This window comes from Cynocephalus volans, chromosome 1, assembly GCF_027409185.1.
Source record: "Cynocephalus volans isolate mCynVol1 chromosome 1, mCynVol1.pri, whole genome shotgun sequence".
In the NCBI taxonomy this organism is placed as follows: Eukaryota; Metazoa; Chordata; class Mammalia; order Dermoptera; family Cynocephalidae; genus Cynocephalus; species Cynocephalus volans.
The window spans coordinates 282,167,396-282,409,327 of record NC_084460.1 but is presented as its reverse complement, the minus strand read 5'-3'; the positions used below and the strand labels follow the sequence as shown (position 1 = coordinate 282,409,327).

Genomic DNA, 241,932 nt, shown 5'->3' with positions numbered 1-241,932 from the left:
GAGATCTAAAGGAAGCCAGAGGGTGAAAGGATCTTTTCTAAGATCCTTTCTCAGATATTTCTGTAATCAGCTACAGAAATAAAGGAGACAAAGAGGAAACTAACCAGATGAAAACAATCTGGACCAGAGCAAGGATCTCAATAAATAATTCACTTAGGCAATAGTCATTGATGGATGCTAAAACTGTTAGATGATTGATGGAGAAATTTTACCCTAGACGAATGTCTGCCATCACCTGTATGTACTAGTCAATCTTAGATCACAAAACATGGAACAGCTATGCATTATGTTTCCTGAAGTGATGCAATTTGAATCACAGCAATATTTATGAAGTACTGTAAAGCTACACGACTACACCAGTTGTCAGGTTGAGGCAATAGCTACACTAATCGTATGGCTATGCATTTCATAACTAAAGCCAAAATGTTTCATTATTTTAGTTATACTAAGTTTCCATTTGTATTGACGGGGCTAGGGCTCAGACCCTTCAAACCCATTGTACAGACTGGGTCACCAGACCCCTCACATGGAGGACCATGCTAGGTAATTGGGAAAGATCCTGGGAGCTGTTGGCAGATGACACGAGCTCAGTCCTCAGCAGCAGCAGTAGCACTAGCAGTAGCAGCAGTAGCAGCGGTGGCCTCCCAGAGGGTCCCAGGTGCACTGGCAGCAGCAGCAACCACCTCCAGCAACAGTAGCAGCCTCCCTGTGGCCCCCCCAGGGGCATCCCAGGGGGCGGAGGACCCTGTGGGTCACAGCCACTCATCCTTTATAGTTAAGACCATAACCCTGGGTGCCCACACACATCTCCATCAGACAATAGCCAAGGAACACCGGGGTGTGCGTGCATATTTACACCAAATGCTCAGCAAGATTCTGAACATCCAAGGGGCCCTGACCATTTTCCTTCACTTTACCTACAAGTACAGTGTATATTTGTAAAAAAAAAAAAAAAAAAAAAAAAAAAAGTTGTTTGAATCCAATCAAGCTTTGGCCTTAACTTCCAATTTATGGAAATAAAAACAATTGAATAACACTATGAAAAAGCAATCAGACAAATCCAGAATGTGGGCCAATGTACAGGATGAATAACCCCTTTCTTCAAAAACTTTAGGGTATAAAAAAGGGGGGAAATGTTTTAGATTATAAGAGATTTAAGAGACATAATCAAGTGCAATGACTGCACCTTGTTTGGATCCTGACTCGAGCAAACTGTAAAAAGACATTTTTGAGACAATGGAGAAATCTGAATATGGACTGGGGACATAAAGAACACAGAAGACTTTAAGAAACCATTATTAATTTTGTTAATTATTGTAATGAGGTGAGTGGTGGTCCTCCCAAAAGATATATCTACACCCTAATTCAGGGAACCTGTAAATATTACTTTATATGGTAAAAGAGTGGATATTACCTTATGGGACAAAAGATGCAATTAAGGATTTTAAGAAGAGGGATTTATCTTGGATTATCTGGGTGGACTCTAAATCCAGTGACAAATATCATAAGAGTAACACGGAGGGAGATTTGACACGCAGAAGAGAAGACACAGAAAAGAGGAAGCAATGTGACCTTGGAGGAAGACAGTGGAGTGATGTGGATACAAGCCAAGAAACACCTGGAGCCACTGAAAGCTGGAAAAGGCAAGGGATAGATTCTCCCCTAGCGCTTTCTGAGGGAATTAGGCCCTGCTAACAGCCTGATACCAGATTTTTGGCCTCCAGAATTGTGAGAGGATAAATTTCTGTTGTTTTAAGCCACCAAGTTTGTGGTAATTTCTTGTGGCAGCCATAGGAAACTAGTACAGGTATTTTAACATTTTGATTATGTAAGAAAATATCCTTATTTTTTAGATATACATAAAAAAGTTTTTAGGGATTAAATTACATGATGCCAGGGATTTGCTTTTGCTTTAAATACTACAAAAGATACCTCAGTAGCAACAAGCATAACTAGTACCTGAGTCTTAATTTCTAATACTGTTCTTCATTAAAAGAAATCAGGGCTCCTTGGAGAAATGGCTAATTCTACGACTGCGGCAGAAAATACACAAGATGAGCCTGGCACATGTTGTAATATCCCACACACATTGGTGGGAGTATGTCATAGCACCTAACTGAAAGAGTTCCCAGTAGCCAAAGCTGGGACAATTTGAACAACAAAACAAAGTAGTAGTATTTTATATGCCAAAATTTAAAATAAATATCCACAGGTTCTTGGTATAAATAACTGATTAATAAATGCAGTAGAAAAGAGAAATCTCTGTACAGAAGAATTCCAAATAAGTAATGTAGATACAACTTTTCTTCAAATTTTCAATTACTTCAAAATAGATTTTTTTTAAACTACAGCAATGACAAACTTAGTAAAGGAATACATAAAGCCAATATGCAAAATGTTGATGACACTTGGATTGCTGGGTAAGGGCTTGGGGGGTTATTATGCCATTCTCCATACTTTTATATGTTTGAAAAATTTAGGCTCTTCATTACCACCAAAAAAGTTAAAATATATACACTCTCATACACACACACAACTAAACATGTTACAACTGCTCAAATGTTCCAGACATTCTCTAAATTCCAGGCACTACTCAGACCATTCGCTCTAAACCTTCTTAGCACTTTGTCAGCACTTTTACAATGATTACTAAATATGAAATTGTTGATATATTTCTAAACCTTTAGATTGCATGCTCCCAAGGATGTGAACATGTTTTCTTATGCTTCATCATAAAATGATCAACTATAGCTTTATGCAATAGACAACCTAAAAAGTTTGGGTATAAATTTAACTTCTCTATATCAGGTTGCTTATGTATCAGATAAGCATGACATTTAAAGCTAGTATTTAATGAATTATTTGAAAATATAAATAATTCTTTCATAATTCTCCCTAGTTTATCTTTTAGAAAATAATCCAGATTTTGTTTGTTTGTTTGTTCATTTGGTGGCTGGCCAGTCTCGGGATCCAAATCCTTGACCTTGGTGTTATAATACCACAGTCTAACCAAGTGAGTTAACCAGCCAGCCCCAAGATTTAAAAATACTTTATTTGCCTAGACAGGTCTTAGTGAAGTCATAAGAGTGTGGTTGACTGACTGCTTGGGTCCTAATCGGGTAATAGACACTAGAGATTTGAGCAATGGAATTTTCAAGAGGAAAAGTGTTTCTAACATTGTCGTTTATCTAGATTTAACCAACAATTTAAAGGAAATATGAAGGATACTGCAACAGAATAGTGACATCCCAATATAAATCAGCTAAATCCAATGTGAAAAATTCTACTGGTCAAATGATTCAGTTTCCTCCCAAAAATCGTACCCCCAAAAGTAAAGGGGCCCAGGCAGCACTCCCAGCATCCATGCAGAAGGCAAGAGAGGCTCCCACAAGCAAGGAACCAGGCAAAAACTCAGGCAGCCATCCCACTGCCTGAACAGAAGGCAAGAGAGCCTCCTGCGACTGGGGACCCAGATGAAAGCCCCAGGCAACCTCCTACCACCCATCCAGAGGGCAAGAGAGCCTCCTGCAAGAATACCACAAATACCACTTTTGCGTAGGTGGTCCACCACAGCCGCCCCCACAGCTACTGCTACCGCAAGGATGACTCACTGCCATAGTAGCAGCCAGGACCACCCTGCAGCCAGCCCACTGCACACTCAACTACACCAACACAAGGAGAATCACCAGTGGAGCCTGCAAATACAGGAGAAAGTCTTTCTCCTCAAAGCCCACTCCAGAGTATGGAAGAAACAACTGCTCTACCAAGTGACCAGACATCAACATAGAGATACTAGAAATATGAATAAACAAGAAAACATGACACTGCCAAAGGAATGCAGTAATTCTCAAGTACTAGATGCCATAGAGCAGGAAAAACTTGAAATGATCAAAAAGGAACTCTGAGCAACAATCTTAAGAAAACTCAAAGAGATAAAAGAAGACTCAATTAGAGAACACAATGAAACAAGAAAAAATATCCAGGATATGGAGGAGGAAATTTACAAAAAGAGTGATACTTTAAAAAAGAATGTAGCAGAACTCCTGGAACTAGAGGATTCATTCAATGAGATAAAAACACAACTGACAGCTTGAGCAGCAAGTTGGAGCAAGCAGAAGAAAGAATTTCAGATCCAAAGATGGTCTTTTTTAAATAACCCAGGTGGACAAAAAAAAAAAAAAAAAGGAAACAGGAATTTTTTTTTAAATGAAGAAAATCTGAGACAGATAGCAGACAAACTTAAGTACACAAACATCTGAATCATTGGTATTTCAGAAGGAGAAGGAAAGGAAAAGGCACTGAAAACCTATTCATGAAATAATAATGGAAAACTTCCCAGTTATAGGGAGAGACACAGACCTTCAGTTTCAGGAAGCTCAAAGATCCCCAAACAGATTCAATCCAAAAATATCCTCTCTGAGACACATTATAATCAAACTGGCAAAGCTCAAAGACAAAGAATTCTAAAAGCACAAGAGGAAAGTGTCAAGTCACTTATAAGGGAGCCCCATCAGACTAACAGCAGACTTCTCAACTGAAACTCTACATGCCAGAAGAATATGGGATGATATATTTAAAATACTGAAAGAAAGAAATTGCCAGCCAAGAATACTATACCCAGCTAGGCTATCCTTCAGAAATGAGGATTAAAAAAAAAAAAAAAAACTGCAGTAGTTCACCACCATACACCCAGCCCAGCAAGAAATTCTCAATGGAGTCCTATATCTGGAATATGAAAAATGATAATCACTATCACAAATACACAAAAAGAACAACACCCACTGGTAAAACAAAAATGCAAATGAGAAAGAGAAACTAAATCTTACCACCTCAAAAAACCAACAAGTATTGATGATGAATAGCAAAAGGGGAAAAAAGGAAAAAAAGATATTTAAAATATCTAAATGAAAAGCAATAAAATGCCAGGAGTAAGACAAAATCTGTCAATAACAACCCTAAATGTAAATGGATTAAACTCCCGATTTAAAGGGCACAGACTGACTGTATTAAAAAGGTAGACCCAACTATATGTACTCTTCAAGAGACTAATCTCACCTGCAAAGACACACACAAACTAAAAGTGAAAGGATAGGAAAAGATATACCATGCAAATGGAAATAAAAAATGTGCAGGAGTAGCTATTCTTATATCAGATAAAATAGATTTTAAACCAAAAACCATAAAAAGAGGCAAAGAAGGCCACTATATAATGATAAAAAGATCCATCCAGTAAGAAGACGTAACAATTCTAAATACATGTGCACCCAACACCACAGCACCCAGATATATAAAACAAACACTATTAGACCTAAAGAAAGAAATAGACCCCCAACATGATAACAGTGGGGGACCTGAACACCCCTCTCTCTGCATTGGACAAATCATCTAGGCAGCAAATCAACACAGAAACACAGGATTTAAACTATACCTTAGACCAACTGGACCTGGCAGATATCTACAGAACATTTTGTTCAACAACTACAGAATATACATTCTTCTCATCAGCACATGGAACATTCTCCAGGATAGACCACTTACTTTTAAGGTCACAGATCAAGTGTCAGCAAACTTTTAAAAATTGAAATCTTTTCAAGGTTCTTTTCAGGCCACAACAGATTAAAACTGGAAATCAATAAGAAGTGAAACTCTGGAAACTATACAAATACATGGAAATTAAACAGGCTCCTGAATGACCTATGGGTCCGAAAAGAAATTAAACAGAAAATCAAAATATTTCTTGAAAGTAATGGAAATAAAGGCACATCATACCAAGACCTGTGGGATACTGCAAAAGCAGTACTAAGAGGGAAGTTTATTGCAATAAACACTTAAAATCAAAAGAATAGGAAGCCTTCAAATAAATGACCTAACATTACACCTCAAAGAACTAGAAAAACAAGAACAGTCCAATCCTAAAAGCAGTAGACAGGAAGAAATAAGATCAGAGCAGAACGAAATGAAATAGAGATAAAAAAAAAGATACAAAAGATCAATGAAACAGAAATTTGTTTTTTGAGAAGATAAATAAAATAGACAAACCATGAGCTAGATTAACAGAAAAAAGAAAAGACCCAAATTAAAAAATCAGAAATAAGGGCCGGCCCCTGGCTCACTTGGGAGAGTGTGGTGCTGACACCACCAAGTTAAGGGTTAAGATCCCCTTACCGGTCATCTTAAAAAAAAAAAAAAAGTCAGAAATGAAAAAGGAGACATTACAAACAATACCACAGTAATACAAAGACTCATTAGAGATTATTATCAACAACTATTTGCCAACAAATATGAAAGCCTAGAGGAGATGGATAAATTTCTGGACACATACAAACTACCAACACTGAACCAAGAAGAAGTACAAAACCTTAACAGCCCAATAACAAGCAATGAGATAAAAGCAGTAATCAGCAGTCTCCCAAAAAAGAAAAGCACAGGACTGGAGGGCTTTACTGCTGAACTCTATCAAACCTTTAAAGAGGAACTAATACCAATTCTTTTCAAACTATTCCAAAAAATTGAAACAGAGGCCACTCTCCCAAACTCATTCTATGAGGCCAACATCACCCTGATACCTAAACCAGACAAAGATACAACAAAAAAGAAAATTACAGACCAATATCTTTGATTAACACAGGTGAAAAATCCTCAACAAAATATTAGCAATCAGAATACATAAACACATTGAAAAAATTATACACCAAGACCAAGTGGGTTTCATCCCAGGGACCCTAGGATGGTTCAACATATGCAAGTTAATAAATGTGATAAACCACATCAACAAAACCAAGGACAAAAACTATACGATTTTCTCAATAGATGCAGAAAAAGCATTCAAGAAAATTCAACATCCCTTCATGATAAAGTCTCTCAGCAAATTATGTGTAGAAGGAAAGTATCTCAACACAATAAAAGCCATATATGGCAAACCAATCGCCAATATCATCCTGAATGGGGAAAAACTGAAAGCTTTTCCCTTAAGAATGGGAACAAGACAAGGTTGTCCACTCTCATCACTCCTATTTAACACAGTATTGTAAGTACTAACCAGAGCAATCAAGCAAAAGAAAGAAATAAAGGACATCTGGATTGGAAAAGACAAAGTCAAACTGTTCCTGTTTGCAGATGACAAGATCCTATATATAGAATAACCTGAAGACTCTACCAAAAAAACTCTTAGAGCTGATAAACAATTTCAGTAATGTTGCAGGATACAGAGTCAACATGCAAAAATCAGTAGCATTTTTATACTCCAACAATGAACTAGCAGAAAAAGAAATCAAGAAAGCAAGCCCATTTATGATAGTCACCAAAAAACCATAAAATACCTAGGAATCAATTTAACCAAGGAAGTGAAATATCTCTATAGCGGGAACTACAAAACACTAGTGAAAGAAATTAAAGAGGACACAAAACAGTGGAAAGACATTCCATGTTCTTGGATTGGAATAATTAACATTATGAAAATGTCCATACTACCCAAAGCTAGCTACAGATTTAATGCAATCCCCATTTAAATGACATTCTTCATAGATATGGAAAAACAATCCTAACATTCATATGGAACACAAAAGACCATGAATAGCCAAAGCAATCCTCAGCAAAAAAAACACAAAAAACAAAAGGTATAATAATACCCAACTTCAAATTACACTACAAAGCTATAGTAACCAAAACAATGTGATACTGGCATAAAACAGATACTCATACCAATGGAACATAATAGAGAACCCAGAAATCAACTCATATACTTACAGCCAACTGATCTTTGACAAAGGCAACAAGAGCATACATTGGGGAAAGACTGCCTCTTCAATAAATGGTGCTGGGAAACTGTACATCCATATGCAGAAGAATGAAACTAAACCTGTACCTCTCACCATATACCAAAATCAACTCAAAATGGATTAAAGATTTAAGTATAAGACCCCAAACCATAAAACTACTAAAAGAAAACATAGGGGAAACACTCCAGGTAGTAGGACTGGTTAAAGACTTTATGAATAAGACACCAAAAGCACAAGCAACAAAAGAAAAACTAAACAAATGGGATTATATTAAACTAAAAAGCTTCTGCACAGCAAAGGAAACAATCAACAGAGCAGAAAGACAACCTAAAGAATGGGAGAAAATATTTGCAAACCACACATCTGACAAGAGATTAATATCCAGAACATACAAGGAACTCAAACAACTTCACAGTAAAAAAACAAATAACCCAATTAAAAATAAATCCAGGGCAAAAGAGCTGAATAAACATTCTTCAAAGGAAGACATACAAATGGCCAACAAGTATATAAAAAAATGCTTAACATCACTAAGCACCAGGGAAATGTAAATCAAAGCCAAACTGAGATATAATCTTACCCCACTTAGACTAGACATTATCAAAAAGACAGAGTAACAAATGCTGGCGAGGATGCAGAGAAAGGGGAAACTTCTATACTGTTGGTGGGACTGTAAATTAGTATAGCCATTGTGGAAAACAGTGTGGAGGTTTCTCAAACAACTAAAGATAGAACTACCATACAATCCAGCAAATCCCACTTCTGGGTACACACCCAACGAAATGGACATCATCATGTCAAAGGGATACCTGCATGCCCATGTTCATTGCAGCTGTATTTACAATAGCCGAGATATAGAGCCAACCTAAATGCCCATTGACAGACAACTGAATAAGGAAAATGTGGTGTGTATATATATATATATACACAATGGAATACGCTTCAGCCATAAAAAAGAGTGAAATTCTGCCATTTACAGCAACATTGGTGAGCTTGGAGAAAATTATGTTAAGTGAAATAAGCCAGACACAGAAAGAGAAATACTGCACGTCCTCACTCATAAGTGGGTGCTAGGAAGGAAGGAAGGAAGGAAAGGAGGGAAGGAAGGAAGGGGAAAGGAAAGGAAGAAAGAAAGAGACCACAATAATACTTTGAACTTTCAGAAGGAGAGAACAAATCTACTAGAGGTGAGAAAGGGGAGGGAGGTTAGGGAGAAATTGGGTGAGAGGCACAAAGAATAACTACGATTTGTAATAATGAATATGCTAATAATGATTTGATTATCACATATTGTATATAAATAATGATAATCAACACTATCTCAAAAATATGTATAATCAGTTACACTAGAATAAAAAAAAGTAGAGAGAACTGTTTTATATTAAGAGTATTAAGGGCAGGTCAAACAAATGCAACAAGCAGACCTTGTTTAGATCTGCATTTTTTTTTTTTTTTTTTGTCGTTTTTTCGTGACCGGCACTCAGCCAGTGAGTGCACCGGTCAGTCCTACATAGGATCCGAACCCGCGACGGGAGCGTCGCCGCGCTGCCAGCGCAGCACTCTACCAAGTGCGCCACGGGCTCGGCCCTAGATCTGCATTTGAAGAGACTAACTATAGGTCAGGAAATACCAAAGTCAGAGGAGATATTTAATAGTAAGCAATTATTGTTAATTTTTGTCAAGTATAGTATAGTACTGTGGTTTTGTTAAAAACAGAAACAATTAGTCCTGATCTGTTAGAGATATATACCCAAGACATATATCTGTTAGAGACATATACTTATGGGTAAGATTATGCTGCTCAGGATTTGTTTTAAAACACCTGAATAACAAAAGAGTAGATATGGTAACTGTTCGAGTAGTGATGGGATTCACGGAACTTATCTCTCTAATTTTGTGTGTTTGAAAATTTCCAGTTAAAAGACTTAACATGTTCAAAACTGAACTTGAATCTTCCCACCCATTACCACTCCACTGGTAGTCTTCCCCATTTCCGTTAATGAAAATTCCATCATTCCAATTGTTCAGGCCAGAAACGCTAGAGTCATCCTTGAACTGCTTTATTTTGGTCACCCCCACCCGCCGTGTCCAAGCAGTCAAGAACTCGTATTCACTCCATGTTCAAAATATATTCGAAATCTGACTACTTTTTACCCCTCCATTGGTACCAACCCAATCCATGATACCATTACCTCTCACCTGGATTATTATAACAGTCTTCTAATTGCTCACTCTGCTTCCCACCCTTCCCCACAGTTCATTCATGACACCAGAATGAAGAGTGATCTTTTTAAAATGTAAGATAGATTACATCGCTCCTCTATTCTAAGTTCTCCAATAGATCCTTACTCCATTCAAAGTAAAACCCAAGTCTTCACCAAGGTCTACAAAGCCTACGTCATCTGGCCCTCACCCTTACCTTCCTGACGTCATTTCCTACTATTCTCCTGCTTCTTTACTCTGCAGCATCCAGACTGGCACCCTGATGGCTCTTCAAGCATGCTGGGCATGCTTCCATCTCAGGGCCTTTGAAGTGATCATTGTCTGCCTGGCTTTTCCCTCAGATAGTTGCACTGCTCAATCCCTCACCTCCTTCGAGTCTTTGCTCAAAGCCTACCCTGACCATCCAACTCAGCTCTCCTCATCCCCCTTTCCCTGCTTTTTCTCTAGAGCTTTTAACACCTTCCTACATACTACATATAATTTACTTCTTTTAATAAGTTTACCATCCCCCGCAACAGAATGGAAACTCTATAATAGACAGGCACTGTTTTGTCTCCAGTGCCTAGAACACTATCTCGCACATAGAAAGGACTCGATAAACATGTTGAATTGAACTAAAATAATCTGTAGAAGAGGAAATTATGTTGGTCCCTAGAAAAATGTTGGTTTTTCTTAAATGTAAACACAGTGGGCAATGAAGATGAAGACTAAATAAAATAAAAATAAGGGCACCTTACTCATCTTTCATTTCTTTTTTTTTTTTTTTTTTTTTGTCTTTTTTGTGACCGGCACTCAGCCAGTGAGTGCACTGGCCATTCCCATATAGGATCCGAACCCGCGGCGGGAGCGTCACTGCACTCCCAGCGCCGCACTCTCCCGAGTGCGCCACGGGCTCGGCCCCTCATCTTTCATTTCTAAAACAATCAGAATTTAAGGAAGGACAGAAAGGAGTCTCCCCATTTTATGGATGGAGAAATCAGGCCCTATAAGCTTGTCCTAAGTCATCCTATGAGGCAAGGTTTAAGCTTTCTAATATGTTTCCAGTGAGAGTACAATTCTAAATAATTGGTTCTGCCAAACATCCCTTTTCTGGTAAACTGCACAATGTCTGTAAATAGCTTCCCTTCTAAAGCAGTTGGGATTCCCTATACATCAAAACTCCACTAAATATTAAAGCTAGTCACTAAGCCTAAGATCTCAAAGCAACCCAATTTACCTCTGTTTAATCCTACCATTTCCTGTTTTACCTCCACTGACGTTGGCTTGAATGTAGGTGACCACATGTAGCTCATCTAGGATGAAGGAAGCTGCAATGATGCAGGAAAAGATACAAACAAGCCCCCAAAACCAGGATCTTGTGTGAACAGAACACTGGTACTTCCAGCACCACACAGAAGCTAAAAGAGGAGCTGATCCTCCCAACCCCTTGCCCTGGGAGCTCCAAGTAAGGTGAGGCACACTTTTTATTAAAAGAGTTTACAAACAGAACTAAAAAAGAAAAGAGATAACGCTCTCCACCCTCACCCATGGACAGGAATGTTGGCTAAGGGATCGGGAACCCTCAACAACAGAGACTGACGGCATTTATCCCCACAGCCCAGAGCTGAGACAGGCTCTGTCTCCATCACTCTCCTAGGGTTAGTGTGCCTAAAAGCAAAAAACTTGCTGGAAGGATAATTGAACTCTAGAAGGAAGAAATCTCTCAGGTAGAGGTGTTTCCCGAGAGGCATGTTCCTGTGGTTAAAAGCACATTATTGGAGAAAAGATCCCTGGATGTAGAAAAGGAAGGAATCTTCTCTAGCACCAACAGCAATGATGAAGTTTACTGGTTGAAATCATCATGAATCTGGGGGAAGGAAGGCGCTTTATACATAAATCTTTTCTAGTTTCTCAGTTGAATTGGCAGCTTGTCTCTCTTTTTTGGTTTCTTTGGCTCTGGGTTGAGTTGGTGGCTTATGTAGTATAAGGAAGAGTGGCAATAGTAGGGCAATAAAGGTTGAAGACTGAAACTCAGGACTCCGGGGTCACATGCTGTGAATGGGCCTCAGGAGGTGAATGAGTTTCCTGCAGTGTTTGGCGGAGGCAGGCCTGGGACTGCTGTGCGGCAGTAACTGACTCTCCAGAGAGAGCAAGGCCAACTTCTCACTGGCACCTAGGGACACCAGCACCTGTAGGATAGAAAGCAGATGGCAGAACAGTATATGATGCTCAGAAATGGTGCTGTCTCAGGCAGATGCACAGCACTCTCATTTAGTCGGGCATTTCCCACTCCAGAAAAGGTGGAAAAAGGAAATGGGCTCTTGGGGACTTGGAATTGATTGAATAGGAGAAGAGAAACCTTGGAGAGAGGAATCATCAGGACCAGAGTCTACTTCTGTTCTCTTTGGTTACAGAGCATGGAGGCAAGGCACGGAAGGACCCACACACTTGTCCCCAGGAAGAGCAAATGAATGCAGCAGTTACCGACAAGCAAAAGGTCTGATTCCTGGCCTTGGATCCAAATCAGTAGGTCCCAGCCTCATTACCACCAAGAATCCCTTTTATTATTTCCCCACGATTGCCAGAAATTCCTAGAATATCACCACCATCCTGTCAAATTTCTGTTCTACTTGAATTACCCAATGCTACCACACTGAATTATTATAATCCACTGGGCTCTTTACTGAAAATTGAGCAGAGGAGGCAGAATAAAGTAGTGGTTAAGAGTATGGGCTCTGAACTCGGACTCCTAAGTTCAAAAAGCCCCATCCTACATACTAGCTTTGTAACTTAGACAAGTTATTAAATTACTTGTGCCTCAGTTTTCCACAACTGCAAAATGAAGATAATAATAGCATAAACCAGATAATATGAAGATATTTCAAAAAGTTTGTGGAAAAATGGAATTAAAAGATAATATGAATCCTTCCATGAACTTTTTGAAGTACCCTCATAAAAGTAAAATGCTCAGCATCGTGTTTTTCACATAGTAAGTGCTAAAAAAGACAGCAATTTCATGGACTCCAGAATGAAACCACTCTACGAGGTCTTCCCTCATCTGCCTCCCATACAGACTTTAAAAGAGATAAACAATGGTGCCTTAGATCTCAGGCATTTCCTAGCCCAATGCAGCTCTCTTCTGCCTCTATTCTCTTCTCCAGAGTAGGAGATAGTAAATGGAAAACGCATCTCCGAGATACTGTCCAAGTTTCCCGTACCCAGTGAAGAATACGGCTTGGTTTTCTGGATGTTACAATTCCTTACAGACTATCTCAGAGAAGTGTGAACTATAGAGGCCCTGATCATCATGGCTCATAAGTCTCCTAGGTTATACCTGATGGATGCAGGGCTCCCGTTGGAGGCTCCGGAGGGCAACGAGGGCAGCCTCCTTCACATTTGGCTGGGGGTCTCCACATGCCATCTCTAGGAGTCGATGGGGTACCTGGCATTGTAACAGCTCCTCCCCCAACTGCTCAGTCCCCAAGTTGCCCAGAGCTGATGCAGCATTGCACCGGATACCAGCCTGAGGATCTCCAAGCAGCTGGGTCATACTGGGCACTGCACCTGCCAAGGCAGGTCCCAGAGGGCCAGCCTGGTAGGCTGCATTGCCCACAGCAAAGCTGGCACTGCGCCGCACAACACCATCCTTGTCTTCAAGACCCAGTAGCAGAAGATTGAGTAGTCCAGACTGGCTCTGTAGTGCCCCACGTAGGGCCATGCTGTGTTGGAGCAAGTGTCCCAGGAGCCCATAAGTGCGAGCCCGCACAGAATTCTCTGGGTGGCTCAGGAGGCTGCGCAGGGGCTGATAGGATTCATCAGAGCCAGCCAGGAGCTCTTGAATAAAGGACAAGTGGCTGGGAGAGAGTACACGGGCTGTGTGGGCCAGCAGTGAGAGGAGGTCAGAGGTCATCAATGGCTGGTCACTCAGAAGGACAACTGAGAGGAATGAGATGATAGTTCTAGGGGAGGCAGCCACTGTGTTCACAAACTGGTTGAGAAAGGTGGTTTCCATGAGGGCCAGGTATGTGAGGAGGCTGATGGGCAGCTCGACTTGTGGCAATGGAAGATGGTGGCAGCAGACCTGGAAGAATAGGGGGTGCAGATAAAAGGAGTTCAGGGAGAGGGAAAGTACACTGCAGCTAGGGAGGAGCCCAAATGCTGAGAGAGAGAAAAGCCAACGTTTGGTGAGAAATGCCACAGAGAGCTGGAAGTCCTGCCCTACAGCACTCCACATAAGACAATATAGAGCCCAAGAGAGCAGGCTCTTTCCAAGTTTATTCCTTGCTCTCCAAGGGCTTGATCTCTCTGCCTTCAAAGACCCACTGTGTAATGCCAAGAATTGCCAGAGAAGTGATTCCTGGCCAAGAAGATGGGTAGCCCTTGCCTAGACTAGGATCTTCTCCCTACTGTGCTCCAACAGAACCAGAGACTGAGGAAGAGAGAGAGAGGCACCAGCTCAGACCCAACCACATGTCTCATTCAGGCCTGAGTACTGTCTCCATTCCAACTCTTAGGTCAAGCCAGATGCTTCATTCTATGGGGGCCTAGGAGAGCCCTGGAGCTGTCGGGAAGTAAATTAAAAAACACAAGGTTGGCCATCTTCCTATCCCACCTTCATGCCTAGGTAGCTTCCCAAGTACCTGCAGCAGATGGGCTGCAACTTCTGAGTCCCCGAGGTCAGCCAAGATACCTACACGGAGGTCAGCATCCACATCCAGGGCAAGGGGTAAGCAGAGGAGCTGGCAGACACACAGCACCATGACAGGGAGAAACTCAGATCTGTGAGGCCTAAGAAAGGGAGTGTAAAACAGACTTGGTCTTGCTCACTTACCCTTTACAGTTCTTTCCCTCCTCTTCTCAAATTCCCTTCCCCAAATCCCTTTCTACAATCTCAGTGACACCTCAGGTTTCCAGCCTAATCCTTTTCCCATTTCTTGCCTCACAGCTCAGGCTGTTTGCTACTTCTCTCCTGCCTTCCTCTCCCTTCCTCCCTCCCCATTGCTAACTCTCAAGATCTTCCATTCTCCTTCCTCTAGCTCAAACTCACGCCTGGCTCAGTTGATGCAGGAAGTTGGGGGAAAGCAGGTGCTTCAGGGTAGACATCAGGATATTTCCACGCTGGGACAGGTGGCTCAGGTACAACTGGGTCTCCTGGGTGAAGGTGGCCACGGCCAGGCTCAGCAGGGCTGCCATGCCTGGAAACACCGAGAATGGAGACTCAGTGGAACAGGCAAGAGGCGCAGATGCCCCTGCTTCCCCACGACTCCCAGGGCTACCACCTTTTCAGTCCCTTCCCCATCCTTGTGGACTCTGCCATCCTCTTCCAAGGTAGCAGCAGCAGAAATCTCTGTGGGTTAGCCCAGTTCTAGGCTGCCTCCTCTTGAAGAGGGACCAACACACTCCCACAAAGGAGGCCATGCCGATTAAAAAAAATACCTTGCGGTGAGATCAGCGTCCAGTCTGGCTCTGGGCTTGGTGAACCGGAGGGCGGCTCCTCTTCCTGTGTAGATACCTCTTCAAGTAGCCTCAGGGCCATAGAAAAACGGTGCCACAGAACGGTCCACATTTCTGAGCTAGCCACATCCCTGATCAGGCTAGCCTTCCTCTGCTAGAGACAAAAGTAAAAGAGTATGGCCAGGGAGGCAGAAATCAGGAGTTTCAATGCCTTTTTTCATTCTTGACCCTGACCTACAAGGAAAGGAAGTCCCAGAAATAATTCCTTCTGTTTTAACACCTAATATTTCCCTGTTGTCTTACTTCCCTTTCTACACCTTAACTCCCTGAGCTCTCAACCCGTGTGTATGCCTGCTAAAAACCAAGGAATTCGCTTTTCTCCCCACTGGGTCCCAAGGGATTAAGCTGAATGGTTTCCTTCAAAGGGTCCATACTGAAGCAATACTGATACAATTCTGATGGTCCATACTGAAGGCAATTCTTTTTTTTTTTTTTTAAATAAAAAGATGACTGGTAAGGGGATCTTAACCCTTGACTTGGTGTTGTCAGCACCACGCTCTCCCAAGTGAACCATGGGCTGGCCCTACTGATGGCAATTCTAAGGCCATTGCAGGCACAGTAGCTTGAGAGAAGAGAGGTGAGTGTGGGTTGCTTCTTCATTCCTATTGTCCAGTGGCTCCCCAAAATGCCCAGTTTCTTTCTCCTTCTCATCCATCCCAAGGTGCACCTGTTCCTGGGTGAGGAGCTGCAGCAGAAGGATGAAGAGGCCATCATAGAATCCACTGCCACCTGGTGGAGTCAGCCGGACCTGTCGGAGAAACGCAAGAACACAGATCCCTGAGATGGAGGATGTGGCCTCTAAACTACGGCAGGTCAATCATGATGTCATGAAGGGAACAAATTGGAGAGAAATCTGAGGGTACCTTGAAAAGTTCATAGAAAAAATTAATTAAAAGATAATTTGAATCTTTCCACATAGTTTTGGAAGTACCCGTGCATATGGGACCCGGGGGGAACTGTTTGGATGGAGGAAAAATGAAGAGGAAGGAGTCTCTGATGATTCCCAGGGTTCTGACTTAGTCTCCTGGACGAATGTCAGTGCTATCCACTAATGATATGACCTCTCTGAAGGTCAACTTCATCTAGAAAAAGCAGATGAGTATTATTACATTTGGTGTATCTATCTTTTAAGTGTGTTGTGAAATAACAATAGGTGAAAATGATTTATAAGTTATAGAGAATTCTTCATATATAAGGGATGCCAATCATTTGAATATGAAGTCTATCTTTCTTTTTACAAAATGAGGAAAATACGAGTTCCAAAGGGTCTATAAAGGATAGAGAGGAAAAGGCCTGGAAAAGGAGAAAGCAGAAAGGAGTTACATAATGGATTGAATTCCTGAAGAATTCATAAGATGTCAGCCACCTTTTCCTTCTCAGCTAAGGAGAGAAAGAGGGAAAAGCAGAGTGGTAACTTAAGTAGCTGGAGAAGAGACAAGGCATTAGAAAAGACTTTAACAGCAAGCTTCTGGAGGAGCGGACCGAAGTAGGCAGGGAACTCTCACTCCTCAGATAACTTAGGTTGGTATCTCTTCCTCCTTCCTTCTCTTCCTCCTTCTTTAAAGCCTTGTATATTAAACAAAAATCTAAAGCCCTGACCAGTCTTGGCTCAGAGGGGCCTATTATCTGAGAGTAAAAGGTTAGGAAAAGAACTCTTTGATTCCTTTCCCATTTCTTAGTTTATTCTAGGCCTGCTGGCATTCCAGTCTTTCCCCCCTGAATGCAGTCCTAGTGTTTGACTCAGAAAACATGTGTGTGCTTTCTCTGGTAGGCCTCACCTCTGCAGGGGCAGACAGGGCATGTGTGGCTGCAGTGATACAGTCCATGGGCTGAAGGTCAAAGGCAACCCCGTGCTGACTAAGCAGTCCCAATAGACAGGCTGCTGCACTCTGTGGGAGAGACAGAAAAGAAGAATGAATGTCTGAATCTGAATGGTATTCAGGATAGACAGAGAGAAGATTTACATCCCTGTCCTGATCCAGAAGAATGCCTCCAGAAACAGCTGCAAATGGGACAGTGTCTCCCCACTCCCAGAAGGGTTGAATGATCAGGTGAAAAGGGAAAGATGATGAAGGTTGAAAACTCACCATAAGAGAGACAACGTGTGAATGGGTAAAGAGAGTAGCAATCTCACTGCCTAGCTTGTCCATTCTGGAATAGAGAGATACATCAAGGGATGAAGCAGTACTAAAGGAGGTTGGTAAGCGGCCTTCCCTCTCCCTGGGATGGTGCTCTGCACATAGGCTGCATGCCCACTTCCAAGGTGCAACACTGATGGGAATAGAGGTCTGTTCTTTGCAGAGAAACCTTCACTCTTTCTGTCCTAATCCCTCCTAGGGATAGGTTTTAGGGTGCCATTCCCCACATTCTATGTCAGTGTTAGCTATGTGGGTAGAAGATTTCAGGTGGAGAGATCTACTTTACGACTCACCCAGAAGGCAGATCTTGGAGCCGAAAGACAAGAAGGGAGAGGAGGTAGAGTGTCACTTCAGTAGACTCTTCCCAATCCACTACTTTTACCTACAAAGGAAACCTAAGATATCAGAACAACCTCTGGATGAGACGGTGCGGCCACCATGAGATGCCCACCTGTGTTGCTGGCCTACCTTGCCCTGGACCAACATTAACAGTGACTCCAAGGCCAGGGGTTCTTGAGCCAGGAGGCGGCACAGACGCTCACTGACATGACAGCAGGAGTAGAGGACCTATGGGAGTGGGAAAGAGTCTGTAAGTGAGACAGAGCAGCCCCTTGGATTGGACAGCTCAGCTGAAAAGCAGACCGGCCTCTCAGCAGATCTGGTATCCACACTTGAAGATGTGAGATAGCTTCTGCCTCTTGCTGTGAGATAGGGCTACTTGTCAGTTGTGGTGAGGACTGGCTAACAGTGGGGTCACTTCAGATTTAAAGGCTGAAAGGAGTCCTCCAAGGGGGTCTCTCGATTGGTGTCTCTCTTTCTCTCTCTCTCAGTCCCTGTGTCTGTCTGTCCTCTCTGTCCTGAGGGTTAAAAAGAAATCTGAGGTGATGGGAGATACAGGAAGAAAGTACCTTGAGAAGGTGCAGGCACAGGATGGGATGTTGCAGGCCAGAGAAGAGAGATGGCCTCAGCTGGCTGCTGTTCTCAATCAGCTGATTTGCCAAATGCCAGGAGACCTATGGAGACATACCTGAAGACTAAATCCTATCCTATTCCTTGTATATGTCCAGGTGACCATGACTCTCAATCCTTTGCTAGTCACGCTTCCTAAGTTTACCAGGAACATCAGACCCCATTCTATTCCCAGTCTTCATGACCAATGGAGAACTGAAAGTCATGGCCTAGATTGGTTTCAACAGAGGCAGGTACGGAGGAAAGTGCTACTGGCCAACAGGGTGCCGAAAAGCTGAATCCCAAGCTCTTGTGGAAGCACCACTATTGGCTTCAGATCAGCTGCCCTACCACTTGGACAGTTTATCACTGAGCTGTTTCCCTCACCAGCTGGCCACAGGCTCTGGAATTCTGGCTACATCATGTTCTACAAGTGGCCCAGACCCAGGGTGGGGGCATCTATTTCTGGAAGTACTGAGTAAGGGGAGGCATAAAAGCTTGTTTTTCTGCCTTTCTAAGAAATTGGAGCTAGCTTCCCCATCTCGGGCAGCAGGGATGAGAAGAACAAGAAACTACAGCTCAGACCTGCTCCTTGGCTTCCCAGCAGTCCGGCAGTCCCACAGGGGCAGTGCATATGGCAGCCAGGGCAGAGGAAATGACTCCAGGCAGATCCTCACTATGCTCCTGCAGTGGCTTGCTTACTTGTGGGGCTCCTATGAAGAAAAGCAAAGAATGCCAAGTATTGTAACACCGAAGTCAGATGTTCAGATGCCTGTACTGGCCAGCCACCAAAAAAAAAAAAAAAGAAAAAGAATGCCGACTGAAGTCTAGTTGTTTCTCTAAAATCCCCATTCATTCTTTCAGTTCACAGTTATTTATTGAGCACCTGTGTTTATGGAAATCTAGGTCTGTTCTTTGTAGAGAAACCTTCATTCTCTCTAGGCACTATTTTAGATGATGGCAGTAGAAAGAGCAGAGCCAGACCCACACAGCCAATAAGTCAAGAGAACCTCCCCTCCCTGCTCTGGTTACCTGGGGGGTTGTGGAAAGGGAGCTGTGGAACTGTCAAGCCATGAAGGAGTCCATCCAACACAACCCGCCGTGTAGTCAGCAGGCTGGAATAAAAGGCCTTGGAGATGGCCCTGCTGTTCCCATCCATGGTTTCACACAGGACAGTAAAGCACTAAGGGAGACAAAGGTCGAGATAGCATCAGGGCATCAGAAAACTGACTGGGCTCACCATAAGAACCAATTATACTGTAAGAACCCAATGAAAGGGGATTAAAAACCCAGGGGAACCACTGTCTAATTCTAAGTGTTTCTCACACAGAAAATGCATTAAAACTGCCTTCATGTTTCAAGGACAAGAATTTTAGGTGTCAATTCTTCTATTCTCTGATCAGCTGCTCCCTAGATGAAACATTAGCAACATGTTATCTGTGGACCATGAGTATAAGAATTCCTAGGGGTTTCTTGGGGGCCTCCCAACCCAGTCCTACTGATCCAGAATTTCAGGAGGTGGGATAATTGTTCCAAACTCCCCAAGCTACTCATTGCACAATAACATGAGATGTGCTGGCCAGTATCATGAGTTACTGCTGGCTGAAATTTAGTTTAGACATTAAAAACTTCTTGACTTGAAAGGAAGCTTTAAAGGGTGAGGGATATTAAAATAGATCTCAGACTAGAAAACTGTGAATGGACTGCTAGCTGGAGGCAGGAATACAGCCCAGATCTGTGTTCCCAATTACCAGTTTGAACAATAACCAGGCAGTTGTTTACTTCCTTACACATGGTTCCTTTGTAATTATCTCCTCTGAAATCAGCCTGAACTCAGCTATTTTCTCATTCAATCCTCCATTCTCCTGTCCCTCATCTCCAGGGTGTAGGGGAGAGAATCCACATAGTTTATTAGTCCTTAGGACAAATAAGGTTGGGAAATACTAGATCTGCAGGTGTCTTTGAAGATCCTTATATTTGTGGTCCCTTGAAATATGCCAAACTGCTTAATGCCTCTGGGCCTTTATATACGTTGCTCTATCGGTCATGTTCTCCCCACTTTCTTGCCTCATCTACCTGGCAAACTGCTAAGCATTCTTCAAATTCTAGCAGAGATGATTTCCTTCTTCAAGATTTCTTGTATGGGGCCAGCCCACGGCTTACTCAGGAGAGTGCGGTGCTGAGAACACCGAGGCCATGGATTCGGATCCTATATAGGGATGGCCAGTTGGCTCACTGGCTGAGCGTGGTGCTGACACAACACCAAGCCAAGGGTTGAGATCCCCTTACCGGTCATATTAAAAAAAAAAAAAAAAAAAAAAAAAGATTTCTTGTATGACACCTCAAATAGCATTAACTGCATCTTCTTCAATGGTGCTTCTGTATTTTATACAAAGTTCTAATGTAATTTTCACTGTTGTCCTTAACTACTTTACCTCTCTACTAGACTATCCCTAGTCCCTTAAAGGCGGGGACTTTCTGTTACTCAAATGGCAAATGGCACATAATGGGAATTGAACAAATGCCTGTTGTATTAGCTTGATCTGACCCTATATAGTCATAAAAAAAGGGGATGGGAGAAACATGGGTTAAGATAGGAGAGACATAAATCTGGAAGTGGGATCAGATTACCATAAGGCTGTCCCTTTGCAATGCCTGCTCAGAGTCATCTGGTTGGGCCAGTAGTTTCCCCAACAGGTCCAGAAAGAGGTTGGCAGCCTCCTGAAACACCTGCAGGCTGGGAAAAAATGAGCCCATGATTTCTTCTCATCTCTCTGCTTAAAGCCCGGATATGCTGAATGGATTTGCTCTGGGAAGGTAGAACCTCTGCAAAAAAACACATCAGAATGTTCCCTCCCTTTTCCCCTGCTAACCACACACACACATACACACGCACACACAATCTCACAGACACAACCTCCAAGCCCTTTTTTTTGCCATTTTCTCTAGTTATTCACATCTTGACCCATCCATTTACGGCCATGGTGACTGCTGACTCTTAAAACCTGAAAGTCTTGGAGCAAAGTTGGAGGTGTCTTAGGGTCCTCAGGTGGACCAGCTGGATTCTGAGGGGTCACTCAGCTGACCCCTAAACATGTCACACATCACAGATTCTTCTCACTTGGCCTCTTCCTAAAGGGGAGGGGAAGAAATGTGGTAGAAACTAAAGCCAAACTGGCCAACAGAGCAAAAGTGCCTCATATCCCACCTGTCACTTGTCTGGCTCCTCTCCAGATTGAAGGTGCAGGCAAAGTAGGCCTGAATCACAGCCACCACGTCCCGTAAGAAGGTCCCATACCAAGGTTGCTGCCAGGGAAAAGGAGAGAGAGAGTAAGGGTAATGTAAGAGATGGAGACAAAGAACAGAAAAAGTAAAAAAGGCGTGCAGAGATCCAGTCAAGTTGAGCAAACAGAAAGAGACAGGTTAAAAGAAGTTTAGAAAGAGAGAAAAGATCTAGAGGTAACAAAGTGTCAGCCAGTGAGCAGTAAACAGCCTGGAAATGTGTCTTGTTTGGCCTGAATAGCATTTTGGTGTGTAGGAGGTTCTACTTTGCAAACAACTTTTTTTCTATATTCCTTAAAATCACCCAAGATTTGTACTTATCAGCAAAGTGCAGCTTTCCAGCTGCCTCAGCCTAGGTCCCATGAAACACTCTGGAAGGGTCCTCCTGACACAGCACGGGGAAGTAGAGGTTTGGCCCCAAACACACCGATTCTCAATCCTAACTCTCCCACTTATTGTCTCTGTGACAGTTTACAAGTTACTGACTGTGTAAGAGTTAGTTAATATCTGAACTTCAGTACCCTGTTCTGTAAAATCAGGTCAAAAAAGCCTAGGATCTAACATTTCAAAGCACAATACTCTATTTTTTTTTTTTTTTTGGCAGCAGCAGGTAAACAGTAAGTATTTGGAAAACAGACATAAAAATATGGATTTCTTCCTTCTCTTGGAAAACTGGAAGGTGTGGCAACACTGGGCTAGAGCTGAGGAAAGGATGCCCCATTTAGATTGGGTATGTGATCTCCAGTTTATCATATTCTTCATTATTCATATGGTCACACACATAACCCATTTCACTGACTGACATTGTCTGCCTGGCCCCAGAAGGCATCAGAGTTTACAACTGATGGTCTACTGACTAGAAAGAGGAGGAAAGAAAATAGAAGGCAGTAGGGCCAAATAGACATGGCAGTCTGAAGGAGAGAAATCCAAGGAAAAGAACCTTCTTCTGTCAGTCTTCAGAGGCTCCTGGCCTGGTGCTTACCTGCTGGATACTGTTGCTCTCCTGGCTGTGCCTGAGTAGGCTGAGTGGCAGCCCAGGCAGCCCTGTCTCCCGGCAGAAGGAATACAAGGGAACAGAATCACTGCAGCTGGACAGAAGACTACTCAGGACTCGTAGTGCAGGGAGGATGTGGGAAGCACCCTCCGGAATGCCTTTCAGGATCTGGGTGACATGACGGAAAGAGACAGCAATCGATATTATCAGAGATAAAAGTAGAGCCACAGATACCAAGTATCCCAAAGGAGCTGGCAAAGCAGACCAAATGACTGCATTCCTTTCTTTGGGAAACTAAAACACAGAAGAGAGCAGAGAAACAGGGGAACTATACCAGGGAAGAGGACTATAGACACAGGACATAGAGGACCTGACAAAGAACACCAGCGACCAAGGGGTAGGGGACCTCCCCTCAGGATCTCTCTATCAGACCCAGTGGCATTTCTTTCTGCTCCCTCTCTTCTCCGCCCTTTACCTTAAAAACAAAACATACACACACACACACACACACACACATATGCATACTTCTGAAATTAAAAACAACGGACACAAAACAATGTTATTCAACTCCAGAGAGACAAAACAACATTACTAAACTCTAAATCCGGGGTTGATGAAATATGGCCCACAGGCCAAATCCAGCCTAATACTTATTTGTAATCAGCCTGCAAGCTAAGGATAGTATTATATTTTTAAACAGTTATTAAATGGTTGTTCTTCAAAAGAATAACATTTACATCAAGTATTTTATAGTATGCCATTTGCTGTTCTAAATTTTGACATTTATTTGTTGCTTTAATCTTTACAATAACACTGTGATGTAAATAGGATTACCTACTTTATAGATGAGGAGACTGAAACTTCCAGATAGATTAAGCAAGTAGTCAAAGATCACAGAGCTAACAAGTAGTTCCACTGGAATTCCAACTAGGGAGTCTTATCCCTCAAGGCAGAGCTTTTAACCTGCTTCCCCACATTAAAAGTTATCCAATGCTAGGAGGGATAATGTGTTAGTGCCAAAAAGCAAGTGCAAGGTGCCAAGGCAATTCAATGGGGAAAGGACAATTTTTTCAACAAATGATGCTAGGACAAAGTATATCCACATGCAAAAAGATGAACTTAGGCTCTAACCTCACATTATATACAAAAATTAACTCAAAATGGGTCAGAACCATAAGGTAAAACTATAAAACTTCTAGAAAAAATATAGGAGAAAATCTTCATGACCTTGGGTTTGGAAAAGCTTTCTTATGTACAACACCAAAAGTATAATCCACAAAGCGAAAAAATGATACTGTTAAGAAATGGTAAAATTCAAAATCTTTGTGCTTCGAAAGATGCTCTTATGAACTGTGAATAAAAAGACAAATTATGGACTGAGAGAAAATATTTGTAAATGACCTGTCTGATAAAAGTCTTGTATCGAGAATATAAAAAACTCTTACAACTCCATAAACAACCCAGTTAAAAGAATAAGCTATATGGATCCCTGCACCAGCCAGCTGCCACCACCACTACCAACAACAACAAAAGAGCAAGAGATTTGACTAGATATTTCACCAAAGATAGATAAATAACTAATAAGAACTTGAAAAGATGCTCAACATTCATTATCAGTGGAATACAAATTAAAATGATAATGAGGGCCTGCCTGTGGCTCACTTGGGAGAGTGTGGTGCTGACAACACCAAGTCAAGGGTCAAGATCCCCTTACTGGTCATCTTTTAAATAAATAAATAAAATGATAATGACATTCTATTTCATACTTAATAGAATGACTATAACCCAAAAGTCAGACAATAATAAATATTGGCAAGGATGTGGAGAAATGGGGACCCTCATATACTGCTGGTGAGAAATATCTTAGAAAATAGTTCAGCAGTTTCTTAAAATATAAATAAATAAATATAAATTTAAATAACTAAAAATAATTAAATTATTAAACAAATAAATATAAATATATTTATAAATAAATACTAATTAAATTAGTAAAAAATAAATATTTAAATATAAATTTACCAAATGACCCAGCAATTCCACTCCTAGCTATCTACCCAAGAGAAATAAAAACATGTATCCATACATAGACTTGCTTGTGAATGTTCACAGCAGCACTATTCATAAAAGCCAAAAAGTAGAAACAACCAAATGTTCATCAACTGGTGCCTAGATAACAAATGCAATACAGCCATACAATGGAATACTAATCAGAAATGAAAAGGCACGAAATAGTGACACATGCTACATCATGAATAAACCTCAAAAACATCACGCTAAGTGAAAGATGCCAGTCACAATGGCCATATATTGTATGATTCCAACTATATGAAATGTTCAGAAAAGGCAAATCTATATGACAGAAAGTAGATTAGTGGCTGCCTAGGACTGGGAATAGTGATTAACTGTAAAAGACTGTGAGGGATCTTGCTGAGCTGATAAAAATGTTTTAAAACTGGACTATGATGGTAATTTCACAACTTGGCAAATTTACTAAAAATCACTGACTGTATATCAAAGATGAGTAAATTTTATGGTATATAAATTATATCTCAATAAAGTTACTTAAAAAAAACCTTTTTCTTTTTTTTTTCTTAAAAGATGACCGGTAAGTGGATCTTAACCTCTGATTTGGTGTTATCAGCACCACACTCTCCCAAGTGAGCTACGGGCTGGCCCTCCAAAAAAACTTTAGAGACAGGGAAAGACATACAATAGACATATTTTGATGAGTTCTCAGGAAGGGAGAACACTGCTCTTGAGAGAAGCAAAGAAGGCTTTGTAGAAGAGGACACTGACTTTGAATGCTAATTAAGCAAAATGTTATCCCCCAAAACAGAATCCCATTCTTCTCATTAGTATACCTGTACTATGAAATATTATACTCAATTGTTACATTTACATTTTTAATTTTGTCCAAAAAGATTTTGTGGAAATGTGTTTTTCCTCATTATATAAGTACTTACATAATATCCTCCATTTTTGCCTCTTGGCCCACAATGTCTAAAATATTTACTATCAGGAAAAGTTTGTTGACCCTGCTCTAGATAGATATTCTTCCCTTCTGAAAGAGAAAGCCGAGGTCTGGTCTTCCTGTGTTATGAAAGGAGGTTAGCAAAACTCAAACTAAACAGACAGACTAAAAGAATCCGAAAAGGACAAACTTTCTCTTTGTCCTTATGTCAATCAATGTTCTTTAATGCTTCATCTCTGAAAACAGTCTCCCATCCCATCCACAGTGTCCTGCCTACTACCTGCCCTCCGGCCTCATGCAGCTGCCTCTGAATGCGCTGGCAGAAGTCAGGATTGCACAGAAGGGTGAGAGGGGCCTTCAGCTGAATGGGCACGGGCTCAGTGGTCTCTAGCAGGTGTTGCCACTCATCATCGCTGTCTGGCTCCTGAGGCATCAGAGAGTGAAAGAAGTCAGGAGGAACACGTAAGTCTAAGGGTGAAAGCTCCTATCCTGCAGTTAGAAAACCTGGGGAATCATGAAGTAACTGCAAGAAGCCACTGACTCCATCAGCACAGACGTATTTCTTCAGTCACCAGTTAAAAAAGATACAGCTTGCAGTATGTGAGGGACCCTGAAAAGTTCTAGAGGACACTGACATGTATGCATAAAAAGAGACCTAGAAAGATGTCCACTGCAGGATGGTTTATGTTACTAAAAAAGGAAACATCATAAAGTCATTCAGTAAGGGAATAATAAACCATGATAACCTATATTAGGAAATACTACGAGGTTATTAAAAAGATTGTGGTACTGAGGATGTATAACTTGTATAGTATTTGTACCCAAAATGCATAAACTGTATGTAATCATGAGGAAATATCAATTTGAGGAACATCCTACAAAACAAGTGGCTTATGTACCTCACATCTGTCAGTCATAAAAGCCAAAGACAGACTACTTACTATTTCAGATTAAAGGAGACTAATAAGGTATAACAACTAAATGCAACATGTGATACTGGATTGGATTGTGGACCAGGTAAAAAAAAAAAATTTTATAAAGTACATTACTGGTGCAATTGGCAAAATTTAAATATAGATAGTAGATTAGTTTATTAATCTATTTTCTGTTATTATAATAACAGTATTATATCAATGTTAAACTTTTTACTTTTATAATTATACTGTGGTAGTGCAAATGAATGACCTTGTTCTTAGGAAATATGCAATAAAGTATTTAGGTGTAAATGGGCATGTCTGCAGCTTACCCTAAAATCATTCAGAAAGATGATATGTCCATGTAAAGAGAGAAAGAATCATAAAGCAAATGTGACAAAATTTAAAAAACTGGTGAATCTGGGTGAAAGGGCTGCTCTGGTTTGAATGTTTTTGTCCTCTCCAAAATTCATGCGTTGGCAACTTAATCTCCAATGCAACCATGTTGGGAGGTGGCACCTAATGGGAGGTATTTAGGTCATGAAGGTTCTGCCCTCATGAATGGATTAACATTGCTATAAAAAAAGGTTTGCGGGAGGGGTTCGCTCTCTTCTGCTTATTTGCAATGTGAGCTGGAGGGTGCGCCGTTCAAGGTGCCATCTTGGAGACTGGGCCCTAATCTGCTGGCAACTTGATCTTGGACTTCCCAGCCTCCAGAACTGTGAATAATAAATGTCTGTTCTTTATAAATTACCAAGTCTCAGGTATTCTGGTATAGCAGCACAAAAGAGACTAAGACAAGGGTATACAAGAATTCTTTGTAGGATTCTCACAATTACTCTTTTTTTTTGGTGGCTGGCCAGAATGGGGATCAAACCCTGGACCTTGTGTTCTTAGCACCACACTCTTACCAACTGAGCTAACCAGACAGCCTACAATTATTGTTTAAGTTTGAATTATTTTAAAATTAAAACTTAAAACCCTAAACATACAAAAGATTGAGATAGAACTATCTGCCTTGATGTAGAAAGACACTTAAAGCAGATCGTATGGTAAAACAGGCATGATGCAAAATAATACATATAATATAAACTGACTAATGTAAAACTAGACAAACTACATTTTTCTCTGTGTGCATATACATGTATGTAAACGTACAAAAAGTTTGGAAGGAGACAGACTAAATTAATAACATTGGTCACCTCTAGAACTGATGTAAGGTTCAAGAGGGACTTCATTTTTACTTATGTTTTCCAATTTTTAATAATTATATGCTCATATTGTGTAATTAAAATCTATAAATAATAAACTAATTTTTAACACAAAGAGATCTCATACTTAGAGGGTTGGGAATCAATGTTCTAGAAAAACATCTACCTAGACCTAACATTCCATGGCAGGGACAAGGCCAAGAAGAGCCCCTAGGGCTCACCTCATTTTCTAGGTCCACTGCATCAATGCTCCGCTGGCCCGCCACCTCTGGCCTCAGTTCTGGTAATGCCTGCTCACAATCTGGGGCGATCCGGTTTTCCCTGCCAGAGGAAGCCAGGGAGTCGAATGAGTTCTAGAGTTGTGAGGCTTAGGTTCATTAACTTTTCTCTCCCTCTAGACCCAGGATAGGAATAAGGAAAAAGCCATATAGGATTGGATAGAGACTTCCTTCTGGGATATGGGATATGACCAGTACAGGATACGTTGACCACTATACCAATATCTTTGACTCCCCTCCCACTTTGGATCTTTTTCTCAATTCTACTTTGCAGTTTTCACCTATGACTCAACTCAATCTTCCCTTTTAGATGAAGACAATCCTTTCTCTTTCAGGCAATGTACAACTGAGGCATAAAGAAGAAACAGGACCTAGGTTTCCTGATGAATCAGGGAAGTATTTGTAATTAGAGCCCAAGAACCCAGGACTCAGACTCCCAAGGCCCTGACCATATTTGGGCAGTGGCTAGTGATAGGTACCATTTCATACTTGCTTTGGCTATAGCCAAAGATCTGCAAGATATTCCACCCTAGAAATCCCTAGCTACACCCTCCTCACCGAGGTGCAGGGGGCGCTTCTCCAGCCCCCAACTCAGCCCAGCTGCTCTTCATTTCTGAGTCCAAGATCCCAGCCAAGAGGCTTGATTCCTGAGAAGTGGCCCTTAGTCTGGGTGGAGGGACTGTGCCAGGAGCCACCTTGCTGGTCCTATCTTCTTGTTTAAGGGCAGGTCCTGTGTTCTGGTGTTTCTGTGAGAGGTAGGTGGGAAACACTGGATCAAAACTATTTGGTTGTCAGAGGGCAGTATGGATCCTACTCATGGCCCTTTCCCAACACTTGGAAGTCACCCTCCTGCTCCAATTCCCTCAGTAACTAGCCTGGCCATGTTACATATTTTCCTCTGCCCCACACACCTTCTGCTTGGCCTCCTCAGCCATGCGTTTATAGGCCTGATGCAAGATGCGAGACCGATTGCCCTTTGGGGCTAGCAGATGGGCCTGTTCATCCTTTAGGACCTGAAGTTCTGGGGGTAGGCGACTGGTAAATGGGGTACCCAAATCTGGGCCTGCTGGTTCAGTTATTACTGCAGGAAGAGAAGAAGGGGAAGACATGATCATACTGGAGCTGTAGCCACCATGTCCTCTTGGCCAAGGACAACTTCAGTGTCGCTAGGCTTCTGTGGAAGGAGACCGTTTTGACAAGGAGACAAAGAGGGGGTGGAGTTGCAAGAGAAGTGGCAAAGTTAGGTAAAGGGCCAGGAAGAGAGTTCGAGCTGGTGGAAGAAAGAAAATATGTTGGATCTAGATGTTGGGGGAAGAGGAGTAGCTTGGGGGAAGTATTGGGAAGTGCAGGAGCCCAGGAAACCCTGATGACTCACTGGTGACACGACCAGCAATAAATGGGTGATGTAATAGGTCTGGCCAAGACAGACGCTGCTGGGGGTCCTTGGTGAGCAGTCCCTGGAGGAAGTTCTGTGGAGAGAAAAAATACCCATCAGCCCTTCCTTTACTTTCCTTTAGGCTCACTCTAACTTAGCAGCAGAACTGGCAAATTGAGACTCTTGCATCTATTCTTTTTTTTTTTTTTTTAATTAATTTATTTATTTTTAATTTTATTTTGTCGATATACATTGTGGCTGATTATTGCTCCCCATCACCAAAACCTCCCTCCCTCCTCCCGCCCCCCACTCTTGCATCCATTCTTATGGCAGACTAGCTGCTCTAGATCATGCTCTCTGTAACCTTTTCCCTAGGCCTCATTTTCCTGGCTGAAATCATGGGCCAACCGCTGCCTCACTGCCTGGAGAGCCCCAACTCCTATTCATGAACTTTTTATAACCCCACAAGTAAAAATAGAAATCTCAATGTCACCAACTTTGTGGAGAAGGGAGAAAAAACTAGGAGAAAGAGGGGGATGTGACCTTCACAATCATCTTCAGAAAGCAAACACTCAAAGCAGTCCCAAACTGCTCATTTTGCCCTCCCTTTGATTATGGTTTATGGCTGGGTAGGAACAGATGCAATTATGGTTAAACACACACACACACACACACACACATACACACACACACACAATTGTGTAAAGATGTGATTGGGAGCACTCAAAAACAGAAATCTTTCAGCAAGTCTTCAGTTGGTGGAGGAGTAGGGAGACTGTCTATGAAAAGGATACCTCTGTTAATGAAGTATCCTTGGGAAAATCCTCAGTTGGGCCTGAAACAGGGATAGAAGGTACTAGTAGATTATGACCACTGTTCTAGAACAAGGTAATTTGTACAATTATGGCTCTTGCTGAAGAAACCTGCATATCAGCCTTATATAAGGGAGAATGAATATCCTATGTATGCCCCCCCCACCTTAAGATTCCTGTGTTTAGATTTTTTTTGATAATTATTTAGGCCCAACTAAATAGATTGGGGAGAAACTTGTCCCTTTTTATCTTAGATAAAACAAAGCAAAATTTTACAGTAGTCCCCTTTTATCCATGGTTTCACTTTCTGCAGTTTTAGTTACTGAAAAATAGGTAAGCACAGTACAATGAGATTTTGAGAGAGAGAGATACCATGTTCACATAACTTTTATTATAGTATATTGTCATATTTTATTATTAGTTATTGTTAATCTCTTACTGTGCCTAATTTATAAATTAAGCTTAATCACAGGTATGTACGTATGCATAGGAAAAAACAGTACATATACGGTTCGGTACTATGTATCTGGTTTCAGGCATCCACTGAGGGTCTTGGAACTTATCTCCCAAGGATAAATGGGGACTATGGTAATGAGATTTCACTCTGGGAGAAGACCGCATTTAAATTCCAATGAAGGCACATAATCTTGCTCTAGATAAGAAAAGTGTTCAAACTCCTCTCCCTTCCTCTATCCCTCCTCCCCTCACTCCTCCAGCCTGCTGAGACCTAGCTGCAATAAGCAAGCACCACCTCTACCATCTGAACCTAATCACTGAGCCAAACCCACCAGCTCTGGCTATTCTGATGTCTGAAGAGGACTAAAAGCTGTGTGGGCAACACCTAGATATCATCTGGACATTGCATCTGATAGAAAATAAGTGGAATAAAGAGCATGTAAAAGGACCAGTATCTGTCTCTGGTGTCTTAAACTTACTTTTTCATTGTGATAAAGCACAGCCTGGCTCAAACAGGGTCTACCATTTCCAAGTTTGGCAGACCTTAGAACACCCTCCCAGAATAAACCCCTGCAGTAGAAAAGCAAGGCCGCTTGTCCCAGCTCCTGTATTAATTGAGTAACTGGAAAGTTCTTCCCCAGCTTGAGAAAAGGATTCTGGAAAAGGAAAGGGGGGTAGAGGGAGACAGGTTTCTGATGCAAAAGTAATCTCCCTTTCAATATTCATTACCTTGAAGCAGGGACTGATGGTGGAGGGCCAGCGCACAGGGTCCCTGAGAATAAGGTTAACCAGCTGAAAGATGCTCGTGGTATAGAAGGGAGGGGTGCCTACAGCCAGCTCATACAGTATGCAGCCCACAGACCAGAGATCCGCTGTGTGGTCATATGGTCGCTCCTCCACCAGCTCTGGAGACATATAGAGTGGGGTGCCTTTGATAGATGTCAGCACCATCGTGTTGGTGCTCATAGCCCGGGCAAATCTGCAGGAGAAGATGGATGGAAATGGAAAGGGAAATGATATTTTAGACCTGTTCCCTACTAAAAAACTAGACCTGGAGCATCTTTGATTAGGTTTCAAAATACCCAGCAGGAGTCCCAATGTCCAGCTCAGGTTCTAAAATGACGCCCAAGTAAGTCAAGCATATGGTCTGCCGAGGATTGAATGTCCCCTCAAAACTCATTGAAACTTGATCCCCATTATAACACTGTTAAGACAGTGTGAAATCAGACTGTGGCAGTGTTGAAAGGTGGGTCCTTTAAGAGATGATTGAATCGTGACACTGTGCCTCATAAATGGATTGATCCTTTCATGGAGTAATGGGTTGAAAGTTTAATGGGTTGTCATGGGCATGGTTCTGATGGCTTTACAAGGAACAAGTGAGGTTAGCTCTCACTCTTGCCATTCTCACCATGTGATACCCTGGTTGCCACTCAGAAGAAGGCCCTCACCAGGTGCACCACCAGACCGTGGACTTCCCAGTCTCCAAAACTGTCAGAAATAAGCTTCATTTATTTATGAATTACCCAGTTTCACGTATTCTGTTATAAGCAACAGAAATGGACTAATACGTGGTCTGAGACTCCGTTCAGAACTGGAAGCACAGATGGAAGCTCAGAATTCTTACCCAAAGTCACAGAGCTTGATGCCCCCACCCTTGGCAAGGAGGATGTTCTGAGGCTTCATATCTCGGTGTAGGATGCGATGGGAATGCAAATAGTACAGGGCTGACACCAACTGGGCAGCAATGGCCTGAACCTAGGCGTCAAACAGGCAGGAGGAAGAAAAAAAAGGCCAGAGGAAGGAGCCGGCTGACAAGCCCAAAGACCTCTTTAATACTACTGCTGATGTGATCTTTATCTTTTCTTTTTTCCCTTTCTTCCAGAGCTTCACACTGTATCTTCCTTAGTTCTTGCTCTCCTTGTCAATTCATTCTTTCATTTGTTCATTCATTCATTCAAGGAAAATTTATTGAATCTCACTTACTAGCTGCATGACCATGAGCGAATTATTTTGTGCCTCTCAGATTCATCATCTATAAGGTGACAATAAAGATATTACCTACCTCATAGGATTATTGTAAGAATTAAATGAGTTAAAGCATGTAAAGTAGCACACCTCACCTTTTTTTTTTTCTTTTTTAGTGGCTGGCTGGTATGCATGTGAAGTAAAGCTTAGAATGGTGACTGGTACTTAGTAAATATTCAATACATATTAGCTATTATTAAGAAGACAAAGTCCCTTTTCTCAAGAGAAATAAATAAATAACTAAAACAGAAGGAATAAGAAGCTGAGATAAGGAGTCCTGAGCGGGGCCTACTTGCTAGAGTATATGGAAACCTCTAGAATGAATGTGGCTGGAGAATGTATTCAACAAAATCCCATTGCTAACAACTATGTCCTGGTGGTGAATCCTGCCTGACCACAACCCCTATCCCTTACTGCCCTCCCTGGTACCACCACACTGGCCCTTCTTTCCAAAGGATACCTAATAACAATAGCAATGTTAATAATAGCTATTTAAACACTTTACATGAGTTATCTCAATAATCCTCCCAATAGCCTTATGAGGTAGACACTATTATGTCTCCATTTTACAAATGAGGAAGCTAAGCACAAAGAGATTAAGGTAACTTGTTCAAGAGGACTCAGCTAGTAAAGGACAGAGCCAAGCCTTGTACTCAGCTATTTTGGTTCCAGTGTTCATATACTTTACTCTAACACCACACTGCCTCTGTTTACACCTAGATCCTTACATTCTTCTCAGGAGTCTTCAAAATGGAGACTCTCAGGGCCCTCCTCTTGCCCTACTAGTCCTTAACCTGGGAGAGGTCAGGGGTAAAGAGAAGTTTAAGCCAGGAAGCATACCTGGTCTTCGGGAAGTTTTCCGTCATCTTCTAGGATCTGAAAGAGCTCTCCCTCAGCATAGTCTGTCACCACCACCACCTGCAGGGAGAAGGCAGTGGCACTGAGGGCTCCAGATTCATGCATCCTGAAGTTGGGAAATTCCTGGGACACTTGTACTTGGGAAAAGGTGACCCCAAACCATCCAAGCACACCTCTTTGTCAGTCTCAAAGCTGTCGAGCATATGCACAATGTTGGGATGCCACAGACCTCGCATGATTTCAATCTCTCGTTGCAGATTCCTCAACTCCTTCTCTGAGCGCCCCAATTTTGGGATAAACTTCAGGGCCACCACCTACCAGTGGTAAGGTGAAGAGTCAAAGCCTAACCACACTATTGAAAAGTGCTAGAATTTCAATCTTAACCTCAGAACTCAGACTTTTGACTATTTGAATAACTCTATAATGGCTAGTCTCCCACCTCTACTTTCCCCACAGTACCCTGGTCTTGCCCAGGCTTCTCCTACCCCTCACTCCAGGAGGAAACAGTCTCTGCCAAAGAGTTCCCTTTGGTGGATTCTGGGAGAGGTGTTCTGATTTGACCAAAAAACTTAAGATGAGATTTAGGGGAAAGGGAAGGAAGAAAAAATGAATAGGGAAGAATTGGGTTCAGGTGGTTTCTCTCTTCCTACATGATATGATAGAGAATAATAATAATAATAATAATAATACTTATTTGTTGTTAACTAGATGCCAGGCACTGTACTAAGTGATTTATTACGACATCATGTGGAATCCTCAAACCCCATCAATCAGATACTGTTCTTATCTGCATTCCATAGATGAGGAAACTGAGACACAGAGAGGTTAAGTAACTTGTCCGTATTTCTAAGGCTAGCAAGTGGTGGAGCTGGAATTCAAATCCAACTTCAGAGCTCATACTCCATAAGAAGTATGAAGGAGTCAGTGCCTTAGGAATACAGGTTGGTATAAATGCATCCCTTCTGGCCCCATTTTCCACTGGAGTTGGAGACCAAATCCCACCCAAAATATATCCTTCTTTGTTCACCACCTGAGCACTGTATTTTCTTCGACCTTTGTACACCCTCCCAAAAGAGCCTTCTCCAATCATCTCTAAAACGTGGTACTTGTCCATGACAGAGGTTTCAGTATCTCTCAGAAGGAAGTAGGTAGAGACGGTGATGAAGAGCTATAGATCCAGGGACATTGCCACACATCTGGGAGGCCTGGTTTGGGCATGGAGAAGGGTAAATGTTAGCCACCTTGCCTTTTCCTTTTTTTCACAATAATCCAGGCCTCAAAAACACGGTAGGGTGGGTGGAGTGGATGGAAAGATGATATCTTGGAACAAACAGCACCTCCTTGGAGTTCTTCTCTTCAGCCTCCCCTACCCACAAATCCAACACGTGCCCACCGAACACTGTGTCCCCCTTCCTCCCCACCTTGCCCACCCGACCCCACCAGCCTCCACCCCGCCTTGCCCACTCGACCACAACCCCTCCCTCACCCTGGCCCACCCGCCTCCGCCCTTCAACCTAGCCTCACCCACCGACCCCGCCCCTTCCAACCTCTCCAAGTTCCTGCCACTCCCGCCCTCCTCAGAACCCCTGCCCACACGCTTCGCTGGCTGGAGCCCCTCTCTACTCCCAGCCGAGGATCTCCAAGCTCCTCAGGCCGAGGGACGCCGGCCCTGGCCTTCAGCCCCGTCTCTTTGCCTGACATAATTTTCCTCCGCTCCCCACTGCCGATTCCTTGAGACTTCCATTTTTACCAATTTTACTCGCTGGAACTGGTCCGAAGTTCAGAGGACAAATGCTCTCAGAGGTGTAGGAGGGATGGTGGACCGCGCACAGGCTCTTCCTAGGGCACTTCCGAAAGGTCTCTTGGCCATCCCTCCCCACTAAGTACCGAAGAGTGCGGTTGCCTAGAAACGGCACTAGCTTCCCACCGCCCCCCTCTAGTTCTCCTCCTCCGACTTCCCCACGCTACTTCCGGTTCCGGCTGCGGGCCGGTGCAGACATGGCGGCATGTGCGTCGGCGGCTGCAGGGGAGGAAGACTGGTAACTTTGGGGTCATGGGCTTTGGGTGACCGCCTGGATCTGGTCCGGGGGACTAGCGGCGACCGCAGCCGGTCCGCACGGCGGGAGTGTGGGGTGGAGCGAGGGATGAGGGAGGGCAGAGACCCTGACATCTCTTCCTAGGAGAGGTTCTGGACTGGGGGACGGGAGGGTGGAGGGGAGCTGATGTGAGTGGACACTGGGTCTGCGCCGGCCAGACCAGTTCGGGCCGCGCCTTCTCCGGTGCGGTCCCCTCTCCTTTGGCCCCTCCCCATCCCTTTCTCTTCTCCCGAAGTGAATTTTCTCAGGGGCCCCGAGGATACCTGCTCCTCAGACCCCCTCGCCTCCCTTTCGCCTCCCTTTCACCTCCCGGGACTGATGTCCTCCAGCTCCGGTCCCCTTTTCCCCTTGGATCAGCCTGTTTTCGTCTGTGCTTTCCTCAATCTTCTGTCTCCCTGATAGCACTAATGAGGACTATTGTCTGAATAAAGCTTTACACCTCACAAAAAGCCCACCTAGTCCGTCTCTCAAGCATTCTTAACAAGAGACCAGAACCTGGAAGGATCCGGGATTTAGAAACCCGACAAATGAGGGTTCACTCCACATTTTATTAGCTATGTGATGCTGTGCAGGCCACCTAGCTTCTATGAGTCAGTGTCCTCAGCTGTTAAAAAAAAAAAAAAAGTGGGTGTGGCATCTACCTAATAGAATAGTTGAGAGGATCACGATGAATTTTTAACATACATACGTCTCCTTTTCATGAATGACTCTGATGTGTAGGCATCTGAGGAGACTAGATGAGCCCCAGAGAAGGAAAGTGATTTGCCAAAAGGTACGTAGTTACCACTGGGCATCTAGGTCTACCTGACTCTAGATCTTATATTCCCAGTACTAGGACATTCTCCACAACCTCTCCACCCTTTTTTTTTTTACTCACCACCTTACCGCCATCCCATCCTATACCTCACATCCAGGACCCAGGTCACAGCTAGTGTGGACAAAGTATTGAAAGGCCTCTTGGCTGAGCCTACACCTCAGTGTTACATGGGTTCAGGGAGCCCAGCCAGTGTTGGCCTTTATTAAGAGCATCTAAACTGGTGGTGTTCAGGGCAACTTTACAATTCTGAGGAGACATCTTGAGCCATGGAGAGGGCAGCAGCTACTGCAGCAGCGTGCCTGTGGTACTCTGAGACTCTCACTCGTATATCAACCAGAGCTATTCCACTGTTATCTATGAGGTGTAAAGTTCTGTATTTTATATTTTGAAGTTTCTACCTAAGACTTAAAAAAAAAAGGACCACTGATATAGGTTATGCTAGGGCACCCTGCTTGTGGCGAAGAGGGAAAAGTATAACTATGTGAAAGCAAAGCCTGCGTCTTTCCATGTATCACCTGGATAGAGCTGTGCACTCGAACTAATCACTCATCTTCAATGTCATTACAACTGCTGTTTCTATGCTTACACGTGTGCATCCTCTGATTTACATCAGGACCATGGATCCTAACATGCACAGGCTGATCTATATCAACTACACCGCCAAGGGTCATAAAAACACACAGAGTACTCTAACTACATTCGTCCCTCTTTCCTTTTAAAAGACAAGGTTATATACAAACAGGAAAAAAGAGGACATAGACTAGTGACTAGCTACTATGGCCCGGATACTATTAAGTACTTTACATAAACAAATCACCTTTAATCCTCACAATAACCCTAGAGAGTAGGTGGTATTATCTAAGTGTGGTAGACAGGGTAACAGGCTTACAGAGTTAAATAACTACCCAGATCACATAGCTGGTAAGTGATTGATACCTATTACTGACCTCATGGCTGATGGTTCTTCTACTACAACACAGCCTTCATACCACCTATTCTTTTCAGATTGGTATCTCCTTTGAGGAGGATTAGTGTGACTGCTGTTAGCAGTGTGTAGACAGTAGCAGCATGGCACTGGGATCTATGCTGAAAAGTGGTGTGGGAAAGGTCAGGAGTAGTATTGTTAACCTTGATGCTAATGAGTGGATGCCATATTTCTGGCTCAGAGAGATGACCACTAAGGGATAACCAACAGTGGAATGAAACTTAAACAGGGAGTCAGGAAATGTGGCTCTGGTCTCAGTTCTCTCTGTGTTAAGCCTTAGTCGTTTCACCATTTCACCTCTTTGGGAATCCGTTTCCTCATATGTTGGCAGAAATGATCTCTAAAATTCTGATTCCCATGCTTCCTACCTGGCCATTTGACAACTTAAGGAAATATTTCCTTCATTTTAAAGGAGTTTAGCAAGAGAATGCATCCAGACAGATTGCTGTTTTTCTAAAAAGCCAGCCTTTATCGACCTTAGCAGGCTTTATCAGGGAGAACTATTATGGTGAGCTATTATGGTGATCCTGTCTCTCTAGGATCCTACCCTCTGAAGTCGAAGTGTTAGAGTCTATCTATCTGGATGAACTACAGGTGATAAAAGGAAATGGCAGGTATGTATTCAACTAAGGGTGGGCTGGAGTTCCCTTAGTAATGAGGAGAGGATTCTATGCAGAATCTGGTCTTAAGACACTGTGAGCCTTGATTCAGAGATAATGTTTTTCTCGTGTAGACAAAAGTTATTCCTTCAATCCCCCCTGAAAGAAAGAATCCAATGCTCACTTCCTCTGTCCACTTTACTGTCTTACTCCCATCTTCCTCAGGCCTTAAGCCTCTGCCCAGTCACATTCTGGGTCTATTTACCTGCAGATCTTCACCATGGGAGATCTACATCACTCTGCACCCTGCCACTGCAGAAGACCAGGATTCACAGTATGTCTGCTTTACTCTGGTGCTTCAGGTCCCAGCACAGGTGAGGTTCCTATTCTATGGCAGAGGAGGAAGGGGAGAGTCCCTGGGGTAGATCACGTTAGCAGTAACTTGTTATTTTCCCCCACTAGTATCCCCATGAAGTGCCACAGATCGCTATCCGTAATCCCAGAGGACTCTCAGATGAACAGATCCACAAGTAAGTTGGGCTGGTCAGAGTAGGGAATACTCAGGGTATAGTATTGCCTGGTAAGGGAAGGGGGCAGGCCTAATGTTTGGCTTGCGCTCTTCCTCCAGGATCTCGCAGGCGCTGAGCCACGTGGCCAAGGCTGGGCTGGGCACTGCCATGCTCTATGAACTCATTGAGGTAAGAGGTGTGATAGCCTGGGAAAATGTCCTTTCCTTCAAGCTAGAGCAGTTTCTCTGGAGGGAAACCATGGGCCTAGAATCTTAAATATATCTGGAATCGTTCATTTAGTCCTTATTTAGGTAAGGCCTACATTAATTCAAAAAGATGAAACTTCTATTTCAAAAAAGCTCCCCCAAAAAACAGTTCAGTAGCTTCCCTGAGTTGCCTATTTATTCCAGCATCTTGACAGAAAATTACTTTTCCTCTATAACTTGCATTTTTCTTGCTTTGGTTTCAGTGCATTTTTTGTTCTCTTGGCATTGGCAACTGAAAGTGGCAAAAGATGTGGATCTTGCCTGGGAAGATCTTAGCCATGAATGAACATTTGAAGGCTGGCCTGCCTTTGGAATTGCTAGAGAAAGTCATGGTTTCTTTATTCAAAGAGTTTATACCCTGGTTAAGGAAACAACCCACATGGAGCAATACCTAGAGCTATAAGTTATTAGACACAGATAGCTTTTGTTGTTTGAGATTAAAAACACACAATTAAGTAAGTCTTATTTTCCTTTACTTTAAATTTTTAAGAAAAATGTTCAGAACAGAATGAAGGTGGGTGGCCTAGTGTCAAAGAGAGTGGGCCTGTTAGACCAGTGTAGCACTCCTAGGTCAGGCCTCCAGAATGCAGCTTTGAACTCTGGAGAACTCCAGAGTATTAGCTATTCAAATAACAATGCAAAAGTGCGTATTTCTTAGCTCAACTCAATGCATTTTGAATTCTCTGTCCATTTGGGTTGTCCATGCCTTGACTTTCTTTCTGAAAGCCAGCTGCAAACTCATTGCCCCATAGGGAGTAATTCGCAAAGAGGGTTAATCAAGAAAGGCCTCCCTGAAGATGAGTTTTAATTGAACATTTTTTCTCTCCATGGTATACTATTTTCATCTCCAAGATATACTAAAAGTAACTTAATGAGAGGAAAAACAATTAAATTGGATTTTGAAGCCAGGAAGATCAAATTTGGGGGGATGGGTGGGGACATGGAGAAGGACTGATTCCAAGCAGAGGGAGCATCACCAAGACAGAAATGCATAAACACAAGGTAACAAACTGGCTTGGTGGGAGTCAAGTCCAGCCAGTCACTCCTGGAAGTAGTGGACCGGTTTTGCCTACAATTCTTGCCCCTACCACCTTGTTTGAGCAGTGTCTTCTCTCCTCTCAGAAAGGGAAGGAAATTCTCACAGATAACAACATCCCCCATGGCCAGTGTGTCATCTGCCTCTATGGTTTCCAGGTGGGTTTCTCTCTTGGGTCCTGGGATCTGCTTTGGATGGGCAGGTAAGGGCTCTTGAGAGAGCTGTGACTATGTCCATCCTCCCTCCAGGAGAAGGAGGCCTTTACCAAAACACCCTGTTACCATTACTTCCACTGCCACTGCCTTGCTCGGTACATCCAGCACATGGAGCAAGAGCTGAAGGCACAAGGACAGGAACAGGAACGAAAGCATGCCACAACCAAACAGGTAGACCTCACAGCAGCCTTTACTCTCTCACCTGACACCCTTAGGTGCTGACTTCTTTTTTTTTTTTTTTTTTTAAAGATAACCGGTAAGAGGATCTTAACCCATGACTTGGTGTTGTCAGCACCATGCTCAAGCCAGTGAGCTAACCGACCATCCCTATATGGGATCCAAACCCGTGGCCTTGGTGTTATCAGCACCACACTCTCCCGAGTGAGCCACAGGCCAGCCCAGGTGTTGACTTTCACAGCCTTTTCTATCCCACCACTCAAGTGGCTCTTAACCTTTTTAGGGTCATAGAAACCTTTGAGACTAATGAAATCTCACCCGTCTGGATAAAAAAGGGCATCCTTATATATGCTTATATATTGTGTGCAGTTTTGGGGATTCCTAGATTTCTTAAACTTCCTTTACTCTGTCCCCCCTCATAGCTGAACAGATATGCCTATGCCCTTCAGTCATAGCCCTCTGCAGATTAGGCTGTCTGACTGGGGATAACACCAGGGGAGCACACTAGGCTGTGAAGCATGGGTGTGATTTCTCCTCTTTTTTAGAAGGCAGTCGGTGTACAGTGTCCGGTGTGCAGAGAACCCCTTGTGTATGATCTTGCTGCACTGAAAGCAGCCCCTGAACCCCAACAGCCCATGGTAAGGGGATTCCCTTCTAATCGGAGCCAGGGACAATAGCATTCTCTAAGGGGGGGGGGAATGGCATGTTGTCTGCGTTGAATGGGATATCTATAATTGAGCTTGACTTGCCTAGGACCTCCCTGCAAAGTCTCACAGCCCCCACTGGGAGCTAAGGTTTCAGGAGCCCGAATCTGAAGGACAAAACCAAGAACCTTGTGCAGATCTCCTGAGGCAGTCCTGGAAGAGTAAGGGTTCAAATCTGCCTTCTTCTCCTATTCTTTCCTCCTTGCATTCTGCTTCCTTTCCTCCAGGAGCTGTACCAGCCCAATGCGGAAACCTTGCGCCAGCAAGAAGAGCGCAAGCGGCTCTACCAGAGGCAGCAGGAGCGGGGGGGCATCATTGACCTTGAGGCCGAGCGGAACCGGTACTTCATTAGCCTTCAGCAGGTGAGGGAAGGGTTTCTCATTCATCCTGCAGTGCCACCAGCCTTCCTATGAACACCACTGTGCTGTGGCCCTAAGGGTGAGCTCAGGCAGTAGGAGAGGAGGCCTGCAGTTCCCTGCTTTGAGCAACTGCATCTCCCTCACTCCATTGCCTCACTTCTTTCTAGCCTCCTGCCCCTGTGGAACCTGAGTCAACTGTAGATGTCTCCAGAGGATCCCACCCACCCAGTGCCCTTGCGGCAGAACTGTCCACCTCACCAACTGCCCAACCCACCCTGCCAACTCCTCTGCCTGTTGCCACCCAGTACATGTGTGAGAAGATTCCAGGGGCTGGGCCAAATCAGCAGAGGTTGGGGGAGACCCAGAAAGCTGTGCTAGATCCCCCCCAGCCTAGTCGAGGCCCCTGGCGACAGCTGGAACAGAGGCATTGGAAGGGAGGGGAATGCTGTGCCCCCAAAGGTACCAGTGACACCCAGGAACTGCCACCTCCCGAGGGGCCCTTCAAGGAGCCTGTGGACCTAAAGCCAGAACCCCATAACCAAGGGGTTGAAGGTCCACCCCAAGAAAAGGGGCCTGGCAGCTGGCAGGACTCCCCACCCCGCAGGACTCGGGACTGTGCTCGATGGGAGCGCTCCAAAGGCCGGATACAAGGTTCCTCCTACCCCCGCCTGCCTCGGGGCCGGGGAGGATACAGGTCTGGTAATCGGAGGGAGCCTATGGGCCTGGAATATGAGGATGGTTCCTAGCAGTACTGTGGGTGGACAGGGAATTGGGGTTGGGAAGGGGAGAATAAAGATATTTGGCCTTGTTTGGCTTTCTTTGCTCAGCAGTGCCTAGCCTTTGAGTTATGGCTCTTTTTCTAAATTCCTAGCAAGATTAGAGTCCAGCAGAGCAGACCTCAACTTTGCTCTGAAGTCTCTTCTCCCAAGAGATATGGGTAAAGAGGGTCTGATATCTCATCAGCTAGAAAAGTGGGTTTCAGGGAAAATTAGTGTGAGTAGAATCCTTAGTAACCACCGTAATATATAACCTATTATGTGTGCACCCACATATATATACTCGTATATGTTTTTTATTTGAATGCCTTAGATGGAGGGATATATTTTCCTGTTTACTGTCTCTTCTCCTTTGTCTTAGGCTATGCCCCCATCATTTGTATATGTAGTTGCCTGACTGACCCCTGTAGGCATCTGTGATTGCAGCCCCTGCTTTTTACTCAGGTACCAATATACTGAGGGATGAAGGGAGGTCACCAACCAGAGTAGTGTGGCAGGTGTTTATTGATTTCCTAGAGAAGAGTTGAGCACAGCCTGGTCGATCACCTCCTCAGATACTCAGCATTGTGAATTGCACCTGCAGGGTCGTTTTTATATAGCATGAAGTAGCCTTGCACTTGGGCAGGACTGATCTGAGTTGTAGCTTGAAGGACATGTTCTGCAAAGGCCTCAGCCAAGGAAGGGGCTTGCCCTGGATAGAACCTCTGGAACATTTGGGTCAGCTGCCAGTATGAACAGTAGCCCACGTACTCCTTCAGGTCTACTCGCCCAGGGCGTATCAGAGCAGGGTCCAGCCTAGGAGAAGACGGGGAAAGCAGAGTCAAGGCAATAGTCGCACTAGCAGCCGAAAAAAAGATGGTCCCATCAACCTCCTGATCTTTCCAAGGCACTGAGGGGGTGGAGTCTTGCCTCTCAGTCTTCACTCCCTTCTTACCTGTCAACATGGTTGGTGGTCATGAACACAATGCGTGCCTCAGTGGAAGCCACACCATCCAAGGCATTGAGTAGTCCACTGAAGGTGAGACGACCTAGACCTTGGTACTTTACTGGGTCTGGAGGAAGGCAGAAATAAACAAATATGGGTGGTCATAGCCCTGCTTAAAATTAGCATCTCCCTCCACTCCCCACTATATTCCCCTACTTAATACCTTTTGTGGGCTCTTATTGCTAACTCAGGCAACTCTGTCAACCCTGTGGATTTCTACTTCCTTCCACTGTTCCTCATTTAGAACCACTCCTCTTCCCTCAGCACCCCTCACTTACTCTCTGTAGCCAAGTCTCGACTGAGGAAAGCAGCATCCACATCCTCCAGGAGCACTAGGCTTTGCTGCGGGGCCACGCTCAGCAGGTGGTTGAGCCGGTCATCGGAGAGGCTAGAGTCTGTGAGGCTCAGCAGGCAGATGCTGTGCTCCAGTTCCCCAGCCAGGGCTGTGCTATGGAAGATGGGATGACAGGAGGTGGTAGGCAATCTGGGAATTTTTTCTTGGCCAAAGTGATCTTTGCTCATGGTCCTGGGAGGTTTGTCTCAGAGGCCAACTTCCACCACTCACCCTAACGTTCCACATGTCTCATGTTCATATTGGTCCCTGTTCCCCAGAAACATTTCCCTTTCAGACCACATCAGCCTAGTTTTTTCACAAAAGCTAAGTTTTGCAGAATTAAGAGACATTTTGGCTCTACTCACATAAAACTGCTCTTTCCGCAACCAGGGGGCCCATAAAGCAGGTAGCCACGTCTGTAGGGAATGCCTAGGGATACAGCCAGTATGATCAAGACCTAAAATGATTCAGGTACTTTGCCCCAGATGTCCACATTCATTCCCAGCCCTGCCCCCTCGAGGAAAGAAATCATCCCATAGGCAACTTTTCCTTCCCGTTCATCTCTGGGAGGTGGGCTAGAGCTTTATATCGCACCACCTTGCCAGAGACCAGCCTGTCTCCTCCTGCTCTAACAACATGTCAAAAACAGCCCAGCCAAGCTCCTCCCAGCTGCTTCTCACCTCTGTCAGTGTACCACTTAGGGTTATCAATGAATTCTCGGATGTCTCTGACAATTCGGTCGGCCAGACCCTGTTGTAGAACCACAGAACTCAGTGGCCGCCGCCGGCGTGGATAGCCAAAAGGGCGCCATTCAGAGCCCACAGCTGTGTACATAACAGTCTTCCCTTCCTCCTGTTGCAAGGCTAGCTCTCGAGCTGGGAGGGGGGGAAACGAGAGAAAGCCAAGAATTCTCTTCACCATGGCTGAGTCTTCAATTATGTAGAGCTGTGCCAAAATAGCCTCCTTCTGGCCCCCTGCTCCTGTGGGCTAAGATCCTCTTACTACTCTCCAAGCTGTTCTTCCTCTGACATCAAATGTCTCCATCCCTGTAACCCCCCTACAAAGCCTGCCTGTGCCATCCCACACCTTCCTCCAGGATGTTGAAGAAAACCTTGCGGTCAGTGCCCAGGGCCGTGAAGGTGACAGATTCCCAAGGAGTCCCCGTCTGCAAGTCTATCATCTGCATCTCTCGACTTCGTTCTACCCGGATCCATTTTCCCCGATACCTAATAAGAATGGTCAGAAGGGGGTACGTGAATGGATCAAACCCAGCTCTATTTCTCCTTTTCTACTCTCAGAGACCTCCCTGACTCCCAACCTTACCAGATAAAGTGGTTTCCAGGGCTGGGGACAAATTCAAACTTGGTGGAGATGCGGCCACTCTCGTGCTGAAGGTATGAAGTCTCAACACTGAGGTGCTGAGTACGGGTACTGTGGCGGGTGAGCCAGCTAAGCAACCAGGCATAGCTCCTGTCTCGAGCAGGGACTTCCAGTGTGATCATGTAATGGCGCCGGAATGCCACCAGGCCCAGCTGGGCACCCTTCCGGGCCAAGGCCAGGGCTGTGCCCACACCCACCAGCCCAAATCCAGCCCCAAAGTAGGGATTGTCCTTCAGGGCCAGAATGAAGTCTGCAAGCGGCATCTTGAAAGGGAAACACCAAACCTTACAGGCCTTGAGGCATTATCAAAACCTAGGGGTGGGGAGCAGTGGAGATGGGACAAAGCAAGCAATTAGTTGAGAAACTGGACACCACAATACCTCTCCAGACCCGCCCCACTCCCACCTACAGAAGCAAGAAGGACATGTCAGCACGACTGTGTGCTTCAAAAATATCCTTTTGTGGGGCAGAGGTGGTGATGGAATGCAAGTGCTGAGACTCCAGGCCCCTTATCCCATTTTGTCCTTCCCATGTTTGTAGATTCCTTCAAACTGAGAGACCAGTAACTGGCTTCACATCAGGATAATGGATGGATAGAAATTTTGTGGTCCCTGGGGCCATCTGGGATAGAAAGGGGCCCAGTGGCTGAAGTCAACAGGGGTGACTCTTACATTGACCTGTCAGTAACCCCATATTTTGTAACAATGAGCACTGTCCCCCAAATATCCTCTCCCTTACATGCCCATTCCTAATGTCCTGTTTAGATCTTTATTAACTCACACCTAAACTGTCTCTTTAAAGTTAAAATTTAATCCTTGAAATGGTATTTTAAGGAATCTCCACCTTTCTTCACCAAACAGCTACACAGAGGTCCAGATCTTTTCCCCCGCTTTAGCGGCAGGCCAGTATGGTGATCCGAACACCTGACCTTGGTGTTATCAACAACACGGTCTCCCAAAGAGGTCCAGATTTTAATTTATAAAGATCAGCTTCAATTCTTTCACATTCCTTGCTTCAATGGCTGGCTCCCAACAGAGCTCTGTATTGGCTACAAACTCCTCAGTCTGGTACTCATGGCCCTCTACAACACATTGCCCACCTATCTTCCATGGTTTAGCTCGTAATACTCCCTGTTCAACCAAATATACAAATAATCTCCCATCCCCTTGCCACTGCAGTTCTCTTGGATTGGAATGACCATTCTTTATTCCCTCCATTCTCTCGAAATCCTGCCCATCTGATACTGCCTCCACCGAGTTTTTCCCGAATTCTCCCCAATAAAATGTGACTGGGTCTAATTGCAGACAATAAGATCCTGAAGGATAGGGACCAAATTGTTTCTAGTACACCTCTCCTTCGACCCCCAACCCCTGCCACTTTGGGCACGCAGGCACGCAGGGCGGTGAATTGACAGCAGTGACCCCGGCTGAGGCTCAGAGCTGGGATCCACAATTCCAAGACACCTATGCATGGAAGGCCAGAGTCAAAACTCCCCCCGCCTCCCGGTCCTTGCCAGACACCCAGAGCCCCTCCCGACCACCCTCAACACCCCAGCTAGCTCTTCCAGCCGCGTGGTTTGGAATAATCCGTCACCCCGCCCCCTTACCGCCATGACTCTCTGGCCCTCTATCTCGGTGGTTTCACCCCTCCGCACTTGAGGAAAGCGCCGCTTGACCCCGCCCCCGAATTCACCGTCCCCGCCTCCGTGACTTAATTTCTACTTCCCGCCACACCCACCAAGAAGGCCTTGCCACTCTGCCCCACAACTCTCGATGATACTCCTTGAGCTTCAAGGCTGGTGGGTGGAGAGAAACGCTAGAGGAAAAATCATAGAGTACTCGGCCTGAGGGCAAGAGGAAGAGTGAGCGGCCTGCACATGGCCGATGTCCTGGAGGCAGCTGGGCCAGAGGCGGTCGCACAAAGGAAGCCTCGGGAGGCCGCTCCAGCCTCTGTCAACCATAGAGATGCGGCCCCAGCCAGCCCTGGCCGGGGAGGTGAGTGAGCCGCTGCGGGGCGGGAACTGAGAGGAAGGGCGCGTGCCGCGAGCCGGAGGCAAAAGTTTCTCAAGCCCCAGGACGAGAGTGGGCCTGGGCGGTGGGAACCCTCGGGAGGAGGTGTTGAAGGGAGCACGCCGAGGAGCGGGGCCCCGGCGCATCTCATCAGCTGCCCAGGCGCCTCAGCGGCGTCACCGCCCTGGACCGCGCCCGGTACCCGCTGGCTCTCCTCAGGACCGTGATCATGACGATGCTGCATCCCAAGCCTTTCGGGTTACAAAACGCCGTTCCCTTTCGCTGGCTCTTGTGATCCAGCTCCAGCCTGACGATGAGGACGTTGTCATCGACTCCACTTTACAGATAGGAAAGCTGAGGCCCAGAAAAGCGAAGCGACTGTATCTGTCGAAGGCCACTCGGTAGGCCAGAGCCCCAAGGCAGGTGGGAATCAGGGTTCCTTGGTCCCTAGATCGGGATTCGTTGTTTCGCAAGGCCTTCTCTCTGCCTTAATTTGTCCTTTCTCTTCTTTGCTCCTGCCCCAAAGACAAGCACATTTCTTCTCTCGTGTCCACCTGTCTCCCACCTCACTCCACCTTCCCACGGGTGAAGGTTCTCAGTCCAGACGGCGCCGCGCTCTCCTGGGCTCCCCCTGAGGCCATGTATGGCCGAGCTTGAAGATTCCTAGAGCAGCGATAATATTCAGTAAGTGGAGGCTGCGGTTTCTAGCGAATCTCTCTGACTGCGGAAGTGCTCTTCCCTGCCACATTCTGAATCCTTGTGATCCGATGTTTTGAGCTGAGGGGGTTCTGGAGAATAGGGAATATCTGGTTTCACTTTGTTTCTTTTCTTTTTTAAATCTTATCTGCAACATGGTCCTTACTCGACCTCCGTGACTTAATTTAATGAAGTGATTACTGTCATTCTTAATTACTAATTATTCAGCTTAAACTCATTTTAACCATATATAAAAGGACATGCAACTTGATTGCTTTTCGTTTCTCATTTGTGTTCTAGTGTTCAGTTTGATGCTATAGTCAGTTAATGAGTTTGAAATTTCTCCAGATGTGTTACTTTATATGTGAGAAATCACTGCTTTGGTATCTTGATGTAAGATACCTAGCTTTACTCTGATGCAACTTCGTGTTTACAGTTCTTCACTAGACTCCTCTTATTGTCCGACTTGCACGGATTGTTGGTGGTTTGTGTGGTTCAGAGACCTGTTGAGGGGAGAGGTAGAATATGAGTCTGGAGAGGTCATTAGGGGCCAGATCATGAAGGAAGGGCCTTATACCCACACTGAGGGATAGTGAGATCGTCTAATACTAAGAGGGAAAGGGACCTCTGAAATCCATTGGCCCCACACAGTTTTGTTGCGGATAACACAACTGAAAATCCAGATTGCTTAATGATTTGACCAAGGTCATCTGCTAGCAAGAAACATAACCTTCAGTCTGTCATATATTGGCTCTAAAACTTGTTGGCTCTCTCCTAATATTGACCCTATTATCATTTTTATGCTTTTTGTTATGAACACAGGCATAGAAAGAAAGCTTCTGTTTAAGTTAATACGGTGTGGCATGCTGTCATGAAAGGAAATGCCTGAGTGGGTGGGCACTGGGCTGTGTACCTGCACCAACTGGGAAGAAAGCAAGCGCTCTAACTATGTTTTGTTTTTCTTCTGTTTGGCTTATCAGCATTTAAAAGGCCACAGAACACAAGTTGGTGGTGATGACAGACCCTATGTTGGACTCACAGCCAGCCAACAGCACTGGGGAGATGGATGGACTATGCCCTGAGCTATTGCTGATCCCCCCGCCTCTCTCTAACCGTGGAATCCTGGGGCCTGTCCAGAGCCCCTGTCCTTCTGGGGACTCCACACCTTTGCCTGCTGACCCAGGCTGCTTGCTGGTAGAGGCGACAGCAACTGAAGAGGGCCCTGGGAACATGGAGATCATTGTGGAAACAGTAGCTGGAACCTTGTCTCCAGGTGCTCCTGGAGACACCCCAGGTACAAACATAGTTGCTTGCAGTCCAGTGTGACAAGCAGTCCTAAGGTTTTGTCTGTGCTATTTTTTATTCTTCCGTATGAATATGATGAAAACACAGGGAAGCATCCTGTTTTTATACTTAGAGATGTTGTAATTTGGTTTGCAGTTGGTGCATGTTGACTGAAGTTTGCCAAAGTGGTGCACAATCCTGGACCAAGCTTTTGGCAGAGGCTGTCCCTGTGAGAGCTTCAAGTCTTCCAGGCAGTAATCCAGAGGGAAGACTTTTCTGATACTTCTACCCAATCCTGGCTTGTCCTTACTCTTACAGACCTTGGGGATTCTTTCCTTCATATTGACCCTCTCACCCAAGAACTGCAGCCAGGGCTTAGGCAAAAGGCCCAGCCTGTCTCTACCACCCTGAGCTTGGCAGGGCATTCCAGAAGTAATCTGGTATTTCCCTGCCCTAGTTTCTTGTGCGTAACATACTTCAACCATCCAGGGCTTATTTAGAGTAGGGGTTGAGCAATTTTATTTATCCTAGGAGAAAGATTCTTCCTTTTATTCTTCTCATATCCACAACCTTTTATTTTTAGAAAACTTCCCTGTTTTTTAACTGTCATCCTCTAGCTACAGTTGTCACTCCTTCCCTTGGCAGTGTAATATAGTGGCAAAGAATACTGGGAAAGATTAGCTAATTTGACTATTTACAATATTTCTAAACTTCTGTGTGGTGAAAGAAATTAAAAAAAAAAAAAAAAAAGCCTGGAAAAAATATTTGCAGTGTACAATTGATGTTTCAGTTAATGATGGACCACATATATGACAGTGGTCCCGTAAGATTATAATGGCTATACCATATAGCCTAGGTGTGTGGTAGGCCATACCATTTAGGTTTACATAAGTATAGTCTGATGTTCATACAATGATGAAATTGCCTAATGAAGCATTTCTCAGAATGCATCCCCATCATTAAGCTGATCCGTGATTATAAGAAGTAGTTAATATCTGTAAGATTTGGAGAGCTCCACAATAAGAAAAATAGTAAAAAAAAAAAAAAAAAAATTGGAAAAGAAGTCTCCATGTGATTCACTAAAGAAGAAATAAAAATAGTCAGTAACCATATGTAAGGACACTTAATCTCATTAGCACAAATAAATTCCAGTTAAAAATAACTGTGAGGTGCCACTTTTGTTTCTCAACCTTGGCAAAAAAGTAAACATTTTTTATAATACCTAGTGTTGATGAGGCTGTGAGGAGACACTATCTTATAGCTTATAGAGAATAAAAATTAGTATAATCTTTAGAAGGTCAATTTAGCTACATACCAAACTTTACAATATGCATACTCTGTCCCAGTAATTCCACTTTTGGAATCTATCTGATAGAAAGAATACACATGCACAAGGAGAAAGGGATAAGGATGTGTAGAGCAGCTCTATTTGCAATGGTTGGAAACAACCCAAATATCCATTAGTAAGGGCAGAATTTATTCATGCTCTAAAATGCCATTAACTGAACCAAAAAAAAGAAATAGATTTAAATCTACTCATAGATAAAAATATTTTTCTTTGATATATAATAAGTGGTGGGGTGGGGGAAGCAAATTGCAGAACGGTGACTAATAAAAAGGCATAAAAGGATACAGATCAAATCGTATGTGTGAGCGTGAGTGGTGGTTATTCTTTCTCTTTATACTTCTATATCATTTGAATTGTTGCACTGGACTTTTTTTTTTTTTTTTTTTAAGATGACCGGTAAGGGGATCTCAACCCTTGACTTGGTGCTGTCAGCACCACGCTCAGCCAGTGAGCGAACCGGCCATCTGTATATAGGATCCGAACCTGTGGCCTTGGTGTTATCAGCACCGCACTCTCCTGAGTGAGCCACAGGCCGGCCCTTGCACTGGACTTTTTTTAAACAAACAAAAAAAGAAAAAGGACCAGCAGAATAAAGGTAGGACAAACCTGGGTGTCAGTCATGGTTCTACCACTAATAAGCATGGTGGCCTTAACCTCATAAAATCCCAGGTCCCTCTTCTCATAGGGTTATTAGAGGACCAAATGAGTGTTTCCTAAGCCTTTCTTTGTCAAGGTCCTGCCCATTGCTTCAAAAATAGCAGCAATTATTATGGAGGTAATTTGTCTCTTCTCAGAAAGGATGTTCTCCATTTATGAATTCCTGTATCTTTGAAGAGCTCTTTACAGAATTTGAAAGTAACAGTTTGTCATTTATATTGCAAATATCCCTGGTTTGTTATTTTCTTCTTTTGGAAGTTTCTGTTTGGGCAAAATATATTGCCTTTTCTTAATGCTTTCTAGATTTGATTAATGTTTGTTCTTTCATTTAACAGATGTTTATTAAGCACCTGTCTTGTGCTAAGTATTGTGCTAGATACTAGGAATCCAAACACATGTGCCACATAGATTGTCCCTGACCTTATGGGGCTTATAAACCAGGTGCAGTCCATATGCACTCCAAAAATATTAAAAGATTGACCTATATTTTCTACTAGTAACTAGCTCCTATGAATCTCGTTCCATCTGATTCTATGCCTTTCTCTGTCGGTCCTCTGCCTGCAGGTGTCCTGGTAAAGGTGGTGGAGGTGTACTTCTGTGAGCGCTGTGAACAGAGCTTTGCAGAGCCCACTCTGCTGGCCTTGCACCAGTGCACTGAGACCCATATACAGCCTGTGCAGGGCCTCTCTAATCACCTGTGCTCTGCAGAGCTGCCCCCCAGCAACCTCACCCTCCCTGATCCTCTGCAGGGCCAGAGCCCTCCAGATAGCCCCCTGCCATGCCCTGTGTGTAGACAGGAGTTTGCCCAACCCCAGGCCCTGAAGAGCCACTTCAAGATTCACCGGGCCACTCCTGACACCTTCTCCTGCCCAGAATCTGGATGTGTATTCTCTGCTAAAGATCGCAAGGGTCTGCAGCACCACCTGAGGCAGACCCACAGAGCAATTCCTATGCCCTGTTCTTTTCGGGGCTGTCCTCTGCTTTTCGGGAGCCAGCAGGGCATGGAGCTGCATCGGCAGGCCCATTACCCTTTCCACTGCAGCCTTTGCAGCTTCATGGGCTCCAACGTCAAACTCTTCCGGCAGCATCAGCGGAGCCATGGGGCTGGGACACAAGGAGAACTTTCTGCCATTCAGGGCCTGCCATCCCAGGAGCTGTTGCCAGGTATGAGGCCGGGGACCCAGCAGTCTCACACCTAGAACATAGCCACAGTCAATCTTATAGGAGAGCCAGTTGTTTCCAGTGCCATGAATGTGCATGAGTATAAGGGAATCTAGATAGTGACTTAGGAAGAAGGAATTACTAGATGACATGGGAAAGCATCTAGGAACCTTGAATCAGTCAGAATATATGGGACAAAAGAAGTCTTTGTCCTCAAGAATGAATGAAATTTGGCTTAGGTTACATGTGGCTTTAACCATTATTCTCTACTGGTCCATTTCAGAACTTTCTGAGGGCAAAAGTAAAAATGCCCATTAGTGGCTGTAGCCATTGGTAGAATGCCTGTAGACTCCCTTTTATAGTAAGTGGGATTGGGGGAGTGGGCAGGAGAAGCTGGAGTTATTATTTTTTAATTAGCATATTCATTGTTACAAATCATACTTATTCTTTATGCCCCTTATCCAATCTCTCCCCTTCCCCCTCCCCTCTCTCATAACCATAGATTTGTTCTCTCCATCTAACAAATAAACTGTTCCTCTGTTGTTTTGTTGCCCAGATGATCTGTCCAGTACTCAGACAGGTGTGATCAGGTCCTCCCCTGTTATCGTAAATCAGATGCTTCTTCTATTACTCTGGAGTGTGCTTTGTAGAGAGAGGACCTCTTCTTTTTTTTTTTTTTTTGGTCTCCGCTGGTGCCTTTCCTTGTGTCATCGCAGTTGAGAGTCTGGCATGCCATCTGCAGGGTGGCTGTGACTGCAGCTATAGAGACCAGCCGCTTTTGTGGCAGCCATGGCAATTGCAGTGGCCATGTTGGGCTACCCATGTGAAAATGGTATTTTGGGTCTGCTCTTTAGGTTGCGTTTAGGTTCGGCTTCCCCCAGCTCCATGCCTCAGCTTGCCTAGTTGCAGCTGGGTTGGGCTTCCCCCCAGCTCCACGCTGGAATTATTTTAAAAGAAACCTGCAGGGGGATGGTGCTTTACAGATTCTTACTCCTTTTGGTGTCAAAGAAAAAGAGGAGCAGAGCAGGAAGAAATAGAGAAAAGAAACCAGGAGAAGCCAAGATTCCGATGAGAGTACTTGGCTTGCTAAGACTCACTTGTGCTCTGATGCCTGAAGAGAGGACCTTTCTCCTGGGAACTAGTTATACATCTTTGCCTTACTTAGGCAGGTGCCTCTGTTGAGGGATAGAAGGGATGGATTTGAGGGAGCAAGGTGTGACCTTGAATTGCTGAGTTGGTTTCTCAGTGGAACACTTTAGAGATCAGGATATATTCACCTGTACTGAGCCATCAGTACAGGTGAACATTAGCCTGGGGACCTAAGCTAGGAAAGTACAGTCTACCATTCTCCACTTCTCAGCTTCTTACCCCCACTTCAATGACCTCAAAGCTCTTACCTTTTAAGGGGTCTTAGGTTGGTGTTATCTGAGGTTTGATCTGCTTTAGACTAGAGCATTGTTGACAGCTTAACTCCTGGTCTTCCTATTCCTGTCTTGAGTAGGAATAAGTTTATTTACTTAAAACCCAAGATTCCCTTATACTAAAAGGGGAGAAGGATAATTCTAGCCAATAAATGGGAAAGTACGAGCATTCAGTGCTATCATTGGCTCCTGTAGACTTTATTAAGTTTTATGTGTCTCCAGCTCCCAAACTTCCTCCAGGAGAGGGAGAACCTTCAGAGGAAGTAAGTACAACCTTGCCTGGGCAGGAGTCAGCTGAAGAGGAGGACTTAGATGAAGAAGAGGAGAGTGGCACCCAAAAGGACTCCCAGAAAGCCCTGAATAAAGGCCAACAGGCTCAGCAGTTGGAAGGTATTGACATCATGAGGCTTGAAGCTTTTAGTGGTCGGGAAGAATGGATAGTGGGCATTGAGGCTCTAGGGTTTGGTTTTCTGAGCTTTGGTTCAGATCCTTCCATTCTTTCTGTTCCACCTTGACTCAAAAGTCAAAGTCTAGTGGGAAAATGATAAATGGGTAAAGACTCAAGTAACACAGGGTAGGAGTAAATAGCATTTGCTCTTCTGGGCTGGTTTTCCTCAGGCAGAAAGCTCTTTTACAGAGAAGGAGGATGTGGTGTTCATAGTATCATGCCAGAGGTTATTGATGGTCTGCAGCCTTTTTTGTCTGGCTTTGAACCCCTAAGATTTTTTTCTGAATTCTTGCATCCTGGTTTTCTACCTCAATAGAACATTTGAAACCCATCCCACTGGGAGCATGTTTACTGTCAAGTGAATAGGAAAGATCTGATTGTATTCATTATTAACTCTATTATCTAGAGCCCACTGAACCAATGTTTGGAAGTAAGAGTACTTTACCTTCTTCCTTTCTGCTCACTCCCTTTGGGTCTCTTTTCCTTCTAACCAACCCTGCTGACCTTTCTGCCTGCCCCCGTAGAACAAGGGCAAGAAGAACAAGAATGATCCATCTAGATTGTTCTTTTGAGCAACTCTAAACAAAGGCTCAGGAAGAGTTGATAGCTGGGTGAAGCCCTTCAAACAGTCCATAGCAAGATCTGAGGAGTCCTTGTGATTTTGTCTCTCTTAATATTTGACTTTCTCATCTCTTAGAGATTACAATGTTTGAGTCCCTATTATTTGGTTTCCGGGAAGGAAAGGCCATACAGTATTTGTGTTTGGGCAAATTGTGGTTCCCATTGTCTGGCCAACCCCTGACCTATTTAAGAATCTCGCTCTTAACCATCTCTGCATTCCCTCCTCCAGGGGATGTGGCTTCTGGCACTGAGTCCCTGTTCAAAACCCACATGTGTCCAGAGTGCAAGCGCTGCTTTAAGAAGCGGACCCATCTGGTGGAGCACCTACATCTCCACTTTCCAGACCCCAGCCTCCAGTGCCCCAACTGCCAGAAGTTCTTCACCAGTAAGAGCAAGCTCAAGACCCATCTGTTGCGGGAGCTGGGTGAGAAGGCCCACCGCTGCCCACTGTGCCACTACAGTGCAGTGGAGAGGAATGCACTCAACCGCCACATGGCCAGCATGCACGAGGACATTTCCAACTTCTACTCAGACACCTATGCCTGTCCTGTCTGCCGTGAAGAATTCCGCCTTAGCCAGGCCCTCAAGGAGCACCTCAAGAGCCACACAGCAGCAGCTGCAGCAGAGCCAGTACCCCTTTGCTGCTTTCAGGAGGACTGCAGCTATGCAGCACCGGATCGCAAGGCCTTTGTAAAGCACCTGAAGGAGACCCATGGGGTGCGGGCTGTGGAGTGCCGCCATCACTCGTGTCCCATGCTCTTTGCCACAGCTGAAGCCATGGAGGCCCACCACAAGAGCCACTATGCCTTCCACTGCCCCCACTGTGACTTTGCCTGCTCTAACAAGCATCTGTTCCGCAAACACAAGAAGCAGGGTCATGCTGGCAGTGAAGAGCTGCGCTGCACCTTTTGCCCCTTTGCCACCTTCAACCCAGTGGCCTACCAGGACCATGTAGGAAAGATGCATGCTCATGAGAAGATCCACCAGTGCCATGAGTGCAGCTTTGCCACTGCCCATAAGAGGGTGCTCATCCGACACATGCTGCTGCATACCGGTGAGTACTGTGTTAATAATGATGGTGATGATGATGGCTAACATGAGCTTTTACTGTGTACCAAACATCCCATGAAGGGCTTTGCATACATTGTCTCATTTGACCTAGAATTCCTAGAGATAGATCTAGTATTCTGAGTTTATAAATGAACCCTAAGTAAGTGTCATTCAGTTAGTAAAGTGTGGGCTGGGATTTGAATCCAGACAGTCTGATTCCAGAGCCTGTGCTGTAACTATCATACTGTAGTGTCTCTCCCTTAAGCCCCTGTCCAGTTCTGCCCACCCCTAGACAGGCTTGCGGGGGCCAACACTAAGCCTATTAGAATGAAGAAACCCAGACCAGGACAGATACCTTCCTTTGCAATTCAAGTTTTGGGATGTGCTGTGAGAGACAGGTAGTGAGAAGACTGAGCCATACATACAGATTATGGGCATCCATGACGCTGAAACAATATCACCTCCAGTGACCTGAAAGTTGTAGATTTTTCAGCTCAGACTTTTAATTGGTTACCAGCGTTATTGGTGCTTTAGGTGATAACCAAATCAGGCTTCCTGCTTACAGCATCATCCCATCTGTGATCTCTATGTAAGCATCAGTGGATTGACAGGATATTAAATTTTTCATTGAAGACTAGTTTGAAATGACAATTTTTAGGCAGCTTGGGGCAAAGCCATCGTTGTTCTTGTTGAACAGTTCATTTCTGTACATTTCAGTCACAAAATCTCATGTTTTCTCATGCCTTTCCTAAAACCTTATTTCTAATTATAGTGCTTTACAGTTTACAGAGTTCTTTCACATATATTATCACATTTAATCCATAATAACAATCTTGTAAGCAAGGCTAAAGATGAGAAAAGAGACAAACTCTGAGAAGTTAATTTAGACCTACTGTAAGATCATATAGCTAGCGCCAGAACCAGAACCAGAATTGCACATTGTTTGCCTTTCACCATAGGGAAGGGGGCTGGGTGGGCAGGCAGGGATAACACGGAGGAGTCCTGAAGGAACCCACATGGCCCCCAGCTTTAGTGACAGGTCTTGACCAACTACATGGACAGCTTATCCTTAAATTCTCACTGGGCACCACAGATGACTTTGGGACATGTATCTCATTTAATCTTCATAAAAACCATATGAGATTAGTATTTTTCTTGCCCCCTTTCTTGAGACAAGGAAACCAAGACTGCCCAAAGCCACACAGTGGTAAGCTGAGATTTGAACCACCACTTAACATCTTTATGCTTTCTTTGTGCCTCTGTTTCCTCATCTGTAAAATGAGGGTGATAATAGCACCTGCCTCATAGGAATGTTATAAAGATTTAATGAAAGGAGACATTTTTATTTTTTTTAACTTTAAATTTTTTTTTTTTTTTTGCAGCTGGCCTGTCTGGGGATCTAAACCCTTGACCATTATAACACACTCTACCAACTGAGCTAACCAGCCAGCCCTAAGAGGAGGAATTTTTAGAAAGTGGTCAGAAAATTGCACATAATGAGCACTATATAAATCATGGCTATTAATATTTTTATTAATATTTTGGATTCCAGAATCAGAGATCAAATTTCTTTCTACTGCCTAATTTCTTTCTCCTTCTCTTCCAGAAAACTGAAAGGAATTGGGCTAAGTTAGTGCCAATAAGCTGTAAAACAAATCGAGCACTTTCTTCCCATCTTCATTGGTATAGGAGTCAGGAGAGTAGTTGTTTAAGGGCTGTGAAGCAGCCTCGATTAGTGAAGTTTTTAAAATCTCAGGTAGCACATGAAGCTTTTGTTCCTGCCTGGCATCAGGGCAAACTTGCTGGAGGAAATGGTCAGTTTACTCACTCAGTTTGTGTCTGATCTATGTTCTCTCCTCTCTCATCCCTACCCCCATATAAGGCGAGAAACCTCACAAGTGTGAGCTGTGTGACTTCACTTGCCGAGATGTGAGCTACCTATCCAAGCACATGCTGACCCACTCCAACACCAAGGATTACATGTGCACTGAATGTGGCTATGTCACCAAGTGGAAGCACTACCTCAGTGTGCACATGCGAAAACACGCAGGGGACCTCAGGTATGAACACACACATGCATCCATCCCTATCCCAAGAACTTCTGGCCCCATTGCTTTCTCTAGTCCCTGGAGAGTCTCCTAACACCCTTCTGTGTTCTCACCATCTCAGCTCCATTGCCTACTGGCTTCTATGTCTGTGGCCCAGTCTGCATGGTAAGAGCTTTCTGGGCTCAGGGAAGGGAGTATAGGCCTAGAGACTAAGGTGTCACTTGAGTTGTCAGAGTCCAGTCCTGGAAAAGTGGATAGACTCTATACTTATGGCCCTAATCCTGGCCACTTCCAAATCCAGGCAAGTTCTCCTGTGACCTGTGGGCACAGCTGGCTAGGGGGTTTCTTTATACTTTTATGCCTCCATGGGAGAATGAGAATTAGGCACAGAACCTGCCCCATGGAGCTGTAGCCATATCAGCTTCTTAGAAGTCCACAGTGGGTCATGCTGATTCACGATTACTTTCCTTTAGGAAGCAATATAGAGTAGGGGTTAGAACACAGGCCCTGAAGCTTGGCTGTCTCTGTCCCTCACTTCTTTTGTAACCAACCTTAAACAAGTTATCAACTTCGGTACCTTAGTCTCCTCACTTACAAAGCAGAGATACCTATTTCATAGGATAGTGGAAAAGAGGGTTAAATTAGATGATGCGTGTACAATACTGAATGTAGAGCCTGAACCACAGTAAATATTTATTCAGTGACTGTCAGTTGTTATGATTGATTTGTCATTGTTATTACCTCCCCTTTTCTCACCTTGCCAGATACCAGTGCAACCAGTGCTCCTATCGCTGCCACCGGGCTGATCAGCTGAGCAGCCACAAGCTGCGACACCAGGGCAAGTCCCTGATGTGTGAGGTGTGTGCTTTCGCCTGCAAGCGGAAGTATGAGCTGCAGAAGCACATGGCTTCCCAGCACCACCCTGGCATGTCAGCCCCTCTCTACCCCTGCCACTACTGCAGCTACCAGAGCCGCCACAAGCAGGCTCTGCTGAACCACGAGAACCGCAAGCATACCCACCTCCACGAGTTCCACTGTGGCCTCTGTGACTACCGCACTTTCAGCAACAACACCCTTTTCTTCCACAAGCGCAAGGCCCATGGCTACATGCCTGGGGACCAGGACTGGCAGCTTCGTTATGCCAGCCAGGAGCCAGAGGGGGCCAGGCAGTGCCTGACACTCCCACCAGACTCAGAGCCCTCAAGCCAGCTGACTGCTCAGCCTGAGGGGCGAGGCTATGACCCTGGGACTGTGGTGGACCCCAACTTGGACCAGGACCTGCCAGAGACAAGTGAGGAGGTCAGCACTGTGAGACAGGATAGCAGTGAGGCTCCCCATGGAGATGACCTGAGTGGTAGCTCCAGCCCAGCAGAGGTAGAGGAGGGCAGTTGCACATTACACCTAGAAGCCCTGGGAGTTGAGCTGGAACCTGTGGCTGAGCCACCTCTTGAAGAGATTACTGAAGCAGCCCCTATGGAGTTCAGGCCCTTGAATCCCTCAGAGCCCCTGGGATTGGAAGGGCCAGTGCTGTCCAGCTTTGAAGGTATTGGGACTTCTGGCTTGTGTGCTGAAGAAGAGCCCATTCTGGAGAAGCCAGTCCCTGAGCATTCCAGAAACTCTCCATCCTCAGAGGAGGCCCCAAACAGCTGGGTAGGAACCTTTGAGGCATCTCCACCCACTGAGACAGCACCCTTGCGCCAGTTCCCTGAGTCAGAGTCATTACTCAAGGCCTTAAGGAAACAGGACAAAGAACAAGCAGAAGCATTGGTCCTGGAGGGGCGGGTGCAGATGGTAGTGATCCAGGGAGAAGGGCGAGCCTTTCGCTGCCCCCACTGCCCTTTTATCACTCGACGGGAGAAGGCCCTTAATCAGCACTCCAGGACTGGGTGCCAGGGCCGCCGAGAGCCCCTGCTGTGCCCTGAGTGTGGAGCTGTCTTCAAGCAACAACGTGGCCTCAGCACCCACCTGCTGAAGAAGTGCCCTGTTCTGCTCAGAAAGAACAAGGGCTTGTCCAGACCAGATTCTCCCATCCCTCTGCATCCTCTGCTCTCGAGCATCCAGGCCTCAGAGGGCACAGAAGGTGGGAAGCCTCTCCCTGCACCATTAGATGTAGAGCTACTGCTTCCAAAAGATGCTGCTTCTGAGCTTTCCAGGGAGCCAGAAGAAATAGAGGAGCCTCTTGCCACATCCTCCAGCTCCCCAGTCCCTCCTACAGGAAACTCCTCACCCACAGAGACCGCTGAAAAGTTCTACTTTGAGCAGGGCAAGTTTCACTGCAACTTGTGCACATTCCTTTGTTCTCGGCTGTCCTCTATTACCTCTCATGTGGCTGAAGGCTGCCGGGGGGGACGTGGACGGGGAGGAAAGCGAGGGACCCCCCAGACTCAGCCTGATGTGTCCTCCTTGAGCAATGGGGACTCTGCTCCCCTGAGCAGTGGGAATACAGAGCCCAGCCCTGGTAATGGAGACACAGCTCTGGATGAAAAGCAGAAGGGGGCTCGCTTCTCCTGCCCCACATGTCCCTTTAGCTGCCAGCAGGAACGGGCTCTCAGGACCCACCAGACCCGGGGCTGTCCCCTTGAGGGGCCTGGAGAGCTGCACTGTGACCTCTGCCCATTTACTGCTCCTGCTGCTGCTGCCCTGAGGCTCCACCAGAAGCGGAGGCACCCCACTGCAGCCCCAGTCCGTGGTCCCCGGCCCCCTCTGCAGTGTGGGGACTGTGGCTTCACCTGTAAACAGAGCCGTTGCCTGCAGCAGCACCGGAGGCTCAAGCATGAGGGGGTGAAGCCACATCAGTGCCCTTTCTGTGACTTTTCCACAACCAGAAGGTACCGGTTAGAGGCTCACCAGTCTCGACACACAGGTGTTGGCCGCATCCCCTGTAGCTCCTGCCCACAGACATTTGGTACCAACTCGAAACTGCGCTTGCACCGGCTAAGGGTACATGACAAAACACCCACCCACTTCTGTCCACTCTGTGACTACAGTGGCTATCTTCGCCACGATATCACTCGCCATGTTAACAGCTGCCACCAGGGCACTCCAGCCTTTGCCTGTTCCCAGTGTGAGGCCCAGTTCAGCTCAGAGACAGCACTTAAGCAACACGCTCTGCGCCGACACCCCGAGCCTACCAACCCTGTCCCTGGCTCTCCTGCAGAGGCCACTGAGAACCCCCTGCACTGTTCCCGCTGTGGGTTGCTGTGCCCCAGCCCTGCCAGCCTGCGAGGACACACCCGTAAACAGCACCCACGGCTTGAGTGTGGGGCCTGCCAAGAGGCTTTCCCTAGCCGGCCAGCACTGGATGAGCACCGCAGGCAGCAGCATTTTAGCCACCGCTGCCAGCTCTGTGACTTTGCTGCCCGGGAGCGGGTGGGCCTGGTGAAGCACTACCTGGAACAGCATGAAGAGACTTCAGCAGCAGCAGCAGCCTCAGATGGAGATGTTGGTCAGCCCCCTCTGCACTGCCCCTTTTGTGACTTTGCATGCCGTCATCAGTTGGTGCTAGATCATCATGTTAAAGGGCATGGGGGCACTCGGCTCTACAAGTGTACTGACTGTGCTTACAGCACTAAGAACCGGCAGAAGATCACCTGGCATAGCCGCATCCACACTGGGGAAAAGCCTTACCACTGTCACCTCTGCCCCTATGCCTGTGCTGACCCCTCTCGCCTCAAGGTAAGGTCAGGGGCCATGGGGCAGGGAGTGGTAGAAGTGCAGGCTCCGGAGTTAACTACCTAGGTTCTCTAATTCTAATTCTTCCAAATATTAGTTCTGTGACTTGGGGCCAGTTCCTTAGCTTCTCCAAGCCTCAGATTCCTCATCTGTAAAAAAGGAGATAATACTTACCAACTCCATAGGGTGGTTGTAAAGATAAAATTCCATAATATATGCTTGCCATGTGATCAAGGTGTATAATAGGTTAGGGACAATGTGTTTAATAATAATAACAGCTAACATTTATTGAGCACCTACATTATGCTCTGCACTGTGATTTTAATCCTTTCAGAAATATGAGCTATGGATACTTTTACTATTCCCCATTCTACAGATTAGTAAACTGAGAATTTGGGGTTAGGTCACCCAAGGACACAGCTAGTAAGTGGCAGAGCTGAGATACTCAGGCCAGACCTAGAGAGAGATTGAATGGGTTAGGCTACTATCAAAGTGACCAGACTGGGGGACCCCATTGGTAAGGGGAGTATGGATAGGATGGGAGAAGGGGAAAGGGTTAGCTGCCAGCAGTTTCTCCACCTACTTGCCCCTACTTCCACATCCTGTGAGTACCAAGGGGTGCATATTTTCTGCTTTTTGCTCATCCCTCTTCCAGTACCATATGCGGATCCACAAGGAGGAACGGAAGTACCTGTGCCCTGAGTGTGGCTATAAGTGCAAGTGGGTCAACCAGCTCAAGTACCACATGACTAAGCACACAGGTAAGTCTGCATGATTTTGAGAGGCCTAAAGGGTTCCCCCATTCCCTAGTAAATCTAACCTCATTGCAGTGGTGTATGTCCTTGCTCAGATTCAGGACTGATATCAGTTTCATGTTGGGGGTAGGAGGTAGGCTGGGAGAGTATGTACCAGAGTGACTCTCCAACCCACTGAAGACCTATCAGAATCAGAAGAGGGGTAAACGTGACAGCCTGGGTATGTACACTTAGCAAAAGCTTCCCCAGTGATTGTGGTACATGGTCACTCACCCCCCCATTGTGAACCCCCAACTCAAACTTGAATGACTGAGGGCAGGTCTACCTGATTCCTACATTGACATGATGGAACTATCATGGATAAGGAGGACAAAGTGGAGGGTTCCCTGATCTAATTAGTCCTTTTCTTCTCTCTGGGTATGGAATCTACAAACTATGGGGTCTCCCCAAAGGGTTAATGACTGTGTGCCTTTGATTATTGCATATGGTCCCCCATATGTGGAAAAATTGATCAGATGCATTTCAAGGCCCTCTGCTTCTATGAATGCTGCTTCTTTCATCCTCTACCTCTTTTCTTGTAAGCATTTTCTTTTGCTTTTTGAGTTGAACAAGGAATTGTGTTTAAAGGGATTCTTAAATGCCTTGAGTATCCTATGACCAAAAAAGGGTTGGAATTTCCCATTTGGAAACCCTACCGTATTCAAGTATTCATTACTATCAGGTGGTTAGTTGGTAAGAGGTCCAGTTAGTTATCAGCATCCATTGGGCACCCATGTACACAAGGAGCTGTGTTGGGAGAAGGGCACAGAAATGTCAGACATGACTGGAACATTCCAAAGATATGGTCATTAGTCAGCTTTCTGCTTGTTCTTTATATCCCAGGATCACAGCGATTCGTATGGCCCACTGAATCTTGTTCCATCCCCCTTCAATGGTGATTTGTTCCCTGTCTTATAGGGCTAAAGCCATACCAGTGTCCTGAGTGTGAGTACTGTACCAACCGGGCCGATGCACTGCGTGTGCACCAGGAAACACGGCACCGGGAAGCACGGGCCTTCATGTGTGAGCAATGCGGCAAGGCCTTCAAGACGCGCTTCCTGCTGCGCACCCACCTTCGCAAGCACAGCGAGGCCAAACCCTATGTGTGCAATGTATGCCACCGTGCTTTCCGCTGGGCTGCTGGCCTGCGCCATCATGCCCTCACCCACACCGACCGGCACCCCTTCTTCTGCCGCCTTTGTAGCTACAAGGCCAAGCAGAAATTCCAGGTGGTCAAGCATGTGCGCAGGCACCACCCTGACCAGGCTGACCCAAACCAGGGCGTGGGCAAAGACCCCACAACTCCCACAGTGCACTTGCATGATGTGCAGCTGGAGGATCCCGGCCCTCCTGCTCCTGCTGCTCCCCCAACTGGACCTGAGGGCTGAGAGCATACCCCACCTCCTGGACAAGAGGAGGGTGTGGTCCAAATGTGCAAACTGGAACCAGAACTAGCCTGAGGAGCTCAGGGCCTAAGGAAGGATTGGCTTTAGGGTATCAAGGCGACTGGAACCCTCCTGGGACTCTAGTTCTTTGAAATTAATGGCTTTATAAAAGGGACATGGACCACCATGTTGATATCTTGTTGACGCACACTTTGTTTTTAACCTGTGAGTTCCCAGTTTCTTCACCATCACTCCACTAAAGTCTCTGGCTATAACATTTTGGTTTTACCCACCCTATCTTCTCTTTCCTTCTTGCTGTGTCAAGTCCTGTTTTCTTTCAGCATCTTCGAAATAATTGTATCCCGGCATGTGCTGTTGTGCTTAATGTTCTATAAAGTATGTTAAACAGAGAATGATTACTAGCTTACACACTCGTCCAAATCCCTGTCTTAACATTTCCACGCTATCACCTTGATCTGCCCTCTCCCTTCTTAGACCTCTGCCTCTCCTTTGTCTCCTTTCATCTTCACTTAGTGATTGATTCTGAAATAGGCCCAGCTCTGTCTTCTCTCTGCCTTGGCCCTTGCCCTGCTCCCTACTTTTAAGCCTCTTTGAATACCTGTAGAGGGAGGATTGCCACCCATGAAACCTCCCCCTGGATGCATCTTTAATTCAACATCAGTCCTCAGACTGGCTCAGCAGCTGCACTAAGAAGTTAAAGCACAGGAATACTGTGAAAGGGCAATGATTGGGGAGGTAAATCTCTAACTTAGAATTCTGTGAGTGTTTCACAGCATAATTCTATAGTGCCTCACTTTACGATTGATTGTCAAAACTGGGACACACTGGGAAAATTAAAGAGGGTACTATTAATAATTATGCTGGGACAACAGACATAAGCCAGGACTATTCCAAGCAAACTCTTCAGGAGGGCTGGAACCAAATAACTCTTTGTCTCCTTTTGTCCTGCCCCTTAGAAGCCATACTTCTATGTCCTTCTTATGGAGCACATGCAGAATGGCCCTTGGAAACCTCTTGTTTCTATACCTTTTCCCTGTTCCTCCTGACTACCCAAATGTTCCCACAACCCTTCTACCTCCCCTTCTTGCATAGCAATGATAGACCATACTAGAACCAAATTGGAGAGAGAAACTCTATTTAAACCAGTGGAGCTAAAGAGGAGCAGTCCATGGGGGACTCTGGTCTGTGCAGTATTCTCCTGGGAGTCATAGTACAGTTCTGGGGTCAAGTCTCCTTTCCCAACCTTTGAGGAACCATGAGCCTTGATTTATCCTTCCCTTGGCTCTGGGCTTTGAGAAGTTAGGGGTGGAGAGGATAATGCTTTAGGTTTCTCTGCTCCAAGCCCCTGTCTTGATTTCTAGTTGCAAACTGCCTTCGCACCAGAGTTGATGGGAGAGATTAGTTGTAGACCTGGGTGTGGGATTGAGCCTATAGCAAAAAGGAGAGAACTCCAATATAGAGTACACAATAGGAAAGGGCAGAATAGGTACTAAAGGCTTGTGAAAATAAAAGGGAAGAGAAGAGAAAGAAGGTGAAAAATTAGGTCCTAGATTTGCTTGTTAGGGAGGAACAGGTAATTTCGTGCCTAGGGATGCACAATCCAAAACTTGGTTTTCATCACCTCCGTTTGCTCTCTCTGGTTTTTCTCACCAGCAAAAGCCAGCACACCCATCTTTCCCTTGAAGTGCCCACCTCAGGATTCACCCTCCTCCAGGTCTTCCCGGATACAGATGTACACGAAGATGGAAGCTGGGTGGAGGCTGATGCCATCTTTAGAGAGCAGGTGTATGTGGCGGTAACCTGGAAAGAAGCAAGAGGACAGCATTAGGAAGGCAGCCAGAGCTGGGGTGTTGGCCGGGGTAAGGGGCTGGCTCACCTTGTTGCATGCAGGTCCAAGGCAGGGTGTACTGACCAATAAAGTCATTTCGGGATTTCCAGTCATAATCCTCTACCACAAAACGCAGCATGGCGAGTTCAGGTACCAAGACCCGGAAGCACAGTGTCTGCCCCCAGTATGGATTAAAACCTGAGGTGGGGGGGTAGGAAAGAACGAAGGAACAGACATCTACTCTCTTTAGGCCAATGCTGGGTTGTTTTCCCTATGTTCCCATTTAATCTAGATGGCAATCAGCATTTTACAGGTGAGGAAACAGGCTCAGAGTGGGTAAGCAATTTTCCTAGGTCACTGGAGCTTGTATGTGAAGGGCCAGGATTCTTTGTACTGTTCCACACTGCTTCCCATGGGGGCAGGGGGTAGTAACATGGACTATACTTAATGGAGGGTAGGATAAAAGGAAAACATCAATCATGCCCCCGACACCTTCCCCAGCACTGCCCAGTCTCTCACCATTGTTCTCCACATAGTTGGTCTCTTGCCGGGTTGTGTCCGGACGGACCCCAAAGATCTGCACTTTCACCAGTGGATCCACGATGGACCCCTCTTTGGTCTGGTCCACTTTGGGGAGTTGCTGACCACTGATTACCTGCAACAAGGGTTCTGGAACCTTATGAATTCCTGCTCAGCCCAGCACCCACTCCAGCTCTCACACCCCAGGAAAGGAGAAGAAAAGGGAAGGACCTTGCACTGTAGGTTTTTGGTCTGCAAAACTTATCCTCCATGGGTAATATATTTTCTCCTAGTATTCTATCTGCAGTTTAAAATGCATCCAAGTGGAAATTTAACAGGGTTTGAAAGTAGGCATGCTAATGACAACAGCCTCTTTTATAGCACTTACTGTGTACAAGGAGTTGTAAGCACTTTGTTTTAACTGATATAATATATTAACTGCTTTATATTAACCCTGTAAGGTAAATAGTAGTAGTATCACCATTTTTCTGATGAGCAAACTGAGGTTCAGGGAGGTTAAGTAACTTGTGCAACATCACAAAACTAGAAAGTGGATTTAAAGCTAGGCAGCTGGCTCCAAAGTCTGCTGTTAACAATCAGGCTATCCTGTCTCTCACCAGAAACTTTGAACTGATTACTCTCCTGTCGGGCTTAGCCACCTCTTCCTCCACTTCTATCCCAGCTATCCCAGTTTCTTCTCAATGATTTCTCTTTCCATAGTACCTGGATTAAGAGGGTCTGGGCCTTGAAAGGGCTGATGGGCCTCTCAGGGTGGAAGGAACTCTGAGCATCACGCAGGAAGTCTGGCTTCAGCACATAGCCACAGCCACCGTTTTGGCGGAAGAGCCCATCACAGATGTCCATTTCAGGCCCCGCAGTCTGCATATTCATAGCCACTGAGGTCCCCAGGAGAAGAAAAGAGAAAGATTCACTTTGGGGGCCTTCCCCAAGCCCCTCTTTCAGGGAGTTAAGAAGACAGGTATTGGGTATAAGAGTGCCTGCTGGGAACACCTCCATAAAAAACATTTTTCTTAGCCTAGCATTCTTTAGGTATCCCCTGGCCCTATTGCCCCCAGGGAACGTATTTACTACCTGCTGCTCCTCCACTCCCTCCCTGACCCTGCTGCCTCCTCACCCATCTGGCAGCCAGCATTCCAGAGTTCCTGGGGGTTGTAGTTGGATGAGTCTGTCCTCAGTCCACTGGGATACACGCGGCTTAACTGCCTGACATTGTGCTGCACAAACTCATTGCCTGAAAGAGGTTGTAGTGAGGGAGATGGAAATGGGGTGGATCCTCCACTTCCCTGGGCCCAAGGACCCTACCCATCCACTTCACTCTTCTCTAACATCTCCTGAGGCTGGCTCCAGAAAGCTTCAATATGCCTCTTTCATCCAGACCATCTTCCCTCAGCTCTCCTCCCTCCAGAGCCTTCAGCCCCCTATTCGTAACTCCTCTCTCCTTGCCTGTATTGAGGAGTTCCTTGGCTCCTTCATCTCTCCTTAGCCCCTTGTCCTCTTTCTTTGAACTTACCTGCCTGCCCATCAGGCCTGAACCTACCCATTCCACTTCCCTCCCTATCCCTCCATTTTGGTCCTGACCAGCCTCCTTGACAAGGCTCTTGGCCTTGGTTTCAGAGAAGGATGATATCTCATAGAAGTAGTGGTGCTTCTTTGAATGAGTGAAGCTGCGGAATGAAACAGACTTCAAGTAGACAACCAGGGCAGAGAGGTCTGGACACAAGATGGACGTGGATGTCTGGAGGAGAAAGTGGAGACGAAGATGGAATTGAACCCTCAGCAGTCTGAGTGGGAAGAAGCTAATGGCCATCCAACCTAAGCCCCTGCCCACTGCCTCCCCACTGCATTCTCCCTCCTGCCTCACCTGCTTAGGCAAGAGAAGGGGCCCAGGATTGGAAATAGAAGCCTGGGCCATAATCTGACAACAGATAGGCAGACAAAACGGCGGGCACAGCACAACCTGGGGGTAGGAATGGGAATAAAGGCAGTCTACTTATACTGCTGGGATCAGTTTTAGCCTCTGGGCTTGGAGGGTCTGCTCTATGTAACATCCTGGGTAATAGGTTTTTAATATATTATTTTTAAGCAGAGAGGTATCATCCTCCCTGTCTTTTCAAACAAATGAATCGTTGGTTAAATATACATGAATCCAGACAGATATGTCAAGGTATGCAAATAGTCATGTAAATCACACCTGCAAGGACATTAGGATCCCAGAGTAATATGTTTGGATTTTTCTCCTGAATTCCCATTTCTACCCCTGGATATGGCAGCAGGTTAGACACCACAATCCTAGAGAGAACAATATAAGCTAGGAGTCAGTCAGCTGAGTGAGCCAAGCAAGTGCACAAGAGAGAGAAATGCAGACTTCAAGCCAGGATTTTGGATGTCCCACCAGTGACACCCCTTCTCCCACTGCTTCCCCTCCCCATAAGGAGATAGACCACTCTGGCAGCCATCTCAGAGCCTTCACCTTCCCTACCTGAAAGATTCTCTCCCCTTCCTGTTCTTCTTTAGCTTATGCCTGGCCCTGGCCCTTCCTCAAACTCATCCTTTCCAAGAAATTTTCTCTAACTAAACCCACTTTGGTTGAGGTCACAGCAATCATCCCATTAGCCCCTACTTCCCCAGTATAATAATTCTACACACATAGACACACACACGCACACCATTAGTGGTTTTTAAACTGGCTTTTAAGGAGACCGAGAAGTACAAAAATGTAATGTCTCAGGAATCACCTGGAGGACCCCAGAGAGAGCCAAATGAGTGCTTCAACCAGGATCGTTCTGCATTTATCTATTTTGTATACTGAGATTCCATATAAGATGTTATTTTTTTTAAAAAAAGGGAGAAGAAAAAGATTTCATGGCCCAAAGAAGTTGGAAAGCCACTGCAATATATCTATATATGGCAATATATGATATATAGTGAAGCCCTTATGTATTCTTACTCTTCTTTAACTGTGAGGAAGCATCATTTTGCTTCTTGGCCTTCTATTCTGCATGGCTCTAGTCTCTTCACAAATGGGCCCTCAGCTTGTGGGACAGACTGACCATATGATACAGTGGAAAGACTACTCCTGACCTACCTTCTTTTTGTCCTTACTTGAAGGGCTGAGTTCCTGGGGCTCAGGCTCAGGCAAAGGCTCAATCTCAGACTGGGACTCAAGCTCTGGCTCCGACTCCTGCTGTCTCTCCAGCTCAGATTCTGTCTCCTGCTCTTCCTCAAGATCCTCCTCTAACGTGCTTGACCTTTTCCCCTTCACCAGGATCTTCCTCCGTAGCTCCTAGGGGACAAAAACGAAGGGGCATAACTCTCTGCTCTGGAGCCCTCCTGAGGATCATGTAGGTTCCTTTTCTCTCAAATGCAAAGGAAGTGAGTGGTCGAAAGTTCCCATGGAAGAGATGGATACAGTAGGGATTCCCTTATTAAGCAATTTTGTAAAATCTCTATCCATATGGAAAAAAATACATGTGAACCCCTCCCTCACATTTGACACATTAAAAACTGTTCATAGATTAAAGATGAACATGTAAGTATAAAGAACATACGGGCATGAGAAGAAAATAGAGAATATTTTTGAATAGTTTTATGGTGGGAAAGCCTTTCAAAACAATATGAAAACTCAGAAGACAAAAAAGACTGACAGATTTGACAACATAAAGCTTAAAAGCTTCTGTAAAGCAAAAGATGCTAAAAAGACGAAAGAAAAAATAGACTGCAAAAAATACTTTCCAAAGCACTAATATCTTTAACGTTTAAAGAATTATTGTATATCAATAAAGATTATAAACCCTAATGAAAGTGGGTAAATAATATTATCAAATAATTTAAAAGATGAAAGCATGGACTTCTCTTTTTAAAAAACGTAACCTTCTGGGCCGAGCCCGTGGCGCACTTGGTAGAGTGCTGCGCTGGGAGCACAGCAACGCTCCCGCCGCGGGTTCGGATCCTATATAGGACTGACCAGTGCACTCACTGGCTGAGTGCCGGTCACGAAAAAACGACAAAAAAAAAAAAAAAAAAAAAAGTAACCTTTTTTTTTTCAATGTTTGCCATTATGAATCATCTTACTACTAGAGTTATTTGTCTGTTGGTTGAAGTGTAATTTAGCAATTTGGTGTTTTGTCCAGAGGGCAACTTGGCAATAACAACCAAAATTGTCAGAATAGAGACTCTTCAACCCAGTAATATTGCTTCTAGGAATCCATTTCAAAGAAAGAGCAAGTGAAAAATTATAAACAAACTAAATGTCTATCAAGTGGACAACTGGTTGAATAAATTATGGCCCATAACAAAAAATGGAATACTATAAGGCTGTTAAAAAGGAAAAAATTATACATGAAAAGACATCCATGATACATGTTATATGTGTGATATAAAAAGGATATAGAGGATGATCTTATTTATCGTTTTTAAAAATGTGAATATGTACACATATGTGTTTATATAAGCATTAAAAAAACTATTGATAGCTGTTATTATGGGAGAGATTAGGATTATAATGAAGGGGGTGTCCCTTTACATTGTATAGTCTACAACAATTACAAACTATCAGGAAAAAATCAAGATTTTCCATTGAAAAAAATATAAATAGTTGATTTAAAACTTAGAGATTTATAAATAGAATTATGTGTTCAATTAGATTTTTTAAAATTAAAGTTGCCTCCAAGGGTATTAAAGAGCAAGATAGTTTATCTGAGGAGAGAAAGAAAGGAACAAGAGGGGCATGGAGGAAGGAGCCAAGGATGGGGGGAATGTGGAAGCCACGGTAGAGTCTGGGCTGGGAAACAGGGTCCCTACCTCAGGTGAGGGCAGCTGATTGGGCAGCAGCCCATCCAAGGTGGTGCTCAGCAGCTGCTCCCCCAGGATCTCAGTCAGATGGCGTGCCATGGTCTGCTGCTGCTCCCAGCTGCAGTGGTTCTCCAGAGACAAGATGACTGGGTAGTCTGATGTCTGGTGGTGAGGGGAGAGGACGCTGGATCCAGAGTTCTAAAATTCTATAACCACCTTCACCAAACATCTGCTTCTTAGGACCCCCTACTCACTCATTCAAATGAGTACCCTTATTGCTGAACTCCTCCAACCCCATTACAGGGCTTGTTGGGTCTGAAGCCCACCCCCAGGGACAGTATCCACATCTAAAAGTCCCTAGTGGGATCCCAAATCTCATACCTGTGCCAAGTCTGACCTAGGTCCCTTGGGGCACTTTGAGTTTTCAGTCTCAGAGTGAGAAGGCCAGGCCATTCTTGTGTTCATGTTGCATGCTCAGGCTCTCACTTCTAGATTCCAATTTTCCCCCAGTCCTACTCACCACTCTCTGTTTCCTTATCCACTCTCTCCCAGAAGCGTGACAGAACGTGTTAGAAGTAATAGTTACTAACTAACTAGTAGTTACTAGACTACTAACTTCTAGTAGCACATCCAACACTGATTTGTAGCAATCCCTTAATATTTGCCTTATTCTTTACAGTTAAAATCTCTTTACACATATCATGGCATTTGATATAACCTTCCCTGCACCCCTCCAATCTCCCCAGACCCAGAGCCAGTGACTCTTCCCTAGACCCTCTTGCCTCACCAGTGTTCCCATCCTGGGGCTACTACCTGGAAGGCATATTGTGCTACTGTGGCCACGACATCTTTGAACAGGATGCGAGAGGTCAGGGTATGTCCATGGTAAACGATGGGTTCACCACTAGGTCCATCCCATATATCCACCTCCACACAGCGGCAACCCCGCTTCAGGGCCCTGCAAGAACCCCAAACCCCCAGAGACAGGAGAGGTCAAGGTCTGATTTTTCACCTAGGAACCCTCTCCCCACTCTGGAGAGAACAGTGCTTGCCAGCACTCACGCATCCAAACCCCTCCAAGCTACATCTACATGGAGCCTTCCCTGTCCCCAGGGACACTGCTGCAGCTCACACTAATCTCTACTCCCACGCCACTCCACCTAACTCTCAATCTTTCCTTAGCAACCCATCACACATTGCCTCATGATACTTTTGGTGTTCTGGTTGTGTACCCCTATGTAACACCTGGGTTATTCCAACTCAGTAAATTTACACTTTATTTTCCCAACCAGACTTCCTGAGGCAGTTTCTGGCACCACGAAGATATCTTGGCTATTCAATCTAATCCATGATTAATCACAATAAAAGCAGCTACCACTTATTTGCTATTGACACATGGATTATCTCATTTAATCTTCACAACAACCTAGACAGACTAGGCACTGTTATCATCCCTATATCATAAATAGGAAAACTGAGGCATAGAGAGGTTAAATACTTAGCCTCAGATTACCAAGTAAGGGAGATAGGATTTGACTTCAGATGGTCTGACTCCAGAACCCATGTTTTTAACTCTAATGCTCTACTGCCTTTCATTTAACATTCACTTTGTTTGTTCAAAATAAATCTGTCAGCACCTCTAAGTTCCAAGAGAGTTTCATAGCTTGTGAAAGAGAGAGAAGTTGCATTCACCTTCAGGGTTTTATTACCATTCTCCCACTAGTCTACAATATCTCCTCAAGGTGTCTCAGGTATCTAGGAACTCTCAGCCCCTAACCCCCCACAATGCCTTCTCAATCCCTGTTATTCACTGACAGCCCCCCTTAGTTTCCCACACATGGTCCATCTCATGAGCTGGACCCCTTCTACCACCACTGCACCGTATATATCCCTCAAGGCTGCTCTGGCCACGAAGCTGGTCTCCCACTAGGTAAGTGTTGTGAGAGGAGTTGATGAAGTAGTGGCTCAGGGGTTGAGTCATATCCTGGTAGATGGGGAGGCAGGCCGGGTTGCAGATGTCTCCATCTTTCGAGCAGAGGTAGCTGAGAAAGCCATCCATGCTCAGCACATGCCGCAGTTTGCCTAGAATATGGAGTGGTGAACACTAAAGAGAGAAGTTCTGAGTGGGAGCATCCCAGCATACCTACAGCCCATCCTTCACCCTATCCCCTCCAGGGTCCAGCCTTTCAGATACTGTCCATTCCCAGCCTCCAGATCCCAAATTTGGCCCACCCAGTGTCTGTTTTCTCAATTATTCCCACCCTCAGAGAATGTTAAAAGGAATCATTTAAGATCATTCTAATCCAGTGCTGTCCAATAGAACTTTCTACAATGATGGAATGTTCTAGTCCGCGGTGTCCAATATAGTAGCCTCTAGCCATATGTGGCTATTGAGCAATTGAGATGTGATTTGTGTGACTGAGAAACTGAATTTTATATATTTTATTTAATTTTAGTTAATTTAAATAGCCACAGGGAACTTACCATTACCATGATGGACAGCATAGTATACAGTCCAAAGAGCTAATTTTATAGATGGGGAAACCGAGGCCCAGAGAGAATCAAAGTTAAAGATTTGTGACACGGCCAAAGTGCCTGTGTTTTCTACTTTGGGAAGTGTAGCTGCCACCAACTATGACCATCAATGCTCCCATATGGTGTTTTGTTTTTGTTTTTGTTTTTTTTTAAAGATGACCGGTAAGGGGATCTTAACCCTTGGCTTGGTGTTGTCAGCACCACGCTCAGCCAGTGAGCTAACCGGCCATCCCTATATAGGATCTGAACCTGTGGCCTTGGTTAGCAGCACTGTACTCCCGAGTGAGCCATGGGCCAGCCTTCCCATATGGTGTTGGTTTTTTTTTTGTTTTTTGTTTTTGTCGTTTTTTCGTGACCGGCACTCAGCCAGTGAGTGCACTGGTCAGTCCTATATAGGATCCGAACCCGCGGCGGGAGAGTCGCCGCGCTCCCAGCGCAGCACTCTACCAAGTGCGCCACGGGCTCGGCCCTCATATGGTGTTTTGAGAAGCATTTGTCAACATCACCTTAGACTATTCTCACTGAGAGAAGAGCCCTGTTACTCTCTCCATAGCTCTCACCCATCTCAGCATGATAATCTTCATATAATAACAACGATGACTAACAGTTATTGAGCACTTGCTCTATTCCAAGGACATTACATGAAGCATCTTACTTAATGATCTCACTAACATGATGAGGTAGATACAATGCAATCTGCTGTAAGAGCTTAGGTAACTTGCCCCAGGTCACACAAACAGTAAGTGGAGGAATTGGGATTTGAACCCAGGCAGCCAGGTGTCAGTGCCATGCCCTGCATTACTGAGCTGTGCAGTCTCACCGAGGGTAATACTGTTGTTGGGAGGCTTTCTTGGGAGATGAAACAATTTGACTCTCATGCCAAGCTTCCTTGCTCCAGGTTTGACAAGGCCTGGAGATGGTGGAGTATAGCAGGAAATTGGGCAGGAAGTTTCATTCTTGACAGTAATAACTCAGATCATTCAGGTAAGTCCACAGTTGTCAGATACTTTTCATGTGCATTATTTCATTTGATCACCAATTATTTCACTAATGAGGAAACTGAGTCTCAGAGAGGTTAAGTGACTTGCCCAAGGCTACTCAGTTAAGTAGAAGCAGAGTAGGGACTTATACCAGGTCTTTTGACTGATACTACATTCTGCTGCCGAAGTATAGTATCTGATTGTTAAATGCAATGGGAGGGAACACCAAGAGGGGTTGGGAGAGAATAAATGTAACTGTTGTACACCGTATCCTGCACTGGGAACAGAAGACCCTACTCCTTAACCCTCTGAGATTCCTCTTCAATTTCATTTTCTGAAATGATTGTTTTATAGCCACCATTCTTTGAACACCCACACAAATCTGTAATCACTGATTCCATCACTTCTTTTTGACTCTAAGTTCCATGAGGGCAGTGTCCTTGTTTGACTTAAGCACTACGATATCTCTGGTGCCCACCGTACGTCCTGATATAAGTACTCAATAAGCATTAGCTGAAGTAGTGAATTAATGAATGAATGAAAGGGAGTGGGAATTGAGACCCAGGAAACCTGGATCACTTGTCTCAATTATCCCATCTCTTATCCTTATTCTAAAGAGAGGCACTAGTTAAAAAAGTCAGATGATCTGGGTTTGAATCCCAATTCCTCTCTTATTAGCTGTTGGATTTGAGCAAGTCATTTAATCTTTCTAAATCTCAGTTTTACTCTTTAATACAACTAGATTAATAACAGAACCCATTTCAACAAGTCATCAGAAGGATTAGGAGACAAAAGTCATGCAGAGATATTAGTGCATTATGGGATACTTAGCAAAGGCCCAATAAAGATTATTGCTGCTGGGCCGAGCCCGTGGTGCACTCTGGAGAGTGCGGCACTGGGAGCGCGGCGATGCTCCCGCTGCGGGTTCGGATCCTATACAGGAATGGCCGGTGCACTCACTGGCTGAGTGCTGGTCACGAAAAAGACAAAAAAAAAATAAAAAAAAGATTATTGCTGCTGATTTATAAGGTTGCAATGAGAACTAAAGAAGTGAAGAATGTGAAAGGGCCTTCTAAGTCATTTATTACTGATGTAAATTCCTCACACTCTGAAGGAAATTTAGGGCAGGAAATGAGTCTACTGAATGAGCGAAGGGGAGAAAAGATTGAGGACAAAAGAAGGCATACTTTAGCTCCACTTGTTAAAAGTGAAATACATTCGTCCCTCGTTCTCCATGGGGGATTGGTTTCAGGACCTCCCTTGACTACCAAAATCTGTAGATGCTCAAGTCCCTGACATAAAATGATGTAGTATTTGCATATAACCTAAGCACATTATCCGGTATACTTTAAACCACCTCTAGATAACTTATAATATCTAATAAAATACAAATGCTATGTAAATAGTTGTTATATTGTATTTTTTAGGGAATGGTGACAAGCAAAAAGTCTGTACATATTCAATACAGACACAGTTTTCTTTCTGAATATTTGTGTTTGTTTATTTTTATTATTACTATTATTTTTTAGCAGCTGGCCGGTACAAGGATTGAACTCTGGACCTTGGTGTTATTAGCACCATGCTCTAACCAACTGAGCTAACCAGCCAGCCTCCCAATTTTCCCTAATATTTTCGATCCACAGTTTGTTGAATACATGGATGTGGAGCCCACGGATACAGAGGGCCAACTGTAATTGGCCTCTTTATCATTCTCCCAGGCAGGGGCTGACTAGCTTCCTGGGTCAGGGTCTTAGAAAATCAAGAACAACTTGGAAATTTTGAAGAAAGACCAGGAAAGGGCAGAGAGCCAGCATTTAAAGGGACAGCAACTGGCCAGCTGCCAAAAAATAAAATAAAAATAATAAATAGACAGAAAATAGGAACCATGAAGGGGAACCGAAGGAAAAGGAATCATTTGCACTAGAGAAGAGGCCAAAGCAAGAGGACTAAGGGTTTTCCATTTCCACCGAGGACAAAGTTGATATCATGAAGAATTTCCCGAAAGTAAAGGATAGTAAACACAAGCACAGTGGAGGAAAGGCGACCTGCGAAATCTTCTTTCTGAGAGAACTGGTTTTACAGAGGAGATCTCTATCCTGTCTGGGCAGGACATAGATGCTGTTCTTTGGAAGGAGTGGTTAAATGAGATGATTGGGCAGGGGGCCAGGATAGGGATGGACTCAGCTTTCCCTGTGTTAGGCAGAAGGCTGCTTGTTGCTGGACATTTATAAGCCTCCCTCCCTGCCTCCAATGTTTGGTGCCTCTCCACCTGGTTCTACTTACCGCTGTCTGAAGGCTCATGGCGGTCGATGAGTTCCAGAGCAAGGTCAGAAGCACGGTCTCTTTCTTTCTGCTCCTCTCGGAGGAAATCCACAAATTCCAGCAGGGTTAGCTTCTGCCCATCAGCTGAAAAGCTTTCAAATAGTTCTTGCACCTCAGTACGCTTAGTCAATGCCTTATAGAACTGTACGAATTCATCTCCTTCCAGAGTCCCAGACTGGGATATGTCTGCTGCCTGCATGAGAGGATTTAGGGGAGAGAGGCCCAACTCTTTAACAGGAAATTTTATGATCTTGACTTGCCCTGTAAGAACAATCTTACTGACAAATCCAAACATATTTCTCCCACAGAACTGTCATTTAGTGTTCATAGCAGCTACTTCAGTAAGTAAAATGCAAAATTTCCGCCACACCATTTGCTACTAGAGAAAATTTTCAACTAGAAAGAGTTAAATCTCCCAAAGGTCCCTGAGAGATTAGAAATTAGAAGATCCCTCCTCCTAATTACTCACATTCCAGGTGGGGTTTTCCATTGTACTAGGCACCAGTGAAATTCTGGACATGGACAGAGATATCCTTTAGGTCCAACATAACATTGATATTTACCTTTCATAGGATTATGATATCTTTCCAACAAGACTGAAGGGCAAGAATCATGCTCTACACTTCCCATTGAGCCTGGTGTTATGCTAGGGCACATAGTAGTGATTCAACAAATAAGTGCTGCTAATTGGGCTCAGAGGACTTCTGGCCAAGTGAAAATGGGACTTGGCTGGTTTGTGCAAATCCTTCCCCAGGAGACTCACCTGAAAAAGACTAAAGGCATGTTCTTGATCCATTTCCACATTCATCAGGTGCAATAACCGCTGAACTTCTTGGAAACTCATCCGACCATCCTGGTTTTTGTCTCCACGTTGGAACCAGTCATTCAGCCATCCAGGTCTGAGTCAAGGCAAAAGTACTATATGTGTGTGTTTGTGTGTGCAGATATGTGAGCATGTTCATTCATCGACATCTGTTCCCTATCTTTGCTGTCAGTCTCTCCCCCATGCCAATCCATTCTCCACAAAGCTTCTAGAATAATCTCTCCAGAGCACCAATCTATCCAAAGACTACATGGCTCAGGGGATTTCAGGGACCTCCCTGTTGCCTGCATAAAGAATTCCAAATTCCTTAACATAGAAATTAAGATCCCCTTTGCCCCTGTGATCTGGGCCCAACTTAGTCTTCTCAATACATCTCTGTCTTCCTCGTACTTTAGCTAGACTCAGCAACTCCCTGTTCTCTGATGTCCCACTTGCTCCTGCTCTTAAATTTCCTATCTCTGGGCTTTTTTCATGTTTCATGTTGTTCCCTCAGGCTGGAATGTGTCTTTCCCTCTTCCTCTGTTCATGCTCAAATTCTATTCATTTTCGAGGCCCAGCTCACATGCTATTTCTTCCCTGAAGCTTTCTCAGAACCCTTGTGTAGAATTAAATATCCTTCTTTTGTTTTTTTTTTTTTTTTTTTTTTTTTTTTTAAAGATGACCGGTAAGGGGATCTTAACCCTTGACTTGGTGTTGTCAGCACCACGCTCAGCCAGTGAGCGAACTGGCCATCCGTATATGGGATCCGAACCCGGGGCCTTGGTGTTATCAGCACCGCACTCTCCCGAGTGAGCCACGGGCCGGCCCAAATATCCTTCTTTTGAACACCCTCAAATAGTCTAACTACCATAACACTTCTATGGCACTTACATTATTTACAAAAGTTCATTCTTTCCACTAACTGAAGCAATATCTGAGTCTCCTTAATCTTTGTACTCCTAAAACCTGGCATAGTGCCTGATACATTCTGCTTAACAGATGGTGAATGAATCAATGAACTGGCACACAATCCAGGACTTGAAGTGAGTCTGTACCACTGAGCCCTCAAAGAGGTTGCTTTCCACCCTTGTGGTAGCTTATGTCACCAAAATCTTGTGTTCAGCTCTCAGGAGCAGCACCTTGTTTGCTTCTCTTCCTGCGATCCTGGGGGTCCTGATTCATTCCCAGACTCTGCCTGGCTGTCTTTGCCACCCCTAGATCCATTCCTCCTTCAGTATCCTCAGCCTCACATCAGTCTGAGCTGTCCTTACCCATGCCACCTGGACCCTTGGACCTCCCTAGCCTTGCAGCTCTCCCCACCTTTCCTAGTCTTGCAGCAGCTGGCTCCTTCAGTGACCCCAGCCCCCACTCTGACTCCATCCTGTAGATACTGGTCCAGCCGCTCCTGTTGGTCCATGCTGATGACAAGGTCCACCAACAGCTGGAGCCCTCGCTTCCAGATCTGGGCCTCCTCAACACTGTTGGCCACCAGGTCCAGGTTGGAGCGGCGGCCATGGAAGACGATGGTGAAGCCCTGCTCCAGGGGAAACTCCTCTGCCAGGCTGCGCAGCAACTCAGAATCATGGCCCTTTCGCACTGTCTCCACATCAGAGATTGAAACTGCCGGAGAAGAAGCAGGTGGAAGCACTGAGGAACAGAGTCTGATAAATTGCAGGGGCTAAGAGTTAAGGACCGGCACCCCTTCTCTGTGAAGCCATAGAGAGAAGGAACCCCAGTCTCTACAGGTTGAATCCTAAAAGCATTTTTACAGGGAGATGCAGACCCCTGGGATTCAGGAGTCTACCTAAGTCATTGATGTTTCCATAGGCAGCATGGCAAGGGGCCTGACCTGGCAGTGGCAAGACCTGGCTTCTAGCCACCAGTTGGCAGGTGACACAAACCAAAAGGACTTAACCCCTCAGTGTCCTCAACTTAAATAATGTATGGTCCCCTTCCATGGCCAGACCTGATGGTGATCACAGGAGGACTGGCAGGAATGACAAGTGGAAACACGTTGAAGGGTAGAAACAGTTACACCAAAGAATGTTATGCCCAAGTTCAGTTCTCCCATTCCAGATTTGAGTGCTTCCTCTTTCCAAATGTCTAGGAGGGAGCCAGAGAAATTCTTCCATCTCCTTACCTCAGCTGAGGGTGGTATGGATCGTGAACTTTGATTATGTCTCTAAAGCAGACTCTCTTAGATGTGTCCGGTGATCAGATTTTTAGAGGTGTCATAAAGAGTTTGGACAATAGGATCCACACTGTTATGTTGCATTCTTGACATTTAAAAATGCTTACCTTAATGGCTAACATTTATTAAATGCATCCTGGTTTCAGATCCCAGGCTAGGTACTTTACACATTAACTCATTGAGTCCCTGTACTCTACTAGGCAGGTACTGTGTAGTCCCCATTTTACAGATGAGAAAACTGAAGCTTAGTTTAATTAAGTAACTTGTCTAAAGCCACTCAGGTAGAAAGTGGCAGAACCAGGGCTTTAATCCAGGCAGCCTGATGCCTGAGATCATGGTCTTATGGTAATAATAATAATAATAACAATAACAATAACAATAATAATAATATATAACCTATGATTGTTTTGAGCCTTACCATATGCCAGGACTCTTCTAAATCCTTTACATGTAATAACTAATTTAATCCACATACCAGCCTTATAAAACAAGTACTGTTATGATCTTCTTTCACAGGCTCAGCTGTAGCCGCAAGTAGGATGACAGCACAAGGCCACACTCTGGTCCCTCCCCTGCTATCAGGCTGCTGGGACCCTCAGGGTCCTATCCGCCCATGTGCCCACCTCTAGCTCTCCAGGTCACTCACAGCTGGGCTTGGCACTGCCCCCGGCCTGTCGCGCATGCCAGACTGTCATGCCGTCGTTCTGAAGTCTGAAGTATCTTAGCTTCTTCCAGTTTTTGGACCTCACCTTGCGCATCAGCATGCCTTCCTGCATCAGTAGCAGGTCCTGATCGGTGGTCAGCCCTGGGCCAGCAAAAGCAGGGGATAGGTAGCCAGAAGGCAGGGTAGAGGGTCTAGGAGAACCTCTGGGACAGAGGTCCTCCCTCCTTCCTTTCCCTGGGCTGTCCCCCAAACCCTCTTCCCCTGCAGGGATACTCACAACCTTGCAGCAGGGATGCCATCACCCACTGCTCCACCAGCTGGCGCCAGAGTCACCTAAAGGAGCAAGGAGGAACAAAGGGCTTTGGGTGAATCTTGGAGATCAAGGGAGGAAGAGAAGGAAACCTGTGTATCCTGAATACCAACTATGTGTCAGTCACTTCATCTACATAGTCTGTAGCCATTTTTACTTCTGATTTGAATTTGGTGACTTTAAAGCATAGATAGGCTAAGAAACCTGCCTCACATCACAAAAGGATCGGAATTTAAACTCAGATATGGGGCCGGCCTGTGGCTCACTCGGGAGAGTGTGATGCTGATAACACCAAGGCCACGGGTTCGGATCCCATATAGGGATGGCCAGTGCACTCACTGGCTGAGCGCAGTGCGGACGACACCAAGCCAAGGGTTGCGATTCTCTTACCGGTCACAAAAAAAAAAAAAAAGAAAAGAAAAGAAAAAAGAAAAAAATTTAAAACACCAAGGTCAAGGGTTTCCCATACCGGCCATTTGAAAAAAAAAAAATTAAATCTGTAAAGCAATCATTCAATTAGTGTTCTATTAAAATACTGTGCAGTTTAGTTCCTTACATTTTACAGATGAAAATACAGAAGTCCAGAAATGTGATTTAACTTGTCTGACATCACACAGCATATTAGTGTCCTGTCTCTCTTTAGCAGGAAGACCTATAAAGTCACCCAGAAGTGACTAAGTCTTTAGGGAGAATGTGGAAGTCACTGAAAATATGGCTTCACTAACTACAGGACCTAGAGAAGGCTTTCTTTCTTTCTTTTTTTTTTTTTTTAAAGATGACCAGTAAGGGGATCTTAACCCTTGACTTGGTGTTATCAGCACCACACTCTCCCAAGTGAGACATGGGCCGGCCCTGGCTTTCTATAACAGTAGCAATGTGCAGGTGGCCCGAGTGAGGGAAAGACTGTGAAGCATTCTCTCAGGAAACAGTCTTGTGACAGTTCCAGGAAGAAAAGATTTTGCTGGTTGAGGCTGAATATTTGTGCCTGGGTAAGACCAGAAGAAACCTCTGTATGGAAGAAAGGACCCAAAAGTTGGGGGGGGGGGGAGAGAGAGAGAGAGAGAAATTGCTTCCTGAGAGAAGAAAAGTATCTCTGCTTTTCTGGGTGGGGATGCAGTTTGGAATCTGAGGCTTACAGAAGCTATGTGAAGACTGAAATAAGAAGTAACAGGTCTTTCTTAAATTTCTTAGGTCCTCAGACTCTAGCGGGGCAAGGTTGGCCTGGGGCTGAAGTCTAATCTCCCTTGCCAACATCCTGCCTTATTTCCTCTCTGAACTTTAATTCCCACCTCTGGCGCATAGGGACTCTGGGATGGGGTGAGCGTTCAGCCTGGGAGCAAACATAATTACCTTTCCTGTGTCCAGGAGCCTCACAATGAGGTCCTAAAACATGTGAACCCTGAGAAGAGAGCCCAAGTGCCTGGACACCCCTATTTTGGAGACTATGTCCTCTCAAACCAGCCTTAGAAAATTATTCATTCCTCCTTTGTCAAACTCTGACATATGGCCACAAGAGTACCAGTTTCAACTTAGGGATCCAGAGTGTCAGAGCTGGGTGGGCTTCATTTTATAAAGAAGGGGAATGAGGCCTAGAAGATTAGCTGAACTGCCAGAGTCACTTAATGAGTGACAGAACTGGAACTGGAACCCAGGTCTCCATACAACCAGTTCAGAGATCTCATCAAGACTCTGCCCTTAGGAAGAGCCTTCTCTAGGCAGTGAGTTGAAGCAAGACCAGGAATCAATGAGGGACATCAACATTTTGTTTCTCCCCTCCATCATTTTCTGTTCTCCCTGTATCCCACTGATAGCCTTTCTTTTCTTTCTTCTGTCTTTCCTTTCCTTATCCCATGCCTGACCTCATCCTTTTCCTTTCTCCCCAGCTCACTCTTCTCCCTCTTGATCCTCTGTCTCCCTATTTGCTCACTTAGATCAGCCTCTCCTTTCTCTCCTCTTCGTATCCTTCTCCTCGTCCCTTCTGCCCTTTTGCTTTCCTCTTTTGTCTCCACTAATTCCCAATAGCTCTGATTTTCATCCCCTTTGAAGATTTTGAGTCTGTCGTCTAGGAGGTAGGACGCTTGGGTTTAGACACTCAGTAGACACCCCTCTGCTCAGCTTCACTTTTCCTTGTATCCTAGGAGATTGACTAAACAAACTGTCCAGAGAATGCGAGTTGGAATCTAGGTGTTCTAGGTCCTGGTGTTTCCTCTGGTGCCTGAAGGTAGGATGAGAAGGATGGTCACAGCTGATGCAGGTGCAGTGAGGACAGAAGAAACAAAGGGTTTGGGAGTGGGGACACTGGCAAGGGCATAGAGGATGAAGACTGAGAGTAAGAGAGATTGGGTCTTAAATATTAACTCCTAGACACATATATCAAGATCTTTGAGGATACAGATAATTACCTCTTCAATACAGATGGGAAAACAGAGACACAAATTAAGATGGGAAGTAGCCCAGGGCTGCAGAACAAGATTTGGTCCTCAACTTCCAAGTGGCTTCATGTTACCTAGAGATGGACTTTGGCAGAGTCACCAATGGCACCAATGACATTACAGTGGGATTCAGGGTTTCTCAGGTCTCTCTGATGGGCAGGAAGGAAGAGAATCATTTTGTATACTCCCTTGCTTCTGGGAGGATTATGCCTAATCTGGTTCATATAAAGAGAACAGAATGGTTCTGGTCACAGGTCATAGCCCTCAGAATGTTGGAGTTTGAAGGCTCTTTTATAGTACATCTAATCCAGAGGTTCCCAGCTATGTCAATATCCCTTGGAGAGTGTCTTAAAATAGAGATTTCTTAGCCCCACCCAAAATCTACCAGATCAGAGTTTCCAGGAATATTTATTTTTAACAAGCACACCTGGTACACAGGCAAGTCTGGGAAACCCTAAAGTCTCTTCTCTCACAGATTAGGAAGTTGTGGTCTGAAGCCCCATAGCTAGTTAACGGCAGAGTCAGGATTAAAAGCAAGTGCTCTTCCCTTCACAGCATGCTGGTGGGCCAAGAAACTGCTCTGGCCCATTGAGCTGGTAAAGAACAAGGCACAGAACTCAAACCCTGGCTCTTTCCAAGGAGTCATAACGGGTTTCTGACTTCCCGTGGATCTAGACTAATCCTCATTCGGCGACCCTCAACAACCTGTCAATGAATCTATGCTAAAGCTTGGCTACCCCAATCCTTTCTTCTCCCTTGTTGGGGTGGGGCTCATCTCTGAGGAGTGGCTAGGGTCAGCCACTAGCCCAGAATAGCTAAGAGGTTTCTCATTTAAATGGGTGGTTGACACAGCCAGGAGGAAAACTGTAATTGTCAAAGAAAACCAGAAGGTGGGAGACCTGTAGAACTGTTGGGGTGGGGAAAGGAGTCTAGGGCACAGTTTAATCAGGGTGGATAAGCATCTGGAGGGCAGAGTTAGGGGTTCAGGTAGGACAGAGCTTAGAACAGAGGCTTGTCAGAGTCTCCAGGCTCTTACCGTGGGCAGGATAGCAGTCCTGTGTCTGTGAGCTATGCCTCCCAAGCTCTGTGATGCTCTCTATTGCGGGATGAGGAAGCCCAGCCTGGGTCCCTTTCTCCTTTGCTTCTCTTGCACTTGCTTGCTTCCTCCCCTCTTCTACTGCAGTTTGCTGATGTGACTGGCAGAGTTATGGTGGAAGAAAGGAGCCAGGGCGGGGAGAGGTGTGAGCTCTCTCCTCAGTCCAGCCCATCCAACTCTTAAAGGCCCAGGACGCTGGTCAGTGTGAAGGAGTAGTGGGAGTAAGGTGGGGAGAAAAGGATTAAGTTGATTGACAGCACCACATCTCCAGGGAGGAGGAGCCTCTCTGCTGTTTATCTTGATGCCAGCCCTCACTGACCCCAATCCTGCAGCAGCTCTCAAAGTGAAACCCAAGGAGTGCCTGAGTTACAGTGCTCCTAAATCACCGCTTTTCATTCTGGTGGGTCTCTGCATGTGATACAGCTCTTTGCCCTTATTTCATCTGGCTCCTTTCCATACTGTCTGTTTCCACCAACCTGTTCCTGTGTCTCTGCAGCCTGTATTGCAGGGCACTCAGTCTAGTTCTGTGGCACAGGGAAAGGAAGAAACAATATGGGAAAGCAGGAAGATGAAGGGAAAGGGAGGAGAGGAATGATCTTAGAGTGCAGAGGGATGGGTCAGTATCTATGTAATTTCAGGCACTTGCTAAATATTGGGGGAATGCATATATGAATGCATGAAACAATTCATTTGTTCTTTCTGTACATTCATTTATTCACTCTACAAGCACTTGCTCAGCACCCCCAGTGTGCCAGGACATATGCACATGTTTATAGAGGTGCATGTAGAGATGAAGCACTCATGATGTGTAAGAATCTAGAGCAAGAGAGGAGCACAAGACCAGAAAGACATTCACTAGAAAAGTAAAGCAATGAGCTCTGTACAACAGTGAAACAGAAACAAAGATTGAGGAAAGGGGACAAAATTAGGAAAGGAACAGTGGATTGAAACGGGCTTTATTATGACCCCATACTTCACAGTGAGAAACCGAGGCTCAAGGAAGTTTAGGCAATGTTCTGGATTCACATGTGTCAGCAGCAGAGACAACCAGCCCCTTGCACACTCCCAAGCACTGTGAGCTGGTATCTGCTTATGCTTTGCCTTGGGAAGACTGTGGGGTATGGCTCTTTCTGGACCAGCAGATGACAGTAAGGCAGTCGAGGGCATAGTTGCACAGCCTTGTATTTGTACTTCTGTGGGATCCTTTTGGAATGAAGTATATCTTAATCATAGGCACAGAGGGAACTAGCTGTGTGAAATGGTGTGATATTAAGTGTGCAATCTGGCTGCCTTTCATCATTCTCCCAAACATCCCTCAACTGCCTAATATTCTACCATTAGTGATTATTTATAGCTAAATCTTTAGTCCCATTAAAGTAAAATCCTCCTAAGTGATTACCAAAAAAGTCAGGATAGTGGTTACTATTGGCAGGAGGGAGTTGTGATGGGATGGGGCACATAGATGGCTCTGGAATAGCTGGCCAAGTTCGATTTCTAGTCCTGAGGGCTAACAAGGGTTTTCAATTTATAATAATTTATTAAGCTATACATTTTATATAGTTTTCTATATTGGTGTTAAATTTTATAATAAAAGGGTTTCAGTGTTTGCGGCTGGTAATTTTTGAGGCCTTAATGTTTAAAATACTTTATTCCTTGGTTGGGTTGACCATCCTCCTGAGAGCAGGTTTTAATAGGGGAAGAGGAGTATGAAGGGAGGGGAGAACATTAATAAGGGACAGAAAGACTAGGGGACAGCACAGTTTAAGCTGTGATTTCAGACTTAATAGAGCCTTTGTCTCACATGCTTGTCTTGCTTCCCCATTTGTACTTCCCTAACATCCTCATCTCATTTTTCCAAGCTTCGCCTTCACATTCTCCACTCCTCTTCTGTACCTCAGTATTGTATACCATTTGCCTCTTTCTGACTCACTCTGCATCAGCTCAATGCTGCCCAACCTCCTTCCCATCTGGGTGATCTGTAAGGGGTGTTATCACTCATCCTGGATTTTCTAGAAGAGTCCAGATCTCAAATATTGTTTCAGTGTTCTCATAAATACACCAGTACTCCCCAGCTCATGTATTCTAATTTTGGGTGCAGAGACTTGGAGACTTTCACAAGGTTAGAATGGCTCCAAAGAGTGCTTAAAAGGCCTGCCTACTGCAGGACTCTCATTAGATCCAGGGAGGGGCCAGACAGACAAGGACTCAGCTACAGGAACTGTCCATCTGGTTTGGTTATTCCTATTTCTGCAATGATCCTGGCCCTTCCCCCACTGTTGTCTATTATTAACATCCAGAAACTGGATCAGGGCAGCAGCAGCAGAGGGACTTTCTGGGAACTGTGCCCAGGAAAGGCCTAGAAGCCCTAAATTGAAATGAAGCAGCAGCTGGCAAAGAGGAAGACTGAAACGTAGTATTCTCACTCTGCCACCCGGGCCTGCATAGACCCTCCTTCCAACACCCAGGGTAGATGCAACCACACCTAAATACTTTTGCTTTTCAAGACATTCAGGCTGTAAAGTCCGAGATCAGTTCCCATGCCTATTCAGCGGAACTACTCAAACTTCTGAAATAAAACCCATCTTCTTGGTGGTCAAAAGGTGGTCAAAAAGGTAACTCAAAATATTAAATTCCATTTAAAAATCATCAATATGAGACCACCTACAGAATTAAAAGCCAGGATATATAACTTCAAAAGACCAGAGAAAATATATGGCCACTAATCCATTCCAGCAAAAATTTAAAAAGTCCCAATTCTGCCACTTAATTCATAAAATGGGGGTGGGGTGGGCAAAAAGGAGGTATAAAAAACCCAGAGAAGATGACAGAAGGTAGAATAAAAAATACAAGTGGTATAATATTCCATACTAAAAGACAAAACTTTCAGAAAAGGTCATAAAATAAAATATAAGTATGTGCTGTTTATATGAGTCATGTCTACAAAAAGGTCTTACTGAAAGGTTGAAAGTTAAAGATATCTGGGAGTGGAAAAACTCCAATTTTGTTTTTACTCAAGATTGCCTTGGCTGTTTTGGCAAAATTTGAGTCAGCTTGTCAATTTTCACAAAAATTTACCTGTTTGGATTTTGCTTAGAATTAAGTTTAACCAGCAGATCGACTTGAGAGAATTGACATCCTTACAACATTGTTTTCCAGTCCATGGAGATGATATATCTATCTATCCCTTCAGTTAAACAGGTCTTTAATTTCTCTCAAGAATGTTTCTTTTTTTTCCTTTGTTTCGTTGTTTTCAATGTAAAGGTTCTGCACATCTTTTGACTTATCTACTTCTAGCCACCTGATTTCTTATGTTATTATAAACTATGCATTTTGAAATTTCATTTTCTATTTATTGTTGTATATACAGAAACATGATTAAATTTTTGGGTATAATGATTTTGTATTCTGTGGCTTTGCTAAATTCACTTACTAATTCTAAGAGTTTGTAGAACTTTTGGATTATCTATGTACACAAACATGTCATCAAATACTGAGGCGTTTTATTCATTTCCTTTACAATCCTTTTATTTTCTTGGCTTATCACTCTGACTGGGATAATGACAAATGAAGGTGTGATAGTGGACATCCTTGTTTCATTCCTCATATTATGGAGAATGGTTTCAATACTTTATCAAGAGGTTTACTGAAGGGTTTCTGTTGATACTTTTTATTAGATTAAGGGTGTGCCATCCTATTCCTGGTTTTTTCTTTTTAAATCATGAATAGGTGTTGAATTTTTAGTGTTCTTTTCAGCACTTATTTAGATGATTGTGTAATTTTTCTCCTTTTATGTGAATTGCACTGATTGGTTTTCAAGTATTGACTCAATCTTGTATTTTTGCAATAAACCCAAATTAGGTTTGATGCATTATCATTTTTGTATATTGCTAGATTTGTCTGGGAATTTCATGTGTACATTCATGGAAGAGGTTCGCCCCTGGTTTTCCTTTCTTGTGTTCATGACGGGTTTTTTTTTTTTCTTAAAAAGATGACCGGTAAGGGGATCTCAACCCTTGGCTTGGTGTTGTCAGCACCATGCTCAGCCAGTGAGCAAACCGGCCATCCCTATATAGGATCCGAACCCGTGGCCTTGGTGTTATCAGCACCGCACTCTACCGAGTGAGCCACGGGCCGGCCCTCATGACGGGTTTTGGTGGGTGGATTATGCTAACTACAAAAGTGAATTGGGATCTGTTCCCTTTTTCTATTCTCTGGAAGTTCATGTAAGATTGGTGACTGTAAGATGTGTGATGTACCTTCTTCCATGTCTAATATTGTTTTTCCTATCAGCCTGCTAGGGTCTATCAATTTTACTAATGTTTTCAAGGGAATGATTTTTCTTCGTTGATTTTATTATACATTTGTTTTCTATTTCACTGACTTTTGCTTTTTTAAAAATGTATTCTTCTATTTAATTTGCTATTCTTTTCCAGTTTTTTGATATGAAAACTTAGATTACTGACTGTATTAGTCACTTTTTGTTGCTTATAACACAATACATTGAATTGGGTGATTTATAAAGAAAAATGAAATTTACTGCTTACAGTTTCTGAGGCTGGGAAGTCCAGCGCCCACCCATCTGGTGGTGGCAAGTGACCCAGGGGTCTCACATTGCAAGACGGTGGAAGCAGAGAGAGCAGTGACAGACTTTCCTCTCCTTTTAAAGCCCTCAGAACCATGCCCCTGACCACCATTTTTAATCCATTCACTACTGCATGGTCCTAAAATCCAATGACCACTTCAGGGCTCCACCTTTCAATTACCATAATAGGATTTCCCATCCTCTTAACAGTCACAGTGGGGGCCAAGTTTCTAATATACAAAACTTGGGAGACAACTCAAGCCTCAGTGAGTTTTGGGGGGACATAATTCAACCCACTACACTGACTTTTAGCCTTTCTTCTTTTGTACTGTGAATTTTAAAGCACTACTTTAGCTGCATACCACAGGTTCTGATATGCCATGTCTTTATTATCATTTAAATCAAAATATCTTATTTCCTTCATGATTTCTTTTTTGACCCATGGATTTTTTTAGAACTGCACTGCCTAAATTTTAAACAAGGACTTTCCAGTTCTTTTTCCTAGCTTAATCCCACTGTGGCCAGAGACTGTTCTATTAATTTTTTTGAAAATTTTTGAGGCTTGCTTGATGGTCCAGCTATGATCAATTCTGGTAAATGCTTCACATTCAATTAAAAAGAATATGTATACTGTTGGTTAAGAGTGTGGTGTTCTATATATGTCAATTAAGCTAGGTTTGTTGTGTTACTCAAATATGCTGCTTGTCATATTCTGCTTTTGAAATAAATGTATTAAAATATTTTCCCCCAAATTAAATTCCACTGTGTATCAGGAAACAAAAATCTCATTTCATTCTATGGTTTTCTATTCTAAATGTTTTCCTTGGGTTTCTGATACCAACAACTTTGTATATCCCCCTTTTCTTAGCCTTTGAGCAGCAAGAATAGTGAGCAGAGGAGTCACATGTAGACAGTAAGGAAGGCACGCTCTGAAGGCTACCAATGCCTCACCTTGTCCTGTTCTACCACTGAAACAGTCAAAGGCCTTCCAAAGCTCTTGTAAAAAAGAAAATCAAGCTGGAAGCAGGGGCTGGATGGGTTTTACTGAGAGCCAGGCAAGGAAACAACTCTGGAGATGTGCTCCAAGCCCTGAACTGCACAGGAGATGAAAATTTAAAAGTCCATGATAAAATGTTTCAAGCACTACCTCTTCATGTACAGAAGTCCCTCCCTCCCGCACTGGCACTAAGCTCTGGCCACTACAGCCAGGAGTGATGATCTGTCCCAGCAAGAGATACTTTTTCTGGTAAGGGGCACCATCCCAGCCTCCCAAACAGCTCTCATATATCAGTTGGAATCTCCCAAAGGACCTGTCCACAAAGGAACCATCACTGCCCTCTTGGCAGGGCAGCATGTGTGTGGGTGGAAAGAGGATAGAGGCAGGCTTGATAAGAACCACCTGATCAAAGTGCCTAGATATCTCTATACTGACAGAATAAAATATCCAGTTTAAAGAAAAAAATATTTTTACAAAAACAGAAGCATGTTTTATTTCAATCCTGTTGAGGGAGTGAGGCATGGAAAACACAAAATAGGGGAAGGATCTCTTTATATAATACATACAACATTGGGATCAACTACAAGGAATAATACCCATTCCACCCCTCCCCCACCAACTCTTATGTGGGTTCCAAGGCCAGCTGAGAATAGATGGGACAAGAATTAAGACACTACTGGCACATAACATGGCCAATGCACCAAAAGATGGAGAAAGAATTTCCCAGGGAGCAAGGTCCTGGGCCTCAGCTGCTTCTCCAGTGGAGGGGGAATGAGAAACTTTGGCTCAGCAGGAAGGCGGTTGTCAAAACTCGGGGTTACCCTAGCTGGACTCTCCAGATCAGGCTATGGGCTGAAGGGAGTCAAGATATCTATCCAGTCCATGTTCTCTGCTTTCTCCAAGACCTCTTCAGCCTTGAGATTGAGAGCTGGATTGTTTCTCCTTTTCATTTTGGAATGCAAGGGAGTAAGTGCTTATTCTACCCTTCCTACATCTAGGCTACTTAATTACTACTTTCTTGGCTCTAAAGAGACAGAAGCCAACTAACAAGGCCGGCTCCCTTTGTGAAAGTCGGCTTGAAAGAGCCCTTGTGTTGGCAAAACTGCCTCTGCAAAAGTTTCTCTGATTCTGCCCCTTACAGACCCTCCCCAAACTTGTCAGACACCTTGAATTGTGTGAGATGTGGACAGAAAAGACTTGGTCCTTCTCTAGAGTTGGATTAGCAATCCCATATTTGATTAGAGATGAAGATGAGAAAGACAGCAGGTGTAAGGACTGGGGAAAAGCAAGGCAGTTTACACTAGGTTAGAGATTCAAACCTGTGAATTGTGAACAGAGCCATCTAAAGCTCCAGAGAAGGAAAGGGAATTCTCTGACACAATATAAACAAGTGAAAAATATTTTAGTGGCAACCCTGTAATTCCCATAGGCCAAAAGAGAATGTGTAAAAAAAAAAAAAAAAGAATCAGTGAGCAAGCAGAGTCCAGCCCTCTATCTTAAATCTGAATAAAAGGAACTTATTCAGCTAACACTGCTTCAAGTGCAATCATGAAGACAGATGGAGCTGCTGAAATTCACACTAAAACAAAGAATGGAACCAAGTAGCCTGTCACCTTAATCCCAGGCACCTCCCTTTTAAAAGTCATCCAGAAAATATCTTTGAGGACGGGTTGAAGGTGAAGTCTACCATCGCCCCTCCTCCCCCAATACAATACTCTTTCAGGACAGTCCAATGAATTAGGAAGTCTGTTTTAAGTTTAATAGGAGGGAAGTGAAAAAAGGAAAAGAACTGAGATTTGGAAAAGCTAGAAGCTAAAGCTAGAAACAAGGTTAAGGTTCTTGTGGCATCCGGGACTGGGAGGACAAGAATGGGGGAAGGGAAACAGGCGGTGGGGTCCTGCTGTCCTTTGGCTTTACATCTTTCCCCCGTCTCCCATTCGTCCCAACAGTTTGATGCCACCATTGGCCTGCCAGAGGGGGATGTAATGCCCAGACCAACTTTTTATTGAGCTTATGCAGCTAACAGACTTGTAAACAGTGCCAAATGACAAAGTTTTGCTGAATATTACAGCTTGTGTCCACTAAACACACCTCTCTCTGAGATTTAAAACAAAAACCAAAGTAAACAAATACTGAGAGAGAGAATGAAGAGACACATCTTGAGTCTTCCAGGAAGGCAAAATAAAAAACGCCACACGGCTTGGTCCCAGGCGTTCACCATGCCTAGAGTGCTGTTGCTATCACCACTGTCTCCTCTCCCTGCCAGTGGCTAGGTAGAGGTGGGGAAGAAGGATCATCTTGGACATGCTGCAAATACAGCATTTGCTGGTGTTGACACCTCCTGGGGCTGTGGTGGCAGACTGCTGTGTCAGGAGCCCATTTCCTGGGAGTAGCAGAGGAAGCCCAGGTCCTCAAGGCAGCCTGAGATGGCAGCCCATACACCTCAGCAGGGGAACTTTGCCCCTTTTCTCCAGTGCAGTTCAGCATTGAGGTTGTCTATTCCCGGTTGGCGATAAAACCTGAGCTGTTTCCTCATAGGTTCTCCCTCCCTTCCCCAACTTGGGGGAGTAGTGGGAGGGGACTAGGGGATCACTGAGGGGGCAAGGGGATACCCCGAGGATCGGTGACCTGGCCCTCTTGCAGGTTCTTCACCAGTTGTGCAAGCCAGCGTTTCGTGGTGGTGTCATCTTTTAGCACCTGGGCGAAGGTTGTGTCCTTCAGCTGGTCAGGGAGGCACTGCCTGAGTGCTTCACGTGCCCTACATCAGAAACAAACAAACCAACCGGGGAGACCAACAAATAAACCTACATTTTGGGTACAGAAAAGAGCCCCTTTCTTAGACATAAATATACAGAATCCTGGGAATCTATAGTTCTGTCAAGTTACACTAAAAAGCCATTAAAATTCTCTAAAGCTTACATTAGACAAAGGTTCAGAGATCTACAGGATCTGTACTCTGCAACATTTTCAGAATGATGCCCCAACAGAGTTTCATGAAAAAGCAAAATGGACTAAAACAGTGCAATAGTTTACTCCAATTCAAACTGCATTCTGATTTATTACAGTAAATACTGTCAAAATACACATGTTGGAAACATATAGGTTATAGTTAAATGAAATATTTTAAAAATCAGTACACTAACAGGGGATATGACCTCACTTACAGTATGATAAATTAAATTTAATTCGATACTAACTTATCAGTTTATGTCTTTACAGAAATTGCTCCAGTTTTATAAAAACCTTAGTAAGAAATGAGCAGTAAAAACAAAACTTTGGTAGCAGCATTATCAGATAAACTTTTAAATGTTTCATTTTCTTTGAAAAGATGACCAGCAGAGAGTCAAATCTGAAAACCTAAAAAAGGTAAACATTAACTATTTACAAGGCTATTTTAAACAAACTTAGAGCTTTTGTATTCAGGCTAGTTTTATTTGTACAAGTAGAATTTTAAGTAAACACATTTTCAAACTTTGTTGAAAACAGGAACCACTGAAGAAGAGGACAAAATGGTCAAAGAAATAGGCAGAACTTGAAAAACCTCAGTGGGAGGAGACTGAGTTCACATTAAATCAAGTTATAACCATTCCTAGGAATACAGAAATCACTCCATTATGTGGTTTAGCAGAATTTGAGCAAGTGGCTTTCAGCATGAATTATGAATTAACAAAGCAAAAGGTCAAACATTTCTAAAATGTATTATATCTACAATGTATGATTTCTGGCAGAAAGATTATGAATAAAAGGAGATAGAATAATTAGCTCAAGGACCTTACAGGAACCAAGGAGAGAAATGGAAATAAAATTCAAGAGCCTTCTGGGCTGTGTTCCTTTCTAAGAGATCTCTGAAAGTATTCTTCTCTTTTTGAACACTTGGAGTAGAAACAGAAAGCTCAAGCCACAGCAGTAACGCTTCATAAAGCTTCTCTTGAAATTATCTAGACTCTCTGGAATTTCAGAGTAGAACAGACAGTTACAGTGAGAAGATACAACTCTGATGAATTTTTAAATTCAGCTCTTCAGATTTTAAAAGGAACTTAAGTTCTGTACCAGACAAACTAAATACAATTATATTGCTTCCCTGTCCTAGCTACACCAAGAGATTGAGAAACCACTTAGCAGATTATTTCCCTAAAGTCCTATAAATCCTGTACATGTTTACCTGGGATTGTCTGAAAGTCGAAGGTAACATCTCACTACATGCTTCAGCAGACGGGCAGAAGGCTCTTTGGATAGCTGCAGGACCATCTTACCCTGTTTCCCCCCAAATAGGGGGAAGGGTAAGAAAAACAAAACAAAACAAAACACAGAACACAAAATAATTCTAATTGGCATCAGAGATCAGATAGTCCAAGAATCATTGTACCAGGTTCCAGAATTATTATTTTTAGTTAGAAGACTAAAGCTGCTCAGTGCCAATTGCAGAGGGACCATGCTCTGTAATCAGAAGTAGTTTGTTTGGGGGTAGATGAAAGAACTCACCAAGATCATGGCCACATGGGAGAAACGCTCATATGTCTGACATATGTAAGCCAAACCAGTGTCATCTAAGAGGATCTTCTGGAGGATGAATGTGGCAACCTGGAGTAAAACAAAATTGAGTTCAAAAAATTGCTCACACTTGTCTTCCGATTGTCTACTCAGCAATCAGAAAATTGAGCAAGCAGAGACCCTTGTATATTATTTACTCTACCACATATACAATAATACCAAAAAAAAAAGAAAAAAGAAAAATTACCACACTGAACATTACTATGTGCCAGAATTTTTTCTAAAGGCTTTACATGCCTTATTTTCACAATAAACCTGTGATGTATGTGATGTTATTGTCCTCATTTTACATAAAAGGGTAGGTTCCGGATAATAGTCAGATTCTTAGAAATTCAGAGACTTTCTCAGTTATTAAATACCTACTATGCACCTGGTATAACTGCTAATCAATAATATTCCAGGTTAAGGTCTCAAGTGACAAAGCTACTAAGTGTCAGAGCTGAGATCCAAGCCTCGTTTGAATACCAGAGCCTACTGTCTTTTCTGTGGGCCAAGGTGATTTTAGAAATTCATCTATGTCTCAAATCTTCCAAACGAGGTAAGTAAGGACTTTCCTGTTCATAAAAGAGCTTTAAGAAATTAGATTTTAAAGCTTCCCTTTGACAATTACCCCAACAGAAATAAACAAAATCCTGGTTGTGAAGATTTTATCTAGCCTCAATTTTCCTCTCAATTTAAGCTCATTACATAGAAGGCATTTTAAAATACAAGTTTAATATCAGGCAATTGTAATGATTCTCTTCCTTGGCTGCTCATCAGAACCAATTGTGGGAATTAATTTACTATTTTACTGGGGTATAACATTGTGCTAGCCTGAAATGGCCCTCAAAGATGTTCAGTTCCTAATCACCAGACCCTGTGAATGTCACCTTATATGGAGATAAAGTGCAGACGTGATTAAGTTAAGAATCTTGAGATGGGGAGATTAGCCTGGATTATCCACGTGGGCCCTAACTATAGTCACACATAACTTTATAAAAGGGAGGTCGATGGGCCGAGCCCGTGGCGCACTCGGGAGAGTGCGGCGCTGGGAGCGCGGCGACACTCCTGCCGCGGGTTCGGATCCTATATAGGACTGGCCGGTGCACTCACTGGCTGAGTGCCGGTCACGAAAAAGACGAAAAAAAACCCAAAACAAACAAACAAAAAAATAAATAAATAAATAAAATAAAAGGGAGGTCGAGAGAGATTTGACCACAAAGGAGAAGGCAATTTGACAAGCAGAGAGATTTGAACATGATACACTGCTGGCTCTGAAGATGGAGGAGGGGGCCATGAGCCAAGGAATGCAAAAAATGTAGTTCTAGAAGCTGGAAAAGACAAGGAAAGGAATTCTCCTTTATGACCTCCACAGAGAGCATGACCCTACTGACAACTTGACTTGGCTTGGTGAAACTAATTAGAACTTGTGGCTTCCAGAACTGTAAGAGAATAAATTTGAATTATTTTAAGCCACCAAGCTTATGGTAATCTGTTATAGCATCAATAGGAGACTAAAACAAACATATACACAATGAAATGTGTAAATTGCACTAAATTTAAGTGTACCCCGATGAATTTTTACCTATGTCCATATTTGTATATTGTAACCAGATTAAAATACAGAACATTTCCAGCAACTCAGAATTACAGTGTTCCTTTGTACCTTTTCCCAGTCAATATCCTTCCCTCAGAGGTAACCACTATTCTAACTTCTTGCCAATAATTGGCTTTGCCTGGTTTTTTTTGTTTTTGGTAAAGCAAGGAATGCTTTACTTAGAGAGCTTATGTATAAGGGAGACAGCTATAGGGAAGCTGGCTCTCTGAGGGAAGCTGTTCAGGGTTCTTTACAGGGCAAGGGGTAAGGGCCAGCATCATCATCTATGCCTCTGGAGGTGGTCTGTTCTGTTCTTCCTGGGTGCACCAGGTACACATGCTCAATTAGGGCTTTGGTCCTTGCACTTGCTCAGTAGGTCCAAGACGGTGGTGTTGCTCATTACTGCCACCCCAGGAGGGTAGTTGTAGTGGTCACCTTGAAGCTTTGTGTGCAGTGAGAGTTGGGCTGACTGTGTAGGTGAAGTTTACAGTTTAAAAAAGTTGCTTATCTTAGTTTGTGAAAATAGGTAGCTGGCTGGTTAGCTCAGCTGGTTAGAGCACAGCCTTATAACACCAAGGTCATGGGGTCAGATCCCCATACCAGCTAGCCACCCAAGAAAAAGAAAGAATTAGTTTGTGCAAATAGTTTATCTGGGTGTGCTGGATTCTTTGAAAATAGGGGTGAGGGACTGAACTGAGGGGCCAAGTCCCATCCCTATTCTGTCTCATTCTTCTTTTTTTTTTTTTTTTTTTAAAAGATGACCGGTAAGGGGATCTTAACCCTTGACTTGGTGTTGTCAGCCACACTCAGCCAGTGAGCGAACCGGCCATCCGTATATGGGATCCGAACCCGTGGCCTTGGTGTTATCAGCACCACACTCTCCCGAGTGAGCCACGGGCCGGCCCCTGTCTCATTCTTCTGAAACTACATCTTGCTGTGGCTTTGCCTGTTCTTGCACTTCACATAAATAAAATCATACAGTATGAACTCATGTTTGACTTCTTTTGCTCAACATAATGCCTGTGAATCATCCATGTTGTATACACCAGCAATTCATACTTTTTAATTAACGTATAGTTTTTGTTTTGTGACTATACTACAATTTACTTATCCCTTACAAGTAAAGCTGTTATAAACATTCCTAACCATGTTTTGATGTACATGAGAGCTCATTTCTCTTGAATATATACCTAGGAGTGGGACTGCTGGGTCATAGGGTAGGATTATGTTTAACTTTAGTGAATACTGCTTAACAGCTTTCCAAAATAATTATACTATACACTCACCTAGGAGGATTTTTAAAAAACAAAACCAAACCACAATGCCCAGACTTTATCACCCTGGAGAATGATACAGTAGGTCAGAGATGGGACTTGGACATCTGTAGTTTTAAAACTACTTCACAAGTAATTATGTCACACAGCCCTGATTGAGGACCTCTCCTTTACTGGGTGCCTACTATAGGCAAGGTGTTATGTTAAGTTTTGTACATGAAAAGTGAGCATGATAAGGTCCTTGCTTGTGTGCAGCAAAGACAGACAAGCCAGGAACTACTAACTATAAAAGGCAGGATATCAGAGGTATTTTAGTTGAGGCATAAAGACCAATGGAAACCTATAGACAGGATGGATTAATTCCAGTTTTGGACAAGGAATGGAAACAGGGAAGGGATCATTAGGATGGGGGTTCTATTATAGAAAATTAGGAAGGGCTGGCCCGTGGCTCACTCAGGAGAGTGCGGTGCTGATAACACCAAGGCCCCGGGTTCGGATCCCATATACGGATGGCCGGTTAGCTCACTGGCTGAGCGTGGTGCTGACAACACCAAGTCAAGGGTTAAGATCCCCTTACCGGTCATCTTTTAAAAAAAAAAAAAAGAAAATTAGGAAAATACAGATAAGAAAAAAAAGTTAAATTCTATAATCCCACTATTCCAAAGAAAATATAATTTCTTGAGTAAGAATTCACCCAGTCTTTTTTTTCAACATAAAAATCTAATCATAGTCTATATATTACTATATATTTATTTAACTTATCTTAAATATCTTTCCATGTCTCTCTCTCTATATATACAGTAAATATATATTAATAGCTGCACAGTATTCCATTATATGGATATACTACAAATTATTTAATCACTTACTGCTATTCAATTACATTATTTCTAATATTTCAGTATTATATACACTGCAGCAATATATATTGTTATTGCTATATATTTATGCATTCAAAATTATATCCTTAGTATCTCTAGAAGTAAAGCACTGAAAAAAAGCACAAACAAAATTTTAAAATTTCTGATTCCTAAAAGTGGTCTATGAGGATTCCAAGTCCCCAAATGCTCACAAAATTAGGTATAGAAGCTCTTCTACTTGTGAACTTAGAATTTATAAATACTCATAGATATGAACAAAGCTATGCAAAAACTACTTCAATGCTATCAACTTTCAGTGATAATGTGCAGTCACTTTTTATCAATAAGAGAAAAGCAGTGAGAAGATGGAAAGTGCTGATAGGAAGAGATATACAATTTCAATGCAAACAAAGGGGATTAAAAAGATTGAAAGTTGAAAGCGATGGGAAAACAGTGAATGTTACAAGTAGCCATGTGAGGTACAGTTTGACACTTAGAAAATTCTGAAAGACAAAGAACAAATCACACAACTTGTGAGTCTCACTATCTGTGCCTGTGATCTCAGTAATAATCAAGCCAGAGACAAGAAGTGATTGTCGAAAACAGAAAAGCCTCTGAGTGAGTGGTTAGACAATGAGCATTAAAATGCCATATACCTATTAGCCTGACATTCAACTCAAGAGAAGGCTCTTAAAACTTTTTGTGTGTTTGGGATTGGGGGGGGGGATATATTCCTTTGGGAATCTGAAGAAAGCTATAAACTCAATGCTCAGAAAAATGACATATGAATAAAATTTTGCATGCAGATCACCAAGAAGCTCATCCAAAGAAACCAGGTTAAGAGCCCTTGTTCTATAGGTGGTACAGAACGCTTTTTTTGTTTGTTTGTTTCCTTTGGTAACTACCCAGGAAGGGGATATGAACCCTTGACCTGATAGAGAACCCTTATAACATTCTGAATAGAGGCAGGTTATCACTATTCAGAACTTGAAGAACATTTTTAGGGCGTAAGAGGTAACAGAGAAGAGCTGGTTACTATGTAATAATTTTAGTATTTTCTTCTATTTAAATGTACTTCATATCTTTTCTTTTCTTTTTTTTTTTGGTGGCTACTCAGTAGGGGGATCCAAACCCTTGACCTTACTGTAAACAACATTGTGTTCTAACCAACTGAGCTAACCAGCCTGTCCTATTTAAATATTCTAATACTTACACTAGGCCCACTTTAAGAAACCTTATTTACCCCAACTATTCCCTCCAAATTTTCTCTACTCTTTCCGGACACAAGATTTAAAATAAAATTTCTCCTCACTCTTGTAAAATAAAAATACTGAAAGACACAAAGCAAGACAAAAAACCTCTAGCATTTCCCCAGTACAATGGTTTTCATCATGTTACTTTCATGTCTTTTATATGACCAACATTAAAAGAAACTGATCCCAGAAATTTGTTTTAATATCTCCCAACTGAGACACATTGTCTTCGTTCTTCATTGTTTTCTTCCTACTACTTCATTTCTTACAATTCAACAATCTCCTGATACAGAATATATGCTCTAGAAATTTATTTGGAAGAGAACCACAATGTGGTCTTAGTGTATCTTGTTACAAACTCTCCGTAAAAGCCACAATAAGCTATAACACTTGAACTACTGTCTGTATAGCAATATTTATCTAAGTGGTGATTCCCAAATTACTCAGGAAAATAAGACTCAGGGCATAAGTAGCTTTCCTGAATCCCTTACTGTTATTCCAAAGGAGAAGGCAGAAACAAGGGGCAGGAAGGAGATTACTGAGTTTATTTTGTAGGAGTAGCATGCAGGATATTCTAAATGTTTTCCTAAATAATACATGCCATGTATAACTTTCCTAAAAAATACCAACATTTATATAGCTATTCTTGTAGCATAATATATCAGAACACGGTCAGTCAGATTGTTTGGGTTCAAATCTTAGCTCCATCATTTCTATGTGACTTTTGGCAAATTACTTAAGCCTTTGTTTCCTCATCTGTACTATGGAGATGACAGTTTTGAGAATCTGATGGAACAATGCATGTATAGTGCTTAAAATAACTGGCACATAAAAGGCACTTAGTAAATGCTGAGGTAGGAGGAGACTTGTTTTTTTTTTTATACCTGTTTGTACTATTTGAATCTTTTACTTTATGCATATGTTGCATATCTAAAATAGAAATTTAAAAAATCATTACATCTGCTTATATCCAACTCAGCCATAAAAATTCAGCAAATTAAAAAATTAATTCAATGTGATTAAGCACATTAGAGTAAGAGAAGTTGGATACTGCCAAAAATAGGCAGCAGTGTGGAAAAGTAGCCTTGAGAAAAATCAAGTGATATGAAACAAAAAGACAACAAAGATTAGAAGAAAAAAAGATAAATATGAAAGACAAAATAGTGTAACTGATGCTGCTAAAGCATGAGGCTAGAACAAATATAAGAGAAAAATTTAAAAATTAAGGAAAAAAAGAGACATGAGAATATGCTCTTCCCGAAAAAATTTAATACAAGATTATAAAATGAACTTCAAAAATAACAAAAGAAGCCTATAGATATCCACACAAAAAAGGCAAATTGACCTACAAAAGAAAAATATTACTCTGGCCTAAGACTTCACTGCAACATCCAAGACAATATAGCTATGGCAACAGAGTTCTGAGAGGGAAAAATAAGAATTCTATACCTAGTCATGCTGTCATTCATTGTTAAAGTGCACAGTAAGTAGAAGCCCAAGTACATATACTTGTTTATGCATAAAAAATGTCTAGAATAATACACTTTTGGCTTACCTGTGGAGTGAGATATGGGCTCAGAGAAAAGGAAGAAATTTAGTGTTTAACTTGATATCATTCTGAATGGTCTGGGGTTTTTAATGATCACTTTACAACGATTTTTTTTCAAAAGAAAAAATACTCATACAAGGTTCAAAAGCCTGAAAAGAGGCAGAAAATGATCCCAGGAACATAAAGAAGCAGTTCAAGAGCCAACACAATGTAGAACCTAAGTTAAAATCACATACTGTTTTAGAAAGTTCACTTCCAGATTCCATAATGCGCAAACACAAAGGGATAATTTCTGTTGTCAATAAAAAGTTGATTACTTCTTGCTCATCTGTTTTCACCAGGGCCCCTAAAGAAAATATAGACAAACAGGATCATTTTGGAGCCGGGATTTTCAGTTAAAATTAACTTCGTATTTTCATCCAGTGAGTTGTGGAATTTAAATAACAAAGAATACAAACTGTGGTTTGCATGTCAGGCAATCAGATTCACGTCTACGTTTAAAAAAAAAAAAGAAGAAGAAAAGCACAGGTTAATGTCATCAGTCAGCATGGAAAGATCAGGTACTATGTAGCAGTTTAGCCATCTAAATAATATGCCTATCACTCTTGGTAGATAACTTTACAATAATATCACCAATCTATTCTCCACTTATTTTAGGTAAGGGTGGTGAATTCTCCATCAGTATTAAAGCATATTCCCAGGTAGCAAAGAAACAGTGCCAGTCTGAATCCTACTTCACAATGTGTATAAACAAACATTAATCCTTGGTTATTTAATTGCCTCTTTCCCCAAAGAGCACAAACACTGTAAGGTATAGTTACGATTAAAAGTTACAAACAAGAAACAAACACATACCTGTATTCTAATCCTGGTTCCACAACTAGTTTTACTTAAATTTGATAAAGTTATTTCCCTTTGTAGCCCTCTGTTTCTTTTATCTATAAAGTGGATGATTTCTAAAATTCATCCCAATTCCATTATTCTGTGGGTTTCTAGCCATTGATAACATCAAATAATATCACTGACCAGGCGATGGACACAGTTCAGTGATATCTTCTCCATTCTGTATACAGGGAAGTAGAGCCCCATTAAACAAATGATGGTTCCCTGAGCTGCCCAATGCATCACTAGCTTTTATATGAGAGGCCTTAGTTATTTGGATCTGTAATAACTAAAATCAATTACTTTAGAAGATAGTAAGGAATACCATTTGCTTTAACCAGAACTGGCAAGCTACAAATACTACATCTATAAACTCCACAGCAACCAACACAAACCATAATTTACTAACATGGCCTAAGGCAGATGTCAAATTACTATTTCATTCAGATTTTAAATGTAGACCTATAATCCACTTTGAGTTGATTTTTGTAAAGAGTAGAAGGTATGGGTCATGGCTCATTTTTTTGCACCTGATATCTAATTGTTCCAGCACAATTTATTGAAAAGACTATACTACTTTCTCCACTAAATTGTCTTTGTACCTTCGCCAAAAATCAATTGACCATATTGCATGAATCTATTTCTGTACTCTCTGTTCTGCTCCACTGATTTACAAGCCTATCTTTCCTCTACTACCACACTGTCATGACTACTGTACTTTTCCAGTAGGTCTAGAAATCAGGTAGTATATGTCTTCAGCTTTGTTCTTTGAAAAAAAAGTTTGAATATTCTAATTCCTTTGCCTTTCCATATAAGTTTTAGGATCAATATTATTAGTCAGGTCAAATAACAAAATACTATAGGTTTAAACAACTGAGAAACAACTGAAATTTATTTTTTCATAGTTCTCAAAGCTGGACGTCTGATCAGGTGCCAGCATGGTAAGGTTTCGGTAAAGGCTCTCTTCCCAGCTTGCAGATGGCTACCTTCTTGCTGTGTCCTCACATGGGGGGTGGGGAGGGGAGAACAAGCTTCCTAGTGTCTCCTCTTATAAGGATACTAATCTTCATCATGAGGGCCCTACCCTCATGTACTCATTTAAACCTAATTACCTCCCAAAGGCCCCATCTTCAAATACCATCACATTGGGGGTAGGATTTCAACGTACACAATTTTGGGAGTGCACATTCATATATATATATATTTTTTTGGTCTTTTTGTGACCGGTAAGGGGAACGCTACCCTTGGCGTGGTGTCGCCCGCACCGCGCTCAGCCAGTGAGCGCACCGGCCAGTCCTATATAGGATCCGAACCCGCGGCAGGAGCGCGGCTGCGCTCCCAAGTGTGGCACTCTCCCGAGTGCGCCACAGGGCCGGCCCGGGAGTGCACATTCAGTCCATAGCAATCACCCTGCCAATATCTACAAAAAATCCTGCTAGGATTTTGCTGGAATTGCTCTGAATCTATAGATCAGTTTGGAGAGAACTGACATCTTAATGTTACTAAATCATAGATATACCAATCAATGAACATGGTGTATCTCTACACTGATTCAGGTCTTCTTTGATTTCTTTCATTAGTGCTTTGCGGTTTTCATCTACAAATCTTACACATATTTCATAAGATTTATACCCAAGTTTTCACATATTTCGGTGCTATTATAAATAGCAGTTTCAAAAAATTTCAATTTCCGTGCTCGCTTCGACAGCACATATACTAAAAAATTTCAATTTCCAATTGTTTATTGCTATTACATAGAAATATGACTGATTTTTGTATACTGACCTTGAATCTGCAACCATGCTAAACTTACTAGTTCTAATTTTAGTAGTTTTTTGTAGAGTCTTTAGGATTTTCCTACATAATCATGTTTGTGAATAGACAGTCTTATTTTTTCCTTTCCAATTTGCATCTGTATTGTTTTCTCTTGCCGACTGCACGGAGGACTTTCAGTATATTAAAAAGGAGTAGTGAGAATGGACATCCCCTGCCTTATTCTCAGTCTTAGGGGAAAAGCATTCCATTTTTCACCATTGTCTGTGATTTTAGCTGTAGGGTTATCAGGTTGAGAAAGTTCTTCTCTATTCCTAGTTTCCTGAGAATTTTTATGAACAAATGCTGAATTCTGTTAAAGGCTTTTTTATTAATCTACAAATGATCATAAGATTTTCTTCTTTAGCCTGTTGATATGATCAATCATATTGACTAATTTTTGAACACTGAACCAAACTTATATTTCTAGGATAAACCCTACATGGTCATAATTCTTTTCATATACTACTGGATTTGATCTGTTAGTATTTTGTCATGGATTTCTACATCTATGTTCATGAGAAATACTAACCTGTAGTTTTCTTTTCTTGTAAAGTCTTTGTCTCGATTTATTATTAGAGTAATACTGGCCTCACAGAGTCAAGAAGTATTCCCTCCTCTCTAAATTCCAAAAAAGTTTTGTAGAATTGGTTTTTCTTCTTCAAATTTTTGGTAGAATTCACCAGTGAAGCTATCTAGGCCTAGGGTTTTCTATGTTGGAAGGTTTTTAACTACAAAAGCAATTTATTTACTAGATACAAGACTATTTAGGTTACCTACTACTTAGGTTACTATTTGAGTGTAACGTGGTAAATAGTGTCTTTCAAAGAACTTTTTCATTTCATATAAGTTGTCAAATTTATGAGCACAAAGTTGTTAGCAGTACTCTTATTATCCTTTTAATGTCTGTAGAGTCTGTAGTAATGTACCCTCTTTCATTCCTGATATATTTTTTTGACTGTCCTAAATTGTTAGGTATGAATTTTACAAACATTACTTATATCAGCAGTAATGGTGGAGCTTGAGAGTAATGGACCTTCTCCAAAGCAAGAACCATCAATAGTGTGGTGGAATTTGTGGCCCTTTCCAAGGCCACAACTCTTGCAGCCTGTAGCTGTCAGCCCACACATCTAACATGCGCTTGTGGACTAATATGGTGATCCACTGGGTGTCAGGATTTCTTCCGATAGCTTTATGGAATGGACCAATGAGGATAACCTCAAAAAATCTGTTTGTGGGATCTTCACCAACCCAGTAAGAATTCAGGACTCTCAGAGCCCCATAGTAATATCCAGCTCATTCCTCAGCAACAGACTAAAGGCTTAGAGCAAACTTTAGCTGGTTAACACCATGATGGACAGTCCTGCCGTAGGTTGCACCCTTAGGAACTGGGGCTGGCAGCCACCATGGCACACACAGATCCTGTATATGACATACCCTGCTTGGCCTTTTATCCCAGTCTGCCTGCTTTATCTGGCCAGGTGGCGTGGGGAACCCTGTGGAGCTCATAGAGCTGGTGGTACTGCCAACAGTGGACCCTCAGGAGAAAATGCATTACATCAGACTACTACTTCTTCCACAGATCCTGGATGTACCTGTATGCATACATCTTGGTTTACCTGATAGTTGCCACTGGACACAAAGATCATTCCTGATATATGCATCTTCTCTTTTTTTCCCCCTTAGTCAGTCTGATTTGAGGTTTATCAATTTTATTGATATATATATATATTTTTTTTTTGGCCAAAGAATCAGTTTTTGGTTTTTTTTTTTTTGTCTTTTTTTCGTGACCGGCACTCAGCCAGTGAGTGCATCGGCCATTCCTATATAGGATCCGAACCCGCGGCGGGAGCGTCGCCGCGCTGCTAGCGCAGCACGCTACCGAGTGCGCCACGGGCTCGGCCCCAGTTTTTGGTTTCATTGATTTTATCTCATTTTTCTGTTCTCATTTTCATTAAATGTCTAGTCTTTATTATTTCCTTCCATTTGATTTGTTTTAATATGCTTCTTTTTCTAATTTCTCAAGGTGAAAGCTTAGATCATTGGAGACCTCTCTTCTTTTCTAGTATAACCTTTTTTTTTTTGGTGGGTGGACGTAATGTAAGCATTTAATGCTATAAACTTCCCTCTAAGCCCTGCTTTAGCTACATCTCACAAATTTTAATATTTTGTGTTTTCATTTTTATTCAGTTTCAAGTATTTCCTAATTTATCTTATGTATCACATCATTTATATTCAGACTTGTATAATAACCCTTCATCTATATGCAAAACGCCTTCGCTCAAATATTCACCTTCCGCTTATTCTCTAAATTGACTTAGAGAAATTGAGTTTCAGAAATATATACAGGGGCAAATAATTGGCGTAGTACTTTGGAAGCACACGTCATAAATGCATCATCCCACTGCAGTGGTTGAAAAAAACAGCAGAAGTAGGATGACTTAAGTCAGAGTTAAGGATATAAATGTTTTCTTTGGGCTGGAATTACTTGTTCTTAAAACCTGTGAGATATTTTTATAGTTTAAAAGCAGAAAAAATTATATTGGGAAAAAAGTTTCTAATTAGAGTATCACTTGGGGGGAGATGTAAAAAGCAATAACATTCATTTGGAGTATGTAAGATAATGGTTACTCCTTAAAGGTTATTCCTTAAAAGTAAAATAAAATATATGAGAAATATATCATAGAAATACCAAACTTTTACATCACGTTTCCTGATTCATAGTTTATAATCATAGGGAAGTGAACATAGGCTAAACATAAAAACCATAATCCAACAAAAAGTTTATGTAATCAATGTTCTTATTTTTTGATGAGTACCTAAGCAAAAACTAAGAGAAAAAGACATTGAGAAAGGAAGAGTGGTTTGGAAAACAAAACTTCTTGAATGTACTGTATCACATTCCACAAGTCCAAAGACAGTTCTTTACTACCCAGAATCTGAGATTTGAAATAAAAAGTAGTTTACACACATCCCCCATAGTAAATGTATATAGAAACATGAAAAAATTGAACACAAAAAAATTTAACTGTGTGAAGTAGAAGAAGATAAATCCCTGGAGTTATGGGAGCAGCTTAGAAGTGAGAGAGACAAAAGATTAAATTAATAAATTCCAAATTCAAACTCTTATTCCTATAATAATACTCTTTACTTGTTGAATCGAGTTCTTATTCTTTACTTTCCCTAAAATTCCAGTAAATGTTTCTGCATATATGTTGAATTTAATCGTAAATGTTGAGCCTCATAACCTTATTAACAACACTCAGAATGCTGCTTGCTAAGAGTCATCATGTTCCTGATACTCATTTATTAGTGAATGAGACAACCTCAATGACAAAAATGAATAACTGATGAACAAAAGCTTTGACAGGCAAGATGAAACACCCAACTTAGACTACAATTATAAATGAGGATTTCTGGCTTGCAAAACAACCCTAATAACTTACCAATAACTCCAAGGCTGGTGAGCCGAAGATATTCAAAGGGACGCGTTTTGCTGACAGTGTGCAAAAAGGGGTATAAAAAAAGTGGGATGTGTGCTGCGAGAAAAGCTGACCTGGAAGAAAAAAAAAATCACACTCAGAACCCAGAGCTGATTTCTAAGGGTATTGAACATTCAAATTTCCAGATGACTAATTCTCTAAGGCCTTTAACATTGCCAGAGTAAGGAATCCTTAGGAAAGACTGTTACTAGACATCAGTCTAGACCAATGGTTCTCAAATGGGGTGATTTTGCCCCCCAGGGCACATGAGGCAATGTCCAGAGATGTTTTGGTTGCTACAACTGAGGGTTACTGAGCACTACTGGCATCCAGCGGGCAGAGGCCAGAGATGACACTAAGCATCCTACAACTCACGGGACCATCCCTTCCAGCCCTCCTCTTCCCACCACAAAGACTTAGTCAGCCCAAAATGTCAATATGCCAAGGCTAAAAAACCTGTCTAGGCTGGAGTGTTTAAGAGAACATGATTTTCCCTGTAATCAGCACTAGTACATAAAAAACTGATTATCCAACTGCAGATTAAGAAAAAAAAGGTTGTAAAATGTTATTAAATGCCCAAGAGATTCTCCCAGATTACCTCCCTCACCTAATTTACGACTGAATAATAATATTCACAGGTGCAGTCAGATAAAATCATATAAACCAAGACAACAAAGTGGCCATTATCAGGTTTATCTGTTGCTTAAATGCACTTTTTTCGTTAGGGTATTTCAGACACAGTAAGCATACTGAAAACATTTTAATCTGCAGCTAATATGCCTCATAACTAATACAAACATCAGTCTATTACGATATATTATTTATAGTTATACCTTGTAGGAGAGCCAATACCCAAGACTTTTAACACCCAAAGCATTTTTATTAAGTGCTTAAAAAACTTTTTCTTAGTAAACTCTCTAACACTCCAAAATGTCAGCGCCAACTTAGCACTCAGATTTCATAAGGAACAAAGATAGGAGAGGATTTAATAAGATGACTATTAAGTCTCTTAGGGGCTATAAGAGCCACAAAGCAGATTCCTGAGCAGGATTCCCTTTCCTTAATTTTTCCGATACGGTAAGATGGCAAAAAATGTTTCAACCTGCATGCCAATTCCCATCTATTACAGAGGCTGATTAAAATGCTATGTTAAGAAGGATTCTGAAGTCAAATCTGGGTTCAGTGGGAAAAAGTGTGTAAATATTCACTGAAGCCATGCACTGCCATGACATGTACCTACCATAGATTTGGGAGGAAGAAGTGCTGTACGCCTGATACATAATTACCTTTCCTGTGATGCGAATACTGCTCCTTTAAAGTTCTACAAATGTGCTATTAATAGGTTAAAAAGTAAGTAAGAGTCCTGACGATACACATACATATACTCCACATTGAATGTCCCTCCTTTCATCATTCAGCAAAAGTTTAGGACCATATTTGATATCTCTTCCCATCGACTCACCCAAGGCATTTACCTGGTTTCTGGGTGTGATGCCACACACTGCAGTAATGCCAGAGCATTGCAAACTCTGTTAGACTGGTGTGCTGTCAAGGTGGGTGGGTTGATAGATGGATAAATATTTACAATTTCCTAAAAAATGGAAATTAGCACCAGATGAACAAGGAATAACTAATTATAAAATTAATTCCCATGGTACTAAAGCAAAAAGAAGAAAGAAAGAAAGAAAGAAAAACCTCTTAATTCCACATATACTGCAAGAACTGAACCATCAAAGAGGAAATAGAAATAAACAATGCCCCTATCCTTTCATTACAGACTTATTTGACTAAGACTAACTACCTAAGACATTTCTACACATGTCTCTAGGAAGATTTTTATGGAGGCAACTGTGGTCATCTATAGTTCCTCTTATTTCCCGCAACTGTTGAGGCTTTCACTTGAGGGATTCTTATTTTTTATAATCCTTCCTTTTGTCAGCATCTTGCTTTAAGTTATAGTAATGAGATCACTGGCCAGAAAGTGTTAGTAAGTCAACCACAGTGCCTCATAAAGAATTTGGATAGGCAGGAACTGCAAAAGGGGGAGATAAGAACATGGGTCTATGAATGGAATATGTACAAACAGCAGTAAAAATATGTTCTCTCTGTCAAAGTAATGATTTGCTGAATATACAATTCCATTTATTTTAACTGTAAAACGTTTACATACAAAATGTTCCTGTAACAAAGATTGGTTTCTTGGGTACATGCAATAGAGATGGAATGTGAATTTACTTAACAGATTTGAAAAGTTAATCTAATTATTAGGAATTTGGGGCGATAGTTTAAAGGATGATCATTCTACTACCTTGGTATTTTGGGATTATATCGTATCAGTTTATTTCCCACCAATGACCATTCTGGTCTGAACCAAATTTTGGTTATTTTTTCTTTAATGCACAAGTGTACCCACCTTTACTCCCACTGCTATTATATCTTTATCTTAACGTTTTCTTTCACCAGAATATACCTTGCAGTCCTTATACCTTACTTTCCACCTTCTTCCCCCTGTCATGTAGATTTATCTTGTAGAAATCCTAAAGCTGTGTTTCTCAAAGGGTAGTTCTTAGACCATCTGCATCAGAATCACCTGGGGGTGGGGAAGTGCTTGTTAAAATACACATTTTAGGGACTACCTCAGACTGACTAAATTGAGTCTCTCGGTAGGATCCAAGAATCTGCTTTTTAACAAACACCTTAAACTTTTCTAAAATAGGTCCTTATGAACGCTAATGTTTAAAGAATCCTCCTAAAGTTTTCAAAATTATTTGGGCAAAGGAAGAGAGACACACAGTGTGATGAACAGAACTGAACTGCTTGCCACTCATGGATATATACCCACCTGTAAAAGTGCTGCAATAGTACCAAATGAATGCCACAGCATGGGTGCAAGATCAGGAACAGATTCTCGCTTCTTACTTAGCTCCAGCAAAGCATTTTCCCTTGTCTCGGGACTGGACAACTCGTTGATCCACTGATAGATCTTTTCTCTATCCACTTGAGCCAGTGCAGTTGGCACAGGCTTCAGGTGAAAACAAGAAAGTAAACATGAGTTTATTAGAGTCAAACCAAGCTTATTCTGCAAGAGTGCTTTAGAGGGAATATATTTTTCATAAATACTAGCAGAGCTTTTCTGCATATACACATTTGATATAAACTAATTCAACCTCTTTGGCAGCTATCAGTGAAAACCTAAAATACACAAACCCTCAAATAATTCCAGGTTTAGGAATTTATCCTGTAGGTACACTTAGGCTATACTGAAGACATATCAGGATGTTTACTGTTGCACTGTTTTGAAAGCAGAAAACTAACAAATATCTATCAATAAGGGACTGGTTAAATATGTATTGGTACATCTTTATAATGAAATACTATGTAGTCCTTTAAAAGAGTTAGTTCTATATGTACTGATACTAAACAAAACACAACAAAAAAGGGGCACAGAACAGCATATGTAATATGCTTCCATTAATGTATACATAAATATCCTTATATATTTACATTCAACTTTTCCAGAAGGACACATAAGAAACTGTTAATAGTCGTTAACTCTAAGGTTGGGGATCTATATGAGAGACTTATTTTTCACTGTACATAATAAAACCTTCTGCATAGTTTAAACCTTTTTCTTTTTTAACCATATGCCTATAATAGTTTTTGAGAGAGAAAAAAATTTACACCCTCCCCACTTGTTACTGATTCCTCCCCAGTAATTCTGACATCCCCCTCCATAGAGCAGAAAACCTATATAATTTGGAAAACCTATCTCTCCTAATGATTCTTATATATACTCTACCTCCATCCCTTTGAGAACCATTCATTACTTACTCATGTAGGCACTACACAAACAGATTTATAGAACATGTTTTCATTACTATGCTAAAGAACCACAATATTCCCTTTAAATTCAGGCATTTCTATACTTCTCCACACTTGTCAAATAACTTTGTGACCTTGTTCAAGTTCCTTAATGATTCTTACCTGGAAAATAAGAAGGCAGACTAGAAAAATGATTACAATTGCTACAACTAAGCTCTAAACTTCTAACAAATTCATGGTGATTTCTATTCCTTATGCCCAATATTTTCTCATGTAATTCCCCCAAACTATGAGAAATAAAAGGGTAGGTAGATTAAAAAAAATAATAAAAAAAAGGTATCTACACTTGCAGATGAGATCACTAAAGCTCAGAGGAATTAACCTGCTCAATTTACCTGGGTATGAAGTTGCATATTCCAATGCTTTTTTGAACTGTATTACATAGCTTCTTATAGTACTTACAAGTTCCCACTACACCTTACTTAGTGTGATAGAATGATGACCTACCCATTGCACAGATGGAAAGACAGGAAGAAAAAGAACTGCTTTTGTTGAAGCACAGAATGAAGTATAACGTGGACTTTGAGGTGAACTCAAATTTATTCTATCCAGCCTAAATAATGGCCTTCTATAAATAGAAGCTTGATTATAAGCTTTTAGTTTGATGTTAATCGTTTATCTTGCCTGACAGAATGAACCACAACGTGTTCTGCTAAATGGACTGAAATACCATGCAGCTTAAGCCTTCTTTAAGTGCCTTACAGCAATCTGCTGAAAGCTGTTTTGTAACTCCCATCGGTGATATGCCTCAAGGAATCATAAGCTCTTAAAACAACAGATAGAAAAGAGCAGCTTTTTTTCTCTCCCTCCCAACAGCAACAGCAGTATTGTCCAAGCACTTGCCCTTTCTATGCTGCTACAGATAGGCCCTCAACTTAAAAACTATTTTTAGAAATGTATTTCCTACCAGAAGATAGGGTATGTGTTTATTCAGAGTGTTACATCACCTTAAAAGCTCAGTGGAAACATGGGCTAAAATTTAGCTTTATGTCTTCTGCCCACAATCTCTTGGACTATTTCACAATCCAGTAACTTAAAGGGGCCCCACAGATAATGCTCTAGCAATATGGTATCTTTCCTGATTAGTCAGTACCCATTCCAGTCAACTCTCCCCAAAGTCTTGTCACATAGACACCACCATCAGCAAATTCTATCACCCACACCAGATCCAGTCTGTGAATTGTATTCGGCACCCCATATCCCATCCTGCCCTAGTAGCCACACCATAGCTCCTGAACACACGTCCTATCTTCAGATATTCCCTTTCTAAAGCTGCTCTAATGCCAGAAGAGGAGATAGTGCCCCTGGCAGTTGTGCTGGCACTCTGGAAGGCCAATGCCTGGTGACTACTTGGTTCCTAAGGCCATGGCTACCTGCTGCCACCTCATAATCCAACTTATGAGACTAAATGTGGGAGCTGCAGTCTCCATGGGACTTTGGTCCTAACAGAGTTAGAACCACGTCAGGTGGGTAGTAATGTGGCCTTCGTAGGCACTAGCTTGGTGCTCTGGGTTGTGCAGCCAATCCAGCAACAGGTGGGCAGTTTGGTGCTAGGATATATCTGGGGTAGGGATCCTTCTCATCATCCCTGTTGAATTTCATCCCAAATTTAATAGCAGCAGTCAGGTAAGCCAACTGAATACCCAACAGTAATGGGATAAATACAATTATTTTAAAAATAAAAATAGGAGCTAACACATGTAGTGCTTACTGTTAGCACTGTCCTAAATCATCACCCTCATTTTATAGATCAGAAAACTGATGCAGAGAAGTTATTTAAAACTTAAATGGCAAGCCACGAATTGAACCCAGGCAGTCTGGCAACAGAGCCCATACTCTCAACTGCTTTGCTAATGCTGCTTCTCATCTGCCTGAAAGATTAGATTGGATCTAAAGATGACTTTTTTTTTGCAAGCCCCACCCTCTCCTAAAGATGACTTTCTAATAAAAATATTCCTTTGAGCTAGACAATAGAGATAGTCAATGCATAAAAATCTCAGACAAAAATTAAAATGTTATTACTATTAGTTCAACAGAATCTAAAAGAACACTTGGTACCATGAATAATATTGTTAATGTTAAGAAAAATTCTCTACTTATTGAGATAAAAAAGCACTTAATAAGCATCACTTTAATGGGAAAGTCAGTAAAATAGTCTGACATATTTCCCTGTGTCAAGACAAGGGCATAATTTAGCTAGTGAGAGCCACGGACACACACACACACACACACACACACACACATATGCACAAACATCAACAAGCAATTTTATAACATACACATAGGAATTTAGTTAAGGGAAAATTGCTTTACATTTTGAGTTGTACTGACTTATACATTAATTTATATTACCAGATAATTGGTAAAATATTTTGGACATCATCCCTAAATAAAACACCAAAGCATAAATCTAGTATCTCAGTAGACCTTGACAGTAATAAAAAGTCAAAGTGTGTCTTATTCTCCTTCTGAACCCCAAGAGTTATTTAGGCACACCTTTCACAAAAACAGAAGAATCTGAAAACTGATGTCTTCCTAAAAGGGTGGGAAGTGAAAGGGGGAGGGTGAGCAAGGGAAGACAGGGAACTGTGTTGAACTTAAAAAAAAAACAAAAAAACACAGTTTCATTTAATAATCACAAAGTGGTTATTACCCTCATTTCAACTGATGAAGCTATGGGTAGACAAAAGTTGGCAGATTTCATCCTCATCCCACTCTCTACTTCTAAAGTTTCCTAGTTCAGATGCTACAACTTTTTAAAGTTTTAATTTACTAATACATTTCTGAGGTTGTGGCTGATATGGAACTCAATTTAGTAGCACACACTGCCCAATGGCACATAATCAGATTTACCTATGACTTCCCTTCTGGAGATTACATAACTTAAAAACGTTAACAATAATAGCAGGATACTAACCACAAGAATGGAGGTTAACATTTTTTGAGGCCCAGACCCTTTAAGAATCAAATGAAAACAATGGATCTTTTCCTCAGAAAAATATACAATTGCAAAACCACAAAAATCTACACTTAATTTTAGGGAACTCTAGACTCCCTGCAATGCAATGGACTCAGGATTAAGAATCTGTTTCTCAAATTTAAAGAATAGGAAAGACCTCAATTTACAAGTAAATGCATAAGTACATAAATGGAATGCACCCTGGACTGGGAGCTTGAAGTGGCTTCAAAATCCAGTTTTTCCATTTCAAGAATTGTGTGACCTAGTATGAGTCATTTAATCTTCCAAGCCTCAATTTTATTATTATTAAAGTGAGGGAACTATGTTAAATAATTACCAATCTCGGTCAGCTCCAAAAACCTTAATTACTTTATTTAGTTCTTACTGTGAGAGACTAAAAGGTTCTTCTAAAAAAAATTCTATTGAGGTGTAATTTGCATACAAAAGTGCACCCATTTTAAGTCTACATTTTAATGAATTTCAACAAATGTGTACACTTCCATTATCCCTGCAAAAGTTTTTTTTTTTTTTATAAAAAGATGACTGGTAAGGGGATCTTAACCCTTAACTTGGTGTTGTCAGCACCATGCTCTTCCAAGTGAGCTAACTGGCCATCCCTATATAGGGATCCGAACCCACAGCCTTGGTGTTATCAACACCACACTCTCCCAAGCGAGCCACAGCCGGCCCTCCCGCAAAAGTTCTTTAATGACACTTTCAGTAAACACCACACCCAGTCCCAGGCAACCATGGATGTTTTTTGCTGCTATCGATTAGGTCTGCCTTTTCTAGAAATTAATAGATGGTAACATTTATTAAGCATACTATGTGTCAGGCACTTTGGATTACCTCACCTTATTCTCAAAATTCTAAGAGGAAACAGGTTAATGGGGTCTAATATGCTCAAGGTAACAGCAAGTGTATGTCAGAATTAGATGTAAACTCTAGTCTACTTCTCTATAGAATTGAGTCCTACTTGGTCTACAGGATTGAAATCACAAATATTCCTCCAACTTGAAGAAATTATTTTTTAAGAATTCAACAGAACTTAAGTTTAATATTGTGTTAAGCCATAGCTCATTAACAAAATTGATCTAGATAAACAGTGAATTCAATTACATACTCAGACACATAAAACCATTTATAAGAAGTCTGATTTAGATTATTACCTATCATCCTCCACACTTAACTTCCAAGATTAGAAAAGGGGTCTATCATACATTACCGTATATTATTAATTACAACCTGCTAAAGCCAACAGTCCTTTCCTTTTAACAGATGTGTTAAAAAAATCAATGCTTATATTATCAAACTTTGGGAGGGAACTGTTCCCTCCTTTTCTGTTTAATGGTTTGTAAATGGAAAATGTATTTCAAAGTAACACTTTTTTTCTTTCAACAAAGCTCAGCACAGGCAAAACATTTATCAAAGTGAGTCACCAAACTCCAAGTGTCACAAACACAGGGTACTGACAGTTGGCCTTCTACCTCTGAAAGATCTTAACACTTGAAAAGTAAAAAGATATTTAGGAGTTATTCTATATAAAACACACTCACATTTATCCCTAAATAAAAAGAAAATTATTTCTCTCTCCCTTTGACTAAATTAAAAAATTGATGTAGATGGTTTTCTTAAACAGAAAATAGCCGAATTATCAATATAACTTTATGTGCAAGGGTTAAAATATGTTTGTTTTCTTACCAATGAATATGTGACAGTGAATAAAGATATGAATGGGATTAGACTGAAACAAATTATTTTTCCAAGTCTGGAGGTGGCTCAACACATGGCTTTGAGTGTCAACATAATGATATTTCAAGAAAATGCACTTTCTAAATAGTGCTGAAAGTATTAAGTTAGCTTAATTCCTCACATAACTTTGTAAAATAAGAGTCAGAAGAATGTTTTTTGTTTTTTTCAAAATAATTTCTTAAAAATGGAGATGAACAAGCAAAGAGAAGTTAGGCAATTTGTTTAAAGTTTCAACAGGAGACTCAAGCGGAGACAGTCAATTACATCCTTTAGAGTGTGCAGTGTTCCTTTTACTTGCCAAAGAGGAGGGCACTTGTAAAGACATCACAGCTTCAACAAAAAGATATGAAATGATTAATGATGTTGCTGCTTAGGTGGAGAGTGAGAAAGACTGCTGGAATTACCAGTGGAAATCAGTGGGGAAATAAAAAAAAAAAAAAAGCCTAATTCATCTCCTAAAGGCTTACCTTTGGCTGTTTCATTAGCATAACATCCACTACAAAAGGCCTATGGCATGTGAAGATTTGCAGTTTTATTAATCTGAAGCAACCTCCATGGTCCATAACAAAATGATATGATACTTTATCGAGGCAGGAATTAGAGTCCCAAGGATGAAGTCTGGGAGCAAGTCATTTAACCAGTGAGTGAACCTAGACAACCACTGAGCACTTTGTTTTTCTTATTTAACCTTAAGAATAATCCTGTGTGGTTTTGCCATCCCTATTTAATAGAGGACAGAAAAAAGAAAATTATATTCTATGGTGGCAGTAATGAAGAGGTTAGAATGTATTCTGTAAAACATGACAAGAGCCTACTGTACTATACATTTTCAGCATAATAATAAAATACTACTCAAGTTGAAATATAAGATACTTCCCAAACTGTCTCAATTTCTCCCTCTAGTGAATAACATCTTGCATTTGCATGTATCACATTCTTCTTGATAGTACTTTCTATCTCTCTAGGTGAAGTGATGATTTGCCTACTATTTTAAAAAAGAGATATATAAAGGTACACACATAAATACAAATTTTCGTTATTAGGCAAAAAGTAAGCATCTTCTGAAGAGGCTTAGATCATTGTGGGCACTGTTGCATGTATTATTAACTCTTCCTCTCAATTTCTAGTAAATGACACACATCATTACTGTCCTTTTACCCAGATCATAATAATATTGGGCCAGCCCGTGGCTCACTTGGGAGAGTGTGGTGCTGATAACACCAAGGCCACGGGTTCGGATCCCTATATAAGGATGGCCGGTTGGCTCACTTGGGAGAGTGTGGTGCTGACAGCACCAAGTTGAGGGTTAAGATCCCCTTACCGGTCATCTTTGAAAAAAAAAAAAAAATAATAATAATAATACAAGCAATTTGATCTAATGGAAGGCATGAAGGATTGAGAAAGAGGTATTTCAACTTTCTATGTTTTAGTCTCTTTCCTCACTAATCAAATATTCTAATGAGCAGCCCAAATAAACTTGCCAGAGCTGCTGTGTGGCCCAAATGACATAACAAATAAAAGTTCATCTAAAAGTACAAATTTTTAAGTTAATGAAAGGCATTGTAAACTTAATAGAAGAAACGTGTACTTAGTACTTATCATAAGTAATGTACCAGAGTTTCAATGGCTTTTCAAAAAGATGCATTAGGGAGCAACTGAAAATAAAAGCAATTGAATAGATACAGAATCTGGGGAAGCACAGGGAAAAGAGTGGGTTGGTATAAATGGTACAGTACAAATATTGAGAAGACACAATCAGATTTTAAGAGATGGACGAGCCAACCTTAGAAAAATTTCCCTTGTTTAACCTGCCTCTTCCCTACCAGCAGCAACCTCATCTTCCAACTTGCTTCTTCCCAAATTACATGTATAATTTAGGAGAAGAAAACAAAAAAAACTAGGGAAATTGCAGTCATAATTGCAATATAATTAAGAGATATAAAAGATACCTCTCCACTTTGAATAATTACGAACACTTAGAAACATGGTGACAAGGGGCAGAGATACCACCAGCCCTGGAAATAACAAGATCATAGAGATCAAGTCTCAAAAAACAATGTTTTTTTCAGCTTAGTGACACTTGGCTCAATTTTTCACTTTTTATATTTAAAGTCAAGATAATTTTGGGTGCTCTATTTAGTAATCACGTCATTTTAGCTGATAATGCACCTGAGTACATTACCCTCCTTAAATCACTTCCTTCTGGTGAAACAGAAAAAGTGGAATTGGCCTTAAGGAGAGTAGGCTCAAATAAAAAGACCCATTTTTCCCATGATGGCTATGTGCTCTCACTGTTCACCTCCCTCATCTATATTCTTTCATTTAGCAAAGCATTTGAGTCCTTATCTTGTACGATGAACGGTCCTGGCACCCACACGATCCGTGTCTGCCCTCAAGTCGGAGACTGACAACAAAAAAATAAATGAATCTAATAATTACACACTGGGATCAGTGCTGTAAAGGGTACTCTAACAGAGAAAAATTAGGGTTTACAGAACTACTTTGAGTAGGGTGATCAGTCAGGGAAGGCCACTGAGGCAGATTTTAGGCAGAGACCTGAGGGAAGTTGAGCCAGTTCTGTACACATGGGTATGGGGTGTGTGTGTGTGTGTAAGAAGAGCATTCTTGTGTAAGTGGAGAGGGATAAGAAGGGCATTCCAGGCATACAGACCAGAAAGCGCACCTTGGAAGGGAAAGTGCATGTAGAAGGGTTAGAAAGGAGGCCAGTGTATCTGGAGCTTAACGGGCAAGTGACTTATAGGTCGCTGTAAATGTAGGTAAGGACCACATCATACAGGGCCTTGTAGGTCATGACAGAGAGTCCAGACTTTACCTAAATGCAATGGGAAGCTATAGGATTACTTCAGACAGGTGAATTACACGATCTCTTTTTCTTATTAAAATATCACGCTGGTAAAAGGAGACATGCGAGAAGGGTTTTTAACGCTGAGAACCGTAAGTCAGATGCAATATTTATGCCTCAGGTTTTCCATATATAAAGCAAGTGGTTTGAACTAGAAGCCATTTCCTTCCTGCTGCTATGTGCCTAGGGGGTAAGTTCCGAGAGCACGGGACACGTCAGACTGGCCACGGAATTCCCCTCATCCACGCCGGCACCCAGCACACAACTGGCGCCCTGAAACTGCTGGTCAGCGCAATGAATCAATGAATGGCCTGCCATGGCCGCGAAAGAGGCGCTACCGGCGCGGGACCAGGCCCCGGCTCAAGAAAAAGAACGAGATGTGGCGCGCGGGAGGCCGCGAGAGGCGTCCGGCAAGGAAAGTGGGGGCCGGCTCCACCACAGCCAAGGCGCGGCAAGGACCCGGGCGGAAGGAGCAGGACTTGGACCAGTCACAGGGAGCTAGGAGAGCAGGCCGAAACGCTGGCCAAGGAGGGATTCCGGGTCCGTGTCGGGTGGCCCAGTCACTCACCGCAGCCGTCGCCAGGCTGTGCATGTTGGGAGGGGCCGCCGCTCTCCTTCCTCCGCCGGACGCACCAGACTCGCGTCCCCGTTTCAGCGCCTCTGCCGCCGAAGACGATGAGCCTCCGAAGCCGCCATCCGCCTCCGGCTCGCTCCGCCCCCTTCGCAGCACTCTGACCTCTCACCCCGACCCCGCCCACACAACCTCTTCCCTTCTCCTGGCCTTCGTCCTGGTTAACACTCCCGGAGTATGTCTTTTGCCCCTTAAGATTCAGGACCGAAAGGACTTCCAGGATCTACTAGTCCCCATCTCTCCGACATCTAACAGGTATACCCAGAGAGGGGCGTGAACTTTGGCCCTCCTCCGGAGACCAGTGAAGGGCGGGAAAAGCTGGGCAGTCCCGAGAAGACAAGTATCGCGCATGCCCGACTGTGATGAGTAGGAGGGAAACGGTGGGAGGTCGAAATTGGGTGAAGAGGAAAGTGCGCATGCGTACTATAGTCACGGCAGGGGCGTGGCTGCCTGGGTTAGGCCTCGCTTGGTGCTGGGCGGGGCGAGGGCGTAGAGGGGGTGGAGTTAGCGTGTTGCGCGCACTCGCCTGGGCTGGTCGTGTCGAGTGTGCGTCCGTGCGTGCGTGTTTGCGTGTGGTCGCAGTTCCCGCCATCAGCCGCTCTCCCTGACTTGGGGGAGCGAGCGACCTCAGTCCCTTGAGTTCGGTGTCCCTTCCTTCTCTACACCCAGCTTCTCGCCCTCCGCGCTGACTCTGTGCTTCCGGCAGGCCTGTCCGGGGACTCCAGGCACTCAGGCACAGGTAAGGCGGGCCCAGGTAGCTTCTCAATTGAGCCGTTTCCTCTAGCTACACTCCCTCCTGTGCGGTCCGCCCACTCGGCGTTCACTCCTCGGGAGTTCGCCCCGCTGCTGCTCAGCAGGTCCTCAGCCCTTCGACGCTCCCCCAGCCTCATAGGTACTCCACTTGGGTTCAGCCCCCCAACCCCCGGCTTTCCCTCTCCTTTAACTTGGTGTTTACTGTTACTTGCTCCCTCCGCAGCCCGAACCTGGCCCCTTTTCTCTGGGGCTGTCGTCGTCCACCGCTTGCCCCTTAACAAGGCCTGCTGTCTCTTCAGGTGACTTCCGTTGACTTACATTCATCAGGCCTTGGACGTGACAGTCATTCTCTTGACCATTCTTCACTTTCTTCTTCCTTCTAACCCTCAGTAAAAGGCATGAATTGTATTCTTGTCGTGCATTTGGTTGCTCCCCATCTCTAGCCATCAGATCAGGTTGTCAGGTTAACTTATTTTAATCATGATCCATGAAAGGAAATAATTGTAAGGTCCTCTGTTCCGGAGACGTGGTGTTTTGGTAAACCTCTCACAATTTTAGCTCTGTGTAAATGCCTTTTTTGGGGTGGCTAACTGGAAGAGATACCGAAGAGTCAGTCGAGTAGGCAGTTGGATATACTAGGTTGGAGAACAGAGGAATTAAAAGACAATACAAATCTTTCCGTGAAGTTTTTGAAGTACCCTCGTAGTTATAGGTATGTATATCATCAGCCATGTTGATAATAGTTGGAGCTATGAATGTGGATGAAATTGTCTAAAAGAGAGTATAGTGCTAGAAAAGAAGGGGACCTATGATGGAGCATTGAGAGATACTTGTTTAATAACTGGATAGTGGAGATTGAGTCTTGCAAGAGATGAAAGAAGTCATCAAGTGTTTCATTCTGCTAAAAGGTAAAATTGAAAGAGGACTGAAAGACCCAGTGACATAAAAGTAATCAGTTGTCTTAGAGATGTTTGATGAACTGAAATGAATATTTGGGTTCAGTCCTAGGTTTTCTTCTTTTATTCTTCTATTCCTCCCGAAGTTTTAAATCTCATCTATATATAGTACTGATGACTTAAGAATTTTTATTTCCAGCCTATTCCCTTTGTTTTCAGCTCCATATCTAAATAGCTAGCAGTCTGCTTGACATCTCAGCTTGATATTTTTTCTTAGAAATTTCAGATGTAACATGTCTAAAACCAAAGTCTTGATCTTTCTCTTCAGACCCAAAGTCTTTCTCCTCCAGTGTCCCATTTCATTAGATAGCATATCCATTTGTCCGGTTATACAGGCTAGAAACTTGAAAGGCATTCTTGATTTGTCCCTTATCCCATGTATCCATATCCTAAGTTCTATCTGCTACTTCCAATATATGTCTTGAATCTATTTCTGTACATCCTCACTATCAGTTTTCTAGTTCAAGCCACAGTCCTTTTTCACCTGGACTGATCTCTCTGGCTCCTAGTATTCTCATCTGTAAAATGGGAGTAATAAGAGTTTTCACCCTATTGGATTGTTACGAGAATTAAATGAGATGACCGTGATAAGCACAGGGCATGCAGTAAATGACCAGTAAGCAATTATTATTGTAATTGTTATTATAAGCTGAACAACTTCAATACTGACTTTCATTTCTCAATAATTTGTTGAATGAATAAGTAAACTGGAACTTGCTGTAGGAATTGTGCCTTTTGGTTTTTTTTTTTTTCCCTAAAGATGACTGGTAAGGGGATCTTAGCCTTTGACTTGGTGTTGTCAGTACCACACTCTCCCAAGTGAGCCATGGGCCTGCCCTTCATCGTGCTTTTTGGAAGCACCAGCTTACTGATATTCTTGTCATCTCATGACAAACACTTTTCATTCTGCAGACAAATTAAAGAACACATAAGAGAAAAACAAAGAGTTTTCCAGCTTTGGATACTTTTACCCATTTTATGTAATAAAACCAAATATATCTGGTTGCCTTGTTTTCTTCCATTCTTGCTCCTTTCTGCTCACCTCCCCAAACCCAAACAAACCACATCACTTCTCCATTCAGCAGTAACATATCATTTCTTTGTTTAAAACTCTTCAGTGAATTTCCCATTGTTAAGTGCTTATTACATTTAGGATAAAATTAAAAATCCTTACTGGGATCCACAATACTCTATAACCTGGTTTTTTGCCTGCTTCAGTAGCTTCATCTTCTACCATCCTCATCTCCCTCACTAAACTCCAGCCACACTGCTTTTAATTTCCTTAGTTATGCCAAGTTATTTTCCAAATGAGGCTTTTGCACATGGTGTTCTATTTGCCTGGATTGTTCCAGCACCACCACCCCACAATCAATTCATTCTTCAATTTTCAACTTAAGTGGTACTTTCTCGTGGAAGCTTCTCTTGGTGTTCTCTACTCTCTGTCCCTAAGTCTTCAATCTTAAGTTTCATCATGCTCTGTGTTTTACTTTATATCATTTTTCAGAACTTGTGATTATGTATTTACTGATTACTTAAAGTATGTCTCCTGTAAGCTAGTGACTTTCATTTCTCAATAATTTGTTGGATGAATAAGTAAACTGGAACTTGCTGTAGGAATCATTGTGCCTTTTGGAAGCACCAGCTTACTGATATTCTTGTCATCTCATGACAAACACTTTTCATTCTGCAGACAAATTGAAGGACACATAAGAGAAAAACAAAGTTTTCCAGCTGGATACTTTTACCCATTTTATATCATAAAACCCAAGATTTTAGACTCTTCGAATTGGAGATAAGTTTTATGTAGGTCAACTTTCCTCTTTACTTTCAGTCACAACACTAATTTTATCTCCTTTGTACATTTGTTTTATGGATCTTTTTTTAAGGAAAGAGCCGTTAAAAGTCACAGTAGTGGTTTTTATATTTGAACAGAAGATTAAACTATGAGACCAATGAAAGTTTTCTATAAATAGATAAAGAAGAATTCCATATTTAAGTCAGTTGTTGGTGGATGAGGAAGGAAATATTACAATTTAATAATTTTAAAGTGTGTAAAATAGGATTTGCATTGGAAAATAGGAAATAAAAAAATAGGGAGTGTGTGAATGCCAAACACAGACATTCGAATTTGTTCTCTAGGTAGTGATAAGCTATTAAAAATGTATGGGAGAGAAGTAGCATCAATAGTAAGTATTTAGCACTTACTAAGTGCTTGTTATTTTGTTGGAGTACACAAGTTCTTCATCTGTGCATTATGCCCCTTCCTCCTTTCACTCTGCTTTAGGGAGAAAGTTAAGACAACTAGTATGTACTTTAGTTGGTAAGAGGTAGAAAGAGTAGTTTTTTAGAAAGGTTATTGTAGTGTAAAGGATTTGTTGGTGGAAAATTGTTGAGCAAATGGAGACTGGAAAGTGATTGACACAATTCATCGATAAGGATGAACAGTGGTAGTTGAAAACGTGGGCTCAGGTATTAGGCATAGCTTTATCTCTTATCGAATGCATGCATGAATTACTTAATTTTTGTAAGCCTCAGTTCCTCATCTGTAAGACAGAGATAATAATAATCCCTACCCCTTAGGATTATTGTGAAAATTAAATGAAATAATGCCTTTATGGCACTTAGCACTGTGCTTAGTAAATGTTGCATAATAAATATTGGGTGACGATGGCAAAGGGATGAGTTTCTGAATCAGTAATAGTAACTATGAAAAGACTGGGTTTGGGATAGACTAGAAAGAGGTTAAAGCTAAGATTTCTTGCCTGAATGACGGGGCAAGGACAAAAGTTGGGATGTCTAGAAGCCTCTTAATGAGGTCATGGGCTGTATCATCTTCACATTTGTATCCCTACCACAGTGCCTTCAAACTGGGATATCTCAGTAGATAATTTTTTACTAAATGAACAAATGAGTTTAAAGTTGATGTTACATAGGCAGTCAGATGTTGGGGTAGAACTTCAGGGCTAGTTCAGGCTTAGAGAGACCTGAATTTGAGAAGCAAACCCATGAAGTTAGTTTTGAAAGAAAAGTGAAAGCACCAAGTTAACCCACCTTTTGAAATTTGTATAGACATATCATGGAAGCTGTGCTTTAAGACCTAAGACATTATGTAATAATGTTTATAAAGTCAACAAAGGATATACTCTTTTTTTACTGACTCCTTAGTTTCAAAATGTAGCAGAAATAAACAGGACACAAGTTGATCAAGATGCAGGCTCCTCCCATATTCCCTCATTTTGCACAGTAGATATATTCTTAAAGTTCTGTTGATCATGCGTGTGTTTATGCGTGTTGTTTATCATGTTTTAAATATTTTCAGTAATGTAATTTGTGGTTTTTAAATAAGCAAGGGGTTAATCTTCGTTGTATAAATGATCACTTTTTTTTTTTTAAGTTTTAATTTTGTATATTGGATTCTTTTAAAAAGGCACACTTATATTTTCTTTAGCTGAGGTGATGGCTCCTGGAGAACTGGCATAGCTGCAGAATATGAGTAGTTTCCCAAGAGGAGTGCATTGCCTTTGGCACAAGGATCAGAATAAAGGTGAATTGTTTTTACATAGGGTTTTTCAGTAAGAGTCACTGAAAAGTAAGTAATGTTTTTTGTTTTAGGTATGTTTTGTTTTAGAGCGTGCAATTATCAAGAATTGACAATTTTCTGTATTTATTTTTTAGTAATAGTTTATGCTTTAGTGTGCTTTCTCTATTGCAGAATGCCCTCTGGTTCAGGATGTTTTCAAAGTAGTACCTAAAATGTGAGCATTTAAATGAATGTACAGGGTAAAGAAACATTTTTGCCAGTATTATTGAATGAACTTTCATAGAATGCTCAAAGTGGAACAGTAATTTTGATAATTGTGAAGAAATTTAGGGAAAGGGGAATCTCTTTGGACATGCTTGAAGAATAATTTACTTTAATTATCTTTTGTCTTCCTAGGATTGCTTTGATAATATAATTAGCATTACAAAGTTCAAGGAAAACTTGTCTTTGTCTTAGGTTCATAGAAAGTTTAACTGTTACTGGATCATGCTTTATACTGAAAAGAAACAGTTTTTTTCTCTTAACCAAGTAGGGCAAACCTTGATAATATGATGAGCATACAAAAGTAGATCTCATTAATTGATTTAGTGTAAAACCACATAATGGACTAAATTGAGGCATTAATAAAAAGGTTTATTATATTAGTTCCACCAATTTTATGTCCTGCATCTTTTAGTTTTTTTTTTTTTCTTAGAAGAGGCTGCTAGTAGAAATGGGTAAGAAAATGTTCAGTATCTTAAGTAAGATTTTATACAGTTAACCAAAACTGAATCAAAGGGTTTGAGAGGCATAGAGAAGTAGATAGAAAAAGTAACCAATAACATTTTTTATTTCTTATATACTTTAATGAACTTTGAAATCTTCATCTCTAAAGTTTATTAAGTAATGTCCCTTTTTTTTTTTTTTTGGCGACTCTCCTGTACAGTGATAGACCTTGTTATCAGCACCATGCTCTAAACCAACTGAGCAAACTGGCCAGTCTCCTGTCATTTTTTAGTAATAAGTTTTTGCTATGTTTTGTTGTTAAGGTTAATGACTGTTACTTACTTTTGGTCTGTAAGGTAAACACTAAGATAATGGAGTTTTGTATTCCCTTTTATTTTGGCACCCTGACCGATAATAACATGTAAGGAATTTGACAAGAGGTACGACTCTTAATACTGGATTTTCTTCATTGAGCAATGAATCCCAGTTTGGGCAAGCTTACTAATTTTTTTAATAATGTATTCTGTAACTGCATATTAATTCTATTCTTCATAAATGATTCTTCTTCCATTGACTTCTTAACAAGATATGAGGACAGCTTTTTATTTAGTGGAGTTCAGATGCACGTAGAAAAATCTTAGATGTATTCAACGTGTAAGTTACATGTATGTCATATAGTGTATAGCAATACTTTTGTAAGGTACATGGTGATATTTAAAATGGATTTAGGATACCAGTATCTGCTGTCGTATATTTTAACAGCAAATTGAATAAAATTAATGTTGTTTATTTGCTCATTATTCTTGAACAGTTTGTTTCTGTTTCTTGTCTGTTAGACACTGACCTAGCGGGGTACAGAGATTGAAGAACAAATTCCCTGTCTTTATATGGCAAAGTCTAGATAAAGACAAAGAAGTAAACAGACAGTTTATAATACAGTGTGATGAATACTACAGGTTAAGTAAGCACAGAGTACAACATGAAGATAAAGAAGGATTTAAACAGTCTCAGTATGGATATGGAGGAGAAACAAGTGAAAAGTAGTTATGAAAATCTTCTTAAAGAGGCCTTGAGCCTTGATTTTAGAGCCAGGAGAAGAAATTAAGGAGGGTTTTGGATGGGTAGAGTACATAAAAATCCTGTAGACCTGACCACAGTAAGAACTCTGTAGACATAACTGCAGTGTGTGTAAAAGTATAGTAGCATGAGAACATATGGCTTTGCGGGGAGTTATAAGTAGTTCAGATGGCTGGATTTGGGGAGCTTATTGGGAATAGAGAAGTAAGCATGGCCTGGATTATGAAGAGCCTTTATATCTTTTTTATGAATTTAGATTTTATTGTGAGGACAGTGGGGAGCCATTGAATGATATTAAGAAGGAGAGTGATAGATGTGATCTGCAGTTCATTATAATGCTATCTGAAAGGTGTGTGGAAGTAGAATTGATGGGACTTTCCTCTGACCTTCCACCTCTAATTTAGTACCAGGAATCATCAAGGAAGAAGTCAAAGGCAACTCAAATTTCTGACATGGGAAACGGGTAGGAGAGGAACCATGTATTCTTTGCAGTGCTGAGAGGCTGAGTGGAAAAAATCTTAAACAATGAAGCCACAAATTATTAATTGCAAAAAAAAAAAAATGTATTACAGGGGCCGGCCCGTGGCTCACTCGGGAGAGTGCGGTGCTGATGGCACCAGGGCCGCAGGTTCGGATCCCATATAGGGATGGCCAGTTGCTCGCTGGGTGAGCGTGGTGCTGACAACACCAGGTCAAGGGTTGAGATCCCCTTACTGGTCATCTTTAAAAAAAAAAAAAAAAAAAGAATGTATTACAAATACACATTGCTGGCCCAAATTTTATAGAGTTGCTAGTTTGAGCAAAATGTCATGTCTATAAACAATAATGGACTTTATTACTTTGATGGATTCATACAACCAGCAAATTATATTAATATCTAAATATGGCCACAGTAGGCACTCAAAAAAATGTGATATGAGTGAATAATAATTAAAAGACTTACAATGCATAACACCTTTTAACTCTTCAAAGTGTTTTTATATCTCTTCTTTTATCCCCAGTTATTTGCTGTACAGTAACTAAACGCCTCACACTAGGTGCCCCAGGCTGTATCCTGCCTGCAGGTGGGTTTTGTTTGATTTATAGCTTTAAAAAATAAATTTGAATTCATTGCCCACAATTTAAAATGACTGTTTTGTATAAAAGTTTGGATGTCTTCATTTTCTTGAAAAATCAGATGGTCTGGCAATGCTAGGTTTACTATTTCTACATGGTAATAATTGGCTAGATTGGGTGGCAGTTGTTCATATTTTGCCCACCTAAGTCATTTCTGCCACCTGCCTGGCCCCTATAGGCAGTTGAGTTAGTGACCTCTGTTAACATTTTTTTTATTTTGAGGTCTTCGAAGAAAGAGGTATTATAGATAAGGAATAAACTCAAAATGGACACTAATTTCATTAATATTAATAGCTGCTGTCTGCTGAGTGCCTAATATGTGTTATCTCATTTCATTCTGCAACACTACAGCATTTGCTATTCCTGTTTTATGGTTGAGAAAACTAATGGCTAGAGAAGGTAAGTTACAAATTAGTAAGTGACAGAGCTGGCTCCTGATTTCTAGATCTAGTATCTTTTTTCCTTTTATACTACCTTTTCTAGTTAAGCTGTTTAGGCAGAGGCAATGTTTAATGATTTTTTATTAAATTATAAGTAAGAACCCATTTAGAGGCAATGTTTTTAGAGGTTTGAAAATAGTATAAATAAAATTTAGTATAGCAATTTTAGATCGCATATTTATGTATATAACACACACAGTATTTGATAACATTCTCTGCTATTACTGTAATTGTATTTACTTGCTGACTTTGGCAAAGCTAGTTTAAAAAGCCTTAGAAATCCCATCATTGTTGCAGGTCATTTTTAAGTATTAAAAGTTCATTTAGGAAACCTGGGTATTTTCAAAGATAAAATTGGTAAAGATTCCTTCTGGGAGTGATAATGTTAAATATAAATGGTGGGTGGTTCTTTAGAAGAGAGGGTCTTTTTTGTTTATTTGTTTTCCCTAAAGATTAAATGATTTTCTCAAATACTGTAATTCTAGAGGTTGTACTAATTTGTTTATTCTTTAAAAAATAATATTTTCTTTTTTTGGCCGCTGTCTGGTATGGGGATCCAAACCCTTGACCTTGGTGTCCTAACACCATGCTCTAACCAACTGAGCTAACCAGCCAGCCCTTAAAATTTTTATTCATTTAAATGTCTTCTTTACATATGGATGTGCTTAGGCTGTCAACTTTTAGAAGGAATTGTTTGGTGATAAACTTTGATGTTTTGGGAGGAATTCCATTCTAAGAAATGGAGTCAGATGTCTGAAATTTTTTTTCAACTTATATTTGAAATTCAAGACTCATTAGCATTAGCATTCATGAAGGAAAAAAACAATCAACACCTTAATAGTGAAGACAATCACACTGAGAATGGAATCTTATTTCCAATTGGCATGTCTTTAAGTGGCAACAATACGGTTAGAATGGTGTAAAATTCAGAATTTAGGCATTAATAGACACAGATACTAGACACATGGCAAAGAGGGGAACATGTACAGAAGAAATTAAAGGTGGTTACATGCAGTCACTGACCATCAGTGACTACTTTAGTTGACTTTCTTACCTGTGCTGTACAACTAATCAGGGCCTTTAAGGATGTTTCATATAAGTGGTTTGTTGAAATGGAGAAAGGTACATGAGATGGTTTTCATTAAGCATTCTCTTAAACTCTTAATTTAATCACTAGTAAATTGTAACTTATTATTTTTCTTCCTTAGAACCTGTCAGGTGAAGGTGTATTTTTGCTTTTTAATTTGGCTAGAAGCAATTTATTTTTAAAGAAAGTATGTCTTCTCTGAAGATACATGGTCCTATCAGAATTCGAAGTATGCAGACTGGGATTACAAAGTGGAAAGAAGGATCTTTTGAAATTGTGGAAAAAGAGAATAAAGTCAGCCTAATAGTTCACTACAATACTGGAGGAATTCCAAGGATATTTCAGGTATTACCAAATTTTGACTTGGAATGGATCTTCAATTGGGATCCTTTAGTAAATAGCCGTTCTGTGCCATAGTAAGCATCACGGTAGCCCTCCTCCCAGATTAATATTTCTTGTTTCTTATTTTCAGGACACTAATACTTTTGTGTATGTTTTATAAATTGTTCAGCAGCATTGTTGGCAGTGTATAATAAAGAGTAGGAAGTAATTATATTATTGAAAAGAAAACTGGTGGGAGGAAGCTGAGAAGGGTCTAAGCTTTTTAAAACCACATTAGGATAATCTTATTTATTCTTTTTTTTCCCTTAACATATATGATGGACTTATCACTATTTAGTGTTAGCTTTTAATTGGATTTATTAGTGTCTTCTAAAAACCAATTTCTATTTCATAATTAATCCTGCCAAAGGTCATGGTATGGACCTTTCAAAGATGATTGTTCAAGGTCATCTTTACAGCTATTTTCTTCTAACCTGATCTTTTGAAGGATCCTCATTTTATCACTGCAAAAAATAGTTAATTTTATTTTCACTTCTGTACTGCTTCTCTTATGCAGCCAAGAGTTACTCATGTTGCTATAAGTTGAATTTAAGAACATAATTTCTTACATTTTTCTACACTTTAAAATTTTGTATTTGTTAATTAGATTATATAACAGTATAATATTCATTCTAAAATATTCATTAGAGGAACAATGTATATCTTTATGCTTGAGAACCTGACCTGAGACAAAATTTCAATTTGTCTCTGCTTTTGAACTGTGTAAATAAATTGCTAATGATTTTGTATATTAAAAATATTCTTAAATAAGTTGGAAGTAGTGATAGGTAATAGAAACAATAGGAATTTGTCACATGCATGGATTTAGTGATTGCCCATCTCAACAGAAGAAAGGTTTTTTTCAAAAATAGACTTTTTTTTCAGTCCTTAGCCCAAGTTGGCACTGAGTAAATATTCAAATATTTAAGCAAACAGATATTTAGGAGCATGGTGATTCTGTGATTCCAGCATCATCTCAGTTCTAGATTAGTTTACATTCAAATTCATTTATTAACCACCTGTAGGTTACTGTTGTGAATACTATGGTAAGGGCTAAGAATTCAGAGCTGAATGAGACACTATTCCCCTCAAACGTAATAGTATCAAAATGCATTTTCAGCTGTAAAGATAGTTAAGATAATGAGGTAACAAAGAAGCAAGTGGTTTGTGCTCTGAGGATTTAGATGATAAGTAGGAATTTGTGAAACATTGGGGTAGGTGGAAGTAATTTCTATACATGGACAAACACGTGCAAGTGTGAATCAACACTCAGGGGACCAGAAAGTTATTTTTAAACAAATGGATAGTAGAGAGTGAATGGCAGAAGTAGAGGCTGAAGAGCTAGGGAGGAACTAGATTTTGATGTTTTTTGTTTGTCGTAAGAGGAGCTCAGGTTCTAAGGAGCCAGTAATCTCAAATCCAGATTCCTTTGGGAGCTAGGCAGATGACTTTATTTCAAGAAATAATGGGAGAATAAGAATGACATGTAGGAGGTTATTGTGGGAGTTCAGATGAGGGATGAAAGTCCAGAACAAAGGAAAAGCCAGTGGAAGAAGCAAGAGGAGGTAAGGATAGATTTGAAGAGATTTTGAGAAGAGTTAACTGATTAGGATGGAAGGTGAGCGAGAAGAGTCGGGGGAGATTCCTGTCTAAGTGGATGGCAGTCCCTTTCTTGTCCTCTGTAACAGGAAGCAGAGGGGAAGAATTGGGGTGTGAGGATTGGGAAAGATGAGTTGTCCTTAGGTATCAGGCATTCAGAAGGTAAAGAGGACTGGAGTTCCAACACAGCGGTGTGGACTTTGAGACAGAGAAAGAGTTAGGAGTCTTCATATGGGTAGTTACTGGAATTATGGGGCTAGATGGGATTTTCAGTTGTTGAAGTGACCAAGTTCAAGATTATTCTCACCTTGTTTGTTAATAAACAAACTTTCCTTCTTATATTTAACTTTAATTTTAATTTTTTATTTTATTTATTTTTATTTTTAATAAACATCCAATTTTATTTACAAAGCATTAAAGTTTCAGCAAGAAGAACCCAAGGCTAAGTCTCATCTTGTACAAAACTACAGAACATTTAAAAAATACAGTGGGGGGGCAGGGGGATGACAAAAGGGAATTCGAGAATATACATATTATTGTACAAGAATAGTGGTAAATTGACTGAAAATAATACCTTTATGTTATGTATTTTCCTTTTGCATGCTAAGTTGCTTATTTAAATATTTTGGAGTTAAAACATCTGAAACTAGTTAGTTATTGTGTTTTACTAGATAATTTCTACTCAAGGACATGAATTTAAGATCTACTTTGAAGCTAAATATATATAATTTAAAATTTGAATATAAATTATCTGGTAAAATTGTTTTTTTTTTTTTTTTTTCCTAATTTTTTGTTTGTTTGTTTGTTTGTTTGTTTGGCAGCTGGCCATACAGGGATATCTGAACCCTTAACCTTGGTGTTGCAAGGCCGCACTTTAAGTAACTGAGCTAACCAGCCAGCCCTGTTTTCTATTCTTATCCCAAAATTGTCAAGGTCAATTCTAATTTAAAAAAATTATGAAATATGTTATTACTTCTTTCTCTGTGCTGTTCAGAGGATATGTCTTCAGCAGAAGTCAGCATTACAAATCTTTGTATATGCCTGCTAAGGGAAAACATTAGGAATAAGGCTACTTGATTGGCAGGAATTATTTAGATATTAAAGAAACTATAAGATTTATTAATTTAGCTTTGGAAAAATTTTATTCAAGAGAAAAAAATTACCACTTCACAGCACATATCCAAAGTCTGCTAGAGTCTAGGATATATTACTGAAACAGTTCTGGGGAGAGGTATCAGTAAGCTAATAGAGTTACAGGGATTCTTGCTCTTGATCTTTGTGATTGAATGAAAGTTAAGTGAGTCTACTTAGTTAAAAAGAAAAAAAGGTGTGTTCCTATGTAGATTGGTAAAGGTTTGTTTTTGAAGCGTATTTGAGAGTTTGGAATTCTTTTGAGGATTGTAGCTTGGATTAATATATCCTTTTACATTGCAGCTGTCTAAACAATTTGCCAAATATCTTACAAGATGTGTTTAAAAGAAAGAAAAAGACACTAATCTAGTTTGGTTTCCTAAACTGATAATACTATAACCATCCAGGTTCTGAAAGTTGTTAACTCATTAGTTTTTAACCTTTGTGACTTTATAACTCTATCTGAAAATATGGAATTCCCATCCATAAGATCAAGGGTGTTAGGATTCGTCTGTAAAATGAATTTTGATAGTATGTATTTGCATCTTCTAAAAGTTAAATCTTTAATTTAAATATATCAAGAAATGGGAACTCTTTGGTTGAAAAAAATTAAATTGCTATGGGGAAGAGTGAGAAATGTAACTTCGAAAATATAAAGTTTAGTATTCATTATACAACTTATACTTCATACTCATATGTTTTTGATGATAAGAGAGTTTTCCTTTTGTCTTGGTCAGCTAAGTCATAACATTAAAAATGTGGTGCTTCGTCCCAGTGGAGCAAAACAAAGCCGCCTAATGTTAACTCTACAAGACAACAGCTTCTTGTCTATTGACAAAGTACCGAGTAAGGATGCGGAGGAAATGAGGTTGTTTCTAGATGCAGTCCATCAAAACAGACTTCATGCAGGTGAGCACTAATTTTCCCAGGGTCTGACATTAGCAGTTTTAAAAGAATATGGGGCCGGCCCATGGCTCACTTGGGAGAGTATGGGGCTGATTTAACACCAAGGCCATGGAGTTGGATCCCTATATAGGGATGGCCGGTTAGCTCACTTCGGAGAGTGTGGTGTTGATAACACCAAGTCAAGGGTTAAGAAAGATCCCCTTACCGGTCATCTTATTAAAAAAAAAAAAAAAAGAATATGATAGACTGCAGACCAACATTCCTGATGAATATTGATGCAGAAATCCTCAATATAGTACTAGTGAGTTGAATGCAGCAGCACATTAAAAGGATTTTACACTGTGACCGAATAGGATTTATTCCTGGAATGCAAGATGGTTCATCATGTGAAAATCAATCTATGTAATACACCACATTAACAGAGTGAAGGACAAAAATCACATGATCACCTCAACTGAAGCAGAAAAAACATTTGATAAAATTCAACATCAGTGCTTTACCATTACTAATATAGTTGACAAACTTTTACTTGAGTTTTATCAACTTAAAATATAACACATTAATTAAAAATGGAGGTGTAGCAGTACTACCTTGCTTGTATTTCATTAATATCTCTATTCGACACACTGTTCTCCTTGTAAAATAAAAACTTTTGTGGTTGTTTGCTGTTTAGTACCTCATTATGTGTTTGTGCCACCAAATCTGAGCTATGTCAATTTACGAAACGATTGAATTTTAGAATCAAGAAATTGAGTATTATTTCTAACTCTCAGAATATGTCGGGTACTATGTCTATATTTCTGTTTTTTATTCTATCGTGCCCATCATCTTAGTTGAATTGCTGTCTTAAGAATTGATATGTAGGGCCGACCCTGTGGCTCACTCGGGAGAGTCCGGCGCTGGGAGCGCCGAGGCCGCGGGTTCAGATCCTATATAGGAATGGCCGGTGCGCCTGAGCGCGGTGTGAGCGACACCAAGCCAAGGGTTACAATCCCCTTACTGGTCAAAAAAAAAGAAAAAAGAATTGATATGTATAGAGTGCCTTCAAATGCATTGGAGTGGAAAACACAGGAGACTGTCTGGGAACCTGTGTTTGAAGAACATGGCGTAATGGAAATACATGAGCTTTGGAAATAAACAGATTTGGGTTTGGATCCTAGCTCTGCTTGTTATTTCCTGTTTGGTTTTGGGCAAGTCACTTAAGGATTGTTGAGTTTCAGTTTCTTTATCTCTAAAATGAAAGTTATAGCACCTTAATTTCAGGGTTTATTAAAGAATGAGTACTCATAAATGTAAGGCATGACTGCCATATGATAGGCACTCAGTAAGTCATTGCTATTATTAGAGTGGGTAGCTCTGTGAACTTAACTCTAACTTGATCTGTAATCCTGGGCAAGTCATTTTAATCTTTTAGGTTTAGTTGCCTTAGCTCCCCAAAGGTGATATTATATGCTTTGCAAGGACTAGAGTAAGATAATGAAGATAAAAATGCTTTGAAAAGTATACAGCATTTAATATAGGCTAATTGTAGCACTTCAAATCAGTGGAACAAAGACTAATATTTGTATTTGATAAACAGTGTTGTCTATAAACAGGACAACTAACTAACCATTTTAGAAGATAGTAAAGCTGAATCGTTATTGCCCTTCTTTCATCTAAATAAATTTCACATTGGTCAAAGACTTGAATGTTACAAAAATAAAATGACAAAAGTTTTATTAAAAGGGGAGAGTGGATTTTTAACAATTTCTGGATAGAAAAGACCTTTCTGAGTATTACATAAAAACTAGAATCAATAAAGAAAAATATTGATAACTTAGACCATGTAAAAAATTAGACTCTGTGGCAAGGAAAAAAAAAGACAAAGGGAGAAAATATTAGTGATAGAGTTAATATGGATAATGTACAAAGAGCTGTTTTACAAATCAGTAAGAAAAAGACAATCCAGTGGAGAAGTGGGCAAAAACTGCAAATAGGGAATTCAGGGAAAAAAAATGGATGGCCCTTAACATGAAAAAATTTTCAACTTCACCAAGAATTAAACAGAATCAAAATTTTACTATCACATTGGCAGCAGGATGGAGATAAGCAAGATACTCTCATATCTTGGTAGGAGCTTAGAAATATTTTTTGGAGAACTATGTGGTAATTTCAGTTTAAAATTGCATGTCCTTTTGGACACATTTAGGGGGTTAGTGTTTTTCATAATTGGTTCTGTTTGTTAGTTCATTCCTGTATATTACCTCTACAAGCTAAATTATACATTAGTTTTTAATGACTTTAAAGTGTTGCTAGTATGGAGAAGCATTTTAATATTCAAACTGTTTGTTTTGATGGCTTTAACCATTCCATATGAAGAGTTTATTGAGTGTTATTGACACTGCAGTCAAGAAATGTATTTTCGGGCCGAGCCCGTGGCGCACCCGGGAGCGCGGCGACGCTCCCGCCGCGGGTTCGGATCCTATATGGGAATGGCCGCTGCACTCACTGGCTGAGTGCCGGTCATGAAAAAGACAAAAAAAAAAAAATGTATTTTCCTTTGATCTTAATTTTCCCCATGTTCTACTTGGACAAACTTAAAATATATTGCCATTTTATACACTTCAAAATCTAGGAGTATTATTAGACTTGTGAGTCATAAACTAAACCTGATACATCAGATGTGAATACCAGCACCTATTAAATTGCATTTTGCTCTGTTTTCAGGAATGTAAGAATATATGCATATTGACTGCTAGAAATTTTAGAAGGAAGTCAGTTTTTTCCAGAGGGGGGCATTCCTCAGCGTCTTGTGTAGATTATCACAAAAAATTTAGTCTGAAGCCCAATTGTGCTAAAACTGGTTCTATGACTATATATCCCTGACCAAATAGAACCAGGGCCTTCTGTAACCCACACAGTAAGAAAGTTGCATGGTGTATTCCAACAAGTATCAGTTTGTCTGGTGTCTTTAGAGCCTTTGTTGAAGTGATTCTCAGCTGAACATTATGTCTGTTGTAACTGATAAGCATTCCACTTTTGTTATTTATTAGTGGTATCTTTTTTTTGAAGTATCAAATCTTGTGGCTGTTAAAATAAAGTACCATTGTAATTTAAAAAAAAAAAAATTGCATGTCCTTTAACCCAGAAATTCTTTTAACAGCACTTCTGTTTGACCCACAGGTTTTTTTTTTGTTTTGTTTTGTTTTTTCTTTTTTGGTGGCTGGCTGGTGCGGAGATCCAAATCATTTACCTTGTTATTCTAACACCATGCTCTAACCAACTGAGCTAACCGGCCAGCCCCTGACCAGCAATTCTTATTCTGAGGAGTTTATCCTACAAAAATTATTCTATTAGTACAAGAAGATATGTGAAAGGATGCTAAGCATTGTTTGCAATTTTTAAAAATTAAAACACTTCAAATGATCATTAGTGGGAAATTGGCTAACCAAATTAAAGTATAAAATACTTTTTAAAGTATACATAAATTCATGTTTATATAGTACCTTGAATGTTCTTTAAACTAGTACTGATTTCTTTGAAATAGAAGCTGTTCTGCTTAATAAACTTTTACTTGTAGAGAATGTTGTGGAGTATGAAGGTACTTCAAAAAGTTCATAGAAAAATGGAATTTAGATAATAGGAATCCTTTTATGAACTTTTTGGAGACCCCTCATATGTGTAATTGGAGGTATAACTGTCACTGTTTCTGATGTTTCCTTGGCATCATATGTCAGTGTTCATGCCACAGATATATAGTGACTAACTTTTTCCAATAGTGTTAATTATCAAATGTTTATATGAGAGAATTTCTAGCATTTTCTTTTTGCTTTGTAAAGTTTATCCTTCTTTTACACATTCTCAGATTTCTGTAGTATTTGATTTCTTGCTTGAAATTCTAGCTCTAAATTTTTGTTACTGTAGTATCAGGTGTACGTTCTATCAAAAAGAATTAGTTGATAAGCACTTTGATTTATATTTTTCCTGCTGTTTTTTCCATTTCTTTCAATACTATATAAAAGTAATAATTGTAAATCTTTTTATTAAAGTAAGTGATTTGGGTTTTTTTTGTTTTTGTTTTGTCATCAGCCATGAAATCTTCTCAGGGATCTGGTAGTTTTGGAGCCATTCTGGGCAGCAGGACCTCACACACAGAAACCAACAGGCAGCTTTCTTATTCAGACAATCAGGTATGTTCATTTGAACCTTTTTAGCTTTTTAAAAAAATGATTGTCATAGACACTCTATAAGGGAGTTGTAGGAAGTAGAATTTGTAATATAATGCCTAATATTTCTGTAGGGTATTTTCCACTTATCTTAAAATTATTTTAGCCGTCTCAGTCTCTTCAACTATTTTTATGAGAATCTTTTTAAGATTTATCACATTCTTTTCTTTTTACATATAGTTTTATTAAATACAACTTAACCTTGCTTCATGTCTCATGGCCATCATTGTGAACCACAGTAGAGTGCTTTGGAGTTAAATGTGGATTTGAGACTTGGTGCTGCCAGTTAGTAGCTATTAGTCACTGCAGAAGTTCTTTATGTATCCTGAGCCTCAGTACTCATCTGTAAAATTGAGACAGCAATAATATTTTAAGGATTATGTGAAATAATGCATATGCTGTGAGATAATGCATATCGAAGTGCTTAGCCCACTGTACACTATACCACATACTAACAGCCCTATTTCTGTGATGCTCCCTGGGTCTGTTCTGTGTTATTAACTTTGCTTTTACACTATATTTTACCAGACTGTTTTGTTGAGGTTCTCTGTTTGCTTTTTTAGTAGTTTTTCTTTCATAAATATTATTCCACCAGCTGTGAGATTTGCTGTGCGCCAGTAAATAATCTTAATCAACTTAACAGTACTTATGTCTCTCTTAATTTGTTTTGTAAAGGGAAACCAGGCATAAAGTAAGAGAAACTTTGAAGCTTTTCTGTAAGTAAGTTAATGAGTTCTAATTGGCTGTGCAGAGAGGTGAATACTTAGTCCATTTATTGGATTAAGTAATGAATAAAATTTAATTTTTGTTAGGTTCTTTTTATAGGTTAGATTTTTTTGAGGGGGTGGACATTTTTATTGAGGTATAATTGACATGCAGTAAATTGTACATGCTTAAAGTACAATTTGGTATGTTTTCACTTATATATACACGCTTAAAATCATCACCGTAATCAACATGGTGAACGTAGTTATACCCTTACAGGTTTCTTCATTCCCCTTTGTAATCCTTCCCTCCCACCCTTTCTCTGGTCCCTATTTGGAAGCAACCACTGATTTGCTTTCTGTCACTATAGATTAGGTTGTATTTTCTGGAGTTTTATGTACATGGAATCAGTGTGAATTTTTTCTTTCTTTTTTTTTAGTCTGGCTTCTTTCACTCAGCATAATTATTTTGAGATTCATATACAGTCATGTGTCACTTAATGACACTGTTAGGTGATTTTGTTGTTGTGCAAACATCATAGCATGTAATTACACAAATCTAGATGGTATAGCCCATGACACAGCTAGGCTATATGGTACAGCCACCATTGTATATGTGGTCCATTATTGACACGTGACTGTAGTCGTCAGTAGGGTTTTAAATTGTTGGAATATTATTTAAATGCATAAGTGCATATAGAATAGAAACAAATATTTATACTTCACAAGTAATTCCCATTAGTGAGATTATAAAATAAACTTTGTGGGTATAGCTAGCATTAAATAGAGAAGAAGTAGAATAGAAAATAATAGGGTATTGTACATATTAAGGATAAATATTGAGTTATGAAGCTTCTAGCTTGGCTTTATTTATATGTATGTACAATAGGTTTTGATGTAAAATATTTCTTACGGTAATGTCATGGTCAAAAGTTGGGAAAAGGTGCAAAACAGTGTACATAGAGTATGCTACCATTTGTATAACAAAAATAATAAGATATTGATTTATATTTGCATAAAAAACAAGAAGATACTTACGGGTGGGAGAATGTGAAATGGAGGAACTAGGTGAATGGGGATGGGTGATACTGAGAATTCTCAGTCTATGGCTTTTAATATTACTTTGATTTGTGAACCTTGAGAATGTCACCCATTTGAAAATAAATTTAACTTTTTAAACCATTTATCCAGATTGACCTTAGAGTTTTTTAAATTTCCTATCCTAATTTGTAATTCTGTAAAAAGAAAGTAATTGGACATAACTTCCACAGAGAAATCACGTAGCTCTTAGTGTAGAGATATAAAACTTCTCTGATAGAATGTTCATCTAAAGTACTGTTTCTCAACTAATATGTATGTGTACATTGCTGTATTCTCTCAGAAGGTCCTTGCTATTTCTATAGGATAGACTCTCTGATTATGGTAAATTAGCTTCACTCTAGACCAGTTAGGCTAGAATCTCTAGAGATGTGTCTCCAGTTGTATTTTTTAAAGCTCCCCACATGAGAATTGCTGTTCTAAAAGTATTCCAATTAATTTGATGATTTAATTATCTCAAATTTTATTTTTACAGACCTCTTCAAAAAGAGGAAGTTTGGAAACTAAAGATGATATTCCATTTCGAAAAGTTCTTGGTAATCCAAGTAGAGGATTGATGAAGACTGTACCAGGAAGTGGAATAGTTGTTACCCGGACGATTCCTTCTCTGACGTCTACATCAACACCTCTTAGGTCAGGGTTATTAGAAAATCGGTAGGAAACACTTTTTTCTTTTTAGTTATTAGCTATAGCTGTTTATAAATGTCTTTTAGGTCTTTTAGAAAGACCAGTAATTTGAGGAGTAAAAGGAGAAAGTACAGAGCACATTTTTTTTTTGGTAGATAACAAGTTTTTAATCATATGTAATTTATGTCAGTGACATTTATTGAGCATGCAAATATACAGTATATTAATTTAAATATGGTGTGGAGAATTAGGTAACAGTCACATTTCCTGTCCTTGAGTATGTGGCTTATAATTTTTAATAGTATGAATTAGACTTTTTAAAAATAACGTTTCTTTTCCTGTTGTCTATAGGACTGAAAAGAGAAAAAGAATGTTATCATCTGGCTCAGAGCTGAATGAAGATTACCCTAAGGAAAATGATTCATCATCGTAAGTTAAGAGCCTTTATGGCACTAGATCAGTGTTTCTTATACTGGCAATTGTAACCACTAGAGAAGATTGGAGGAATGGTGTTCAATTTATGGGAATTCCAAAAGTAGAAGAGTAGAATTCGAAGTGTTTTGGTGACAGTAGATTTTAGGCTCAGTGTAGAGGGAATTTGACCATTTGCTATTGCTTTGACCATTTCATTGCACTTCTCATATCCTGCCTTTTTTTGTCTGCAATACTTAGAGAAAGAATAGAGCTGAGGAACTCTAAACAAGTATTTCTTGGTGGCTGCTGTTTTAGTGTGAAACTCTTCCTTCCTACTTCCCTTTATCCTTAATTTTTCTTTTTTTTTTTTTTTTTTTAACCTTACTCAGGTAAAAAAGTCAGCCTAAGGGTAAAAGGATGTGGGCCTTACATAGATTCTAGGCAAGGAGCACTAATCTTTCATAGGTGTTTTCTGGGTTGAACAAAAGGTAATAGATCTGCAGCAGGTCAGTCACTACCTCATAATCCTCTTCTTCATCATGTGCCGTTTTTTGGGGGTTTTTTTGTCTTCCAGGAGAGAAAACTTATTACACAGTTATCAGTTAATACCTCAATGAATACCTTAACAGAAATTAGTTGATAGTCAGTTAACTGCTATTTGAGGTCAAGGGTCACCAGAAAAGAGTTGGGAAAAAAACAAAGAAACTTTGTTTATTAATTGGTTCTGCTGTTGTGTAACAGTTGTAAAAGTTTGGGTAGATGATAGGACTGGTATCTGATTCCCTAACCACCAGGGACTCAGATTCCTTCTATCTTGTCAGTCTGCCATCCTTAACAAGTAGCTTCCGTTTTCTGGACCAAGACTCTCATGTCTGCATTCCTATTAGTGGAAAGAAGGAAAGGAACAAAGGGAGGGCATACTGCTTTCCCTTAGTTTGGACACTGTACACACTGCTTTTGTGCATATCACATTACAAGAACTTAGTCACATGATTATATCAAGATAAGAGAAAGTCTGAGAAATATGCCTAGCCAAAATTGGACTACTGTGGCACAAGGGTACAATAGTTATTTGGGGACAACTAACACTCTGCTGTAGTTTACTCCTCTGGTCTCTGAAATACCCCTGTTCACCATTCTTCCCATACATAAAACACCCTTACTCATCCTAATGGAGACAGACTCCAAGTGTCATGTAAACATTGGATCCAGTTAAGAGTCTAGGATCTCTAGGTGATGTGCAGTCTTCCATAAGGTCCAAATGGGTCTTGGACCATGCCCCTCATGGTATGGTACCTAAAAACTGAAAGGAAAGTTAATCTGCATTTCCCACTTCCGCCACCATGCACACATCATTATACATTGCCAGAGTAGAAATAAGATAAAAATAATAAAAATTTCTGTTTAGAGAAGACAAAAATAGGAAACTAGATGAGTTTTTGGTCTATAGCAGTGGTAAAATCTTACTAGGCAGAAACTGTGAGGACGGTGAAGGCAATGGAATAAGTTTCTGTTTAGGCCATCTAGCAATCTGGTTCTGTCCTCTGGGAGAAACCCCCCTTGCTCAGTGTACTCCACGTGACCCTTGGCTTTGCCCTCTAGTAGATTTTCCTTATATCTTTTCTTTGAAGGCCATCACTGAAGTAGATTTTGAAGATTGTGTTCTTCTTCGTGGCCTCATAGCATTTGTAGCCTGCTTCATGCTGGTGTAGTCTAGAAGTCTAGACATGTCCATACTTCTTTTAGAAGTATGACAGTTTCTTTAAATGTAAAACAATCAGGCTTTTATTGGGAAAGAATTGGTACCAATATTTTTGTTTTTGTTTTTGTTTTAATTCTTTTATTGGAATAATTTTGGATTTACAGAGAATTTGCAAAGATAATATAGAATGTTCCCGTGTGCCCCTCACCCAGTGTTCCCTAACGTTAATGTCAAAGTTGTTTTTTAACAAAACTGCTTCTAGTTACCTCTTACAATTGCCTCAGTTTGAGAAGCAGTTGGATTTTTTTTTTTATCCCATGCAATCTCAAATTACTAGGCAGTTTTGATTCCAGGCCATTGGTGTGGAGAACTATGTTCCTTATCCCTGATTGTAAGCTGGCTAGCTCTATCCTGAATTTATGTTTCAAATAGGACATTGTTGAAAGCGATAAGAAGCACTAACATAGGGTAGTGTTCTTAACCGTCTTAATGTTTTCCCTTAGAGCTGTAGGTTCTGTGAGTATGATGTCTGCATTCCAAGACATTATAGATGACAACTTTTATCAAATATTTTGCTGAGCCATGACAGTGGTTACCAGCTTTCCAATCTGCAATATCTGTGTCCTTACCCCCTACCATGCTACTAAGCCAGTGTCACATATTTTAGGTTCGTTATGGTAGCACCCCACTTTTAGTAACAAAATTTGTATATTCAAGGTCTACCTATAAGGAACAAAATTTACTCTAGCTAGTTTATGCACAAGGGTATTTGGCCACAATGAATATTAAATGGCTTACAGAATAATTAGGAAAGCTGAAAAGATAGGTTCTAAGTTAAGTTTTCAGGAATGATTTTGAGAGCCATGCCCCAGACCAGGTCACCAAAGATGTTCCTGGCTATTCTTTCATGAAGCTAACAGCTGGATTGGAAGCTGTTATGAAAGCTGTCATCTGTAGAACCATGCTACCACTGCCAAGATTGGAAATCCTATACAGAAAAACCAGACACCTCCAAGATGATTTTACCATCAGAAGTAGCAGAATAATAAGGCCTCTGCCTTATTTGCACTTTCTTGATCTTGCTTGTAATTGCCTTATTTTAAATCTCATCCAGGACACTAGGAAATGTAGGGGTTTTTTTTTTAGCATTCTGGTTTTTATATAACAGGGAGGTCCACTGAAGGTCGTAGTGGACTGTTGCATGCCGGTTTACCATATTCACCACACTTTCGGGAAGTCTTAGTTATTCCACCTAGAATTCTAAGTGGAATTCTGATGAGACCTAAGTTACTGATCCTTGTTCTGAGCTAATATTTTTTACATTATCACATTTAGATTTTTTAAGATTGTGCTCCATAGTGGAAGTGACTTATAAGGAAGCGCTCATAAGGGAAATGAATAACAGACTGGGGGAAGCAGGCCAGGGAATGGGAGGAAACCAAGCAAAGATGTGATCTCAGGTAAAAAGTCCCGCAGAGAGTAGGCTTCATCTTAATTCACCAGGGGAACTCTGGGGTTGTTCCAACTTGAGACAAGGAAGCTGGGCTTTCATGTTCCCATGCTGGATAGTCTGGTTACCAGCTACCCTGGGGGGGGTGTGGGGTTTGACTCTTTCCAGGTGGGCAAAATGTTTTGAGTAGCTCAAGTGCAGCACTCTGAAGAACTGCAAGTGCCGACTGTTGAAACACTGAAAACACACAGTCTGGGGGTGTGAAAAGGATGAAAAGGGATCTGAGGGTCTCTGATGGAACATTACCTTTGTCTGCTACAGGATATGGTACCACAGTCTGTCCCCCTGGTTGTACCATTTAGATCCACTCATGTCTAATATTAAGTTCATTCCATTTTGTCACAGACTCTTCACACTGATGCTTTCTAATTTCTGGGGGGAGAATCTTACAAAAGGAGAACCTTACAAAAGGAGAATCTTACAAAAGGAATCTTCTAGATTCCCTGCATTCTCTACTAACACTTCTGCTGGCCTTGATGGTTTGTCTGGTGGCATGACTGAGGTATTCATCTGTAAAGGATGTGAGCCGCTGGTTACCATATGCTTGTCAGGCTGTGATTGCTATAATTGCCCATTGCAATTACATGAGAACCACGCTACCACAGAGAAGAAGAGCTCTAGGAAGTGCCCTAGTGAATCCCCTTTCCAAATATATTTCTCCCTCTCCTCATTATATAGCAGCAACCCTTTCTCCTTAGGATAATTGAAGTCACTTACCCCTGCCAGTATGGTAACTCCTTTCTTTGCTTGTTGACCTGCCAGCATGAGGAGCCCAAAATGACTAGGGAGCAGCCATAATTTTAAGTTTAATTGCTCTCTTATTGTGCTTCCTGGAGAAAAAGTTCCCCCTCTGGGAACCAGGACCACAAAAATCTAAATTGGGGAAACAGAAAGTATAAATTCTCCAAGTGAGTTGAGTAGGGCCACTCCTTGGCTTTAAGACACGTATTCTCTCAAAATATAATGGTTTGTTGATTTAAGGTATATATAAATGTAAGAGTTTGTTGATTTAAGGGCATCCCATTTCTAATGAGATCATCACTGAGCTGCACTTTTAAAAGCTATTGCAACGCTTTATCAGGCCAGCAGTTTTGGGGTAATACCTTATGTGGTAGGACCAGTGGATCCTGTGGGTATATGCCCTTGTTGTACCTCCTTTTCTGCAAAGTTGGATTCCTTGTACCAAGATAGTATTATGTGAGTTCTCATATTAGTAGATGAGATACTATCTTGGATAGCAGTGGTAGCACTGTGGGCAGGAAACGCAAATACATACCCGGAATATGTGTCAATCTCAGTCAGCATTAATTGCTGTCTTCTCTAGGGTGGAAGGAATCTTATATAATCAATTTGCTACCAAATGACCGATTGATTTCCTCAAGGGATAGTACTGGATCAAGGGCTCAGTCTTAATTTCTGCTGCTGACCAGTTAGACATTCAGCAATGGCAGTAGCTAAACCATGGTGAAGAGGAGCACATACTATACCTTCTATCTCTGCCACCATGGCTGTTTTATTCATGGGCCCTTTGTGGAATAATTGGAATGGCTAAGGACAGATATTGGCTGACATCTACTGGACAAGTTAGTCTGCTGATTGTTTAGTATCTTTTCAGTGCAGAGTTCTCTGGTGAGCATTAATGTGTGAAACAGATCTTCACCTTTTGTACATACTTTCTTTTATCTTTTTTGTTTTGGCAGCTGGCCAGTATGGGGATCTGAACCCTTGACCTTGGTGTTATATGTACATACTTTCATAAATCTATCCATATGCTACTTCTATTAATCTTTTCTCCCTGATCTTCTAGGCTTGCTCTTCCAGGCCCCTAACCATCCATCCAAACCATTTGCCACCACGCAGGAGTCCATTACTCACTTCTCTCTCCACACAAAGTGGATGATGAGGTATAGCTCTAAAAAGTCCCTCACCAATGTCTTTCAAGGCAGTCCCTTAGTGGAGCTATAGTGCAATAGTAGTTCATTTTCAGATTGCACCAATGTATTGAAATAACCCATCCATGAATTAGGCCCAGGTTTCTTCTTCTTTCAACTTTTATAAGGAAATGCTGTAAGGCCTGTTCTTGTTACCTTTTTCTACTTACATGGACCCAATCCCAGTATACCTGCTTCCATTTTATGGTGGATTGCTGCAGTGTCCTCCTGATCTTAAGACTTCATGGGTGTAGTAGCACCCAGCTCATGAAGATTAGCTCTGATTGTGTAGTCCCTTGAGGACCAACAGTCAGATGCTTGATCTCTTCCAGGGCCTGGTAATATGCCAAGAGTAGTATGCTGTACTTTACAGATGATGTATAATTTTCTGCTACAGATAACATGGTCTTGCTCTAGAACCTAAGGTTCTGGGCTGCAACTCTCCTGTGGGTAAATGACTCTACATGGTGTCTTTGTCCTTAAATTGGTAATTGGCTCAACTGAGCCTGTCATCTTCTCTTTTGAGCAGATCAGTACTTATACTAACATCCAACAAATTCTGTAGTCTTTATGATTATTATTTACCCCATATCACTTGTATCATTACCTATTACTATATAACAAACCACTGTAAAATTTAGTGGCTTAAAATTGTAACTATTTATTATTGCTTATGAGTTTGTGGTCACCTGGGTGGTTCTGCTTACCTGGGCCCAGCTTGGCTGACTATGACTGGATTCTCTCATTTTCTCATGCATCTGTGATCAATAGGTAGGTTGGCTAGGATTTGGCCAGTATAAGGTGGCCTCACTCATATGACTGGCCGTTGGCTGGCTGTCATTTGGGTTGATAAAGGTAATTGGGCCATGTATCTTTTACCATCTAGCTGGCTAGCCTGGAATTATTCACATAGCAGTGGCAGGGTTCTAAGAGAGTGAGTGGAAATTTGTAAGACATCTTTAGGCTTAGGATCAGAACTCATATGCTGTTACTTCTTTCACATTCTTTTGGGAAAAGGAAATCACAGGGCCAACCCCACAAAGGGATGGAGAAATAGACTGTACTTCATTTGGATACAGGGAGGGCAGTAATTTGGGACATTTCAAAAACTATATCGAGGTACAATTTACATGCCGTAAACTGTTCTAAATGCACAATTCAATGATTTTTAGTAAATTCATTAAGTTGTATTGGGTCAGCATAATCTAGTTTTAGAGCATTTCCAGCACCCCTGTGAGATCGTTCTACCACATTTCTGAAATGCTAGAGATATTGCACAAGCCATATCCTCTTCTACTTTATCCCATCCTAGTTTACCATAGGTGAAAATTTTAGTAATTGTGACAGTATAGGATACCAGAGGTATTACCACAGCAATGGAGTTTGTGTTGCCATTGTCAAGCAGTAGTTTAATTCCAGAATCCCATCCTTAGAGTGTGTTTCCTAGTCCTATTTCTAGTACCAACTGTTGTAAATCAGGTTTGCCAGAAGCAGACTCTGAAATGGAGATTAGTGTGCAAGGAAATTATTAAGGAAGTACTCCGAGGGGAGACCGAGAAGGGAGTAAGGAAAGCGAGATAGTGAAGAGCAAGAAACAAAGCATGGGTGTGATCTCAGAAAAAAGTCACCCAGGCTTTTTTTTAGGCTTCATCCTTATCCTAGGGAAGAAATCTGTTTTGTAGGTTCCACCGTAAAGTTGTTCTCATCTAAGACAGGGAGCTGGGCTTCTATACTTTAGCACCCAGCCTTACTTGTTACTCTAAGATTGCAGGCAAAGTATCTTTAGTAGCTTCAGATCAGTCCTGTGAAGAGGAGCCCTAGGTATTGATTGTCGAAAACACACTTAAGTTGGTGTGATAGTGTGGAAAAGAGAACAGAAAAATGGGGGCAGAGGAAATCTGGGTGGAGCATCTGTGTTGTCTGCTACAGGCTTAATTCATGATGGTTCCCCTAAATTAGCACTTTGAATCAAAGCATGAACATTTATTTGGACAGCTACTTTCTATATAGGTTCAGGTATTTGGGAATAGTAGAGGGGGGAAATGGGACTTGTCTAAGAAATTTTAACCATGTGTCCATGAACTTAAAATATTTTAATCACTATAAATTGAAATGATGATATTTAGTAAACAGTATTTCAAATTATATAGAATATAAAAGTATTATAATTTTTAAACCTTTTAAAGTACCCAGCTGGAACAGTTTACTTCTATTTACTTCTTAATTGATTCTTTTGGTTTTAGTAGCTAAATCATTTCATCTGGTCTTGCTCTTGGCCAAGAAAATCTATATAATCTTGCTGTCTCTGATTTGACTTTTATATATTGAAAATACTCCTTTATTTTTACTTAATTACCCAAATCATGGATTAAACTGGCTCTTAATAATGAAAGGTTATTTTCATAATTCTTATTTGCTTGAGTCACCGACCTCTTTGAGTCTCAATAACCTTATAGCCTAACTTTCAAACATATCAATGAATTTGGCACTTGAAATGTAAAGATTTTTAATGACAGCTATTTTAAATTAAGAACAATATCTTTATACACTTATACTATATTGATTTAAAATTATTAACTATAGGAACAACAAGGCTATGACAGATCCCTCAAGAAAGTATTTAACCAGCAGTAGAGAAAAGCAGCTGAGTCTGAAACAGTCAGAAGAGAATCGGACATCAGGTAAGTGGTTTATATAAGATACTCATTTATTACATGATATATTGTATTAGACTAGAAATAAACACAAACCAGATATATATCTCTACATTATTCAGAAATACTACATAATCTGGTACTGGTTGTTGGGATCAACTTGTACTTAATATTGGCTAAAATATTTTAAAGTATTGGAAATATCAAGGAACTTGTATTCAGCTTATAAAGAATTCAGTCTTTACCTTTTTCCACTATTTGACTGCTTAGAATTAAGCCATTTCATTGGCAAAGTACCATGACCGTAGAATGAATCAGAGGAGTTAAAGTGGTTGAAATTAAAGTTCATCAGTTTTGCTACTTATTAGAAGATTCAGAAGATCTTGAAATTATTGCTTAAAGCAGTTCTTTAAGCTTACCTTGCACCCTGTTTTTTTAAAAAAGAAAAGTTAGGCTGCCCATGGATTTTTGTCAGGTGTTTTCCACACTTATGTATCTGTCTGATCTCTGAAATCCTTAGAGATTCAGATATCTGGTATTGATTTGAATATTATATCAACTTAAAAATAAATTGAAGCAAGCTAAAATATGGTGTGGCTTTTGATAAATTGATAGTTTAAGAGAATCTTAAGTTGATTGGGACTCTAGGAATGTTCTCGTAGTGGTTTGGGATTGTGACATTGCCTCCTACAGAAAGAAGCATTTAATGTAGGTTTTACTTCTGAAATAATAATATTTACAAGATGTAAAGTCCACTTGCTAATTTTCAGCTTTTATAGTCAACCTGTAGTTAGGAAATGAAAAACTTAAAGATGTAATAAGCCTTAATGTTGAAGTTAAGTTACATCTTAGAAATGATGTGGAAGAGAGGAGGAGAGAGAAGGAAGTGGGTGGTCAAGTGATAAGAAGATTCATGGAACAAAATGTAGAAGTTTTAAACTGTGTTAATATTACAGAGTTAATCAGTAGAACTGAAGTAACACAACTTATTGGTTGGAGACAGGAAAACAAGAGTAGGGGTGTTGTAAATGAAAAAGTTCAAATTTTCTACAATAAGAAGTCAACTGATACTGCTTAAAATGAATAAATCAAAAAATGGTAGAAATGTATTATTTAGTACTGTGGAGGAAATCAGGAAAACTAACGTTTTAGGGGCTGGCCGGTTAGCTCACTTGGTTAGAGCTTGGTGCTGATAACACCAACAAAAAACCCTAACTTTAAAAAAAAAGATGGTTAAAAATTAGGATGAAAATTTGTGGAGATTTGGGGTAGAGGAATATTGCTTTGCTAGTATAACTTTTTCCATAGTATTTGATCTTTTAACATGCATTTATATTACCTTGATTGAAAGTAAAGGGGCTTTTTAAAATAATAAATAAAAAGAAAAAAGAAAAGGGGAAAAAAAGTTAAATATAAGTAAGCCCAATGTGTAATTTTCTTATTAAATAAAGAATGGTTGATTTAGGAATTAAATTTTTTTCTTTGTTCATTTGTTTTATAGGGCTTTTACCTTTACAATCATCATCCTTTTATGGTAGCAGAGCTGGATCCAAGGACTACTCTTCTGGTGGCACTAACCTAGATAGGTATGCATTGATTATATGTCCTGTGAAAAACTTGAAGAGCTCTCTGTTTTTATCAGAATATTGAATGATGGCTAGGCTATGCATTATGCTCTAAGTAAATATGCTAATTTTAAAATAACAAAATTGATGAAAATCATAGAATAATAACATTTTAGTTAGAAATAACTCTAGAAATGTTTTAGTTCAAACTCTTAAATTTTTTCAACATATGAATAAACTGAGGTCTAGGAAGATGTGTACTGAAGCCGCAGGTTGACTGGCAGTATTATCAGATTCTATAGACCAGTATATTTTCCATTGTCACACCATGGTTTTTTATATGAATCTTACATGAAGTTGGGTATCTAGAATAGCTTCAGCACTAGTAAACCAGGGCAAAATACTTCTATATAACCTCCTGGGGTTGGAACCATAAATATGCTGCTTGCCTGATGCTCCTTGAGGAGAGAGCAAAGGCACGAAAGTGGAACTTGCAATGTTTGGCATCTGCTTTAGTGTTATTGATGTAGGGGCAAGAATTATGAACCCCTAACAAAATCTTACGCAGAGTAGAGGGCCAGGCAAAAGCAACTACTCAGCACGTGTCAGGAAGATATGATCATTAAATGTAGCACATAGAGAAGATGGTAAATGTAAATGAAATTAAGAGGCTTATGTTGGGCTTCTTGGTCTACCCTCCATGTGTTAAGAGTATTCTGGAAGAAAAGACTAAGAAGAGTAAAGGCATGGAAATTGCCAAAGAAATAATGGATAAAAATGATGAATGTCCTCACTTTGAAAAGCTTCAACAAATGTCAAACTACAACTTTTTTTGAAAAAAATTCTCATTGTAGAAGATGATGGATAAAGAAAATTTTAAAAACTACTAGAAAGAAAATATATCCTTTATAAAAGAGAAACAGTGAGATTGATATCAGCAATGATAGGAATACAAGACAGATGTTATTAACAGAGTAATAACATCAAAAAATTCCATATCCAACTAAACTGTAATTCAAGAATATAGACAGAGAATGCTATTTTTAGATATGCAAAGAGAGAGAGAATTTATTCAGCAAGAAGAAAACTGAACAAAGGAAAGAGTGAGAGGTAAGAAAAATTAGTGACCAAAGAAATGTTAAAATCATATTTAGAAATCTAAATACTTTTAAATTTATTTTTTTGAGTAGCTAATACATACATGTGGTAGAAAATATCTAGTTTTCATTTTTCCTTTTCAGAGGCAATCACTATTATTAATAGGCAATCACTATTACTTATATCTTGCCAGGGTTATTCTGTGTATGTAAATACATTTTGATAGTTCTTATACAATGGGGATGTGGTAGATTTAATTAAAAGCAAAGAATTAATAAAATATTAGACAAAAAGAAATACAGGAGAGGGAAAGAATACAGAGAAATTAAAACATTTTAAGTTCCTTTTTTTGTTTGCAAGGACGCTATAGTTAAGTTAAATAGACACATTAAAAAGTTAAAGATGACTTCCACTTCTGGCCAAGACAGAGTAACTGGGACTGGATTTACCCTCCATCTTGAAACAGCTAAGAACCTGTATAAAATATAGGAAACAATGTCTCTCAAGACATTGGACATCAGGTGGTGAAGGACAGTGATCACTGAGAGATAGAAAACAAGTGAAACAAGCCCAGTGACTATGTAATTAGAGTCCCCAAAGGAGAGGAGACAAAAAGTGGGACAGAAAAAATGTTTGAAGAAGCAATGGCTAAAACGTTTTCAAGTGTGATGAATACTATAAAACCACAAATGGAAGAAGCTTAATGAAACATAAAAAAATACTACAGCACGTGCATCATAATGAAAGTGCTTAAAACCAGTGATAAGGAGAAAATCTTAAAGATGCTAGAGGAAAAAAGACATATTAAGTACAAGGGAACAAAAATTAAGATGGAGATACCTCATTGGAGGCAATGCAGGATAGTAGAGTGGAACAACATCTATAAACGGTGGGTGAGGGGGAAGATCAACCAACTTAGAATTCTTGACCCAGCTATGGGAGGCAGAATTTTAAGATGCCCCCCTTGGACTTTGCCCTGTGGTATTATTTCTGTGATTATGTTATGTTAATCAAAAAGGAGATTATCTGATTGGGCTCAGTCTAATCATGTGAGCCCTTTAAAAGCAGAATTGTCTCTGATGGTCACAGAAGAAGAATTCAGAGAGATTTGAAGTATGAGAAAGACTCAGTGCACCATTACTGGCTTTGACAATGGAGGGGGCCACCTGCTAAGGAATGCAGGTGACCTCTAGAAAGAGCAGCCTTTGGCTGACAGCCAACAAAGAAACCAGAACTCAGTTCTCCAACCAAAAGGAACTGAACTCTGCCAACAGCTTGAATGAGGTTGAAAGTGAATTCTTTCCCAGAGTCTCCAGATAAGAGCCCAGCCCATTTGACACCTTGATTTCAGCCTTGTGGAACCCTAAGCAGAGATTACATCTGAGCTTGTCTGGACTTCTCACCTACAGCTGTAGTGGCTTATAACACCCATTTCTTACCTTTTTCTGAGATAAGAAACAGGTGTAATAAGCCACTAAGTTTGTAGTAATTTGTTATACAGCAGTAGAAAACTAATATGGATTTTGGTACCTGGAAGTTGGGTACAGCTATAACAAATACCTAGAAATGTGGGACTAGCTTTGGCACTGAGTAGTAATTAGAGGCTGGAAAAAGTTTGAGGATAATTTTGAAGGGCATGATAAAGAAAGCCTAAATTGCCATGAACAGAATGTTAGTAGAAATGTGGATATTGAGAACACTGCCAGTGAATGCTCAGAAGAAAGTGAAAAATGTTTTGTTGTAAATTGGAGGAAGGGGATTCTTGTTATTTAGTGGCAGAAAGCTTAGCAGAATTATCTCCTATGACAAGAAGATGACATTAGATTTCTCTTGTGGAAACAATACATGTTAGTCGATAATGAAAATATCCAGTAAAAACACATTTCAAAACCGAAGGTGAAATAGACTTTTTCTGTCATAGAAAAGTTCTAAGAATTTATCACAAGACCTGTACTATAAAAAATGTTAAAGGAAGCTTTTTAAACAGGAAAATGATACAAGGTAGAAACTTTTAACTACACAGAGAAATAAAGAACACCAGAAATGGTAACATGGGTAAATATGAAGATGTTTTTTCTAATTATTTAAAAATCTTTAAAAGATAACTGACTGCCTACAGTTAAAATAATAAGAATATAGAAGAAAAATGTATGATGAAAATGACATAAAAGCTGGGAGGGGAAGAGCGAAGGTATACTCTTGCCAGATTTTTCTGCTAAAATCCTAAAGCAATTGTTAACATAAGTTTTAGCTAATAAGACAGAAAATAAATAAAATTAAATTATAAAAAAAATACTCCAAAAGAAGGCAGAAAGAGAAGAAAAAGGGAAAAAAGAACAGATAGGACAACCAAGATAATAGATTTCATGTCAGTAATCACATTAAATGTTTTAAAGACCCCCATTAAAAGATATAGATTAATGAAACATAAAAAAATACAAAAATTGGGATAGAAATGACCCAATTATCAGCTCCCTCCAAAAAACCTGCTTAAAATATAAAGACATGAATAGATTAAAAGGACAGACTATTCAATGGTGTGAGTAAAAATAGTCTCTTCAACAAATGGTGCTGGGAAACTGGATATCTATACACGTAAGAATAAAGTTGGACCCCCTTCCTCATACTGTATATAAAAATTAACTCAAAATGGATCAATGATTTAAATATAAGAGCTAAAATAATAAAACTCTTAGAAGAAAACTTGACCATGGACTTGGCAGTGGGTTCTTAGATATGATGTAATGTACAAACAACAAAAGAAAAAAATGGTAAATTGGACTTCAAAACTTAAAACTTTCATGTATCAAAGGGCATTGTTAAGAAGGTGGAAAAGACAACCTACAGAAAAAATATTTGTAAGTCATATTTGATAAAGTTCTAGTATTCCAAATACATTAAAAAATTCTTATAGGCCGGCCCGTGGCTCACTCGGTAGAGTGTGGTGCTGACAACACCAAGCCAAGGGTTGAGATCCCCTTACCGGTCATCTTTTAAAAAAAAAAAAAAAAAAATTCTTATAACTCAACAACAAAAAGACTGGTAATCCAATTTAAAAATGGGCAAAGGGAGCTAGCTGGTTACCTCATTCAGTAGAGGGTGGTGCTTATAACACCAAGGTCAAGGGTTTGGATCCCCCATACCTGCCAGCCACCAAAAATAAATAAATAAATATTAGGGCAAAAGATTTGAGTAGATATTTCTCCACAGAGATATATATAAATGGCTAACAGGCACACAAAGAGATGCTTTAGTCATTAAGGGAATGCAAATCAAACCCACAGTAAGATGCCACTTTATATCCACCAGAATGGCTGCAGATCCATCTAATTTAAAATAAAGGAAAATGACAAGTATTGACAAGGAAGTAGAGAAATTGGAACCCTCGTACATTGCTGGTGGGAATGTAATGTGGTTCAGACACCTTGTAAAACAGTTTGGCAGTTTCTCACAAAGTTATACATAGAATTAACATATGACCCAGCAATTCCGTTTCTAAATATACTTGTATATCCAAAAGAACTGAATACAGATATTCAAATAAATACCTATACATAGATGTTACTAGCATCATTATTTACAATAGCCAAAAAGTAGAAACAACACAGATGTTCATCAACAGATGAATGGATAAACAAATTATGTTATATATATACAGAGGAATATTGTTCAGCCATAAAGAGGAACAAGGTACTGATACATACTACAATGTGGTATAACTTGATGTAGTATATACATACTGTAATGTGATAGAACTTGGAAACATGTTGAGTGGAAGAACCCAGTCACAGAGTCCACATATTATATGATTCCATTCATGCTGCAAGTCCAGAATAGGGAAGTCTATAGAGAAGGTAAATTAGTGGTTGCTTAGGGCTAGTGTAGGGGGATAGGGGGATATGGGATGCTGATACTTAATGGATGTGAGTTTCTTTTTGAGGTGATGAAAAGAGTTCTAAAATTGACTGTGGTGATGGTTTAACAATTCTGTTAGTATACAAAAAACCACTGAATTGTATACTTTAAATTGTTGAATTGTATATGTGAATTATATCTCAGTAAAGCTGTTTCAGAAAAACATATCAACCACAGTATGGATCTTATTTGTATTTAAAACTCTGGGAAACAGTTTAATGGAATTGGGGAAATGTGAACACTGGATGTTTAGTAATAAGAAATCACTTAATTTTTTATGTGTTGATAATTTCTTTTGTTTCTTTTTTAAAGAAAGACTTTTTTAGGAATGTATACTTTAATATTATAATAAAATATTTTGTCTTGGATTTTCTATAAAATAATGTGGATATATAGATGATATAAAAATATGGATATATAGATGAAACGGGATTGGCCACATGTTGATTACCAACCAGTATTGTTGAATCCTTAAGTGAAATGGATAGTTTTCATAGGAAATATCTCTTACCCAGTGGACTCAAGCAAAGAATATAACTATTAAAGAAATTACAGCATTCAAAAATTTCTTTCTCTTCCCCTCCTCCCCACATGATAGTACCAAGCTGAAAAGATTTTATGGGGTAGTTTTAACCAAATCATCATGGAAAAACAGGAGAAGCTACATAAGTAATTTAGGAATTTAATAAAACCTTCTAATAGCAGTGCAAGAAGAGAAAATTATAGGTCATTTTTCACATATGAACATGGTTAGAAAAAGCTAAAATAAAATATTGGTAGTTGAATCCAATAGTGTATTTAAAATGGTACTCAGTGACCAAGTAGGGTATATCCCAGCTTTGCAAAGGTAGGTTAATACTAGAAAACTATTTTGAGATTGTAATAGATTTTTACAACAAGCATTTGATAGCCATTTATGATACCTACTTTTAGCATACTAGGAACAGAGGATTATTTCCTCAGTTTGAGAAAATAGTATCTACCAAAAACTTAAATATATTACAATTAATGGTGAAATATTAAGAAGTATCCTCATCAAAGTCAAGAACAACATGACATTGTCCTGAAGGTCATAGCCAGTGTAATGAGACAACAAAATGAAATAATTATCGTGATTTGCAGACAATATGATTCATTAATATAAAACGCTAAGAAAATCACCAGATGGCTTCCAAGAGTTTTGCTTTCTGCCTCAGAGGCTCCTGGTGTTTCTTGAGTGGCTTTGTGACTGCAGCTGTAGTGGGCACTACAGGAGCCGGGCCCACAGCCCTGTAGTTCTTACAGAGTCAGGGCACTGAGGCAGGATTGGCAGGGAGCCAGATGGATCTGCAGAAAAGGCTCTCTTGGGACAATCTGGAATCCATTTAACTGGAACAGAGACTAGGTGTTACATTAATAATGGCTTGTTTTATGATCAGGCAAAACAGGTGTTTAGATGGGTTTTTGAACGTATGTACAAAAGCATGATAGTGGGTAAGTAGTTGGAAAAAAAATTGAAGTAAAGGTATTCATGAAAGATGTTTCCAAGTTGAGAACAGGGAGGAGTATTGATAATACTCTCAACCTTTTTCACATCACAGCACACATAGAAAATGGTGTTTGTATGGCTCACTGGTTAAATAGACCTTGTCTGGCAACCAGGGAGCCCGAAACCCTTCCCAGCTGTCTCAAGTTGAAAGGCTTCATTTCTTGACACATGAGTTGGAGGTTGTGTTACAAATATTACTTCAGAGAGCCATTCGTTTTTTACCTCAACAATTTTTTTAAAATGTCTACTATGTGTCTGGCACTGTGCTAAGCCTTGGGGATATATCACTAACCAGATCAGATGATCTCTATCCCTGTGACACTTTGATTTGGGGGAGTGGGTTGACCTATCAAACAAATAATAATGAATATATAATTATAATTGATAATAACTTTCCTGAAGGGGGTGATTGCAAGTTAAGCTAATATAATTATGGAACAGTAAAGAGTGTGATGAGAGATATACAAGAGAACCTGATTTTGATTAGCGAGGCTTCTCTGAGAAAGTAGACTGAATGGTAAATGGAAGTTACCTAGGCAGAGGGGTTGAGTGGGCCATGGGATATGGAGAAGAGCATTATAGACAGAAAGAAGCACAGTTGCTTCTTTTTGTTCGTTTAGGGAACTAAAAGAAGGGCAGAGTGGCTGGAGCAAGGGAGAACATGATGTGAAATGAGACTGAAGAAGTAGGCAAGTGATGAAGACAGAAAACATTGTAAATTTAAGCCTGATCCCAATATTCCTCCAACCTTTAGTGCCTTCAACAAGGAGTATGTTGGAAGTGGGTAGTCATGAGGACACATTGCTCCAGCAGGAAATAAGAAATTTTCAAGTAATGCCATGGCTGAAACCTTTTACCTTTCTAATATTGTGCCTCAGAATTTTGACAATAATTCTGGTTATTGGAACAGAATAAAAATGTACTGTTGGGAACTGACAGAGAGGTTCAAAGGTATTTGGATGGTATCTGGACCTTTGACCTTCCCTCAGACTGGAAGTGATGGAAAGAAAACAGTTACCAGCTGAGGTCATCCATGTGCTTTCTCTGATGTGCCTATTTCAAGAGAGATTGATTCCAGACAAGTGAAACATACCTGAAGATTTTGGCTTGGACGTAAATGACCGGAGAAGAAATACAGTTGACAGTGTGGGAAGATGGTGCTTGTTTTACTGTGACATAGCAGGCTCCCACACCCTTGCCAGGAGCAAGTACCCCAGTATGAGAAGCATTGTCTTCCAGGGTTTGAGCTGCCACACGAGCGTCTGCTGAGGTTCTGTGGGTAATACAAGAGGTGATTGGTGAGGACAACGTGACAGTCCCCTCACACCTTTATAAGGTGATCCTGGCTCTCAAAAGCCAAGTGTCTACTGAACTGCTGACACTGGAATACTTTGTGGTGCCCAGTGATGCCATTAGCTTCCAACCCCAGTTAACTGAATTCAAAGTGAGCCTCCATATGACATAGAGAAATTGTCAGGACTGGTTTTTTTTTCTTCATCTGGATATAATTAGTGATGTCAGGAATATCTGCTCTGTGGACACCTGTAAGCTCCTGGATTTCCAGGAGTTCACTCGGTACCTGAGCACAAGAAAGATTGAGGGAGACCGATCAGTGCCAAGATTGGAAAAGGTCCTGGAAAATTTGAAGAATGCAGGGATTGAACCAGATGAAGAAAGCAGAAGAAACCAGAAGAACTCAAAGCTAAGGAGAAGTCAGAAACGCAGACAAGTAAGCCATCACACTTTTTAGCTCAGATGATGTGTGATATCCTCTGTACTGAAGAAGGCATGCCCTTTTCAGGCTAATATATATATATATATGTGTGTGTGTGTGTGTGTGTGTGTGTGCATATATATATATATATATATATATATATATATTTAAGTTATTTGTTAATATTACTTTTTTTTTTTTTTTTTTTTTTTACATTCTGTGATATTGCAGAAAAGTTGGGGAGGAGGGGGAGAGGGGAAAAGGTAAGGAAATAGGGTAGAAGAAGGAGGAAGGAGGAGGGGTGAAGTTGAGGCCTGTGGCATCCCTCTCATTTCCACATAGGAGGCCAGGGGACTTCCAGTGGTGGCTTGGTCATTCTGGGCTGGGTACAGATGTCAGAGGGGTGTGGCTGAAGCCCTTGTGGGCCCTCCCCAGCTCAGGAGCCTGGAGTGCTTCCTGTGGGGGCTCGGTGGTCATCACTGGGCTGGTTGCAGGTGTCAATGGGGTGTGGCTGAGGCCCCCAGCCCTCCCCCCTCCCTGGCTTGGTAGCCCAGGGGACTTCCACTCCTTCTAGGTTTTATAGGTGTGTTTGGTGATGAGAGATCTCTACTAGTTAGTATCAAACTTTATCTCTGGTCTGTGTTGGATTATTTGCTGTTCCTACCACTAAACTCTGCACTGGAACTAGTTTGTTGTCCTTTGCTTACTTCTAAAATGGGGAAACTTCCTGTGGGGACCAGTACTTGAGACCTTTGGTTGAGCTAAATTGTTGCTTTGCTGCTGATTCACGGGGGAAGGCTTTTAATGCAGCTCTGTTTTTAATGGTTGACTTTAAAGGTGCTTCCAGGTCTCATGAGATCTGGTACACATGGGTTGTATAGACACTCTGGTCTGGGCCTGAGTCTTTTCAGCAAACTGCACCCCCTGCAGTTCTATATTCCTGACCAGTCTCCTCTGAGTGGTCCTATGCTGATTGGAGGCAAATCAGCTGTCCTTGCTGTGCCCCAGTGTTCCCCTGTGGGCCTGTCCCCCCCCCTCACATACTCCAAACACTTCCCATGGAAATGGCTGTGCGCCGGTCCCTTGTGGTGACTCACCAGCCTCTGAATGGCTCCTTTTTTTCAGTTGTTGTGGCTCCTCACTCCTGTGTGGGTCCACAGGAACCCTATTAGTGGTCTTACCGGCCTAGGGGCCACCAAGGCCCTCTTCTCCCCTGCTACCTCCAAGCAAGTCCATCCGAAGGGCACAGCTGCAGCTCTTGCCAGCTCCTTCTCCATGCACTCACCAGGGGCCAGCCTTAAAGCGGACAGGGCTTGAAACGGTTGGAGTGGTCCTTTCTTTCTCCCTTCATGGCTTCTCCTGCCTCCATGAACTTTGTAGGTCTCTCCTCCTCTTCTTCTGAGCTCTAGTGGCCCCAGCTTGGCTGTCTTTGCTTTTTATTAGTTGTAAATTTGTTGATTTGTGGGAGAGAGTGACACTGGGGACCGTCTATTCCGCCATCTTGACCAGAAGCCTCCCTAATATATTTTAATGGCTTTGCTTTAAAGAAATGATAGAATTCTAAATTAAAGACTAAACATTCCCCCCAAAGATGAAAGATCAACAGTCTTTTTTTTTTGTCAGTATTTTATTTGACTTGAGTACTAATTATTAAGGAAGCAGTCACACCTGCAAATTGAGGGCTGAACTTGTATTAACAGGAGGACTGTGTCCACAAGATGATACTGCAGTTGTGTCCCTCTGGATGTATAGTATATGAAGGCACTATTTATTTTCATGCCTTCAAATCATATATTATCTTTGATGTATCTGCTTAGCCTTCTTAGAACTCAATATTGTATGTCTTTCTCCCTAGGACCTGATTTGGTCTTGGAGATAGCTTTTGGAAATGCTCTATGTATTATTCTGTCCTCATGTCCTGTATATTTACTTCTTGTTTCTCCTCTGTTTGAACCTGCTGTTCCTCCACTTCTGTCTATATAGAAGTACTAAACTACAGTTTCTGCTCACTTAGTGTGTTCTATATACTAAGCTCAGTGCTTGTATTGTTTCACAATCAGCCTCTGAGGTAAATATACTATCCCCAACTTACCTGTAAGGAAATTGAGGCTTAGGGAGCTTAGTATCTTGCTTAAGGTTTACTCTTCCAAGGAAGTCACCCACAAAGAATGAGGGACAGCAGGCTAAGAGAAGAAAGAGAACTGAGGTAGATTCAAATCTTCCCAGACATGGAGGCTTTTAACTCAGAAATACCTATTTCCATGGGTATCTGTGGTCCTGAGGCCTGTTTGGTAAGAAGGGTCTGGTTTCTTGTCTGCTGCATGAGCCGAAGAGACTTTAATGTCCTCTGACTTGAACCTCCTTAGCTCTTTGGCAAGGAACAGTTAAAGTGAGTATTTGAAAATTTGAGGACAATGCTTTGTGGAGTTTATCAGAACCCTCCCTGCATGCCTCCAGGGATGCAGTTCTTTTAGTGACCAGATGGTGCTGAGTTGATGTGTTGTTTGCTTTGTAGGTGAACTTTTTGTTCTAAAGATTAAGGAACCTGAGAAGGTTCTGTGCCCACAGTCACCAGCTCATGATTTGCTTGCCTATGTGCCTGTTTTGTCTACCTGAGTAGCAAAGGGCAGATGGTGCTTTGGGCCAAAGGTCCAAAGGCAGATACCATCTCTGGGGTAAGAAGTGGCTGTTTTTCTGAGCCAGATCTCTATATTTGAATTTACACAGTGTCCTTTCATAGGCTATCATAAGTATAGACAAGCAAATATCTTGGGGGCATAAGAACTTGTCCAGGGCTGGGTGGTTAGCTCAATTGGTTAGAGTGTGACATTATTTATTTTTATTTTTTTATTTTTTAAATTTTATTTTGTCGATATATAATGTGGTTGATTATTGTGGCCCATTACCGAAACCTCCCTCCCTTCTCCCTTCTCCCACCCAACAATTTCCTTTCTGTATGCTTGTCGTGTCAACTTCAAGGAATTGTAATTGTTGTGTCTTCTCCCCCCCCCCCCCCCCGGTGTTTTTGTGTCTGTGTGTGTGTGTGTGTGAATTTATTTATTTTTATCTCCCACCAATAAGTGAGAACATGTGGTATTTCTCTTTCTGTGCCTGACTTGTTTCACTTAATATAATTCTCTCAAGGTCCATCCATGTTGTTGCAAATGGCAGTATTTCATTCGTTTTTATAGCTGAGTAGTATTCCATTGTGTAGATATACCACATTTTCCATATCCAATCATCCGATGATGGACATTTGGGCTGGTTCCAACTCTTGGCTATTGTAAAGAGTGCTGCGATGAACATTGGGGAACAGGTATACCTTCGACTTGATGATTTCCATTCTTCTGGGTATATTCCCAGCAGTGGGATAGCTGGGTCATACGGTAGATCTATCTGCAATTGTTTGTGGAACCTCCTTACCATTTTCAATAGAAGCTGCACCATTTTGCAGTCCCAGCAACAATGTATGAGAGTTCCTTGATTTGCACAACCTCGCCAGCATTTATCGCTCAGGGTCTTTTGGATTTTAGCCATCCTAACTGGGGTGAGATGGTATCTCAGTGTAGTTTTGATTTGCATTGACCGGATGCTGAGTGATGTTGAGCATTTTTTCATATGTCTGTTGGCCATTTGTATATCTTCCTTAGAGAAATGCCTACTTAGCTCTTGCCCATTTTTGAATTGGATTCCTTGTTTTTTTCTTGTAAAGTTCTTTGAGTTCCTTGTATATTCTGGAAATTAATTCTTTGTCAGATATATATTTTGCAAATATTTTCTCCCACTCTGTTGGTTGTCTTTTAACTCTGTTAATTGTTTCTTTGGCTGTGCAGAAGCTCTTTAGTTTGATATAATCCCATTTGTTTTTCCTTTGGTTGCCCATGCTTTTGGGGTCATGTTCATAAAGTCTGTGTCCAGTCCTACTTCCTGAAGTGTTTCTCCTATGTTTTCTGTAAGAAGTTTTATTGTTTCAGGGTGTATATTTAATTCTTTAATCCATTTCGAGTTGACTTTAGTGTATGGTGAAAGGTATGGGTCTAGTTTCATTCTCCTGCATATTGATATCCAGTTCTCCCAGCACCATTTTCTAAAGAGGCAGTCTCTTCCTCAGTGTATAGGCTTGGTGCCTTTTTCAAAGATCAGATGGCTGTAGGTGTGTGGGTTGATTTCTGGATTCTCTATTCAATTCCATTGATCAGTGTGTCTGTTTTTATGCCAGTACCATACTGTTTTGGTTCTTATAGCTTTGTAGTATAGTTTAAAGTCAGGTAGTGTTATGCCTCCAGCTTTCTCTATTTTTGCTCAGTGTTGCTTTGGCTATGCGTGGTCTTATGTTATTCCATATGAATGTCTGGATAGTTCTTTCCATTTCTGAGAAAAATGTCATTGGAATTTTGATGGGGATTGCATTGAATTTGTATATCACTTTGGGTAGTATGGACATTTTCACTATGTTGATTCTTCCAATCCAAGAGCATGGGATAGCTTTCCATCTTCTTGTATCCTCTCTAATTTCTCTCAGCAGTGGTTTGTAGTTCTCATTATAGAGATTTTTCACAACCTTGGTTAACTCAATTCCTACGTATTTTTTTTTTTTTTTGGTGGCTATTGTAAATGGGCAAGCTTTCTTGATTTCCCTTTCTGCATGTTCACATTGGAGAATAGAAATGCTACTGATTTTTGTGTGCTGATTTTGTATCCTGCTACTGTGCTGAAATCATTTATCACCTCCAAGAGTTTTTTTGTAGAGGCTTTAGGCTGTTCAATATATAGGATCATGTCATCTGCAAACAGGGACAGTTTGACTTCATCTTTTCCAATCTGGATGCCCTTTATTTTCTTCTCTTCTCTGATTGCTCTGGCTAGTACTTCCAACACTATGTTGAATAGGAGTAGTGAGAGTGGGCATCCTTGTCTAGTTCCTGTTCTTGAAGGAAAAGCTTTCAGCTTTTCCCCACTCAGGATGATATTGGCAGTGGGTTTATCATATATGGCTTTAATTATGTTGAGATACTTTCCATCTATACCTAACTTATAGAGGGTCTTTTTCATGAATGAATGTTGAATTTTATCAAATGCTTTTTCAGCATCTACAGAGATGACCATATGGTTCTTGTGTTTGATTTTATTAATATGGTGTATCGCATTTATTGATTTACGTATGTTGAACCAACCTTGCATCCCTGGGATGAATCCCACTTGACTGTGGTGAATAATTTTACGTATGTGTTGCTGTATTCTGTTTGCTAGTATTTTAGTGAGGATTTCTGCATCTATATTCATCAAGGATATTGGCCTGTAGTTTTCTTTTTTGGTTGTATCTTTACCTGGTTTTGGTATCAGGATGATGTTTGCTTCATAGAATGAGTTTGGGAGATTTGCGTCTGTTTCAATCTTTTGGAATAGTTTGTAAAGAATCTGTGTCAATTCCTCTTTGAATGTTTGGTAAAATTCTGCTGTGAATCCATCTGGTCCTGGGCTTTTCTTTGTTGGGAGCCTTCTGATAACAGCTTCAATCTCCTTTATTGTTATTGGTCTGTTCAGATTTTCTACGTCTTCATGGCTCAGTTTTGGGAGCTTGTGAGTGTCCAGAAATTTATCCATTTCCTCCAGATTTTCAAGCTTGTTGGCATATAGTTGTTTATAGTAGTCTCGAATGATTCGTATAGTTGTTTATAGTAGTCTCGAATGATTCTTTGTATTTCAGATGAATCAGTTGTAATATCACCTTTTTCATTTCTAATTTTTGTTATTTGAATCTTCTCTCTTCTTTTTTTTGGTTAGCCATGCTAATGGTTTGTCAATTTTATTGATCTTTTCAAAAAACCAACTTTTTGATTCATTGATCTTTTGTATTGTTTTTCGGGTTTCAATTTCATGATTTCTTTCCGTCTGCTAACTTTAGGTTTGGATTGTTCTTGTTTTTCTAGTTCTTTAAGGTGAAGTGTTAGGTTGTTCACTTGCCATCTTTCCATTATTCTGAGGTGAGCATTTAATGCAATAAATTTCCCCCTTAGTACTGCTTTTGCGGTATCCCACAGGTTTTGATATGATGTATCATTATTTTCAATAAATTTTTTGATTTCCTGCTTGATTTCTTCTTGGACCCATATGTCATTAAGTAGAATGCTGTTTAATTTCCATGTGTTTGTATAGTTTCCAGAATTTCGTTTGTTATTGATTTCTAATTTTAACCCATTGTGGTCTGAGAAAATACATGGGATAATTCCAATTTTTTTTGAATTTGTTGAGGTTTGATTTGTGACCTAATATGTGATCTATCCTGGAGAATGATCCATGTGCTGATGAGAAGAATGAATATTCTGAGGTTGTTGGATGGAATGTTCTGTAGATATCTGCCAAGTCCAATTGGTCTAGAGTATTGTTTAGATCTTGTGTTTCTCTGCTCATTCTTTGGTCCTGTGGTCTCCATGGAGCTTCTGCCTCCCCCGCTGGACGTGTTGTCCCCGTTCTGTATGCACTTGATGTTATGTTTTTATAGTTTAAATCGGTTGATTTGTGGGAGAGACTGATGCTAGGGACCGTCTATTCTTCCATCTTGACCGGAAGTCCTTGCTTGAGTTTTTCAAAGACACACCATCTTTACCTGCTGTCCGCAGACCCCCGAGTGCTCCTGCCAGCCCGGCCAGAGCCAGATGGCGCTGCCCGCATCTGCTCAGTCACCGCTGCTGCCGCCACCTGCTGCTCCCACTCCCAGGACTCGACGCTACACTCGCCGCTCCTGCCAAACTGCAACTGCTGCGCCTTAGAGTGTGACATTATAACATCAGGGTCAATGCTTTGAATCCCCTTGCCGATCAGCTGCCAAAAGAAAAAAGAAATTGCCTAAATCTGTCATACCACTGCTGTCTTTCCAAGTGGTATCAGAAGGATACATATTTTGGTGTTTTTGTGTTTGTCTCTAACAGAAATGCCAACCCTTTAAGATAAGAATAAGATGATTAAAAGAAAAAACGCATAACCAGAGATTTTGAGAACAAATAAAAGAGCTCTGCAAGGTTCCTGTAATATAAGATCAACTTACAAAATTAGTAGTGTTCCTAAATCTAGCAATAATAAATTTTAAAATATAATAGACAAGAAAATACAGGCATACCTTGGAATTAAAAAATACTTTATTGCTAACAAGTGCTAATTATTATCTGAACCTTAAGCACATCATGATCTCTTTACTTGTGAAAGGTCTTCCCTTGTTGTTGATGGCTGCTGACTGATCAGGGTGGTGGTTGCTTAAGGTTGGGGTGGCTGTGGCAATTTCCTAAAATAAGACAACAGTAAAGTTTGCTACATCTTTCATCTGACTCTTCCTTTCATGAAAGATGTCTCTGTAGCATGCGATGGATGCTTTTTGATAGCATTTTACCCGCTTTTCAGAATTTGTTCACTCCTTTCCAATCTTGATGTTGCTTCATCAACTAAGTTTACATAGTATTCTCAATCCTTTGTCATCAGTGTTATTCACAGAATTTTCACCACGTAGATTCCATTTCAAGAAACTACTTTCTTTGCTCATCCATCAGAAGCAACACCTCTTCTCTTAAAGTTTTATCATGAGATGGCAACAATTCAGTCACATATTCAGGGTCCACTTCTAATTCTAGTTCTCTTGCTGTTTCTACAACATATTCAGTGATTTCCTCCACTGAAGTCTTAAACCCCTCAAAGTCAATCCATGAAGGTAGGAATCAACTACTTCCAAACCCCTGTGAATGTTGATATTTTGACCTCCTCCCGTGAATCACGAATGTTCTTCATAACTTTCTGCTGCTTGTAAATTAGCACTTACTGCCTTACTTGCACTTTTATGTTACAGAGACAGCCTCTTTTCTTAAACTCATGAACCAGTTTCTGCTACCTTCACACTTTTCTTCTACAGCCTTCTTACCTCTTTTAGCCTTCCTAGAATTGTAGAGAGTTGGGGCCTTGCTCTTTAATGGTGAATCTTTTTCAGAAGGTTTTCCATTTACTTTGCCCAGATTCATCAGAGGAATCACTATGGCAACTATAGCCTTATGAAATGTATTTCTTTTTTTTGTATTGTGGTAAAACATATAAAGATTGCCATTTTCAGCATTTTAAAATTTGCAATCTCGTGAAATTAATTACACTCACAATGCTGAGTAACTACTACTTCAGTCTATTTCCAAAATTTTGTCATCATTCTAAACACTGGCTCTGACCCATTAAGCAATAACTGCTCATTATTGTCCCCCTCCCCTCCCATTTCTGGTAATCTCTTAACCTCTAGTCTACTTCTGACTCTGAAATTTTTTTTAACTTATTTTTTCTTAATTGACCCATGATAATTTTATATATTTATGGAGTACAGTATGATATTTTCATACGTTTATACAGTGTGCAATGATCATATCAGGGTACTTAGCCTATCCCTTACCTCAGGCGTTTGTCACTTCTTTGTGTTGGGAACATCCAACATCTCTCAGCCAGGTACTTGAAGTTGTACGGTAATGTGTTGTTGAGTGTATGAGATATATTTCTTAAATAATAAGACTTGAAAGTTGTAATTACTCTGATCCATGGGCTGCAGAATGGATGTGTTAGCAGGCAAGAAAACAACATCAATCTCCTTGTACATCTCGATTAGAGCTCTTGGGTGTCTAGGTGTGTTGTCAATGAGCAGTAATATTTTGAAAGGAATCTTTTTTTGTGTGAGCAGTAGGTCTCAACAGTGGGCTTAAAATATTCAGTGAACTGTGCTGTAAACAGGTGTGCTGTCATCCAGGCTTTGTTGAGGACAAGCAGAGTAGATTTAGCATAATTATTAAGGGCCCTAGGATTTTGAGAATGGTAAATGAGCATTAGCTTTAACTTAAAGTCAGTAGCTGCATTAGTCCCTAACGAGAGCTAGCTTGTCCTCTCAAGCTTTGAAGCCAGACATTGACTTCTTTCTAGCTATTAAAGTCCTAGATGACATCATCTCCCAATATAAGACTGTATTATCTACACTGAAAATCTATTGATTCGTATAGCCTAGCCACCTTCATCAGTTATCTTAGCTAGATCTTCTTGATAACTTTCTGCTGCTTGTACATCAGCACTTACTGCCTTACCTTGTACTTTTATGTTACAGAGACAGCTTGTTTTCTTAAACCTCATGAACCAGCTTCTGCTGCCTTCACACTTTTCTTCTACAGCCTTCTCACCTCTTTCACCCTTCCTAGAATTGTAGAGAGTTAGGGCCTTGCTCTGGATTAGCCTTTGGCTTAAGGGAATGTTGTAGCTTGTTTGACCTGTTCCATCCTACGCTATCCAGTCCAGGATGTGAATCATCCTTTTGTCTAGCATATCCATGCTGTATAGGCTACCCACTCGGTAGTCACTTAGTGGCTGTCTTGGTTATTAAATCGACTGTGGCAGTATTAAGTGTTGTATTCAAGTAGCCCTTATTTTACTTAATGATGGCTCCAAAGTGTAAGAGTAGTGAATGCTGAAATATTATTATAATTGTTCTATTCTATTATTAGTTATTATTGTTAATCTCTTACTGTGATTGATTTATAAATTAAACTTTATCAGAAGTATGTATGTAGAGGAAAATATATCATATGTATAGGATTCAGTACTATCCTTGGTTCAGGCACCCACTGGTGGTCTTGGAACGTATCCCCTGCAGATAAGGGGGAACTACTATATACAGAACATAAAAGGAGCTACAAATCATTAGGAAGCCAGTATGAATCTAAGGGTATAGAAAAGCAATTCAGAGAAGAGTAAACAATTATAAAAATATGCTCAACTTCAGTAGTAATCAGGAAAATGCAAAATAAAATAATAAGATAAAGTGTCACTGTATTGGTAAAAATTAAAACTTCTCATTATAGTAGGTAATGGAGATGAGAGGAAATGGAAATTCACTATTAGCGGAAGGATAAATTGGTACAGCCTTTTGGAAAACAGTCATGATACTTAGGAAAATTAAAAATGAAAATTGAAAATAACCCTAACATTTTTATTTCTAAGCATATAAACTAGAGGAATTTCTCAAGTAGATTGAGTAAGAATGTTTGTTGTGTTATTTGTAACCATGGAAAAAGTTGACTGCCTCTTTCTAGACTAGGTAAACTGGACTGGCCAGTTTGCTCACTTGGTTAGAGTGCAGCCTTGTAACACCAAGGTTACAGATTCGTATCCCAGTACCAGCCAGCTGCCAAAAGAAAAAAAAAAAAAGACTAGGTAAACTGATGTGTGTTATTTATAAAGCAAATAAAAGTGAGTAAAAAAATGAAACTATGTATGTATAGTTTTTCTTAAGCTATTAAGTTGGATTATTTTGATTAAATATGTGCAGTGTTTAAAACCTCTTCAGCTCTCTATCAACTGACTTGCTAATTTACATTTTGGGGGTTTTCCCATAATAATTAATTACTGATTATTTTTATTGATTATTATTTCCCTAAGTTTAAGATTGTTTTTCCCTTGACATTGACTTCTCTGAATCTACTATGAGAAAGAAGTAGCATTCAGAAACTTATTTGGCTTCTTCATTATTGATTCTTTTTTATAGGACTAGTGTTCCAAGCCAAATTCCCTCTGCCAAAAGAAGTTTGGGATTTCTTCCTCAGTCAGCTCCTCTTTCGGTTAAAAAACTGAGGTGTAACCAAGATTACACTGGCTGGAACAAACCAAGAGTGCCCCTTTCCTCTCACCACCAACAACAACTGCAGGGGTAGGTAAATTCTTTTATTTCACTTCCTTTTGTATAAAGTAATTCACATGAAGTATACTTTATTTGGTGTAAAAAAAAAAAATGAAAGGAGTCACATTAATTATAGCTCTAAAATATTTTGAAATTATATCACTTACTAAAGGTTTATTATGTCCATAAATAATGTTAAGTCCATCATCAGTCTCCAGTTATTTTTGAACTTCAGAATATATGTAATACTCATTTTAAAGCAGAATATGCTCAAAACCTATACACTTCATCCTGCTGCTGAGATACTTTCAAGATTAAGTTTTATATGTATCCTCCCAAGTCCCTTCATGATTATATTTTTATTAAACACAAAAATGAGATGATAGTATAACAACTGTAATAATAATTAATAGTAGCTGTTTTACCCTGTTTACTATGTACCAGATATTGAATGCTAATTGTTTAAATGGGTTCCCCCTCTTTATATCCTTGCAATAGCTCTGTGAGATAGAGATATTAAAAATCTGCTTTGATCGGGCCGGCCCCATGGCTCACTCGGGTGAGTGCGGTGCTGTTAGCCCCAAGGCTGCAGGTTCAGATCCTATATAGGGATGGCCGATGCACTCACTGGCTGAGCGTGGTGCAGACAACACCGTGCCGAGGGTTGCGATCCCCTTACCGGTCAAAAAAGAAAGAAAAAATCTGCTTTGATATATAATTACATTAACTTGCTCAAAGTGATATAGTTGGTATACAGTAGTAGTAAATCCAAGCAGTTGGACTCCAATTGCATTCTTAACCACTATGCTGTATTGCTTCTGCGTTCTTTTTTTCACTATACGTTAATCATGGGCTTCTTTATAAAAATTAATACAGAACATTAACAACCATGTTAATGTGCATTTAGCTTTCCCTTTTTTCCCACTTACAATCCAGGCTAGAATGAACATTCTTATACATGTACACATATGTTTTTAATACTTGTTGGAATTTATCTATAGGATAAATTCTTAGAAGAGGAATTGTTAGGACTAAGGAAGGTACTTTGAAATTTTTGATTCCTCTTACCAAATTGCCCTCCCAAAACCTACCAGCTTGTTTTTAATCTCATTCAAATTACTGCTTTAATACCAGCTTTAAATTTATCACTTTTCCTTGAATGAGTCATGTCTGCCAGTTTGGCTTATCCATAGGCATTTATATGCTTCATGTATTAGCAGAAAACATCATAAAATTTGCAGTAAAACATTTCATTTTCCTCTCTGCTTACCTGTTGCTTTCTCTGATCCTCATCTTTCTTGCTCTGTCTTCTACAATGTTTGCCTTCCTGTATAATACTTAATTCCCTTTGTTCTTCATTCTGATTGATCTGTCTCAAGTTATTATTTTGCTGTTTCCTTACCAGACAGCATTCTTATATTGGTCTTATCTATCCCATTTTGTGACCATTCTTTATCCAAGTCTTATCTTTGTCTACTTTGGTCTCATTTTTCTCATTTTCCCATTGCCTCCTCTTGTGTACTTTATAGGTAACTTCTAGTCTCTGTTATTCACTTCCCTCAGACTCTTTGATAACCTCATGAGTTGCCCACCCTTGGTGCTCCAGGCTCCTTCAGTGTTTCTTTCATTTCTATATAGTGCCTGTACCCATTTTTTTTTTTTTTTTTTTTTATAAGATGACCGGTAAGGGGATCATAACCCTTGACTTGGTGTTGTCAGCACCACGCTCTTTTAAGTGAGCTAACCGGCCATCTCTATATAGGGATACGAACCCGTGGCCGTGGTGTTATCAGCACCACACTCTCCCAAGTGAGCCATGGGCCAGCCCTGTACCCATTTTTAGAAATACATCTTTCCTTTTTTCAGACTTCTTCCAGGAATTAGAGTATAGTATTTCAAGTAGATCAAATATTTCAAGTAGATCAGAGAATCTCAATGCTACATAAATTGTTTCAGAGCATAGAAAATGAAGGAAATCTTCCAATATTCACTTTCAATGAAGTAAGTATAACTAAATCTGTACAAGTAGCACAAAAAAACTTAAAAGCCAATTTTGTTTCTGAATATTGATGCAAGAAATCCTAAGTCAGATATGAGACTCCAGTATGACAATAAGAAAAGAATACACTATGTCCAAATGGTTTTATACCAGGCTTGCAAGGATAGTTCAATATTAGGAAATCTATTAATATAATTTACTATATTAATAGGTATAAGGAGAAAAAACATATTATTTTACTCATCGATCCTGAAAAAACTTTTGTCAAAATTCAACACCCATTTCTGATAAAAAAACACTTTAAAACATAGGAATCAATGGATACTTCCTTAACTTGATTAAATATATACCTCAATCTTAAAACTAGTGTACCTTACTTAAGGTCAGGAACAAGTCAAGGATGCCTACTGTTTTTACTTCTGTTTAACATTGTACTGGAATTATTAGTCAATGCACTTAGACAAGAGAAAAAAGTTGAGGCATAAGAATTGTAAATGAAAGACAGAGAAACTCAAGTGAATCAATGATAAAACTAACTCAGACAATTAAAGCATTTAGTCAGATAGCAGAATTAAAAATTTACATGCATGTTATTACAAGTAACCAGTTAGAAGATATAATAGAAGAAAATACTCAATTTACGTAGCAACAAAAAAAGATGAAATAGGCATAAACTTAAGCCGAATTGTTTAAAATTGAATAAGAAAACTACAAAACACTCCCAAAAGGCACACAGTGAACTCCCCCCCACCAAAAAAGATGACCAGTAAGGGGATCCCAACCCGTGGCTTGTTGTTGTCAGCACCACGCTCAGCCAGTTAGTGAACCGGCCATCCCTATATAGGATCCGAACCCATAGTCTTGGTGTTATCAGCACCGCACTCTCCCAAGTGAGCCACGGGCCAGCCCAACAGTAAACTTAAATACATAGAAAACATTCATTGTTCTTGGTTAGGACATCTTAGCATAATCAATATATAGTTCTCCATAAAATATTTTATAAGTTTAATGTGATAGCAATAAAAATACTAACAAGCTTTTTTAGACAAGAAGCCAGTCTAGTTGATATATTCGTGTGGAAAAATAAACACAGAAGAATAGGTAGGAAAATACTGGATAAAATAGCTAGGAGGGGAGAATAGCCTTACCAGATACTTAAAAATATTATTAATTCAGTATGATTAAAATTACTTGGTAGCGATACATGAATAGACAGATCAATGGAATTGAATAGAAAGACCAGATTATAGGGACAAAGAAGTATATTTTTGAAACAGTGTTGGATAACTATACAGCCATTTTGAAAGAGTTATAAATAGATTCATTCTTCAACTGTACACAAGAATAAATTCCAAATGAATCAGAGTCCTAATTGTAAAAAATGAAACTGTTTAAGTACTGGGAGAAATTGTGGGTGAATTTTTTTATAATATTGGTGTGAGGAAAGGCTTTGTAAATGTGATTAAAATTCAAGATTCAGTAAAAGAAAATATTGATAAATTTGACTACATAAAAATTAGATTTTGCATGGCTAAAAACATAAATGAAGACAGATGATAAGTTTGGAGTTAATATTTACAACATATCATAATTAAAGGGCTGATGTTTCTTATGTATGAAAAATGTTATAAATTGAGGGGAGAGGAAAATGTCAGTGAAGTGGCAGAGTAGGCAGCTCTGAGGGCCTGTCCCTTCAAAGAAATATTGAAAAATCAAATAAAAACTGTCAGGATCAACTTTGTTAGAACTCTGGAAAATAAAGGTTTATAGCAGACAAGCAAACATTGAATCAAGAAAAAGTCAACTTAAAAATAGTAGGGAATTAGATTTAAAAACTCCTGTGTATGTATACTGGGAAAATTTGAAAGCTAAGTGCATGCGCATGGCTAGAGTCATGCAATGAAAAGACCTGAGATGAACTTAATGCTGTTACTTCTGGCTGATATCTAGGCTCAGTGTAAGTAGGAAGTGAAGTCTAAGGCAGAGTTAATTTGCCTGGATAAGCACTCAAGGATTTGCACCAGCCCAGGGACAATCTGCAAAGACTGGGAGGAGTTGTTTCTTCTTACTTCCTTCTCCTTCTTTTCCCCCTTTCTTCTTCCCCCTCTCTGTACCCTCTCCTTCCCTCCCTTTTCCCCCTTCTTCTCTGATGTTAAAGGAAATCTGTCAAAACATTAGCTGAACACAAGCTTAAAGAACAGAAACCACATGTCACAAAGAGTACAGACTTTACAAAAGGAGTTTAGAAAAGTCAGTATACACCTACAGCCTACAACAAGTAACAAAGACAAATCCTGAGGAAGGGAAAGAATCTGATTTCTAGAATTACCATATTGTAATATTAAAAATGTCCAGCTTTCAACAGAAAATTAAAAAGCATGCAAAAAAATAAGAAAGAATGGCTCATTCTTAGTAGATATTAACAGAAACTCTTCCTTAGGAAACATAGATATTGGACTTATTAGATAAAAACTTTAAATCAACTGGAAGGAAAAATACAGCTGTATAATAGTGGTTGGAGGCATCAATACCCCACTCCTAGTGATGGATAGAATATACTGACAGAAATCAATAAGGAAATACAAAACTTGAAGAACATTATAAACTACCTAGACCTCAAACACATAGATAGAACACTTTACTAACACCAGAATACACATTCTTCTCAAGTGCATATGGAACATTTTCCAGGAGACATTATAAGGCCACAAAAAAGTCTCAGGAAGTTTTAAAAGGTTGAAATGATGCAAAGTGTCTTCTCCACAATGTAATTAAGCTGGAAATCAATAGCAGATGGAAAATTAGATATATGTGGAAATTAAACAACACACTCTTAGGCGACTCAAAGAACAAATCACAAGGGAAATTAGAAAATACTTAGAGATGAATGAAAGCTAAAAGAGCATACCATGACTAATGGGTTACAACAAAAGCAGTGCTCAGAGGGAAATGTATAACAGTAAATGTTTACATTAAAAAAGAAGTGTTGAAGAGGATGTGGAGAAATTGGGACACTTGTGCACTGTTGATGAGAATGTAAATTGTGCGGTGACCATGGGGAACAGTTGATGGTTCCACAAGAAAATAAAAGTAAAATTACCATATAATCCAGCAATTCTGCTTCTGGGTATATACCCAAAAAGAGTGGCTTGAAAGATATGTGTACACCCATGTTCATAACGGCATTACTCATAATTGCCAATAGGTGGAAGCAACCCAATATTCATCAATGGATAAATGGATAATTAAAATATGTTACATATATAAAATGTAATATTATTCAGCCTTAAAAAGGAAGGAAATTCTGACATATGTTATAACACGGATGAACCTTGAAGACATAATATTAAGTGAGATAAGTGAAAGAACTAGTTACCAAAGGACAAATACTATATGATTCCATTTATATGAGTTATCTAAGGTAGTCAGATGTGTAGAGACAAAAAGTAGAATACTGGTTTCCAGGGCAGTAGGGAGTAGGGAGTACAGAGTTTTCATTTTGGGAAGATGAAAAATGCTCTTGAGATGGACGGTGGTAATGGTTATACAGCAATGTCAGTATACTTAATGCCTCTGAACTATACAATTAACAATGGTTAAAATGGCAAATTTTATGTTATGTGTATCTTACCATGATTAATAAAAAGAATTATCTCAAATCAATAACCTAACTTTACACCTTAAGGAACTAGAAAAAGAACAACAAACTAAACCCAAAGCTAGCAGAAAAAGGGGAATAATAAAGATTAGAGCAGAGATTAAAAAAAAAAATACAGCATAGAAAAACAGTAGAGAGAATAAAACTAAAAGTTGATTCCTTGAAAAGATGAATAAAATTGACAAACTTTTAGCAAACTGACAAAGAAAAAAGAGAGAAGACTGAAATACCAAGGTTACAAAAATAAAAAGGATTTTAAGAGAATACTACGCTTAGCAGTATTCCAATAAATTAGGTAACCTAGATGAAATGATCAAATTCCTAGAAACACACACATTACCAAAACTAATTTAAGAAGAAATGAGAAATCAGAACAGAGCCATACCAAGTAAAGAGATTTACAGTTGTAAAAAAATCTGACAAAGTCTAGGACTACATGGATTCAGTGGTGAATTCCATCCAACATTTAAAGAAAAATTAGCACAAATTCTTCTCAAACTCTCCCCCAAAATAGAAGAGAACACTTTCCAACTCATTCTGTGAGCCTAGCCTTACTCTGATACCACAGCCAAAGATAACACAAGAAAACAGTGCTACAGACCAGTGTCTCTACAAGTATGCATGTGAAAATCTTCAACAAAATACTAGCAAAATAAACCAAACAGCATTTTTAAAAGATGATAATCTATGACCAAGTAGGATTTATTCTAGGATGTGTAAGTGGTGGTTTACATAAGAAAGTCAATGTAATAAATCACATTAACATAACAAGGGAAAAAGCCACATGATTATCTCAGTTGATGTAGAAAATGCATTTGACAAAATCCATCATCCTTCCATGATTAAAAAAAAAAAAAAAATCATTCAAAAAGCTAGGAATGGAAGAAAACTTCCTCAACGTAATAAAGTACATTTATAAAAACCCACAGCTAATGTTTTTTAAAATCATACTCAGTGGTGAAAGACAGAAAACTTTCCCCCTAAAATCAGGAACGTGATAAAGATGCCTGCTTTCACCACTGCTCTTCAACCCTGTAATGGAAGTTCTAGCCAGAATAGTTAGGCAAAAAAAAAAAAGAAATAAAAAAGATCAAACTGGAAAGGAAGAAATAAAACTCTGTGTTTTCAGATGACATGATCCTGTATGTAGAAAATCACCAGAACCCACACAAAGATCTACTAGACCTAATAAATTTAGCAAAGTTGCAGGATACAAGATCCCACATAAAAAACAGTAGTGTTTCTGTGCACCAGTAATGAACAATCCTTTTAGGAAGTTAAGAAAACTATTTCATTTACAATAGCATTCAAAAGAAGAAATTACCTAGGAGTAAGTTTAACCAAGGAGATGAAAGAGTAGTACACTGAGAACTATAAAGCTTTGCTAAATGAAATTTTAAAAGACCTAAATAAATAGACATCTTGTCTTTAATCTTGTTACATTAAAGGATTTCATGTTGTTAGGAAATCAGTACTATCCAAAGCGATCTACATGTTCAATGTAGTCTTTATCAAAATTCCAGTTGATTTTATTCGGAAACAGACAAGCTGGTCCTCAAATTCATATGGAATTATAAGTGGTCTTGAATAGACAGTACAATGTTGAAAAAGAACAAAGTTGGAGGATTCACACTTCCCAGTTTCAAAACTTACTCAAACAATAATCAGAATAATGTCTTACTGGAAAAAGTATACACCTATAGGCCAATAGAGTAGAATTGAGAGTCCAGAAATAAATCCGTATATCTATGGCCAGTTGATTTTCAACAAGACCATTTAATGGTGGAAGAATCTCTTTTCAACCAGTGCTGCTGGTACTACTGTATACCCACATGCAAAAGAATGAAGTTGAACCTCTTCCTTACACCATATATGAAAATTAACACAAAATTGGTCAATGACCTAAATATAAGAGCTGAAATTCTTAGAAGAATACATGAGTAAATCACGACCTTGGATTTAACCGTGGATTCTTAGATGTGACACCAGCACAAGCAACAGAAGAAATATATATAAATTGGATTTCATCAAAATTAGAACCTTCTGTGCATCAAAGGACATCATCAAGAAAGTGAAAGGACAACTTACAGAAGGAGATAAAAGTTACAAATCATATATCTAATAAGGGTCTAGTATGCAGAGTATATTAAAGAACTCTTACAATTTAACAACAAAAACACAAACAACCCATTTAAAAAATCGGCCAAGGATCTGATAGACATTTTTTCAAAGATGTCCAAATAGCCAGCAAGCACTTGCAAAGACGTTTGTCATTATTAATCATTAGAGAAATGCAAATCAAAACAAAATTATATGCTTCACACCAACTAGGATAGATACAATAAAAAAAAAAACCTGGAAAAAAACAAATGTTAACAAGGATGTGGAGAAATTGGAACCCTTGTACATGGCTGATGAAAATGTAAAACAGGATGGCTCCTTTGAAAAACAGTTTGGCAGTTCCTCAAAAAGATTAACGGATCTACCAGATGCCATCAAGATGGTGGAATAGACAGTCCCCAGCATCACTCTCCCTCACAGTCAATCAATTTACAACTATTACAAAGCAAAGACTGCCAACCTGTGACCACTGGAGCTCAGGGAAAGAGGAAGAGAGACCCATGGAGTTCACGAAGGTGGGAGGAGCTGCTGCTAGAGAAAGAAGAAACTGTTCTGTTTCAAGTCCCACCCAGGCCAGCACTGTGACAGGTGGGAAGAAGCTGCAGCACACAGAGCAGGAGCCAGCAAACACCACAGCTGAGCCCTTTGTGTGAAGTTGCATGGAGTCTTCAAGGGAAAAGAGGGCTCTGGAGCACACTGTACCAGCCTCCAAGCCAGCAAGCCCACTGACAGGGTTGCCATGGATGTACATAGGAGCGAGGGGACATAACTGACCAGAGAAAACCACCCAGATGCCAGTGAGTCACTGCAAGGGATCTGTGCATGGGCCATCCCATGGGAAGCATACAGAGTGTGGGAGGAAGGCTGGCCTGCCAACAGAACATTGGGGTGCAGAGTAGGCAGCTGATCTGCCTTCCTATTGGCACAGGCCCACTTAATGGAGACTGATAGGCAATAGAATTGTAGGGGGTGCAGTTTTCTGGAAAGATTCAGTACTGGGCCAGAATTTCCACACAGTCCAGGTGTGTTCAGAGGATTCTGAATAACCCACTTATTTCAGGGAGTTACAAGAAAATAAAGAAAGAGAATTAAGTGATATCTGGAAAACAATCCAAGAGCAGAATTAGAATGTGACAAAGGAATTGAATCAATTTAAAAAGAAATAAAAATTCTAGAAGTAAAGTATGCATTATCTGAACTGAAAAGCTCAGTAGAAAGCTCCAACAGCAAACTTAATCAGAGTGAAGAATCAGTGAGCCCAGAGATAGAACATATGAAATTATAAAATTGGAGAAGAAAAAAGATTGACAAAAAAATGAAACAAATACAGCAAATATGGGACTCTCTCAAGTGAAATAATCTCCACATAAATGGCATATCCAAGAGAGAGGAAAAAAGAAGAGATGTAGAAATCATATTCTTGAAAATGGCCGAAAATTTCCCAAGTATGGAGAAAGACAACAGCACCCAGGTACAGAGGTTGGCAATCAAACTCAGTCCAAGGAGGAACACCCCAAGGCACATCATAATCAAATTATCAAAAACAAAAAACAAAAAATACTGAGAGTAGCAAGAGAAAAGAACCACATAACATTCAGTGAAGCCCCAGTACGTCTCTCAGGAGATTTCTCAGTAGAAACCCTACAGGCCAGAAGAGAATGGGATGATATATTCAGGGTACTGAAGGAAAAAGACCGTCAACCAAGAATTCTGTATCCAGCAAAACTAACCTTCAAATATGACGGAGAAATAAAGTCTTCCCCAGACATACAAAAACTAGAGAGTTCATCAACACTAGACCTGCCCTACAAGAAATGCTAAAGAGAGTTCTTCATTCTGAAAGAAGACAATGCTAAGGAGCAGCAAGACAACTTTTGAAGGTATATAATTCATTAGTAAAGAAGTTCAAGACAACCTCAGAATATTCTAGTGTCCTAAGTAAGGGTGGTGAATAAACTGCTTATATCCTTGTTATAAAGACTAAAGGACAAACCTAACAAGATACTAACATATACAACAACCATATAAGAGTTAGGCAATATTTAAAAATGTAACTTGTAGTCTTCTAACCTTGAGCAGCATTTCATGAGGGGTTCTTTGGCTTTTGAGGGGTTATTCAGTTTTTCTTGGTCTAAGAGGTAGCAGCAGCAAACAGCACCTACTTTCTGGGCAGCTTCTTTCTTGGCATGATAAGCCTGTAGACCCATCACAGCTTCATCCACTTTGGAGTGGAGAGACTCGGGACTCTAGCATGTGCAGTAGTTCAGAGTTGTCAGTCTCAAGCAGCATTCCCATAATTATTCCAGCCAGGTCTGAATGCATTGTTTGGATGATCAGGATCAAGCATTCTCCCAGCATCTGTTCCTGGCAGGGGTGGGGGTGGGGGGATGGTGCTGTGGTCAGCATGGAAGCAGTCAAGGGCTCCTGCCCCTGCATGTGGACTGCAGGCTGAGGTGCCTGGCTCGTCCTATGGCCCTCAACAACAAGAAACACAAATTGCAAATTTAATATGTCATTTTGTATACAAAGGTCAATTATGAAGTGCCTAGAATTTTTCAATTATATGAATATATCCTCTGGGTTCTGCTATGGCCCAGTGTTAACTTCTTTTTTTTTCTGTTCTGGGTTTTGATTTTTTCCCCCCAGAAATTGGATTTATTTGATGTATCCAAGTCTTAAGTTTATCAATAAAGAAAAAAATATCCATTTAAAAAAATAAGATGTAACTTGAAACAACAAATTGTCAAAAAGTGGAGAGAATGACTTAAACCAAAGAATTCCCTTTGTTTTTCTTTTTTCATAGATATCAAAGTTATTAGTCTAAAATAATCATTTATAACTGTAGCATGTTTCTTGTAAGCCTCATGAAAACCATAACAGAAAAACTTATGAGACATACTAAAAATAAATAGAGAAATCAAAATGCACTACTAGAGAAGACCATCCAACCACAAAGTAAGACAGCAAGATTGGAAAAAAGGAAAAAATTACCAATAAAACAACCCCCCAAAAAGAGGAATAAAATGGCAGTAATAAGTCCCTATATATAAATAACTCTAAATGTAAATGGTTAAGTGTCCCAATTAAAAGACACAGAGTCGCTCAATGAATTATAAAACAAGAACCAACACTATGCTGCTTAGAAGAAACTCACTTCACCTATAAAATGTGTGAAAATGAAGGGATGGAAAAAGATATATCATGCAAATGGGAACAAAAAAAGAGCAGTAGTAGCTATACTTCTATCAGATAAAATAGATGTCAAGCCGAGGAAAGTTTTTTTAAAAAAGATAAGGAAGATCATTATATAATGATAAAGGGACCGATTCATCAAGAGGATGTAACAATTCTAAATATATACATACCCAACTCCAGAGCCCCCAGTTACATAAAGCAGTTACTATTAGACCTAAAGGGAGAAGTAGACTCCAAAACAATGATAATTGGGGACTTTTAACACCACATTTTCAGCAAAGGACAGATCATCCAGGCAGAAGATTAACCAAGAAACATCAGAATTAATCTGTACTCTATGCTGATTAAACATAATGGACATGTAAAGAACATTTCATCCAACAGCTGCACATTCTTCTCAGCAGCACACGGAACATTCTCTGTAATAGACCATATGTTAGGTCACAAAACAAGTCTCAACAAATTTTTAAAAATTGAAATCATGTCAATACCTTGTCTGACCACAAGGTAATAAAACTAGAAGCCACCAACAAAAGAGACACTAGAAACTGCACAAACACCTGGAAGTTAAACAGCATACTCCTACACAATGAATAGGTCAAAGAAGAAATCAGAAAGGAAATTTAAAAATTCCTGGACACAAATGAAAATGGAAAGAAAACATACTGGAACATATGGGGTACAGCAAAAGTAGTTTAAATAGGGAAGTTTATAGCAATAAATGCCTACATCAAAAAATAAGAAAGACTTCAAATACACAACCTAGCATTACACCTCAAGGAGCTGGACAACCCAAAATCAGTAGACAGAGAGAAATGACAAAGATCTGAGCAGAAATAAATGAATAAGAGATGAGAAAAACACAAAAGATTGATGAAAAAAAGAGTCGTTTTTTTGAAAAGTAGACAAAATTAATAAACCTTTAGCTAGTCTAACCGAGAGAGAAGACTCAAAATCAGAAATGAAAAAGACATTACAGCTGATACTACAGAAATACAAAGGATCATAGGACACTACTAAGAACAACTATATGTGAACAAACTAGAAAACCTAGAAATAATGGATAAATTCCTGGACACATAAAACTTAACAAAGGTTGATCATGAAGAACTAGAAAACCTAAACAGACCAGTAACAAGTAATGAGATTGATACAGTAATAAAAAGTCTCCCAACAAATATAACCCTAGGTTGGTGGGTTTCCCCTCCCAGGGCTCCGCACAACAGAGGCAGTGGCAGCCATTGACCTCCCGTCTGATTTCAGAGTCCTAGCACTGAGGTCACCCATCCATCAGGTCTAGCATGTTCTGATGGTCTATTGGATCCTCCATGATGTGCCTTGACAATCCAGAATTCTAAGGGCAAAATATCTCACCTCAAGGGAACTGAGCCCCAGAGTCAGAAGTCCAAGCCGTGTAGCAGACAAGAAACCGCTCTGCAAAGGACTCTTTTACAGCCCTTCCTGTCCTGGCCTGTAAGAAGCTGCCCACCTGAACACAGATGAGCTTTGGGCCCAGTGCATGTGGAGCAGGGAGATATCCAGCAGGGGAGGCAGAAGCTCCTCAGAGACCGCACCGCTGACACGTGATCCAGCAGCCTGGCCAGTGCGTATGGAGCAGAGAGATGTCCAGCAGGGGAGGCGGAAGCTCCATAGAGACCACACGCTCTGCGGTGCCTTCACGCATCCCAGCAGCCCGGTCCAGTGCATGCGGAACAGGGAAACGTCCAGCAGGGGAGGTGGAAGCTCGGCAGAGACCACACACACTGCAGTACCGCCCCATCACCCAGCAGCCGGGCTGAGTCCAAGCTGGCCATAGAGGTGGCTCACTGGAGAGGCTCAAGACACGAGGCAACCACATACATGAGGCACTAGTGGCCAACTGAGCAGTCACCGAGGTAGCCATACCAAATTGGCAACCCCAGCAACATCTTAGTCAGACAATAGTATCAAACCTGTGGTCTGTGAAACCCCCTCCCACAATGAATAAACATCAAAGAAAAGATACCAGAAATACGAAAAATCAAGAAAGTACACCACCAAAGGGTAATAACTCTCAAGCTCTAGATCCTATAGAACAAGAAGCCCTTGAAATGACTGACAAGGAATTTCGAGTGATAATTCTAAAGAAACTGAATGAGATACAAGAAAATTCAGCTAGACATCATGATGAAACGAGGAAAAGTATACAGGACCTGAAAGAAGAAATGTACAAGGAAATCAATGCCCTGAAAAGAAAATGTAGCAGAGCTTGCCGAACTGAAGAATTTATTCAGCAAAATAAAAAACAGAGAGTTTAACCAGCAGGCTTGCGGAAGTTGAAGAGAGAACCTCTGAACTTGAAGATGGGCTGTTTGAAATAACACAGGCAGACAAAAAAAAAAAGAAAGAAAAGAAAAGAAAAAAGAATCAAAGGCATTGAAGAAAATCAGAGAGATATCAGACAACCTTAAGCGCTCAAATATCCGAGTCATGGGTATTCCAGAAGGGGAGGAAAAAGGAGATTGCACTGAAAACATATTCAACAAAATGGTGGCAGAAAACTTCCCAGGTATAGGAAAAATCACAGACCTTCAGATCCAAGAAGCTCAAAGATCCCCAAACGTATTCAACCCAAAAAGGTTTTCTCCAAGACATGTTATAGTCAAATTGGCAAAACTCAGAGACAAAGAGAGAATCTTAAAAGCTGCAAAAGAGAAGCGTCAAATCACGTATAAGGGAGCCCCAATCAGGCTACCATCAGACTTTTCATCACAAACCCTAAAAGCCAGAAAGGAATGGGATGATATATTCAAAATACTAAAAGACAGAGATTGCCAGCCAAGAATACTCTACCCTGCAAGGCTATCCTTCCGAAATGAAGGGCAAATAGTATATTTCTCAGACAAACAAAAACTGCAGGAGTTCACCACCACACGACCACCCTTACAAGAAATCCTCAAGGGAGTACTGGGTTTGGTTCCTGAAAAAAAATTACCACTGCCATAAAAATGCAAGAAAAATCTAAACCCACGAGTATAATAAAAATGGCATTCATGAAGAGAAAACGAAAAAAAAAAAGGCTATCTACAATGCAAGGAACCAACAAATACAGAAAACAAACAGTAAACCAGAAAGCAAGGAACAAAAGACACCTAAGACAACCAAACAACAATCAATAAAATGCCAGGAATAAATCAACACTTTTCAATAACAACTCTTAATGTAAAAGGCTTAAATTCCCCAATCAAAAGACACAGACTGGCTGACTGGATTAAAAAGGAGGACCCAACTATATGCTGCCTTCAAGAGACCCACCTCACCCATAAAGACTCACATAGACTAAGAGGGAAAGGATGGAAAAAGATTTACCATGCAAATAGAAAAGAAAAATGAGCTGAAGTAGCTCTTCCTATATCTGATAAAATAGACTTGAAACTAAAAAACATAAAAAAGGACAATGAGAGACACTACATAATGATAAAAGGACTGATCCATCAAGAGGACATAACAATCATAAATATATACTCACCCAATGTTGGAGCAGCCAGATTTATAAAACAAACTCTATTAGACCTAAAGAAGGAAATAGACACTAATACCATAATAGGAGGGGACCTGAACACCCCACTGTCAATATTGGACAGATCATCCAGGCAAAGAATGAGCAGAGAAACACAAGAGCTAAACAATACTCTAGACCAATTGGACTTGGCAGATATCTACAGAACATTCCTTCCAGCAACCTCAGAATATTCATTCTTCTCATCAGCACATGGATCATTCTCCAGGATAGATCACATATTAGGTCACAAATCAAACCTCAACAAATTCAAAAAAAATTGGAATTATCCCATGTATTTTCTCAGACCACAATGGGTTAAAATTAGAAATCAATAACAAACGAAATTCTGGAAACTATACAAACACATGGAAATTAAACAGCATTCTACTTAATGACATATGGGTCCAAGAAGAAATCAAGCAGGAAATCAAAAAATTTATTGAAAATAATGATACATCATACCAAAACCTGTGGGATACTGCAAAAGCAGTACTAAGGGGGAAATTTATTGCATTAAATGCTCACCTCAGAAGAATGGAAAGATGGCAAGTGAACAACCTAACACTTCACCTTAAAGAACTAGAAAAACAAGAACAATCCAAACCTAAAGTTAGCAGACGGAAAGAAATCATTAATGAAATTGAAACCCGAAAAACAATACAAAACATCAATGAATCAAAAAGTTGGTTTTTTGAAAAGATCAATAAAATTGACAAACCATTAGCATGGCTAACCAAAAAAAAAGAAGAGAGAAGATTCAAATAACCAAAATTAGAAATGAAAAAGGTGATATTACAACTGATTCATCTGAAATACAAAGAATCATTCGAGACTACTATAAACAACTATACACCAACAAGTTTGAAAATCTGGAGGAAATGGATAAATTTCTGGACACTCACAAGCTCCCAAAACTGAGCCATGAAGACGTAGAAAATCTGAACAGACCAGTAACAATAAAGGAGATTGAAGCTGTTATCAGAAGGCTCCCAACGAAGAAAAGCCCAGGACCAGATGGATTCACAGCAGAATTTTACCAAACATTCAAAGAGGAATTGACACTGATTCTTTACAAACTATTCCAAAAGATTGAAACAGACGCAAATCTCCCAAACTCATTCTATGAAGCAAACATCATCCTGATACCAAAACCAGGTAAAGATACAACCAAAAAAGAAAACTACAGGCCAATATCCTTGATGAATATAGATGCAGAAATCCTCACTAAAATACTAGCAAACAGAATACAGCAACACATACGTAAAATTATTCACCACAGTCAAGTGGGATTCATCCCAGGGATGCAAGGTTGGTTCAACATACGTAAATCAATAAATGCGATACACCATATTAATAAAATCAAACACAAGAACCATATGGTCATCTCTGTAGATGCTGAAAAAGCATTTGATAAAATTCAACATTCATTCATGAAAAAGACCCTCTATAAGTTAGGTATAGATGGAAAGTATCTCAACATAATTAAAGCCATATATGATAAACCCACTGCCAATATCATCCTGAGTGGGGAAAAGCTGAAAGCTTTTCCTTCAAGAACAGGAACTAGACAAGGATGCCCACTCTCACTACTCCTATTCAACATAGTGTTGGAAGTACTAGCCAGAGCAATCAGAGAAGAGAAGAAAATAAAGGGCATCCAGATTGGAAAAGATGAAGTCAAACTGTCCCTGTTTGCAGATGACATGATCCTATATATTGAACAGCCTAAAGCCTCTACAAAAAAACTCTTGCAGGGCCGGCCCGTGGCTCACTCGGGAGTGTGCGGTGCTGATAACACCAAGGCCCCGGGTTCGGATCCCATATACGGATGGCCGGTTGACTCACTGGCTGAGCGTGGTGCTGATAACACCAAATCAAGGGTTAAGATCCCCTTACCGGTCATCTTTAAAAAAAAAAAAAAAAAAAAAAAAAAACTCTTGGAGGTGATAAATGATTTCAGCACAGTAGCAGGATACAAAATCAGCACACAAAAATCAGTAGCATTTCTATTCTCCAATGTGAACATGCAGAGAGGGAAATCAAGAAAGCTTGCCCATTTACAATAGCCACCAAAAAAATAAAATACGTAGGAATTGAGTTAACCAAGGTTGTGAAAAATCTCTATAATGAGATCTACAAACCACTGCTGAGAGAAATTAGAAAGGATACAAGAAGATGGAAAGATATCCCATGCTCTTGGATTGGAAGAATCAACATAGTGAAAATGTCCATACTACCCAAAGTGACATACAAATTCAATGCAATCCCCATCAAAATTCCAATGACATTTTTCTCAGAAATGGAAAGAACTATCCAGACATTCATATGGAATAACATAAGACCACGCATAGCCAAAGCAACACTGAGCAAAAATAGAGAAAGCTGGAGGCATAACACTACCTGACTTTAAACTATACTACAAAGCTATAAGAACCAAAACAGTATGGTACTGGCATAAAAACAGACACACTGATCAATGGAATTGAATAGAGAATCCAGAAATCAACCCACACACCTACAGCCATCTGATCTTTGAAAAAGGCACCAAGCCTATACACTGAGGAAGAGACTGCCTCTTTAGAAAATGGTGCTGGGAGAACTGGATATCAATATGCAGGAGAATGAAACTAGACCCATACCTTTCACCATACACTAAAGTCAACTCGAAATGGATTAAAGAATTAAATATACACCCTGAAACAATAAAACTTCTTACAGAAAACATAGGAGAAACAATCAGGAATTAAGACTGGACACAGACTTCATGAATATGACCCCAAAAGCACGGGCAACCAAAGGAAAAATAAGCAAATGGGATTATATCAAACTAAAGAGCTTCTGCACAGCCAAAGAAACAATTAACAGAGTTAAAAGACAACCAACAGAGTGGGAGAAAATATTTGCAAAATATACATCTGACAAAGGATTAATATCCAGAATATACAAGGAACTCAAAGAACTTTACAAGAAAAAAACAAGGAACCCAATTCAAAAATGGGCAAAAGAGCTAAGTTGGCATTTCTCTAAGGAAGATATACAAATGGCCAACAGACATATGAAAAAATGCTCAACCTCACAGCATTTGGGAAATGCAAATCAAAACTACACTGAGATACCATCTCACCCCAGTTAGGATGGCTAAAATCCAAAAGACCCTGAGTGATAAATGCTGGCGAGGTTGTGGAAATCAAGGAACTCTCATACACTGTTGGTGGGACTGCAAAATGGTGCAGCCTCTATGGAAAATGGTATGGAGGTTCCACAAACAATTGCAGATAGATCTACCGTATGACCCAGCTATCCCACTGCTGGGAATATACCCAGAAGAATGGAAATCATCAAGTCGAAGGTATACCTGTTCCCCAGTGTTCATCGCAGCACTCTTTACAATAGCCAAGAGTTGGAACCAGCCCAAATGTCCATCATTGGACGAGTGGATATGGAAAATGTGGTGTATCTGCACAATGGAATACTACTCAGCTATAAGAAAGAATGAAATACTGCCATTTGCAACGACATGGATGGACATAGGGAGAATTAAATTAAGTGAATCAAGTCAAGCACAGAACGAGAAATATCACATGTTCTCACTTATTTGTGGGAGCTAAAGATAAATAAATAAATACACAAAAAAGGGGGGGCGGGGAGGGAAGAAGACACAAAAATTACAATTCCTTGAAGTTGATACGACAAGCAATCAGAAAGAAAATTGTTGGGATGGAGGGGGCGAGGGAGGAGGAAGGGAGGTTTTGGTAATGAGCCACAATAATCAACCACATTGTATATCGACAAAATACAATAAAATTAAATTAAATTTAAAAAAGAAAGAAAAAATATATATATTTAACCCCAGGACCAGATGGCTTCACTGCTGAATCCTACCATCATTTAAAGAACTAATACCAATTCTTCTCGTACTGTTCCAAAAAACTGAAGAGCAGGGAATACTTCCAAACTGGTTCTGTGAAGCCAGCATTAACTTCATACCCAAACCAGGAAGTAATACAACAAGGAAAGAAAACTACACACTAGTACCCATAATGAACACTGATGTGAAGATCCTTGATAAAATAGTAGCAAACAGAATCCAACAACACATTAAAAAGATCACTCACCATGATTAAGGGGGATTCATCCCAGGTATGCAAGGATGGTTCAGCATACTCAGATCAATAAACATGATACATCACATCAGCAGAATGAAGGAAAACACCCATTTCAATAGATCCAGAAAGGGCATTTGATAAAATCCAACAATAATTCATGATAAAAACACTAAACAAATTTGGCATAGAAGGGATATACCTCCACACAATAAAGGCCATATACAACAAACACACAGCTAATATCATACCAAATGGACAAAAACTGGAGACTTTTTCTCTAAGATCTGGAACAGGAGAAGGTTGCCCACTTTCCCCAGTCTTATTAACATAGTACAGGAACTTCTAGCCAGTGTAGTAAGACAATAGCGAGCAGTAAAGGACATCCAAATTGGACATGAGGAAGTCAACCTATTCCTATTTGTTGACAACATGATCTTATACATGGAAAGCCCTACAGACACCACCGAAAAATTACTAGATGTAATAAATGAATTCATTATAGTGGTAGGATCCAAATCAACAGATTTCCTATGTGCCAATAATGAAATAGCTGAAGAAGAAATCAAGAAAGTAATGCTACTCACAGTAGCTACCACAACAGTGAAGCATCAAGGAAGTGCAAAACCTCTACAATAAAAACTATAGAACATTTGTGGGAAGAACTGAAGAGCATACAAATAAATGGAAAGATGTCCCTGGGTCTTGGGTTAGAAGAATTAACATCATCAAAATATACAAAGCAATCTACATGTTCAACACAATCCCTATCAAAATACGGATGACATTCTTAAGAGAAATAGAAAAAACGTTCTTAAAATTTGTATGGAACTGCAAAATACCCCATATAGCTAAAGCAGTCTTGTAAAAAAAGAACAGAGTTGGAGGCATCACACTTCCTGATTCCAAAGTAGATTATAAGTCTATAGTAACCAAATCAGCATGGTACTGACATAAAAATAGACAAATAGACCAATGGGACAGAATAGAGAGCCCAGAATAAACCTACACTCTTACAGCCAACTGATTTTTAACAAAGTTCCCAAGAATATACAATGAAGAAAGGACAGCCTCTTTAATAAATGGTGCTGGGCAAACTGGATATCCACATGCAGGAGATTGGAACTAAACCACTGTCTCTCACCATCCACCAAAATGAACTCAAAATGGATGAAAGATCTAAATTTAAGACTCCAAACCTTGAGATTACTAGAAGAAAATATAGGGGAAATGCTACATGAAGTGGGAGTGGCAGCACTTTTGTGAGTAAGACTACAAAGGCACAGGCACCTAAAGCAAAAATATGCAAATGGGCCCGCATCAAACTGAAAAGCTTCTGCACAGCGAGGGACACTATCAACGAAGTGACAAAACAACCTACTGAATGAGCAAAAGCGTTTGCAAGCTACACATCAGACAAGGGGCTAATAGCCAGAATATATAAGGAACTCAAACAACTCAACAGCAAAAAAAACAACCCAGTTAAAAAATCAGCAAAGGACCTGAACAAACATTTCTCAAAAGAAGACCTACAAGTGGCTAACAAGTACATGAAAAAATGCTCAACCTCACTAATCATCAGGGAAATGCAAACTAAAACCACAGTGAAGTATCACCTCACTGTAGTTAAAATGGCTGTTATCAACAGGACAGAAAATAACAACTGCTGGCAAGGATGCAGAGAAAAGGGAACCCTCCTACATGGTTGGCCAAATGTAAATTGGTACTGCCACTGTGAAAAACATTATGGAGGTTCCTCAGAAAATTAAAAATAAATCTACCTTAAGACCCAACTATCCTACTACTGGGTATATATCCAAAGGAAATGAAATCAGTGTTCATCACAATGCTGTTCATAATAGCCAAGAGGTGGAATCAACTTAAATGTCCATGAACAGATGCGTGAATTTTTTAAAAAAATGCAGTATATGTACACAGTGGAACCCTATTCAGCTGTAAAAATGATATATTGTTTGCAGTAACATGGATGGAAGTGGAAACAATCATGTTAATTGTGGTAAGTCAGGCACAGAAAGACCACATGATTTCACCACATGATTTCACTCATATTTGGAATCTACAAAATGACAAAAAAAAAAATGGTTCTCATAAAAGTAGAGAGTAGAATAATGGATACCAGAGGCCAGGAGGGGAGGGGGGTTGAGGGAAGAAGTGGTGAACTAACAGATACAAAACTATGCTGTCTGCCCTAAGTGAATCATTGTGCAGTATAGGTGTGTATTGAAACAACACACTGTACCTCACAAATATATACAAGTAAATGTTAATATTGAAAAAAATACAAAAAGGTAAAATACGATAAGAATTTAGTTCAAACTCATTACATTTTTCTACAGTGTGAAGAACACAAACAAAACAATCAAAACATAGTATTACCTTGGAACCGTAGTATTCCTTTGTAGGGATGTACCAAATAGAATTCAGAACAAGTACTCAAACACATATATGCACATATATGTTCATAGCAACACTGTTCACAATAGCTTAAATATTGAAACAACCTGAATGCTGAATGGATAAACAAATAGGTGGTGTATGCGTACAATGTGATATAATTCTATAAAAAGGAATGAAGTACTGATATATACTACAAAGTAGATGAATCTAGAAAACATGTTGGATGAGAGAAGCCAGACACACAAGGTCACATTATATGGTTCTGCTTATATAAAATAACCACATGGGCTGGCCCGTGGCTCACCTGGGAGAGTGTGGTGCTGACAACACCAAGTCAAAGGTTAAGATCCCCTTTCTGGTCATCTTTAAATAAATGAATGAATGAATGAGTGAATGAGTAAAATAAAGTAATAACCACAGAGGGTGAATCTATAGACAAAGTATATTGGTGTTTGCCAGGGCCAGGGTAGAGGCAGAAATTAGGAATAACTGCTTAGTGGGTATGGAGTTTCCTTTTGGGGAAGTGAAAATGTTTTGGAACTAGATAAAGCTCATGGTTGCACAACATTATGAATATATTCATTGCCACTGAATTGTTCTCCTTAAACTGTTTATTTTTGAATCTCATCTCAACTTTTAAAAATTGAGAAAACTCCTGAAATCCTACAGAATAATGTATAAAAGTTATGATTGAACAATTCAAAAATGAGATTCCAAAGTGGTTCTTAAACACGTGGAAAGAAGTTTAACTTCATTCAAAATAAGAGAAATACAAAATAAAGTTATAAAAGATTCTTTCTCTCATTCCTCATATTGACAGGTTTCAAAAGCCAATATACTATTGATGGGGTTGTGTAGAAAAAGCACTTCCAGGGCCGAGCCCGTGGCGCACTCGGGAGAGTGCGGCGCTGGGAGTGCGGCGACGCTCCCGCCGCGGGTTCGGATCCTATATGGGAATGGCCAGTGCACTCACTGGCTGAGTGCAGGTCACGAATAAGACAAAAAAAAAAAAAAAGAAAGAAAAAGCACTTCCATTCATTGCTGGTGGCGAGGCAACATAGTGTAAACCCTAATAATGGTAATTTAATGAAAGCTTTAAAAAGACACATATGCATTTACCCTCTGACCCACAAACCAAGGTTTAGGAATTTATCCTAAAGACACACCTTCAATGGTAAGAACATATGTGTGCACAGAATTACTCATTACAGCATTATTTGTAGTTGCAAAATGTTGGAGGCAACTTGCATAACCAAAACAGCTGTGTTACATATGCACAGTGGCACTGAAAATGTAAATGTAAATGGTAAAAAGAAAATGTACAAAGATCTGAGAAAGTATAAACTCCGGAACAAGGCAAGAATGCCTACTTTCATCATTTCTATTCATCATACTACTGGAAGTCTTAGCCAGCACAAATAAGCAAGAAAAAGAAAAAAAGACTTGAAAATTGGAAAGATAGAAGTAAAAGTATCTCTGTTCAAAATGATATTATGGTCGTTTATGATTCCACGAAAAACTCGTTAGAACTTTTAAAAGAATTCAGAAAAGTAGGGTACAAAATCAGCACACAAAAATCAGTTGCATTTGTGTATACTACAAATGAACAATCTGAAAAATGATTCCATTTACAAAAGCATCAAAATGAATGAAATAGGGGTTAAGTTAACCAAGAAGGTGAGACACTTGTATGATAAAAGGACAAAACATATCTGAAAGCAGTCAAAGAAGACAAATAAATGGAAAGACATCCTATGTTCCTGGATTGAAAAACTTAATATTGTTGCGATGTCAATATAACCCAAAGTGATCTACAGATTTAATGCATTTTCTATCAAAATCCCAGTGACTTTTTTTGCAGAAATAGAGAAACCCATCCTAAGATTCATATGGAATTCCAAGGGACTCTGAATAGCCAAATATTCCTCAAAAACAAGAACAAACCTGGAGGACTCACACTTCTTGATTTCAAAACTTACTACAAAGCTACAATAATCAAAACAATGTGGTACTAGCATAAAGAGAGACATTTAGCCCAGTGGAATAGAATAGAGATTCCAGAAGTATACTCTTGTTTCTATTGTCAAATGACTTTCAACAAGGGTACCAGGACAATTCAATAGGGAAAACACAGTCTTTTCAACAAATGGTGCAGGGAAAACTAAATATCCACATGTGAATGAAGTTGGGCCCTTACCTAACATGGAGTCAAAAATTAACTAAGAATGGATTAAAGATTAGAAGAAAACACTGAGCAAAAGCTTCACTGTTTTGGATTTGGCAGTGAGTTTTTTGGGTAGGACATGAGGTACATACAGCAGAAAAAGAAAAACTAGACAAAATGGACTTCATGAGAATTTTAAAATTTTTTGTGTCAATAGATACCATCAACAATGAAAAGGCAGTCTACAGAATGGGAGAAAATATTTGCAAATCATATATCTGATAAGGGATTAATTTCTAGAATACTCAGACAATTCCTAAAACTCATCAACAAAACCCGATTTAAAATTGGGCAAGGGATTTGAATAGCCTTTTCTCAAAAGAAGATATACAAATGGCCAAGAAGCCAGCACATGAAAAGATGCTCAATATCACTGATCATTAAGGAAATGCAGATCAAAACTACAATGAAAAAGCTCACACCAATTAGGATGGCCACTGTCAAAATAATGATAATAAGTGTTGGCAAGGATGTGGAGAAATTGGAACCTTTGTGCACTGTTGGTGAGAATGTAAAATGATATAACCACTGTGGAAAACAGTTGTGGTGGTTCGTCAAAAAATTAAAAATAGAATTACCACATGATCTAGGAGTTTTACTTCTCAAAAGAATTGAAAGCTGGTTCTCAGAGGTATTTGTACATTCATGTTCATAGCAGCATTATTCACGTTAGTTAAAACATGAAAGCATCCCATGTCCATTGATGAATGAATAAGCAAAATATGGTATATTCATACAACAGAATATATTATTCAGCCTTAAAAAGGAAGGAAATTCCAACATATGCACATTGATGAAACTTGAAGACTTTATGTGAAATGAAATAAGCCAGTCATACACACACAAAAAAACTGTAGGATTTCAATTATGGGAGATACTTTTGGTGTGGTCAAAATTATATTTACAGAAAGTAGAATGGTGGTTGTCAGGGACTGGGAGGGAGGAATGGGATTTAATGGGTATAGAATTTCCATTTTGCAAATTGAAAAGTGTTCTGGAGATGGATGGTGGTGATGATTGCACAATAATATGAATGTACTTAATGCAGCTGAACTGTACATTTAAAAATAGTGAAGTTTTTAAAAGTGTGAAAAAAGTATATGAAATCAGAACCAAAATGAGATACCAATTCACACCCGCTAGGATGGTTATGTTAAAAAATAAATAAAACCTGAAGTTAACAAAAGATATGTTGGTAGGCAAAAGTTTGAAGACCTAAATAGTATATATAGTATGCTTTTCTTTAACTGAAAAGCTAGGTATTAATTGACAAATAGGAATTCTATATATTTAAGGCATACAAATTGATGTTTTGGTATATGTATACATAGTGAAATGATCACCATAGTCGAGCTAATTAACATATTCATCACCTCACATATTTACCATTCCCACCCCATCCTCCCCGTTACCTACCCATATGGTAAGAACACTTAAGATCTACTATCTTAGCAAATTTTAAATATATACTGCAATATTGTTAACGGTAGTCATCATGTTGTACATTAGATCTCCAGAACTCGTTCATCTTGCCTTACTGAAACCTTGAACCATTTGACCAACATCTCCCAATTTCCCCTTCCCCACTCCTAATAACCGCCATTCTACTCTCTGATTCTGTGAGTTGGACTATTTTAAATTCCACATTTGAGTGAGGTCATGCTGTATTTGTCTTTCTGTGTTTGGCTTATTTCACTTAGTACAGCATCCTCTAGTTTCATCTATATTATCACAAATGGCAGATTTTCCTTTTAAGGCTCAACAATATTCGTGTGTGTGTGTGTGTGTGTGTGTGTGTGTGTGTGTGTGTGTGTGTGTGTTTACACATATATATACACACACACCACATTTTCTTTTAAAAATTTTTTTGTTACTGTATTTATCATTACGCAATGTAATCATTTTTTTGTGACCCTTTACTAATTTCTTACTAACTCTCTCTCCCCCTCCCCCTTTCCCACTTCTGGTGGCCTCAGTTCTGTTCTCTACTTTTGGAAGTTCAACAAATTATTGTGCTTGTTGTTTCTTCCTTCCTTCCTTCCTTCCTTCCTTCCTTCCTTCCTTCCTTCCTTCCTTCCTTCCTTCCTTCCTTCCTCCCTCCCTCCCTCCCTCCCTCTCTCCCCCACTTATGAGTGACAACATGTGGTATTTCTCTTTCTGTGCCTGGCTTATTTTCTCTTAAGTTCATCCATGTTGCCACAAATGGCAGTATTTCATTCCTTTTTGTGACAGAGTAGTATTCCATTGTGTAAATATACAACATTTTCTGTATCCTGTTGTCCATTGATGGACATTTAGATTGGTTCCAACTCTTAGCTATTATAAATAGAGGCACAATAAACATGGGAGGGCAGGTGTCCTTTTCACATGATGATTTCCATCCCTTTGGATTGTGATCATATGGCAGTTCTATCTGTAGTTGTTTGAGGAGCCTCCATACTGTTTACCATAATGGCTGCACTAATTTACAGTCCCTTCAACAGTGTAGGAGGGTTCCACTTTGCGCACATCCTTGCCCAGCATTTGTTATTCTCTGTCTTTTTGATAATTGCCAGTCTAACTGGAGTGAGATAATAATGTGGTTTTGATTTGCATTTCGCTGATGCTGAGTGATGTTGAGCATTTTTTTACGTGTCTGTCGACCATTTGTATGTCTTCCTTCTGGGTTGGCCTGTTAGCTAGTTGGTTAGAGCGTGGTATTACAACACCAAGGTTAAGGGTTTGGATCCCTGTACCAGCCAGATGCCAAAAAAAACAAAAACTATTCTGCATGTATATCTTCCTTTCAGAAGTGCCTGTTCAGCTTCTTTGCTCTTTTTTTTTTTTTTTTTGTGATTGTTATTTTATTGTTAGGCTATTTGAGTTGCTCGTATATTCTGGATATTAATCCCTTGTCAGTTGCATAGTTTACAAATATTTTCTTCTATTCTGTGGGTTGTTTTTTCACTCTTAATTGTTTCTGTCACTGTGCAGAAACTTTTTAGTTTGATATAAACCCATTTGTTTATTTTTCCTTTTGTTGCCTTGCTTTTGAGGTATTATTCATACAGGCTTTGCCCAGTCCTACTTCCTGAAGTGTTTCCCATATGGTTTCTTTTAGTAGTTTTATAGTTGCAGGTCTTATATAAGTCTTTAATCCATTTTGAGTTAATTTGGGTGTATGATGAGAGGTATAGGTCTAGTTTCATTCTTCTACATATGGATGTCCAGTTGAAGAGGCAGTCCTATCTCCAGTGTATGATCCTGTTGCCCTTGTCAAATATCAGTTGGTTGTAAGTATGTGGGTTGATTTCTGGCTTCTCTATTCTTTTCTGTTGGTATGAGTATCTTTTTATGCCAGTACAATGCTGTTTTGGTTAGTATAGCTTTGTAGTATAATTTGATGTCAGGTAGTGTAATGTCTCTAGCTTTATTTTTTTGGCTGAGGATTGCTTTGGCTGGTTTAGGGTCTTTTGTTGTTCCATATGAATGTTAGGATTGTTTTTTCTATTTCTGTGAAGAATGTCATTAGTATTTTGATGGGGATTTCACTGAATCTGTAGAATACTTGGGGTAGTAAGGATATTTTCACATTGTTAATTCTTCCAATCCAAGAGCGTGGAATGTCTTTACATCTTTTTGTATCTTCTTTAATTTCAGCAGGGATTTGTATTTCTCATTGTAGAGGTCTTTCACCTCCTTGGTTATATTGATTCCTGGGTATTTAATTTTTTTGGTGACTGTTGTAAATAAGCTTCTTTGTTGACTTCTTTTTCTGCTAGTTTGTTGTTGGAGTATAATAATGCTACTGATTTTTGTATGTTGATTTTGTATCCTGCAACTTTACTGAAATCATTTATCAGCTCTAAGGGTTTTTTGGTAGAGTCTTTAGTTTTTCTGTATATAGGATCATGTCATCTGCAAAAAACGACAGTTTGACTTTGTGTTTTCCAATCTGGATATCATTTATTTCTTTCTCTTGACTGATTGCTCTGGGAGTGGTGAGAATGGGCATCCTTGTCTTGTTCATGTTAGTAAGAAACAATATCCCACTCAGGTTACTTGTGGTAGGTTTGTCATATGTGACTTTTATTGTTTTGAGATAATTTCCTTCTATACCAAATTTACTGAGGGTCTATCATGAAGGGATGTTGAATTTTGTCAAATGTTTTTTGTGTGTCTGTTGAGATAATCATATGGTTTTTGTCATTGATTTTGTTGATGTGGTATGTCACATTTATTGACTTGTGTATATTGAACCATCCTTGCATCCCTGGGGTGAATCCCACTTGATCGTGGTGTATAATATTTCTGATGTGTTGCTGTATTCTGCTTGCTAATATGTTGTTGAGGATTTTTGCATCTATGTTCATCAGAGATACTGACCTGTAGTTTTCTTTTTGTGTTGTGTCTTTATCTGGCTTTGGTATCAGGGTGATGCTGGCCACATAGAATGAGTTTGGGAGAATGGCCTCTGTTTCAATATTTGGGAAGAGTTTGAAGAGAATTGGTACTAATTCCTCTTTAAAGGTTTGGTAGAGGGCCGAGCCCGTGGCGCACTCGGTAGAGTGCTGCGCTGGGAGCGCCGCGACGCTCCCGCCGCGGGTTCGGATCCTATATAGGAATGACCGGTGCACTCACTGGCTGAGTGCCGGTCACGAAAAAGACAAAATAAATAAATAAATATATGTTAAAAAAAAAAAAAAAGGTTTGGTAGAATTCAGCAGTAAAGCTATCTGGTCCTGGGCTTTTCTTTATTGGGAGGCTGCTGATTACTGCTGCCCTTGGGCTCCTGCCTAGGACCCTAAGCGAGCTCCTGCCTTCTTTTGGGAAGTGGGGGCTGCCCTCGGCTCCTCTGTATTTTATTTCTAACTTCCAAGTTCCCTTTTAGTTGTAAATTTCCAAGCTTTGATAATTAGTACATGCAAATTACTTGTATCTCTAATTATTGCCCAAAATTTTCTCTGAAACTGGGTAATTTATAAAGAAAAGTTTATTTGACTCACGATTCTGGGACAACTGTGTCTGGTGCAGGCCTCAGGCTGAAAGTGGCAGGCAGCTGGGGCAGGTGGTGGTGGCGCGAGCGAAGATCACATGGCAGTAGGAAGCATGAGAGCCACATTTTCTTTATCCATTCGTCCCTGGAGGGACATTTAGGTTGTTTCCACATGTTGGCTACTGTGACTAATGCTGCAGTGAATATGGCAGCTTATAAGGCAGTTACCTTTTTTGTAAGAAAGAAGGGGAAATTAGAAAATATACTGATATCTGCTTTTCTTTATATATATACATATTTACAAAGGAGATATGGTACAAACCAGTTAAGTGATAGAGGGACAGCAGCATAGAAGGAATGGGGAGAGAATAATACCTGAGTAAATTTTTTATATAGTTTTCACTTTTGGAAGTACAGTTATCCCTTGAACAATGAGGGGATTAGGGGCACCAACCCCCCTGCATAGTAAAAAAAATCCACATATGACTTTTGACTCCCCAAAACCTTAACTATTAATAGCCTGCTGTTGACCAGAAGCCTTACTGATCACATAAACAGTTGGATAACTTATTTTGGCTGTTATCTGTGTTATATACTGTATTCTTACAATAAAGTAAGCGAGAGAAAAGAAAGTGTTATTGAGAGAATTATAAGGAAGAGAAAATATATATATAATACCATACATTTATTTATTGAAAAAAATTTGTGTATAAGTGGACCTGTGCAGTTTAAGCCCATGTTGTTCAAAGGTCAACTGTATGTTGATGTTGTAAATATTTCAAAATAATTACGTCAACCTTGATAGGAAGGAATAAAAGCTCAAACTGATATTAATGATCCCAGCTGTATTTCAAATGAATAGCAACACCACACTAAAGAAGTTTTTAAAACATATCCGAATAATTTTGTATATGATGTTTGACTACAATAGTTTCAGGGACAAGGTTGAGCAAAAGAACTACAATCTCATATCCTGAACTCTTTGAACTGCCATAGGTTAAGCAATTATGAAATTATTTTAAATGTATTATATGATTGAGCAATGAGTAGATGTTGTTTTGAGCCAAGCATCTTCTCACTGTGGTTAAAGCAAAATACAAATATGAAATGAGGGAAAGGAAGGAAGAACCAAATGGGGACGGTTCGTATTTGAAGGAATCAGTATAAATTCAATCCCTCTAAATGAAAATGTCATCTGCAAACACTGACTAAACCAAAAACTAAAATTAAAAATGAATCATTCAAAACTGACAAAAAAGTATAAAAGAACCTAAATGTTCAGTGATTTTTTTTTGTTTGTTTTAATGTTGGTAGGATTTTCGCTTTTGAAATTACTACAACTAAAAATCCACTAAGCTTTAGAACACCATGTACAATGGGTCTGCAAAAAGTTCATGGAAAATTTGTATTACGAAAAAGCTGTGCATGGATTTAAAAAATTTTTGCACCAAAATAAACTTATACTAACTTGTTATAACATGTCTGAACAGGATATAGTTTGAGACTCTTAAAAATAAGACATCAGTTTGAAAAGAACTACCAGAGCAATATGAATTCTACTAAACTTGAAACAGGAACAAACATCAAATTTATGGTGAAACTTGGGTGGAAGAATGGTGAAAGCATTAATGCTTTATGAGAAGCTTATGGGGACAGTGCTCCAAAGAAATTAGCAGTTTACAAATGGATAACTCGTTTTAAGAAGGGATGAGACAATATTGAAGATGAAGCCTGCAGCTGCACACCATCCACGTCAATTTGCAAGGAAAAAATTAATCTCGTTTGTTCCCTAACTGAAGAGAATTAATGACAGAAACAATAGCCCATCTCATACACATCTCAGTTGGCTCAACTTACATGATTCTGACTGAAAATTTTAAGTTAAGTAAACTTTCCGCTCAAGAGTTGCCAAAACTGCTGCATCCAGATCAGGTGCAGACAAGAGCAGAGCTTTCCATAGAAATTTTTAAAAAGTGGGATCAAGATCCTGAAGCATTTCTGTGAAGAATTGTAACAGGATATGACATATGGCTATACCAGTATGATTCTAAAGACAAAGCACAATCAAAGGTGTGGCTTCCAAGAGGTGGAAGTGGTTCAGTCAAAACAAAAGTGGACGTCAGAGCAAAGGTTATGGCAAAAGTTTTTTAGGATGCTAGAGGCATTTTGCTTGTTTACTTAAAAGAACAATAACATCGGCTTATTAGGACAGTGTTTGAGATAGTCAAAGTTTTAGCAGAAAAACACCTGAGAAAGCTTCCCCAGAATCCTCCACCATGACAATACTCCTGTTTATTATTCTCATCGAACAAGGGCAGTTTTGCAAGAGTTTCCATGGACAATTATTAGGCATTCACCTTCCAGTCCTGATCTGACTGGTTTTTGTTTTCTAATCTTAAAAAATATTTAAAGGGCACCCATTTTTCTTCAGTTAATAATGTAAAAAAGACTGCATTGACATGATTAAGTTTCCAGGACCCTCAGTTGTTTAGGGATGGACTAAATAGCTGGTACCATCACTTGCAAGAGCATCTTGAGCTTGATGGAGCTTACGTTGAGAAATAAAGTTTATATTTTTCATTTTTATTTTTTAATCCTATATTTTCATTAACTTTTTGAAGTCCCTTATATATAGGTATATCCACACACAAAAAGGGTCTAGAAACAAAGAAACCCTCGTAAGCCATGAGCACATCCAGTACTCATATAGTATTTCCTAAAACCATTTCCTTTAAAAATGATGGTACATACCAAAAGGATGTAAGAGCTTAAAGCTAGTACAATTTGAACATCAAAATGTTAAAGGACTGTAATGAATTATTAACTGCCGAAAAATAGTAATTCTTGAATCTATATTGGTAATAGAAAGATTGATGAATTGTTCAGTTGATTGGTAAATAAATTGATTAATAAGTAAAGACTCTTTTTACCGTAGAATACTGACTGATAAATGTGGAAGGTAGTCCTGGAGTTGGAAAGTTATCGTTTTGCAGTAATCATAATAAATATTGGTTTGGGCAAAAATCTTCAGTGTATGCTTCAGAGGTTAGATATTGACTGTGTACAGGATATTTGCATAGTTTTAAAACGTTTCTTCATAGATCATTTGTATGTTGAAAGAGAAATACCATTAGCTATACAGTGGAGAAACCAGACACACTGTGACTGTCAGAATATCTAACTTAATTTTGTTATACTCAGGCAATATAGTCTGTACAATTTCAGTCCTTTTAAATGTAGTGACTTGTTTTCTGGCCTAACATATTGTTTATGTTCGTGAATATTACATATGTATTTGAAAAGAATGTGAATTTTGCATTTTTTGGTTAGAGTTTTATAAATATCGGATCAAGTTGGTTGATAATGTTAAATTCCATCAAACACTTTTTAAAAGGATTGTTGAAATCCCCAGCTATAATGGTGTATTTGTCTATTTTTCTTTTCAGTTCTGTCAGTTTTTACTTTATGTGTTTTATAGCTTTGTTTTCAGTGTGTATACATTTAGGATTGTATCAAATTCTTCTTGATGAATTGCCTTCTTTATCGTTATGTCTTTATCATGCTCCTTTTTGTCCTTGATAGTATTGGTTTTCTGAAGTCTATTTATATTTTGCACAATCATGGATAAGGCTGGCTTTAAGTCTATTATCTTGCTATTCGTTTTCTATTTTTTTCATCTGTTGTTTGTTCCACTTTTCTCTTTACTTTCTTTCCTTTGTGTTCATTTTATCTCCATTTTTGCCGCCCCCCCTCCCCGTTTTTTATGCTACTGTTGTCATATATCCTACATGCTATAAATGCCACAATACACTATTATGGTTTTTTAATAGCCTTATTGAGATATAATTCATGTACCATACAGTTATCCTCTTAAAGTATATAATTCAGTTTTATTGTTTTTACTTTAAACAATCAGGTAGTACTTCAAGAAATTAAAAGATGAGAGAAATGTATTTTATATTTTCCCACATATTTACCATTTTAGTGCTCTTCATTTCTTTGTGTAAATCCAAGTTTCCATCTGGTGTTGTTTTCTCCTTCTGCCTGAAAAATGTCCTTTAACATTTCTTATAGTGCATGTCTCATGGCAACAAATACGCTTGGATTTTGTCAGAAAAAGTCTTTCACTTTTAATTTTGAAGGATATTTTCACTGGATATAGAAGTCTAGCTTGATAGTGTTTTTCTTTCGGCATTTTAAAGATATCTTGCCATTATGTTCTGGCTTGCACTGTTTCTAACTAGAAGTCTATGGCCTTAATCTTATTTTAGTCTTAGCTCTCCAATTATGTACTTTGTTTCCTGAGTTCTTGCACATTCGAAACTTTTTCTCTACCTCGGTAACTTGCAAGGTAGATTGGCTAGATATAAAATCTTAGCTCATGCTTTCTTTCTTTAGGTTTCTTGAGAGGCTACTCTACTGTTACCTTGCTTTGTATTTGCTTTTCAGAAGTCTGATGCCAGTCTTACTCCTTTTCCCCTGTGAGTGATTTCCTCTTTTTGCCTGAAGGCTCTGAGGCATTTTTTCTCTCATTGCTTTTAAGATTTTCTCTTTATTGCTGATTTTTATTAATTTTATTATGGTTTGCTTCAGTTTGATTTGTGTTTATCCTGTTTGGGATTTGTTGAGCTTCTTGGATCTGTGGTTTTCTAGTTTTTATCAGATTTTGAAAGTTTTTACCTATTAGTTTTTCAGATATTTCTTCTAACCCTTCCCTCCTCTGGATTCCAATTGTATATGATAGTAAATGTAATCATTGTCCCACAGGTCACTGATAATCTGTTCATTTTTTCAGTCTTTTCTCTATTGATAACTTCATTTTTTTATATTTTATGTTGCTATGACTTCAAGTTCACTGATATTTCCTTCTGCAATGTCTAACTTGCTATTAATCCCATCTAGTGAATTTTTGTGTGTTTTTCATCCCTAAAAGTTTAATTTGGGTCTTTTTAAAATCTTCTATTTCTATACCTATTTAATGTTTTTCTTTGCATTCTTTTTCATACTTTTAGCCTTGGCTGTTGTTCAGTATCTAAAAATAGTTATTTTTTACATTTTGTCCAGTTTTCTCATCATTTATGGTGGGAGGGTACTTCCAGATCCTGTTACTTCCTCATAGTCAAAAGTAGACGTTCTCGCAGGTACTCAAATCTGACATTACCAAGAATATCATGCATCTTTGGATGTGATGCCTTTAGAAGGACAGAGTATCACTATGTACTCTTCCAACCTGAGCTGAATCTCATCATGAGGAAATAGAAAATCCAATATGAGGAACAGTCCATTAAAAACAGGGCTGGGGAGGACTATATTCTTCAAAAAATGTCATTGTCATGAAAGAAAAAGCTGAGGATTTATCCCTGATTACAGGAAACTAAAGAGATATGAAAACATTATTTGATCCAGGACTGAATCTTGTATTTAAGGGAGAAAAAAAAAGTTATAAAGAATATTCTTAGGTAATTGACAAAATTGTATTAAAGAAAATATATTAGATAAGAATATTGTATCAATGTTAAATTTACTAATGTGGTAACTGTACTGTATTATATGAGTGAATGTTCTTGTTCTTATGAAATACACTGAAGAACTAAAGGAGAATGGTGTGTGCAACTCACTCTCATGGTTCAGGAAAAATAGAGGGGTATTAAATGATAAAGTACATGGTATAGAAGTTTAACAGTTGGTGAATCTCGATAAAGAATATTATAGTAACTTTTCTGAAAGCTTAAATATATTTCCAAATAAAAAGTTTTAAAATAAATATGTACTTTGGAAAAATGTTTGGCAGTACCTATTAAAGCTAAACACATATAACCTATGACCCAATGGTTCCTTTTCTGGGCATATTATGTAAGAGAAATGAATAAGTTATCTCAGTGAAAAAATTATAAATAAGAATAAATACCTCTTTGGGTAAGTCCCCAGTTATGCTTAGCATTTATTTGAAAATGTGCAGTCTTCCATTAGATGAAACTAAGTTATTGTTATAATCTTATAATGCAGTGATTCTCAAAGTATAATCCCCAGACCAGCATCATCAGCATCATCTGATAAGTTGTTAGAAATGCACATTTTTGCCCCACTCTCTCCAGACCTGAATCAGAAACTCTGGAATTGGGGTCCAGCAATATGTAGTTCAGCAAACCTTCCAGGTGATTCTCATGCATGCTAAAGTAGAGAACCTCTGCTATACTGAACATATTTCAGGAACTACTATTATCTTCTAAAGCACTCTTTCTTTCATTTTCAGCTTCTCCAATTTGGGAAATACCTGCTATATGAATGCAATTTTACAGTCTTTATTTTCACTTCAGTCATTTGCAAATGACTTGCTTAAGCAGGGTATCCCATGGAAGAAAATTCCACTCAATGCACTTATCAGGTAATTGTTATGTACTTTCTGAATAACTTTTTACTTCATTGCTTATAGAATGCTTATATTTGAAATGAATGCTCATTGCTTATATTTGAAATTTTATGTGCCATTGTTAGTAGTCTTTAAAATATCATGCCATCCAGTGTTTTGTAAAACATGCTAACCTTGTCTCTTTTGTTTTACCAGACGCTTTGCACACTTGCTTGTCAAAAAAGATATCTGTAATTCAGAGACCAAAAAAGATTTACTCAAGAAGGTCAAAAATGCCATTTCAGCTACAGCAGAGAGATTCTCTGGTTATATGCAGAATGTGAGTGCTAATTGTTTTTAAATGTTTTAGAGATAAGGGAGTATGAAATGATTTTTACTTTAAAATGAGTTTTGTGTGTGTTCATCATGGGTTGAAAAACCTGAGGGGTGATGTTAAAGTTCATTATGACTGTTCTGTGTATTTTATCATTTTAATATATAGATGTGGTTTGCCAGTGCAAAAACTTGGGCTGCGTTAGCTACAAAGTCTATTTTAGAAAAATTACTTTTTTTTTTAAACAAAGTGAGTCATTTATTTATTTATGTATGCAAATACAACTGATAGTTAAGAATATAAAATCTGTCATTTGCTTATTCACAAAATATGTACCCCCAAATCCTTATTAGAATAAATCTGACCTTGTTTGTGTATGTTACTGACTTCCAAGTGCTTTAGTTGTATAAATCACAATGTTAATAAGCCATTATTGTGATTAGAAATGTTTTGATATGATTAAAGATATTATTGTCTTCTTAGGATGCTCATGAATTTTTAAGTCAGTGCTTAGACCAGCTGAAAGAGGATATGGAAAAATTAAATAAAACTTGGAAGACTGAACCTGTTCCTGGAGAAGAAAATTTGCCAGACATTTCAGCTACTAAAGTATACACTTGCCCTGTTAGTGCAAATTTGGAATTTGAGGTTCAGCACTCCATTATTTGTAAAGCGTAAGTAGTCTCTAAGATTTTCCCCCTTTTAATTCTTTATGGCAATTTCTGTGACTTCTTGTCTTCCTTCTTATGTCATGGGGAAAACATAAACCCACAGATTACACCAAATTTCTTTTTTCAGAGTCATTATCTTTCTATAAAAATTCTTGGTGGGGGACCTGGCTGGTTAGCTTGGTTGGTTAGGGTGTGGGGCTGATAACACCAAGGTGTAGTACAAGCCAGCCACAAAACAAAAAAAATGTTTGGCAGGATGAGAACTGAGGAGAATTTAAATGCTTTGTTATATGCTTTAGTACTGAATAAACAATTTGATCCACAGTGTTTTGTTTTTTCTTTTCATTGCTGTGTGCAATATTGAGTTGTTTGGAATCCTTGTTTTCTTTTTCACTGAGACGACCCCCTCCTTATTAGTTGCTTATTTTGTTCAGCCAAATTATTATTAAAAATATTTTTTTACAAAATAGGTCAAAATTGGAATAATTTTTAACTTTTACAATGCATTGCAATCATGTTCACGATAATTATTGGCTTACTTTTTCCATTTATTAATTTCCGTACTCATTAACAGGACTCTATACCATGTACTTTGCTCAAAAGGTTTAATTTTGTTTAATATTCTAGTCATGTATAGTACATCTCTGAATAGTTTTTTAGAAAGAATGGAATTCTTCACAGCCCGTTTGTAAGTGAAAATTATTTCTGTGACTTCATATGTGACTTAACACAGAATTATTTAGACACACACAGCCTTTACCCCTCAACGTGTTATATATACCACCTCATCTTATCCTGTTATGCTGACACTCAAAAGAAACCTGACTTTGTGGTAATCTTTTCTTTTTCTTCCTGAAAATGTGTGGTATTCTTTATTTTTGAAATTTACAATTTTACTAGTTTACATATAGGTATTCACACTTTTTGTTGCTTTTGCCTTTAACATGATAGACCAAATCTTTATCTGAAGATTTGGGTTTTTCTTTAATCTCAAGAAAACTATTCTCTATTTTTTTTTTTTTTTTTCCATTAACTTTTTTTTTTTTTTTTAAAATTTTATTTTGTCGATATACATTGTAGCTGATTATTGCTTCCCATCACCAAAACCTCCCTCCCTTCTCCCTCCCCCCCTCCCCCCCGACAATGTCCTTTCTGTTTGCTTGTTGTATCAACTTCAAATAATTGTGGTTGTTATATCTTCTTCCCCCCCCCCCCCCAGTTTGTGTGTGTGTGTGTGTATGTGTGTGTGTGAATTTATATATTAATTTTTAGCTCCCTCCAATAAGTGAGAACATGTGGTATTTCTCTTTCTGTGCCTGACTTGTTTCACTTAATATAATTCTCTCAAGGTCCATCCATGTTGTTGCAAATGGCAGTATTTCATTCGTTTTTATAGCTGAGTAGTATTCCATTGTGTAGATGTACCACATTTTCCGTATCCACTCATCTGATGATGGGCATTTGGGCTGGTTCCAACTCTTGGCTATTGTAAAGAGTGCTGCGATGAACATTGGGGAACAGGTATACCTTCGACTTGATGATTTCCATTCCTCTGGGTATATTCCCAACAGTGGGATGGCTGGGTCGTATGGTAGATCTATTTGCAATTGTTTAAGGAACCTCCATACCATTTTCCATAGAGGCTGCACCATTTTGCAGTCCCACCAACAATGTATGAGAGTTCCTTTTTCTCCGCAGCCTCGCCAGCATTTATCGTTCAGAGTCTTTTGGATTTTAGCCATCCTAACTGGGGTTAGATGGTATCTCAATGTGGTTTTGATTTGCATTTCCTGGATGCTGAGTGATGTTGAGCATTTTTTCATATGTCTGTTGGCCATTTGGATATCTTCCTTAGAGAAATGCCTACTTAGCTCTTTTGCCCATTTTTTAATTGGGTTGCTTGTTTTCTTCTTGTAAAGTTGTTTGAGTTCCTTATATATTCTGGATATTAATCCTTTGTCAGATGTATATTTTGCAAATATTTTCTCCCACTCTGTTGGTTGTCTTTTAACTCTGTGAATTGTTTCTTTTGCTGTGCAGAAGCTTTTTAGTTTGATATAATCCCATTTGTTTATTTTTCCTTTGGTTGCCCGTGCTTTTGGGGTCGTATTCATGAAGTCTGTGCCCAGTCCTATTTCCTGAAGTGTTTCTCCTATGTTTTCTTTAAGAAGTTTTATTGTCTCAGCGTGTATATTTAAATCCTTAATCCATTTTGAGTTGATTTTAGTATACGGTGAGAGGTATGGATCTAGTTTCATTCTCCTGCATATCGATATCCAGTTATCCCAGCACCACTTGCTGAAGAGGCAGTCCCTTCGCCACTGAATAGGCTTGGTGCCTTTGTCAAAGATCAGATGGCAGTAAGTGTGTGGGTTGATTTCTGGATTCTCTATTCTATTCCATTGGTCAGTGTGTCTGTTTTTATGCCAGTACCATACTGTTTTGGTTATTATAGCTTTGTAGTATAGCTTAAAGTCAGGTAGTGTTATGCCTCCAGCTTTATTTTTTTTGCTGAGCATTGCTTTGGCTATTCGTGGTCTTTTATTGTTCCATATAAATGTCTGAATAGTTTTTTCCATTTCTGAGAAAAATGTCTTTGGAATTTTGATGGGGATTGCATTGAATTTGTATATCACTTTGGGTAGTATGGACATTTTCACTATGTTGATTCTTCCAATCCAAGAGCATGGAATATCTTTCCATCTTCTTGTATCCTCTCTAATTTCTCTCAGCAGTGGTTTGTAGTTCTCATTATAGAGATTTTTCACAACCTTGGTTAACTCAATTCCTAAGTATTTTATTTTTTTGGTGGCTATTGTAAATGGGCAGGCTTTCTTGATTTCTCCTTCTGCATGTTCACTATTGGAGAAAAGAAATGCTACTGATTTTTGTGTGTTGATTTTGTATCCTGCTACTGTGCTGAAATCATTTATCAATTCCAACAGTTTTTTTGTAGAGGTTTTAGGCTGTTCGATATATAGGATCATGTCATCTGCAAACAGGGACAGTTTGACTTCATCTTTTCCAATCTGGATGCCCTTTATTTCCTTCTCTTCTCTGATTGCTCTGGCTAGTACTTCCAACACTATGTTGAATAGAAGTGGTGAGAGTGGGCATCCTTGTCTAGTGCCTGTTCTTAAAGGAAAAGCTTTCAGCTTTTCCCCATTCAGGATGATATTGGCAGTGGGTTTGTCATATATGGCTTTAATTATGTTGAGATACTTTCCCTCTATACCTAACTTATAGAGGGTCTTTGTCATGAATGAGTGCTGAACTTTATCAAATGCTTTTTCAGCATCTATAGAGATGATCATATGGTCCTTGTGTTTGAGTTTATTAATATGGTGTATCACATTTATTGATTTGCGTATGTTGAACCAACCTTGCATCCCTGGGATGAATCCCACTTGATCGTGATGAATAATTTTTCGTATGTGTTGCTGTATTCTGTTTGCTAGTATTTTAGTGAGGATTTTTGCATCTATATTCATCAAGGATATCGGCCTGTAGTTTTCTTTTTTGGTTGTATCTTTACCTGGTTTTGGTATCAGGATGATGTTTGCTTCATAGAATGAGTTTGGGAGATTTGCGTCCGTTTCAATCTTTTGGAATAGTTTGTAAAGAATCGGTGTCAATTCCTCTTTGAATGTTTGGTAAAATTCTGCTGTGAATCCATCTGGTCCTGGGCTTTTCTTTGTTGGGAGCCTTCTGATAACAGCTTCAATCTCCTTTATTGTTATTGGTCTGTTCAAATTTTCTACGTCTTCACGGTTCAGTTTTGGGAGCTTGTGTGTGTCCAGAAATTTATCCATTTCCTCCAGATTTTCAAATTTGTTGGCGTATAGTTGTTTATAGTAGTCTCGAATGATTCCTTGTATTTCAGATGAATCAGTTGTAATATCGCCTTTTTCATTTCTAATTTTTGTTATTTGAGTCTTCTCTCTTCTTTTTTTTGTTAGCCATGCTAATGGTTTGTCAATTTTATTTATCTTTTCAAAAAACCAACTTTTTGATTCGTTGATCTTTTGAATTGTTTTTTGGTTTTCAATTTCATTCAGTTCTGCTCTGATCTTAATGATTTCTTTCCGTCTGCTAACTTTAGGATTGGATTGTTCTTGTTTTTCTAGTTCTTTAAGGTGAAGTGTTAGGTTGTTCACTTGCCATCTTTCCATTCTTCTGAAGTGAGCATTTAATGCAATAAATTTTCCCCTCAATACTGCTTTTGCAGTATCCCACAGGTTTTGGTATGATGTATCATTGTTTTCATTAGTTTCAATAAACTTTTTGATTTCCTGCTTGATTTCTTCTTGGACCCATATGTCATTAAGTAGAATGCTGTTTAATTTCCATGTGTTTGTATAGTTTCCAAAGTTTTGTTTGTTATTAATTTCTAGTTTTAATCCATTATTGTCTGAGAAAATACATGGGATAATTCCAATTTTTTTGAATTTGTTGAGACTTGATTTGTGACCTAATATGTGATCTATCCTGGAGAATGATCCATGTGCTGATGAGAAGAATGAATATTCTGAGGTTGTTGGATGGAATGTTCTGTTGATATCTGCCATGTCCAATTGGTCTAGAGTATTGTTTAGATCTTGTGTTTCTCTGCTGATTCTTTGCCTAGATGATCTGTCCAATATTGACAGTGGGGTATACAGGTCTCCTGCTATTATGGTATTAGTGTCTATTTCCTTCTTTAGGTCTAATAGAGTTTGTTTTATAAATCTGGCTGCTCCAACATTGGGTGCGTACATATTTATGATTGTTATGTCTTCTTGATGGATCAGTCCTTTTATCATTAAGTAGTGTCCCTCATTGTCTCTTTTTATGGTTTTTAGTTTAAAGTCTATTTTGTCAGATATAAGAATAGCCACTCCAGCTCGTTTTTCTTTTCTGTTTGCATGGTAAATCTTTTTCCATCCTTTCACTCTTAGTCTGTGTGAATCTTTATGGGTGAGGTGGGTCTCTTGTAGGCAGCATATAGTTGGGTCCTGCTTTTTGATCCAGTCAGCCAGTCTGTGTCTTTTAATTGGGGAATTTAAGCCTTTAACATTAAGAGTTGTTATTGAAAGGTGTTGATTTATGCCTAGCATTTTATTGGTTGTTTGGTTGTCTTAGGTGTCTTTTGTTCCTTGCTTTCTGATTTACTGTTTGGTTTCTTTGTTTGTTGGTTCCTTAGGTTGTAGATAGTGTTTTTGTTAGCTTGTCAAGAAAACTATTCTCTAAATACTACTTTTCTCCCATTTGTTCTGGGATTTTCTTTAGAAATATTCAAAATCCATATATTGGTTCTCCAATTCTCTGTTTTCCATATCTGTTTCTCTTAGCCTGCTCAAAATGATAGTCTTCACTGAGGGCTCTTTCAACTATAACATTCTAGCGTTTTTGACTAGAATTTGTTCATGTGGATAATATAATATAAAGATAGTCTGTAACATTTCTTGCCTTCTTTCATGTCTTTTTTCCCCCAATGGATAGATGATTTTCTGAAGAAAAAGTCTGGATCTTCCAAGTATAGTTCATCTCCTTGTAAAAGCCAGAGAGCCCAGCAGCAGTTAATATGATAGCCATCTGTATCTGTTCCTTCTAATGCACTTTCCAAACAAAATTTGGGCAAATCAGAAAGAGAATCAAAGTTTTCAATTGTTATTTTTTCATTGAATTGTGGGAGTACCATTCATATTTCTTTTGATAGGAAAATTTCACTTGCCTATGTGGAAATGGCCACTGCCAGCCCACCACCTCCCTCAGACATGTCTGGGCAGGTGGGTGGTGGAATCATTTCAGGCAGTATAGGAAGAAAGAAGACCATATCAAAGCAGTGGCTGCTGTACTATGCCAACATTGTTAGGCACTAACTGTGTGGCACCCACATGGTGGGTGCACGGTTGAGGTATGTGCATCAGTGCCATAAATGGCATGGGTCACAGGATATAGGTGTACCAAGTGCCAGGCTAGGCAGTGGCACAAGGTGTGGCAACTGGGGGTGGATAAAGTTCTGTGAGGCCACAGCAGCAACAGTACATCTACCTCTTTGAAGACCTCGCCTTGGTTGCTTTATTAGTAATTTTCTTTAGGACAGTACTCTAAATATGAACTAGTTTCTGGTTAAAGGAAGAATCCGTATATGTTATGAATTGTAATTTTGCATGTTTATCTTCTGTTGCATCTGGCTGTAGGCTTGTTTGGCTAGTTTGGCAAATATACTTATTATTTTAAACTATTATATTTGACTGCTTTTCAGTTATAAGAAAATTCAGTGCATTTATAATATATTCTTGAATATGAAGAATTCTTATGAATTCTTCATTTGAAGAACTTAAAATATCTGGAACTAAGGACATAAAATACCTCTCAAAATCTCATTCTGCAGTCTTATCTCAGTAATGACAATTCCAAAATTATGCTGTATTTCTTGACAATTTTCTTTCTCTTTCTCTTACTCTTACACGCCACATCTTGTATGTCAGCAAATCTTTTTAACACTACTTTCAAAATATATCCAGAATCTGACCTCTTTTTTACCACCTTTACTGCCACCACCCTGTTCCAAGCCATTATCATCTCTTGCCTGAATTGTTGCAGCATCTTCTAAACTGGTCTCCACACTTCTGCCCATGTCTCTCTTTTAAACACATTAGCCAAAGTGATCCTTTAAAATGGAATAAGTTCATGTCAGCCCTTCTCATAAAATTAAAAAAACCTGTAGCCTGTAAAAGGCCATATAATCTGCCTCTCAGCACCCCTTTCCCCACCATTAACTCTGTGGCTTCTTCTATCACTCTTTTCCCCTTGCTCATTTTGTTTCAACCAAATTAGCTTCCTTGTTTTTGTTCAAAAAATGCCTGAGGATCCCGGTGCCTTAGGGCCTTTACGCTTACTATTTTCTCTATCCCCATATTCTCACATAGCTAGTGCCCTCACTCCTCTAGGTCTTTTTGTAAAGGCCATTTGCTCAGTGAGGCATTTTCTTTCCACCCTATCCGAAATTTCAACCATCTCCTCTGATCCTTTACTTCCCTCTTCCCTACTGTGTTTTTCCTCCTTAACATGTATCATTAACTTGCTATATATTTTACTTCTGTGTTTTATTGTCTCTCTCCCCCAGTATAGTGAAAGCTTTATGAAGGGAGGTATTTTTGTCTTGGTTTATTCACTGCTATAGCCCCAGTGCTTAGAACAGTTCTTGGCATTTAAGAGACCGTATTAGTTTCTCAAATTGCCTCAAACTTATTGTCTTAAAACAACACCCATTTATTATCTCACAGCTCTGTAGGTCAGCAATCTGGGCATGGTGTGGCTGAGTTCTCTCCTCAGAGTATCGCAAGGTTGAAATCAAGGTGTTGCTCAGGCTGTGCTCTTATTTGGAGTCCAGGATCCTCTTCCAAGTTCATTACGGTTGTGGGCTGAATTTAGATCATTGCAGTCCTAAGACTGAAGTTCCTATTTTCTTGCTAGCTGTCAGCTGGGGTCACTCATTTCCCGAAGAATGCCTGCAGTTCCCTGCCATGTGGCTTCCATGGGCAGTTCACAACAGTGCTATTTGCTTTCTTCCAGGCTACCAGGAGCACATCTCTCTGACTTCTAATCCCAGACTTCCTCTGTTTCTGCCCTCTAGACCTAGATGTAAAGGGCTCATGTGATTTAATCTGACCCACCCATATAATCTCCTTTTCAGTTAACTCAGAGTTGAGATTAGTAACCTTAATTATATCTGAAAAATCCCTTTTGCCAGGCAAAGTAACATCATCATAGGCATGATAGTTCATCATCATAACAGGTTTTACCCACATTCAAAAGGGATGGAATTATACAAAGGGGAGGGTCATCTTATAATTCTGCCTTTCAGAAAGGCATTCAATAAATACTTGTTGAACGAAGAACAAATAGATTCTTTTTATGCTCCCCAGTCTTCAGTTGTGGCAATAGGGAACTGAGGCACAAAATTAAATATTACTAGAAATGCTGGTAAGAAGACAAAATGAAAAGCAGTCAACTAAAACTATTTAAAACAAATAAATTTGCTTCCAGGTAAATTGAATATGGTATTTTGATCTCTGAGCCCATTTTTAAAAATTCTATTAGCATATATCCAACCAAATGATTCTGCTACCTAACAGAAGTGCCCCACATGTACACCAAGAATACAGAATTTTCAAAGCAGCATTGTTCATATAGCCAAAAGCTGGAAACAATCCAAATGTTCATCAGTAGTAATTTGGATAATTGTGGAATATTCATACAGATTAGTACTAGACAACAGTGTAAATGCACTACAGTTGTGTAGCAGGCCTGGTTGAATCTTACAGTCATGCTGAACAAAAAAGGCTAGTTAAAAGAAAATATACTGTGATTCGTTTATATAAGGTTCAAAAACAGGCAAAACTCAACTATAGTATTGCAAGTCAGAATAATAGTTACCTTTTGGAAGAAGGGAGTAGTGATTGGGAAGGGCTATGTAAAGGGGCTTCTAGGGAGTTCATAGTGTTCTGTTTCTTGATTTGTGTGACAAGTACATGGGTGTGTTAACTGATAATTCATCAAGCTGAGCAGTGTGACTGGTTCACTTTTCTCTATGTACGCTGTACTTTAGTGTTTTAAAGTCTGGGGGTTTTTTTAAATGTAAAATTTTTAAAGTTAGCATTTTAAGGAAGTACTTAAATACTTGCAGTTGAGGTTTTGTCTGCATTAATTTAGTACGGGTTATGTTATAAAACCAAAGGGTTTGGATCCCCATACTAGCCAGCTGCCCAAAAAAAAAAAAAAGTAATATGGGTTAAAGTAAGCATGAGAATAAAAATTTCAAAAATAAATTAAGTTAAATTACACTTAAAAAAAAGTGAACATGAGAAAAGTTTTAAGTGTTGTATATTTCTTATGCCTACTCATCGTGTGTCAAGTACCGTGAGTTCTGTGGGGGAACATTGTTTCTCAAGTATATTTGCATTTCTTTTGTATTGCTCTAAATGCTTCCATTTGTCTCCTTTTATTCTTACAGATGTGGAGAGATTATTCCCAAAAGAGAACAGTTTAATGATCTCTCCATCGACCTGCCTCGTAGGAAAAAGCCACTCCCTCCTCGTTCAATTCAAGATTCTCTTGATCTTTTCTTTAGGGTAAGTAATATCTTTGATATTTTCACATAACTAAAATTTATTTATCATAGATATTGTATTTGAAATTGGTTTCTTCAAGGCAGAGTTTCAACAAAATTATTTGCATGGAAAACAAGTGAGAAGTATTTATAAATATTTATTTTTAAAAGCTTGATGAAATCTAATTGTAAGTCATTGAAGAAGAAGATTGATTGCTTAAATAAATTATATATTTAACTCAATGGCAAAGGTTTTAGACAAACTTAGAAGCAATTCATTATTTGTAAACAAATATAAATTTAAAGCATTTGAAATGACATATGCTAAAATTTGGTAATGTGAATTAAAATTGGAGATACTATGTCAGTTGGTATACTAAGATATGAGGAATGAAAAAATACTCTTTGCTTTTCCTTAGGCTGTATGTACCCTGTTAGAAACAAGATAGAAGAATTATGTTTATCCAAAGCTGTAGATTAAATAATTGTGTCTGTGCTATACTGTTACAGATATTCAGAATGTTTCTAGGCATGATTAGACCTGTTGTATAGCAGTTCTTTTAACTGGTGGAAATTTACCAGAATCCCCCTATACGCTATAGAAATAAAATAGTGGTCCTTGTTTTGTTGTAGCAAATTGGCAGGGTTATCTTCCTTAGGTTAAAAAAAAAAACTCTGTTCTTTAAATAATGCATTCAGCTTCACCTGAAGATAAATACTTTGCTTTCCTTTTGCTTTAGTCATCCTTTAATATTTCCGTTATTATCATAGACTTCAAAGATTTTCTGATGAATCTTTATCCCAATTTTTGAAAGGATTTTCTGTTTTAGTTTTCTCTCTGTAATGATATCTACCCCAGACTTTGGTCCTTTTAGAGCAGTTGTTTTTAGTGGGCTGTCATCAGAAGGCTGAATTCCATCATAAGAAAGGGGTAGAGTTACACCTAACAGTCCAGGAACTCCACCTAACCTGGATGAGATCTTATCTCTGTTAAGGCCATATGTTAAAATCTGGATATACTCTTGGTAGTGATTCGTGTGTATCCATGGGGAAAAGGTTGAGAATCTGCTATTTTAGAGTCTGGTTACTCTTATGAATTGAGATGTCTCCTTGGTAAAAAGGAAATTAGGAGTTCTGAAATAGGGCATAATGTTATAAGACAACTATATTTTGAGGATTAGGTCTTAATTTAGTAAGGCTTGTGGCTGTAGACACAAAATTTAAACTGGTTTAAAATTGACACATCTGTAAGAATAAAAGGAGACAGACAAATGGAAGCATTTAGAGCAATACGAAAGAAATACAAATATACTTGAAAATTTATATGACAGTTTCATTCCACTGAACTAGTAAGACTAGAAAAGGTTATATTTGCATTTAATGGGTTAATACTGATTTAACTTTATGCTTTTCTATTTTTCTTTTTATAGGCAGAAGAACTTGAATATTCTTGTGAGAAATGTGGTGGGAAATGTGCTCTTGTCAGGCACAAATTTAACAGGCTTCCCAGGTAAATTTAATTGCTCTTTAATTTTTCTTTTTTAAGTACGTACAAATATTAATGAATAAGTAAAGCTTACAGAATGGATTGCTAAAGAAGGTCAGCAAAGCCGAGATGTGAAGAATGTAGAGGATGGAGAGCTAGAGTGCTCTTGCATAAGAAAGGAAGAGGGTTTGGAGTGTTGAAGAGGAAAAGAGTCTTGAGAGTCTCAAGAAGATAGCAGTAATAGGATGCAGTTGCTGAGACTTGGGAATAATGATAGGGACTAGCTAGTAGAGTTTTAATTCAGTAATGTGTAACATTCAGTTTTAATTTGTTGTCCTTTGTTGTGCTGTAGTTTCCCTTTCCTATCTCAAACCTTAAGTAAAAATCTGCTACAGACACATAAACATGAAAATAAATTAGGAAGAGTAATTTTTTGCAGTTTGTACCTTCTTTTTTTTCAGAGGATCTTATACATTAGTAAGTTTCCCATAATCATAAGACAAATTTTCTGATTTAGGAGTGAAATTAAATTATACTGTATTAGCTCTGTATAAACAAAGATAAAACCAAGTTAGTTACAAAAATTATAATGTGGTTATAGGATAGCTTTTAGCTCTTTCCAAGAATAGATCTCAACCACAAATAAGGTTATTATTAACATTAAGTATCTATGTGGTACTTTACTTTCTTTTATTAGCTTCAGTTTTCTATGAGTAAGTGTGGAGTTTCTGGAACCTAGCCCCTAGAGACTAGTTCTTTTACGTTCCATAATTACTCCTTTTTAGAAAATGAGTTGTTTTTAAAGAAATGACTTTATAAACCATAGTAGTAGTATTATATTGACCATAGTCCATATTTTTACTTAAAAGACTTTGTTCTTTTCTATTTACGAGTGTTTTGAGTCAGGAGGGTGGGAAGAAGAAATCTTAAGGCAAAGGACTGGTTATTACCAGCTGTCACTAACTAAGGAAACCAGTGTACAATTAAAAAGACTTGTTTGACTTTGCAAGCTCAATATCTCTTCCCGTTCTCATTCTCTATTTGGTCTTTCAAGTGGAAAAAATGTACAGTGAGGGGAATTTTTCTCCTTGTTTTTCTTTTTTCTGGTAAGTCACTGTATTAAAGGTTGATTTATTCCAAACTTACATGAAATAGAAGCCTCTGTATCTTAAACCCTAATGATAAGCTTTGTTCAATTTTTGTTCGTTATAATATTCAAAGTCATTCTACTTTTGTTCTTGAAGGGCCTGGTATCTTTATATTAATTTTTTTACTTTTAGTCCGCCTCATCTTTGCGATTGGTGATTTTGACTATCATCTTCCTATTTCATATTGCCTTTTGGTTACGATTAGTCTCTTCACATCACTTGGGTCCTTGTGTTCACTCAGCTTGTGAATTTTTGAAGGTTGTGAATTCTAGCATGCTTTTTAAAAGAAATGCACAATCGCTAACTTTACAAATTTTTGAGTTTATGGCTTCTGTGATGAAGGCATATACGGTAAGAGAGGAAACAGTTTTTCATAGATCAGACTTTTTTTTTTCGCCTAGAACTGAAGTTTATTCCTATAAGATTTATGAAATTCCATTTTTAAAGTGTTCTTGTGGGCTGTGAAATATATTTAATCCATCAGGCAGAGATTGTGTTCTGTACAAAAGGTGAAAAGTTTACCACAATAGAAACCAAAAAGAATTCAGTGTTTCTAAAGAGCTAAAATCCCTTAAAACCAGACCAAATTTGCCCAAATTTAGCATGTAATGTTTTGTATTTTTGTCTAGGTAGGGGAAGTGTTTCATTTCTCTCTTAGCTTTCTCCAGAGAAAGTGCTCCTGAAATAAGAGAATAATTCTTGTCGAAAATTATCTTGAAATAATTAATGTTCACCATCAAACATTAGGGCTATGTAGCATTTTAATTTAATAGAAATTATTTTACCTATAGTGATTATATAACACATATTTCTTTTTTAACTATATAACAGTGAAGTAAATAATTTAAAGGTTTTTAACTCATCATCAATACCAGCATTTAAAAATTTACTATTCATTTCTGCTGTTTTATTTATTGGAGTTTTTTTCTGGGAACATTAGTATTTTACTCAAACCTTATTAATCCACTAGTATTAGTGTTTTGTTTTTATTTGTATGCTTAGTACCTAGCCCAATGCCTGGCACATAGCAGGCATTCAGTAAATGTTCTTTGAAGTATCTTTAGTTTGGCCAAATTATTCTTTAAACCAAAAGTTGTCTAACATGGTTAGAGTGATCTCTTTTAATCTATAAGAGAGTTACCTGTATTATGTATGAATTAGTAAGGTCATCTCCTGTTTTTCAGGATACTCATTCTTCATTTGAAACGATATAGCTTCAACGTGGCTCTCTCACTTAACAACAAGATTGGGCAGCAAGTCATCATTCCAAGATACCTGTCTCTGTCATCTCATTGCACTGAAAATACAAAACCACCTTTTACCCTTGGTTGGAGTACACATATGGCAATGTAAGTCCTTCAGAGAGAGTGTCTTTACCTTCCCTCCTGAAATTGAAAAGCTTTAGTATCCAATCAAAGAATGACTGAACTAGATAACCTGACTCTCAGGTAAAAATCAGACCAAGGAGGAGATTTTAATTTTGCTTTATTTTGGAATTTTAGTGTTAAATTACTGCCAGATTGAAGTAATTGAAGAAAATGCTTAAACAAAATTCTTCCAAGTTTATTAGCTGCCTTTCGTAATGAGGTGCTTTTTTAGGGAATACTCTTACTCTTTTAAACCACTAGAAGACAATTTGATACACTTTGGGAATATAAATCAAACTCGGGTGATCTTAAGGGTCACATGGATACTAAAAATACTGATTCCTATGTTCTTTCCCTGGAAGTTCTGCTTCCGTAGATGTGGGATACAGCTTGGGAGTCAGTATTTTTAACAAATATCTCAGTTGACTCTTCAGGAGATGCAAATTTGAGAAACAGTGTGCTAAATGTTATGCTGGAGCCCCCAAAATAGAATGTGTCTTTGTAAATGTGTTATCACCAATGGGAAGAACTTCAGTGGCTCCTAGAAAATTTTCTTTTTCTTTTTTTTTTGACTTTTTCGTGACCGGCACTCAGCCAGTGAGTGCACTGACCATTCCTATATAGGATCCGAACCCGCGGCGGGAGCGTTGCTGCGCTCCCAGCGCCGCATTCTCCCGAGTGCGCCAGGGGCTCGGCCCACCTAGAAAATTTTCAAAGGGAAAAGAAGTAACCTTTAACCTTTACTTTGTTTTGCTCCATCATGTATGCTGGGAAAACCTTAGGAATTCTCTGAATGTTGCTAGTTTTTCTGCATACTAGCATTACTTTGGAGCCATATGCTGTAGTTGTTTCTATTCTTGAACACGAGTTTCATAGAATCATAAAATTCTAGAACTTTAGGGCCGAGCCTGTGGCGCACTTGGTAGAGTGCTGCGCTGGGAGCGTGGCGACGCTCCCGCCGCGGGTTCGGATCCTATGTAGGACTCACCGGTGCACTCACTGGCTGAGTGCCCGTCACGAAAAAAACGACCAAAAAAAAAAAAAAAATTTAAAAATTCTAGAACTTTAGAGGTGAAGGGGATTTTAGAGATTTTGTCCAAATCTTTAATTTTTCCAGAGGAGATCCAAGAAGAATAAGTGATTTTCCTAAGGACATACAATTAATAACTCTTGGCTAACGTGAAATAATAGAAATTTCAGAAAGTGAGTGAACATTTGCCAACAAAAATTGATGCAGTTTTGTAAAACAGATTTCTCTTTGGATTTATAATTGAAATATATGTTACATTGTATAAGTTTACACTAAAGTCCTCAAGAGACTACTAATAAGTCATGTGTCCAGAGTCTTAAGTGTTTCTCATTTTTTCCATTACGGCTTTTCCTTGTAATAAGTGTTTTTGCTTGGTGCAAACTGCCCTCTGCTGGTAGAGCTATTTACTCTTTATGGCAGTAATACTATATATCACGCCATCAGTGTAGGGTTTTTACGATCACAGGCCTGAAACTGACTTCGTAATTTAATAGCTTTAAGACCTTGGACAAATTCTTTGACTTACCTGTAGGGAAAAGAATAGGGTGGTTGTGAACACTGAATGAGTTAATCCACATAGAGTTCTTATTACAGTGCCTGACATCTAGTAAGTCCTCAATAAATGAGAGCTATTATTATTTTATTGATTAAAAGTAAAGAACTGAGACAAGGTAATTTTCCTTTAGTTTTTCTTTTCATATGCATTACACTTGACTTTGTTTCCAGTGCTGTTTATTTAAATTATTGGGTCAGGGAAAGCCTAGAGATGGTATTTCATTTTCTCTTTTGGCCTTTATTGCTAGTCATTTAAAAAGTATTATTATTGGAAGTTAAATATGTATCTTTAATAATGCAATTGTATACATTATATATTTTCTAATTTTCTGATAGTTCTAGACCATTGAAAGTCTCTCAAATGGTGAATTCCTGCATCACCAGCCCTTCTACACCTTCAAAGTGAGTTATGTTTCTTGTGTACCCCAAATTTGTATTTTTAAGGATTTGGCTTACCCTAATCTCCAAGATTGCCCTCCTCCCTTTTCTATAGTGTTGCTCTTTTTGCATGATAACTGCTCTGTTTTACCCATATTTTGGAATTTTTCTGAATCTGGTTTAAAGTATAGCTTAGGGTATAACAAGTTTTTAACAGTGAAATAAGTTCAGGCGATCCTCTCAATATGTGGTTTTAAAATTTCTCAAAACATCATTTATTAATATGTAATGATTTTATCCTAAAACTCTAAAAATGAACTGATGACAAGGGACTTTAGGGATTCGAGGGATAAAATAACCCCTGTTAGTCTAAAGCACCCTTCCTCAAAGAAGCATGGACTCCCAAAACATCTTTTTACCTGTTGCTAGCCAGTCTGGGACTTTGGTTTTCAACACCGAGTAGGAGGTATTCTGAAAGGGTACAGGAAAACAGCATGCACTACTGGAATGTAGCTATTCTACAAATGCATTATGTTTTTTGTTCAAGACCAAAAGTTTGTCCAAGGAAGGAAGCAAATGCTTTTTTTTTTTTTTAATGTATCTCCTCTAAGATTTCCTAGAACCACAGTTCCTGATTAGACTATTCTAATTGACTTAGTTCTCATTTGACTTTAAAATTTGATGTCCTAAAGTACTTTTAGAACAGAGACACTTTTGTTGTTTAAGGGCTTTTGGGGGGGCTTATATAACCATAAAATGACATTTGGGAACTGCTATTTTCTTTTCCTCCTGTTAATTATTTTTCAGTGCAATTAAAACCAGATGACTAACATGACTAGAAATCTGAAATGGTACCGATATGAATACCCTTGTCCGTTCTCAAGATACAAATGAGCAATACCACTTGGCTGCTTAGAAAGTGAGCAAGTGATGCATTTACAGGATGAATATTTTTCATTGCTACAGGCAAGCTGCCTTCTGTGAATATAGTAATTATTAATGGAATGCACTCTTTATGTTCCAAATCACTTAGTTGCAAGAAAGAAATTATTTCATTGGGCATCATTGAACCTTGGCATGGTCATCTGTTCTCCAGGGTCTAGTGGTATGAGAATTTGAAAGTTGGTCAGTAAAGGATGATTAGGCCCTAGAAGACTTGTCATGCCGATCAAACTTAAAAGAGGCTGAATTATGAACCAGAATATCATTGGTTCTACAATGTCCTTTGCCACGTTTGACCCTGGTGCAATAGTAGCCAGGTGTCACCCTCCTTTGTCAAAGTATTTAGCTATATAAACAAATTAATGTGTTCAGGTTTGGTTGGTGAGCATGAAATCAGAAATAAGGAATTAAGATGGCTAATTGGCTATTTCTAAGGTATTTTAAAACCCTTTTGAACACATAATAGGAGGCTATTCAAGTGTTTAGGCTGGAGTGCAATGATATCCTGGCTGCTCTCAGCCACAGACTATGTTTGAGTTTATCAATGACCACTTGCCTCTTTTCTTTGATCTACATTGCTACGCAGTCCTGATTTCCATTGTGGCCTCTTATTTCTTGGTGCTGTCATTTTTTGTGTTTATGTACAGTTTTTACATTTAGATTAACTGCACTTCTCTAATTTCCATTTTAATTTTTTTTTTTTAGTATAGCATATGAATTTGTGTTAACTTCCATCAAAGAAAGTTCTTACTCTTAGACCTTTACCACTTTTTCCTCTAGTTTATTTTCAGCTCACCTAGAAGACAACACAGTAACACCTTACTTATCTGGTATCATTAAAGAATGGTATTTGGTATTCCACATAAATGAATTTTTATATAACTGAAGCTTGCCTTTTTAAGCATTTATCTTTCAAAATTTTAAACCATTTTGGATGAAATTTTTTCTAAAATATGTTACACTATTCCTTATACTGTATTCTTAAATAAAATACACTGAAGATAATTTCAGTAAATCTTACTGACTTAGAGTCAGCATTATGAATATCAGTTATTGCACTGTTTTAATATGATATTGCTCTCAGAAGCTCCTAATTATTACAAGACAGTTTACCTTTACATTAAATGACTTTGTAGTTCTTTTTTGCCCTTTCTTGTGGTTATTCTCTCTCATTTCTTAGCTCTCATTTTTTGATGAACTTGCTATACAATTTTATACACCATTTGCTGGGAAAGAAAGGGTCCCTGTAAGTGCATGGTCTTTGGAACTGCCTCCCTCAGAAGACTTTTTTCTTACTTTGGAATCCCTGTATTCTGGAAGGTAGAGGTTACCAGAAATCTGACCTGCGGATAAGTGGAATGTTACTGTTATTTTGAAAGTGCATGGATCATAATTTAAAAGATCAAAATTTAGTTCTCATGCACTTGTCAAAAACATTTATTCATTGCTATGCCTGCATGAATTCAGTAGAGTACTTACTTTATAAAGACAATAGCAGACTTCATTGGGGCCAGTCATTAAAAGAAAAAGGCGCAAAGTGATTGGTTTACTGATGATATGTAATAGCATAAGAGTTGTACAGTTTTCAAAGCATGGCTCTTTTGGAGTGGGGCAAAGGTAATGCTTAAATATACCTCTTGATAAATCAGAGAAAAACTCAATTAAATAATTTTCCATTGTGAAAAAGCATTTTGCTTTGGTATTTATGCATCAAAAGAATAACAAAGACAAATGTTTGTCAGACTTAGTTTCTTTTTTTTCTTAAACTACAGGAAATTCAACTTTAAATCCAAGAACTCCTTGGCTTTATGCCTTGATTCAGACAGTGAGGATGAGCTAAAACGCTCAGTGGCCCTCAGTCAGAGACTTTGTGAAATGTCAGGCAATGAACAGCAGCAGGAAGACACAGAAAAAGTAAGTATTTTTTTATCAAAACATCTGACAAAGATTCGTGTAGCTCTTACTGTCCAAACAAATGCCTTTTATAACCAGCATCAGGAAACTTAATAAATACACAAGACAGGTTGTAAGCTTAAAGGATCTGTTCAGACAATAGTTTTAAAGAACGTGCTTTCTGTAGCTACAAAATTCAATCTGTTAATAAGTAGATCAAGACTTTTAGGAAACTAAAGTTGTTTTAGACAAATTACTTTCTCCTGTTAACTTTCAGAGCTACTTTTACATATTGGTGCTCAAGTAATTACTCGCCTTATTTTGGTAGCAATTGTTTATGTCAGGAAACCATAGTAAACATTTTATTTAACAGGGCAACCAAGTAAACTAATTGTTTAAATTATGGGTGTGAAAACAGCCACATTATCTCCTAACTTGACACTTAATGGTAGTTAATTGACACTTTGGAGATCTAAGCTTTTCTAGGTGTTTGCATCATTTCATGCTACTGTGTTTTATTTTAAACCTCCCTATTGTTAAAATAAGATTATTTTAGTTATTTTTTTATTCTGAGTTGTTCCCCATCTTACTTCAAAACTAGAGGTAATTTGTGGTTGCTCACTTTGAATGGGAGATGAGAAAAAGTATGAAATTCTCCCAGAAATGTAAGAATGTTACTTAGAAAATAACTTCTGAGTATTTACATAATATTGATGTAGTTTTTATTTTTTCTCATTTGTTTTGTTAAAAAAAGGAATAAGAGCAGTCAATTTTTAAAAGGAATGTTTGGTATAATGATAGAATATTAACAGTGTAATCCGTAAATACCTGGAAGAAAATGCACTGAAAATACTTACAGTAATTATCTCTGAGTAGTCTATTTTGAGTGAATTTACTTTGTTTTTATATATTTTTCAAATTTCCACAAAGAAAATACTTAGCACATGTTATAATCAAGAAAAGTAATCATGTAGCCTTATCTAGTTATTATTTTTAAAATTAGGCTTGCCAGTGAGTTATTGTTATTGATTGTTAAATAACCCAAAGCATCAAAGAAACTTTTTAGAAATAAAGTTCCCACTTTAAACTCTAATTAAGATTGCTATATTTGTAGATATTCTAGTTTCCTCTAAAAGTAACTCTCTTCTTCAGGATTCAAAATTATGCAGAATAGAGCCTGATAAATCCAAATTGGAAAATTCAGGATTTGATAGAATGAGCGAAGAAGAGCTTCTAGCAGCTGTCTTAGAGATAAGTAAGAGAGAAACTTCACCGTCTCCTAGTCATGAAGATGATGATAAACCAACCAGCAGCCCAGATACTGGATTTGCAGAAGATGATATTCAAGAAATGCCTGAAAATCCAGACACTATGGAAACTGAGAAGCCCAAAGCAGTTACAGAGCCAGGTAGGATTAATGAAGGTAAACATTTGTTAAAGCATAACTGTATTCCAAAGCCTTACAGTTACAAATGGCTTCTAAAAAATGAGAGGTAAGATGGATTTTTATAAGAGAGCTGATAATATTTTCATGCTTTATTTTAAAAAGCTTTAAAAAATGAGAAGTAAATATTGTGACTAGTATCCAGATGCTAGTGGTAAAGTGTACCGTATCTCTTTAGATATACATCAGAAGAAAAGTTAGCATTCTTCTTATGTACATTTAATTGGTATTTATGTTGGGTTTTGGTTACTTTTCTCACCACTGCTATCTCAGAAATTGTTTATTTTTCTATTATCTGAATTTGTACCAAGTTTTAGTATATAAATAATTCAGTATATATAAATAATTATCCATCCTCTGTTGGGTTCATCCCATTATAAGGATAGAAAGACCACTGAACTAAGAAGTCAGGTCTTAGACCTCTGACTGTACCACTTACTAGCTGTGAATTTTCAAACAGGTAATTTTACATCTTTGATATTTAGGTTTTTTATCTCTGGGATCTGCCAGACATACTTTAGAATGTTGTGAGTGGAATGTTAGATAGTATATACATATAATGTAAAGTGCTCTACAGATATGAAATTGTTTTTGGTAATTTTTATTCATATTTTGTTATTTCTTAAGCTAGCAGTAGGAAAAACAGAGCTGAGCCTCTTTGCCTGGCACTGTGGGTATTTTGAGGATTTTTGTTTGTTTGTTTGTTTTTTAAGGTAGAGAATTTTTCCTATCTTTGTGTGACCAATTCTAATTTTTCTCTCTTGATAGCCCCAAGATCTAAAAAAAATCTATTACTAATGTGTTTCAAGTGCACTAAGCCTAGGATTTTTTAAATAAAGAGAATAGTAGAATATCACAAAATTATTTTCTTCATTCTCATAGTCAGGGCCTCTTCAATTTTGATTTTTTTTTTTTTTTTTTTTTAATGCAAGTAAAACAAAAATTAGTACATGGTCAATTTAACTGGAAACAAAAAGCTGATGGGTTTTATATATAGGCATTACTTTTTCCCTTGTGCTGTAAGTTTTCTTATGTAATCCCCTTTTCTTATTAAACTTATAATCACTGCCCTTAGATATCTTTGGTTAATATTAGTGCTTTTGTCCCTTCCTGATTTATTTTCTGCTTTCAGTTCTTCCTTTCAATTCTCTGCTTAGTCCTGTGACTCCCTAAAATTAACAAAGGTAGTTATACGGTTAGTTCTAGATTATCTATTCTAACAAAGGAGAACACACTAAGATTATCAAAATCATTAATTGCCATAGATGGTTTACAACTATAGCAGCTTTAGAGAGGGCAAATTGTATAGTACTTTATTTCCTTGTTTTCTGTAGATTCTCTGTTTTTTAGCTACCACATTCCCCAGTTGGATGTACACTACTGCTGCATTTCCTGTTTCTTTAACCTCACCATTCCATTCACCTTCTACTGTAACTGAAACCTGAAGACATTGCTTCTCCTGCAATTTTTTTTTAATGTATGGAAAATATATTAAGCAAAGAAAAAAGTAGAGATGAGTATGATGAACCTTCCCCCACCCCGTGTACACATCATTTATTTTCAATAATTACCAAGAAAAAAACCAGTCTTATTTCATGTATACCCTAATATATTTCTCCATCCTATCCCCTGGATTATTTAGTAATCAATCACAGATATTACATCACTTCATCAGTAAGGATTTCAGTATCTCTAAAATTAAGAACTGTTTTTTAACATAGCCTCAGTCCCATTTTTATACATATTGATGAAATATCAAGTTCATATCTCTGCCCTGGATCTCTCTCCTGAGCTTTAAACTTGTATATTGAAATGCCTATTTGAAATCTCCATTTGGCTGATTTTATTTTTCCCTATCCCCACCAATTATGCCTTCCCTGATCAGGAAATGGCACCATCATCTATCCAATTGCTCAGACCAAAACACATGTCTCCCTTGAATTTTTTGTTGTACTTCACACCTTACATTCAGTCCATCAATAAATTCAGTCAGCTGTACCTCCAAAATGTGTCCTGAATTCAACCATTTATCAATATCTTTATGGCTGTAACTCTAACCTTCCTTCTCTTACCTGGACCACTGTAACGGATTCCTAACTAATGTCTCTTCTTCCACTCTTATTCCCCTACAGACCTTTTTTCATGAACGAAGCAGCTAAAGTAATCTTTCTAAAGTATAAATCATACCATGTCAGTCTCCTACTTAAAACTTACTGTGACTTCCCAGTACACTTAATATAAAAATCCACATTTCTTACTATGACCTATCTTCACTCTCACCCTCTTTCACTGTGTACTCTAGCCATACCGATATTCTCTTCATCCCTCAAATATGCTAAATTCATTCTCATCTCAGAGCCTTTGCACTTAAACTTCTTGAGGGCAGGGGCCATCTTGCCTTAATTATGACTGTATCCCCAGCTTCTACACCAGTGCCTGGTACATCGTAGATTCTTAATAAATATTTGTGACCTAACAGATCTGCTATCTCATGAATCAACTGAGGAAGGAACAGGAAGACTGGCTGAGTAAGGTTTCACAGCTTCAAGACACTAGCCAGAGGGAATATTATATACAAGGGCTCAAACATGAGAAAGGCTGTAGCAAGTTAGTGGACCTAAAAAGAGTTCGGAATGATCTGCATTACTGGAGGAGCATAGTGTTGAAGGGGAAAAACAAAAGATGAGACCAGAAGGTTAAGTAGTCTCTGGTTTTTGTGTGACTTAAAGCCGTGTTTAGCAGTTTGGACTTTTATTTCAAAAGCATTAGGGAATTCTTGGTTATTTTAAGCAAATAAGTGTTTGATAAAAGATTTATGTTTGGGGGTAAAAAAAAAAGATCATTCTGGCAGCAGTATAGCACCTAAGTTAGAGAAGAACCAGAGTAATCCTGTGAGACCTGTTAGGAAGTTATTGCAGTAATCCAAAGCAAGTTAATGATGCCCTAAACCAGGGTTTTGGATTGGAAAGAAAAAAAGTTGATGGAATCAAGTGATAATTAGGAAGTAATGATTTATCTGATGTGAGGGGTGAATGAGAAGGAGAAGTCAAAGATGATCCTCAGGTTCCTGTCTTCAAAAAACAAACTACATGAACAGTGATCTCATTCACTGAAATACAGAATATAGGGAAAGGAGTAGATTTCAGTTGGGTGTCGGGAAGAGGCAAATGATACGTTCAGTGTAAGAATGTTGAGTTTAACACATGGAATTCGTTTGATCCGTTTTGCAAGTTCCTTAAAAGTGGATTTTTTTTTGTGGCCATATTTGTCCCCATAGATTTTAAGTCATTTGTATCTGTCTGATAATCTTGTCCTAAATACAAATGTATGTTGATTTTAACATCTCAAAATAAACATCCTTAATTCTGCTATCACATGGATTAACTACTAGTATAATCCGGGATTGTTTGAGGTACATTGATATATGAGTGCTGAAATTATTGGAAAAATAATTCTGTTACCTTTTTTTAGTAAGTTTTAATAATAAAAGTGATAATACTTTATATCCTAAAATAGCAGCCTCAATCCCAAATCTTCCTTCCATTTGAAATGCTTATCATTATCTAACTTTGTATGTCCCGGTTCCAAATTTCCAAAAGAGATAATCTAATTAATTGAGTAAAATATTCATTTCCAGTCCAGTAAACTAAGACCAGAGGGACAGGCAGGGTCATGTAGGCTTCAGAGCTGTACCTGCCAGGCCATGGGAAGGGCTATTTTTCCAGTAATGGAGGAAAGAAAGATTGTTTTTTAAAAAACAGTTGGGATTTTTGCACCTAGTAAATTCCAAGTTTCTTTTCTTCTCTTAATTAATATTCAGAGTTCATTTTAATGATAAATATTCACTCAATAATTCAGTACTATTTAAAATAATAACTAGTTGCTGATTTAGAGTCTAAAACCAAGATGCTATAAGCTTTAGAGCTGTCTGTGCTATAGAAAAGTACCCATTTAAAATACAGTATTAGGGCAGGTAAAGAGCATATACTAACTTAAAAATAATCCATATAAAATGGATGTATAAAGGTAATTCTTGTTAACCATTTCAGTTCTTTTTATGAGTTTCCTTAACTTGTTAAAATGAGAATTTTTACTTTGGTAAAGTGTTAAAAGAATTCTCTTCTCCTCACTCGTACCTATACTAAAAATTATAATGAAATGTTGTTGCTCTCACAATTCAAATAACCAGAACAAAGTCATGGTTCTCATGTTTATTCCAGCTAGCCATGACTCAAGAAGAGAAATGAAAGATTAATTTTTCTCTTACCTCCCTAGATGAATGTTTTAAACATATGTATATGTTGCATATGTGTAATAATTTTTACTTTCTACTTAGTTTATTTGATTTAGAATATATACAAGACTTGTTTGATTATTAATGTGAAAACACACTCAGTTGACATACAATGTAATAAATGAGAAAAATCTCAATATTAGCCTAAACATTTTAGCCTAATTTTTATTTCATTTATTATAAACAATACTTTATTTCCAGTACTTGGTCATGTGACACTGTGACCTATGAAGAATATGGCTACTTGTTTTTTCCCATCTTTATTCATACTAGCTTCTGATGATTGGTTAAGTTTCAGAACCATTGCTGTAGATCAGTGGTTCTCAACCAAGGGCAATTTTGCTCCCCCCAAGGAGATACTTAGCAATGTCTGTCATTTTTGGTTGTCACAACTAGAGAGGGGGGTGCTAATGGCATCTAGTAGGTAGAGGCCAGGAATGCTACTAAAAATTCTACAGTGCACTGGCCAGACTCGTTCCCCAACCCCCCAACCAAAAACTTGTCCCACCCAAAACATCAATGGTGCTGAGGTTGAGAGACCCTGATATAGATGCAGTAAGATGAGATTGTATGTCCCAAGCAACTTAAAGATGAGGTTAGGGTAAGTTATTCTCTGACCAGTTGACCAGTAGATGTCACTCTAATCCAAGATTTTCAGTTCATTACAGAGGATTTTCCAAAGTAACGTTTTGTTCTGCTTCCTCAGATCTTGCCAGTTTTACTGAGATAACTAAAGACTGTGATGAGAATAAAGAAAACAAAACTCCAGAAGGATCTCAGGGAGAGGTTGATTGGCTCCAGCAGTATGATATGGAGCGAGAAAGGGAAGAGCAAGAGCTTCAGCAGGCATTGGCTCAGAGCCTTCAAGAGCAAGTAAGGATATTTATGTTACTACTATCTTTCCCAAGAAACACTAATATGTGTTGAGCACTTACTGTTGGTCAGGCATTGTTCCAGGTGATTTACATACAGTAAATCATAGGTGCACCAAAAAAAAAATCTTGTTTGGGGCTTCCTTTGGGTTTGAAACTACATTGGTAGTTTTTCTTTTTTTGAAAATCCAGGTGCAACAAAATATATTGTTCATTACCTTCCATTACTGTAGTTCATTGCATGCTAATGGAAGATGGGATATTAGAGATTATTCCCAGTCCAACTTTATTTTTCAAGCTGTAGAAACAGCCAGTATATATCACCATGATTTTATCATTAATATTTGAAGGCATTGTATTTGTTTTCATCATTCTCTCACAATATAAATCTTTTCCTATGAGTTATTTGAATATAAAATTCTCAGAAATATTATCTAAAACCTAATTTTCAGATTTTAGGAATAACAGAATATTTGTCTGCTCTTTTGTTTATTAGTAATCTATTCTTTAATTTTTACTTCTTTATGCTGGTTGATTTTCACTGTTGTAATCACCTGAGATATCTGACTTATGATAGTGTTTTCATGGTCATCTAATCCTGTATAATCCAAGTTGTGTTAATAAAAATTTACAAAGACTCCCTGGAAAGAATGCACAGTTTTAATGCTTACAGATAATCAGATTAAGAAATCTTATTTCGGGCCGGCCCGTGGCTCACTTGGGAGAGTGCGGTGCTGATAACACCAAGGCCACGGGTTCAGATCCTATATAGGGATGGCTGGTTCGCTCACTGGCTGAGCGTGGTACTGACAACACCAAGCCAAGGGTTAACATCCCCTTACCGGTCATCTCTGGAAAAAAAAAAAAAGAAAGAAAGAAATCTTATTTCTCTGTACCAGTAGTCTCAGTCGTAACTGCACATTAAAATTACCTGGAGAGTTGTAAAAAATACTGATGCCTGGGTTGTTCTTCCTCTCAGAAATTCTGATATGATTGATCTGAGGTGTAATCTGGGCATCTGGATTTCTCTTCTTTTCTTTTAATCTGGGTTTTTAAAAGCTTCCCTCAAAGATTCTAATGGGCAGCCAAGATTGAGAATTGTCACTTTAAAACCATTTCAGAACCAGATGTTCTATATACATTTATTTGTAAGGTATACTACTCTAGCTATCTTGTCATCAATATATATGTATGTCAAACTATTTTACAAATAACATATACTGTAGTAGTCATTTGTTTTAGAAAACTTGGTTTTAATTTTTACTTTATTTGTGTTTTTTGGCACCTGGCCAGTATGGGGAACCAAACCTTAGTGTCACAAGGCCACACTCTGACCAACTGTGCTAACTGGCCAGCCCAGAACTTGCTTATAATATAAAAGACCAAGGTCTGATTTCTCAGCAGGAGTTTCTTACAGTGCAGAAAAAGAAAAAATTCAGCACCCACCTTTTTTCTAAGTGGAAGACATATATCACATTTCTTGTCAGCTGACCCAGTTAAAACTATCCTGTTTTTCTAAGATGTGAGGTTAGGGTTGTAAGATGAAGTGTGTTTATTCTAGTGTACCTGCACCATTCTATTAATAACTAAAAGGGAATCTTTTTACCTTTCAGTTTCAGAATAGACATGCTGAAAAAAATATCAAATAAATAAAAAATTTTAAGTGTAAAATAACTCTGGTTAAATTACATTTTTTCTTTATTCATGCATCATTTGTGAATTATCTTTTCTCTGAAGATGAGAAGGGAAATTTTTTCTTATAGTCAACATTTCCCTATTCTTGTTTATAATTATAGTCATCTAGTTTGAGACATTTTCAGGAGATATTGAAGGTACTATTTTTTTCTAAGAGATCCTTCTAGGTAGCAGAAAAGTAACAGCCATAGCATTCATTTAGTATTTAACCAAGCATCTATTGTGTGCCTTGGTTTCTTTAGCAAGAAGAAAAATAGAAACCCGTGAAAAATATCTTATGGAAATATTGTTCATCTTGTTGTCATATACTTAGGGTGAGTGGTAAGCTAGAACTGGCTCACTGTCAGCTCATGTGAGCAGTCTGTATACCCCTCTTCCCAACTCTGCATTCAGTGTCATGTGAGTAGCTCTAAGTTGGCCATAGTGGGAGTATTTATACCATGCAAATTGGCAAATGCTATAAATCAGGGGAAAGGAAAGACAACAATTTGCTAAGTATCTGCTCTGCACCAGACATTTTTATATAGAGAGGAAAGGGAATTATATCGTAATGTCACATTGAGTGGTTTGTGGTTGGCAAAACCAAGTGTCACCGACAAAAGGAAACAGTATTTAAGTCTTTTTAACTCCCAAGGTTGTGTTTGAAGAGGACAGTATTGGAAAAAGTAAAGAACTTCTTCTCTACACCCTCAAAAGTCCATATTTCAAACATCTGTAAGGATGTAGAAAACATTATCAGCAGACACTTCCAGAGAAACTGATTTTTATCCTCATTAAATATGTTTAATCAATACCTTAGTTTTTTAAATACCTTAGTTTTTGTTCTTGTCCCTTTAGGAGGCTTGGGAACAGAAAGAAGATGATGACCTCAAAAGAGCTACAGAGTTAAGTCTTCAAGGTGTGGAGATCATTTTAATTACATTTTTTTAAATGGTAAAATGTATCATACATAGAAGAGCATATAAAATGTGTTTTTTAATAAAATAACAAATTTGAACATCTCCCAGGTAAAGAAATAGAACCTTAGAAGTTCCCTGTGTATCTTCCTTTCCCCTCCCTCGCAGAGGAAACCACTATTCTAACATTTATATTCATCTTTAGCTTACCTTTTTTTATGATTTCACCATCTGTATTTGTATCCCTAAACAATATATTTTTTAACTTTAAAAAATTAAACAGCAAGAGCAATCTATCTATTTAATGAAAGAGTCACATTGCCACTGTTAAGACAAATAAGGAAAAAATAATATGGCTTCAGTTTCCCCATGAGTTTTTAAGAGCTCACTCTGGGGAAGTCAGTGGGCAGGGTCATGAGTGAGTATTAAGCCACATAAGATTCACCAGGTCATGGCATTTGATGGAGCTAATATGTGGACCGGGTACTAGAAATGCACAGAGATAAGTAATCACAAGGACTAGGCTAACTCTACTTTTTGTTTCTAAAATCATTTTGGTCTTTCTTGAGCTCTCAGAAATAGATCAGAACAGAACACTTTGGTGGTACAAAATGAGTCTTCCCAGCTGATGTAGTAAACAGAGCATGGAGGAGAGAGCAAGAATTTCACTGGCATATAGTGGGGTTTTTTGTAGGGTGTGGTGGTGGGGGTTGGTTGGTTTTGGCAGCTGGCCAGTGCAGGGAAAAATGATTGCTGGCGTATGATTGAGCAAAAGTTACAAAGAAGAATCCAATCCAAGCTAGGCTTACCCACGCATTCTGTCATCAGGTTAAAAAGTAAGTTGGTGGTAATGATGGCTGTCTCAGGTCACATTGCTACAATCTGAACTGGTTGCCTTCTATATCCATGCACAGATATCCTGAAATCTACCTAACCATTCTCCTGGGGATTCCCTTTTACTATCTCCTTTGTTTGAATCTCCCATTTTCTATATCTCCTTTTTGGTCTACTTGTGTTTTGTTGTAGAACATCCTCCAAATGTTTCCTTGTAAAAGAGGGCACAACAAATATTTTGGAGACCTTGCAAATTTCATTCCACCCTCATTTTTGACTGATAGTTTGGCTGAATATAGAATTCCTGGTTTGCAGTCATTCTGAAAGTATTCTTCACCCCAAATTCATGAGGCTGAGCAGTGAAAGAAGTCTTGTTTGCAGGGTTGTTATATGAAAAGTCTAAAGCCTTTCTTTAACCTGATGTGACCTCTTCCCCCGCACCCCCCTCCGGAAGCTCCTATGATCTTCTCTTTGTTTCTGTTCTCATGAAGTTTCACAATGATGTGCCTTGATGTGGGTCTGTTTCATCCATTTTGTTGGACACTTAATAATCCTTTTAATCTATAAACTTCTATTCTTCATTTCCAAGGCATTTTTGCTTATTTCCTCACTTCCACTTTCTTTCCTCTTTTTGAAACTCCTATTGTCCAGACCTACTGGTCTGGTTCTCTTAATTTTCTCATCTCTTCTTTCCAGGTTTTTTGATCTTTTTGTCATTTTTGCTCTACTCTCTGGGAAGTTTCTCCAACCTTATCTCCAACTCCAGATTTTCTGATGAGTTTTTTATTTCTCCTATCATCTTTCTAATTTTCAGGAACTCTTGTTCTGTGAATGTTCCTTTTTTATTTGATTTTTTTTTGTTTGATTGGAATAATAGCATCTGAACTCTGATGATATTAAATATAGTTCATTTGTTTGGAGTTTTCTTCTCCTGGAATATTGCTTCAAATTGCTCTATCCCATGTGTTTATTATGGTCTTTATATGTATTCTTATATTCTTTGTTAGAGGCTTTCCTCTATATCTAGTGATCATTGGCTGTTAGCTCATGATTAAGAATGAGGAACTAAAAAGATGATTGAAACCTCTAAGCACATGAATAGATAGGACTTGACAACTTTGAGTTTTATAAGGTGGTACTTTTGGGGGGATGGTACTAGATTAATCAGATTCCTAAAGAAGAGTTTTCCTGTCTGTTTTACCCTTCCCACTTAATAAAGATCTAGACTTCTGTCATTGCCTAGCAGCAAAAAGTTGGGGGCAGTGGATGTAGGAGTCTGTTTCTTAAACAGTTTTCACCCAATCTTTATTTTATTCTCTTCTTAGCCTCCAATTTCAGAGGTACCTGGTACTTCAGTGTCATATGCCCTTTGAAGGTTCAGTGATGTAAATTGGATTGGTTCTCAATTTTTCCATTGCTGGCTTGAGAGATGGCTTTGGCTTTCTTAGGTCTGCTGAGTCACTCACTCATGTATTTCCAGCTTCCAGAATTTTGGTGCTGTAGTCTCTTCCCGTTCTTCTCATTCTTAGGTGTTCATGTCTTTTAAACAACCCTATAATGTGATTTTAGTGGAGTTAATTATATTTTAAAGCAAATAACCACTTATGTACAAATGCCCCTGGGATTCTTTATTTAAAACTATTAGTAAAGATGGATTCTTCCAGTAGAAACACATTATTAAAGAAATAATGGATCTTGCATTTGTTTGTTTGTTTAGTGTGTTTTAGGTGGAATTTAAGAGTTAAAGGTTGAATTTCCTTTTTTGTTGTTGTTGTTCCATTTAAAGAAATGATTTAATATTTAAAGAAAACAAAAGGGTATTGACCTTTTATGGTCTTTTTTATATGAGGATAATTTATATTTGCTAGTGGCACCTACAATATGCACTAAGTACTTCAAATCTAACGAATAGTTTATATGATATAAAATTTAGTGAAATTGAGTTTTCTTTACAATCATACTTTCTTTTTCAGTTTTATTTCTTGTGAGTGTTAGATCCCCTTATCAAATATATATATTTAAAAGAAAAATGAACATTTCTTTTACAGAAACCCATGTCTGCAGTGTTATTTTCCAGAGTGGGCTAAGTGAATTGGAACCCTAATAATATTATGTCTTATTGTTTCTTAGGGTGATAAAATGTGTATCTCAAGCTAATCTATCTTCCTAATTGTATTTCTTATGTGTATACCAAGAACTTTTATAAGATTTTATCTTTGTGTTCTTCAGAGTTTAACAACTCTTTTCTGGATGCATTGGGTTCTGATGAGGACTCTGGAAATGAGGATGTTTTTGATATGGAGTACACAGAAGCCGAAGCTGAGGAACTGAAAAGAAACGCTGAGGTAGTATTTTATCCCAGAATAGAATTAGTCAGATTGTCAGTGTTACTCTTCCTGATCTCTGTCTTCAAAGGCCCACTTTCAGTGTCCATTGCAGGTTCATTTCTGCCCTTTCTGTAACCATGAAACAGTGTTAATTTTCTCTTGTCCTTTGCTCTTCATTTCTTACATACAAGATTCAAAACAAAAATAGAAATACATCCTGACCACCTTACATGCATGTTAGATAAGAACTGAGTAAAGGTGTATGTACTTTAAGTTACCTTTAGTTCCACCAAATAACTACGTTATCTTTATATTAATACCAAAACCAGTTGCTTGTTGCTCAGTGAAATCTGTTGAATTAATGACATTAACTAGAGCACCTTGGACTCTTTTTTTTTTTTGCCCTTATTTTTCTTTACATAATTGCTTTTTTCCCCTCAAATTTTAATTACTCAGGATTCCACTATCCTAACACAACTCCTGTTGCCATTTTGACATATTCTTCTGTCATCCTCACCTCCACATATGGTTTTAAAAAGTCATAATATAAGTAGAGATTTTATCCTGCTTGTTAAAGAATAATTATTTTTAAGGGTTTTTCTTTTTAATGTCTGTACTATATTCCTTCAAATGAACACTCTAGGGCCGACCCCGTGGTGCACTCGGGAGAGTGCGGCGCTGGGAGTGCAGCAGCACTCCCGCCGCAGGTTCGGATCCTATATAGGGATGGCCGGTGCGCTCGCTGGCTGAGCGCGGTACGGGCGACACCAAGCCAAAGGTTGCAATCCCCTTACTGGTCACAAAAAAAAAGGACAAAAAAAAAAAAAAAACATTCTATTTTGTTTATTTTTTAATAAAGCATATTATCAGGCAATATTTTATTTAATTTTTAACTAACATTGAGCATTTGTTGGTTTCTGTTTTTTCACTGTAATACATAATACATTGAGAGACTGTGTGTGATATAAATTTTTCCATATTTTGAATTTTCTTTTTTAAGATAACCCCCCAGAAATAAATTACTACATCAAATTTTATGAACATTTTAATAGTTTCTGGTTTACATATATCTATATTGTATTCCTTTCCAAAATTTTTACCTTATAGTGCTGCATACAGTGCATGAATATCACTTTTCAAGTTTCATTTTCCTTATTTTTTTTTTGCTAGTAACAATTTAATAGTATTTTTTAAAATATTTAAAATGTAGAAGTTCACCCATAATCCCTACAGCAACAGCAACTCTTTTTCATTTTTTCTTTTTTTGTTCTATTATCCAATACCTAACCACTAATATAACTATTTTTATAGAGCTATAATTATTATATGCACTCACATAGGTTTCAAAAACAAAGTTAATGGGGCTGGCCAGTTAGCTCGCTTGTTTAGAATTCAGTGCTGATAACACCAAGAATCAAGGTCAAGGGTTCAGATCCTTATATAACTGAATAATATTGTATTGAATTGATATACCACTCACCAGTCAACCATTATTAGGTATAATATTAGTTCCAACCTTTTCATTACTATAGATAATGTTACAGAGAATAATTTGATATATATACTCTCTTCTTCTTTTGAGTTATTTCCTTAGGATAAATTCTGATTTGGGGGTGGAATTCTTGTGTCAAAGGATTTTTTTATTGAGTGTGACTACATGATACACTGAAGCTTAGCCGTGTCAGCTTTGATAATGTTTAAATTCAATATTTTGCTTTTATTCAAATGAATAGTTAAAAGTCATTCCCACTTCTGTTTTTCAGACAGGAAATCTTCCTCATTCCTATCGGCTCATCAGTGTTGTCAGTCACATTGGTTCCACCTCTTCTTCAGGTAAGTGGATGTCATGATTCCAGCATTTTATAAATGAAGTAGCCATCATTTGCTCCTTAGTATATTGCTCTTTGCCTTGCTTTGTGAGGTGTAAGTTTAATGCATCAAGAAAAACTTTGGAATCTTTTCTTTGATCACACTGAATGTGAATTATGTTAATAGGAATGCTGTTTTGATTTCTCTATTCATAAATGAGCTAAATTCTTGAGCAAAATATATTTATCAAAAAAAAATGTCCTAGTGTAGTATATTCCACACTTAATTATCTGCACATGTTTTATTAATGGTTTTTAGAAACTTTGTTGGGGGTAAGGTGGGTGGGATGGCTGTTTCTGTCTTTCTCAATCTTCCTGTATCTGAGAAAAATCCAGGATGTTTTTAAAAACTGCAATTTTAAGATTTTATTTGTTTCAGGTCATTACATTAGTGATGTGTACGACATTAAGAAGCAGGCGTGGTTTACTTATAATGACCTGGAGGTATCTAAAATCCAAGAGGCTGCAGTGCAGAGTGATCGGGATCGGAGTGGTTACATCTTCTTTTACATGCACAAGTAAGAAACTTTGCCAGATCCAAAAGAAGGGGCTAAAAAATCTCCCAAACTCTTTTGTCTTCCTTTGAGGATAAAATGTTCCCATCAGTTGATTTGTCGACAATTTGGGGGTTTTGTTATCTTTGTTTAGGGCTTATCTCTTGATATTTCCTTATAAGTCCAGAGTATTTTCTCTCTTAACATTACTCATCACACAGTAGCATCTAGGTATGGAATTTAGGACAATTTATTTTATGATAGAAGCTGTCCTATTATAAACCTTTTTGGTCTTCCAGTTTTATCATCTAGTAGATCGGATTTATATGAATGGGAACTACATAGCATTTTTATTAAAGCTAAACTATTGCTAGTTCCCCCCATTCTCAAAAATCAAGATGGTAATTGGACAAGTGAGCTGCTTATTTAATAAAATTGAGGTACCAAATTGGATTGTGCAGACTTTGTCAGTATCTATTTTCTGTTGCTTTTTCGTGTCTATCCTTTGTTTCTGCTCACTGGATTTCCTGTTTTATTTTTTGTTTGTTTTATTTTAAGGGAGATCTTTGATGAGCTGCTGGAAACAGAAAAGAACTCTCAAACACTTAGCATGGAAATGGGGAAGACTACCTGTCAGGCCTCGTAAGGAACAAACTCCCGGGTTGGCAGTGTGCACTGCATATTCTTTTACTGTCACCCACCTCACCTTTCCTCTCCCTGAAGAGAATTTGGAATTCTTTTTGATGCGGGAGCAACAAACAGCTCAGGGCCAAACCAAAAGATGAAAATTGCAGTTATGTGGAACGCTCCATGCTAACTTTTGTGGAAACCCTGGTCTCACATCTGTAGCTGATTATCCTCTTTTTCTCCTACAAGAGTGGCACTTCCTTTTGTCTTAGGAATACATGTTGTAAATATATATATATGTACATACACACTTATATATATGGAATGAATGGAGCCTTAAAGAGTTAGGATGAGCCACCAGAGTATACCTGCTCAAAATTAAATAGCACAGCAGTTTGGCAAAGAAATGAAGGTGTCAGAGTTCACCTGAGAAATGTGTAAAGATATACATATCAGTCAGCTTTTTTGCTTTTATGTTCCTTTAGTAGTTTCACTCAAGTCTGTAACCTTTCATGTGTGTTTGTTAGTAAAATTCACTGGAAAGCCAGCTCTCCATGTTACACTAATGACGGTCTGTTCTCTTTTTAGGAGAGGGGTATTTTTCTGTCACTGGATTTGAAGAGTGCTTTTTTTTTTTTTTTTTTAATTTCATGAATTTGTAATGCCTTTGCTGTTGGTGCTTTGGAATGTGTTATGGTCCCACATTTGTTATCATCATACACATACATTTTCTCTAAAGAGATACCTTCACATTTTGTGTTCTTCAGATGTCATCATATTATAGTGATGAAGATGGAATCTTTTGTTTTGTTCTGTATCATCTTTCCATGGAGCAGGCATTGGCCTAACCAGTTATAACCAAAACTTCAAAAGGTGGAAAGATAATATTGCTCCAATTGGGACTCCCCAGTAGGAATACTTAAGGTTAAGGAAGAAAGCTAGCATTTCTTTCTGTCAGACATAGAAAGGTCAAGAGGAGTGTTCTTGTGTTAAAGCTCAAACTCTGGACCGCTAAATTTAAAAATCCTACTGCAAGTGTGAAATTAAATACTTGAGCTACTGATAAAGCTTGAACATTTAATCATTTGCTGTCTGGCTTTGCCCTTAAAACAGGGCGGAAATTAAAATGTGATTGGTTTAGGTAGTCCCAAGAACTAACAAATAATGAAGGTGCATAATATATTTATCTTACTTTTTAGGTGCTCTCAGTTGAGACTAAGTGGAGATGCAATATCCAGTGCTACCTTAGTCATTTAGCTGACATAACCAGCTTGGTTAAGCAGCTTATGAAACCATATAAAGAATGAGTTTGAGGGTAGAATTCTGTTCACAAAATTTTTGTGAGCCCAGATACATTAGAATCACACAATTAAATATAGCAAAATGAAACTTTCATTATTTTCTTTCATGTTTTTTCTTTTATTATAAAGGAGTGGATTACTCTTCAGTTCTGAGATAGTGACAAAACCACATCAGGATTTCAGGGGGGGAAAACATTTTAAAACCCATCATCACAGAAGATGCCACATCTCCTCTGGAAAATTACCTTAAGAGAACTCCAGCCCACTCTTGGAACTTGGATGTGTTCTGACATAGTAACCTATCCTCAAATTTTGAATCTTTGAATTGTAAATGGCCTCAGCACTTTTGTTTGACTTGTGAAAAATGCTTTTTCTCCTACCATCTACCTACACACATTATTGTAGTGGATATTCCAAAAGGGTACAGTGGTAGGACATGCAGGAGTAGTTTAGAGCAGAATAAAATACTTGTTTTAAAAACTAGCTTTAAAATTTTTGTTTTGTTTTACTTGGTGGTAACTGACTTTCTCATAAATGAGTGAAGTGGTGATCAAATTCTTTAGCTAGTCACTACTTTTCCCTGTTTCTGCACTGGCGAGCTTTGAGAGGTAGTGTTAAAAATGATTGGGAATGATTTGAAGTGAGGGCTGCGTTGAGACATAGAGAAAAATAGAAATAATGCCATAAGCCTATATCGCATCATGAAAGAGCCTCGTTTGAATTGCTTGTATGGCTTGTATGTATGTTTTAGACGTACACTTGGCTCAGAAACCTGATTTGATTTGATCTTCATGTCTTGAGCAGGACTTGTTAGTTGAAAGTAGGTTACTGGAGTGTATGAGTTATCTCACTGCTCATATACTTGCGAGTTTGGGACTTGAATTTTATTTGTTATCTGTCCATTGTTGTGGCCTTGTCAGCCTTCGCATTCTCCCTTCACTCATTTAACTTATTCCTTTGACTACAGAGATTCAGCTGGACTGTGCTGATGGGGTTTGTTGGGGGTTTTTTGAGTTGGCTGTATATATTTAAAAATCATCAATAGATTTTATATATATATATATATATATATATTTTTTTTTTTTTTTTTTTTTGCACATTGTGATCAGTTTGCCCAGAATCGGGAGATGAGGCAGTTAGCATGTTGGGTCCAGTAAGGGACAAGTTAGGAGCAGAGTGCTTCAGTTCCAGGCAGTCTGCACAATAACTAATTAACCTTCCTATTGAAAATACCAAATGTATGGTTACATTACTTTAAATGACATTGAATTGGAACTTAATAGCAGTTAGTTCTGGACACAACCTTTTGATCCTAGTTTGAATTTTTTGGAAGGGAAAAATAAACTATAATTCAAACTTGTTGATTTTTATCCCCTAATATTATGAAGAGTTGAAAAGTTGTATATGGCTAGATGCTATTATCCCTAATTTAGTAGCCATGACTATAATTTAGGCCTATGAGAAGACAAGACTCTATTTTGTAGGGATATATTTATATGTGTGTGCAGACTCATAAGTTTTGTCTTAACAGGATAGAATAAGCAAATCCATGAATTAGTCTTCTATTTATATTTTGATTCCAAAAGCTATTTGTTTACCAGCTATGATCTGTTAATTCTGGGCCTAACTTAAATGGCTCTATAACAAATCTAACAAATGTAAATGTGTTTACATTTTAAGAAGTATGCAGTGATACTTACAGATCAGTTCATTAACTCCAGAAGGCAAATATTAGAATACACATTTGTCTATTTTTCTCCTTGATCAAGTATAAAATTCTTCTGAAAGAGAAGCTTTAAAACATCAGCAGAATAATCCATGAATTTACATAGTCTTCCGTACTACAGTTACTATTATATACTGTATACAGGTACAGCTATAGATATAGTTGTATAATGAAAATTATCTGGAAACACCTAAATTAAAGAGAAAAAAAAGTAGTTGGTAAATTCATTTGTGATCTACAGAAAAGAGAATATATTAAAACAAATAAAAATGTTATCTTTTCTTTGTCCTCTGAAATGACTGCAGTGGATGCTCTTAGTTATCCATTATTTTTTTTCCCCATTTGATTTGATCCCTGAGGTAAATCAAGGAAACAGAGCTAGATCTCCAAGTACACGTGGAACTTGTATTTATCGGGAGATTATTAGAAAAATCATCAACAACCCAGCACCAGATGCAAGCCACATAGAAGTGTCCTAATAAAACGGATATGTCCTTTTCCTCCCCATCTTGTTTTACGCTGAGTAATGCTGTCTTACAAGTACATTCAAAAACTGAACAGATTTCTGCCCTCTAATATCTTTCTAGTGCGTCACTTCAAAATTCTAATTTCGTCTCTGTTGATATGTCCTATCAACATCCGAAAAAATACGTAGTTTATTGGAAAACTATAGTTTGTTAAGCCTTGAAAGTTTTGTGGCAGAATTATTTTGCTGTATTTCACCACAATTATTGATTCCTTTATGGCATGCTTTGATTACTAGACTTCAGGCAGTCTTTTCCATTGTATTTATACACAGTGAATTGTTTCCTTTTCATGCGTGCTTTGTGTCTGAGGTTATGAAGTTTTTAATAAAAAGTGTGCCGGTATGAATATAAGCATTTGATTTCAGTAACACTGGGCTTTTCTTAAAGTACAGAGGTTCAAAGTATAGGTAAGTCCACTGGCATAGAAATAGAGTGGATGAGGGTGTGGATCAGGAGCCAAATTTGTCTGGTCAATGCCAGAACAAAAGAGCCATCAACTGAGCTGGTCTATTTCAAAAATAGAGTGGGCCTGTGTAAAAAGTGAGACCACATGTGGGTGTGCACACCTCTTGTCCCCCGGCTTTCCTCCTGAGCTTTTCTCCCCCACCTTCTCTGGCCTATTGTCAGTATTGTTTGTTTATGCTTAGGGAGAGGAAAACAGAAGTGAGGTTGCTACACTGCCAGATTGAGCCACTACCAGGTTTGCTAGCAGCTTTGGCCACATCATTTGTGAGGTGATTTTTTTTTTCTGTGTTCAGAGTGACTTGATTCCGATTTTTTATGTTGTTTTGTATGGAGCGGCACCTTATCTGTGTTTTAGCAGAACTATTCCTCTGTATCCTTTACTGTTTTTCCTTGTTTCCTTTTTAAATTATGCATAGAGGTTTTTTTGTGTGTGTGTGAAATTAAAGCCTTTATTAACCTTCTCTTTGTTTGACTGTTATTTCTGATAAGAACACATTCTTGCAGACACCTTTAATAACCAGATGTTTGAAGTTGTCGAAATCGCCTTCTGTTGGCTTTCTGACTTGGATTTCCATGCAGCACTGTTACATCTTAAAGGAAATGGAATGGCAAACCCATGTTTGGTCATAGTCACCACCGAGTTTCTGTAGTTTTCATCTGAGGAGGCTGTGAAGCTTTGCAAAAGCTTCTGGATAACAATTTGTAAACTTCGCATTGGCCTTACCTAAGCTTTTCCTTTGCTATATTAAGAGTTGGGGGGTGGGAGTGATATAGAATTTGCATTTCATACTTGAATTTAGACCTCAAGCCTAGACCAGTGGATATGCTGCTCTCACTGGGTACTATTTAGTAATGATCGTGAAGCCTTCTAAGAGGGCAATCTGCTAGGCCATTCACCTCTCCTTCAAAGAGGGGTTTCCTTTACCTTACCACCTGAGTAAGACAGTGAGGAAAGTGTACGTGAAAAGGAAAAGCCATTGCTCTGGGAAAGATGTAAAACTGCAAAGTGCTTCAGCCCACCTGCTGTAAATAAAAATG

At 39.4% G+C, this 241,932-nt stretch overlaps 7 protein-coding genes, 1 non-coding gene and 2 pseudogenes across 16 annotated transcripts; 4 read left to right on the top strand and 6 right to left on the bottom strand.

The window, feature by feature from the left end:
* Positions 1–11,794: 11,794 nt before the first annotated feature.
* STK36 (serine/threonine kinase 36) lies at positions 11,795–34,870 on the bottom strand. Of its 2 annotated transcripts, none has more exons than XM_063099649.1 (26): positions 34,787–34,870; positions 33,930–34,070; positions 33,739–33,816; positions 32,498–32,628; positions 31,603–31,852; positions 29,606–29,699; positions 29,142–29,311; positions 28,789–28,976; positions 28,174–28,273; positions 26,108–26,251; positions 22,845–23,024; positions 21,789–21,886; positions 21,212–21,317; positions 19,613–19,763; positions 19,166–19,293; positions 18,541–18,645; positions 18,101–18,199; positions 17,926–18,014; positions 17,582–17,645; positions 17,273–17,383; positions 16,162–16,242; positions 15,417–15,585; positions 15,028–15,175; positions 14,621–14,768; positions 13,315–14,061; positions 11,795–12,169 (listed from the first exon to the last, which is right to left on the bottom strand). In XM_063099649.1, exons 1-26 carry the CDS (start codon positions 34,868–34,870, stop codon positions 12,026–12,028), a joined length of 3,948 nt encoding a protein of 1,315 aa, XP_062955719.1. In that variant the 3' UTR covers positions 11,795–12,025. The 2 variants fall into 2 exon arrangements, with proteins under 2 accessions (XP_062955719.1, XP_062955729.1); XM_063099659.1 differs by having other exon boundaries at positions 16,162–16,179.
* An 869-nt stretch (positions 34,871–35,739) lies between these two features.
* RNF25 (ring finger protein 25) lies at positions 35,740–42,293 on the top strand. 2 transcript variants are annotated; one of them, XM_063111148.1, is made up of 10 exons: positions 35,740–35,795; positions 38,194–38,268; positions 38,525–38,627; positions 38,716–38,783; positions 38,882–38,951; positions 40,151–40,222; positions 40,313–40,450; positions 41,005–41,094; positions 41,388–41,522; positions 41,687–42,293. In XM_063111148.1, exons 1-10 carry the CDS (start codon positions 35,755–35,757, stop codon positions 42,263–42,265), a joined length of 1,371 nt encoding a protein of 456 aa, XP_062967218.1. In that variant the 5' UTR covers positions 35,740–35,754; the 3' UTR covers positions 42,266–42,293. The 2 variants fall into 2 exon arrangements, with proteins under 2 accessions (XP_062967218.1, XP_062967208.1); XM_063111138.1 differs by having other exon boundaries at positions 41,002–41,094.
* A 488-nt stretch (positions 42,294–42,781) lies between these two features.
* LOC134386920 (mitochondrial chaperone BCS1) lies at positions 42,782–46,671 on the bottom strand. 2 transcript variants are annotated; one of them, XM_063109071.1, is made up of 8 exons: positions 46,601–46,671; positions 44,938–45,306; positions 44,701–44,840; positions 44,295–44,489; positions 43,980–44,043; positions 43,559–43,728; positions 43,230–43,347; positions 42,782–43,090 (listed from the first exon to the last, which is right to left on the bottom strand). In XM_063109071.1, the coding sequence occupies exons 2-8, from the start codon at positions 45,255–45,257 to the stop codon at positions 42,838–42,840; spliced, it is 1,260 nt and encodes a 419-aa protein (XP_062965141.1). In that variant the 5' UTR covers positions 45,258–45,306; positions 46,601–46,671; the 3' UTR covers positions 42,782–42,837. The 2 variants fall into 2 exon arrangements, with proteins under 2 accessions (XP_062965141.1, XP_062965146.1); XM_063109076.1 differs by lacking the exon at positions 44,295–44,489.
* A 321-nt stretch (positions 46,672–46,992) lies between these two features.
* On the top strand, positions 46,993–64,001 carry ZNF142 (zinc finger protein 142). Its single transcript, XM_063111233.1, has 10 exons — positions 46,993–47,404; positions 47,530–47,687; positions 48,680–48,993; positions 51,553–52,152; positions 53,793–53,960; positions 54,869–55,693; positions 57,572–57,749; positions 58,502–61,412; positions 62,065–62,170; positions 63,122–64,001. The coding sequence occupies exons 3-10, from the start codon at positions 48,714–48,716 to the stop codon at positions 63,589–63,591; spliced, it is 5,538 nt and encodes a 1,845-aa protein (XP_062967303.1). The 5' UTR covers positions 46,993–47,404; positions 47,530–47,687; positions 48,680–48,713; the 3' UTR covers positions 63,592–64,001.
* A 755-nt stretch (positions 64,002–64,756) lies between these two features.
* PLCD4 (phospholipase C delta 4) lies at positions 64,757–84,291 on the bottom strand. 2 transcript variants are annotated; one of them, XM_063097147.1, is made up of 16 exons: positions 84,041–84,291; positions 80,540–80,595; positions 80,245–80,403; positions 78,799–79,027; positions 77,369–77,504; positions 76,567–76,798; positions 72,649–72,850; positions 71,582–71,726; positions 70,778–70,930; positions 69,063–69,260; positions 67,556–67,712; positions 67,092–67,208; positions 66,680–66,852; positions 65,957–66,092; positions 65,486–65,635; positions 64,757–65,409 (listed from the first exon to the last, which is right to left on the bottom strand). In XM_063097147.1, the coding sequence occupies exons 2-16, from the start codon at positions 80,559–80,561 to the stop codon at positions 65,303–65,305; spliced, it is 2,316 nt and encodes a 771-aa protein (XP_062953217.1). In that variant the 5' UTR covers positions 80,562–80,595; positions 84,041–84,291; the 3' UTR covers positions 64,757–65,302. The 2 variants fall into 2 exon arrangements, with proteins under 2 accessions (XP_062953217.1, XP_062953213.1); XM_063097143.1 differs by lacking the exons at positions 78,799–79,027; positions 80,245–80,403; positions 80,540–80,595; positions 84,041–84,291 and having other exon boundaries at positions 64,757–65,037; positions 65,302–65,409; positions 77,369–77,492.
* Positions 75,817–75,890, bottom strand: TRNAI-AAU (transfer RNA isoleucine (anticodon AAU)). The gene has a single exon. It is a non-coding gene; the product is annotated as a tRNA-Ile (tRNA).
* A 5,853-nt stretch (positions 84,292–90,144) lies between the features above and the next one.
* Positions 90,145–119,135, bottom strand: CNOT9 (CCR4-NOT transcription complex subunit 9). Of its 3 annotated transcripts, none has more exons than XM_063099864.1 (8): positions 118,943–119,076; positions 109,761–109,940; positions 108,394–108,509; positions 106,883–106,992; positions 100,979–101,088; positions 94,162–94,260; positions 93,842–93,933; positions 90,145–92,437 (listed from the first exon to the last, which is right to left on the bottom strand). In XM_063099864.1, the coding sequence occupies exons 1-8, from the start codon at positions 118,964–118,966 to the stop codon at positions 92,269–92,271; spliced, it is 900 nt and encodes a 299-aa protein (XP_062955934.1). In that variant the 5' UTR covers positions 118,967–119,076; the 3' UTR covers positions 90,145–92,268. The 3 variants fall into 3 exon arrangements, with proteins under 3 accessions (XP_062955934.1, XP_062955954.1, XP_062955944.1); XM_063099884.1 differs by lacking the exon at positions 90,145–92,437 and adding an exon at positions 92,957–93,036 and having other exon boundaries at positions 118,943–119,135; XM_063099874.1 differs by lacking the exon at positions 90,145–92,437 and adding an exon at positions 93,412–93,626.
* On the bottom strand, positions 104,439–105,045 carry LOC134389454 (large ribosomal subunit protein eL15-like; annotated as a pseudogene).
* Positions 119,136–127,051: 7,916 nt separating the features above from the next.
* On the top strand, positions 127,052–239,211 carry USP37 (ubiquitin specific peptidase 37). 3 transcript variants are annotated; one of them, XM_063104220.1, is made up of 24 exons: positions 127,052–127,101; positions 128,802–129,025; positions 132,529–132,700; positions 136,766–136,866; positions 139,180–139,337; positions 139,683–139,760; positions 147,472–147,569; positions 149,044–149,128; positions 167,909–168,070; positions 202,528–202,659; positions 202,840–202,963; positions 203,441–203,631; positions 212,630–212,747; positions 214,156–214,235; positions 216,544–216,708; positions 218,648–218,713; positions 221,404–221,545; positions 222,677–222,932; positions 227,969–228,135; positions 230,667–230,727; positions 233,789–233,904; positions 235,650–235,719; positions 236,134–236,272; positions 236,807–239,211. In XM_063104220.1, exons 2-24 carry the CDS (start codon positions 128,870–128,872, stop codon positions 236,892–236,894), a joined length of 2,925 nt encoding a protein of 974 aa, XP_062960290.1. In that variant the 5' UTR covers positions 127,052–127,101; positions 128,802–128,869; the 3' UTR covers positions 236,895–239,211. The 3 variants fall into 3 exon arrangements, with proteins under 3 accessions (XP_062960290.1, XP_062960284.1, XP_062960295.1); XM_063104214.1 differs by having other exon boundaries at positions 139,180–139,358; XM_063104225.1 differs by lacking the exon at positions 218,648–218,713 and having other exon boundaries at positions 139,180–139,358.
* On the top strand, positions 155,285–157,454 carry LOC134389295 (nuclease EXOG, mitochondrial-like; annotated as a pseudogene).
* Positions 239,212–241,932: the final 2,721 nt, after the last annotated feature.

Bases quoted from the DNA above. Each gene is read 5' to 3' on its own strand.
- STK36 (XM_063099649.1), bottom strand. From the start codon at position 34,870: ATGGACAAGTACCACGTTTTAGAGATGATTGGAGAAGGCTCTTTTGGG. The intron at 32,629-33,738 runs GTATGCTTCCTG...TTTGACGCCTAG, and splicing joins GAAAACTTCCCGAAGACCAG to GTTCAGGCCATTGCTGCCCA. The intron at 28,274-28,788 runs GTGAGGAGGGTG...TTCCTCTGGCAG, and splicing joins GAAGCGCCCCCTGCACCTCG to GGAAAACCGGATCGCCCCAG.
- RNF25 (XM_063111138.1), top strand. From the start codon at position 35,755: ATGGCGGCATGTGCGTCGGCGGCTGCAGGGGAGGAAGACTG. The intron at 35,796-38,193 runs GTAACTTTGGGG...CTGTCTCTCTAG, and splicing joins GCTGCAGGGGAGGAAGACTG to GATCCTACCCTCTGAAGTCG. The intron at 40,451-41,001 runs GTAGACCTCACA...CCTCTTTTTTAG, and splicing joins AGCATGCCACAACCAAACAG to AAGGCAGTCGGTGTACAGTG.
- LOC134386920 (XM_063109071.1), bottom strand. From the start codon at position 45,257: ATGCCGCTTGCAGACTTCATTCTGGCCCTGAAGGACAATCCCTACTTT. The intron at 43,729-43,979 runs GTGAGTAGAGCC...CATCTTCCATAG, and splicing joins TGCGGAAAGAGCAGTTTTAT to CACAGCCCTGGCTGGGGAAC. The intron at 43,091-43,229 runs GTAAGAAGGGAG...GTCTTCTCCTAG, and splicing joins ACCACCAACCATGTTGACAG to GCTGGACCCTGCTCTGATAC.
- ZNF142 (XM_063111233.1), top strand. From the start codon at position 48,714: ATGACAGACCCTATGTTGGACTCACAGCCAGCCAACAGCACTGGGGAG. The intron at 53,961-54,868 runs GTATTGACATCA...TCCCTCCTCCAG, and splicing joins ACAGGCTCAGCAGTTGGAAG to GGGATGTGGCTTCTGGCACT. The intron at 55,694-57,571 runs GTGAGTACTGTG...CCCCCATATAAG, and splicing joins ACACATGCTGCTGCATACCG to GCGAGAAACCTCACAAGTGT.
- PLCD4 (XM_063097147.1), bottom strand. From the start codon at position 80,561: ATGGCATCCCTGCTGCAAGGTT. The intron at 67,209-67,555 runs GTCAGGACCAAA...AACCTCTTTCAG, and splicing joins GAGCCTTGTCAAGGAGGCTG to GCAATGAGTTTGTGCAGCAC. The intron at 65,410-65,485 runs GTGAGCCAGCCC...GCTTCTTTCCAG, and splicing joins TTGGACCTGCATGCAACAAG to GTTACCGCCACATACACCTG.
- CNOT9 (XM_063099864.1), bottom strand. From the start codon at position 118,966: ATGCACAGCCTGGCGACGGCTGCG. The intron at 106,993-108,393 runs GTAAATGCCTTG...TTTTTCTTCCAG, and splicing joins GCATCACACCCAGAAACCAG to GTCAGCTTTTCTCGCAGCAC. The intron at 93,934-94,161 runs GTGAGTTCTTTC...GGGGGGAAACAG, and splicing joins CCCATGTGGCCATGATCTTG to GGTAAGATGGTCCTGCAGCT.
- USP37 (XM_063104214.1), top strand. From the start codon at position 128,870: ATGTCTTCTCTGAAGATACATGGTCCTATCAGAATTCGAAGTATGCAG. The intron at 202,964-203,440 runs GTGAGTGCTAAT...TTGTCTTCTTAG, and splicing joins TCTCTGGTTATATGCAGAAT to GATGCTCATGAATTTTTAAG. The intron at 216,709-218,647 runs GTAAGTCCTTCA...ATTTTCTGATAG, and splicing joins TGGAGTACACATATGGCAAT to TTCTAGACCATTGAAAGTCT.